The following is a 288,358-nucleotide window of genomic DNA, read 5'->3' on the forward strand; positions in this document are numbered from 1 at the left end:
CAGATTTTTCTGGCGATGCCCCCCGCCACGGTAACCCGGCGGGGGATGCTTACAGCATCACAAATTGCGGTAAAAACCCTGATTACAGGGTTTTTACTGCATTTTTAGCTTAGAGAATCTCCCCCACAGTGCTGTGGTAAGAAGCCCATAGGCTTCTGCAGGGGATCGCCAGCTTTTACTGGCGATTCCCTCCGCAGCATTGACACTGTGGAGGGGGGTTAGAGAATACAGAGATGCGGTAAAAACCCTGATAACGGGGTTTTTACCGTATTTCTGGTTTAGGGCATCTTTAAGTCCTTGGTGTAATATTTCTTACAGTTACAATTGAATTTTCCATTTGTGCTCTTGTACATAGAGAGATGTAGACAAACCAACGTGTTTCATCTCCAACGGACAGAAAAACCCCTGATGAAGTTTTGTCTGGCATGGTTGGTGCTGATCTATGGTCAGCGGGGATGACAGGACAAAAGGGGTGGCAGCACTGGGGGGGTAGTGAGGGTGGCAGTATCTAGGGTGTTGCAGCACTAGCAGAGCAGTAAGGGTGGCAGCACAGAGGGACAACATTTACTGGCAGGGTAGTGGGGGTGATAACACTGGCAGGGCAGTGCGGGTGGCTGCACAGAGGGGTGTCAGCACTGGCAGGGCAGTGGGAATGACAGGACAGAGGGGCTAGCAGCCCTGGCAGTGCAGTAGGGGTGGCAGCACTGGCAAGGTAGAGAGGGTGGCAGTACCGTAGGGGTGGTAGCACAGGGCAGTGGGAGTGGTAGCACCTGCAAGGAAGTAGGGGTGGCAGTGCAGAGGGCGTGACAGCATAATGAGAATAGCAGCAGGGCAGTGGGGGTGGCAGCACAGAGGGGATGGCAGCACTGGCAGGAGGTCAGTTTGGGTGGCGGCACAGAGGCGGTGGCAGCACTAGCAGCAGGGCAGTGGGGGTGGCAGCGCAGCAGGGATGGCAGCACTGGCAGGAGGTCAGTTTGGGTGGCGGCACAGAGGCAGTGGCAGCACATTGGGGATGGCAGCAGGGCAGTGGGGGTGGCAGCGCAGCAGGGATGGCAGCACTAGCAGCAGGGCAGTGGGGGTGGCAGCGCAGCAGGGATGGCAGCACTAGCAGCAGGGCAGTGGGGGTGGCAGCACAGAGGGGATGGCAGCACGGTATATCTTGTATATCTCAGTGACTGTCCTGTGAGATGGGAAGGAGGCCCGGAGATGGCTGAAGGGCACCTCTGCCACCTCTCCCCTCCCCGTCTCTCTCTGATGCACGCGGAGACCTCTATAGGGACCAGTTGTGTGAACTCTGGCTGCATCAGAGAGAGAACACCACTACATTATTCAGCAATAACAGAACCAGAGCCTGGCGGACAATGCAGATATGAATCCCTCGGCCACACAGCTTACACCTAACATCGTCCCCATACAGTATGTGCAGCATACGTTATCAGCAGATAGAGGTCATCCACTCAGCACGTCTGTCCTTTATTAATGAGGTGTGACATTTCCACAACTTTCCGCAGCCCCCCTCCCTCCAGGCTGCACCCAGGTGAGGTCCCCCCGTTCTGTGTGTACAGTGCCGGAGCTGCTCCCAGTGTTTGTGCCCTGGAATGTAACACACCTGTTTCCAGTAACAGAGGGGAGGTAAGGGGTGGATATCGTCCAATCAGGGAGTGACGCTTACTGTATGTCCCTGCTCAGGCACCAGCACCTGATACAGTCAGAGTAGGGATTGCCATCCCTACTGTCAGAGCCAGCTGCACCTACTGTATCTGTGAACTATAGCGGGTGGTTAACCTAGCGCTCAACCTCTTGAGTAAAAATAAAAATAATAATAAAATGCAATGAAAAGCAATATATAATGAGTCCGTCTGGCCAAATCAATGGATGATTTGGCCAGACGGACTCATTATATATTGCTTTTCATTGCATTTTATTATTATTTTTACTTATTTTTCATTTATTCTGATACTTAGTAATTTTGTACAGCACAATAAATCCCTTAAAAGAAAATTCAAGTGTCACTATCTCATTACACCCACCTTACACCAATGTGATACACAAGAGGTTGAGCGCTAGGTTAACCACCCGCTATAAAACTTACGTTTAGGAGCCTGGACCACTCCAGCCCAGCAGCCCCCTCGACACAAAAGGTATTCAGCGCGAGCACTCCCCCCCATCTCCACTGTATCTGTGAACTAAGCAGACTAGCTGAGACTGGAGGTGATAGTTTACAGGTACAGTAAAGTGAAGAGGAACCACAGGGGAACCCCCCAGGGGACACATTTGCATGTCAGGGGTTTGAGAAGGAAGTAGGCTTTTCTATTTTGTTAGTACTCACAATGTCTAATGGTTAGGTTTTACAGCAGGGTTGCCGACCCTCCCGGAATTACCGGGAGGATCCCGAAAATCGGGTCCTCCTCCCGGCCCCCCGGAAAGGTGGGCAACCCTCCCGGATTCCGGGGGGCCCCCACGCCACCCCCCGATTGCGGCGTCTTCCCCATACTTTTGGGTTGAAATCCGTCAATCCGCGGGTCTCAGAGGGGGCGGAGCTAAAATCGCGTCATTTTAGCCACGCCCCCTCCACGGAGATCCGTGAATTGGGGGGTTTACCATCCTGGGGGCGGGGCTTAATGATGTAAAGCTCAAGCCCCGCCCCCCGAACTGCAGCTGGAAATCTCCTCTCCGGGCTTCTCCCGGAGAGGAGACATAAAAAGTCGGCAACCCTGTTTTACAGTGTCTAGGTAACAGCAGCACAATGCTCAGTACACAATACAGCTGGGATGTAGGGAAGCAGAGGAGGTGTCTGTGTACTACCAGGGGCAGCGCTGTACATAGGGCACACATTAGTACAATACAGGGGACACATAACATTACAGCGACTGAGACACTACAACAGCACAGGTAACAGCAGCACAATGCTCAGTACACAATACAGCTGGGATGTAGGGAAGCAGAGGAGGTGTCCGTGTACTACCATCGGCAGCGCCGTACATAGGGCACACATTAGTACAATACAGGGGACACAGAACATTACAGCGACTGACACACTACAACAGCACAGGTAACAGCAGCACAATGCTCAGTACACAATACAGCTGGGATGTAGGGAAGCAGAGAAGGTGTCTGTGTACTACCAGGGGCAGCGCTGTACATAGGGCACACATTAGTACAATACAGGGGACACAGAATATTACAGTAACTGAGACACTACAACAGCACAGGTAACAGCAGCACAATGCTCAGTACACAATACAGCTGGGATGTAGGGCAGCAGAGGAGGTGTCTGTGTACTACCAGGGGCAGCACCGTACATAGGGCACACATTAGTACAATACAGGGGACACAGAACATTACAGTGACTGAGACACTACAACAGCACAGGTAACAGCAGCACAATGCTCAGTACACAATACAGCTGGGATGTAGGGAAGCAGAGGAAGTGTCCGTGTACTACCAGGGGCAGTGCCGTACATAGGGCACACATTCGTACAATGAAGGGCACACAGAACATTACAGTGACTGAGACACTACAACAGCACAGGTAACAGCAGCACAATGCTCAGTACACAATACAGCTGGGATGTAGGGAAGCAGAGGAGGTGTCCGTGTACTACCAGGGGAAGCGCCATACATAGGGCCCACATTAGTACAATACAGGGGACACAGAACATTACAGTGACTGAGACACTACAACAGCACAGGTAACAGCAGCACAATGCTCAGTACACAATACAGCTGGGATGTAGGGAAGCAGAGGAGGTGTCCGTGTACTACCAGGGGCAGCGCCGTACATAGGGTACACATTAGTACAATACAGGGGACACAGAACATTACAGTGACTGAGACACTACAACAGCACAGGTAACAGCAGCACAATGCTCAGTACACAATACAGCTGGGATGTAGGGAAGCAGAGGAGGTGTCCGTGTACTACCAGGTGCAGCGCTGTACATAGGGCACACATTAGTACAATACAGGGGACACAGAACATTACAGTGACTGAGACACTACAACAGCACAGGTAACAGCACACAATGCTCAGTACACAATACAACTGGGATGTAGGGAAGCAGAGGAGGTGTCTGTGTACTACCAGGTGCAGCGCTGTACATAGGGCACACATTAGTACAATACAGGGGACACAGAACATTACAGCGAATGAGACACTACAACAGCACAGGTAACAGCAGCACAATGCTCAGTACACAATACAGCTGGGATGTAGGGAAGCAGAGGAGGTGTCTGTGTACTACCAGGGGCAGCGCTGTACATAGGGCACACATTAGTACAATACAGGGGACACAGAACATTACAGTGACTAAGACACTACAACAGCACAGGTAACAGCAGCACAATGCTCAGTACACAATACAGCTGGGATGTAGGGAAGCAGAGGAGGTGTCCGTGTACTACCAGGGGCAGCGCTGTACATAGGGCACACAGTATAATACAGGGGACACAGAACATTACAGCGACTGAGACACTACAACAGCACAGGTAACAGCAGCACAATGCTCAGTACACAATACAGCTGGGATATAGGGAAGCAGAGGAGGTGTCTGTGTACTACCAGGGGCAGCGCTGTACATAGGGCACACATTAGTACAATACAGAGGACACGGAATATTACAGTGACTGAGACACTACAACAGCACAGGTAACAGCAGCACAATGCTCAGTACACAATACAGCTGGGATGTAGGGAAGCAGAGGAGGTGTCCGTGTACTACCAGGGGCAGCGCTGTACATAGGGCACACAGTACAATACAGGGGACACAGAACATTACAGTGACTGAGACACTACAACAGCACAGGTAACAGCACACAATGCTCAGTACACAATACACCTGGGATGTAGGGAAGCAGAGGAGGTGTCCGTGTACTACCAGGGGCAGCGCTGTACATAGGGCACACATTAGTACAATACAGGGGACACAGAACATTACAGTGACTGAGACACTACAACAGCACAGGTAACAACAGCACAATGCTCAGTACACAATACAGCTGGGATGTAGGGAAGCAGAGGAGGTGTCCGTGTACTACCAGGGGCAGCGCCGTACATAGGGCACACATTAGTACAATACAGAGGACACGGAATATTACAGTGACTAAGACACTACAACAGCACAGGTAACAGCAGCACAATGCTCAGTACACAATACAGCTGGGATGTAGAGAAGCAGAGGAGGTGTCCGTGTACTACCAGGGGCAGCGCTGTACATAGGACACATTAGTACAATACAGGGACACAGAACATTACAGTGACTGAGACACTACAACAGCACAGGTAACAGCAGCACAATGCTCAGTACACAATACAGCTGGGATGTAGGGAAGCAGAAAAGGTGTCCGTGTACTACCAGGGGCAGAGCCGTACATAGGGCACACATTAGTACAATACAGGGGACACCGAACATTACAGTGACTGAGACACTACAACAGCATTTGTAACAGCAGCACAATGCTCAGTACACAATACAGCTGGGATGTAGGGAAGCAGAGAAGGTGTCTGTGTACTACCAGGGGCAGCGCCATACATAGGCCACACATTAGTACAATACAGGGGACACAGAACATTACAGTGACTGAGACACTACAACAGCACAGGTAACAGCAGCACAGTGCTCAGTACACAATACAGCTGGGATGTAGGGAAGCAGAGGAGGTGTCCGTGTACTACCAGGGTCAGCGCCGTACATAGGGCACACATTAGTACAATACAGGGGACACAGAACATTACAGTGACTGAGACACTACAACAGCACAGATAACAGCAGCACAATGCTCAGTACACAATACAGCTGGGATGTAGGGAAGCAGAGGAGGTGTCCGTGTACTACCAGGGGCTGCGCCGTACATAGGGCACACATTAGTACAATACAGGGGACACAGAACATTACAGTGACTGAGACACTACAACAGCACAGGTAACAGCAGCACAATGCTCAGTACACAATACAGCTGGGATGTAGGGAAGCAGAGGAGGTGTCCGTGTACTACCAGGGGCAGCGCTGTACATAGGGCACACATTAGTACAATACAGGGGACACAGAACATTACAGTGACTGAGACACTACAACAGCACTGGTAACAGCAGCACAATGCTCAGTACACAATACAGCTGGGATGTAGGGAAGCAGAGAAGGTGTCCGTGTACTACCAGGGGCAGCGCCGTACATAGGGCACACATTAGTACAATACAGGGGACACCGAACATTACAGTGACTGAGACACTACAACAGCACTGATAACAGCAGCACAATGCTCAGTACACAATACAGCTGGGATGTAGGGAAGCAGAGAAGGTGTCTGTGTACTACCAGGGGCAGCGCCATACATAGGCCACACATTAGTACAATACAGGGGACACAGAACATTACAGTGACTGAGACACTACAACAGCACAGGTAACAGCAGCACAGTGCTCAGTACACAATACAGCTGGGATGTAGGGAAGCAGAGGAGGTGTCCGTGTACTACCAGGGTCAGCGCCGTACATAGGGCACACATTAGTACAATACAGGGGACACAGAACATTACAGTGACTGAGACACTACAACAGCACAGATAACAGCAGCACAATGCTCAGTACACAATACAGCTGGGATGTAGGGAAGCAGAGGAGGTGTCCGTGTACTACCAGGGGCTGCGCCGTACATAGGGCACACATTAGTACAATACAGGGGACACAGAACATTACAGTGACTGAGACACTACAACAGCACAGGTAACAGCAGCACAATGCTCAGTACACAATACAGCTGGGATGTAGGGAAGCAGAGGAGGTGTCCGTGTACTACCAGGGGCAGCGCTGTACATAGGGCACACATTAGTACAATACAGGGGACACAGAACATTACAGTGACTGAGACACTACAACAGCACTGGTAACAGCAGCACAATGCTCAGTACACAATACAGCTGGGATGTAGGGAAGCAGAGAAGGTGTCCGTGTACTACCAGGGGCAGCGCCGTACATAGGGCACACATTAGTACAATACAGGGGACACCGAACATTACAGTGACTGAGACACTACAACAGCACTGATAACAGCAGCACAATGCTCAGTACACAATACAGCTGGGATGTAGGGAAGCAGCGGAGGTGTCCGTGTACTACCAGGGGCAGCGCCGTACATAGGGCACACATTAGTACAATACAGGGGACACAGAACATTACAGTGACTGAGACACTACAACAGCACAGGTAACAGCAGCACAATGCTCAGTACACAATATAGCTGGGATGTAGGGAAGCAGAGGAGGTGCCCGTGTACTACCAGGGGCAGCGCTGTACATAGGGCACACATTAGTACAATACAGGGGACACAGAACATTACAGTGACTGAGACACTACAACAGCACAGGTAACAGCAGCACAATGCTCAGTACACAATACAGCTGGGATGTAGGGAAGCAGAGGAGGTGTCCGTGTACTACCAGGGGCAGCGCCGTACATAGGGCACACATTAGTACAATACAGGGGACACCGAACATTACAGTGACTGAGACACTACAACAGCACAGGTAACAACAGAACAATGCTCAGTACACAATACAGCTGGGATGTAGGGAAGCAGAGGCAGTGTCCGTGTACTACCAGGGGCAGCGCCGTACATAGGGCACACATTAGTACAATTCAGGGGACACAGAATATTACAGTGACTGGACACTACAACAGCACAGGTAACAGCAGCACAATGCTCAGTACACAATATAGCTGGGATGTAGGGAAGCAGAGGAGGTGCCCGTGTACTACCAGGGGCAGCACTGTACATAGGGCACACATTAGTACAATACAGGGGACACAGAACATTACAGTGACTGAGACACTACAACAGCACAGGTAACAGCAGCACAATGCTCAGTACACAATACAGCTGGGATGTAGGGAAGCAGAGGAGGTGTCCGTGTACTACCAGGGGCAGCGCCGTACATAGGGCACACATTAGTACAATACAGGGGACACCGAACATTACAGTGACTGAGACACTACAACAGCACAGGTAACAACAGAACAATGCTCAGTACACAATACAGCTGGGATGTAGGGAAGCAGAGGCAGTGTCCGTGTACTACCAGGGGCAGCGCCGTACATAGGGCACACATTAGTACAATACAGGGGACACAGAACATTACAGTGACTGAGATACTACAACAGCACAGGTAACAGCAGCACAATGCTCCGTATACAATACAGCTGGGATGTAGGGAAGCAGAGGAGGTGTCCGTGTACTAACAGGGGCAGCGCCGTACATTGGGCACACATTACTACAATACAGGGGACACAGAACATTACAGTGACTGAGACACTACAACAGCACAGGTAACAGCAGCACAATGCTCAATACACAATACAGCTGGGATGTAGGGAAGCAGAGGAGGTGTCCGTGTACTACCAGGGGCAGCGCCGTACATAGGGCACACATTAGTACAATACAGGGGACACCGAACATTACAGTGACTGAGACACTACAACAGCACAGGTAACAGCAGCACAATGCTCAGTACACAATACAGCTAGGATGTAGGGAAGCAGAGGCAGTGTCCGTGTACTACCAGGGGCAGCGCCGTACATAGGGCACACATTAGTACAATACAGGGGACACAGAACATTACAGTGACTGAGATACTACAACAGCACAGGTAACAGCAGCACAATGCTCCGTATACAATACAGCTGGGATGTAGGGAAGCAGAGGAGGTGTCCGTGTACTACCAGGGGCAGCGCTGTACATTGGGCACACATTACTACAATACAGGGGACACAGAACATTACAGTGACTGAGACACTACAACAGCACAGGTAACAGCAGCACAATGCTCAGTACACAATACAGCTGGGATGTAGGGAAACAGAGGAGGTGTCCGTGTACTACCAGGGGCAGCGCTGTACATAGGACACATATTAGTACAATACAGGGGACACAGAACATTACAGTGACTGAGACACTACAACAGCACAGGTAACAGCAGCACAATGCTCAGTACAGAATTCTGGTCTACATTGAGTGAGAACAGTCTCCGCAGCTATCCAGCTAAACCATCCAGGGCCATCTTACCAGCACTGTAAGCCCTTGGCAATGGCTGCAGATTGGGAGGCAGGTAGAGAATGCTGAACTCGGATTGGTGGATAGCTCCAGCTTGAAGATCCTGAGATTCGGGAGGAGGGGGGTGTTATGCCAGGAGACTGGGTGAAGGATGTTATGCTAGAGAACAAGGTGCTTGAGATCAGGCGTCAGCCCGTAGCCGGGACCGCTGGTTAGGATGGCCACTGTGAACCCTACTCTGACTCTGTTGAGTACCTCGGGCAGATGTTAAACCCCTGGAAGAGCTAGTGTTCACCTGTGGCCGCCGCGTTCGAAGGAGCGAGTAAGGCCCGCTCCAACCCTGATGCAGTCAGGACTTATGAGATGACAAAGAGCTTGCGATCATCAGAGGTATGCTCAAGAGGACACTCTAACTACAGGGCCTAAACTGAAAATAACCCCTATCTACCGGCACCTAGCCAAGGACGGGAGTGCGACCCAGTCGCAAGCACAAGTGGTAGAAAACGGGGAGTCTCCACTCAATAATAACAACAGGAGACACAATAGTGAATCCCCAAAACAAAACACAAACAGGATAGGGGATTTCCCTGCCTAACCAGGATACCTAAACGTGGAGCAAAATAACAGGGAGTAATGCACTGGTTAACCACCAGTTAGAGAGACGGGCCAGGCCCACTGCAGAGCTGAGACCAGAGCCACAAACTGAAGGAGCAGGCTGGGCAGCCAAATAAACGAAAGGAACAGGCGGGGAACAATAAGGAAATAACCTGGCTCCACCAGACCACTTACGTGACCCAAGGAAGGAGAATAACAATGGAAAAGGTCTGAGCACCAAGGAGCTGAACCAAAAAACTGTCTGGAGCGACTGACCAGGAGCAGGACCGAGGACCAGAAACAGCTGATCTGAAGCTACCTGCACAGGAAACAGGAACTGGACACTAGAAGCAGGAAGCTATCACTGGCAGAGTATTGCAGGAGAGCCTGCCCTATAAAGGGCTCAAGTGATTAATTATACCTGGTGGAGATTCAGGCAGCTCCCAGGCTTGTGCTTAACGAGCACATTACCTAGCCGACTTGTGAATAATTAGCTCCCAGAATATTGAGCTGATATGGCACAGACCTACCACTGGAGGCCACCAGTGAGTCAAATGCCAAACACAAACTGAACAGAAAACAAAACAGACTGAACCATTCATCCTGGTTCCTGACAGGGGGCTTGGGCTGCAGCCCATTGAGCCCATACGTTAAGATTGCCCTGAAACTAGCCATATTTCTCTTACGATATGATTGTCTTATTATCTACAGTATACACAATCTCTGGGTCTGAGAAGACACATCATTTATTAGGACAAAAATACAGTAAACTGTGTAGAGCGCTGGTCAGGGCTGTTTAACTCAATATGAGCAGTTGCACGAGGGATTAGTCCCTTAGAAAATGCAAAACAAGAGGGGGGTATGCAGCGCTCTTTTAATGATATAATCAATTGTCACGCTAGGGGTACCTTGTGATCTGTCTGAGACCTGGAGGTCAGGGGTTCACGGCTTGAAGGAGACTGGAGAACAGCAGGTTTAATATAACGCTTTATTGTAGTACCAACACTGGAAGGTAAGACCATTTAGGGAAACTGCAGGACAAAGAACCCAGTGGATACTTGGGCAACAAGGGAATGTCCACAATAACAAGGAATGTCCACAATAACAAGAGATGTCCAAGAGTCTCCGTCAGAGTCCGAGAGGGACACTGACGACTGACCGCGGATGCAGACGGCAGATAGCAGCGGTGGTTGAGTGTCGACGGACACCGATGACTGGCAGCGAGTGCAGATGGCCGACAGCTAGAGTGGAGAGGCGCCAGCAGGCACGGATGACTGGCTGCAAGTGCAGATGGTCGACAGCTGGAGTGGAGAGGCGTCAGCAGGCACGGATGACTGGCAGCAGGTGCAGCTGGTCGACAGCAGGAGTGGAGACGTGTCAACAGGCACGGAGGGCTGGCAGCAGTGGCGTAGCTACAGGGGTCGCAGCGGTCGCAGATGCGACCGGGCCCCTGAGCCAGGGGGGCCCAACCCCCGCCACTGTCCTGGAAGAGGACGCATCCCGTTCCCAGTGCTGCTTTGCAGCCCGCGTGCGTCGCGCTGACGTCACGCGGCAAGGGGTCCCCTTCCTATTGGCTGTCTGCGGCTGGGGACGGGACACGGTGGCCGTATCTGAGCTGTGATTGGCTGCAGCGGCTCCGCCGCTGCAGCCAATCACAGCTCAGATACGGCCACCGTGTCCCGTCCCCAGCCGCAGGCAGCCAATAGGAAGGGGACCCCTTGCCGCGTGACGTCAGCGCGACGCACGCAGGCTCCAACCTCCCCCTCCCTCTCCCACCGCTTCGGTGCCATCACACAGCACGTGTAGGCTGCCAGGACTCAGGAGCAGGACCGCCCGGCGCCCTGTATCGGACTACAGTGAGTCCTGTCACTCAGGCTTTTGAGATTATGTGAAAAATTGCTTAAACTGCTGGGATGTGTAGTTCCACTGTTACAGTGGAACTACACGTCCCAGCATGCCCTGTCACAGTTTTAGAAATCCATTATCTAAAATCTGTGGCAGGGCATGCTGGGACATGTAGTTCCACAACAGCACTGACTCCAGTCCTGTCAGGCTTTTGAGATTATGTGAAAAATTGCTAAAACTGCTGGGATGTGTAGTTCCACTGTTACAGTGGAACTACACGTCCCAGCATGCCCTGTCACAGTTTTAGAAATCCATTATCTAAAATCTGTGGCAGGGCATGCTGGGACGTGTAGTTCCACAACAGCACTGACTCCAGTCCTGTCAGGCTTGTCAGCTTTTATTTTCTTGGACCGAGACCGAGATTTTAATTTTGTTGTATGTAGGGGGGCCCCAAGCTGACCTTTCGCACCAGGGCCCATGAACCCTTAGCTATGCCCCTGGCTGGCAGCAGGTGCAGCTGGTCGACAGCAGGAGTGGAGAAGTGTCAACAGGCACAGAGGACTGGCAGCAGGTGCAGCTGGTCGACAGCAGGAGTGGAGAAGTGTCAACAGGCATGGAGGGCTGGCAGTAGGTGCAGCTGGTCGACAGCAGGAGTGGAGAAGTGTCAACAGGCATGGAGGACTGGCAGCAGGTGCAGCTGGTCAACAGCAGGAGTGGAGAAGTGTCAACAGGCACGGAGGACTGGCAGCAGGTGCAGCTGGTCAACAGCAGGAGTGGAGAAGTGTCAACAGGCACGGAGGGCTGGCAGCAGGTGCAGCTGGTCGACAGCAGGAGTGGAGAAGTGTCAACAGGCATGGAGGACTGGCAGCAGGTGCAGCTGGTCGACAGCAGGAGTGGAGAAGTGTCAACAGGCACGGAGGGCTGGCAGCAGGTGCAGCTGGTCGACAGCAGGAGTGGAGAAGTGTCAACAGGCACGGAGGACTGGCAGCAGGTGCAGCTGGTCGACAGCAGGAGTGGAGACGACTGGAGCAAACCTGAGAGAGCTGGAAGCAGGATGCAATTGCGATGTCCAGGAAACAGGTGTTGAACTGTAAGGACTGGAGGAAGAATGCAAATGCAGGGATCCAGGTAACATGTGCGGATTAGAAGATAATGAATACAGGATACAGGTGTGGACTGCAGACAGGGAACACTGGAATCAGGGATTTCACAGAGCAAGGGCAGGAGCTCAGGCTGAAGCTTCCTCCCAAGGGATTGACAACAAAGCACTGGCGATTGTATGCCCCAGAGGGCTCTGCTTTATCCCCCAGGGCAGATCTTGATTGGAGGAGCTGAACTGGGGATCCGGGCCATTGGTTGGCTACCACAAGATGGCGGCGCCCGGACTGAAGACAAACAACTTTGGCTGGTTCTCATACTGGATGTGCACGCTACAGGCCCCAAGAAGATGGTCGCGGCCGGGAGACCCAAACGCCCGGACGGTTGGCCCGCAGGCCCCGCCGCCGGAGATGAACAGGTGAGCGGCGCGTCTTAGCAGTGGCCGTGACATCAATATATTGTACAACACATATTTATTGATAATGAAATATATTAAAATATAATAAAAAGACACTGTGTGGCAAATTGATTTAAAAGAATAGTATAACGTGTGGACCTGCCAATGAGAATACAATATAACCTGCTCTGGTCACTCGGAGACCCAGCACCATTGGAGAAGGATGAAGTATGGAGTCCAATTTGTATAATCCCAGTTTGCTGCTGGAGGTGTCCCGGTCCGTGAGGACTTCAGCGGTGTGGGGATCCTCTCTGTTTGGTGGAAGTCTTGCTGGGTAGAAGTCTCCTTAAGGAAGCGTACTCGTATTTTCCTGCCCATTCATCTGGACTTGCACTTTGTTCCCATCAATTTGGGACAACTCTCATTCCAAGCACTAACGCACTTTAGAGAGTGAACCACTGACCCTCACGGACCGGGACACCTCCAGAGTACACTATAGGGATTGTGGATTGGAGTACCATTTCCTAACAAGCAGAGCCGCACTTTAGAGAGGATCCCCACAAGCTACAAAAATCCTCCAAAAAGGACCGGGACACCTCCAGCAGCAAACTGGGATTATACAAATTGGACTCCATACTTCATCCTTCTCCAATGGTGCTGGGACTCTGAGTGGGGTGTGGTATGGGACTCCGACAGTTGGGATCCCGACAGTCATTATCCCGACGTCGGGATCCCGACTGGCTAGCGTCAGACAGCATGGCGAGTGCAAAAAAGCCCCTTGCGGGCACGGTGGCTCGCTACGCGAGCCACCTATTCTATTCTCCCTCTATGGGGGTCGTGGACCCCCATGAGGGAAAATAGCGGGTGGCCGTCGGGCACCCAGCTGTCAGCGTTTTGACAGTCGGGATCCCGACGTCGGGTAAATGATTGTTGGGATCCTGACTGTCGGGAACCCGTCCGGCACCCCTCTGAGTGACCAGAGCAGGTTATATTGTATTCTCATTGGCAGGTCCACACGTTAAACTATTCTTTTAAATCAATTTGCCACACAGTGTCTTTTTATTATATATTAATATATTCCATTATCAATAAATATGTGTTGTACAATATATTGATTATATCATTAAAAGAGCGCTGCATACCCCCCTCTTGTTTTACATCATTTATTAGGCGCTGCTGCCCTCTTTCCTTTCCTCCTAGTCAGTTATTTAAGCGCAGGACAAACGTTCCCTCGGAGACAATATGATATATATTCAGAGGAGCGCAGCGGATCCCACATGCTGGTAGTCACAGATGTCTGCTGCAGTTTCCTGTGTGGGCGGATCTTGTACCTGATATTTATAAATCTGCCTGGTACATGTGCCAACTCCGCTCCCTCTTCCCGTCATTACGGACACCAGGCAGAGAAATAAACAGTTATTTTACCCGTTAGCTACCTATCGCCAACACATTGTGCGGGAGCAATAGTTCTGAGATGACAGCGATTAAGGGACTGATTCAGTGGTAGTTGCAGCAATGACGTCTCGCGTAATCGGCTAATGGCTGAAGTCTGCGCCGATCAGTTCTTGGAAACGCAGGTTGACTATGGAGAGAGATGGAAGGTTGGTGGGTGATTATGGGGGTAACAGGGTGTGGCCAGGCAGATGTGGGCATGTTTGTTCAATCTAAATGGTTGGAACGAAAACCTGGAATGTGTGGGGGCAAATGACTGTCACCCTAGTCAGGGGGGTAGTTTAGAAGAGGAGAGGCTCAGTGTGCAGGCTTAAGGAGGGCCATACTCTTTGGCTTTGTGTCAGAGTCTACTGCACATGTTAGGTCTCCAGGAACATGGCCGCCATGCTTCTCTACTGTGCATGCACAAATCACCGGGGAAATGGCTGCTGCACCATTTATCCTGAGATTTATGCTCCTCTCCATCATCAGGCCATGCAGACCTCTGGAGATGACAGTGAGGACAGTATAACTTAAGGTCAGGGGCTGGCTGGCAACTTTCAGCCTGGGGGGCAACACAAGCAAGTAGCCCATCGCCATCGTTTCACCACCCTATCCTCTCCCGTCTAGTATGCAGCAAAAATTAAACAATTCTTCCCCCCACACACACATACAACAGAAACCGGGAAGTTGCAAAAATTTACACTGCCCATTACACCTAAAGCCATCACTGTAATGCTAATTACACATAATGCCACACACCGTAATGCCCATTACACATAAAGCCATCACAGACGTAATGCCAATTAAACATAATGCCACACCGTAATGCCCATCAAACATAATGCCACACACCATAATGCCCATTACACATAATGCCCATTACACATAAAGCCATCACATAATGCTAATTACACATAATGCCAAAACCGTAATGCCACAAACCATAATGCCCATTACACATAATGCCATCACCGTAATGCCCATTACACATAAAACCATCACCGTAATGCCCATTACACATAAAACCATCACCGTAATGCCCACTGCACATAAAGTCATCACCGTAATGCTAATTAAACATAATGCCACACACCGTAATGCCCATCAAACATAATTCCACACCGGAATGCCCATTACACATGCCAACACCATAATGCCAATTACATATGCCACACACTGTAATGCCAATTACATATAATGCCACACACCGAAATGCCCATTATACATAATGCCAACACCGTAATGCCCATTACACATAATGCCACACCGTAATGCCAATTAAATATAATGCCACACACCGTAATGCCCATTACACATAATGCCATCACCATAATGCCCATTACACATAATACCAACACCATAATGCCCATTACACATAATACCAACAATGTAATGCCCATAAAACATAATGCCAAATGCCATAATGCCCATTAAGCATAATGCCAATACTGTAATGCCCATTAAATGAAATAATTATACCATATAAATGCTGCTTACCTATATTGCTTGTTGCCAGGGGTTACATGCTTCTTGCCAGGTGTTTCATTATTGCCATGGGGATTTTTTGCCAGGGGGGAGCAAGGGTACATGCTCGTTGCCAAGGGGTTCCATTTAAATAGCGCGCGAGCGCTACCCGAATCCACACTTCCGGGTAGCGCTGGCCGCGCTGTTCTCTTCTGACAGACACTAGAGGTATAGCAGTAACTCTAGTGTCTGTCTCCTATAAGGCGGCAGCCATTTTGGGAGAGGCCGTCACCTTACATTCGTGCGGCCAGGAAGCCGGCGGTGTACACACGGAGGTGGCCGGCGGCTGCAGCGGTGATGGCTGTGGCTGGGCTGCAGCAGCTGCAGCATGTGCAAGATGCACACAGCGGCCCAGCCAGCAGCTAGTCCTACCGGCCTGGGGGGCATGTGGCACTCTGCCCCCCGGCCCAGCCCGCCTCTGCTTAAGGTGCACCCATACCATGCAGCCATCATGGATTCACTATTGACCCTAGTGTATGTAAAGCAACCTTCCCCTATGGGTGCCTTCATAACCCCTAATTATCAATGTGGCCACGCCCATCACAGTTCAAAGCCACTTTTCATTGTATTGTACAGCAAGAGGGGAGCGGGGGGGGGGGGGGGGGACTGAGACACTACAACATAGGTGCATAGGTCTAGGGCAGGCATGTAAAACTCGCGGCCCGAGCCGCCTACTTTTGTGGCCCAGGCTGACAGTGGCTACCAGTGACAAAAAGCGATGACAAGAAGCAATGGCACCTGCGAAAATGCACTGCTGGGAACGGGCTTCAAGGGCTGCTGATGGGGCTTGAAGGTTCTTCTGAAGCCCGGTCCCAGCAGGGCCGGTGCAAGCCCTGTCATCGCCCCAGACGACCTGCCGCCCCTGCGCCCCCCCGCCTCACCCGCTCCGACCCGGTCCACAGGGAAGGCTCATGGGGGGAGGGGGGTTGCCAGCGGGCATCACCTGCGGATTACAGGGGGGGGTGGGTACGCGCCTCTCTGTGGCTGACTAGCAAAGGGGGGTGGGCAGCAGGGGGTGCAGCGGTGCTGATTGCCAACTAGCTCCAGGGGGGGGGGGGTGTGTGTGATACCACCTGACCTCACCGGGGGGGGGGGGGGGGGGCAGAGGGACAGCAACGGCAAAACGGGGGCTAAAATAACGTGATTTAAAGGCCACGCCCCCTCGCCACGAGGCTACACCCCCGAAATTTCGGGCGCACGGCTACACCCCACGCGAAGGTCCACCAATGAATGTTGTGAGATATGCCATACTTAAACTCAGCGACCATCCTCGTCCACATACTCATCTCCATCTATGGCCACCAGCCCCTAGCAGCACATTGATAACGTCCTCACTACTTACATCTAAGCTGTAATGTGTATTGTATTGTGGCGCTCTTTTACCTGTACTCTATTATTCTTATTAACTCACGGTAACGCTAAGTTTGTCTCCCTGTACTGTGCAAAACACTTGTGGCGCCTTATAAGTAAAATAATAATAATTGGTTAGCCAACACCGACACTGACCAATGCAATCTTCCGGTGTGTGCCCTTCATTTCCCAGTCTGGCACTGCCTCCAACATACTGTACCATCACTACATGCAGAAGCTGCCAATATTTACCCTGCACAGAAACAATATAACCCACCCAAACATAATGCTCTCTGCACGTTACATCTGCCCCACCTGCAGTGCAGTATGCTTTTGCTCCGCTGTGTGATTTTTAGCTTTGCCCAGTGTACGGCACAGGACGGCATGTAATAACAGGTACAGCGCAAGCTGCACTGATTCTATTACTGAGACGTGATGTTATAAAATGGGAATTTCATTGCACAAGAGACAGGAATTAATCAGGACTGTTCAGTCCATTATTTCGGTATGTGCATAAATCTAATCTGCATTTCCAATTTATTTCCCGCGGTCTGAGTCTGCAGATGGGCATTCCGGGACCCCTCCATGCCAGGGACTCCTCGTCTGCCCATTTTATGCCAGATGCCATCAGCAGCGAGGTTCCATCCCACCGTTTGTGTACGGACTGTAAACCGCAGGATAACACAAGATCAATGTACAGCTGCGTATAACACAACAAGAACTTTATAATGAGGCGGAAGGAGGGGGCATGAGGCTGGCCATCGGGGGGATTATGTATTCATTTACAATACACGGCTTGGGTTCCTTACAGGCTGTTAGATTATGGTGAGGCTTTAATGTATTCATGAGTGAGGTTCTGTAGACATCTTGGCATATGACATGATACCGTCCGCTGCTTGTATTCGCAGCAATGATAAAAGAGGCGCGGGGGGAGGGGTATACTGATATGCACAGCGCCGTACCGTTATACGTAACACTAACCATAATAGTAATGACATCGAAGGACGTGTTCTGAATTATGGTGCACAAAGGCTGACAATTATGAGGTCCCAGCACCGTTATTCCAGGAACTACTGTAACATTTTTCCTAGATTTCCCTCACCCCATTTACAGCCTGATCTACAGAATAGTCGCCAATGGCAACAAAATGAATGTTTTATATATACCAGGCATTATTCTGAATGGCGGGTGGTGCTGTTCCCAGAGTGAGGGTGGTATCTGGGCACTGTCCCTGGGAGTCCAGATTTGGCACAAGCAAAATCTAGGATCCGCAGATGCTCAGAAGAGGATGATAGAATGGCATCACTGTGCCCGTTCCCAAATATAGCTGTCCAACCATGGCCTTGTGTATTGTAGGCACAGGAATAGGATCGCTGCAATGGGTACTGTTCCTACCAGTGGTGGATTTTACCTATTGATGCTCGACTGCGGCCTTCTAAGATCCACCCCCACAGTGCGCCAGTTGTCAAAGGCAGTCCCTTTGGGAGGTGTTGTCTCCCTCCGGCACTGCTGGTATGTGCTGCGGGCAGCAGAGATAGTGATTCCTGTGGAAAACCATTCCCTGCCTCCAGGCAGCCATCAGCTGAGTAAGTGCCAGGCAGCCTCCACGTAAGTGCCAGGCAGCCTCCAGGTGAGTAAGGACCAGGCAGCCTCCAGGTGAGTAAGCACCAGGCAGCCTCCAGGTGAGTAAGGGCCAGGCAGCCTCCAGGTGAGTAAGCACCAGGCAGCCTCCAGGTGAGTAAGCACCAGGCAGCCTCCAGGTGAGTAAGCACCAGGCAGCCTCCAGGTGAGTAAGCACCAGGCAGCCTCCAGGTGAGTAAGCACTCAATTTAGAAGTATATAAATGTATATAATCTGAGTGCATTCTATGGAGGCAATGCTAGCAGTGGTGGACACTTAACAGAATTTCTTTTGGATTGACTGAATGTTATAACATCAGTAAATTAACCCTTTGAGTGCCCAACATCTCAGAGATGTTCAATATATCCACAAAAAATTCCAGCGTTGCTCACATTTGTTATATAAGTAAAAAAAAAGCTGTGTAAACGAATATTATATTTCCTATATAAGATAATCATTACAGATCATTATAATGAATAGAAATGTTTGCTGGCCAATTTTCACACCTATTTTCACAAATTCCCTAGGCACTCAAAGGGTTAAGAAGAGTCCTAACACCAGTTTTTCTATTGCTTTCAGAGAATGCATATTAATATCATCATTACAATGGAGCTGTCCATACATATAGGACTACAGGAAAATGGCCTCCACTATTTTCCTTAATACTTTCACCATACTAAGCTATATACTATTAGGTAGCAGAGCAATATGGAGACTACGGTACTTATGTATTATCTGGGCTGCCGATTTTTTGATTGTATGCCTTAACTTAAGGCATACAATCAGATGCGATGCGATATCGCATCGCATGCGACCATATCCCATGCGATGCGATGACCCAATTTTTCCATAGGATTCAATGTTAAAATGGACTGAGTCCATTTTAACATGGAATTCAATGGGAAAAAGGGGTCCTTTTCATACCCCTACTATCCAAGTGGGCATGGAGTTGGATATAAACCTGTGGCGAGCGTAGCGAGCCACCGAGCCCGAAGCGTGGCGAGCGGACGGCATTCTGTGTCCCCTCGCGGGGCTCGCTACGCTCTCCACGCTTCGGGCTCGGTGGCTCGCTACGCTCGCCACAGGTTTATATCCAACTCCATGCCGACTTGGATAGTAGGGGTATGAAAAGGACCCCTTTTCCCATTGAATTCCATGTTAAAATGGACTCAGTCCATTTTAACTTTGAATCCTATGGAAAAATCGGGTCCATCGCATCGCATCGCATGCGATATGGTCGGATGCCATGCGATGGACCCAAAATCGGCAGCCCAGTTTTTTTTTTTTTTTTTAAATCTGTTTATTGCAGTTTTACAAATACAAGTATAAGTCATAGGCAAGTAAGAAGATGAACGAGTGCAATGGTGATATACGATTAACATGAACAGATTCCATAAAGTGTATACCGTTTTCTTTCGGGCTTGTACAAATAAAGAAATAAAGGCAAAATGATATAAACACAAATAAGTTCACTGTGGGTGTATCTTTGAGTCCGCTTTGTCATAACTTTATCTCGAATCCTCTTATTTAGTGGCGATAATAGGTTTAATGGGAGTTACTCCAAAGAGGGTTTTACACTGGAAGGTTATCATATTCCTTTGCTGTCCCATGTTGTTACCAAATTGGACACTATTATCTGTTATCTTCTATCTTCTATAAGTCGTTCATTTATTCCTGTTGCCACTAAAATTCAACTAAATAACAATTACCAAGGGTAAGACACAAGAGGGTAGAGGGAGGGGGGAGGGGGATGCAAGATAAACTTTACTTCAATATCCGGAATATCTCTATCAAGCAACTTCTAGCGGAAAATGATAGTTTGTTTCAAGTAGCAGCCAGCCCATTAGAGTTACTTATTTGTCTTACCAAGACCCTTTCATCGTTTCCAAAAACAGAAAAGATTTTGCGTTGGGTCGTTTGATTTAACGTTCCTATGTAAGGGCCCCAAATTTTATAGAATTTATGTATACCAGTTTCTATGTTCGGGATCGTGGCCGACTTCCTATCAAAGTACAGTAGCTGCATCATTTTCCCATGTACTTCTTGAACAGTTGGGGAAGAGTGGGACACCCAATGTTTGAGAATGACCTTCCTGGCTACTGTAACGAATAGTGTGATCCATGGTATCAAATGTTGATGTTGGTGATCCAAGTGCCACCCTTCAAAATTTGCACACAGACATGCCAGAGGGTCAGGAGTGAGTCGTATCCCAAACATGGAGTGTAGATTTATTAAGAGCTTATTCCAAAACCGTTTAATTTTACGGCATTCCCATATGCAGTGGTAAAAAGAGGCCTTAGCTATGTGACACTTTAGACATTCTCCCGTGACTGACGGCACAAAGTGGGATAAACAAGCTGGAGAAACATATGCCCGTTGGATGGTTTTGATATGTACCTCTTGCAAGTATGATGAGCTCAGAATTTTAAGGGTGCTCTCATATCTGGTACTTAATTTGTCTGGGGATTGTAATGTTGGGATATCTCGAGCCCACTGATCTCGCAATTTGGACCAGCGAGATTCAGTAGTGGTTTGGAGTAGTAAGAGATAGTACGGTCTTATTTTGAAGGTGGTGATACTGCTCTGAATAAGCAGTTGTTGTAAGGTATCGGTCTGTCGTGGAGACGCATCTGTTCCAGCAGGAGCCCGCAAGGAGTTCAAGTAATGGCGGGTCTGGAGATACATAAAAAAGTGATTTTGTGGAAGTAAGTATTCCTCACGAAGCTCCGAGAACGACTTGAAAGTGCCCCCAGGATCAAAAATTTTTCATGAGTCAGTTAGTCCTACGTCTCAAGAATAAAGAAGGAGAAAAGAGTGTCCTATGTCGGTGCACCAATAAAGATTCTAAAACATAACTTTTATTGTATTTATTTTAAGAACTGCGAGATAAAAAATACATATAACAACAAGAAGACAAGGGTGGAGTGACACTTTAAAAACTAAGGTGGTGGGCAGATGCTTGCAAATGAATCTATGATGTGTGCTGATTCAACTTTGAGAACAGTGTACTAGTAAATAAAGGTTGTTGGACCAATTAGTCTGATAGGTATAAATCAGAGCGGGTATAGCCTCTATAGAGTAATTGTCCCATATGCCGCAACTACACTTATGGCAGTCAGAGAGTGAAATATCTAATAACTTAGTAAGAAAATCAGAATCTAGGGATTGGCATACACTTATAAGTATTCTCAGCGTATGGGTGAAAATCACTCTGTTTCCAACAGGAAAATCCCGTTCTGATTCACTAATATAGTTATTATGAGGAGGATGCAGTACCACTAAGTAAGAGAACTCTCATGGGCTGAATCGGTACGCCTTAAACAGGAGCCACGTGGTTATATAATGCTACCTCTGATTCACTGTGCTAGTCCAAAGGGGTCGCCCCCAAGTGGACCGTAGCTGGCTGCAGTGAATGTCCTGAAAAGGGCTGTAGCGGCAATACACAGCCATCTTGATAAAATCAAGAAACACACATCCCACAAATTGGGATCTTATAAATGTGGATCATGCAAAGCATGTGTGTTCATGGTCCAAAAACAAGAGTTTACTGACAAATACCATCAGACCTGGAAGATTAAAGATTACATTACCTGCGACACAGCCGGCATCATCTACAATTTAGAATGTCCCTGTGGAAAGACTTATATAGGGAAGACCATCAGGCCCCTCAAAAAGAGAGTACTAGAGCATATCTCCAGTATTAAGAACGCCGAAAGAGATAGACAGGCCATGAAAATGCTTACCCCTGTTGCACGCCACTTCTTGAAGTACCACCAGAGTAGAACAGCTGGGTTGAAAGTTTTTGGCATGCTTAACCCCTTCCTGACAGAGCCAGTTTTTGCGTTCCTGACAGAGCCCTTTTTTTCAAATCTGACATGTCTCACTTAAGTGGGGATAACTTTTTTTTGCTTTTACTTATCCCAGTGATTTTGAGATTGTTTTTTCGTGACACATTGTACTTCAAATTAGTGGTAAATTTGGGTCGATACAGTCTGTGTTTTTTTGTGAAAAATACCAAAATATCGTGAAAAAATGGAAAATTTAGCGATTTGCAAAATGTTAAATTTTCTGCTTGTGAGACAAATAATCTTACCACTCAAAATAGTGAATAACTAACATAGACCATATGTCTACTTTATGTTGACATCATTATTTCAACTTCCTTTTAATTTTTTGGGACACTAGGAGGCTTACAATATGAATAGCAAATTCTCAAATTTTCAAGAAAATTTCAAACACTGATTTTTTTAGGGACCAGTTCAGTTCTGATGTAACTTTGAGGGACTTGTATGTGAGACACCCCCATAAATGATGCCATTTCAAAAACTGCACCCCTCACAGTATTCAAAACAGCATTTTGGAAGTTTGTTAACCCTTTAGGTGTTTCACAGGAATTAAAACAAAGTGTAGGTGAAATTTCAAAATTTCTTTTTTTTTGCAGATTTGCAATTTTAATACATTTTTATAAGGAACACAGTACATTTTACTAGAGAAATGTGACTAAAAATTGATTCCCCCAATTCTTTTGTTTTCATAAATATCCTATATGTGGCCCTAGTGTGCACGGTGACCAAACCACAGGCTTCATAATAGAAGGAGCACCTACTTGATTTTGGAGCCTCCTTTTTATGAGATTATTTTTTAGGCACCATGTAGGTTTCAAGGCACCATAAGATGCTAAAAGTTAGGAACCCCCCCACAAGTGACCCCATTTTGCAAACTACACCCCTCAGGGAATTCATCTAGGGGTATAGTGTACATTTCAAACCCCCAGGGGTTTCACCAATTGTGGTACAACTGGGCAGTGAAAATGAAAAATTATTTTTTTTACACAAAAATGCAGTTCTGGCTCCAAATTTGTCATTTTCAGAAGGTATGAAGGAGACAAAGCACCCCAAAATCTGTGCCCCAATTTCTCCCGAGTACGGCAATGCCTCACATGTGACCAAAAAATACCAGTTGGGTGCATGGCAGGACTCAGAAGGGAAGGAGTGATTTTTGGATTTTGCAGCTCAGATTCTGGTGGAATTTTGGTGGGTGCTATGTCGCATTAGCAAGACCCCCCAAGCACCAATACAGTGGAACCCCCCCACAAGTCACCCCATTTTGCAAACTACACCCCTCAGGGAATTCATCTAGGGGTATAGTGTACATTTCAAACCCCCAGGGGTTTCACCAATTTTGATACAAGTGGGCAGTGAAAATGAAAAATTACATTTTTTTACACAAAAATGCAGTTCTGGCTCAAAATTTTTCATTTTCAGAAGGTATGAAGGAGAAAAAGCACCCCAAAATCTGTGCCCCAATTTCTCCCGAGTACGGCAATGCCTCACATGTGACCAAAAAATACCAGTTGGGCGCATGGCAGGACTCAGAAGGGAAGGAGTGATTTTTGGATTTTGCAGCACAGATTCTGGTGGAATGAATGGTGGGTGCTATGTTGCACCAATACAGTGGAACCCCCCCACAAGTCACCCCATTTTGCAAAGTACACCCCTCAGGGAATTCATCTAGGGGTATAGTGTACATTTCAAACCCCCAGGGGTTTCACCAATTTTGATACAAGTGGGCAGTGAAAATGAAAAATTACATTTTTTTACACAAAAATGCAGTTCTGGCTCAAAATTTTTCATTTTCAGAAGGTATGAAGGAGAAAAAGCACCCCAAAATATGTGCCCCAATTTCTCCCGAGTACGGAAATGCCTCACATGTGACCAAAAAATACCAGTTGGGTGCATGGCAGGACTCAGAACAGAAGGAGTGATTTTTGGATTTTGCGGCTCAGATTCTGGTGGAATTTTGGTGGGTGCTATGTCGCATTAGCAAGACCCCCCAAGCACCAATACAGTGGAACCCCCCCACAAGTCACCCCATTTTGAAAACTACACCCCTCAGGGAATTCATCTAGGGGTATAGTGTACATTTCAAACCCCCAGGGGTTTCACCAATTTTGATACAAGTGGGCAGTGAAATTGAAAAATTACATTTTTTACACAAAAATGCAGTTCTGGCTCGAAATTTTTCATTTTCAGAAGGTATGAAGGAGAAAAAGCACCCCAAAATCTGTGCCCCAATTTCTCCCGAGTACGGCAATGCCTCACATGTGACCAAAAAATACCAGTTGGGTGCATGGCAGGACTCAGAACGGAAGGAGTGATTTTTGGATTTTGCAGCTCAGATTCTGGTGGAATTTTGGTGGGTGCTATGTCGCATTAGCAAGACCCCCCAAGCACCAAGACAGTGGAACCCCCCCACAAGTCACCCCATTTTGAAAACTACACCCCTCAGGGAATTCATCTAGGGGTATAGTGTACATTTCAAACCCCCAGGGGTTTCACCAATTTTGATACAAGTGGGCAGTGAAAATGAAAAATTACATTTTTTTACACAAAAATGCAGTTCTGGCTCCAAATTTTTCATTTTCAGAAGGTATGAAGGAGACAAAGCACCCCAAAATATGTGCCCCAATTTCTCCCGAGTACGGCAATGCCTCACATGTGACCAAAAAATACCAGTTGGGTGCATGGCAGGACTCAGAAGGGAAGGAGTGATTTTTGGATTTTGCAGCTCAGATTCTGGTGGAATTTTGGTGGGTGCTATGTTGCATTAGCAAGACCCCCCAAGCACCAATACAGTGGAACCCCCCCACAAGTGACCCCATTTTGCAAACTACACCCCTCAGGGAATTCATCTAGGGGTATAGTGTACATTTCAAACCCCCAGGGGTTTCACCAATTTTGATACAAGTGGGCAGTGAACATGAAAAATTACATTTTTTACACAAAAATGCAGTTCTGGCTCAAAATTTTTCATTTTCAGAAGGTATGAAGGAGAAAAAGCACCCCAAAATCTGTGCCCCAATTTCTCCCGAGTACGGCAATGCCTCACATGTGACCAAAAAATACCAGTTGGGTGCATGGCAGGACTCAAAAGGGAAGGAGTGATTTTTGGATTTTGCAGCTCAGATTCTGGTGGAATTTTGGTGGGTGCTATGTCGCATTAGCAAGACCCCCCAAGCACCAATACAGTGGAACCCCCCCACAAGTGACCCCATTTTGCAAACTACACCCCTCAGGGAATTCATCTAGGGGTATAGTGTACATTTCAAACCCCCAGGGGTTTCACCAATTTTGATACAAGTGGGCAGTGAAAATGAAAAATTACATTTTTTACACAAAAATGCAGTTCTGGCTCAAAATTTTTCATTTTCAGAAGGTATGAAGGAGAAAAAGCACCCCAAAATCTGTGCCCCAATTTCTCCCGAGTACGGCAATGCCTCACATGTGACCAAAAAATACCAGTTGGGTGCATGGCAGGACTCAGAAGGGAAGGAGTGATTTTTGGATTTTGCAGCACAGATTCTGGTGGAATGAATGGTGGGTGCTATGTTGCACCAATACAGTGGAACCCCCCCACAAGTCACCCCATTTTGCAAACTACACCCCTCAGGGAATTCATCTAGGGGTATAGTGTACATTTAAAACCCCCAGGGGTTTCACCAATTTTGATACAAGTGGGCAGTGAAAATGAAAAATTACATTTTTTTACACAAAAATGCAGTTCTGGCTCAAAATTTTTCATTTTCAGAAGGAATGAAGGAGACAAAGCACCCCAAAATCTGTGCCCCAATTTCTCCCGAGTACGGCAATGCCTCATGTGTGACCAAAAAGTGGCAGGACTCAGAAGGGAAGGAGTGATATTTGGATTTTGCAGCACAAATTCTGGTGGAATGATGGTGGGTGCTATGTCGCATTAGCAAGACCCCCAAAGCACCAATACAGTGGAACCCCCCCACAAGTGACCCCATTTTGCAAACTACACCCCTCAGGGAATTCATCTAGGGGTATAGTGTACATTTCAAACCCCCAGGGGTTTCACCAATTTTGATACAAGTGGGCAGTGAACATGAAAAATTACATTTTTTGACACAAAAATGCAGTTCTGGCTCAAAATTTTTCATTTTCACAAGGAATGAAGGAGACAAAGCACCCCAAAATATGTGCCCCAATTTCTCCCGAGTACGGCAATGCCTCACATGTGACCAAAAAATACCAGTTGGGTGCATGGCAGGACTCAGAAGGGAAGGAGTGATTTTTGGATTTTGCGGCTCAGATTCTGGTGGAATGAATGGTGGGTGCTATGTGGCATTAGCAAGACCCCCGAAGCACGGTGAAATTATGAACCTAATATTCCATAGATGTGTGGTATATTTTAAAACACTCCTTTATACATAGGCCGGGTTTGTCGGGGCAAGTGTCACACTGGAAAATAGTTTGCTTTCTTATTCCCTTTTTATAGCAAACTTTGCACCTTTTTTGTGTCCTGCCCTTTTTTCCAGTGGAGGGGATTTCATCAGGAAAATGCTGCCCTGGTACAATACGGGGGCCAGTACTAGAAGTACTGGGGCCCTCTGCCTGCTGGTTCCCAAATATTAGGCCCTTTATGACTTCCTCTTGAAAGTGCATAAATGTCCCCCTCTGGCCGGTAGAACGGAATAGCACGTAGGCGTTATACAGTGCCATCTGGATGATATACACGGCCACCTTCTTGTACCAGATTTTTGTTTTCCGCAGGGCACTGTACGGCTTCAGTACCTGATCTGAAAGATCCACTCCGCCCATGTACCTATTGTAATCCAGGATACAATTAGGTTTTGAGGTGTGGGTACTGGTACCTCGTACAGGGACGGAGGTGGTACTGTCTCCGTGAATTGTTGTCAGTATAAGGACATCCCTCTTGTCCTTATATTTGACCAACAACATATTTTCGGTGCATATTCCCCTGCTTTCACCCCTTCTCATTACTTGGGCAATGTGCGTTTTTGGGAGGCCTCTTTGGTTCTTGCGCACAGTACCGCAAGCTGCTGTACCTCTTGAACCAAGGGCCTTAAACAGGGGGATGCTGGTGTAAAAGTTATCCACATAGAGGTGATAACCTTTATCCAGGAAGGGGTGCACTAAATCCCAGACAATTTTCCCACTAACACCTACGAGGGAGGGGGGGCATTCTGGCGGTTCAATTCTTGAATCCTTCCCTTCATAAACCCTAAACCTGTGGGTGTACCCTGAGGTGCTTTCACACAGTTTGTACATTTTTATGCCATACCTTGCCCTCTTACTGGGAAGGTACTGGCGGAATTTAACCCTTCCTTTAAAATGTATAAGGGACTCGTCGATACAAATAAATTTTTCAGGGATGTACACCTCTTCAAATTTGGCACTGAAATGATCAATGACCGGCCTGACTTTGAATAGCCGGTCAAAGGTGGGATCATCTCTGGGTGGGCACTGTGCATTATCGGTGTAATGTATAAATTTAAGAATTGTCTCAAATCGAGCCCGGGGCATGGCCATACGGTAAAATGGAGTACTGTACAGAACATCTGTACTCCAATATTGCCTAATTTCTGGCTTTTTTACTATGCCCATATGAAACACCAGACCCCAAAACGTCATCATCTCTACTGCATCTACAGGGGTCCACCTAGCAAATGATGACGTGGGGTTTTGAGCAATAAACTGCTGGGCATATAAATTAGTTTGGTCCACCATTAAATTTATAAAATCATCAGAGAAAAATAATTTGAAAAAGTCAATTTCTCTGAGACCTGTGGAATCAAATTGGATTCCTGGCATGGCCAAAAACTCAGGAACCTGGGGCTCAAAATTGTCTGGTGGTGGGGTCCATACGAGATCAATTATTGGGGGGGGGTCTCAGCTGCTCTACGGGGGCGTCTTTGAGGGGGTCCCTCATCACCAGAGGAGGAAGAGGAGCTTAAGGCGAATCCTTCAAATTCCCCGCTTGCATCACTGGCTGTGTCAGAGTCAGAAGCAAGCAGGGCATATGCCTCCTCCGCTGAATACATTCTCCTGGATGACTGGGAGGACATTTGGGAGGACATTTGGGAGGACATTTGGGATGCCATTTTTATTTTTGTGTTACTGGTAGTGAAATGTTTCAACACGTGTATAGTGTAGGGGGGGGGTACAAACTTTATTTCAATCCGGGGGGTATGTAGTGTGTAGTGTGTATGTGGTGCAGAAAAAAAAAAATACTTTATACCAATAAAAAAAAAAAAAAATGAAGGGGTTAAAAATAAAAAATTTAAGGGGTTAAAAAAAAAAAAAAGGTCCTGCGCCAAAAATTGAGCACAGATGTTGGTCAGTAACGTCTGTCACTGAACAGCGCTCAAAGGCAACAGGAATTTGATCAAAAAAAAAAAATATATAGATCAACCCTGTGCCGAAAAAGATGATCAGTGATGTACGTCACTGATCAGCGCACAGCGGCCACAGGACACCCACAAAATCACAGTGTGTGTAAAAAAAAAATTAAAAAAAGACCCCACAGCACACACACAAAAAAAAAAAGGTGATCAGTGATGCGACACTGATTACCAGTGAGGTGCAGCAGGTGCACAACCTTTGGTGCAACTGACAGGTATATATATAAAAAAAAAAAAACCTCTGTACCCCCAAAAAAGTTGCTGATCACCTCAGATATAGTGATCAGCACAAAAGGCGGGGGCAGCAGACAAAAAATTTAGCACTCTCTATCACTCTCTGTCACTATCTCTCTCTATCTCTCTATCTCTCACTATCTATCACTCTATGACACTGCAGCAGCAGCACTGACAGGTATATCTATATATAAAAAAAAAACTGCGCCCCCAAAAAGTTGCTGATCAGTTAATTTATACTGATCAGCACAAAAGGAGGGGGCAGCAGTCAGTTATATCAAAAATATATAGCACAATCTGTCACTATCTCTCTCTATCTCTCTCTCTCTATCTCTCTATAACTATAACACTGCAGCAGCACAAAATATAGCACTCTGTCACTAGGCCTCTCTATCTATCTCTCTCTCTCTATCTCTCTCTATCTATAACTATATCACACTGCAGCAGCACAAAATATAGCACTCTCTGACACTATCTCTCTCTCTATCTCTCTCTATCTCTCTATAACTATCACACTGCAGCAGCACAAAATATAGCACTCTGTCACTAGGCCTCTCTATCTATCTCTCTCTCTCTATCTCTCTCTCTCTATCTATAACTAGATCACACTGCAGCAGCACAAAATATAGCACTCTCTGACACTATCTCTCTCTCTATCTCTCTCTATCTCTCTCTATCTCTCTCTATCTCTCTCTATCTCTCTCTATCTCTCTATCTATCTCTCTCTATCTATCTCTCTCTATCTAGCTAGTACACTGCAGCAGCACAATTTCACAGGAAGGCACAAGTAGTAACAGGATCCAGGAAGCAGTGATGAAGCAGCGATCAGGTAAGTATGGAGCAAGCTATGGAGCAAGGTTCTGGTCAGTATGGCGGCAGGGAGGTACGGTGACCGCACTGCACGCTATTCCAGACCGGAATGGCGTCTGCAGTGCAGTCACCGTTAGTTTAAATCCCCCTCCTTGGCTGTGATTGGTCCGTCGGTCCGACGAACCAATCACGGCCTTTGGGGGCGGGCGGGGTGCGGTGGGGTGACACCAGTGTCACCCTTACACCCCGCGGTGATTGGTGCTGTACTTTACAGCACCAATCACCTCTGATCCCGTGTCACCGGCGAACGTTATTCGCCGGTGACACAGGAAAACGCTGTAATTGGCTGTTCACACTGAACAGCCAATCACAGCGATCGCCGACGGGGGGGCGGCATCGCAGCCCCCCCTGGGCATGCACGGACATGTCTGCTGTCAGGGACAGCAGACATGTTGAAACTGTCACCGCGTCTATAGACGCGGTGACAGTTAAATGCCATGACGTACATTTACGCCATGTGTCGGGAAGTACTTCCCGACCATGACGTAAATGTACGTCAAATGTCGGGAAGGGGTTAAAGTAAACATGGGAATAAGAAGAGGGGACTTGGACTCTGAATTATTGAGACAAGAGACCAGACTCATCTTTATGATGGGCACCATGTCACCTCGAGGCCTAAACGAAGAAAATAGTTACTCTGCATTTCTGTAAAATTTTCTTTCCACGAATATCATTCCTTGTTATGTATTCTTACTCATTACGGTCATTAATCTGTGCCAATTTGGGACAATTATATCTTCTTTTTGGTATGTGGCCCATACAACAATCCAACTGTACACCATTACCACATGTACTTATCATCTTCACCATCCTCCACTTTTTATGGAGTAGCCAACATTGAGGATCTGACATATCTAGTATGGTATGTCAAAATCCTTTGCAACATCACTCAATATCGACATGACTTACCCTACACAGTGTGTCAACTTTTTGGCAAACAATCTACTATGTGTACACTTTTGAATCATCTAACACGGATTTATTAGATAACCTCTTTCACATGTCTCAAGCTCATCTATATTATTATTTTATCAAGTGATGTTATTTCACATTTTGTCACTTTGTTTTATCATTTTTGTAGGTTGTCACCTTTATATTTTTTCTCACCATTATACTCTCTCCATCACTTGTTCCTGTCCCAATAGGGGACCACTCACTTTGGTGACACTTCTTCTCTATATTTCTCCACGACCATTAACTAATATATATTTTTGTTTATATATATATATATATATATTTTTTACATGCTTCATACCACCAATAATCACGGGAATTACCCCCTATTTGAGCCGATTTATTATTGTTCATTTATTTATTATTATATCTCTATATATCCGAGTCGACTCATTACTGTCCACTTATTCATTTGATGTTTTACATATTTGCGTAATTTTGTAGGCATTTCTGACCCAGATATATCAGATTGATGTCCTGCAATACGTACATGTATGCCAAGCCGCAGATTTTTCTTCCAAAACCGTCCGACACTCAATCTCATGAGTTTTACTATATACAAAGATAAGGGCATTCGATGTACAAAAGAATGTGACTTAGCCTTTTTTAACGACGGTGACAATCTCTGTATCAAAGATCTTTAATGATCACCATGACGACCTGACGCCCAGGAACCTAATATGATAGGACCATTATGGACACATGACGTATTTACGCTGGGCTACCAAGTAAACACCATCTGACGTCTCGACCAATGGATCGCACACTAACAGATAGGAGCACTAATGTGCTTTAGCTGCGCCAGCGCCAGTTTGTAAACTCACCAGGTAAACACGGCAATGACGCGAGACGCATCTCGCAGACAGAGGTACGCCACGAGCGCGCCTGTTCATACACGCTGTAAACGAGCGTTACCGTGACAACGCTAAACAACAGCCAGCACTCACAGGACACCGTACAGGGGCTTGGCGCACATCAAGCTCCCCATTGGGCATCACGTCTCCCGCCATGGGCAGTGGGGGCACGTCTCATTACTCGTGATACGATTGGATCATAACACAGTACTATAGGTATAAAAACCCTGCTTGCGCTCAGACAGGTTGGCCCTGAGGAAGCTAAAATCTGCGAAGCGCGTGCCGGCTAGCGGTGTGTGGGCAGATGTTTGTTATTTTTCTTACCAATGTACTATAGAATATTTTGAACAGTGTATTGCCGCTACAGCCCTTTTCAGGGCATTCACTGCAGCCAGCTACGGTCCACTTGGGGGCGACCCCTTTGGACTAGCACAGTGAATCAGAGGTAGCATTATATAACCACGTGGCTCCTGTTTAAGGCGTACCGATTCAGCCCATGAGAGTTCTCTTACTTAGTGGTACTGCATCCTCCTCATAATAACTATATTAGTGAATCAGAACTGGATTTTCCTGTTGGAAACAGAGTGATTTTCACCCATACGCTGAGAATACTTATAAGTGTATGCCAATCCCTAGATTCTGATTTTCTTACTAAGTTATTAGATATTTCACTCTCTGACTGCCATAAGTGTAGTTGCGGCATATGGGACAATTACTCTATAGAGGCTATACCCGCTCTGATTTATACCTATCAGACTAATTGGTCCAACAACCTTTATTTACTAGTACACTGTTCTCAAAGTTGAATCAGCACACATCATAGATTCATTTGCAAGCATCTGCCCACCACCTTAGTTTTTAAAGTGTCACTCCACCCTTGTCTTCTTGTTGTTATATGTATTTTTTATCTCGCAGTTCTTAAAATAAATACAATAAAAGTTATGTTTTAGAATCTTTATTGGTGCACCGACATAGGACACTCTTTTCTCCTTCTTTATTCTTGTAAAATTTTTGTGTCCGAGGTAGCACACCCCCCATTGGTATTACTGACTAATACAGTCCAAATTCTCAAATTTTGAGGGGTCCTCCAAATGTATTATTAAGTGTCTTGTGCGACCTACCCCAAACCATCCTGTAGTCCTACGTCTCTCCACAAGTAGTATGTCGCTGTGGTCAACGAGGGGGGAAAATTGGGGTTACCCCATAGGGGGATTTTGTGAGTGACTAGTGGGTTTCTTTTTAATTTTCGGTTCACATTTTGCCACGCAAAATAGATGTCATGAAATAATGGGTTAGATAATATATGTGGGGGTATGTCTGAGGCCTTAGAATGTAACAGGGCACTAGGAGAGTAAGGGCTCAATAGAGCAGCATCTAACTCACTATTAGTAAACACATTAGTGTTGTTGATCCAGTCCGAGGCGCATCGTAGGAGGGTGGCTGTGTTGTAAGAGGCGAAATCTGGAACGCATCTACATCTGAAATCTGGAACGCCTATTCCTCCACAGCTTTTTGGAGCAGAAATTTTAGAAAAAGCAATCCTGGGTCTCTTCCCACCCCACAGGAAAGTGGTTATCGTTTTCCTCAGTGTTTGCAAGTCCCGCTTGGTTAGTGAAAATGGTAACATCTGTAGCGGGTAGAATAGTTTCGGGAAGATTACACTTTGAAGAACTGCAATGCGTCCCAGGAGTGAGAGGGGGAGAAGGTTCCAACTTGCCAATTTAGATGTGATTTTCTGTATGAGAGGGGAATAATTGAGTGAGTACGCAGAAGGCAGGTGTTTGGGAGTCACAATTCCCAAATATTTGATATGAGATTGTGCTATGGTGAATGGGAAGGTATAGGGAGAGTCTGGGGGGGTTGGGACGGGTGAAGACAAATAAAGGAGTTCGGATTTGGCATAATTTACTTTGTATCCAGAATGGGTGCCAAAAGAGTCTATAATGCGTATGATGTCTGGGATGGAAATGTTTGGGTCTGAAATGAAAAGAAGCATATCATCCGCGAATAAAGAAAGTTTTTGTTCTAGGGGACCTATTGAAATACCTTTGTATATTTGGGAAGAGCGGAGAGCTATGGCAAGGGGCTCGAGTGCAATGGCGAATAGTAGGGGAGATAGGGGACATCCCTGTCTTGTGCCCTTTTGGATAATAAAGGGGTCGGAGAGGAGGCCGTTGCAAGAGATTTGGGTATGTGGGTTGTGATTGATAAGGCGGAGGATGGAGGAAAAGTTGTCTGGGAAGCCAAATTTTGAAAGGGTTATATACAAGTGGGGCCATTCGACTAAATCGAAGGCTTTCTCCGCGTCTAATGCTAATATCGCGTGCTCTGAAGCTGAGGATGAAGGGGGAGTGTTAGAAGAGGTGGAGATAATACTAAGGACCTTACGCATGTTAAGTTTTGAGTGGCGACCACTTATGAAGCCCGTCTGATCGGGATGTATGATGGTGGGGAGGATGGGTTTTAATCTTTCAGCTAGAATTTTAGTAAAAAGTTTATAGTCCAGATTAAGTAAAGAAATTGGACGATACGATCCGGGAAGTGCTAAATCTCTGCCTGGTTTGGGCAGTATTCTCAATATGGCAGAGTTATAATGTGGGGGAGGTGTATTAGAGGTCATTAAGCTATTGAAAAATTTTGTAAGAGTCGGGGTAATTCTTGACTGTAGTATTCTATAAAAGTTCCACTATAGCCATCTGGGCCCGGTGCTTTATCACATTTCAATTGTTTGATCACTTTTTCTACTTCTTCTGGCGTTATAGGGGTTGTTAGTGAATTGGCTTGGGTTGGGTTAATAGTGGGGGTTGGCAAGTTGGACCAAAAGTCAGATGGAAGTGGGGGTAGGGTAGAGGATGGGGAGTGGGAAGGGGGGGGACCCGAGTATAGTTCTGTGTAGAATGAGTGTAGAATTGCCGCAATGTCTGCATCTGCGGAGGCGAGGATTCCCTGGGTATTTCTTAGGGGATGGATTCGGGAGGGTGGGCGGGTGCCCTGCAGCAGTGTTGTAAGTAGCTTCCCTGATCTATTCCCCATCTTATGAAATTTGTAGTTGGTATTAAATAATTGTCTATCTCCAGCTATTTGTAGGTAATTTTCAAAGTTGGATTTAGCTACTATATAGGATTGCTTGTTATGTGAATCAGGATTTTGCTTAAACTGTTGGAATGTCTGTGTTAGTTCGTTTTGTAGGGCTAGGTATTTTTCTGTAAATTTCTTTTTAGTACTTGCTGTGTAGGATAATATCTCTCCTCGTATGACTGCTTTAGCGGACATCCAAAATAATTGTGGGTCGGATTCGGCATGTTCCTTATTGTCAGCTAAGAAGTTATCCCAGGCTATTTCAAGTCGTTTGTGAAATTTTAATGATTTAGCCAGATAGGCAGGGAATTTCCAAACCCCAGATTTATGTGTAGGCTGAAGCAGTTCCACAGTAATGGAGATGAGGGCGTGGTCTGATATGGTGATGGGGTTTATGTATGCATCACTAACCAGAGGAAATAGATTTTGCGAGACTAATATATAATCTATCCTAGATAGAGTGGAGTGCGCAGCGGATAAACAAGTGTAATCCTTCTCCGTGGGATGGAGAGCCCTCCATGCGTCAATTAAATGCAAGCTATTGGCAAAGGCCGGGATTCCTAATTTAGGCAGTGAAGGGGGGCGTGTACGGGTGAAGGAACGATCAAGTGTGTTTGATGAAATCAAATTGAAGTCACCACAGACTATAGATTGGGTGGGGCCTTTAGATATAATTAGTGCTGAGAGTTTTTGTAGGAATTCTTTTGAATATTTGTTTGGTGCATACACGTTGTATATTGTGCAAGGTTTAGAGTCTATCAATAGAGAGAGGGCTAGAAAGCGGCCTTCTGGGTCAATAGTCGTATCCAGAACCTTGTGAGGAACATTAGATTTAATAAGTGTAACCACCCCACGTGCTTTGGAATTGTAAGGGCTTGCACCCAGTACCTTCCAGCCTAGCATGTTGAGCTTTTGGACCTCCGCCTGTACCAGATGCGTCTCCTGCAGGCATGCCAGTTGGACACCTTGTTTGTTCAGACACAGGAGAATCTTGCGTCTTTTTGCCACTGAGTTAATGCCGGCCACGTTCCACGAACCGATTTTCAGGTTAGACATCTATAATCTGGGGTATAAGATAGAATATTAGTGCTTGTAGAGTTATTTATATATTGCATAGAGTCGGGAAGGGGGAAGGAAGGAGGGAGAGGGTAGGAGACAAACATAAGACAGGGGAAGACAAGCAAACTTATATACAAAGCATAGAAGTGAAGCCACAGGTTGCTCACATATAACAGTATTTGGTACATACATAATTGGTCAAATTGTAGTGGTTGTGAGCAGCCTACTTCCGGGAGAACTAAAGCGCACCACATTAATAATCTATGCATCCAGGATATCCATCCCGGATATCTTTTTAATACCAAAGGGATCATGGTACAGAGGTTAGCACGGCCAGTTCCGCCTCCGCACCAACCAACTTGTTGTGAAATTTAGGTATATAAAGATACCAATTACAATTATATAAACATTAGAATGTGAACATTAGAATGGTAGGGTCTACCTAATGAAAAAAGTAAAAGAATAAATTGAGATAAAGTAACTGTACGGGTTACTATATCTTCATATACTAAAGTATATATCTTTTGATACTTGAATGTGATTATTGTTGTTTTTTTTTTTTGTTTTTTTTTTATATATATATATTTTTTTTTTTTTATTTCTTTAGTATTATTTTTTTTTTTCAATTAACTTGTTGATGGATATATCTTAATTCCGAGAATCTTTGGCTAAGGTGACTAATAGGGACGTGGAGCCAGGGAAGGTGTAAGGGGGGGGGGGATGGCGTGGTGACGGGGTGAAGAGGAGTGGGGGGGGGGTATTAAGCGTGAACCCACATATGGGTTCGTGAACAGAAGGGAAAATAAAAAAAATAACCTGTCTTCCCTCTCCCCAACCCCACCGCCCATCTAGTGGAGCAGCGGCAGCCCAGAGTAGTTGTACCAGAGGGAAAAACGGGGGGGGGGGGTACCCCCTAGTCTTATAGGAAGAAAGAGGAGCGGAGTATTATTAAAATATTATTAAAGAGCAACCATAAAGGGTAAAGAGCAACTTAGTCCTGTTTTTCAAAGCAAACAGCAAAGTCATCAAATCAAGTCTGAAGGAGAACTGGAGCCAGAAAGTTTCAGGGTGTAATGCAGACATATATGTAGTAAATGTCCAATCTGGTGGGAGTTAGTTTTGATGAGGGTCGCAGAGACATCTGAGGGGGGAGACATCCATCATGAAGGGGAAAGTGACGGTCTGGTAGCGTGAGAGATCGGGTCACTAATATCTTGATCATCCTGTGTAGTGCGAGTGCGTTCTCTAAGGAAGGCCTCAGCGTCGGCTGGTGAGAGGAAATCCTTGTGGGAAGTGCCGTCGTATATGCGTAAACGTGCTGGATAAAGCAGGCCAAACTTGCGGTTCTCAGCAACTAGACGGGAGCAAATAGGGGAAAAAGCTTTGCGAGCCTTGGTCAACTCCACAGAATAGTCCTGAAAAATGTACAATCTATTCCCTTCCCACTGCAGTTCCTTTATGCGTCGTGAGGCGGTCCAGATGATTTGCTTGTGAAGATAATTTAAACATTTAAACAGGGTGACTCTCGGTCTTGGTTTATTAGGGGATGGTACGGGTCCCACCCTGTGGGCCCTTTCCACGACCATGTCTCTGCATTCCTGTTCTATTTGTAGAAGTCCCGGCAAGGTGTTGCGAATAAAATGGGCTAAGGCGGGTCCCTTGATGGATTCTGGGAGGCCCACCAGGCGTATATTATTACGTCGGGCCCTGTTTTCGATATCATCTAATTTATTCCAGATATGGTAGTTGTCTGTAGTCAGGGTTTTTACTGAGTGCTGCAAATCTTTTATGTCGTGGACTGCAGCTCCTATTTGATTCTCAGCGTGGGACACTCGCTGTGTGAGAGCTTGTATCTGGATGGTGATATCAGCCACCGCCTGCTGGAGGAGCGGGGTCATGGTGGACTTAATGGCCGCTACTACCTCTTGATATGACACCGGGGCATCGGGTGAGCGCGGTACCTGTATTGCTGAGGTATGTGTGTCAGCGGTGGCTTTCTTGGAGGCGGGCGCGGCTGGATGAGCTCCGGCGTCAGACGCCATATTGGCCTCCGCCCTCCGCTTCTCCTGCCTCGGTGCTGGCGTCGCTCCGGGGCTCGTGGCAGGCGCCGCTTTATCCATCCCTGCGTATGGGGGTTATCGGTGGTGTGCGGCAGACCTTTGGAGACTCCGGGGAGTCGAGAGAAAGGGTAAAGTTGGTGGTTCGGGACGGAGCTCCGGTGCGTGCCTCACTCCATCAACCCGGAACCGGAAGTTCAATCGGCAGCCCAGTTAGTACATAAGTACCGAGACTACTTCCCCACAGGCCCATATTGTAGCACAATGCAGCCATAAGTTAGACCTCTCCCCACCCCAGCACAGACCTGCAAACTGGCACCGGGGTGCGGCAGGTTGTAGCTGGCTTAAGGTGCACTACTGAAGAGTCAGGACCAACACCCAAGGGCATAACTACCATAGGTGCAAGGGGTGCAGCTGCTATGGGGCTCAGGGCTGAGGGGGGGGGGGCATCTTTACTGTCTAAGTAATATGTTTAACATACATTTATCACAATCAGTTGGTAAATGGGGGGCCCTTAGAAACTTTTGCTATGGGGCCTACTGGTATCTAGTTACGCCCCTGCCTACACCTCCCATCCAGACTTTACATTAGGCTTTCTGACCTGAGTGTGCCCTGTACTCCTGGGGGATGGGGTGCCACTCCGAGTAGTTTTTCAACTGTTTGCCCTCTTCACCAAGTACCAATCTTTTCTCCATTCTATCTCAAACATACATACAGCCCCGTGGGTCTACCAAACCTCCTCTGTCTTTTTAGTCTCCTGGTCCATGTCACTCCAGCCTCCGCCCCCTGTCTCTCCAGTCTCCTGCCCCCTGTCTCTCCAGCCTCCAGTTATTTCAGCCTCCTGACAGGTAGGTTTCTCAATTCTCCTGGAAGCAGTTCCATCCCAGTGCAATCTATTGTGCCAGTAGAGATGGGTCGTTCGCGAACGAACCGGATCTTTTGAACGGATCCCATTCAAGAGCGAGTAAGCTGCCGATCCCAAAAAGGTGATCCGTTTCAGTTTCGTTTTCCATTACAATGCATTTTCTTGTGGCAGCTGAGATGTACTACCACCTGTGACAGCTGAGATGTACTACCTCTGGAGACTGAGTACAGTGCTTTGACTACAAGTGATAGAAAGATTAGCTGCTGCTCCCAGGGATGGCCATCGGTGCAGACGCCATCGATGGTTGCCATCGATGGCGATTCTGCACCCAGCCATCGATCAGTGTTTTTACTCGGTCATGTATATTCCCCCCTTTTTTTTTAAAGCGAGCCGAGGATCCGTATAAAAGATCTGTTTCTTTTCACTGAGAGATCCGTTGGATCCCGGCTCAGGTTAATGATCCATTTTGCCCATCTCTATGTGCCAGTGCTGTGCCCCACCCAGGACCCAGCACCCCAGGCTGCAGCCTATTGGTTAATAAGGCCCTGCCTTTGAGCCAACCCTCTACTTGGCCCCATCCAATGTACCTTTTTCAACAGTAGCAGCCTGTAGCTCCTCCTTCTTTCTGTGGCCCAGTGTGGTGACATCACGACGTGTGCCGCACAGTGTGAATACTGGGGCATAGGTTAAAGTTATCCACGGACCAGCACACTGCAGCGCAGACCACAAGAAGTACAGCAGCAAGTGATTTATAGCCCATTCTGTAGTGTACGGGGGGATGGTGAATGTGGCTGTGCCTATGGGCCCTGCCAACAAGCCCCTTAAGCCACCCTTGACACCTCCGAAAACTAAAAAAAAAAATTGAAATCACTTGGCAGATAGGTTGGCCCACATTCCCAATGAGGTCTATGGCCAATGTTCCTCTTGATATGATTACAGAATTCAGAAAAGGTGAAGTCAGAAGTAATGCAACAGAGCATCACAACAGAGAGGCGAAGAGCAGTTTCAAAAAGACCAAACACCTAGCAATGAAAGCCAGGCTCCGCCTTTCTAGCAACAGAGGGGAGGAGCTATGAGTCAGAATTCCAGACACTGCGGAATGTGTTCACAGCCAGCGAACCAGGTCTATCTTCTCCTCTAGATGTGATTTCTGCCAACTCCCTTCACCCACATCACTGGGACAACCCGTTAGTACGTCCTTCGAGTTCTGAGCGGGTGAGCTGCCAGCTCTAACCATACCGTTTGGGAAAACCTGGCAAGTTCCAGACCAAACTCTGCAATTTACAGACCTTGGATGTATTCTGTCCATTTCCACAAAAAGGCCCTTATTCTGATTGATGCGGACTTTACCGCGTTCTTACGGATAGCGTCTTTACGGCGTCTGCGCATGCGTGGAGAACGCTACGCGCATGTGCCACGCCTTGACTCGGTACCAGTTCGGACAAAGCCCGTCCAAAACTGGTCCCCGCAATCAGTCGGGAAATAGGGGCGTATTATGGGCGTCATGCGGAATGACACATGGGCGTAGTTTCAAAGTGGGCAAAACGGGGCGGAAACATGGGCGGACACGGGGGAGTACACTTATGTTGGGGGGCGTACATTCGGAAACCACTCCGAATGCACGCGAGCAAAAAGGGCTGAAATGTGCGGTGTCCACAAGTGTACTATTGCTTTGCGGACACCACTCGTTCATGCGGTAGGCGAACGTACGCCTAATGACTACAACCATTAACACCTGAACCCAATACAATCTACTCCTTTACTCATTACTCACTAATAGGACGCTTGTCAGTGCTTTAATTGAAACCATTGCTGCTTCAAGGAAACCTTACTCATCAGCCACATATGCTGTACTTCTCAGACACTTAAAAACTGCTAACAATTGACATGACAGAATATTAATACTAGCAATACACATGTGTATTCGACATGTACTCATGAAACCACACATTTTGGGTAAAGTAAACACATTTATTTATATTCATGTCACAGTCAATGCCACTGTCATGCAATGACCATAAAATTAAACATCACAACTATAAACAACATGGCAGGAATGCAGCAAAATAAATAATAATAAAACAAAAATATAATAGCACACAGATGGACTCCAGCACCTCCTATGTGCCACTGCACATGTAGCCAGTGGGAAATGAGGAGGCTGCTGGCCCTTCGACAGCAGGGCAAGCTGCACCTGACCATTCGACAGCAGGGCACCCTACACCTGGCCCTTCTGCAGCAGGCCAACCTGCAGCTGGCTCATATGCACCATCAGCAGACTCATTTGGAACACAACCGGGGACTTCACCAGATAGTACCATGGCCATCACTTCAAGTACAGCTGACAGTAATGCCAGGCACAAGAGGGCAACAGGGGAACCACAAAGGACATATGAAGCAAGGGCTCATCTGGTTCCCCTCAGCACGTGATTGGACACAAGAAGCTGACACACACAGCACAATGGAAGATTTGGGAACACATAACGGTAGAGATTAATGCGGCCACAAGTTCATTTCCGACCACGTTTGGCCTTGGTAGGCTCCTTGGCCTGTGCAGCAGCTCTTCGGGGACGCCCAGATGCTGGGGCAGGTGGAGCAGATGATGTGGAGGGGTTGGCTGGTCTACCCCTCCTGCCAGCAGGGAGTGTTTCCGCTGGTAATGCACCAGAAACGGATGACATTAGGACCCTGTTGCTGGTAACCAGCTCCACCATAAGCTCATTATGGTGGAGGAGGAGATCATTTTGGCGGGTGGCTTGCTCGGCCAGCACCTGAGCACTTGCAGCCATGGCCTGATGTGACTCAGCCATGGCCTGCATGCTCCCAGCGATGGACTGCTGGGTGCTGACCAAGCTCGCCAGGATCTCCTCGGTCCTACGCATCCGTTCTGATGCAAAATCTCCCTGCTGGTTGATGTCCACAAGCACCTGGGCCAAGGCGGCCAAATCGGCTTGGCCCGATGCCTGCTGCTGCACAGGCCTACCTCTGGGGCCAGGTGGCACGGACTCCTCCACCTCCTGAGCAGAGTCCTCACCAAGCGGTGGGGTGTCTGTGGGAAAAGATAAACACAATTAGGAGACATTCTACGATAATTACTTGCACAAGTTTATGGCATGACCAATATTTACCTTCCAGAAAAGACGCAAACACTTCAGCTGGGGCCTCGCTATCCATCGTGCTCACCCCCCTGATCTCCTCAACTGAGATACAGCTCTCCGCCATCTCCTCCAGGGGGGTGAGCTCTAGCCCTGATGGCATGGGGCCGGCCCCAGATGTCTGGCTGTGGTCCCACCGCTTGGTCATCTTCCTCTTCAGGTTGGTTTTGAAGTCCTGCCACCTGCAATGTAAGTTGACATATTAATACATGTCACTCCCAATGTTAGCTGTTGCAGCCATTGCTATGTGCTACATCTTACAACATGTGATTAATGTCCCATATATAATATTACATGCAACTATGATATCAACCGTTACAATACACATTCACAATCACCCTACTCTGACTCTCAAGGAAATAACATGGCAATAATGTATGTGTATCGTAACAACCTCATGTGCCATTTGCAAAATGCATATAAGCATCCATTAAATCATTACTTGGCTATTACTGGGCACATGTATGACAAAACAACTTGCCTCTTCTTCACATGGTCCGTCTCACGAACTTGTGGCGCAACTGCATTAATCTCTGCCGTTATCTGTTCCCAAATCTTCCATCGGCGTGTGTGTGTCAGCTTCTCGGATGGGCACTCTATCCAATCACGTGCTCGGGGAACCAGGATGGCCAGCTCCTGTGCTTCATATGCCTTGTTTTTTTTTGGTGGTTCGGCTGTTGCACTGGCTCGCCCCTTGCTACGTCCCTGGCCACGCCCCCTGGCACCAGTCGCTGCACTTGAAGTGCTGGCCATGGTACTACCTTGTGAAGTCCCCTGTTGTGTTCCAAACAAATCTGCTGATGGTGCAGATGAGCCAGCTGCAGGTTGGGCTGCTGCAGAAGGGCCAGGTGTTGGTTGCTCTGCTGTCGAATGGTCATGTGCAGCTTGGCCTGCTGTAGAAGGGCCAGCAGCCTCCTCATTACCCACTGCCTGCATGTGCAGTGGCACATAGGTGGTGCTGGAGTCCAGCTGGGCAAAAAGTTGCTGGAGCTCTGGGTCTAACTCTGGTTGGGAGCCAGACATGTTAGCAACAACATTGTCACCCTGTAATACACCTTTTTATACTGTTTGAGTATCCTGTTTGGCGGACATCAGCGGCAGCTGCGTTCCGTGCGTGAGCGTACGTCGCTGTTCTTTCGCGCCGCATACGGTGGCGGAAATTCCATTGTGGAAAACCTGGCGAAAGTTCTAAATGAAATACTGGTCACCAATTATAACATTGCATAGAATCTTCGGATACACCTGGGACTATTGCACAATACACATGCTATTTGCTAGCATTACATGACATTTGATTCATGACTACTGGCGTATGATGGCGTTTGATTGCAAGCTAAAAGTAGCCCATTCCCTTAGAGAATCCACGCCACAAGTCAGCCAATACTCATCTCTACTGTTATAGACAACACATGTGAGAGCCCTATAAATAGTGAGTTGCTGGTAGAATCAGTTGTCTCCAGATCACGACTTGTCAGGGTCTAAGGTAAGCTCTTCCATGCTCCTTGTAGATATGATATCCATTCACTATGTAAGTGTATGAAGGTATGCACCATTGCCTCACTGCCTACAGATTGTTGGGCCAGCAAAGTGTGTGTATCATTATTGCAACATGTCACATGTTCAATATTTCACTCACAGGTCTTAAACCTGTGTGGGTTCATCTATTGCAGGACAACATGTCACAGCAATAGATGAAATGTCTCATAGTACATGAAGTTGGCAAAAAATGCTGACACCTTTATCTGTGTGTTTTGGACGGTGTGTATTGAGTTCATATTATTGTGTCATCATTAGAGAGTCAAATGGATCTGCGTGATTACACGGGGCGGCCATCAATTGTACGTATAGAAGGCTACAAATCAGTTTGTAGTGGGATATGGCCATTATGTGCATAGGTGCATCAGTATTTATGTTCATTTCTTTATAGGTTGCAGAAGCTATTCTGCGCTACATGGAGAGGAGGCTAAGGGCACTTGCGGCTCTCCCCACTCGTCGCCCAAGGAGGCCAGGACGTGCTAGAATCTATCGCACACGGGTGACTCTGTTTGCTATGCCCGATGATGAGGTACTTACTAGGTACCGGTTACCCCCAAATGTAATTCTGGATCTGCTCAACCTAATTCAGAGCGATTTGGAACCTCTACACGGGATCACGACAGCAATTCCGCCTCACACACAGCTGCTGGCGGTGTTGCATTTCTGCGCCTCAGGATCGTTCCAACAAGTAGTGGCAGTACTTGCTGGAATATCTCAGCCGGCCTTCTGCCGAATCCTGAGGCGTGTGACGTCGGCCATGTTCAGGCGCAAGGGGCACTTCATGGCCATGACATTTGCCCCCGAGACCCTGGGCAGAAGCCAGCACGCCTTCCAACAAATTGCTGGCTTCCCTAATGTGATAGGGGCTGTGGATGGCACCCATGTACCATTTGTGCCTCCATCTCGAAGTGAGAAGATATATAGGAACCGCAAATTGTTCCACTCACTGAACGTGATGGTGGTATGTGGCCCATCCATGGAAATTCTCGCCTTCAACTCGAAGTTTCCCGGAAGTGCCCATGACTCGCATGTCATCCGACAAACCGGGATATGGCAAAGACTACAAGAGCTGGAAGGCCGTGATGCGTGGGTTCTGGGTGACTCCGGTTACCCATGTACGCCCTGGCTACTTACGCCGTACAGCTACCCAGCACCGGGCCCACAGGAGGCATTCAATGTGGCGCATGTTGCCACCAGGCAAGTGGTGGAGCGCTCAATTGGCCTTTTAAAAGGTCGATTTAGAGTGCTCCACCGCACTGGTGGTGACTTGCAATATGCGCCTGAAATGGTGTCGAGGATCGTGGGCCTGTGTGTATTTTTGCATAACATTGCTGTGCGGCGTGAGATACCCTTTGAGGAGTGGGAGGTACCATCTGAGCCGCAAGATCCGCCCATGCGCCCATCCCGCGCCCCTGAATGCCGGAGGGGATACCAGCTGCGGGACTCTGTGGCGCAAAGATATTTCAGGTACATGTTATTGAGTTGACCTAACACACCCATTTTAGTCACAATCACCCCTTCAAATAAGTCCAGTGTGTTAGTTGTCAGTGTTACAAACCGACCATTAGCCAGCCTGCCCTCCTAATGCCAAAGAAATAGGAGATATTTAGCATATGTGTTTGGTTTTGGGGGAAGTTCAATATAGGTGGGAATTATTATACCTTGGACAAGGCATCTAATGTGTTTGTTATATCTTCATTATTGTAGTTGATACTATCCCTGATGACTGGTGAGTACATTGATTTATTCTATAATGTGTAGGGGATTATTTCCTGTGTTGATGTATGATTTGTTTGCATATATATATATATATATATATATATGATGTTGGAATTTATGCACATGTTTCAACATTTCAAGGAGCATGCAGCCAGGCAGCCAGGCAGGCAGGCAGGCAGGCAGGCAGGCAGGGCTGCTGTATAATGCTGGTTTCCGGATACCTGCAAGTGTGTGTATGTGTCTTTTACACATAAATGTACGCATACACATATATGCATAGAGTAAGTAATGCTAACTACAGCTATGCGTTGCTAAGCTATAGCACGCGTTGCTTGGCGGAGCGCGGGCTCATTGGATTTGCTAAGTGCATACACACTGTGTTTTATATATATCAGATTTGTTCATTCCCATACATCAACACTACGGTTTTGAAGGCATGCGAATTTGTCACCATTTGTGTTGGCGCAGAGACGCTGTTAATGTAAAAATGAACAATAAAGTTATTAACACAAATAACTGTGATCAACCAATGCCACCACCTGATTGGTTGATATATGCCATTGTCAACATGGCGGAGACACGGAGGGCAGAACCCTTCACGCATGAGGAGCTGCGAGTTCTTGTCTCCGTCATGGAGACAAGGCTGGGCCGTGCGGGGCCCTTCATAACCAACCGCCATAAGCGGAGGGCTTACGCTGCGGCAGGGCGCCGGATTTACGCCCGCACTCGGGTGCGTAGGTCCCTCGGGCAGCTGGAGAGGCGGTGGTCCGACCTCCGCAGGCGCCAGCCCCAGCTGCTGACACAACTAAGGGGCGAAATTGCGGAATGTGAGTATTTTAGCTATGAAATTTCGCACTTACAACATAGCATATATAAGCAATAAAATGTGTCTCATGATAAGTGGGTGTCCATGGGTTTAAAAGTCCATAGACTGTTATGTGTGCTTCTTCCTGGTTAACATGCAGTCATGAGGCTTTTATATGTAATGCCATAGCATTGAGGATTCTGATGCATACAATGTGCCCGATCTAATATGTGTTACACATTGATAAATGCCTGGGTTGTAATGTGGGAACAAATTACTAACCATCACATAATAATTTGAATGACACACTTTGGAGTCCATTAACAGTAAGGAGCTACTTTCCTGCATCGTTTGCCATCATTATCACCCTTCCATGTATGTCTTGTTTTGGATTAATAAATGTGCCACAATGAGCCAACATTGACCATGATGTTTTTTTCTACCACACAGCACGAGCCCGAGCCCGACAGGCCCGTGAACAGGCGGAGGCAGGCCTGGCCCAGGACGAGGGCCAACACCCCGAGGAGGAGGTGCCGGCAAGGGTGGAGGAGGAGGAAGTTGGCCAGGAGCAAATGGTGGAGGAGGAGGTGGAGGAGGAGTTTGTGGCGGAGGAGGAGGAGTTTGTGGCGGAGGAGGAGGTGTTGGTGGCGGAGGAGGAGGAGGAGGAGGAGGAGGTGGTGGTGGTGGTGGTGGAGGAGGAGTTGGAGGAGGAGGTGGAGGAGGAGGTGGAGGAGGAGGAGGTGGAGGAGGAGGAGGTGGAGGAGGTGGAGGAGGAGGTGGAGGAGGAGTTGCAGGAGGAGGATGTTGTGCCCGAGGAGATGGCAGAGGAGGGGGCTGAGGAGGCCACAGTTGCCCCGGACACCTCCAATTCAGAGGGGGAGGAGGCGTGCCAGGCACCGGAGTCGGCGCAGATCGGTATGTTGACATAATGCATAATTCATGAAGTAGTTGTACTGGTATTTGTTTTTTAGCACTGTTGATTACAAATTTTGGGCCCATACTAATCATATAGACCCCAAAGTGGGTAGCTACAGATACAGGTACGGGTTAGATGGGGTGTCCAAGGCATACCTTTCATCCAGGACACCTCTGAATTACACAGGTTTGTGGGATGGGTTGGAGGTCCATTTTGACTGCCACATAACCGTTGTAGTTAAACTGGATCCTGGAGTAAAGGGATGAGTGGATCATTTGTGGCTTAAATTCACCTGCTGCAAGCGTGGATTATGACCCATCAAATAGTGGAATCTATATTGTTGGTGAATGTTATTTATAAACTCTAGGATGTATGCTATAAATGGAGTATGGCCCGGCCTACCTTGGAATGGAGTCAGAAGTTGCCAGTGTCCCAGGAGCCTCCTCTACCTAAACACCCCCTGTACTTCAGTTTTTTTTTTGCCCGTCACAGAATTGTAGGTTGGTTTAGACAGAATTATGAATTTGAGGATGTGTACTGTGCATTCCTTACATTTGCATAACTCCCATGCCACGAACCATCACTGAACTTATAGACTGAGCAGATTGTGACAAGTTCTTATTGACGGAGCCCATGACCTGCTTGTCATTGGTTAGTCATGGGTGGGTTGTGACTGAGAAGAAACAATATGACTGTTATGTCTTCTGCAGAGTAAAGTGTATAGGCCACAAAATACAGTATGTAGTAAATAACTTAGCATGTATGTATATATGTGTCATATCTATTTATCTATGTGTGTCTCTATCTCTCTACATCATGGGTCCTCAAAGTGCGGCCCTCCAGATGTTGTGAAACTACAAATGCCGCCATGCCTTGCCACAGTTTTAACACTTCCTTATAGCAAAACTGTGGCAAGGCATGCTGGGATTTGTAGTTTCCCAACATCTGGAGGGCCGCAGTTTGAGGACCCATGCTCTACATAGATATATATATATATATATATATATATATACACACATGTCACCTAGCATTTGTGCAATTTATGTCGCAGGATGTGAAATGTATGCAAGAATAACATGACTAATTGTTGCCCCTTTGACATGCCCACAGATGACACCACACCGGCAGATGAGGGTGTGCATGGGGCCCTCCGGCGACTGGAGCACCAGCTGCAGCTGGCGCAAGCACACCTGCAGGACCTGAAGGACCTGCTTCTTTAATTTCTTATTTACTTTTTTTATATTTATGTTAATTGGGTCGTTAATAAAATTCTTTATGCAAGTTCACAGTTGTTGGTTTTATTTGCACTTTAAATAGTATATGTGTAGATTGTTTATAATCTTTTACACAGGGTGTAATACAAAGCATTGCACTTACATTGCTGTAAGGGTTAATGTGTGCAATGCATGTGTTAGGCATGCTTGTAAGGATATATTGGAATCTAATTGATTCCAATTCCAAATAAGCAGTTTTTTATGAGGATAGGTAATTGAATAAGTGGGTCATGTGATGTCTTGCAGAAGATACTTCATAGTGGGTTGTTTGGCGTAAATACTCCGCTTACGTGCGGTAGCACCGCTTGGCTCCCGGTCGGATGCGGTATTCCCGAGCATACTCTGTAATACTCTGTAATACCGTGCCGAATCGGAGTGTTTCTCCCGCACACGCATGGTTTGTATGTCGTCCGTAAACACGCCCTGTTCTTAAAGAGTGAGTCCGTCCGAATGCGGAGGACACGTGGGCGTTTCTACGGACGATGGCCGCATGCGGCAAAACACCGTGGCGTGCGGACCGCTCCGTAAGAATGCGGGAATTTCCGCACAGATCAGAATAAGGGCCAAAGTCTGGAAAATAAATATTGACTTTGCATATATTACACATACATTAATACTGGGGTACTCCCTGTGTCCTCATGTAAAGCAGTAGAGCAGTTTAGGGGTGTCTGTTTATGACAGTAAGGAGGTTTTACTATTTGACACCCCTAATTGGTGATTAGGTTAATGTACAGATACAGACTCCAGAACCATGGATTACATGAGAGGCAGAAGGAATGTTATGTATAGAGGGAGAATGAAGGAAATACTTCCGGACAGGGGAACGACATAGAACGGTTTGGGAAGGGAGCGAGATGAGGAGACGGGGGATTGCAGCTCCGGAGAGGAGAATGATATATCCCTAATTGGAAGCGATTATCTGTCATAATCTGAGCTGTTTTCCTCTGTGCCCCGGGAGATAAAGATAATTCTCTGTGTATATTCTGCGGAGTAATCACTGCGCTAACAAATTCTGTTCACAAATACTGGAGATCCCTGCAGAGTCCTTCAGGCCTAAGATAAACACAGGCACAATCTCACCCCAATATCGAGCCTGGCCCCAGATCTCCTCGCCGACATATTTATTCCCTAAGCAATGGGCTGTATGTTAGGATTTCATTAATCATCCGTCTGGTTTAAATAAACTAATTGTGTTCTACCCGATGCAGAGGAGCGGAGATGTACAGTATCAGCAAAGCTGCAACATAAACCAAACCCCCAATGAGCAGTTGTGTTATGGTTAGTACCAGTGGCGGATCCAGGGGTGGGGCTGCAGCACAGTTTAAAATTCAAATAGAGGAGCCCCACCCACTGCCAACAGGGGAGAGGGCTCAATGTAATGTGTGGCATATAATAGAGCAGAGGGCTCAGTGTACTGTGTGGAGTATCATAGGGCGGAGGGCTCAGTGGAATGTGGAGTATCATAGGGCAGAGGGCTCAGTGTATTGCACAGAGTATAACAGGGAGGAGGGCTCAGTGTAATGTGTGGCATATAATAGAGCAGAGGGCTCAGTGTAATGTGTGGCATATAATAGAGCAAAGTTCTCAGTGTACTGTGTGGGGTATCATAGGGCGGAGGGCTCAGTGTATTGCACAGAGTATAACAGGGAGGAGGGCTCAGTGTAATGTGTGGCATATAATAGAGCAGAGGGCTCAGTGTACTGTGTGGAGTATCATAGGGTGGAGGGCTCAGTGTACTGTGTGGGGTATCATAGGGCGGAGGGCACAGTGTATTGCACAGATTATAACAGGGAGGAGGGCTCAGTGTAATGTGTGGCATATAATAGAGCAGAGGGCTCCGTGTACTGTGTGGGGTATCATAGGGCGGAGGGCTCAGTGTATTGCACAGAGAATAACAGGGAGGAGGGCTCAGTGTAATGTGTGGCATATAATAGAGCAGAGGGCTCAGTGTACTGTGTGGAGTATCATAGGGTGGAGGGCTCAGTGTACTGTGTGGGGTATCATAGGGCGGAGGGCTCAGTGTATTGCACAGAGTATAACAGGGAGGAGGGCTCAGAGTAATGTATGGCGTATAATGGAGCAGAGGGCTCAGTGTAATGTGTGGCATATAATAGAGCAGAGGGCTCAGTGTAATGTGTGGCATATAATAGAGCAGAGGGCTCAGTGTACTGTGTGGTGTATAATAGAGCAGAGAGCTCAGTGTACTGTGTGGAGTATCATAGGGCGGAGGGCTCAGTGTATTGCACAGAGTATAACAGGGAGGAGGGCTCAGTGTAATGTATGGCGTATAATGGAGCAGAGGGCTCAGTGTAATGTGTGGCATATAATAGAGCAGAGGGCTCAGTGTACTGTGTGGTGTATAATAGAGCAGAGAGCTCAGTGTACTGTGTTGCAGAGGATGGACCCAATGCGGTGAGCAGTATAGTAACTGTAAGCACAGAACCGGCTCCCCCATTATACAGTACTCAGGGAAATGACTTGAACATTCTGTCAATTGATGTAAATGAGGGTGAGGCAGAAATACAACAGAGATTAGTTCAGACATGAAGACAGCTGGGAGACAATATGATTGATGTTAATGGAATTCTGTAATGTTACCTGTGTTCCCGAGCTGCTGAGAGCTCTGTGCAATGTGTTCTCTGTCTGTGATCTCTGCTGTGTACTGGAACATAGTACTGTAGGCACCCGTATAACAATGATTCACATCCTAATATTACCGCCATTGGTGGGTGCGTACATGTAGGGAATTGCGCCATCGTAATGGGGCTTATTTACACAAACCCAACAATGTCATTGAGACTTATATGTCCGAGTGAATGTTAAAGCTTCAATTCTGAACTGATCCTACTGTAAGTGAATTCTATCTTTGTTGTAGCGGGACCCGCTGCGCTGCTATGTGTGGCCCCAGCCTAAAGGTGTGAGTGTTGGTCTTTTAGTTGAACATATAAGTTGGAGGCAGAGGTGGATTTAGACCTCATGGGGCCCAAGGAAAGATCCTGGTTTGGGGCCCTCCTCCCTCAAACAATCCATAGCACTATATTATTGCTGCTGACTGTTGCGGCAGTGATAGAACACCTTGGTGCCTGCGCAGTCAGCTGTGTGACCACTGGCATTGCGTATAATCTGAATCAGGTTCTAGGTGCTACTACATCTGCCTTATGTACAGAGACTTACAGGGGACGAAACCATTTTGTGTATAAATACTTTTTATCCTATGAGAGTACATTAGAGGGACTAGGAGTGTGTGCAGGTGCATATGAAGTACCGCAAAGTCTTGGATGGCCAGAATATCTTTATGGGGCCCCTTGGGACCTGCTGGGCCCTAGGCAGGCACCTAGGTTGCCTTTTGGAAACTCAGCCTATGGTTGGAGGACAGTTGGGGCCTTATTTTGGTTCATTCTTTCTGACAAAATCCTTCTTAGATGGGCAAAACCATGTGCACTGCAGGTAGGACAGGTGTTACTTGTGCAGAGAGAATTAGATTTGGGTGGGGTTTTACTTCAAAGTGAGATCTATATTGCAGTGTAAAAATAAAGCAGTCAGTATTTTCCCTGCACAGAAACAAAATTACTCACCCAAATCTAATTCTCTCTGCACATGTTACATCTGCCCCCCCTGCAGTGCACATGGTTTTGTCCATCTAAGAAGGATTTTGTCAGAAAGAATGAACCAAAATAAGGCCCTTGGTCCGATGTACAGGATGGGCAGTATTAGGGTGAGCTGCACATTCACTGACACCTTGGTGCTGCTGTCCTTGGTGCTGAAACCATTGCTGCAGGACTGTGGTGCATGGACACAGAGAACTGTACAGTATGTCCCAGTATAAAGAGGACTTTATGTCCCAGTATAAAGAGGACTGTATGTCCCAGTATAAAGAGGACTGCATGTCCCAGTATAAAGAGGACTGCATGTCCCAGTAAAAAAAAGGACTGTATGTCCCAGTAAAAAAAAGAACTGTATGTCCCAGTATAAAGAGGACTGCATGTCCCAGTATAAAGAGGACTGCATGTCCCAGTATAAAGAGGACTGCATGTTCCAGTAGAAAGAGGACTGTAAGTCCCAGTATAAAGAGGGCTGTATGTCCCAGTATAAAGAGGACTGCATGTTCCAGTATAAAGAGGACTGCATGTTCCAGTATAAAGAGGACTGCATGTTCCAGTAGAAAGAGGACTGTAAGTCCCAGTAAAAAAAGGACTGTATGTCCCAGTATAAAGAGGACTGCATGTCCCAGTATAAAGAGGACTGCATGTCCCAGTATAAAGAGGACTGCATGTCCCAGTATAAAGAGGACTGCATGTCCCAGTAAAAAAAAGGACTGCATGTCCCAGTATAAAGAGGACTGCATGTCCCAGTATAAAGAGGACTGCATGTCCCAGTATAAAGAGGACTGCATGTCCCAGTATAAAGAGGACTGCATGTTCCAGTAGAAAGAGGACTGTAAGTCCCAGTATAAAGAGGGCTGTATGTCCCAATATAAAGAGGACTGTATGTCCCAGTATAAAGAGGACCGTAAGTCCCAGTATAAAGAGGAATGTATGTCCCAGTATAAAGAGGAATGTATGTCTCAGTATAAAAACTGTATGTCCCAGTATAAAGAGGACTGCATGTACTAGTATAAAGAGGACTGCATGTTCCAGTATAAAGAGGACAGTAAGTCCCAGTATAAAGAGGACCGTAAGTCCCAGTATAAAGAGTACTGCATGTCCCAGTATAAAGAGGACTGTAAGTCCCAGTATAAAGAGGACTGTATGTCCCACTATAAAGAGGACTGTAGGTCCCAGTATAAAGAGGCCTGTATTTCCCAATATAAAGAGGAATGTATGTCCCAGTATAAAGAGGAATGTATGTCCCATTATAAAGAGGACTGTATGTCTCTGTATAAAGAGGACTGTAAGTCCCAGTATAAAAAGGACTGTATGTCCCAGTATAAAGAGGACTGTATGTTCCAGTATAAAGAGGAATGCATGTCCCAGTATAAATACGACTGCATGTCCCAGTATAAAGAGGAATGTATGTCCCAGTATAAAGAGGAATGTATGTCCCAGTATAAAGAGGACTGTAAGTCCCAGTATAAAGAGGACTTTAAGTCCCAGTATAAAGAGGACTGTATGTCCAGGTATAAATAGGACTGCATGTCCCAGTATAAAGAGGACTGCATGTCCCAGTATAGAGAGGACTGCATGTCCCAGTGTGAAGAGGGCTTCATGTCCCAGTATAAAGGGGACTGCATGTTCCAGTATAAAGAGGAATGTATGTCCCAGTAAAAAAAGGACTGTATGTCCCAGTATAAAGAGGAATGTATGTCCCAGTATAAAGAGGACTGTAAGTCCCAGTATAAAGAGGACTGTATGTCCCAGTATAAAAAGGACTACATGTCCCAGTATAAAGAGGACTGTATGTTTCAATATAAAGAGGACTGTATGTCCCAGTATAAAGATGACTACATGTCCCAGTATAAAGAGGACTGTATGTCCCAATATAAAGAGGACTGTATGCCCGAATATAAAGAGGACGGTAAGTCCCAGTATAAAGAGGACGGTAAGTCCCAGTATAAAGAGGACTTCGTGTCCCAGTATAAAGAGGACTGTATGTCCTAGTTTAAAGAGGGCTGTATGTCCCAGTATAAAGAGAACTGTATGTCCCAGTATAAAGAGGACTGTATGTCCCAGTATAAAGAGGACTCTATGTCCCAATATAAAGAGTACTGTATCGGGGAAATTTACTAAAGGAAATTTGTAAAAAAATAGGTTTGTTTTTATCCAGAAATACACTTATTTTTGACATTTAGGGGGAAATTTACCAAAATGGATTCGTAAAAAATAGGTGTATTCGTAGGCAGAAATCCACCTATTTTTTACACATTTGTATTTTCGGGATTTACAATTTCTGAAAATACAACAATTCGTATTCCTAATGATGGGACATTCGTATTTGTATTTATAAATACGAATGTCTACACCATCGATAGGATACGACAGGAATCACCATTCAAAAGAATGGTGGTTCCTGATGTACTAAGCAGCCGTATTGATAATACGGCTGCTAATTGGTGTAAAACAGGCACGCAAATACGACAGGAAAATACACCTTGCTTTCCCTGTCGTATTTGCTTTAAGCCTGCACGGATTAGTCAGATCCGTGCAGGCTTTAGTTTAAAAAAATAGAAAAAATAAAAAAAACAGCGTGGGGTCCCCCCCACAGCTGTAACCAGCACCAGGCTGAAAGAGCCGGGGCCAGTAATTAAAAATCAGGGAACCACAAGTCCCAGCCTGCGGGGCATTAAAGGGCCCGCTGGGTCTTGTAGTTCCACAGTAAAAAAAAATAGTTAAATAAATACACACTGACACCTGAAAAATAAAAGTTTAATACATACATTACACACACACTGATACTTACCTATCTTGATCCCGTAGGTAGGTCCCAGAGTCTTGATCCGGTGCCTTGTCCTGGTTCCGGATCATGTCGTCTTTCTTCACCATGTCGATCTTCATGTCGGTGTCAGCTTCAGGTCCGGGTCCGAAGAAATCCATGGTGGACCTGTGGAAGGAAATCCAACTCACCCAGGTCCTCCATGGACTAGGTTTTTCATATTAGTAAATTTCCCCCATACTATCCCGAAAATACGGCAATTCGTATTCGTATTGATGTGCTATCAATATGAATACGAATTGCCATATTTTCGGGATAGTAAATGTAAAAAATAAGTGTATTTCTGGATACAAATACACCTATTTTTTACAAATTTCCTTTAGTAAATTTCCCCCTATGTCTTTAAAGTAGAGATGTGCGGGCTCGGATTTCAGAGATCCGAGCCCCCACGGACGTCATCATTCCGAGCCCGATTCCGAGCAGCACTCGGAGATTCCCGCCTGACTCGGGTCTGCCCGCGTGATTAGAACGTCATCTCCCGGCGTCGGATTTCGCGAGGCTTTATAAGCGGCTGCCGCGCCCGGCATCTTCACTCCAGTCAAGTAGTGGGTTGGGAGAGGGTGTGTTGGTGCTGCTGCTGGGGCTTAAACTTGAGATTGACCTTGAGCGCAATATTTTGCAATCGCTGGTGTTGTCTTTTAGTGCTGCTGTGTAGTCTAACTGTGTACTTGTAGTACTACTACTGTCTCCTCTGTGCGTTCTACCTCTGGTGTGCTGTGCTGTAATTAATTATTTTATTCGCTGGGGCTGTCTCCCTCAGTGCTGCTGTGTACTCTGTTCTCAGCTTAGGACAACAGTCTAACTGTGTACTTGTAGTACTACTACTGTCTCCTCTGTGCGTTCTACCTCTGGTGTGCTGTGCTGTAATTAATTATTTTATTCGCTGGGGCTGTCTCCCTCAGTGCTGCTGTGTACTCTGTTCTCAGCTTAGGACAACAGTCTAACTGTGTACTTGTAGTACTACTACTGTCTCCTCTGTGCGTTCTACCTCTGGTGTGCTGTGCTGTAATTAATTATTTTATTCGCTGGGGCTGTCTCCCTCAGTGCTGCTGTGTACTCTGTTCTCCTCTGCTTAGGAGAACAGTCTAACTGTGTACCTGTAGTACTACTGTCTCCTCTGTGCTGGGGCCTACCTCTGGTGCTGTGCAGGCTGTAATATTATATTATATATTAATAATTAATTATATTATATAGTCCACTGGTGCTGCCTGCACTGAATCTGCCAGTATTATTTAGTTACTCAGTCCACTGTTGCCACTGACAGTGCTACTGCCTACCTAGTGTACCTACCTAGTACATACTAGGCTGCTACAGGTATATCTAATTTAATTCAAAAATAATACTTGTGCTGTGTGGGACTGTAAAAAATAATGACATGCTGCTGGTGCACTGACGTGTGCCACTGCCAAGCAGTACCTAATAATTAATTATTATAAATTCTGCTGGTGCACAATAGTAGTATTGCTGACGTATCTATCTACCTGTCTTGTGCCTAGTAGTACTGTCTTATCTACCTGTCCAGTGCCTAGTACTGCCATATCTCCTGTCTGGTCTGGGGCTTACTGCCTAATACTGGCGTACCTGTGTGGTCTGGGGCTCACTGCCTAATAAATACTGCCGTATATCTACCTGTGTGGTCTGGGGCTCACTGTCTAATAAATATTGCCGTATATCTACCTTTGTGGTCTGGGGCTCTCTGCCTAATACTGCCGTACCTGTGTGGTCTGTGGCTCACTGCCTAATACTGCCGCATCTACCGTCTGGTCTGGGGCTCACTGCCTAATAAATAAAATACTGCCGTATATCTACCTGTGTGGTCTGGGGCTCACTGCCTAATACTGCTGGATCTACTGTCCTCTTCTCCTTCTACACCACCTCTCTGGGCAGCTCCTACGGTTTTCATTACCACCTTTATGCTGATGATACCCTGATCTATCTCTCCTCCCCCGACTTATCCCCATCACTCCTGTCCAAGGTCTCCGAATGCCTCACGGCCATCTCAGCCTGGATGACCCAACGCTTCCTGAAACTAAACATGGCTAAAACTGAACTTCTAATCTTCCATCCCCCGAACATCCCCTCTTCTCCCACTATCTCCATCAGCATTGGTGAAACCGAGATCACGTCCACCGACCAAACGCGCTGCCTCGGTGTCATCATTGACTCCTCCCTCTCTTTCACCCCCCACATTCGTGCTCTCTTACAGTCTTGCCGCTTTCAACTACGCAACATCTCACGCATCAGACCATTCCTCTCCACTGACGCAACCAAAATTCTCATTCACTCTCTTGTCATCTCCCGCCTTGACTACTGCAACATCCTTCACTCTGGGCTACCTCTGACCCGCCTCGCACCTCTCCAATCCATTCTTAACGCTGCTGCTAGGCTCATCTTCCTCTCCCGCCGCTCTACCTCCGCCTCCCCCCTCTGTTTATCTCTTCACTGGCTCCCCATTCCTTTCCGAGTTCTCTTTAAACTCCTCACCACCACCTACAAGGCTCTCTCCTCCTCCACAGCTCCCTACCTCTCTTCACTGATCTCTATCCACACTCCCTCCCGTCCTCTTCGCTCCATCGCTGACCGCCGACTGACCTCTCACCTAATCCCACTCCCGTGTCCAAGACTTCTCTCGCGCTGCCCCCCTGCACTGGAACAACCTCCCGCCACCCATCAGGCTATCTGATTCCCTTACCTCCTTCAAGCGCTCCCTCAAAACCCACTTTTTTCGACTAGCCTATCCCTCCTCCTAACCTCTTTTGATCCTCCTATCCTGCCTCCGTTCCCCTCCGTTCCTACTTATCCTATTGTATTTCGTTCGTCCACCCACCTATTTTTAGTATGTTAACTCTTATGAGCAGGGCCCTCCTTCCTCACGTACTCACCCTACCTCATTACCTCACCTGTGCTCCTGTCCTGTTCTTCCCTTCCTCTACTTCATCTTCAGTCTCCTTGACAATTTTGACACCTACTTCTGAACTGATGCTGATTTTAGTTCTACCAGCTATACCCCTATTTATACTGTATCTTTCAACACACCCTGTACGTTACCTTGTAATTTGTTTTTTTTTTTGTTTGCTTTGTACTGCGCTGCGGACACTTTGCGGCACCTTATAAATAAACGTACTACTACTACTACTGTCTGGTCTGGGGCTCACTGACTAATAAATACTGCCGTATATCTACCTTTGTGGTCTGGGGCTCACTGCCTAATACTGCCGTACCTGTGTGGTCTGGGGCTCACTGCCTAATAAATACTGCCGTATATCTACCTTTGTGGTCTGGGGCTCTCTGCCTAATAAAATACTGCCGTATATCTACCTTTGTGGTCTGGGGCTCTCTGCCTAATACTGCCGTACCTGTTTGGTCTGTGGCTCACTGCCTAATAAATAAAATACTGCCGTATATCTACCTGTGTGGTCTGGGGCTCACTGCCTAATAAATAAAATACTGCCGTATATCTACTTTTGTGGTCTGGGGCTCTCTGCCTAATACTGCCGTACCTGTGTGGTCTGTGGCTCACTGCCTAATACTGCCGTATCTACCGTCTGGTCTGGGGCTCACTGCCTAATAAATACTGCCGTATATCTACCTTTGTGGTCTGGGGCTCACTGCCTAATACTGCCGTATATCTACCTTTGTGGTCTGCGGCTCACTGCCTAATAAATAAAATACTACCGTATATCTACCCTTGTGGTCTGGGGCTCTCTGCCTAATACTGCCGTACCTGTGTGGTCTGTGGCTCACTGCCTAATACTGCCGTATCTACCGTCTGGTCTGGGGCTCACTGCCTAATACTGCAGTACCTGTGTGGTCTGGGGCTCACTGCCTAATACTGCCATATCTACCTGTCTGGTCTGGGGCTCACTGCCTAATACTGCCATATCTACCTGTCTGGTCTGGGGCCCAGTGCCTAATACTGCCATATCTACCTGTCTGGTCTGGGCCTCACTGCCTAATACTGCCGTATCTACCTGTCTGGTCTGGGGCCCACTGCCTAATACTGCCATATCTACCTGTCTGGTCTGGGGCTCACTGCCTAATACTGCCGTATCTACCTGTCTGGTGCTCACTGCCTAATACTGCCGTATCTACCGTCTGGTCTGGGGCTCACTGCCTAATACTGCCGTACCTGTGTGGTCTGTGGCTCACTGCCTAATACTGCCGTATCTACCGTCTGGTCTGGGGCTCACTGCCTAATACTGCCGTACCTGTGTGGTCTGGGGCTCACTGCCTAATACTGCCATATCTACCTGTCTGGTCTGGGGCTCACTGCCTAATACTGCCGTATCTACCTGTCTGGTCTGGGGCTCACTGCCTAATACTGCCATATCTACCTGTGTGGTCTGGGGCTCACTGCCTAATACTGCCGTATCTACCGTCTGATCTGGGGCTCACTGCCTAATACTGCCGTGTCTACCTGTCTGGTCTGTGGATCACAGCCTAATACTGCCGTATCTACCGTCTGGTCTGGGGCTCACTGCCCCTAATACTGCCGTATTTACCGTCTGGTCTGGGGCTCACTGCCTAATACTGCCGTATCTACCGTCTGGTCTGGGGCTCACTGCCTAATACTGCCGTATCTACCGTCTGGTCTGGGGCTCACTGCCTAATACTGCCGTATCTACCGTCTGGTCTGGGGCTCACTGCCTAATACTGCCATATCTACCTGTGTGGTCTGGGGCTCACTGCCTAATACTGCCTTATCTACCTGTGTGGTCTGGGGCTCACTGCCTTATACTCCCGTATCTACCTGTCTGGTCTGGGGCCCACTGCTTAATACTGTCATATCTACCCAGATAGGGGTCTTTTTGGGGCCTACTTTTTTAAACTGCCATCCTGTCTGCCGCTGCAGTGCTACTCTTACATGAGCCACGTGTTTGTGCCGCACACTTGTGTGGCTTAGCATAGTTATCCAGCTACCTCTGTGCAACCTTTTGCCCTAAAAACAATATTGTGAGGTGTTCAGAATAGACTGGAAATGAGTGGAAATGAATGTTATTGAGGTTATTATAGTGTAGGAGCAAAAACAAACCCAAAATTCTGCGATTTTAGCAGTTTTTATGCTTTTTTAACAAAAAAAAATCAGAACCCAAAAAATCCAAACACAAAACACTTAGGAGGTATTTTGCCAAAACCCATTAGAACCCAAAACCTCAAGGTAATCAGAACCCAAAACCCGAAAAGTGGCCAGTGCACATACCTAGTTTAAAGAGGCCTGTAAGAGGACTGTATGCCCCAGTATAAAGAAGACTGTATGTCCCAGTATAAAGAAGACTGTATGTCCCAGTATAAAGAGGCCTGTATGTCCCAGTATAAAGAGGCCTGTATGTCCCAGTATAAAGAGGCCTGTGTGTCCCAGTATAAAGAGGCCTGTAAGAGGACTGTATGCCCCAGTATAAAGAGGCCTGTATGTCCCAGTATAAAGAGGCCTGTATGTCCCAGTATAAAGAGGAATGTAGGTCCCGGTATATAAGACTGTATGGATTTAGGACACCTTCTTCTTTGTCATGATTATACAAAAAGGTCCTTATTTAATTGCAAAATTCATTGTAAAATGTAATACAATTGTAGTTAGCAATGTTTGAACAGTGCCCCCTGCCACCAATATGTATAAGTGCCCTTGCCACCATAATGTATAACAAGTGCCCCCTGTCACCATAATGTATAAGTGCCCCTTGCCACCATAATGTATAAGTGCCCCTTGCCACCATAATGTATAAGTGCCCCCTACCCTCATAATGTATAAGTGCCCCCTGCCACCATAATGTACAAGTGCCCCCTGCCACCATAATGTATAAGTGCTCCCTGCCACCATAATGTATAAGTGCTCCCTGCCACCATAATGTACAAGTGCCCCCTGCCACCATAATATACAAGTGCCCCCTGCCACCATAATGTACAAGTGCCCCCTGCCACCATAATATACAAGTGCCCCCTGCCACCATAATGTATAAGTGCTCCCTGCCACCATAATGTATAAGTGCTCCCTGCCACCATAATGTACAAGTGCCCCCTGCCACCATAATGTACAAGTGCCCCCTGCCACCATAATGTACAAGTGCCCCCTGCCACCATAATGTACAAGTGCCCATATGCCACCATAATACATAAGTGGCCCTGCCACCATAATGTATAAGTGCCCCTTGCCTCCATAATGTATAAGTCCTTGCCACCATAATGTATAACAAGTGCCCATATGCCACCATAATGCATACATGTCCCCTGTCACCATAATGTATAAGTGCCCGCTGCCACCATAATGTAGAACAAGTGCCCATATGCCACCATAATGCATACATGTCCCCTGTCCCCATAATATATAAGTGCCCCCTGCCACCATAATGTAGAACAAGTTCCCATATGCCACCATAATGTATAAGTGCTCCCTGCCACCATAATGTACAAGTGCCCCCTGCCACCATAATGTATAAGTGCCCCCTGCCACCATAATGTAGAACAAGTGCCCATATGCCACCATAATGTATAAGTGCCCCCTGCCACCATAATGTAGAACAAGTGCCCATATGCCACCATAATGTATAAGTGCCCCGGCCACCATAATGTATAAGTGTCCCCGGCCACCATAATGTAGAACAAGTGCCCATATGCCACCATAATGTATAAGTGCCCCGGCCACCATAATGTATAAGTGCCCCCTGCCACCATAATGTATAAGTGCCCCCTGCCACCATAATGTATAAGTGCCCCCTGCCACCATAATGCATACATGTCCCCTGTCACCATAATGTACAAGTGCCCATATGCCACCATAATACATAAGTGGCCCTGCCACCATAATGTATAAGTGCCCCAGCCTCCATAATGTATAAGTGCCCCGGCCACCATAATGTATAAGTGCCCCGGCCACCATAATGTATAAGTGCCCCCTGCCACCCCGGCCACCATAATGTATAAGTGCCCCCTGCCACCATAATGTATAAGTGCCCCCTGCCACCATAATGTATAAGTGCCCATATGCCACCATAATGTATAAGTGCCCACTGCCACCATAATGTATAAGTGCCCCCTGCCACCATAATGTATAAGTGCCCCCTGCCACCATAATGTATAAGTGCCCCCTGCCACCATAATGTATAAGTGCCCCCTGCCACCATAGTGTATAAGTGCCCATATGCCACCATAATGTATAAGTGCCCCCTGCCACCATAATGTATAAGTGCCCCCTGCCACCATAATGCATAAGTGCCCCAGCCACCATAATGTAGAACAAGTGCCAATATGCCACCATAATGTATAAGTGCCCCCTGCCACCATAATGTAGAACAAGTGCCCATATGCCACCATAATGTATAAGTGCCCCGGCCACCATAATGTATAAGTGTCCCCGGCCACCATAATGTAGAACAAGTGCCCATATGCCACCATAATGTATAAGTGCCCCGGCCACCATAATGTATAAGTGCCCCCTGCCACCATAATGTATAAGTGCCCCCTGCCACCATAATGTATAAGTGCCCCCTGCCACCATAATGCATACATGTCCCCTGTCACCATAATGTACAAGTGCCCATATGCCACCATAATACATAAGTGGCCCTGCCACCATAATGTATAAGTGCCCCAGCCTCCATAATGTATAAGTGCCCCGGCCACCATAATGTATAAGTGCCCCGGCCACCATAATGTATAAGTGCCCCGGCCACCATAATGTATAAGTGCCCCCTGCCACCATAATGTATAAGTGCCCCCTGCCACCATAATGTATAAGTGCCCATATGCCACCATAATGTATAAGTGCCCACTGCCACCATAATGTATAAGTGCCCCCTGCCACCATAATGTATAAGTGCCCCCTGCCACCATAATGTATAAGTGCCCCCTGCCACCATAATGTATAAGTGCCCCCTGCCACCATAGTGTATAAGTGCCCATATGCCACCATAATGTATAAGTGCCCCCTGCCACCATAATGTATAAGTGCCCCCTGCCACCATAATGCATAAGTGCCCCAGCCACCATAATGTAGAACAAGTGCCAATATGCCACCATAATGTATAAGTGCCCCGGCCACCATAATGTATAAGTGCCCCGGCCACCATAATGTATAAGTGCCCCCTGCCACCATAATGTACAAGTGCCCCCTGCCACCATAATGTACAAGTGCCCCCTGCCACCATAATGTACAAGTGCCCCCTGCCACCATAATGTACAAGTGCCCCCTGCCACCATAATGTACAAGTGCCCCCTGCCACCATAATGTACAAGTGCCCCCTGCCACCATAATGTACAAGTGCCCCCTGCCACCATAATGTACAAGTGCCCCCTGCCACCATAATGTACAAGTGCCCCCTGCCACCATAATGTACAAGTGCCCCCTGCCACCATAATGTACAAGTGCCCCCTGCCACCATAATGTACAAGTGCCCCCTGCCACCATAATGTACAAGTGCCCCCTGCCACCATAATGTACAAGTGCCCCCTGCCACCATAATGTACAAGTGCCCCCTGCCACCATAATGTATAAGTGCCCCTTGCACCCATTACGCCGGTCCTGAGATATATATGTCAGAAGGATGTTCTGAAGCTGGGAGAGAACATATCGCAGTTTGGATTAGGAGGATGGGTCTAGGGAAGGACCTATGGGGGGCAGGCAGGGACATTACCTCTAATAAGGACTCCAGTTGGATAGGTAACAGACTGAATGTAGATAATTATATTGTGATTAACAATTAACCTTTCCAAATGGGAGCAGCCTCTGTATGGGAGATAAGGCTGAGAGGAGATCAGGGGAGAGCAAGCAGAGAATTACATTGGGGGATGGGGGGGGGGGTGTAATGGGAGATACCCCAACCCTGCAAAGACAGGGGGCATAAGCAGAGCTGTAGAGGAGGGGATCCTCCTGCAGCCAGTAATTAGATTTATTTTGGTTCCTGCGGCTACAGTTAGAGGTGACCCCAATAACAGTCACCCCGGGGCATGCACATACTATAACCAAGCTGCTGTACCCCCATTGCATTCTGACACAAGCTGAGTATGTGGAGCCAATATCCCCCCCCCCCCCATACATACAGGGGGGCAGCAGCACCCGGCCCCCTCTCTGTGTAAGCCATGACCTGGTTAGCAGAGGAATGATGGAGCAGCAGCATCACACAGCTACAGTATGTGAGGGAGGCAGAGCAGAGGCAGGGGCTGGGGAGGATAGGAGGGGCCCTGGCACTGACTGGAAGAGGTGGGCTGAGACTGGGGGGATTGTATTGGTACCTTCCATCTAACGTCAGCCAGGTTTAACCCTTCCACATAAGGAGGGGGCTACTGTGTATTTGCTAAGTGCTCTGCAGCCCCCTGGGGCTGAGCTGGTTAAATGAGGAGAAGGGTTTGCAATGTATATGAGAAGCAGCAGTTGGTAGCAGCAGAGCGCCCACCAGCATCCTGCTGTCCCAGGGGGCAAATCACACACTTCCAGCAGCTATTGCCCTGATAACTGCCCAGACCCGGCACCTGGGGGCAGGAGGCAGCACTGCCAGGGGTACCAGGGAGGATGGAGTGAGGGCTGGGAGCACTGGGCTGCTATTGCTTGGAAGGACAAGCCCATGGCACTGAGGAAGACAAGCTGGATTAACTAGACACCGCTGGGTCCTTCTGCCAAGTCAACTCAAGAGGGTAAGTGTCCCCAATCCCTCTTACCTCCTACTGCACCCCTCCTCTTACTGCACCCCCTCCTCTTACTGCCACCTCACTACTGCACCCCACCTTACTGCACCCCTCCTCTTACTGCCACCTCACTACTGCACCCCACCTTACTGCACCCCCTCCTCTTACTGCAACCTCACTACTGCACCCACCTTACTGCACCCCCTCCTCTTACTGCAACCTCACTACTGCACCCACCTTACTGCACCCCCTCCTCTTACTGCCACCTCACGTCTGAACCCCCTTACTGCAACCCTCCCCTTACTTACCCCACCTTGCTGCACCCCTTCCCATACTGCAACCTTACTACTGAAACTCCTTACTGCACCCCTTACGGCAACCCCCCTACTGCACCCCTTCCCTGTCTGCACCCTCACTACTGAAACTCCTTACTGCAACTCCCCTACTTAACCCTATTACTGCACCCTCACTACTGCACCCCTCTCCTTTCTGCATCCTCTCTACTGAACCCCATTACTGCACCCTCACTACTGAACCCCATTACTGCACCCTCCCTACTGAACCCCATTACTGCACCCTCACTACTGAACCCCATTACTGCACCCTCACTACTGAACCCTATTACTGCACCCTCACTACTGAACCCCATTACTGCACCCTCCCTACTGAACCCCATCTACCCCCCAACCCTCTCATCCCCATCATGCCATCCCCTTCTTACTGCACCCTCCCTACCGAACCCCCTTCTGCACATTCCTCTGAAGTTTCCCCTCTGAGCACATGATCCCCTGCTACAAAGTGGTATATATGCTGTTATATGCTATAGGTTATATGTGTCTGTTCCCAGCCGACAGTACGTGTAACATTAGGCACTTCAGTAGTTATGGGACCACCCAGGTCCTTTATGTGCTGCATGTGGGTTAGATGTTATACAGGTACTGTCCTCTCTATGTCCTGGTGTCAGTGCTGCATGACCTGTCCTTCTATAGTACAGTATAGGAAAGCTGCTGGCAGCCGGTGTTGTACCCAGTACTGTGCAGGAGGAACCGGGGAGACTGGCTCTGGGATGTCATCATTCATTACAGGTGATGTGCAAGATCCGGGCTCCCATGTGCTGTTATGTCATATGCACTGTACTGCGATCCTGTATATGGTGGGTCCATAATACAGGGGCTCAGGATACGATAGGGGAAATCCCAGTTTGTGCCTTTCTTCATGATATTCACCATGTACGGTATATATATGTACACCATGTTCTGGAATAGCCTACACCTAGGGCAGCCGGTGCCAGTGCCAGGTGTATCAGGAATTGCTCTCCGTCTGTCTTCTATTGTAATCAGTATGTCTGCCCTACAGGGTGATCCTGGCTACCTGCACAATTGCCCTGCGTTATTATGGTACATATTGTGTTGTCATGTAACTGGAAGTGCAACGAAGCAGCTAAACCAAAGTGTAACCAGAGGAGCTTACAATCTATGACGTAGATGCAGTAGTTAGTCAGTGCACGGTGATTACAGTATCTGCCTGGATATATATATATATATATATATATATATATATATATAAGAAAACTTCATATCCAATGGACATATAGACAGCACTCCTCGTAGATGAAAACATGAAATAATTTATTTCATATGGCAGAAAGTCATAATGTAACTAAACTGGACTGGGATGCAACTGATGGCTTCTTTAGGGTATGGACACATCAAAAGTAATAGTCACCAAGAGCACAGCATGATCACACAGTCAGGCAACAGTCGACGGACCCGTTTCGGCTTTATCCAGCCTTCATCCTGGACTGACTCACAAAGAATGAGTGCCTCAGTTCAGTATATAAGGCCTCTACCAAATTGAATAAATGTGAGACACCTGTGCAATCAGAGGTACTAGACGTTCATAGGGCTGTAGTCACAGAGAGGAACACCCACCGGATCTCCATATAAGGTATATCCGGATCAGCTGCTGGAGGAGGTGTGTACACCAGTAGCAAAGCTCCTGCAATAGTGCTGGGAAAGAATACCGGCGTCTGACGTCACTGTATGGGCGTACGGCGGCCATGGTAACCAGGCAACAGGACGCCTCAGCGCTAGGCGCCTGAAATCATCTCGACGGCACCGCGTCACAGTGCGTGTATTGCGGCGTTGCTAAGCAGACGGACGCCACAACTTTAGAGGAATTCCTGCTAATGCGCACTTCATCATAGAGCGGACTTGTATTCAGAAGACCGCTAATACGTGCGGACAAACCACCACAACAGATACTGCTGCCGGTGATCGCTGATGACCCTGGTGACCCACTTAAGCTCAGGATGTAGCACACTCCTGCACTAGCATCCGAGCTGGGTTTCTTCAGGGCAGCTCACCTGGCCAGTCTGGATAGCGGGGTAGGTCTACAGCTCATGTAAACTGGAGTGCCCCGGTGACCTGCAACCACTGTCCAGATCCCCATTAGTGGAGCTGGCAGAGTCAGGTCTCGTCAGGGCATAAAACCAGTGCATGCCTTTAATCGAGATTGGTTGAAGGCCAGAGAGGATGGTTGGTAGGCAAGGAGGTATTAATAGGGCAGACCCTCGTTAGAACACAGCCCCCTGATCGCTAGACCTCTATAGTCATATGTGGACAAAAAACATCACCAATACAGTAGTGAATGACCTCCTATATAAATAGACACAGCAGGAATAGCATAAAGACTTCAAAAAATTTCAAAAAATTAGAAAAAGGAAATATCAGAAATACCAAAAATATCAAAAAAGTTCACAGGATGTGGACATAACCGACGTGGCTTATTAGATGTCCAGAGTGGCTAAAGGTAAGCAGATAGGGAGAATTCCTCATTGAGCCCAATGGGCGATAATGAGTTTAGTTTCCGTATCCACTGGCACTCTCTTTGTAGAAGCAGTTTATGCCGGTCCCCACCTCTCCTCAGTGGTGGTATATGATCTACCGGCATGAAGGTGAAGTCCCGTAATGAGTGCCCCACAGTAAAAAAATGACGAGCCACAGGGGGTGTGTTGGAGTCAACATTGGTGAGGGCTTTTTTAATTGAAGACCTGTGCATCGCAATTCGTTCTTTTACCATTCTTATGGTCTTCCCCACGTAAATCATGCCGCAGGGGCAAGAGATGGCATAAATTATGAACTTTGACTCACAATCAAGGCGATGAAAAATCTTGTGTTTCATTTTTGTGGTAGGGTGAATGAAGTAGGGTCCTGTAGCTAGAAACGGACAGTTGGCACAGCCCGTACATTTGTAGGCCCCAGGTGATCTCTTGAGCCAGGTGCGGTTGATATTACACGATGGACTGATGTCAGAGACAGTGATTCTTTGTTTGATGTTTGGACTGCGCCTGTAGCTAAACAGGGGTAATGAACGGCAGTCTGGCCCAATAACAGGGTCTGTACTGATGATGTGCCAATTTTTGGAGATGGCTTTCTTCATGATTCCTGATATCGTGGAGTATGTGGTCGGGAATACCACCCTTTCAGGTTCCTTATATATATAGATAGATAGATAGATAGATAGATAGATATACATATATATACATATATATACATAACACAACAGTGTAGGATCCGGCACTCCCTTCAATAATAATGAAATGCTGTGGTGCCCTCCAAAACCCTTTGTGGGGGTAGCATACCAGTGTGGTGGGCGGCACTCAATCAGACTCAGATTCCAGTATGAAGTTAAAACAGCCTTTATTCTCCAACGGCGTTTCGGGGTAACACACCCCCGTTTTCAAGGACAGACAATCAAAATACAAATGCACAGCATATTTATACATAAATTTCCCGCCACCAAACACCCAGAACTGGCGTGGACACGCCTTACTCACCTGTCCAGGCAATCACCGCCGGCGTCCGTCCATCGCATCACGTGACTGGAACCCCGGACGTGTGCGCCGTGCAGTGAGATACCCGGAACCATTATACAGCTCTTAGGTTCCGTGAGGAGACATTGCGGCGTTGCACCTCTGGATCGTGGTTGACAGCAGTGACGGACGCCGGCGGTGATTGCCTGGACAGGTGAGTTATGTATAAATATGCTGTGCATTTGTATTTTGATTGTTTGTCCTTGAAAACGGGGGTGTGTTACCACGAAACGCCGTTGGAAAATAAAGGCTGTTTTAACTTCATACTGGAATCCAAGTCTGATTGAGTGCCGCCCACCACACTGGTATATATATATATATATATATATATATATATATATATATATATATATATATATATATATATATATATCTTTTACTCATTTATTCCTATTGTAAATCTACTAAACGCTTCATTGTTTGGCTCTGAATCTCAGAATTGGTGCTGATTTGTGTGTGTGTGTGTATGTGACTGTGTGTGTGATTGTGTGTGTCCCAGTTTCCGCGAGCATATATTCCTCCTTGGCAATGAGCATGTAATCCTACATGGCAACGAGCTTTGAACCCTTGGCAATGAGCATGTAGGTAAGCAGCACTTATGTAGCATAATTTTTAATAGGCATTATTGGCATAATACGTAATGGATATCATGGTGTGTGGCTTAACATATAATGGGCATTACGGTGTAAATTTTTGACACGCACTAAAGGCCTATTGTCCCTATTTATTTGGCATATTGTGAAGTTTGGATTAATCTGTGTAGCATTATATGAATTTTGGCTCAATCCGTGTGGCATTATATGAATTTTGGCTCAATCCGTGTGGCATTATGTGAATTTTGGCTCAATCCGTGTGGTATTTATGTGAATTTTGGCTCAATCCGTGTGGCATTATATGAATTGTGGCTCAATCCGTGTGGCATTATGTGAATTTTGGCTCATTACGTGTGGCATTATGTGTAAGGGGCAAGTATAATGGGGTCTAGTATTTTGTTGCATAATGTGTAGAAGTTGTATACGGTGTGGTACACTACACTCAAGGACATGCCCCCTTTTGAGTGGCCACACCCCCTTTTCCAGAGCGCCCCTGGATCCGCCCCTGATTTCTTATGTGTGTTTTAAACTTTTCATGGGTTGACCTTTAGATTGTCGACTTTTGCTGTTGACCTAGACATTGTCTCTGAATACAGTGGGGAAATTTACTAAGATGGGACGTCTATTTCACATGAGATATCGCTATGGGCAACCAATCAGATCCTGCTGATTATCTTCTAGAAAGTGCTAAATAAATAAAAAGTAGATCTGATTGGTTGCCCATTGCATTGTGGGCTAAAAACTGTCACAGCTCAAAGTGAAAGTAAAAACTGTCACAGGTCGTAGTGAAAGTACATTGCAGAAGCTGTCAGGCGTGTAACTAGCGTGAGCTGATGTTTCTCATTAACACAGTGACCCGCTTAGGTGCCAACAAGGGCTGTGTACGCAACAGAGAGTTCCTGAGGCCTGAACACATCTGAGCGTTGCCCGGGACAACGCAGCCTAAGGCCGCGCTATTACTGGGGCGCTGCTTCTTGGAGAGTTGACGGCATTTGAAAAAATGTTCTCAGTCCCCAACATTGCTGCATCTACCGTGTGTATGCGGGAATTCCAGGAGATCACCCGGGCCGAGATGTAGGGTGGTACTAGTACAAGGCGGCACAGCCTGGCATGTAGGGGCACACTGCTGGCTCTCCATGCTGCCCCTCTCTAGACATCGTCTTATGTGCAAGGCTCGGATATTGGGGGTTATTCTGGTTGATTCGCAGCCTTGCGAGTCCACCAAACCCCGCCCGGCGAACGACCGCCCCCCCCCCGCCACCCCCTCAAATTGCGGCTTCGCCCGAACAGCTGCGAATGGATGTTTTGCATAACCATCCATTCGCATGGCTCGGGTAACCGCCCACATCTTTCGATGGTCACCGACCATCGATTGATGTTTAGGGTGCACGCATATATAAGTGACTTTTCAGTTGCGTATATATGCGAGCACGCTGGCGTGGATACGGCCGGGCAGCTGACATCCGGTGATGTCAGCTACCCGCCCCCCACACCCGCGTCACTGCCTCATTACCATGAGAACGCCCAGCGTTCTCATGGAAACGCCCATGGAATGCTGGGCGTTCCCGTATGGTAATGGGGCAGCCAAGCGCCCCCGCCCATCTCCCCCCCCCACGCCGCCATGGGTGCGTGCACCCGGCGAACCGTACACCTGCACATGCACAGATACCCGCCTGACGCGCAACATCGGTCCTGCGTGCGAATGAGATCTGAATGAGGCCCATAGTCCCTGGCTTATTATATTTGTGGCATTTGAAGACATAAATTGAGCGGAGGGCGGAATATTCTGTCATGTTTGACGGTTCGTTAGTGGGTTCCTGTTGATGAGGGAATAATTGGTAGTTTTGCAGACAGTTAATGGGAGTGAGATCCATAAGATGTTACATTAATGAGCTGAATAATAATTGTGGTTGGTTATAGAGTCGGCTCTGGCTGATTCTTTCAGGAAGTTGCTGAGCAGAAGGTGTCATCTTAGTAACTGTTCCATTACCATTATCGCCCCCCCCCCCCTCTATGGCATCAGTTCTGTAGTGAAGGAGATCATGTATAATGGTCTGGTGCTGGATCATGGCACCTCCATCCCCAGCAGCCTCGGGGTACAGATGTGATTAGCACTCTGAGAGATTGGCTCTTCTCCTGCGAGTGTTGTTCCAACACCTCCTGACACACAATGATGTGTATGTTTGTGTACAGTATGTGTGTGTGTGTGTTTCATTAACAAGAAGGCTGTAATGATGCCAAGCACCGAATTGCACAGGTGGTTAAATCTCTCACCACCGGGGCAGGGGACGGAGGGCAATCTAATTACAGGCCTGGGCCCTGCTTATGTACAGATATAAACAGCGTTCCCAGGCTGCCAACGAGAAAACATCACAGTGACCCAGCACTTGGATGTAAAAGTTTGACAGATTCATAGGTTAACATTCAAATGTTGACACAAAAAAGGTTGGAATGTGTTTTTTCATAATTTTGAGGGTTATTAAGGTTAGAGTGAGGAATAAGGTTAGTTACTTTAGGAGGGAAGGGAAGGGTTATGCTGTGGGAGGGGAGGGTTAGACTGTAGGAGGGGAGGGTTAGGCTGTGGGAGGGGAGGGATAGGCTGTGGGAGGGGAGGGTTATGCTGTGGGAGGGGAGGGTTAGGCTGTAGGAGGGGAGGGTTATGCTGTGGGAGGGGAGGGTTAGACTGTGGGAAGGGAGGGTTAGGCTGTGGGAGGGGAGGGTTAGGCTGTGGGAGGGGAGGGCTAGGCTGTGGGAGGGGAGGGTTAGGCTGTGGGAGGGGAGGGTTAGGCTGTGGGAGGGGAGGGTTAGACTGTAGGAGGGGAGGGTTATGCTGTGGGAGGGGAGGGTTAGACTGTGGGAAGGGAGGGTTAGGCTGTGGGAGGGGAGGGTTAGGCTGTGGGAGGGGAGGGCTAGGCTGTGGGAGGGGAGGGTTAGGCTGTGGGAGGGGAGGGTTAGGCTGTGGGAGGGGAGGCTTAGGCTGTGGGAGGAGAGGGAAAGGATAGGCTTTAGGAGGGTTAGGTTGTGGGAGGGGAGGGAAGGGTTAGGCTGTTGGAGGGGAGGGAAGGGTAAGGCTGTAGGAGGGAAGGGTTAGGCTGTAGGAGCGGAGGGAAGGGCTAGGCTGTGGGAGGGGAGGGATGGGTTAAGCTGGGAGGGAGGTGTTTTACCCTGACAGGGGTGCTGGTGTACGGGGAGGGAGGTGTATTACCCTGACAGGGGTGCTGGTGTACGGGGAGGGAGGTGTATTACCCTGACAGGGGTGCTGGTGTACGGGGAGGGAGGTGTTTTGCCCTGACAGGGGTGCTGGTGTACGGGGATGGAGGTGTTTTACCCTGACAGGGGTGCTGGTGTACGGAGAGGGAGGTGTTTTACCCTGACAGGGGTGCTGGTGTACGGGGAGGGAGGTGTATTACCCTGACAGGGGTGCTGGTGTACGGGGAGGGAGGTGTATTACCCTGACAGGGGAGCCGGTGTACGGGGAGGGAGGTGTTTTACCCTGACAGGGGTGCTGGTGTACGGGGAGGGAGGTGTATTACCCTGACAGGGGTGCTGGTGTACGGGGAGGGAGGTGCATTACCCTGACAGGGGTGCGGGTGTACGGGGAGGGAGGTGTATTACCCTGACAGGGGTGCCGGTGTACGGGGAGGGAGGTGTATTACCCTGACAGGGGTGCTGGTGTACGGGGAGGGAGGTGTATTACCCTGACAGGGGTGCTGGTGTACGGGGAGGGAGGTGCATTACCCTGACAGGGGTGCTGGTGTACGGGGAGGGAGGTGTATTACCCTGACAGGGGTGCTGGTGTACGGGCTGGTGTATGGGGAGGGAGGTGTATTACCCTGACAGGGGTGCTGGTGTACGGGGAGGGAGGTGCATTACCCTGACAGGGGTGCCGGTGTACGGGGAGGGAGGTGCATTACCCTGACAGGGGTGCTGGTGTACGGGGAGGGAGGTGCATTACCCTGACAGGGGTGCCGGTGTACGGGGAGGGAGGTGTATTACCCTGACAGGGGTGCCGGTGTACGGGGAGGGAGGTGTATTACCCTGACAGGGGTGCTGGTGTACGGGGAGGGAGGTGTATTACCCTGACAGGGGTGCTGGTGTACGGGGAGGGAGGTGCATTACCCTGACAGGGGTGCTGGTGTACGGGGAGGGAGGTGTATTACCCTGACACGGGTGCCGGTGTACGGGGAGGGAGGTGCATTACCCTGACACGGGTGCCGGTGTACGGGGAGGGAGGTGTATTACCCTGACAGGGGTGGTGGTGTACGGGGAGGGAGGTGTATTACCCTGACAGGGGTGCCGGTGTACGGGGAGGGAGGTGCATTACCCTGACAGTGGTGCTGGTGTACGGGGAGGGAGGTGCATTACCCTGACAGGGGTGCTGGTGTACGGGGAGGGAGGTGCATTACCCTGACAGGGGTGCTGGTGTACGGGGAGGGAGGTGCATTACCCTGACAGGGGTGCTGGTGTACGGGGAGGGAGGTGCATTACCCTGACAGGGGTGCGGGTGTACGGGGAGGGAGGTGTATTACCCTGACAGGGGTGCCGGTGTACGGGGAGGGAGGTGTATTACCCTGACAGGGGTGCTGGTGTACGGGGAGGGAGGTGTATTACCCTGACAGGGGTGCTGGTGTACGGGGAGGGAGGTGCATTACCCTGACAGGGGTGCTGGTGTACGGGGAGGGAGGTGTATTACCCTGACAGGGGTGCTGGTGTACGGGCTGGTGTATGGGGAGGGAGGTGTATTACCCTGACAGGGGTGCTGGTGTACGGGGAGGGAGGTGCATTACCCTGACAGGGGTGCTGGTGTGCGGGGAGGGAGGTGCATTACCCTGACAGGGGTGCTGGTGTACGGGGAAGGAGGTGCATTACCCTGACAGGGGTGCTGGTGTACGGGGAAGGAGGTGCATTACCCTGACAGGGGTGCTGGTTATGGGCGCCCAACTAACATATAAGTACCGAGAGGACCACTCTTACATTCAGCCTTCAGGAGGGGAACTCTTTTGGGCTGCGCTGCTTCCACATGTCCTCCCGGGAGCAGTGTTTTGTGTGTTCCCGTCGCGCTGCATCACCCTGTAGTGATTGTGATGCTCTGTCTTTGGCTCCGCCCCCAAACCCACCCAGGACCTACACAGTGTGTTCCTCCAGCGGCAGCCCTCCTCCGTGTGCTACCACTGACCATGCAGGCTCCGTAGTCTGCAGCAGTGGAGTCTGTGCTTTATGTCACACTGGACCCGGATGTGGAAACATGGCCCTGCCGTGCCGTCCATAATAGGTGCTGGCCCTAGGCCAGCGCCTCACGGGCCTAGTGAGAAATCCGGCCCTGGCTGTGAGAGGTGAGAGGTAGGTTGTGGGAGGGGAGGGTTAGGCACTAGAGGAAGATCTAGGGTTAGGCTGTGGGAGGGTTAGGGTTAAGCTGTGGGAGGGGAGGGGTAGATTGTGCTATGGGAGGGGAGGGTTAGTCACTAGAGGAAGATCTAGGGTTAGGCTGTGGGAGGGTTAGGGTTAAGCTGTGGGAAGGTTACGCTGTGGGAGGGGAGGGGTAGATTGTGCTATGGGAGGGGAGGGTTAGTCACTAGAGGAAGATCTAGGGTTAGGCTGTGGGAGAATAAAAGATAATGATCAAAAAAACAGTAAGCGCTGATGAGATAACTTCCCTGAAATATCAAGGGTGTCATTATTTTTAAATGGTTCCTCTTGATACTTTCCGAAGGTGGTTGAACATGTAAAACAAAGATAAACACAGAACAACCAATGTGGCAATAAATAAATGACTAAAGAAATCCCCAGTGATATGGTCCTTTTCCAGAGCGGATGTAGGGACGTGGACATATACAAGTACGTACTTCTTCATATAGCTATCTTGCGTACTCAGACTCACAGTGAAATGAAAAGGATTAATCACATCAGGGTTTCTTTAAACTGATGTGTACCCCACACTCACAATAGAGATAGCCTCCATTTGAATCCACATGTAAAGGTATCTTTGTGTCCAAGATCACTTAAACAGATGAACAATGGTGTTGGAATGCGTACCACTGCTTATGGTCTAGATCAGACATGCCCAATGTTGGCCCTCCAGATGTTTTGAAACTACACGTCCCAGCATGCTTTGCAATAGTTTTAGCATTCTCTAATAGCAAAACTGTGGCAAAGCATGCTGGGATGTGTAGTTTCACAACATCTGGAGGGTCAACTTTGGACATGCCTGGTCTATATGGTTAGATGAAAGTTATCATGGTATCTTCTCCTCATGAAATGATGTGAAGTTTTGTATGAAAAATCTTTTTAATCCAAATGGTAAAAATACATGTAACAATAATGTCAAAGACAATGATAAAAAAAAAAAAAAAAAAGATATATATATATATATATATATATATATATATATATATATATATATATATATATATATAGAAAGCACTTACCCCCTCGCAGAAAGGATTGGAGCAGGCACACGGTAGTAGGTGAAGAAAAAAAGGGTTTATTGCAATTACATCATTGCACAAAGAGACAGCTGCCGACCTGACAGCCGTTTCAACTGCATGTGAGCAGTTTTGCTCACATGCAGTTGAAACGGCTGTCAGGTCGGCAGCTGTCTCTTTGTGCAATGATGTAATTGCAATAAACCCTTTTTTTCTTCACCTACTACCGTGTGCCGGCTCCAATCCTTTCTGCGAGGGGGTAAGTGCTTTCTATTAACCACATTATGTGCCTGGCACCGGAACAGTTTTATCTTTAACCAGAGTGCCAACCTGAGAACCCAACTGTCTATATATATATATATATATATATATATTTTTTTTTTTTTTTTTTTTTGGAGGAAGCACCTTTGTGAGTCATTTTTGAACCACTGCTATTTACCACCTAAAGGACAGATTAAGGAGTTCCGGATCTCCTTGATCATGCCCTCCGCGTCCAGTCTCAGCCACCATTGTGCTTCCTCCAAAATATTCTTTCTGCTGTCCCTCCGGTGCGACCACAGGGTCCAAAGCACACGGGACCGTGCATTGGACCCGACGGCATGTCACATACAGCTGATTTCACGGCCAGATCCGTCGGATTCGGCCGAAATCTGCCTAGTAAAAAACACACACAATGGGGCGTGTTGCGCTGTTAGGTGTAGTTAAACTCCGAATAATTCTGTCTGTACATAAATGAAATCTGCCCAGTGTATGGGGCCTTTACAGTGTAGCAGTTTGCATTCTGGCTGGATTTGTGCATTTCTCCGGGATTCCTCAGTCACGCGGGTAACATATAACAATCATTAGAATCAAACAATCCGTAAAAAACAAAATGCATGCAACTAACAATTCCCGGTGTCTGCATTGCTGTGGCACGGTGGGTAACGGCTGAATGGCTTCTCCTGAGCCATAGAAATAAATGCGACTTCAGCAGAAACATTAAGCTGAATTCCCCCACAGTAATAAGCACAGAGCAGTAAGACGCTGAGACACATCAGTCACATCAGGTTCTGCGTACATAGGACATTGTAGACTTCACTCTGTGGTGCGTTCTATGGCATTATGGCCCTGATTCTGGTTCACTCGCAAAAGCAAATTCTCTCTTTAATGGACAAAACCATGTGCGCTGCAGGTGGGGCAGATGTAACATGTGCAGAGAGAGTTAGATTTGGGTGGGGGTTTGTACTTCAAACTGAGATCTAGATTGCAGTGTAAGAATAAAGCAGCCAGTATTTACCCTGCACAGAAACATAATAACATCTAAATCTAACTGTCTCTGCACCTGTTACATCTGCCCCACCTGCAGTGCGCAAGTTTCTGTCCCTCTGTATTCATACAGCCACTGGCCAGTTGTACAGCCGCTGTCCTCTGCACCCTACGGCACCCTGTACGGCTGCAGCCCATAGACATCATAGTATCTGAGCTATACATGAACTATTGGGCTTGCACACACTGAATAAGGGCCCTCTATACGGTCGCTAGCACAGTATGACTTAGATGTACTAAGTCTCCACAACAAACCCCACCGACAGTGCGCCCACCCCTGAATCTGGCACTGTACTGCAGATGCAGAGTACCAGTACAGTACTGCAGAGTACCAGGACCAGCTCTGATGAGCACATAACCCTGGAGACGTCCGGCACATGCAGTAATGTGCTGGGATCCACTTGCTCAGCTGCTGGTGCTCCCTGGAGCCATTAGGAAATGTTAACAACTAAGAATCTGACATGAACATTTTGGGTATTAAGGACCTTTTCTCTGTTCCCCTGATTTGTGTCTTGAATCCATCTTCCCAGGGCTCCAGATGGGATCACTAGACTACGATAAGAGCGTGTGTCTGCCTCTGACCCAGATCCTGGGGAGCTGACATTAACAGAGACCCCCCGGTATCAGCCTCCCCACTGGTTTCATGTAAAGGGTTGGTTATTAGTGCTCATTCCCTTCCCCCCTCCCATTGCCCAGCACAGGCATCTGAGCCCCAGGCGAGGGTCTCCCAGTCACAGCAGATGCTGCTGCTGCATCATTTGGTTCTGTAACGCTGGTACACAAACAGGTTCTCTATGGATGTGCTGAATATTATTGGGGAGATCCCTGTTTATCATTGATTACGTGCGATCTGGGCGTGATATTGGTGCAGGATGTATTACAGAGCACTCACAGGGGGAGGGGCTGTGAAAGGAACCCGCCCCCTGCGATGTGCATCTAGTCTCCATGTAGCAGTGCTGTTGCTAAACTACAAGACCCCCACTTTGAGGGGCTTTGAATGCGGCCAGCGATGAGGTTTGTACAGCGAGGAAGGATTTTCCCCACCATCACTCCCCATAGCGAGGTTCACTCGCCGTTTGCCTCCTTGCCTGTTCCCTGAGGCGAGGTGGAAACCGTGAGAGTGGCCATTAAAATGACTAGGCTCCCCACAAATGCGGCGGACGGGCTCCTTCCCGGCCTCTCACAGCGATGATTTTGCCCAAGCATTGAATACGGCGAGGGGATTTGATGGCGAGGATGGCTTATTTTCGGCGAGGGAACCCCCTGTACAAACCCCCTGTATTTTACTCTGGTTTGTTGAAGTTGACATGAAGGAACCCTACAATTCTATATTTGTGGAGAATTGCACAGTTGAGGTGAAAGATGAAATTGGGCCGATATAAGCCGGCTTCACATGGTTGGTTAAATCCTATGTGTATAATTCAGCCAACCAGCATGAACGACCACTTTCATTGGCTTTGACATGGAATTGAACCCTGGCGTGTAAGTGTGGACGGGGAACAGGAAGCGATGTGACTGAAATATTCCCTGTAAAGAGCTGTACAAAGTGCTGCTAATGAGTAAATAATAGGGAAGACATGGTGATGCCCAGGGAGTGATATCCATATTAGTCCTGCTGACTAGCATTTAACTCCTGCTGATTACCGTATTGGTCCTGCTGATTAACATATTGGTCCTGCTGATTAGCATATTGGTCCTGCTGATTAGCATATTGGTCCTGCTGATTAGCATATTACTCCTGCTGATTAGCATATTAGTCCTGCAGATTACCATATTGGTTCTGCTGATTAGCATATTAGTCCTCTGGATTAGCATATTAGTCCTGCTGACTAGCATTTAACTCCTGCTGATTACCGTATTAGTCCTGCTAATTAACATATTGATCCTGCTGATTAGCATATTAGTCCTGCTGATTAGCATATTAGTCCTGCTGATTAGCATTTAACTCGTGCTGATTAGCATTTAACTCCTGCTGGTTACCATATTAGTCCTGCGGATTTGCATATTAGTCCTGCAGATTACCATATTAGTCCTGCAGATTACCATATTAGTCCTGCAGATTACCATATTGGTTCTGCTGATTAGCATATTAGTCCTCTGGATTAGCATATTAGTCCTGCTGACTAGCATTTAACTCCTGCTGATTACCGTATTAGTCCTGCTGATTAACATATTGGTCCTGCTGATTAACAAAAATGGTCCTGCTGATTAACATATTGGTCCTGCTGATTAGCATATTAGTCCTGCTGATTAGCATATTAGTCCTGCTGATTAGCATATTAGTCCTGCGGATTAGCATTTAACTCGTGCTGATTAGCATTTAACTCCTGCTGATTAGCATATTAGTCCTGCTGATTAGCATATTAGTCCTGCTGATTAGCATATTAGTCCTGCGGATTACGATATTAGTCTCTCCACTGACTGCACCCTTTCCCTGGCAGAGGAGAATGATGTCCTGTAGGAAATCTAAGTAATGCTGACCCTTCCACTAAGCTACGACTGGGAAATTCCGACCGATGACGGCGCAGGCGCCACAGACCTTCTGCTAAAACGCCTGGGCGCGCCTGCTTCCTTCTGACACACCCAGAGGACGGGTTGCCACCCACAAATGCCGGCTTGCTGTCAGTCACCCTTGGACTGCTTTGCGTTTATGATCCATACACATTTTGTTTTGTTAATGGGCCTTGCGCATGAGCAGTCAATCTGGTAGTTGCTGGTAATTGCTGGTAGTGAATCACTAAAGAAAACTTCCAGGGTTCTGATGAGCTCAGAGGAAGCGGCTGATTGGTGGAGCACTGCTCAGGGACCTGTGCCGCATACAGACTGTGAAGTTGTCAGTGACACCCGATTGAGGTGACTTAGACTCCTCTACGGTAAAGAGTTCTGGGGGCCGCTATGTTTGCAATCAATGACAATATGTCAAGTGGCCATCGATGGATAGCCAACTATTGAATGGATGACCACCGATGGTTCCACCAACTGATGGTTATACGTGTTCTTCGACTGACTCGCTCATGAGCCAATCAGTACCTGGGGGCGGGACTTTGCAGGTGTCAGGGGGCTCCCAGTAAACTAGGACTTTGCTGGAGCATCCTATTTACAGTATATAGCAGCCGACCCTCCCGCAGGAAGCTGGAAATACATATTAAATCGCAGCCTAATGAAGGCTCAGTGTACACCTAATAGGCTGCTATGGATACAGTGTACTTAGGCACTTTACAACGTGCTATTAAATAAGCATTTTGTGCGATTTGTGGCAGTGTAGTGTTTGTGTACCAGCGTGCAGAACACTACAGAGCAGCGGGTGGCGTCACTCAGTCCTAATCACAGCGGAGAAGAATACAGGGACTGTCACATCTCCGTGAGCCCCAGATTGAAGGATTTATGGCAAGACGTCAGCAAGTGACACCAGGCCTGTAGCAATAGAACCGTATTGTTCTTGTCCTGTCTGTGCGTAACACGTTGCTGCCCGTGTGCTGCGCCACCTGACTCCGCTGCTGGTATCACTCACATTCAGGAGCCGTTATCAATGTCGCTGGAGGATGAAATCGAATAACAGAATGGCGCTGGGTAGTGCCCACACCTGTCGCCTCGCACACCTGTGCCTCGCGGGGAGCAGGATGTGTATGCTTACCAGCGATAGAGGATGGTTGTATAGCGCACACCTATTCTGCAGTGCTGTACAGAGATTATTTAATCATTCACATCGGGGCAGATGTATTAAGTCTGGGGATGTGATGAAGTGGAAAGTGATAATGCAGCAGCCAAGCAGCTCCCAACTGGCACTTTTTTCAAACCCAGTCTGTAACTTGACCGGTTATCCAATCCTTGGCAGACTTCTTGCTCAGTATTTCTTCTTCTGACCGTAGATCTGTGAAATGCCTGTGATGGTTCTTTGCTGGAGATGGGGCAGAAGTAATTAGGACCAAGTGGCGGTTCTGTCATTGCGGCCCTGGGAATAGCACATGATAATACGCAGTGTGAGTGCCTGGCTCTCGCCAATTAGGTGCAATCAGGCACATTTCCTGCAGCTGCGCCAATGTCACACTCTCTCCGCCATCAGGAATTGATGTTATCGCATGGCTATTGTGTTATATTCCCGTTCGATAATTACAATATTAGCCCCGGTTCTAAACTAACAGCTCATTATGCAAAGATCTGATCCGACCCAACTAACGGGGGCGCCGACTAGACTCCATCGCTGCGCAACTCTGTCACCTGCTCAGCGATGTCCCTTGTGGTTTATTCAGACCCGATCGCTGGCCTGCGATCTCATTATCATACAACTGCGCATGTGTATCATAGCGCACATCCGTGAGACAATTCTACGAAAAAAGATCCAGGGTGACACTTACTGAGATGCGAAAATGTGACTTTTGCAATATTTTTGCCAAAAAAAAGGCCGAAATCGCACGCTTTCCCGAATCTGCATATTTAATGAGATGCGAAAAACTGCAAAAAATGCGTTTTTTTTTGCCGCAAAATCGCACTTTCTGAAAGTGCGATTTTTATTCGCGCCGGAACTCGTATCCAGATGTTTTCCCATTGAAGAGTGTATACAATTCGCATATTTAATGAGGTGTGAATTCGGGAAAATGTGACTAAAAATCGCCAAAAAATCAGACCAGGTTCTGATATGCGAATTGGCCAGAAACCTGCACAGATCATTGAGATCTGTGCATGTCCTGTGTAAAAAAAGTGTAATTTTTTTTTTTTTTTACTAAAACGGCGTGGGGTCCCCCGCCTGAACATAACCAGCCCCGGGCTCATTTAGCCCGACCTAGTTTCAAAAAGCATAGGGGTCCCCCGTATTTCTGAAACCAGCCCCGGACTCTTGGAAAGGTCCTGGTTCCAAAAGCCCGCGGTGTCATGCCACAGCCGGGGGACACTTTTTATATAAGGTCCCCTGGCCGAAACATGAGCACCGTGGCTAATCAGCCTTGGACGGGGTACCTGGAGGAGTGGGGACCCCCCCAATAAAGGGGTCCCCCCCAGGCTTCACCCATCCAAGGCTGAAGCCCGGGGCTGTCACCGGCGTCCGTGGCCAGACGCCAGCCTGATAGGGTTAAATCTGTCAAACCTAACATTGCTTTATACAGGAGAACTACAAGTACCAGACGACCTCCCCTGCAGGCTGGGACTTGGAGAACCACTAGTCCCAGCATGCGGGGCATTAATGGACTCGCTGGGACTTGTAGTCCACCTGTAAAAAGAATGTTAAAAGAAAACACACACACACAGAGAAGTATAACTTTATTACACACACATACACACACACCTCACTTTTACACCCACGTACTCACCGATCCTGGATCCAGCGCTGGTCTCCCTCCTGCATAGCCGACTCAGCCCGCACTGACAGCGGGGTGACCCGGCCTTCTCCGCCGCAGCTAACAGCCTCTGTCGCGCTGTCCCTGCGCAACAGAGACTGAGAGCGTGATTGGCCGATGTGTCTCCATGGAGATGCATAGCTCAGCCCTGATTGGCTGAGCTATGCGTCTCCATGGAGACGCATGTGTTATATATACAGATCAGTACAGACGGTGTAATGGTTAGCATTACTGTCTCACAGCGCTGAGGTCATGGGTTCTATTCCCACCATGTGTTATATATACGGGGCAGTACGGACGGTGTAATGGTTACATAACTGCCTCACAGTGCTGAGGTCATGGGTTCTATTATCACCATGTGTTATATATACGGGGCAGCACGGACGGTGTAATGGTTAGCATTACTGCCTCACAGCGCTGAGGTCATGGGTTCTATTCCCACCATGTGTTATATATACGGGGCAGTACGGATGGTGTAATGGTTACATTACTGTCTCACAGCGCTGAGGTCATGGGTTCTATCCCCACCATGTGTTATATATACGGGGCAGCACGGACGGTGTAATGGTTAGCATTACTGCCTCACAGCGCTGAGGTCATGGGTTCTATTCCCACCATGTGTTATATATACGGGGCAGTACGGATGGTGTAATGGTTCTATTCCCACCATGTGTTATATATAAACCATGTGTTATATATACGGGGCTGCACGGACGGTGCAATGGTTAGCATTACTGCCCACAGCACTGAGGTCATGGGTTCTATTCCCACCATGTGTTATATATATGGGGCAGTACGGATGGTGTAATGGTTAGCATTACTGCCTCACAGCGCTGAGGTCATGGGTTCTATCCCCACCATGTGCTATATATACGGGGCAGTACGGATGGTGTAATGGTTACATTACTGCCTCACAGTGCTGAGGTCATGGGTTCTATCCCCACCATATGTTATATATACGGGGCAGTACGGATGGTGTAATGGTTAGCATTACTGCCTCCCAGCGCTGAGGTCATGGGTTCTATTCCCACCATGTGTTATATATATATGGGGCAGTACGGACGGTGTAATGGTTAGCATTACTGCCTCACAGCGCTAAGGTCATGGGTTCTATTCCTACCATGTGTTATATATACGGGGCAGTACGGATGCTGTAATGGTTAGCATTACTGCCTCACAGCGCTGAGGTCATGGGTTCTATCCCCACCATGTGTTATATATACACAGGGCAGTACGGATGGTGTAATGGTTACATTACTGCCTCACAGCACTGAGGTCATGGGTTCTATTCCCACCATGTGTTATATATACGGGGCAGTACGGATGGTGTAATGGTTACATTACTGCCTCACAGCACTGAGGTCATGGGTTCTATCCCCACCATGTGTTATATATATACGGGGCAGTACGGATGGTGTAATGGTGACATTACTGCCTCACAGCACTGAGGTCATGGGTTCTATCCCCACCATGTGTTATATATATAAGGGCAGTACGGACGGTGTAATGGTTACATTACTGCCTCACAGCGCTGAGGTCATGGGTTCTATCCCCACCATGTGTTATATATACGGGGCAGTACGGATGGTGTTATGGTTAATTAGCACATAGGACCAGTGGCGGATTCAGGGGGGGGGGGCACCCGGGCACGTGCCCCCCCTGTCATTTATTTTGTAGCTGAGGACCAGGGCTTTCCAACGAGCCCAGCCCCGTGTCTCTAGCCCCCCGGGAACCGGAGATATCGCCTGGCAAACCTGTAAAATTTTTTCCCCATAGGATAATATGGGACCCGTCAATTCCGACCCCTACCCAGTTCCGACGCCTGTCAGTTCCCTCCCTGGCATCACAGAAGCTTGTGGTTGATATCATTCAATTCCAAATCGCTGGGCCTTCAATATGATACCAGGCTGGTCCAAATCGGTCAATCGGTTCCAGAGATATTGCGTGTAAACCAATTTTTTTTTTAAATGTAATTTCATGGCTGTTCATGATTTTGAGGGCAGATTACTCTGGAACCAAACGTTCCAGTTTCACTGGACCAAAATCATTCAAAGCCCACTCAAAAGTTCTTCAATATAATACTTGTCTCATGTAAATGGGTCAGTTGGTTCCGAAGATATAGCCGGTTAAATGAGATAACTGGTTAAAGGGGGAGGGGTGGTTTTCTCTCCCCCTCACACCAGAAAATGCAGGGACTAGGCTGGTGTAAAAGGGGCCAACCTGGGAATGCATTTTCTGGTGTGAAAGGGGTATTATTTCAAATAGCCGGGACCTGCAGTGCTCTGAATACAGTCAGGCTCTGCCACTGTCAGTGGCTATCACTTCTGCCTGGCGGCGGCTGTCCCCCATTTACCACGAGCATGTATTCCCCCTTGGCAATGAGCATGTAATCCCACATGGCAACGAGCATGGAACCTCTGGCAATGAGCATGGAACCCTTGGCAATGAGCATGTAGAGAAGCAGCACTTATGTAGCATAATTTTTAATAGGCAGTATGGTGTTTGGCATAACACATAATGGACATAATGGCGTGTAACTTAACGTGTAATGGACATTATTGTGTAAATGTTTAATGCGCGCCTTTGGTGGACAATGTCCCTGTTTATGAAGTGTATTGTGAATTTTGGCTTAATCTGTGTGGCATTATCTGAATTTTGGCTCAATCCGTGTGGCATTATGTGAATTCTGGCTCAATCCATGTGGCATTATGTGAATTTTGTCTCAATCCGTGTGGCATTATGTGAATTTTGGCTCAATCCATGTGGCATTATGAGAATTTTGGCTCAATCCGTGTGGCATTATGTGAATTTTTTCCCAATCCGTGTAGCATTATGTAAATTTTGTCTCAATCCGTATGGCATTATGTGAATTTTGTCTCAATCCGTATGGCATTTTATGCATTTGGCTCAATCCGTCTGGCATTATGTGAATTTTGTCTCAATCCGTGTGGCATTATGAGAATTTTGGCTCAATCCGTGTGGCATTATGTGAATTTTTTCCCAATCCGTGTAGCATTATGTAAATTTTGTCTCAATCCGTATGGCATTATGTGAATTTTGGCTCAATCCGTATGGCATTTTATGCATTTGGCTCAATCCGTGTGGCATCATGTGAATTTTGACACAATCCATTTGGCATTATGTGAATTTTGGCTCAATCCGTGTGTGTTATTATGTAAATTTTGGCTCAATCCATGTGGCATTATGTGAATTTTGACACAATCCATGTGGCATTATTTGAATTTTGGCTCAATCCATGTGGAATTATGTCAATTTTGGCTCATTCCATTTGGCATCATGTGTAAGGGACAAGTATAATGGGGTCTAGTATTTTGTTGCATAACGTGTAGAAGTTGCATATGGTGTTGACACGCCCCCTGTTGAGTGGCCACACACCCTTTTCTGGAGCGCGCCTTTGGCGCGCGCAGAACTACATCCTTCACTTTTGTCGCCATGGTGAGCCTGCATACTTTAAATGCAAGGGCCTATTTTTAATTCCATTCCCACCCTCTCCTGCCGCTCTCTTAGCATGTACACTGGCACCACTAACATCGCCCCTTCCCCACCCAAACCCTTTTTTATCATGGTGCCCCCCCTGTCATTTTATCCTGGATCCGCCCCTGCATAGGACTGATGTGATGTGTGCGTGTACATCTGGTAGGGAATATAGATTGTAAGCTCCAGTGGGGCAGGGACTGATGTGAACGTTCAAATATTCTCTGTACAGCACTGAGGAATATGTGTGCGCTATATAATATAACTGGTAATAATATTCTCTGTGCAGCGCTGCGGAACATGTGTGCGCTATATGAGTAACTGGCATACTTGCCTACTTTTGAAAATGAGTTTCAGGAAGATAATAGTTGGTAGTAGAATTTTGCATTGCACCCCCATTGAGGGGACGTGTCATGCTCCAGCCAAAGGCGTGTCTAGTTCCATATATGGAGAGATTGTGAACGTGGCACCTAGAGGCGTGGGTGTGTACAGCTACATCTGAGAGGAATCTTTTAAAATGACATATCCAAATGTAGATGAGCCCAAAGCAGTTAGTAAGAGATACTATACTTAATAAAGTGCTGGGAAATGGTGCTGATGATTCAGTGTAAATGTATCTATCTCTCATTCCTTTTTTCCCCAAAAATGTAACAGGAAAATTGCTGCTATTTCAGGGAGTCTCCTGCAGAATGCAGGACGGGAGGTAACTATGATGTAACAGTGTAATGTGGGCTAGGTGACATGAGGGAGATTGCTAGACTAATGAGGGAGAGAAGGAGATTGCTGCTATGCCAGGGAGTTTTCTGCAGAATGCAGGAGGGGAGGTAACTATGATGTAATAGTGTAATGTGGGCTAGGTGACATGAGGGAGATTGCTAGACTAATGAGGGAGAGAGGGAGATTGCTGCTATGTCAGGGAGTCTCCTGCAGAATGCAGGGGGGAGGTAACTATGATGTAACAGTGTAATGTGGGCTAGGTGACATGAGGGAGATTGCTAGACTAATGAGGGAGAGAGGGAGATTGCTGCTATTTCAGGGAGTCTCCTGCAGAATGCAGGAGGGGAGATAACTATGATGTAACAGTATAATGTGGGCTAGGTGACATGAGGGAGATTGCTAGACTAATGAGGGAGAGGGAGATTGCTGCTATTTCAGTCTCCTGCAGAATGCAGGAGGGTAGGCAGCTATGGTAACTGGTAATAATAAATACATAAATAATATCATACAACAGTACCCTATGATAAACCAACCAACATCTTATAATAAGCGAGTTAAAGTCTCGTTAGACTCCCAGTAGACAGCGGTGTGTCCCCACTGGGTGTAATGGGATTTCTGTCTGATGTTTAATGAGCAGATTCCAGTTAATTGCTCTCTAGTAACTTTTGACCCCGTGAGGTAATCCCAAATTGGCCCCACGGGACAGCTGTCTGGCTTTGAAGCTCTTGATAATGATGTACTCGGTGTGGGATGTGGAGAAAAGTTGGGGAGTGGGGAAGGGATAATTCAGCTAATAATGACAATGGTTTGGCCAGGATGAGATATACTGTATGTCGCCCGTTGTTATGGCAACGTAATGGATCCATTAGACTGTACTCTGGGCTGTCATCAGATCTGTTGAGCCCTGGTACTAGTGTACTAGGACTTGGCAATATCAGGGCCCTCCCTTCTTGCCTCGCCACCCACTAAACGTGATGTGGTCCCGGTGTCTTGGGAGGAGGGGGGAGGGGGGCATGGTACCATTTAAACCTGCCCAAAGGCTGTAGCATTCTTTGAGGAGACAGTATAATTCCTTCCTCGTTCCCCTCTCCAGATAAAGGGCCCGATTCAGACTCGCTCTTTTGGGTCTGAATACGTCCCAAAAGTTCAGGGTTTGCTCATGCGCGATTATGCGTACGTGCAAATCTCAGGACCGAACAGGAAGGAAGGGCAGGGGGTCAGCAGCAGGGGAACGCCCATCATTTTATGGGCACCCCCGAATGTATGCGTGGCGATGCCTGCTCGGGGCGAACTGCTGACATCACATAACGTCCGCGCCCGTCCCAAATTTGGCAGATAGCGGCTTGAATAAAAGTCAGCATAGGTACATCTTCAGTCATATCCCTTATTGTCATACCGAGACTCAAACCAATCATCTTTCACATTGCAGTCAGATACCTTTCTCGTGGAGCTCTTGCACAGGAAGCAGGGGAATGTTAGCTATATGAAGCTAGTGATTACAGGGGCTGGCAGGGGTCTAGGACAGCGATTCGGATATTGTGCAATAGAAACCAGTATCTATAGTTACATAATGTGCGGTAAGCATTGAAAAACCTTTAATGACATCCTGGACGACAGCTCCAGGCTGAAGGCACTAGAAGTGCACTCGGTAATGGCTCTCGTTATCTGGTGCGTCTGTGCTGCCAGGAGATATACAGTTATATACTCTGCCTTCATCACTAACATATTACCAGCACGCAGCTGTCATCCAGCACCGCCGGCCCTGTGGGGGGTGGAAGCATCTGACTGCTGTGTGCATGGAAATCCCTGCAAAATGCTATTTATAGAGCTGGTGGAAGATGCGCACAGTTGTGGTACAGCGATGCTGTGATTCCGATGTTATACCTTACTCATCGTACTGGGGAGCATTGCGTCATATCAGGTCTCCCAGGATCAGCCTAGCACCGAGACGTGCACCATTGGGGTAACAAGCAAGGAGGATGAGGCACTATGTAGTTGCTGATGGAGGCTGAGGCACTAGCTGGTGGCTGATGGAGAGGATGATATAAGTTAGGAGGCTGAGGCACTATCTGGTGGCTGATGGAGGCTGAGGCACTAGCTGGTGGCTGATGGAGAGGATGATATAAGTTAGGAGGCTGAGGCACTATCTGGTGGCTGATGGAGGCTGAGGCACTATCTGGTGGCTGATGGAGGTGATGATATAAGTTAGGAGGCTGAGGCAATAGCTGGTGGCTGATGGAGGCTGAGGCACTATCTGGTGGCTGATGGAGGCTGAGGCACTAGCTGGTGGCTGATGGAGGTGATGATATAAGTTAGGAGGCTGAGGCAATAGCTGGTGGCTGATGGAGAGGATGATATAAGTTAGGAGGCTGAGGCACTATCTGGTGGCTGATGGAGGCTGAGGCACTAGCTGGTGGCTGATGGAGAGGATGATATAAGTTAGGAGGCTGAGGCACTATCTGGTGGCTGATGGAGGCTGAGGCACTATCTGGTGGCTGATGGAGGTGATGATATAAGTTAGGAGGCTGAGGCAATAGCTGGTGGCTGATGGAGGCTGAGGCACTATCTGGTGGCTGATGGAGGCTGAGGCACTAGCTGGTGGCTGATGGAGGTGATGATATAAGTTAGGAGGCTGAGGCACTATCTGGCGGCTGATGGAGAGGATGATGTAAGTTAGGAGGCTGAGGCACTATCTGGCGGCTGATGGAGAGGATGATATAAGTTAGGAGGCTGAGGCACTATCTGGTGGCTGATGGAGAGGATGATATAAGTTAGGAGGCTGAGGCACTATCTGGTGGCTGATGGAGGTGATGATATAAGTTAGGAGGCTGAGGCACTAGCTGGTGGCTGATGGAGGTGATGATAAGTTAGGAGGCTGAGGCACTATCTGGTGGCTGATGGAGGTGATGATATGTTAGGAGGCTGAGGCACTAGCTGGTGGCTGATGGAGAGGATGATATAAGTTAGGAGGCTGAGGCACTATCTGGTGGCTGATGGAGGTGATGATATAAGTTAGGAGGCTGAGGCACTATCTGGCGGCTGATGGAGGGGATGGTATAAGATAGGAGGATGAGGCACTATCTGGCGGCTGATAGAGGGGATGGTATAAGATAGGAGGATGAGGCACTATCTGGCGGCTGATAGAGGGGATGATATAAGTTAGGAGGCTGAGGCACTATCTGGCGGCTGATGGAGGGGATGGTATAAGATAGGAGGATGAGGCACTATCTGGTGACTGAGGGAGAGGATGATATAAGTTAGGAGGCTGAGGCACTATCTGGTGGCTGATGAAGGGAGGATGATATAAGTTAGGAGGCTGAGGCACTATCTGGCGGCTGATGAAGGGAGGATGATATAAGTTAGGAGGCTGAGGCACTATCTGGTGGCTGATGGAGGCTAAGCCACTATCTGGCGGTTGATGGAGGGGATGATATAAGTTAGGAGGCTGAGGCACTATCTGGCGGTTGATAGAGGGGATGATATAAGTTAGGAGGCTGAGGCACTATCTGGTGGCTGATGGAGGCTGAGGTGCTATCTGGGGGCTGATGGAGAAGGGATGATATAAGTTAGGAGGCTGAGGCACTATCTGGTGGCTGATGGAGGGAGGATGATATAAGTTTGGAGGCTGAGGCACTATCTGGTGGCTGATGGAGGGAGGATGATATAAGTTTGGAGGCTGAGGCTCTAGCTTGTGGCTGATGGAGAGGATGATATAAGTTAGGAGGCTGAGGCACTATCTGGCGGCTGATGGAGGCTGAGGCACTAGCTGGCGGCTGATGGAGGCTGAGGCACTAGCTGGCGGCTGATGGAGAGGATGATATAAGTTAGGAGGCTGAGGCACTATCTGGCGGCTGATGGAGGCTGAGGTACTATCTGGTGGCTGATGGAGGCTGAGGCACTAGCTGGCGGCTGATGGAAGGGATGATATAAGTTAGGAGGCTGAGGCACTATCTGGTGGCTGATGGAGGCTGAGGCACTAGCTGGCGGCTGATGGAAGGGATGATATAAGTTAGGAGGCTGAGGCACTATCTGGTGGCTGATGGAGGATGAGGCACTATCTGGCGGCTGATAGAGGGGATGATATAAGTTAGGAGGCTGAGGCACTATCTGGCGGCTGATGGAGGGGATGGTATAAGATAGGAGGATGAGGCACTATCTGGTGACTGAGGGAGAGGATGATATAAGTTAGGAGGCTGAGGCACTATCTGGCGGCTGATGAAGGGAGGATGATATAAGTTAGGAGGCTGAGGCACTATCTGGTGGCTGATGGAGGCTAAGCCACTATCTGGCGGTTGATGGAGGGGATGATATAAGTTAGGAGGCTGAGGCACTATCTGGCGGTTGATAGAGGGGATGATATAAGTTAGGAGGCTGAGGCACTATCTGGTGGATGATGGAGGTGATGATATAAGTTAGGAGGCTGAGGCACTATCTGGTGGCTGATGGAGGCTGAGGTGCTATCTGGGGGCTGATGGAGAAGGGATGATATAAGTTAGGAGGCTGAGGTACTATCTGGTGGCTGATGGAGGCTGAGGCACTAGCTGGCGGCTGATGGAAGGGATGATATAAGTTAGGAGGCTGAGGCACTGGCGGCTGATGGAGGGGATGATATAAGTTAGGAGGCTGAGGCACTATCTGGCGGTTGATAGAGGGGATGATATAAGTTAGGAGGCTGAGGCACTATCTGGTGGATGATGGAGGTGATGATATAAGTTAGGAGGCTGAGGCACTATCTGGTGGCTGATGGAGGCTGAGGTGCTATCTGGGGGCTGATGGAGAAGGGATGATATAAGTTAGGAGGCTGAGGTACTATCTGGTGGCTGATGGAGGCTGAGGCACTAGCTGGCGGCTGATGGAAGGGATGATATAAGTTAGGAGGCTGAGGCACTATCTGGTGGCTGATGGAGGCTGAGGCACTAGCTGGCGGCTGATGGAAGGGATGATATAAGTCAGGAGGCTGAGGCACTATCTGGTGGCTGATGAAGAGGGGATGATATAAGTTAGGAGGCTGAGGTACTATCTGGCGGCTGATGGAGGTGATGATATAAGTTAGGAGGCTGAGGCACTATCTGGTGGCTGATGGAGGCTGAGGCAATAGCTGGTGGCTGATGGAGAGGATGATATAAGTTAGGAGGCTGAGGCACTATCTGGTGGCTGATGGAAAGGATGGTATAAGTTAGGAGGCTGAGGCACTATCTGGCGGCTGATGGATGGGATGATATAAGTTAGGAGGCTGAGGCACTATCTGGCGGCTGATGGATGGGATGATATAAGTTAGGAGGCTGAGGCACTATCTGGCGGCTGATGGATGGGATGATATAAGTTAGGAGGCTGAGGCACTATCTGGCGGCTGATAGAGGGGATGATATAAGTTAGGAGGCTGAGGCACTATCTGGTGGATGATGGAGAGGATGATATAAGTTAGGAGGCTGAGGCACTATCTGGTGGCTGATGGAGGCTGAGGCACTATCTGGCGGCTGATGGAGGGAGGATGATATAAGTTTGGAGGCTGAGGCACTATCTGGTGGCTGATGGAGGGAGGATGATATAAGTTTGGAGGCTGAGGCTCTAGCTTGTGGCTGATGGAGAGGATGATATAAGTTAGGAGGCTGAGGCACTATCTGGCGGCTGATGGAGGCTGAGGCACTAGCTGGCGGCTGATGGAGGCTGAGGCACTAGCTGGCGGCTGATGGAGAGGATGATATAAGTTAGGAGGCTGAGGCACTATCTGGCGGCTGATGGAGGCTGAGGTACTATCTGGTGGCTGATGGAGGCTGAGGCACTAGCTGGCGGCTGATGGAAGGGATGATATAAGTTAGGAGGCTGAGGCACTATCTGGTGGCTGATGGAGGCTGAGGCACTAGCTGGCGGCTGATGGAAGGGATGATATAAGTTAGGAGGCTGAGGCACTATCTGGTGGCTGATGGAGGATGAGGCACTATCTGGCGGCTGATGGAGGGGATGGTATAAGATAGGAGGATGAGGCACTATCTGGTGACTGAGGGAGAGGATGATATAAGTTAGGAGGCTGAGGCACTATCTGGCGGCTGATGAAGGGAGGATGATATAAGTTAGGAGGCTGAGGCACTATCTGGTGGCTGATGGAGGCTAAGCCACTATCTGGCGGTTGATGGAGGGGATGATATAAGTTAGGAGGCTGAGGCACTATCTGGCGGTTGATAGAGGGGATGATATAAGTTAGGAGGCTGAGGCACTATCTGGTGGATGATGGAGGTGATGATATAAGTTAGGAGGCTGAGGCACTATCTGGTGGCTGATGGAGGCTGAGGTGCTATCTGGGGGCTGATGGAGAAGGGATGATATAAGTTAGGAGGCTGAGGTACTATCTGGTGGCTGATGGAGGCTGAGGCACTAGCTGGCGGCTGATGGAAGGGATGATATAAGTTAGGAGGCTGAGGCACTGGCGGCTGATGGAGGGGATGATATAAGTTAGGAGGCTGAGGCACTATCTGGCGGTTGATAGAGGGGATGATATAAGTTAGGAGGCTGAGGCACTATCTGGCGGCTGATGGATGGGATGATATAAGTTAGGAGGCTGAGGCACTATCTGGCGGCTGATGGATGGGATGATATAAGTTAGGAGGCTGAGGCACTATCTGGCGGCTGATAGAGGGGATGATATAAGTTAGGAGGCTGAGGCACTATCTGGTGGATGATGGAGAGGATGATATAAGTTAGGAGGCTGAGGCACTATCTGGTGGCTGATGGAGGGAGGATGATATAAGTTTGGAGGCTGAGGCTCTAGCTTGTGGCTGATGGAGAGGATGATATAAGTTAGGAGGCTGAGGCACTATCTGGCGGCTGATGGAGGCTGAGGCACTAGCTGGCGGCTGATGGAGGCTGAGGCACTAGCTGGCGGCTGATGGAGAGGATGATATAAGTTAGGAGGCTGAGGCACTATCTGGCGGCTGATGGAGGCTGAGGTACTATCTGGTGGCTGATGGAGGCTGAGGCACTAGCTGGCGGCTGATGGAAGGGATGATATAAGTTAGGAGGCTGAGGCACTATCTGGTGGCTGATGGAGGCTGAGGCACTAGCTGGCGGCTGATGGAAGGGATGATATAAGTTAGGAGGCTGAGGCACTATCTGGTGGCTGATGGAGGATGAGGCACTATCTGGCGGCTGATAGAGGGGATGATATAAGTTAGGAGGCTGAGGCACTATCTGGCGGCTGATGGAGGGGATGGTATAAGATAGGAGGATGAGGCACTATCTGGTGACTGAGGGAGAGGATGATATAAGTTAGGAGGCTGAGGCACTATCTGGCGGCTGATGAAGGGAGGATGATATAAGTTAGGAGGCTGAGGCACTATCTGGTGGCTGATGGAGGCTAAGCCACTATCTGGCGGTTGATGGAGGGGATGATATAAGTTAGGAGGCTGAGGCACTATCTGGCGGTTGATAGAGGGGATGATATAAGTTAGGAGGCTGAGGCACTATCTGGTGGATGATGGAGGTGATGATATAAGTTAGGAGGCTGAGGCACTATCTGGTGGCTGATGGAGGCTGAGGTGCTATCTGGGGGCTGATGGAGAAGGGATGATATAAGTTAGGAGGCTGAGGTACTATCTGGTGGCTGATGGAGGCTGAGGCACTAGCTGGCGGCTGATGGAAGGGATGATATAAGTTAGGAGGCTGAGGCACTGGCGGCTGATGGAGGGGATGATATAAGTTAGGAGGCTGAGGCACTATCTGGTGGCTGATGGATGGGATGATATAAGTTAGGAGGCTGAGGCACTATCTGGCGGTTGATAGAGGGGATGATATAAGTTAGGAGGCTGAGGCACTATCTGGTGGATGATGGAGGTGATGATATAAGTTAGGAGGCTGAGGCACTATCTGGTGGCTGATGGAGGCTGAGGTGCTATCTGGGGGCTGATGGAGAAGGGATGATATAAGTTAGGAGGCTGAGGTACTATCTGGTGGCTGATGGAGGCTGAGGCACTAGCTGGCGGCTGATGGAAGGGATGATATAAGTTAGGAGGCTGAGGCACTATCTGGTGGCTGATGGAGGCTGAGGCACTAGCTGGCGGCTGATGGAAGGGATGATATAAGTCAGGAGGCTGAGGCACTATCTGGTGGCTGATGAAGAGGGGATGATATAAGTTAGGAGGCTGAGGTACTATCTGGCGGCTGATGGAGGTGATGATATAAGTTAGGAGGCTGAGGCAATAGCTGGTGGCTGATGGAGAGGATGATATAAGTTAGGAGGCTGAGGCACTATCTGGCGGCTGATGGAGAGGATGATATAAGTTAGGAGGCTGAGGCACTATCTGGCGGCTGATGGATGGGATGATATAAGTTAGGAGGCTGAGGCACTATCTGGCGGCTGATGGATGGGATGATATAAGTTAGGAGGCTGAGGCACTATCTGGCGGCTGATGGATGGGATGATATAAGTTAGGAGGCTGAGGCACTATCTGGCGGCTGATAGAGGGGATGATATAAGTTAGGAGGCTGAGGCACTATCTGGTGGATGATGGAGAGGATGATATAAGTTAGGAGGCTGAGGCACTATCTGGTGGCTGATGGAGGCTGAGGCACTATCTGGCGGCTGATGGAGGGAGGATGATATAAGTTTGGAGGCTGAGGCACTATCTGGTGGCTGATGGAGGGAGGATGATATAAGTTTGGAGGCTGAGGCACTATCTGGCGGCTGATGGAGGCTGAGGCACTAGCTGGCGGCTGATGGAGGCTGAGGCACTAGCTGGCGGCTGATGGAGAGGATGATATAAGTTAGGAGGCTGAGGCACTATCTGGCGGCTGATGGAGGCTGAGGTACTATCTGGTGGCTGATGGAGGCTGAGGCACTAGCTGGCGGCTGATGGAAGGGATGATATAAGTTAGGAGGCTGAGGCACTATCTGGTGGCTGATGGAGGCTGAGGCACTAGCTGGCGGCTGATGGAAGGGATGATATAAGTTAGGAGGCTGAGGCACTATCTGGTGGCTGATGAAGAGGGGATGATATAAGTTAGGAGGCTGAGGCAATAGCTGGTGGCTGATGGAGAGGATGATATAAGTTAGGAGGCTGAGGCACTATCTGGTGGCTGATGGAAAGGATGGTATAAGATAGGAGGATGAGGCACTATCTGGCGGCTGATGGATGGGATGATATAAGTTAGGAGGCTGAGGCACTATCTGGCGGTTGATGGAGGGGATGATATAAGTTAGGAGGCTGAGGCACTATCTGGCGGCTGATGGATGGGATGATATAAGTTAGGAGGCTGAGGCACTATCTGGCGGCTGATAGAGGGGATGATATAAGTTAGGAGGCTGAGGCACTATCTGGTGGATGATGGATGGGATGATATAAGTTAGGAGGCTGAGGCACTATCTGGTGGCTGATGGAGGCTGAGGTGCTATCTGGGGGCTGATGGAAGGGATGATATAAGTTAGGAGGCTGAGGCGCTATCTGGTGGCTGATGAAGAGGGGATGATATAAGTTAGGAGGCTGAGGCACTATCTGGGGGCTGATGGAGGCTGAGGCACTAGCTGGCGGCTGATGGAAAGGATGATATAAGTTAGGAGGCTGAGGCACTATCTGATGGCTGATGGAGGCTGAGGCACTATCTGGTGGCTGATGGAGGCTGAGGCACTATCTGGTGGCTGATGGAGGCTGAGGCACTATCTGATGGCTGATGGAGGCTGAGGCACTATCTGGCGGCTGATGGAGGCTGAGGCACTATCTGGCGGCTGATGGAGGCTGAGGCACTATCTGGCGGCTGATGGAGGCTGAGGCACTATCTGGCGGCTGATGGAGGCTGAGGCATCACTGTAATAGTAACTATACACTAGTGGGATCACGGTTGGACTCAGATAATTGGGAGCATTATGTTGCGATGACAGAGATATGAGAGACGCTGGATTACTGGTCACACAAGGCCGGGAATATGTAAATCACATGTGCAGGTTACATGTTACACCAGGTAGAACAGAGTCGTGTAATATATCAGGGTTGCCGACCCTCCCGGAATTCCCGGGAGTCTCCCGAAAATCGGGTCCCCCTCCCGGCCCCCCGGAAGGGTGGGCAACCCTCCCGGAATCTGGTGGACCCCCGTGAACCCACCGAATTACGGCATGTAAATGCCGCAATCCGCGGGTCTCAGAGGAGGGGGCGGAGCTAAAATGACAATTGCGTCATTTTAGCCCCGCCCCCTCCATGGATATCAGTCATTTCTACTATTTCCCGTAGTGGGGGCGGGGCTTAATGACGTCACCGTCAAGCCCCCCCCCCCCCCGATCGGGTAAGGAAAGTTTCCTCTCCGGGCTTCTCCCGGAGAGGAGCATTAAAAAGTCGGCAACCCTGTAATATATATATTAGAGATGAGCGGGTCCGGATCACCGAGATCCGACAGATCCGAATATCGGGATCCGGGTCAGGATCCGAGGCGGCTCGGGAGTTCCCGCCTCAATTCCGGACCGAAAACAAGGCGAAACGTCATCATCGCGCTGTTGGATCTCGCGGGAGCGGGATCTTATAAAAGACGCACGCGCGCCCCGCCATCTTCACTCCAATCTTGGAGAGCGAAGAGGGTGGTTGGGAAGCTCCGTGTGCCCTGTGCTGTGCTCCGTGCCATGCTGTGCTGTGCTCCGTGACCTGCCCTGTGCCCTCACTGCCCTGTGCTCCGTGCACTGTGTTGTAGACTTGTATTGAGCATACCTCCCAACTGTCACGCTTACCGCGGGAACGTCCCGATATTCGGGGACGTTCCCGCGTCCCGCCCGGGGCCGCCATTGTCCCACGGTGGGGGGGACAGTTGGGAGCCCCCCCAGCTTGCCGAGAATAGACGCTGTGCGCATGCGCACAGCGTCTATTCAGCGCCGACGAGCGGAGAAAACGGGGGCGTGGGCGGAGTTCGAGTCACCCCCGTGAGGCCACGCCACCTTTTCTCGAGGCCGCGCCCCCTTTTCGTGAGCGCGCGCTGCTTCGCCGCGCGAAAGTCCCGACCTCCCAACTTCAAAAGTTGGGAGGTATGATTGAGTGAGAGTCAGTGACTGTTTATAGGCCTGAGCCCTGTAGTGTGATTTAACTAACTAGGTGCTACAGTGCTCACACGCAGGGGCTGCAGTGTCCACTGTCCAGGGGCTGTCCTGTGGCCCGTGCCCTGTTGTGATTTATTTAGCCCTGAGCCCCAGGGGCGGGCTGGGCTGGGGGTCAGGGTGCCATGTGGCCCCCGGGCCGCTGAATCGTTTTGCGTGCGGGCCGCCATTGTTCTGAGGCTGCTCCATACCTCCCGACTGTCACGCTTTCCGCGGGAACGTCCCGATATTCGGGGACGTTCCCGCGTCCCGCCCGGGGCCGCCATTGTCCCGCGGTGGGGGGGACAGTTGGGAGCCCCCCCAGCTTGCCGAGAATAGACGCTGTGCGCATGCGCACAGCGTCTATTCAGCGCCGACGAGCGGCGAAAACGGGGCGTGGCCGAAGTTCGCGTCACCCCGTGAGGCCACGCCTCCTTTTCGGGAGCGAGCGCGGCTTTGCCGCGCGAACGTCCCGACCTCCCAACTTCAAAAGTTGGGAGGTATGCTGCTGCTGCAGCCAGACTGACCAGTTTCCGAGTGGTCTCCATAAACATGGCCGCCGGCCTCCTGCACTGAGGACATGTCTAGTGCAGGAGGCCACTACAGAGACTCTGTATGTTCCACCTACTTCCTGCCTGTGCGTTACACTTTCTTCCCTATGCTGCAGCCTGCCTCTGCCTCACTGTCTGTCTGGCATCAAGGTAAGAGGGAGAGGGACTGTACAGGCGGAGCAGCCTGTAAGGTTCAGTTATTATACAGGGGGAGCAGCCTGTGGGGGTCCAGTTATTATTTTAAGGGGGAGCAGCATGTGGGGGTCCCATTATTAATATACAGGGGGAGCAGCCTGTGGGGGGTCCCATTATTATTATTATACAAGGGGAGCAGCCTGTGGGGGTCCTGTTATTATTATTAATAATATAATACAGGGGGAGCAGCCTGTGGGGTCATGTTATACAGGGGAGCAGCCTGTTGTGTCCTGTTATTATACAGGGGGAGCAGCCTGTGGGGGTCCTGTTATTATTACACAGGGGGAGCAGCCTGTGGGGGTCCCTTTATATACAGGGGGAGCAGCCTGTGGGGGTTCCGTTATTATTGTTGTTATTATTATTATTATTATTATTATAATAATAATAATAATAATAATAATAATACAGGGGGAGCAGCCTGTGGGGTCATGTTATACAGGGGGAGCAGCCTGTTGTGTCCTGTTATTATACAGGGGGAGCAGCCTGTGGGGGTCCCGTTATTATACAGGGGGAGCAGCCTGTGGGGGTCCCGTTATTATTATACAAGGGGAGCAGCCTGTGGGGTCCTGTTATTATACAAGGGGAGCAGCCTGTCGGGGTCCCACGTTATTATACAGGGGGAGCAGCCTGTGGGGTCCTGTTATTATACAGCGGGAGCAGCCTGTGGCGTCCTGTTATTATACAGGGGTAGAAGCCTGTGGGGTCCTGTTATGATTATAAGACAGGGGGAGCAGCCTGTTGTGTCCTATTATACAGGGGGAGCAGCCTGTTGTGTACTTTTATTATACAGGAGTAGCAACCTGTGGGGGTCCCATTATTATACAGGAGGAGCAGCCTGTGGGGGTACTATTATTATACTGTGTTGTCCTGTTATTATTATAAGACGGGGGGAGTAGCCTGTGGTGTCCTGATATTATACAGGGGGAGCAGCCTCTGTTGTCCTGTTATTATTATAAGACGGGGAGTAGCCTGTGGTGTCCTGATATTATACAGGGGAGCAGCCTGTGGTGTCCTATTATTGTTTTTTAATTTTTTTATTAATACATATTTTTAAACCGCAAAACCTAAATTTAACGATGCGCTGTTACTTATGGGCCAGTGCTCTGGACTGGCCCCCCAGGCTAAAAGTTGCCAGCCAGCCCCTGCTGAGCCCTGTGTTGTGTGATTTAACTAACTCAGTGCTGCAGTGCTCACACGCAGGGGCTGCAGTGCTGCTGAGTAGTACACTGTGTACAGGGGCTGCAGTAATACAAGGGGCTGTGTCCAGTGTGACGGCCTATATCCATTGTCCAGTGTCACGAGTCACGACTCACGACATATATCCTGTGTCCAGTGTGAGGACATATATCCTGTGTCCAGTGTGACGACATATATCCTATGTCCAGTGTGACGACATATATCCTGTGTCCAGTGTGACGACATATATCCTGTGTCCAGTGTGACGACATATATCCTGTGTCCAGTGTGACGACATATATCCTGTGTCCAGTGTGACGACATATATCCAGTGTCCAGTGTGACGACATATATCCAGTGTCCAGTGTGACATCTAACCATTGTGTGACGGCATATATACAGTGTCCAGCGTGACATATATCCATTGTCCAGTGTGACGACATATATCCTGTATCCAGCGTGACATATATCCATTGTCCAGTGTGACGACATATATCCAGTGTCCAGTGTGACGACATATATCCAGTGTCCAGTGTGACTGCATATATATCTAGTGTCCAGTGTGACGGACTATATCCAGTGTCCAGTGTGACGGCATATATCCAGTGTAACGGGCTGTGTCCAGGGGCAGTGTCCAGTGACCAGGGGCAGTGTCCAGTGTCACAGGCTGTGTCCAGTGTAAAAAATAAGAAAAATAAATAAAAGTATTAAAATAAAAACAAATTTTTGGAGGATGATGGAGGAGGAAATAGTGGGAGATCAGCAACCTGATAGAAGTACTGAAGCTGCTACCACCTGTCAGATTCATGATGGCAAGGCCGATGGTCAAAGGCCTAGAGGCCATGTAAAAGCAAAGCAGAAATCTCATTTTACAATGGTCCATAAAAAAAAAATTAAGTCGTGTGCGGAGAAAAATAAAATTGCCAATATGCCGTTCACCACACGCAGTGGGAAGGAAAGGCTACGGCCTTGGCCTTTGTTTCTGACTGATGGTACAGCGTCTCAGAAGAATGATGGTAGCCCTTCTGCTACTACAAAAAAAAGAATGAAAGTTTTTAAGACAAAGGCGAGTTCACAAATGTCACAAATCCCTGAGGAGAGTCTAAGTGTGTCCATGGATGCCATATGTGAGCCGGACCTTTCAAATACTGTTTGTGAAGAGGAGGTTCATTCCACCATTTGCATGCCCTCTGCAAGTGTGTGCAAGAGCATCCCCAGTCAAGAATTTGACCCGGTTATTGAGGATGCTTCTGAGGAATTGGATGAGGATGTGGATTCTGTTGGTGAAGCTGGCACACAGAGGGATGCGGATGATGACGATGTTGAGGATGATGTTGTTTGTTTTAAGGCACCGACGGAGACAGTTGTTGTCCGGTGTATGGAAAAGCCCATTGTCATGCCAGGGCAAAAGACCACAAAATCCACCTCGTATGTATGGAATTATTTCTACCCAAATCCGGACAACAACTGTCAAGCCGTGTGTAGCGTTTGCAAAGCTATTGTAAGTAGAGGTAAGGACGTGCAGCACCTTGGGACCTCCTCACTGTTACGGCATTTGCAGCGCATCCATCAGAAGTTTTTAACAAAAGAAACTGTGAACAATCATGTAGCAGCCCGCCCAGCGTCACCGTCCTGCTCCCCTTTCTCTGTTAAATCCAAGGTCCTGCAATCTCCTCAAACAACTGCATCATCCCCATCCTCAGAGATTATGGGATTGGGAAGTAGTCCTGCACCCAATGTCATGATCCTGACTGAATCCTCTCCTATCCTGGATTCCTCAGAAGCATCCTTAAGAGCTACACCTGTTGCTTCTGCTGCTGCTGGTGCTGCTGCTGCTGCTTCAAGGAAAGGGACCAGGAATGCTAGTCCTGATCACTTAGCCAAGCAACTGACTGTAAGTCAATCCTTTGCAAGGGGGATGAAGTATGCCAGCAGTCACCCCGTTGCACAGCGTATTACTGACGCCATAACAACTATGTTGGTAATAGACGTGCGTCCAGTATCCGCAATTAATTCTGTGGGTTTTACCCAGTTGCTAGAGATCCTGTGTCCCCGTTACCAAATTCCATCTAAGTTCCACTTCTCCAGGAAGGCAATACCCAGACTGTACACGGACGTTGTTACTGTCCTTAAAAATGCCTCTGTACCCACTGTCCACTTAGCCACGGATATGTGGACGAGCGGAACAGGGCAAACAAAAGACTACATGTCTGTGACTGGTCACTGGGTGGATGTATTGCCTTTAGCAGCAGCACCAACAGCAGCAGCAACAACATCATCTCCCATTACTATTCAGAGGCAAGCTACACTGTGTATCACCGGTTTCAGTAAAAGGCACAAAGCGGAAAACCTCCTAGAAAAACTACGGGAAGTCATTGCGCAATGGCTTACCCCACTTGGACTCTCCTCGGGATTTGTGGTATCCGACAATGCCACCAATATTGTGAGTGCATTACATGTGGGCAAATTCCAACATGTCCCATGTTTTGCTCACACAGTAAATTTGGTGGTGCACCATTTCTTGAAAAAGGACAGGGGTGTTCAAGAGATGTTGTCAGTTGTTCGGAAAATTTGTGGACATTTTCGCCACTCTGCACGCACGAGATTGCAAGACTTGCAAGAAAAGCTAAATTTGCCCTGCCATCAGCTGAAGCAAGAGGTAGTCACGATGTGGAATTCCACCCTCTATATGCTTCAGCGGATGGAGGAGCAGCAAAAGGCCATCCAAACCTACACCTCCACCTATGGCATAGGGAGAGGAACGGGAATGCACCTGAGATAAGCTCAGTGGAGAATAATTTCCGTGGTGTGCAAGATCCTGCAGCCCTTTGAGGCTGCTACACGCGAAGTTAGTTCTGACACTGCCAACTTGAGCCAGGTCATTCCCTTGATAGGCCTTTTGCAAAACCAGTTGGCGAAATTGAAGGAGGAGTTGAAGCACAGTGAATCTGCTAAATATGTAGGACTAGTGGATCACGCTATTAGTTCACTTAGCAAGGATCCAAGGGTCGTCGATCTCTTACAATTAGATCATTATATTTTGGCGACAATACTGGATCCTAGGTTTAAGTCTTACATTGTGTCTTTGTTACCAATGGGAACAAATCTGCAGAGGTGCAAAGACCTCTTGCTCCAAAATTTGTCAGCTGAAGCGGAAAGTGGCAGGCACACAACTTCTCCTTCAATTTCTACCACTGGGGTTGCGAGGAAAAAGCTAAATTTTCCTAGGAGACCCACTGCTATTCAGTCTGGAAATATATTTGACATCTGGTCCGGACTGAAGGAGCTTCCTAGCATAATGGACATGTCGACTGCTACTGACTATGATGCTATCACAATTGAAAGAATGGTGGATGACTACTTTGCCGATAGCATCGATATAGGTATGTCAGATTGTCTATTCCATTATTGGCAAGAAAAAAAGGCAATGTGGCGTCCTTTGCACAAACTGGCTTTGTTTTACTTAAGTTGTCCACCCTCCAGTGTCTATTCTGAGAGAGTCTTCAGCGCAGCTGGGAACCTTGTTAGCGATCGGCGTAGGAGGTTACTTCCACAAAACGTGGAGAAGATGATGTTCATAAAAATGAATTTCAAATTCCACGAACTGGACCTCCTTCACCAGCACTTACGTCCTCCTAATACACACAGTCCTCCTGTATTGGTTGATTCCAGCGACGACGAATTAATGGTGTGTGAAGAAGAGGATGAGGCTGAGGAATCTGATGCTGAGGATGACATCTTGTAAAGCCAGTTTGTGCAATGCCCATTGCCATTTATTTTTTGTGGGGGCCCAAACAAACCAATCATTTCAGCCACAGTTGACAGTCCCTGCCGCTGAAGTCCCTGTCGCTGAAATGATTGTTTTTTAAACTGTGCATGTCCTGTATACAACATAAGGGTGGGTGGGAGGGCCCAAGGACAATGTCATCTTGCACCTCTTTCTGCGTTGTTTTGTTGGCTGTTGTAGCGTCCTAATTTTTTTACCTCTTTGATGGATGAATGGTGGGGAGATGGGTGATTTCTCTCTCCACATCATCTATTATGGATGAAAATATGTCCTCATGGATATCCATGGTCTCATCCATTTCCTATCGTACTTCTTTTTTGGATAGGATGTCCCGGATGGATGGCTGGGTGGCAGGGCCCCAGCAATTCTTTTACTTGCACCTCTTTCTGCGTCATTTGTTGGCTCTTTGTAGCGTCCTAAATTTATAAATCTTTGATGGATGAATGGTGGGGAGATGGGTGATTTCTCTCTCCACATCATCCATTATGGATGAAAATATGTCCTTATGGACATCCATGGTCTCATCCATTCCTATTGTACTTCTTTTTTTGGATGGGATGTCCCGGATGGATGGCTGGGTGGGAGAGCCCCAGAAAATCTTTTTCTTGCTCTTTTTTCGTCTTTTTTTGGCTCTTTGGAGAAATAAATATTTTTTTGGGATATGATGGATGAATGGTGGGGAGAGGAAGTCCAAACAGCTGGGGATGGTCATCCAATTAGACCGAGTGTGCGGCTTCGGGAGGTCTCTGCACAGATTGGCGGCTGCGCAGGAAACTCATACAGGGAAAATTGGGCCAACTACAGTAAATTAAAACAATTTTGTGAGCTGTGAAGTGATCAAAATTTACAAGAAATGAGTGGAAACTAATGTTATTGAGCTTAATAACACTTTAGGGGCAAAAACAGGCCCAAATTCTGTTTTAATTTTAGCAATATTTAGCATTTTTCCAAAAAAATCCAGATCCCAAACCAAAACCCACAAGGGTGGTTTTGCCAAAACCAATCCAGATCCAAAACACGAAGAGAGATCCAGATCCAAAACCCGAAAAAGTGCCCGCCGCTCACCTCTAAATATATATATATATATATATATATATATATATATATATATATATATACACACACACACACACACACATACATACATACATACATACATACAGAGCAGGGAGACCGGCACTCAGGTCTGCAGGTGGAGCCCAGATGACTTGCTCAGGTGCCCTCTTTACAAGAGGGTGTGAATCCTCAAGGAATATAGCGTGGGGAATAAGCGGCACTCAGAGGCTGTGCAAACGGTGAAACCAAGTGGAATATTTATTCCATGTGCAGAGACCATACGTTTCGGAGCTCGCAGGCTCCGTCGTCACTCCACTGACAACGGAGCCTGCGAGCTCCGAAACGTATGGTCTCTGCACATGGAATAAATATTCCACTTGGTTTCACCGTTTGCACAGCCTCTGAGTGCCGCTTATTCCCCACGCTATATATATATATATATATATATATATATATATATATATATATATATATATATATATATATATATATATATATATATATATATATATATATTATGGGGGTGGGGTGTGTGTACGGCAGATATGGTGGTCTGGGGGGGGGTACAGGTGGCGTAGGCTATTTGGGGCATGACTTCTGCATGAATCCTGATTATGGGAATATACAGATACCCAGCTACATTGCTATATATATATATATATATATATATATATATATATATATATATATATATATATATATCTATCAAGTGGTATAACGGTGACCTGTAGAAATAGATTACAGACAAATGCTGCGCTTACTGCTGATTCCTCGCAGGGTAGACGACCTCGGACTCTATAATGCTTTCATCTGTTGGGATTTACAGCGCAGGAATGTGCGCTACACACTGCTCACACCTTTGTGTCATCTAACAAAGGAAGAACTGGCAGGGGAGAGCGTCACCTGGAGAGCAGCAATTCTTTTCAGTGCTGTGTTGTTTCAGTGCTGTGTTGTTTCAGTGTGTTGTATTGTTTCAGTGCTGTATTGTTTCAGTGTGTTGTATTGTTTCAGTGCTGTATTGTTTCAGTGTGTTGTATTGTTTAAGTGCTGTGTTTCAGTGTGTCGTATTGTTTCAGTGTGTCGTATTGTTTCAGTGTGTCGTATTGTTTCAGTGTGTCGTATTGTTTCAGTGCTGTATTGTTTCAGTGTTGTGTTGTTTCAGTGTTGTGTTGTTTCAGTGCTGTGTTGTTTCAGTGTGTTGTATTGTTTCAGTGTGTTGTATTGTTTCAGTGTGTTGTATTGTTTCAGTGTGTTGTATTGTTTCAGTGTGTTGTATTGTTTCAGTGTGTTGTATTGTTTCAGTGTTGTATTGTTTCAGTGCTGTGTTGTTTCAGTGCTGTGTTGTTTCAGTGCTGTATTGTTTCAGTGTTGTATTGTTTCAGTGCTGTATTGTTTCAGTGTGTCGTATTGTTTCAGTGTGTCGTATTGTTTCAGTGCTGTATTGTTTCAGTGCTGTATTGTTTCAGTGCTGTATTGTTTCAGTGTGTCGTATTGTTTCAGTGTGTCGTATTGTTTCAGTGTGTCGTATTGTTTCAGTGTGTCGTATTGTTTGTGTGCTGTATTGTTTCAGTGCTGTATTGTTTCAGTGCTGTATTGTTTCAGTGCTGTATTGTTTCAGTGCTGTATTGTTTCAGTGCTGTATTGTTTCAGTGTTGTGTTCCCCCCCCCCCCCAGTTTCTTCACTTGTTCACAATCATATTCTGCAATGTATCTATAGGATTGTGCGCAGTTGTTTACCATGGGATCCGTTTGTGTCTCACTTGTTCTATTTTTACAATTTAAAATTGACAATTAAAGTGACAACACCACAAAACCATTTAACATTTTTTTTTTTTTTCGCTGCCTTGCGACGCGTGCATGGGTTTAAGTGTGGGGGGGGGGACAGGATGGGGGGTAACGGAGTGTTAATGGTGAGATGGAACTAGTCAGCTCGGCCTTGGCTCTGGCACAGTAATTCTAGCAGAGCAGCGGTAGAGTTTGCATGGGGTACGGACATCCCTGTGTCACCTCATTCGCAGGTTAGCGACCATGAAATGATGGCGAAGGCACACGCATAAAACAGTGACTCCAAAGTCTCTTATATATGCGTGGATGCTCGTGAGGAAGTGGGCAGACAGCTGGCCCCCCGCACCCGCGTCATCACATCCGGTGATGTCAGCTGCCCTTCCCCCCCCGACACGTCATCACATCTAGTGCTCGTCCCCCGCACCCGCGTCACCGTGTTCTCATTGGAACGCCCATTAAACGCTGGTCTCTCCCATATGCAAATGACACAGCTTGCCACCCCACGCCCCTCACCACCCCCCACCTGCACACTTGGGTGTGTGCGCCCGGCAAACAACCTGTTCACCGTGGCCGCACCCAGCCTTTATATGCACAGTGTCTTATATAGCGCAGCAGATTCCGTTACAGCGTCTTATATAGCGCAGCAGATTCCGTTACAGTGTCTTATATAGCGCAGCAGATTCCGTTACAGCATCTTATATAGCGCAGCAGATTCCGTTACAGTGTCTTATATAGCGCAGCAGATTCCGTTACAGTGTCTTATATAGCGCAGCAGATTCCGTTACAGCATCTTATATAGCGCAGCAGATTCCGTTACAGTGTGTTATATAGCGCAGCAGATTCCGTTACAGTGTCTTATATAGCGCAGCAGATTCCGTTACAGTGTCTTATATAGCGCAGCAGATTCCGTTACAGCGTCTTATATAGCGCAGCAGATTCCGTTAGAGTGTCTTATATAGCGCAGCAGATATCGTTACAGCGTCTTATATAGTGCAGCAGATTCAGTTACAGTGTCTTATATAGCGCAGCAGATTCAGTTACAGTGTCTTATATAGCGCAGCAGATTCCGTTACAGCGTCTTATATAGCGCAGCAGATTCCGTTACAGCATCTTATATAGCGCAGCAGATTCCGTTAAGTGTGTTATATAGCGCAGCAGATTCCGTTACAGCATCTTATATAGCGCAGCAGATTCCGTTACAGTGTGTTATATAGCGCAGCAGATTCCGTTACAGTGTCTTATATAGCGCAGCAGATTCAGTTACAGTGTGTTATATAGCGCAGCAGATTCCGTTACAGTGTCTTATATAGCGCAGCAGATTCCGTTACAGCGTCTTATATAGCGCAGCAGATTCCGTTACAGTGTCTTATATAGCGCAGCAGATTCCGTTACAGTGTCTTATATAGCGCAGCAGATTCCGTTACAGCGTCTTATATAGCGCAGCAGATTCCGTTACAGTGTCTTATATAGCACAGCAGATTCCGTTACAGTGTCTTATATATCGCAGCAGGTTCCGTTACAGTGTCTTATATAGCGCAGCAGATTCCGTTACAGCGTCTTATATAGCGCAGCAGATTCCGTTACAGTGTCTTATATAGCGCAGCAGATTCCGTTACAGTGTCTAATATAGCGCAGCAGATTCCATTACAGCGTCTTATATAGCGCAGCTAAAACAAACTGGGTAACAGACAGACTTGGAGGTTGGAGCACCCTGCTGCAAGCTTACAATCTATAGGGACATAGGAGGGAAACACAAGGACAGGCACCAGTAATAGCATAGCAGTCCCACCAAGTGGCAGGTCCAGAGGGGAAGCGATGTAAGACAAAAGTGCCTCAGAGGGTTATGTGTGCGGTATATAAATATGATAGGCTTGCCTGGGCCCTTATTCTGGTTGGTGCGGCCAGAGCCGCACACGGGGCTCCGGCCGCACAAACCAATCCCCGCCCACCCTACGGATCGCCACGGCCGTCCGTACACGGACGGCTGGCGATCCGCATAAAAATGGTGGAGGCGTACGCCTCCACCATGGTGGGAGCTGCCCCCTGCATTCGATGGTCGTCGACCATCGAAGGCAGGTCCGCACGCCCCGGCAGCTCCCGCAAGCTGAGACCACACGGACAATCGTCCGTGTGGTAGCTTGTATGGGGGCTGAAAGCTGACATCCGGCGACGTCAGCTTTCCGCCCCCATGAGTTGCGTCATGCCCTCATTACCATGCGTACGCCCCGCGTTTGCATGGGAACGCCCATGAAACGCGGGGCGTATACATAGGGAAATGAGGGCATGAAGCCCCTCACTCCCCTATACGCCCCCTTTGCGGCGTAGTAACGTTATGTGCGGCGAATTCGCCTGCACATGCGCAGATTGACCTCTGCGCATGTGCAGACGGAAAACATCGGCGGTACGGCCGCACGCGGGCCGTACCGCTCGAAACAGAATAAGGGCCAGCCTGAAGAGGTGAGTTTTCAGGGAACGTTTGAGAGTTTGGAGACTAGTGGAGAGTCTTATTGTGCATGGAGGGCATTCCATAGGATGGGAGCAGCCCGATATAATAGTGAATGGGAGCTAGTGATCCGTGCAGAAGAGAGACGCAGATCTTGTGCAGAGCGGAGTGGTCGAGATGGGAGATATTTTGTGATAAGTGCAGAGATATATGCTGGTGCAGTATGGTTAATAGCTTTATATGCGATTAGAAGGGTTTTATGTTGAATAAGGTAAAACACAGGCAACCAATGGAATACCTCCCAACTTTTGATTCTCCCAAAGAGGGATAATGCGCGTGCCTTAGGCGCATGCTGAAAATTAGAGGGCGTGGCCTAGCAGGAAAGGGCGTGTACTCTCGATGCTGCCGCGAGGCCATGCCCAGTTTATACAGCTGTAGGGGCATACCCAGCAGCTCTGTCAGCTGCTTGCTGTGCCCCCAGCCTCTCTGGCTGCAGGAATGCTTGGAACACTGCCAGCCCTGGGAGGGACGTGGGAACGTCCCAATAAAATAGGACATTCTCGCGATTAGCGGGACATTTGGGAGGTATGCAATGGAGGGACTGGCAGAGCGGATCAGCAGACAATGAGCGTCTTGCTAGGAAGATCAGCCTCGCAGCAGCATTTAATATGGATTGCAGTGGCGAGAGTCTGTTCTTGGGAAGACCAGTTAGGAGACTATTACAATAATCAATGCGGGATATAATGAGCGCATGGATAAGAGATTTGGTAGTGTCTTGTGTGAGATACGGTCGTATTTTGGATATGCTTTTTAGATGCATGTAACATGATTTGGTGACAGATTAAATGTGGGGAACAAAGGACAGTTCAGAGTCGAGGATGACTCCTAGGCAACGAGCTTGTGGGGTAAGGAAGATTGTCGTGTTGCTGAGTTTCTTTGCCTGGTTATAGGCTCCTGTCAGGGTAATATCCATCTCTAGTCTAGGGGAAACATTGCCCAGACTGTCACTATATCATCTTGTAATACTGAAACTAATAGTTACCTGGATGTCACATTATCAATGGCTATACCACACACAGCCTGGCAGCCATTGGTGATGTACCACACACAGCCTGGCAGCCATTGGCGATGTACCACACACAGCCTGGCAGCTATTGGTGATGATTGTACCACACACAGCCTGGCAGCCATTGGTGATGATTGTACCACACAGAGCCTGGAAGCCATTGGTGATGTACCACACACAGCCTGGCAGCCATTGGTGATGATTGTACCACACAGAGCCTGGCAGCCATTGGTGATGATTGTACCACACACAGCCTGGCAGCCATTGGTGATGTACCAAACACAGACTGGCAGCCATTGGTGATGTACCACACACAGCCTGGCAGCCATTGGTGATGTACCACACACAGCCTGGCAGCCATTGGTGATGTACCACACACAGCCTGGCAGCCATTGGTGATGATTACCGTGTACTGTACGGCTGTACCACACACAGCCTGGCAACCATTGGTGAGGATTACCATGCACTGTACGGCTGTACCACACACAGCCTGGCAACCATTGGTGAGGATTACCATGTACTGTACGTCTGTACCACACACAGCCTGGCAGCCACTGGTGATGATTACCATGTACTGTATGTCTGTACCACACACAGCCTGGCAGCCATTGGTGATGATTACCATGTACTGTATGTCTGTACCACACACAGCCTGGCAGCCATTGGTGATGATTACCATGTACTGTATGGCTGTACCACACACAGCCTGGCAGCCATTGGTGATGATTACCATGTACTGTATGGCTGTACCACACACAGCCTGGCAGCCGCTGGTGATGATTACCATGTACTGTACGGCTGTACCACACACAGCCTGGCAGCCGTTGGTGAGGATTACCATGTACTGTATGTCTGTACCACACACAGCCTGGCAGCCGATGGTGATGATTACCATGTACTGTATGGCTGTACCCCACACAGCCTGGCAGCCGTTGGTGAGGATTTCCATGTACTGTATGTCTGTACCACACATAGCCTGGCAGCCGTTGGTGAGGATTACCATGTACTGTATGTCTGTACCACACATAGCCTGGCAGCCGTTGTTGAGGATTACCATGTACTGTATGTCTGTACCACACACAGCCTGGCAGCCGTTGGTGATGATTACCATGTACTGTACGTCTGTACCACACACAGCCTGGCAGCCGCTGGTGATGATTACCATGTACTGTACGTCTGTACCACACACAGCCTGGCAGCCACTGGTGATGATTACCATGTACTGTATGGCTGTACTCCACACAGCCAGGGCCGGCGCCACCACTAGGCAAACCTAGGCATTTGCTAGGGCACCGGCCACTGGAGGGCGGAAAATGCCGCCCGGGTACCTGTCCTACCGGCGCTGTCTATTTCAATCTGGCGGCGGAGGCAGCGGGGGTCCCTGCAGTCTATTAAAAATCACGAGCGCTATCCGCCGGGCTATGCGGAAGCGCTTCTAGTGTGAAAACTCTGGCAGCACGGCACACGCTGATCTCAGCCAATCAGCGTGCTGCCAGTGTTTTCACACTAGAAGCGCTTCCGCATAGCCCGGCGGATAGCGCTCGTGATTTTTAATAGACTGCAGGGACCCCCGCTGCCTCCGCCGCCAGATTGAAATAGACTGCGCCGAACGACAGGTACCACCCCACACACACACCCCCCCCCCCCCCCCCCCGGCACCGGGGCGCCCCCAGCCCGACTTGCCTGGGGCGCTCCGGTGCCTTGCACCGGCCCTGCACACAGCCTGGCAGCCGTTGGTGAGGATTACCATGTACTGTATGTCTGTACCACACATAGCCTGGCAGCCACTGGTGATGATTACCATGTACTGTACGACTGTACCACACACAACCTGGCAGCCATTGGTGATGATTACCATGTACCGTATGTCTGTACCACACACAGCCTGGCAGCCACTGGTGATGATTACCATGTACTGTATGTCTGTACCACACACAGCCTGGCAGCCATTGGTGAGGATTACCATGTACTGTATGTCTGTACCACACACAGCCTGGCAGCCGCTGGTGATGATTACCATGTACTGTATGTCTGTACCACACACAGCCTGGCAGCCATTGGTGATGTACCACACACAGCCATACATGCTAATTATCATCATCGGCTGCCAGGCTGTGTGTGGTACATCATTGGCTGCCAGGCTGTGTACCGTACTACCAGTATCATCAGTTTCTGGGGGTACAGTGTACTGTATATTACAACTATATGATTTCCTTCCATTCAAATCAAGGGGGTAACATCATTGTATCTAAATATATTTTGGGGTACAGTAAATGGCAAAAAAGTTTTCAGGTCTGAACCAGACAAAATGACCCTTTGTCTGCGCACCTGTCTGGTTGCCAGGAGACTGGAATCGCTGAAGCTAATCTTAGATAAAGCTTCTTCGGGATTCTAACAAGTTATTATTTATTTACCATATCTTATATAGCGAAGCAAATTCCTTCCTACAATTGGAATCAACAGTGATAAGATAAACTATGTCACAGACACAGAGGTAGGAGGGCCCTGCTCGCCAGCTTACAATCGGGAAATTGGAAGGATACACAAGGACAGGCAGGGTCGATACTAGCAGGGGTGGCCAACCTGTGGCTCATGAACCGCATGTGCCTCTTTTCTTAATGAGTTCTGGCTCCTGCACCCATGGCACTGCTTCATGTCTCCTCTGCGCTACTTCGCTGTGTGCTGCTTGTCATGACATCATGGGAAGAGCATGCTGTACCCAGGGTCACCGAGAGTTATACCGTGCCAATGGAACATTTGGGGCATGAGTAGGCCACGCCTCAATTTTTTTAAAGTGTAATTGCCACCCCCCCTCAGCAGCACACACCTACAGCATGTGCTGTGCTGATAGGTAGCATCTCAGCGGCCCTGGCTGTACCCAGGGTCAGGAAGTGGGAACAAGAACGTTGGGAGGCTGGGTGTGGCGGCTGGACAGCAGAGCAGGTGTGGTGGCTGGACATCAAAGCAGGTCTGCGGCTGGACAGCAGAGTGGGTGTGGGGGCTTTATACTTACCCTTGTGAATCATTTTTACAACACCGAAATAAGTGAAATCAACACATCTTCTTACAGACAGAGAGAATTACTGCAATCAGCTTTTCATACAAGCCAGATTAAAAAATACATATATATTGAAAACAAGGATTGCCAAAAGTCCCACTAATACCAAACATTACAGCAAAGTAAAAAGTAAAAGTTTTTTATATTGTTAAGATTAAGCAAATTGTGCATTTTCAATGTGCTTGTCTCACCCTTGCTCCTACAATTGTCATTCCAAAGACGTGAACACACAAATGGGGCATGGCCTTGTGCTAGCTAGGCCTCTGATTGGTTGGCCCACCAGATTACAAAGAACAGTCCTGATTGGATATAATTAAAATGAAACCTTTTGTAGTTTATGTGGGGTTTCTGGAATATGATATGCGAGTAGAAATATTTTATATTGAATATGGTAAAGTACAGGCAACCAATGGGGGGACTGGCAGAGCGGATCAGCAGACGATGAGCGTGAGCGTCTGTTGGGAAGACCAGTAATGAGACTATCAGTGTGGGATATAATGAGTGCATAGATCTGGATAGCACACTAGTGAGGGGTACTGTAGCCTTTTACATTACATTAATAAGAAGTATCAACAAAAATCTAAAAGTATTAAACAAGTAGGAATGGTTTGAAAGTGTTTGGCCCCTAAGGTTGGTGTGGCTAAACTGGTAACACTTGATGTAGCACTTTTATTTTACTAATGTAACACTTTGTTAACACCTTATTACAACTTCTGATATATGTAACACTTTTAGCACTTATTCATGTAACACTTTCAGCGCTTAGTTGTTACATTTTATTCACATAGCACTTTTAGCACTTAGTTGTTACTTCTTATTCATGTAACACTTTTAGCACTTAGTTGTTAGTTTTTTATTCATGTATCACTTTTAGCGCTTAGTTGGAACCTTTTCACACCTCCACTATCCACGTTGGCGAGGAGTTGATGTTATTAAGTGTCGCAAGGGGGCACGAATTACTTTACATGTATACACTTTATAAAATCAACTCAACGCCGACGTGGATAGTGGGGGGATGAAAAGGCCGGGAGGATGCGTTCCGCGTCCACTCGCCACGCTTCGGGGTGATGTGGATAGTGGGGGTGTGCTAAATCGCATTGCATGGCATCGACGTGGATAGTGGAGGTGTGCTACATCGCATCGCACGCGATAAAATCCCATGCGATGTGATTTAACAAGTACCATCGCATGCGATGCGATTTGTACACCGGCGTACATAGGCAAATTGGGCACCCTGATAATACGCAAATACCGTCGCAACAAACCAAACTATTACCTATGTATTGCGGATTGGTTTGCAACCTGTCCACCAGACTAAACCAATGTCTCTAGCAACTGCTGTGAGACACAAACAACAATATGCACAGGACTAGTAAGTATGGGATGAGGCCTGCCCTCTGGTAGCCTCACTAACACTGTCTCAGGACAAGACCCAGGGCCCCAGCAGGCGCTGTGAGAATACCAACAGCAGAGGGTAATGAAAGGTGAGACCTCCTCCACTATGTGTGGGGAGGCCGCTGGTACTCATAGACGCTGGACACAGACTGGAAGGAATGATTCTCTGATACAGGCAGGATATCAGGCACACGGCAGTATGCTTGCAGGACTACTCAGACACAGGCTGGAATAACCTGAACTCTGGAGTATACGCAGACAGTTGTTAGCTAGGAACCTGATAATGTCTAGAAACATGGAAATAACCAGGAACCAGCAGAATACAATAAGTATCACAGTAATACTAAGGACTTTAACAAGACTATAACCGGCAGGTTTTCAATGCTGGGAGCATATATAAATACCCAGTGGTTTAGGAGGCAGCCACACCCAAAGGCTGAGGTATGCATGAAATCCAGGCAAGGTGGATCAGCAAAACCCGGAGTGCTGATCCGGAGAGAACATATAACTTCAAACAGAACATGAATGACACATAACAGTTGTTTCTTCTAATTCCCATAACACTTTTAGCACTTAGTTGTTACATTTTATTCACATAACACTTTTAGCACTTACAGATGGTGCCCCTCTCATTCAATGCCGGCACTAGCACTGACGAGCGCTGGCTGAGAGGGACGCCATTAGACAGAGACGTGCGAGCGTCTAATGCGCGGGGACCGACGGGGAGCTCTGTCTGAACGGGCAACGCAAGCGTCTTGTGCGCACCCCCCCCCCCCTTACGACGGATGATGGGGCCTGGCGATCGCCAGTCCCCGCCAGCATGAGGCCGGCTCCATCTGTAGTTGTTATTTCTTATTCACTTGACACTTTAGCACTTAGTCCTGATTCAGCAAGGCTTGCTAAGCAGTGGTCGTCCCTTTATCTTAAGCCCAAAACTCTCCCGAGTGTGTAAGTCCCTGAAAGAACAAAGAGTTCTATAAGAAATGTACAACAGAATAACGAGAGAGGAGGGAGACAGAGACGCTCAGAGCCACAGCTCGTCTGATCGCTGTATCATCGTAGCTTATGATTGGAGGGAGCGACTCTAATTACTTATTCTCTAATTACCAAATTAAACACAAGAGTTCCTGTGTGCAGCAATGCAAAGAAAACATCCTTTATTTATTACACAGTCCTCGGACTACACAAGCGCTCGGCACAGCTGCTTCTGACAGGCCCGACCTCAGCCATTGCAGCTCGTCTAAGATGTAATTACAGCGTCCCCCCCCCCCCCCCCACACCTATCTCCTGTAGGGGACACAATCCCTGACAGCTCCAAGGAATGAAGACGCTGTCACTCCGCCACATTAATCGCCACTAATATCAGTGTATACAGAAATGACAGGGGACAATGAAAGCCTCTCAAGGAGTCCCAGAGAGAAAGCTTGTCTGCTAATATAGGGCTTCCATCTTGACAGAGCCCCCATCTGCCTGGCCATGTTGTGTGGGCGGACTCTGGCTGATGTTGTCGGGTTGCCAGCAGCAGAACCATCTGCTGATCTGACAGGATCTTGGCGCTGGGATTCTCGCTGTCTTCAGAAGTAAAACAACAAAACGCACATGAGCCCTTGTCAGCTACAGTATGTACACATGTTATTGTGCAAAGTGTCAGTATACAGCATCTGTCATCGTCATGCCCCACCCTGTCCACACAGTGTCAGTATACAGCATCTATCATCGTCGTGCCCCACCCTGTCCACACAGTGTCAGTATACCGGATCTGTCATCGTCGTGCCCCACCCTGTCCACACAGTGTCAGTATACAGGATCTGTCATCATCGTACCCCACCCTGTCCACAAAGTGTCAGTATACCGGATCTCTCATCATCGTACCCCACCGTGTCCACAAAGTGTCTGTATACCGGATCTGTCATCGTCGTGCCCCACCCTGTCCACACAGTGTCAGTATACAGCATCTGTCATCGTCGTGCCCCACCCTGTCCACAAAGTGTCTGTATACCAGATCTGTCATCATCGTACCCCACCCTGTCCGCAAAGTGTCAGTATACCGGATCTGTCATCATCGTACCCCACCCTGTCCACAAAGTGTCTGTATACCGGATATCTCATCGTCGTGCCCCGCCCTGTCCACAAAGTGTCAGTATACAGCATCTGTCATCGTCGTGCCCCACCCTGTCCACAAGTGTCAGTATACCGGATCTGTCATCATCGTACCCCACCCTGTCCACAAAGTGTCAGTATACCGGATCTGTCATCATCGTACCCCACCCTGTCCACAAAGTGTCTGTATACCGGATATCTCATCGTCGTGCCCCGCCCTGTCCACAAAGTGTCAGTATACAGCATCTGTCATCATCGTACCCCACCCTGTCCACAAAGTGTCAGTATACCGGATCTGTCATCATCGTACCCCACCCTGTCCACACAGTGTCAGTATACCGGATCTGTCATCATCGTGCCCCACCCTGTCCACAAAGTGTCAGTATACCGGATCTGTCATCATCGTACCCCACCCTGTCCACACAGTGTCAGTATACAGGATCTGTCATCGTCGTGCCCCACCCTGTCCACACAGTGTCAGTATACAGGATCTCTCATTGTCGTACCCCACCCTGTCCACACAGTGTCAGTATACAGGATCTGTCATCGTCGTGGTCCACACAGTGTCAGTATACAGGATCTCTCATTGTCGTACCCCACCCTGTCCACACAGTGTCAGTATACCGGATCTGTCATCATCGTACCCCACCCTGTCCACACAGTGTGAGTATACAGCATCTGTCATCATCGTACCCCACCCTGTCCACAAAGTGTCTGTATACCGGATCTGTCATCATCGTACCCCACCCTGTCCACAAAGTGTCTGTATACCGGATCTCTAATCAAAGTGGCAGTATACAGTGTCACGAACCTGACTTGGTTCACAGTGATTTCCTGAGGTTTCTATGCCTGTCTGTTTCCTAGCTGCTGCTGCTGTTGCAGCTGCTCTGCATTTTCAGTGATTAGAACTCCAGTGAAGCTCCCTGAGTTCAGCACCAGTCACATGATCCCAGGTAACTCAAGGCATACTTCCTGGTTCTGTCTGCTGCTGCAAGCTGCAGACAATCAAGCAATCACCTGGAGGAATATAAGCCAGTTTCCCAGAGTCCTCCTTGCCTTGAACAACTGTTTTACCTGTTCCAGAGTTCTCCTGTGTTCAGAGGAAGTTCCCAAGGTTTTAGGATATCCAGGTTTACCTGTGTCCTTGTCTCCAGCGTTTCTCCAGCTATTGTTATTGTTTTACCTGGTTCATTCCATCTCCAGAAGACTCCTGCGATACCATCCCTGCAGTCGAGTATCAGGTGTTTTGCCGAGCACCTCTCTGGCTCTTAAGCCAGCTATCACCATCAGAGACTTACACCATCTTGTCCTGATCTGTCGACAGATACTGTCTACATCACAGTCGACACTCAGCTTCTATCGTCCTCCATTGACTAACAACATCCGTGTCATCCCGGACATCCATCAGTTGCTGCTTCTAAGTATTGTCGCAGGATCATCTGTTGTCAACATCCCGTGTCAACTGTTTACCACAAGTGCCTTTAGAGACTTTGTTATTCTCTCCTGGTCATCGACATCGTATACCAACGACTCCCAGGTCGTCACCTCTGGCTTCCAGGCCATCCTGCAGCTCCCAGGCTGCCAACCGTCATCACCGGCTCTCAAGCCGTCTCAAAAGACATTCTCTCATACCTCCTGTGTCCTCACTCCCAGCCTGCGTCCAGAGGACCAGGGCAGGGGGCTGCGACCTGCCTGTCAGACGCAGCTAAGCCCAAAGTTCCTTGCGGGACTCCCTGGTGAACACCGCTGGCAGGTTAGACTCCGCGCCCCTGTTCCTGGTCTCCGCTAACACTCTGGTTCGCTGTGCTCCTGTCCCTTGGTGCATGTCAATCGTCAAACCCCCTGTATTCCGCTACACAGCGCCCTCCACTGGTCCACCACGGTCACAGCCGGGAACACAACAAACCCCCGAGTTGCTGACATACAGCATCTGTCATCGTCGTGCCCCACCCTGTCCACAAAGTGTCTGTATACCGGATCTGTCATCGTCGTGCCCCACCCTGTCCACAAAGTGTCTGTATACCGGATCTGTCATCATCGTACCCCACCCTGTCCACAAAGTGTCTGTATACCGGATCTCTCATCAAAGTGGCAGTATACAGCATCTGTCATCGTCGTGCCCCACCATGTCCACAAAGTGTGAGTATACCGGATCTGTCATCGTCGTACCCCACCCTGTCCACACAGTGTGAGTATACAGCATCTGTCATCGTCGTGCCCCACCCTGTCCACTAAGTGTCTTTATACCGGATCTGTCATCATCGTACCCCACCCTGTCCACAAAGTGTCTGTATACCGGATCTCTCATCATCGTACCCCACCCTGTCCACAAAGTGTCTGTATACCGGATCTCTCATCAAAGTGGCAGTATACAGCATCTGTCATTGTCGTGCCCCACCCTGTCCACACAGTGTGAGTATACAGCATCTGTCATCATCGTACCCCACCCTGTCCACAAAGTGTCTGTATACCGGATCTGTCATCATCGTACCCCACCCTGTCCACAAAGTGTCTGTATACCGGATCTCTCATCAAAGTGGCAGTATACAGCATCTGTCATCGTCGTGCCCCACCCTGTCCACAAAGTGTCTGTATACCGGATCTGTCATCATCGTACCCCACCCTGTCCACAAAGTGTCTGTATACCGGATCTCTCATCAAAGTGGCAGTATACAGCATCTGTCATCGTCGTGCCCCACCCTGTCCACAAAGTGTGAGTATACCGGATCTGTCATCGTCGTACCCCACCCTGTCCACACAGTGTGAGTATACAGCATCTGTCATCGTCGTGCCCCACCCTGTCCACTAAGTGTCTTTATACCGGATCTGTCATCATCGTACCCCACCCTGTCCACAAAGTGTCTGTATACCGGATCTCTCATCATCGTACCCCACCCTGTCCACACAGTGTCAGTATACCTGATCTGTCATCATCGTGCCCCACCCTGTCCACAAAGTGTCAGTATACCGGATCTGTCATCATCGTACCCCACCCTGTCCACAAAGTGTCTGTATACCGGATCTCTCACCAAAGTGGCAGTATACAGCATCTGTCATCGTCGTGCCCCACCCTGTCCACAAAGTGTGAGTATACCGGATCTGTCATCGTCGTGCCCCACCCTGTCCACACAGTGTCAGTATACCGGATCTGTCATCACCGTACCCCACCCTGTCCACAAAGTGTCAGTATACCGGATCTGTCATCGTTGTACCCCACCCTGTCTACAAAGTGTCATTATACCGGATCTGTCATCATCGCACCCCACCCTGTCCACAAAGTGTCAGTATATCTGATCTGCGGGCATTCAGCAGGGGGAGCAGACCTATCCGCTAATATACACCGCCTAGCAAACAGATACGAATCAGCCCCTTAATTACTGCGGAAATCCTCAGAACATTCCTGTTTTATAAATACGGTAACAATAAAAGTATGCGAGGTTGGATGCTGATGTGATGCGTACGCTGTAGACCGCTCATCTCTTCCTCTCTGCATGCCCTGCTGCACTCTCAGTGTATGGCCGGGTCTCCGTAGGGCAGCAAGTGCACTGGTCCGGCCCGGTGCCTGGGTGGGGAGCCAGGGGGCTGTGCACTGTGTAACCCAGACAAACCCAGTGTATGTGATCTGAGTCATCCAGAGCCTGGGGTGACAACACAACATATGCTGCATCCCAGTGACTGGACGCCTCCACTGACTGCTCTCTGTGTGCCCAGTGATTCTGCTGCCTGCGGGTACAGCGCGGTGCGCAGGGACTAATGCTGCTACCATGCTCTGCAGTCACATGATTTTCACCTGAAGAAGCCCTATGGGTCAGTTCCAGGCTGGCACCAGATCCCGCGATGTGAGATAATGCCGCTGCGAAGGTGTATGCAACAGCTGTGCGACAACATGCAAATGTTGCCACCTTCTGTAATTGCATTGCCCACCGATACTGCGTACACGGATGCAGTCGACTATTGAACCCCTGAGTAGATCTACGGTCGTGCAGATAGGACGCAGGAAGTAAGATGGTCGGAGACATCGCGGCTGCGTACATAGGCTGAAAATGGTCACAACACAACTTTGTGTTTTCTGCCATTTTCTGCAAAACGCTGTGACTGGTCTGAATGAGACCTAAACCTGAACCAGACATTTATCTCTCTTTATCACCCTCGCATTTATCTCTTGTTAAGGCTTTTAATGCACCTGCCCCATTATCTGAAGTTCAGACGGGAGACCTTTGCGTGGGGGCATGGCCTATTCTTGCAATGCTGCAGCTGGGACCCTGTAGACGCTGTGCGGGATGCGGGACTGTCCCCAAAAATAGCGATGGTCCTGCGAAAATCGGGACAGTTGGGAAGTATGCATATGTCACCTGTCCGCAGGTGACCCCGCTCCGGGGTGGGCCGCCCGCCTTTGTGCCATGCGGCAGATTCCTCTTGTTGCGCTCCAAACATAAGTGAAAATGTAATTATGGAGACTGCCCAAGGCAATCATCTCGTCGTCCTGGATAAATGTATTCTCATGTTTAATTAAATTAATTTGGTTTAAGATGAACGTAGCTGACTGTCCTTGTAGGAGAAACTGCGCTGCTGTGATACCGAGAAGTCCGTTCATATATGTCCTCAGTCACACAAGCTCGGTGTAACCCTCTGACTACCAGCGTTGCTGTGATACCGAGAAGTCCGTTCATATACAGTATGTCCTCAGTCACACAAGCTCGGTGTAACCCTCTGAATGCCAGCACTGCTGTGATACAGAGAAGTCCATTCATATATGTCCTCAGTCACACAAGCTCGGTGTAACCCTCTGACTACCAGCGTTGCTGTGATACCGAGAAGTCCGTTCATATACAGTATGTCCTCAGTCACACAAGCTCGGTGTAACCCTCTGAATGCCAGCACTGCTGTGATACAGAGAAGTCCGTTCATATATGTCCTCAGTCACACAAGCTCGGTGTAACCCTCTGACTGCCAGCGTTGCTGTGATACCGAGAAGTCCGTTCATATATGTCCTCAGTCACACAAGCTCGGTGTAACCCTCTGAGTGCCAGCGCTGCTGTGATACCGAGAAGTCCGTTCATATATGTCCTCAGTCACACAAGCTCGGTGTAACCCTCTGAGTGCCAGCGCTGCTGTGATACCGAGAATACCGTTCATATATGTCCTCAGTCACACAAGCTCGGTGTAACCCTCTGACTGCCAGCGTTGCTGTGATACAGAGAAGTCCGTTCATATACAGTATGTCCTCAGTCACACAAGCTCGGTGTAACCCTCTGACTGCCAGCGCTGCTGTGATACCGAGAAGTCCGTTCATATATGTCCTCAGTCACACAAGCTCGGTGTAACCCTCTGACTGCCAGCGTTGCTGTGATACCGAGAAGTCCGTTCATATACAGTATGTCCTCAGTCACACAAGCTCGGTGTAACCCTCTGACTGCCAGCGCTGCTGTGATACCGAGAAGTCCGTTCATATACAGTATGTCCTCAGTCACACATACTCGGTGTAACCCTCTGACTGCCAGTGCTGCTGTGATACCGAGAAGTCCGTTCATATATGTCCTCAGTCACACAAGCTTGGTGTAACCCTCTGACTGCCAGCGCTGCTGTGATACCGAGAGGTCCGTTCATATACAGTATGTCCTCAGTCACACAAGCTCGGTGTAACCCTCTGACTGCCAGCGCTGCTGTGATACCGAGAAGTCCGTTCATATACAGTATGTCCTCAGAGTCACACAAGCTCGGGTTTAACCCTCTGAGTGCCAGCGTTGCTGTGATACCGAGAAGTCCATTCATATACAGTATGTCCTCAGTCAAACAAGCTCGGTGTAACCCTCTGACTGCCAGTGCTGCTGTGATACCGAGAAGTCCGTTCATATACAGTATGTCCTCAGTCACACAAGCTCGGTGTAACCCTCTGACTGCCAGCGCTGCTGTGATACCGAGAAGTCCGTTCATATACAGTATGTCCTCAGTCACACAAGCTCGGTGTAACCCTGTGAGTGCCAGCGCTGCTGTGATACCGAGAAGTCCGTTCATATACAGTATGTCCTCAGAGTCACACAAGCTCGGTGTAACCCTCTGAGTGCCAGCGCTGCTGTGATACCGAGAAGTCCGTTCATATACAGTATGTCCTCAGTCACACAAGCTCGGTGTAACCCTCTGACTGCCAGCGCTGCTGTGATACCGAGAAGTCCGTTCATATACAGTATGTCCTCAGTCACACAAGCTCGGTGTAACCCTCTGAGTGACAGCATTGCTGTGATACCGAGAAGTCCGTTCATATATGTCCTCAGTCACACAAGCTCGGTGTAACCCTGTGACTGCCAGCATTGCTGTGATACCGAGAAGTCCGTTCATATACAGTATGTCCTCAGTCACACAAGCTCGGTGTAACCCTGTGACTGCCAGCACTGCTGTGATACCGAGAAGTCCGTTCATATATGTCCTCAGTCACACAAGCTCCGTGTAACCCTCTGACTGCCAGCGTTGCTGTGATACCGAGAAGTCCGTTCATATACAGTATGTCCTCAGTCACACAAGCTCGGTGTAACCCTCTGACTGCCAGCACTGCTGTGATACCGAGAAGTCCGTTCATATACAGTATGTCCCCAGAGTCACACAAGCTCGGTGTAACTCTGTGACTGCCAGCACTGCTGTGATACCGAGAAGTCCGTTCATATATGTCCTCAGTCACACAAGCTCGGTGTAACCCTGTGACTGCCAGCATTGCTGTGATACCGAGAAGTCCGTTCATATACACTATGTCCTCAGTCACACAAGCTCGGTGTAACCCTCTGACTGCCAGCACTGCTGTGATACCGAGAAGTCCGTTCATATACAGTATGTCCTCAGAGTCACACAAGCTCGGTGTAACCCTCTGACTGCCAGCGCTGCTGTGATACCGAGAAGTCCGTTCATATTCAGTTTGTCCTCAGTCACACAAGCTCGGTGCAACCCTCTGACTGCCAGCGCTGCTGTGATACCGAGAAGTCCGTTCATATACAGTATGTCCTCAGTCACACAAGCTCGGTGTAACCCTCTGACTGCCAGCACTGCTGTGATACCGAGAAGTCCGTTCATATATGTCCTCAGTCACACAAGCTCGGTGTAACCCTCTGAGTGCCAGCGTTGCTGTGATACCGAGAAGTCCGTTCATATATGTCCTCAGTCACACAAGCTCGGTGTAACCCTCTGACTGCCAGCGTTGCTGTGATACCGAGAAGTCCGTTCATATATGTCCTCAGAGTCACACAAGCTCAGTGTAACCCTCTGACTGCCAGCGCTGCTGTGATACCGAGAAGTCCGTTCATATACAGTATGTCCTCAGTCACACAAGCTCGGTGTAACCGTCTGACTGCCAGCGCTGCTGTGATACCGAGAAGTCCGTTCATATACAGTATGTCCTCAGTCACACAAGCTCGGTGTAACCCTCTGACTGCCAGCGCTGCTGTGATACCGAGAAGTCCGTTCATATACAGTATGTCCTCAGAGTCACACAAGCTCGGTGTAACCCTCTGACTGCCAGCGTTGCTGTGATACCGAGAAGTCCGTTCATATACAGTATGTCCTCAGTCACACAAGCTCGGTGTAACCGTCTGACTGCCAGCGCTGCTCAGGGTTGCCGACCCTCCCGGAATTTCCGGGAGTCTCCCGAAAATCGGGTACCCCCTCCCGGCCCCCCGGAAGGGTGGGCAACCCTCCCGGATTCAGGGGGGACCCCCGCTGACCCCCGGATCGCGGCATTAAAATGCCGCAATCCTCGGGTCTCAGAGGAGGGGGCGGGGCTAAAACGGCACAATCGCGTCATTTTAGCCCCGCCCCCTCCACAGAGATACGTGAAATTGATGCTTTAACAGCATGGGGCGGGGCTTAGTGATGTCACTCGTAAGCCCCGCCCCCTGAGCGGCTGCTGAAACTCTCCTCTCCGAGCTTCTCCCGAAGAGGAGAATCTTAAAGTCGGCAACCCTGGCGCTGCTGTGATACCGAGAAGTCCGTACATATACAGTATGTCCTCAGTCACACAAGCTCGGTGTAACCCTCTGACTGCCAGCGCTGCTGTGATACCGAGACGTCCGTTCATATATGTCCTCAGTCACACAAGCTCGGTGTAACCCTCTGACTGCCAGCGCTGCTTTGATACCGAGAAGTCCGTTCATATACAGTATGTCCTCAGTCACACAAGCTCGGTGTAACCCTCTGACTGCCAGCGCTGCTGTGATACCGAGAAGTCCGTTCATATAGAGTATGTCCTCAGTCACACAAGCTCGGTGTAACCCTCTGACTGCCAGCGTTGCTGTGATACCGAGAAGTCCGTTCATATATGTCCTCAGAGTCACACAAGCTCAGTGTAACCCTCTGACTGCCAGCGCTGCTGTGATACCGAGAAGTCCGTTCATATACAGTATGTCCTCAGTCACACAAGCTCGGTGTAACTGTCTGACTGCCAGCGCTGCTGTGATACCGAGAAGTCTGTTCATATACAGTATGTCCTCAGAGTCACACAAGCTCGGTGTAACCCTCTGACTGCCAGCGCTGCTGTGATACCGAAAAGTCCGTTCATATACAGTATGTCCTCAGTCACACAAGCTCGGTGTAACCCTCTGACTGCCAGCGCTGCTTTGATACCGAGAAGTCCGTTCATATACAGTATGTCCTCAGTCACACAAGCTCGGTGTAACCCTCTGACTGCCAGCGCTGCTGTGATACCGAGAAGTCCGTTCATATAGAGTATGTCCTCAGTCACACAAGCTCGGTGTAACCCTCTGACTGCCAGCGTTGCTGTGATACCGAGAAGTCCGTTCATATATGTCCTCAGAGTCACACAAGCTCAGTGTAACCCTCTGACTGCCAGCGCTGCTGTGATACCGAGAAGTCCGTTCATATACAGTATGTCCTCAGTCACACAAGCTCGGTGTAACTGTCTGACTGCCAGCGCTGCTGTGATACCGAGAAGTCTGTTCATATACAGTATGTCCTCAGAGTCACACAAGCTCGGTGTAACCCTCTGACTGCCAGCGTTGCTGTGATACCGAGAAGTCCGTTCATATACAGTATGTCCTCAGTCACACAAGCTCGGTGTAACCCTCTGAGTGCCAGCGCTGCTCAGGGTTGCCGACCCTCCCGGAATTTCCGGGAGTCTCCCGAAAATCGGGTACCCCCTCCCGGCCCCCCGGAAGGGTGGGCAACCCTCCCGGATTCAGGGGGGACCCCCGCTGACCCCCGGATCGCGGCATTAAAATGCCGCAATCCTCGGGTCTCAGAGGAGGGGGCGGGGCTAAAACGGCACAATCGCGTCATTTTAGCCCCGCCCCCTCCACAGAGATACGTGAAATTGATGCTTTAACAGCATGGGGCGGGGCTTAGTGATGTCACTCGTAAGCCCCGCGCCCTGAGCGGCTGCTGAAACTCTCCTCTCCAAGCTTCTCCCGAAGAGGAGAATCTTAAAGTCGGCAACCCTGGCGCTGCTGTGATACCGAGAAGTCCGTACATATACAGTATGTCCTCAGTCACACAAGCTCGGTGTAACCCTCTGACTGCCAGCGCTGCTGTGATACCGAGACGTCCGTTCATATATGTCCTCAGTCACACAAGCTCGGTGTAACCCTCTGACTGCCAGCGCTGCTTTGATACCGAGAAGTCCGTTCATATACAGTATGTCCTCAGTCACACAAGCTCGGTGTAACCCTCTGACTGCCAGCGCTGCTGTGATACCGAGAAGTCCGTTCATATAGAGTATGTCCTCAGTCACACAAGCTCGGTGTAACCCTCTGACTGCCAGCGTTGCTGTGATACTAAGAAGTCCGTTCATATACAGTATGTCCTCAGAGTCACACAAGCTCGGTGTAACCCTCTGAGTGCCAGCGCTGCTGTGATACCGAGAAGTCCGTTCATATATGTCCTCAGTCACACAAGCTCTGTGTAACCCTCTGACTGCCAGCGCTGCTGTGATACGAGAAGTCCGTTCATATATGTCCTCAGTCACACAAGCTCGGTGTAACCCTCTGACTGCCAGCGCTGCTGTGATACCGAGAAGTCCGTTCATATACAGTATGTCCTCAGTCACACAAGCTCGGTGTAACCCTCTGAGTGCCAGCGTTGCTGTCATACCGAGAAGTCCGTTCATATACAGTATTGTCCTCAGTCACACAAGCTCGGTGTAACCCTCTGACTGCCAGCGCTGCTGTGATACCGAGAAGTCCGTTCATATATGTCCTCAGAGTCACACAAGCTCGGTGTAACCCTCTGACTGCCAGCGTTGCTGTGATACCGAGAAGTCCGTTCATATGCAGTATGTCCTCAGTCACACAAGCTCGGTGTAACCCTCTGACTGCCAGCGCTGCTGTGATACCGAGAAGTCCGTTCATATACAGTATGTCCTCAGTCACACAAGCTCGGTGTAACCCTCTGACTGCCAGCGCTGCTGTGATACCGAGAAGTCCGTTCATATACAGTATGTCCTCAGTCACACAAGCTCGGTGTAACCCTCTGACTGCCAGCGCTGCTGTGATACCGATAAGTCCATTCATATACAGTATGTCCTCAGTCACACAAGCTCGGTGTAACCCTCTGACTGCCAGCGCTGCTGTGATACCGAGAAGTCCGTTCATATACAGTATGTCCTCAGTCACACAAGCTCGGTGTAACCCTCTGAGTGCCAGTGTTGCTGTGATACCGAGAAGTCCGTTCATATACAGTATGTCCTCAGTCACACAAGCTCGGTGTAACCCTCTGAGTGCCAGCGTTGCTGTGATACCGAGAAGTCCGTTCATATATGTCCTCAGTCACACAAGCTCGGTGTAACCCTCTGAGTGCCAGCGCTGCTGTGATACCGAGAAGTCCGTTCATATATGTCCTCAGTCACACAAGCTCGGTGTAACCCTCTGACTGCCAGCGCTGCTGTGATACCGATAAGTCCATTCATATACAGTATGTCCTCAGTCACACAAGCTCGGTGTAACCCTCTGACTGCCAGCGCTGCTGTGATACCGAGAAGTCCGTTCATATACAGTATGTCCTCAGTCACACAAGCTCGGTGTAACCCTGTGAGTGCCAGCGCTGCTGTGATACCGAGAAGTCCGTTCATATACAGTATGTCCTCAGTCACACAAGCTCGGTGTAACCCTCTGAGTGCCAGCGCTGCTGTGATACCGAGAAGTCCGTTCATATACAGTATGTCCTCAGTCACACAAGCTCGGTGTAACCCTCTGAGTGCCAGCGTTGCTGTGATACCGAGAAGTCCGTTCATATACAGTATGTCCTCAGTCACACAAGCTCGGTGTAACCCTCTGACTGCCAGCGCTGCTGTGATACCGAGAAGTCCGTTCATATATGTCCTCAGTCACACAAGCTCGGTGTAACCCTCTGACTGCCAGCGCTGCTTTGATACCGAGAAGTCCGTTCATATACAGTATGTCCTCAGTCACACAAGCTCGGTGTAACCCTCTGACTGCCAGCGCTGCTGTGATACCGAGAAGTCCGTTCATATAGAGTATGTCCTCAGTCACACAAGCTCGGTGTAACCCTCTGACTGCCAGCGTTGCTGTGATACTGAGAAGTCCGTTCATATACAGTATGTCCTCAGAGTCACACAAGCTCGGTGTAACCCTCTGAGTGCCAGCGCTGCTGTGATACCGAGAAGTCCGTTCATATATGTCCTCAGTCACACAAGCTCTGTGTAACCCTCTGACTGCCAGCGCTGCTGTGATACGAGAAGTTCGTTCATATATGTCCTCAGTCACACAAGCTCGGTGTAACCCTCTGACTGCCAGCGCTGCTGTGATACCGAGAAGTCCGTTCATATACAGTATGTCCTCAGTCACACAAGCTCGGTGTAACCCTCTGAGTGCCAGCGTTGCTGTCATACTGAGAAGTCCGTTCATATACAGTATTGTCCTCAGTCACACAAGCTCGGTGTAACCCTCTGACTGCCAGCGCTGCTGTGATACCGAGAAGTCCGTTCATATATGTCCTCAGAGTCACACAAGCTCGGTGTAACCCTCTGACTGCCAGCGTTGCTGTGATACCGAGAAGTCCGTTCATATGCAGTATGTCCTCAGTCACACAAGCTCGGTGTAACCCTCTGACTGCCAGCGCTGCTGTGATACCGAGAAGTCCGTTCATATACAGTATGTCCTCAGTCACACAAGCTCGGTGTAACCCTCTGACTGCCAGCGCTGCTGTGATACCGAGAAGTCCGTTCATATACAGTATGTCCTCAGTCACACAAGCTCGGTGTAACCCTCTGACTGCCAGCGCTGCTGTGATACCGATAAGTCCATTCATATACAGTATGTCCTCAGTCACACAAGCTCGGTGTAACCCTCTGACTGCCAGCGCTGCTGTGATACCGAGAAGTCCGTTCATATACAGTATGTCCTCAGTCACACAAGCTCGGTGTAACCCTCTGAGTGCCAGTGTTGCTGTGATACCGAGAAGTCCGTTCATATACAGTATGTCCTCAGTCACACAAGCTCGGTGTAACCCTCTGAGTGCCAGCGTTGCTGTGATACCGAGAAGTCCGTTCATATATGTCCTCAGTCACACAAGCTCGGTGTAACCCTCTGAGTGCCAGCGCTGCTGTGATACCGAGAAGTCCGTTCATATATGTCCTCAGTCACACAAGCTCGGTGTAACCCTCTGACTGCCAGCGCTGCTGTGATACCGATAAGTCCATTCATATACAGTATGTCCTCAGTCACACAAGCTCGGTGTAACCCTCTGACTGCCAGCGCTGCTGTGATACCGAGAAGTCCGTTCATATACAGTATGTCCTCAGTCACACAAGCTCGGTGTAACCCTGTGAGTGCCAGCGCTGCTGTGATACCGAGAAGTCCGTTCATATACAGTATGTCCTCAGTCACACAAGCTCGGTGTAACCCTCTGAGTGCCAGCGCTGCTGTGATACCGAGAAGTCCGTTCATATACAGTATGTCCTCAGTCACACAAGCTCGGTGTAACCCTCTGAGTGCCAGCGTTGCTGTGATACCGAGAAGTCCGTTCATATACAGTATGTCCTCAGTCACACAAGCTCGGTGTAACCCTCTGACTGCCAGCGCTGCTGTGATACCGAGAAGTCCGTTCATATACAGTATGTCCTCAGTCACACAAGCTCGGTGTTACCCTCTGACTGCCAGCGTTGCTGTGATACCGAAAAGTCCGTTCATATACAGTATGTCCTCAGTCACACAAGCTCGGTGTAACCCTCTGACTGCCAGCGCTGCTGTGATACCGAGAAGTCCGTTCATATATGTCCTCAGTCACACAAGCTCGGTGTAACCCTCTGACTGCCAGCGCTGCTGTGATACCGAGAAGTCCGTTCATATACAGTATGTCCTCAGTCACACAAGCTCGGTGTAACCCTGTGAGTGCCATCGTTGCTGTGAGCGATCCTCAAAATATCCGATAAAAATGCCAGCGCCGCTCACAGCGATTGGCTTTATTTTGGGGTGCAATATCGAACTGAACTTATCTGTAATTGTATTTATTTATACGAAATGAACAGTCGCTGTGAGCGGCGCTGGCATTTTTAGCGGATATTTTGAGGATCGCTCACAGCAGAGCTGGCAATCAGATGGTTAAAACTCTTACAGAGCAGCTGATAGTAATTAGGGTCCTGTCAGTGAATGGCCTCAGCTGTACCAGGGCATGGAAGTGTCTCCTCCTATAGCAGTAATCCCGGCAGAGTGAGGCGCTGCAATCACCACTGCCCACACTGCGGACCGTGCGCATGCGTGTTCATTGGGTAATAGCTTGCGCATGCCAATCCGCAGCCGTGCAGGTTTGAATCGATCACCTGTATGTGTATGTGTCACAGCACATGCCAAGGTGCCACAGTACGTCACAGCTGTGGGAGACCTGTAACTGATAGGTGATCACTGTGTGTGCCGCTATTACCGTTGTTACCAATAAACCTGCAAGCCTGGTTCATCGCCCAGTAAGGATTAATCTGCTTTTCACATTCCTCTGAACACCCTACTGAAACTGCAGAGCAATGAGGAGACGATGCTCTACCGCAGAGCAATGAGGAGACGATGCTGTACTGCAGAGCAATGAGGAGACGATGCTGTACCGCAGAGCAATGAGGAGACGATGCTGTACTGCAGAGCAATGAGGAGACGATGCTGTACCGCAGAGCAATGAGGAAACGATGCTGTACCGCAGAGCAATGAGGAGACGATGCTGTACTGCAGAGCAATGAGGAGACAATGCGGTACTGCACAGCAATGAGGAGAGGATGCTGTACTGCACAGCAATGAGGAGACAATGCTGTACTGCACAGCAATGAGGAGACGATTCTGTACCGCAGAGCAATGAGGAGACGATGCAGTACCGCAGAGCAATGAGGAGACGATGCAGTACCGCAGAGCAATAAGGAGACAATGCTATACTGCAGAGCAATGCGGAGAAGACGCAGTACCGCAGAGCAATGAGGAGACGATGCGGTACTGCAGAGCAATGAGGAGAGGATGCTGTACTGCACAGCAATGAGGAGACAATGCTGTACTGCACAGCAATGAGGAGACGATTCTGTACCGCAGAGCAATGAGGAGATGATGCAGTACCACAGAGCAATGAGGAGACGATGCAGTACCGCAGAGCAATAAGGAGACAATGCTATACTGCAGAGCAATGAGGAGACGATGCAGTACCGCAGAGCAATGAAGAGACGGTGCTGTACTGCAGAGCAATGAGGAGAGGATGCAGCACCGCAGAGCAATGAGGAGACGAGGGCTCTTATCTCTGTGCTATACATAATCTCCTCACAGATTTCCCATTATGACTATTACGGTAACCACCTCCGTGTCCTGTATTGAATTGCTGATGTGGACAGTTCACGCAGCATGGCATAGACAGTAACAGCACCCAGGACTTTTAGCTCCCGGGTCCTCTGATGGCAGACGGATTATTAAGGATAAAAAAGCAAGGAGTGTCAGCGCTGGCTATACCAATAAATGGATCAGACGGTTCTCAAAAATATAACACATTTATTAATACAGTATAATATACAATAATATAAATGAAAATAAAAATGAGATTAAAAAGGTGTGAATGAATAGACTAAATGTCCAATAATTTCTTTAAAAAAGAATATCACCGGGATATTTGGATAAAATGGCACTTATTAACTGACATGAATGTTACCATCCTGGGTGGTCTGGTTGGTAGATGGATCCAGACTGGAGATTAATTGTGTCCTTAGGTGTCCTATAATTTCAAGGACTCACGGTTCCCACTTGTACAGATTGCCTCTTGTTTTGCTGGAGAAATTAGGGATCGTGCTGTTATCCCAATACAATAGGTCCAGTATTGATTGAGGAGCATCCGTGGGTGGATCGGACAGGTCACCAATTAGTCTGAGATGGAGTCAGTCAGCCAGGTATTATGCAGCTCAACGCGTATCCCCGGAAGATTTGTGCATCCGGCTTCTTCAGGATGTCCTGCTCCTTACGGAGCCATGTCTGCCTATGGCTTTGGCCTATATCCATTTCCAGTCTTCTGGGCACAGGGATCACACCTTAATGACGTTAATATGTTAAAGACGTTTAACGGTCTCACTGACAGTTGTCCCGAAAAGCAAATGGGACGTTTTTGCACAAATAGATGGATGCAGCGTTCTTATATAAGCGTAGGTGAAATTCTCCGCCAGCTGCAGAGTCAGGCTGTGGATGTCTCCCGCTGTGAAGATTAGCCCCAGGCTTGTATCGTCTCTCTGTGGTACAACAGCAGTCGTGGGTCACGGCACAGAACCCTTGAGCCCAGATCTCTCCAGTGGAACAAATATTTCTCAAAAGAGTTTGTAAAAATATTCTGATCTGTATCTGTAGCCAGGGGTGTAGCGAAAGCGGTTCCGTTTGTGCTCCAGGCCCCAAAAACCTCAGAGGGTGCAATGCAGACCGCTGCCAGGATCCTTACACATGACACATTTCACTTGTAGCGCTGGGCTCTTCCCATACTGAGGCTGAGTGCGCACCTACAGTTGGTGGCACAGCAGAGTGACATCACAGGTCATGTCATACATTGTCTCATCTGGTCTGTGACTGAGGAAGATGAGGGTGATGATAGGGTTTCAGCTGATGGGGCTGTGGCTAAGGAAGATGTAGGGGGTTGTGGGAGCCAATTCATGTGTTTTCCCCACCCTGTGGGTGACAGTTTTCTTTCCTGTTGGGACAATGTGTCTGTGTTTGTATGTACATAATATTGGGGGGGGGGGGGGGGGTGCGCTGTGACTTGAACTTGCTTGGGGGCCATGGTGCTGCGCTCCTGCCTTCACGTTGGTATTCTTGGACCTATGCCTCATAGTTGCTCAGAATGATCCAGTCCACATTACCTCTTCGTAACGCTGTATATATGGGGTTATTGAGTACAGTACTGTATGCCTGGGGAGGATTTTGTGCTTCTCGTCATCTTGCTGAGGTCAGTATTTGCCAGTATAATGATACTTGGCCTGGTGTAAGCTCATGGACCAGCTGAAACGGCTACACGGCTTCCGGCCATGTAAATGCTGCCTTGTTATTACTTGGAGAATAAGCATTTATGGAAGGATATTAGGCAGTAAATGTCAGCAGGATGAAGGGGAACAATCAGTGTGACTGACAGGAACGGAGATGAGATCTCATCTGCATGAGACGAGGAAATATCACCGCCAATCTCACTTCCAGCATTTATATTAACGGCATTTAAATTCATCTCCCTTTAAATATCATGTTCCCCGTCTCACCCTGTAGATCTTCCCTCCCCGCTCCCTGCGCGGCGCACACACGCACGCCCAAGTATTATACTAGTTGGTAAAGTTCAGATGTATTATATTAATCCACGTATAGGGACTTATGTAATTACCTGTAAATATCATCCTGGACGCAGTGATCAAACCCAACAAAATCACCTGCGCAGCGCTTAATTCTTGGCGCGTGTGTGGTTTGCGGCCTTGTTGCTAGCGGTGTATATCTATAATGGATGCAGTGTGAGTGGTGCACATGGGCCCCTAAATCCCAGGGGGCCAACACCGCGCACACTGCACCCATGTTTCCAATACTTACCCTACAGAGTCCAGATGGCATGGCGGGCATTTTTATGGAGATTTGTGCTGCACACGGACCTTATCTTCTCTAAAGATGCCCTTGCATGTTGCCAAGCAGCCTCTCTGCCCAGTGCTGTGTGCTGAGCTGGGGAGAGAGGACAGGATGCCGCTGCAGCACAGCCTCTCTGCGCAGGACACGCTGCTTAGTGCTGTGTGCTGAGCTGGGGAGAGAGGACAGGATGCCTCTGCAGCACAGCCTCTCTCCCCAGGACACGCTGCTTAGTGCTGTGTGCTGAGCTGGGGAGAGAGGACAGGATACCGCTGCAGCACAGCCTCTCTGCGCAGGACACACTGCTTAGTGCTGTGTGCTGAGCTGGGGAGAGAGGACAGGATGCTGCTGCAGCTCAGCCCCTCTCCCCAGGACACGCTGTTTAGTGCTGTGTGCTGAACTTGGGAGAGAGGACAGGAAGCCGCTGCAGCGCAGCCTGTCTGCCCAGGACACGCTGCTTAGTGCTGTGTGCTGAGCTGGGGAGAGAGGACAGGGTGCCGCTGCAGCACAGCCTCTCTCCCCAGGACACACTGCTTGGTGCTGTGTGCTGAGCTGGGGAGAGAGGACAGGGTGCCGCTGCAGCACAGCCTCTCTCCCCAGGACACACTGCTTGGTGCTGTGTGCTGAGCTGGGGAGAGAGGACAGGAAGCCGCTGCAGCACAGCCTCTCTGCCCAGGATACGCTGCTTAGTGCTGTGTGCTGAACTGGGGAGAGAGAGGCAGCTGCAGCGGCATCCTGTCCTCTCTCTCTCCCTGAGCAGGTGTGCAAAGTTTTATTTTTCCTTACAGGGGTGTAGCCCAGGCCCCTCCTTTTTGCCATGCCCCCTCAATTTACCAGGGCTCAGCAGAGCTGTTGGCGCCCCTGTGCAATAATCCTCTTTCCTAACTTATACTAATTGCACTGCCGCTGTAAATGCTGGTGGGTCCCAGAGATAGGGTAACCCTCTTGGAGCTGCCCCTAACAGCACTGTAGGCCGCGGACAAGGCAATGCACTGGGCCGTTACACACCCTCGGGAATAGAAATGTAAACAGTGCGTAAGGAAGGACAATACGCCGAATTGCAGCCTGGGACCCCACAATCGCTGCCAGACCTCTTAGTTAATGTCCCCTGTAGAGGTTTCCCATTGTGAGGGCTTAGCGTATTTCTCTTATTCTCATCATCATGTAATTGCTGTAGCAGAGGATTGGACAGAGGGAATACGCTGTATATTATGGTGTTACAGTATCTCAGAGTCCTCTATATTTGTGCTGCTATTGCTTTATACAGAGAGGATGAGGCGGCAGGGGGGTTCCACCATGCACCAGGGCGCAGGCGCTGTCTTCCTCCGGAGAGATGAGATCGCTTCAACTCAGCAGAAAAAAGTATAAGAAATGAGCGAGAGATTGGGGGAGATGAGAGGGTTTGTATTTAGCTGAAGGCGATGAGATGTTTATACAGAACCAGTGACTGTTCTCAGTGGCATGGAGCGCAGTGCTCCCGACGATGCCAGTTATAAGCACACAGCATACAGAGAAGGGGATACGTCAAACAAGAAAATGAAAGCCGCCAAGGTTGCCCTAGGTATAGATAAATACAGGATATTAATGAGAAATACATAGGTAGTAAACCGACATTGATTACGAATGGGTCTATCTATTCCTAGTGGATTTTTCGTAAATATATTTAAGTCTCTGGTAGGGAAGCCCCTATTTATATGGATCTGTGATGTTTATCCTCTACGGAGTCACCCTTCATACACTTATGCAGAGATGGAAGCTTACATGAAGCTTACTTTTAGTTGGTGTTGGAAAAGCCCATAAATGTATCTTTACACTACTCACCATGTGTTCAATGAGCAGCAGAGATGATCACATGAATGCTTATGTGCGTACGTTGTTCGTCCTCATATAAAGGTATCTTTAAGCTTGTCGCCACGTGTTCAATGAGCAGCAGAGATGCTCACATAAATGCTTATGTGGGTACGCTGTTCATCCTCATATAAAGGTATCTTTACGCTTCTCGACACGTGTTCAATGAGTAGCAGAGATAATCACATGAATGCTTATGTGCGTACGTTGATCGTCCTCATATAAAGGTATCTTTACGCTTCTCGCCACGTGTTCAATGAGTAGCAGAGATAATCACATGAATGCTTATGTGTGTACGTTGTTCGTCCTCATATAAAGGTATCTTTTAGCTTGTCGCCACATGTTCAATGAGCAGCAGAGATGCTCACATGAATGCTTATGTGCGTACGTTGTTCGTCCTCATATAAAGGTATCTTTTAGCTTGTCGCCACGTGTTCAATGAGCAGCAGAGATGCTCACATGAATGCTTATGTGCGTACGTTGTTTGTCCTCATATGAATATATCTTTAAGCTTGTCGCCACGTGTTCAATGAGCAGCAGAGATGCACACATACATGCTTATGTGTGTACGTTGTTCGTCCTCATATAAAGGTATCTTTACGCTTCTCGCCAAGTGTTCAATGAGTAGCAGAGATGCTAACATGAATGTTTATGTGTGTACATTGTTTGTCCTCATATAAAGGTATCTTTACGCTTCTCGGCACATGTTCAATGAGTAGCAGAGATGCTCACATGAATACTTATGTGTGCACATTGTTCGTCCTCATATAAAGGTATGTTTAATCCTTCCGAGACGTTACCCTCGTGAATTATGGGGACTTGACACGTGTACATATGAAATAAAGTATTTATTTCATATTCTTATAAAATTACACAACTAAGGGGGTGATTCAGGTTCACTAGCAAAGCACATTTGGTTTGCTAATGCTGCACTGCAGGGGGGCAGATGTAACATGTGCAGAGAGTTAGATTTGGATGAGTTATTTTGTTTCTGTGCAGGGTAAATACTGACTGCTTTATTTTTACACTGCAGTATAGACATCAGTTTGAAGTAAAACCCCACCCAAATCTAAGTGCAGTGCAGCATTAGTAGGATTTGTAGGATGTATGAGAATCTAATGCTCCTGTGCGTCCATTGCCGCGAATGGGACGCGCCTCATTCACGTCGTGGTGCCCCCGGAGTAGCACAAATGTGCGTGGCACCAGCTGTATATAAGTTTGTGGAATAGCGTCAGTTATTGTCATTGGCTGAATTATACATTGATCTCACACATGTCATCCAGCTGCAGCTGTGACTCCTCATTGCGCCCTAGGTGCTCTTGCCGGTGGATGAAGTGGTGCAGTTTTTCGGTGACATTCCCCTCGCTGCTCTTTAACGCCCCTGTGAAACCTTATAAAAGTGTTTTACTGCATCAATTTCCTGAGGTTCGTTCTGTGATCATTCTCAGCAACTGCAGCGCATTGTAAACAAGCTGCAGAGCGCAGGAAAGCAGCCTGTATTATGTATAAGCTGGGGCTAGCAATCTGTATACGTCTGTAAGGAATGCAGCTGCTGCTGCTGTAGGTCTGTAAATCAGGTGATTACAATACGCTTTGTATACGTTAGCAGTTATTGCACATTGTCTTCATGAGTCTCAGCTGCAGAGCAAATGTCGCCAATTATACTAACACCGAATACAGAAACCTTCAGCTGCATCCACCATTCCGTGCGCCTATCCTCTGTGGCAGGATTGGTGCCACTACCGAGCTGCAATTCTAAACCTCGAGGAATGGATTGGGCGAAAGATGCAATGGCCTGTGCCACTGAGGAGCTCTCTGTTCCCGTGGGGGAGATGTACAGCCCTCTCCTGACCCGCAGTCGCTGCACGGTGGCAGAGACAATGGGAGCAGCAGCGCCGGCATGGTCTGGACTCCGGAACAACGGACCAGACAGGCTCCCTGTAGCGACCTGTGCTGCTGTGCAATACTGTAGTGTACACGTACAATTATAATGCAGAAGGAGGCACCAACATCTGCCATCCACATGCTGACCAAGCATCCGGTTACCCCCGCGGTCGGTCACCATGGTCACAGCCCTCACCAGCATCCGGTTACCACCGCGGTCGATCATATGGTCACAGCCCTCACCAGCATCCGGTTTCCCCCGCAGTCGGTCACCATGGTCACAGCCCTCACCAGCATCCGGTTACCCCCGCAGTCGGTCACCATGGTCGCAGCCCTCACCAGCATCCAGTTACCCCTGCGGTCGGTCACTATGGTAACAGCCCTCACCAGCATCCGGTTACCCCTGCCGTCGTTCACCATGGTCGCAGCCCTCACCAGCATCCGGTTACCGCTGCGGTCGGTCACCATGGTCGCAGCCCTCACCAGCATCCAGTTAGCCCTGCGGTCGGTCACTATGGTCACAGCCCTCACCAGCATCCGGTTACCCCTGCGGTCGGTCACCATGGTCGCAGCCCTCACCAGCATCCGGTTACCGCTGCGATCGGTCACCATGGTCACAGCCCTCACCTGCATCCAGTTACCGCTGCGGTCGGTCACCATGGTCACAGCCCTCACCAGCATCTGGTTACCCCTGCGGTTGGTCACTATGGTCACAGCCCTCACCAGCATCTGGTTACCCCTGCGGTCGGTCACCATGGTCACAGCCCTCACCAGCATCTGGTTACCCCTGCGGTCGGTCACCATGGTCACACAGCCCTCACCAGCATCTGGTTACCCCTGCGGTCGGTCACCATGGTCACAGCCCTCACCAGCATCCGGTTGCCCCTGCGGTCGGTCACTATGGTAACAGCCCTCACCAGCATCCGGTTACCTCTGCGGTCGGTCACCATGGTCGCAGCCCTCACCAGCATCCGGTTACCCCTGCGGTCGGTCACCATGGTCACAGCATTTACCTGCATCCAGTTACCGCTGCGGTCGGTCACCATGGTCACAGCCCTCACCAGCATCTGGTTACCCCTGCGGTCGGTCACTATGGTCACAGCCCTCACCAGCATCCGGTTACCCCTGCGGTCGGTCACCATGGTCACAGCCCTCACCAGCATCTGGTTACCCCTGTGGTCGGTCACCATGGTCACAGCCCTCACCAGCATCTGGTTACCCCTGTGGTCAGTCACCATGGTCACAGCCCTCACCAGCATCTGGTTACCCCTGTGGTCCGTCACCATGGTCACAGCCCTCACCAGCATCCGGTTACCCCCCCGTGGTTGGTCACCATGGTCACAGTCCTGCATCGTTTCCAAACCATGCATCATAGCACATACAGACCGGCAGCGTTCTCAAACTGCAGCTTAGTAGATCTCCTCCTACATGTTACCAGGAGAATCCCAGCTGCCGGTTCTAGTAGCCCCGATGGCAAACAGCCGATTATCACGTGACGCACAAGCCATGCTATACACACACACACAACATCGGCATGGTTCGGAGCATTCCCCTCCCCCACACCAAACATATGATGATAAGGTGATTACATACAATTATTATATGCCAGCGTGTGACGTAAGAGCCTGTAAGGGAGACTGAAGCACAGTATAATGAGCCTTCGCAGGGTTCCCGTATAATGTGCGATTCTCATGAATAATGCACAGGAGAATCCTGCTGCCGGATGAGGCCTCATTACTGACAAATCACGGAGCCTCTCATCAAAACAAGGCCCCAAATTACAAGTATATCCTTCCATTTACATGCAATATTTAGAAATGCAAATGAAATGCTGACGTGTCAGGGAAGGCAAGCAAGCGATGCCGTAAGCGCGACTCGCGGCCAATAATGCGAAATCGATTAATGAGCTGTTTATATGATAATCCACTGTTATATTCCCGCAGAACACTCCGCGTCCCGACCTCTGCAGATAATCTGTTTGGTTTGATGCAAATCTTTGTCACACCTTTCAGGTGACAAATGTGTTAATTAGCCGGCCGCAGCGTGGGGTGACGTCTGTCTGGTGACCCTGATCCTGCGGGGGTGGTGTGGTTGTTCTGTGCAGCAATCAGGCGCTAATTGATTAGATGTGTTGACTGATCTCATTTCTCTAAGAAAGAATTCTCCGGAAGGCCCAGAGAACGGGATACTGCAGCCGGCCTCGTCTGAAACAATGGCCGGCTCGCTGTGTGCCTCCTACGTGCCCAGCGCCCGCTCTTATCATATTAGCAGGGACAAATTGGTCCCCCTATGGGATCATGGATGTTGGAATTCATCGTGTTATGCTGCGTTCTCATTGCCGCCCCTGCAAAATCCTGTGTTTTTGTTCCCGTGTTTTTGGCGGGGCACAAAAACATCTCAGCTCTACAGACCCCATTCATACTGCATCTTAGACCCGGGAAATTCCTGTGTCTGCCCCGTTCACACTGCTTCCCCTGGTCTGCCTGCCAACAAGTGTGTGGAATCTGAGAGCAGCTTTGATTGGATGTTTAAAAAGTATCTTTGATTGGCTGTTTAAAAAGCGGCTTTGAGCAATGCAATGAACTTGCTTTTTTGTATTTTATGAGAAAAACCCTGTTCACACTGCCATACATCCGTGTATTACCCAGGAAAAACCCTGCAAAAAACCCGTGTGTAATTCCTGGGGCATATCACCCGGGAATTTCACAAAGACACTTTGACACAGAGACGCGTCATGGGAAATTACTGCTCGCCCTGGCAAATACCAGGGTTTTTGTGGCAGTGAGAACGGGGTATTAGTCGGGTGACAGAAAGCGCTGGGACAGGGATCATTATTTATGTGTGCTACACAACCAAGCAGGGGTAAAGGACTGTCGTGCAGATTTATCAACAAGATTTATCAACAAGGGATATTCTTGTAATCACTTTTTTCTAATCTTAAATGGTGCTCCAGTTAATCAGCCCCCAACTGTCAGTTTTCAAATGCAGTAATGCTTGATAACAACAATATCAGTGGATGTTAAATTTGCCCCTCTATCTACAGACCTGCAAGGCGGTCCGTGATGTGGACAATCCTCTCATGGCCACTGTGCGGCATTACGTCCCTTCAGGCCCTATAGCCGTGTACCGGCCACAGCAGACGTTCCCCGACTATACACAATATTAATGTTCCCGGGAATCGCTGCGCAGAAGGAAGACATGCTCACAGAATCCTTACCTGCTAAACAGCTTCTCGCTGCGGTCAGCGTAATTCTTAGAGATCCTCATTTGTACACAACAGGACACTTCTTCACGATTTCCCTATTTAAGAACAGGTGGAAAGGAATACTGGCCCTGATTAGTTCACAATGATTAATCAATCCTTTTTAAAGATGCCCTTTTGGAGTACTTGAGTTATCCCTGTATTATAAGGCGCCTAATGAATTATGCTGTTTGGCTCATACCTTTACTTAACTCTTATGCCTAGAAATAAATGGTAGCGTCCGAAGCGCCCCAATCTGACAACACCCCTTCTTGTGGGGTACAGCCCACGCTGTGATGGACATACCACCCCTTCTATGGCCTGGCGAGGACACTTCCGTGAAGTGTCCAATGTCCCGCAGCTTGAGCCGGGACTCGCCCGCCGTCCTGGCAAAGGGGGGCAATACTGCACAGAGACCACCTGACTGCTGGTCGAGCGCGCCTTCTCGCCGATATATAATTGAAGCTATAGAAACCAATTTGGTGAATGGCCCGGAGGCCAGGTAGCATAGATGGAAAGGGATAGGGAGGGTGGGGATCCAGACTCAAAGAGGAAGTCCTTCCTGCCAGCATCACCTAATACACCCCTCTCTAAGCTGACGCCCCTATGCTACCTGATTGGCAGATCTAACTGCCAATCAACCTCCTATTTCCCCTGGGCACTTTGCAATCACTTCTATATTTACAACCATCAAATTCACGGCTCTTATATTCACTCGAGCCTATGCAGCGCTCGTTCTATCTAATGCTGTACTACTTCCCAGTGGGGATGGCAAGATTAAAATGTGCATGAGCTTTGCAGATAATAAGATGGGAAATGTGGGGAAAATAAAATGGTCCGGTCTGTATGTGGAGTCCACCAGTAATTACCTCTATGTGGCTCTATGGAGCTTACACTCCAAGCAATTCAGACCTCCTCGTTAGAATGCGTATATTCATAGACTAACGACTAATGAGCTGGGTAACGCCCCCCCCCCCCCCCCCAAAAAAAATGAAGAAATACCCACCCCCTGCCCGCACCCTATCCTTCACTCGTGCCTCTGCAGCGCTCCAGTACTTTAGAAACGCTCTCTGCGCCCCCACATGCACCCTAGCCCTCACTTGTGCCTCTGCGGCGCTCCAGTACTTTAGAAACGCTCTCTGTGCCCCCACATGCACCCTAGCCCTCACTTATGCCTCTGCGGCGCTCCAGTACTTTAGAAACGCTCTCTGTGCCCCACATGCACCCTAGCCCTCACTTGTGCCTCTGCGGCGCTCCAGTACTTTTGAAACACTCTCTGCGCCCCACATGCACCCTAGCCCTCACTTGTGCCTCTGCGGCGCTCCAGTACTTTTGAAACACTCTCTGCGCCCCACATGCACCCTAGCCCTCACTCGTACCTCTGCGGCGCTCCAGTACTTGAGAAACGCTCTCTGTGCCCCCACATGCACCCTAGCCCTCACTCATGCCTCTGCGGCGCTCCAGTACTTTAGAAACGCTCTCTGTGCCCCAACATGCACCCTAGCCCTCACTCATGCCTCTGCGGCGCTCCAGTACTTTAGAAACGCTCTCTGCACCCCACATGCACCCTAGCCCTCACTCGTACCTCTGCGGCGCTCCAGTACTTGAGAAACGCTCTCTGTGCCCCCACATGCACCCTAGCCCTCACTCATGCCTCTGCGGCGCTCCAGTACTTTAGAAACGCTCTCTGTGCCCCCACATGCACCCTAGCCCTCACTCATGCCTCTGCGGCGCTCCAGTACTTTAGAAACGCTCTCTGCACCCCACATGCACCCTAGCCCTCACTCGTACCTCTGCGGCGCTCCAGTACTTTAGAAACGCTCTCTGTGCCCCCACATGCACCCTAGCCCTCACTCATGCCTCTGCGGCGCTCCAGTACTTTAGAAACGCTCTCTGCACCCCACATGCACCCTAGCCCTCACTTGTGCCTCTGCAGCGCTCCAGTACTTTTGAAACGCACTTTGCGCCCCACATGCACCCTAGCCCTCACTTGTGCCTCTGTGGCGCTCCAGTACTTTAGAAACGCTCTCTGCGCCCCCACATGCACCCTAGCCCTCACTTGTGTCTCTGCGGCGCTCCAGTACTTTTGAAACACTCTCTGCGCCCCCACATCCACCCTAGCCCTCACTCGTACCTCTGCGGCGCCCCAGTACTTTTGAAACGCTCTCTGCGCCCCCACATCCACCCTAGCCCTCACTCGTGCCTCTGCGGCGCTCCAGTACTTGAGAAACGCTCTCTGCACCCCACATGCACCCTAGCCCTCACTTGTGCCTCTGCGGCGCTCCAGTACTTTAGAAACGCTCTCTGCGCCCCCACATGCACCCTAGCCCTCACTTGTGCCTCTGCGGCGCTCCAGTACTTGAGAAAAAGCTCTCTGCGCCCCACATGCACCCTAGCCCTCACTTGTGCCTCTTCGGCGCTCCAGTACTTGAGAAATGCTCTCTGCGCCCCACATGCACCCTAGCCCTCACTTGTGCCTCTGCGGCGCTCCAGTACTTGAGCAATGCTCTCTGCGCCCCACATGCACCCTAGCCCTCACTTGTGCCTCTGCGGCGCTCCAGTACTTTAGAAACGCTCTCTGCGCCCCCACATGCACCCTAGCCCTCACTCATGCCTCTGCGGCGCTCCAGTACTTGAGAAACGTTCTCTGCACCCCACATGCACCCTAGCCCTCACTTGTGCCTCTGCGGCGCTCCAGTACTTGAGAAAAAGCTCTCTGCGTCCCACATGAACCCTAGCCCTCACTTGTGTCTCTGCGGCGCTCCAGTACTTTTGAAACACTCTCTGCGCCCCCACATCCACCCTAGCCCTCACTCGTGCCTCTGCGGCACTCCAGTACTTTTGAAACGCTCTCTGCGCCCCCACATCCACCCTAGCCCTCACTCGTGCCTCTGCGGCGCTCCAGTACTTGAGAAACGCTCTCTGCACCCCACATGCACCCTAGCCCTCACTTGTGCCTCTGCGGCGCTCCAGTACTTTATAAACGCTCTCTGCGCCCCCACATGCACCCTAGCCCTCACTTGTGCCTCTGCGGCGCTCCAGTACTTTAGAAACGCTCTCTGCACCCCCACATGCACCCTAGTCCTCACTTGTGCCTCTGCGGCGCTCCAGTACTTGAGAAATGCTCTCTGCGCCCCACATTCACCCTAGCCCTCACTTGTGCCTCTGCGGCGCTCCAGTACTTTAGAAACGCTCTCTGCGCCCCCACATGCACCCTAGCCCTCACTTGTGCCTCTGCGGCGCTCCAGTACTTGAGAAACACTGTCTGCGCCCCCACATGCACCCTAGCCCTCACTTGTGCCTCTGCGGTGCTCCAGTACTTGAGAAATGCTCTCTGCGCCCCACATGCACCCTAGCCCTCACTTGTGCCTCTGCGGCGCTCCAGTACTTGGGAAACGCTCTCTGCGCCCCACATGCACCCTGGCCCTCACTTGTGCCTCTGCGGCGCTCCAGTACTTGAGAAATGCTCTCTGCACCCCCGCCTGTCAGCCCTGCTCACTGCTCTTCCGTAACGCCATGTTTTCCACGCTGACAGACGCTGCGCGACACACACACACTGGAGTTGACTCCAGCACACGGCTACAAGATTCATTCCATCTCTGTGCATCAGCTGTGGCACGCCGGCTGCGAATCCGCCTCTGAGCAGTCATTACTCTTCAAAGTGTGGTGTCACAGTCTGTCAAGCCGCACATTACCCAGACCCCCCCCAACCCGCTATTCACACGGATCAAACTGGTGCATTATGCCTCCGCTTCTCATTGCAGCAAAGGTCCTTGTCCCTCAGCTGTCTGCTCCCCTTGTGATGTGTTGTGATGAGGAACAAACATCAGAGCAGCACAGCGGCTTTTGTCTGTTCTCTATAAATAGCAGCTAGGCCCAGGTTCCCGTTATCTGTGCGAGGAGCTGTCAGCGGCTCGGCACAAATGGCTGATACATATTCTATGCCGTGTGGGCTATTGTATTATGCAAGTGTTGGGAACAATATAATATTCAGGGCAATAGAGACGCGGCGCTGGTCCACGAGAGTGGGGGGAACAGGCCCAATGCCGGAATCCAAAATGCAACTGTCTCAGGCCTCTGACCCACGGCGCTGACAATTATTATTATTATTATAATTTTATTTATAAGGCGCCACAAGTGTTTCGCAGCACCGTACAAAGGAACAATACAGGGAGACAAAACTTGGCATAACATTAAATAAATAACAAAAATACAAATAAGGAGCACCACAGTTCAATACACATTACAGCTTAAATGTAAGTAGTGAGGACGAAATCAACATACAGCTAGAGGCTTGAGGCCAATGATGGAGATGAGTATGCGGACGAAGATGGTTACTGAGTGTTGGAGTATAGGAGAGCTGTGAGTGACATGTGAAGAGAAGAGGGCTTTGACAACAGGAGGGAAGAGGGCCCTACTCGGAGGAGCTTACAATCTAGTAGGAAGGGGAGACAGACAGATTACAAGAGGTGCAAGCCAGGGGGTGGTGGTTAGATAGCAGGATGTAAACAGGCAAGGGGTCGGAGAACCAGCTGGTTTATGCAGTGGAAGGGTACGCTTTGATGAATAGGTGAGTTTTCAGTGCCCGTTTGAAGCTTTGCAAGGTCGGGGAGAGTCTAATGGAGCGAGGGAGTGCGTTCCACTGAAGGGGTGCAGCACGGGCAAAGTCCTGTACTCTAGCATGGGAAGCAGTGATCAGGGTGGAGGAGAGACGACAGTCGTCAGCTGACCGTAGAGGGCGGGAGGGTGTATGAATGGAGATGAGGTTAGAGATATATGGAACAATGGAATTAGAGATGGCCCTGTATGTGAGTGTGAGGTGTTTGAAGAGGATTCTGTAGGGGAATGGAAGCCAGTGCAGATTATGTTGAATGGGAGTGGCAGAAGTAGAGCGGCGGGAGAGGAAGATAAGCCTGGCTGCAGCATTGAGGACAGATTGGAGAGGAGCTAGTTGGGATTGAGCGAGGCCAGTGAGAAGAGCATTACAGTAGTCAAGCCGTGAAATGACTAATGAGTGGATGATCAGCTTAGTTGCACTCTGTGAGAGAAAGGGCCTGATGCGAGCAATGGGACAATGGGACCTGTAGATCCGGTGGTGGAACTAGAAATGTTGCGTCCTGCCAGAAACAATCCTGTTTACATTTATTATCATTTTTTACCTAAATGTTTGCTGCCTGGAGTTACATGTTCATTGCTAGGGGTTACATGCTCATTGCCAGGGGATACATGCTTGTTGCCAGCGGTTACATGCTCATAGCCAGGAGTTACATGCTTGTTGCCATGGGTTTCATGTTAGTTGCAGAAGTTTTATGTTAGTTGCCAGGGGTTACATACTCATTGCCAGGGGCTTCTTACTCATTGTCAGCAGTTTCATGCTCATTGCCAGGGGTTACATGCTCTTTGCCAGGGGTGTGATGCTCATTGCCAGGGGTTACATGCTCATTGCCAGGGGCTTCTTACTCATTGCCAGCAGTTTCATGCTCATTGCCAGGGGTTATATGCTCTTTGCCAGGGGTGTAATGCTCCTTGCCAGTGGTTAAATGTTCATTGGCAGGGTTTGCTGCTCATTTCCAGGGGTTTCTTATTTATTGCCAGTGGGTTTTATGCTCGTTGACCAGGAAGTTACATGCCCATTGCCAAGGGGTTACATGCTCATTGCCAGGGGAAATATATAATGCTACCCGGAATCTGTAACTTCCGGATAGCGTTATACGCTACTCAGTGGGACCTCTAGCATCTGTCTCCTCCAAGGCACCAACGCAGGTTCCATACATACAGCCTGACCCGTTGGAATTTGCATAGTCCATGCGCTCCTACAACGCCGGCTCCCACTAGCCACCGTTCGGGCTGCAGCGACATTGTTACACTGTGTAGATCACCAAATGACCTAAGTTTGGGTGCAGATGGTAATGTTTACAATGTGTGGGTCAACAGTCAAGAAAAAAAGATTGACACGTAAAAGGTTGACACATGAAAAAGATGACGAGATTTTTAAGTTTTTCGTGTCAATGTCGACAGCGTTCAACATGGTCCCCAATTAGTCTAGCATGCACCCTTGGATGGCTTTCTTCGCTCCCCATACTTTGGGCTAGGATCTTTAACGTTCCCAATCAGAGTCATGTGGATGTTACAATATAAAAAAAGTCCCAAAAATGTAAAGAAATGTGAAAAAACTCATGTCGACTTTTTCAAGTGTCAACCTTTTTCACGTCGACTGTTTGCTTATGTGAATGTTTTGTCATTGTCAACCTGTTGAATGCCATCATTTTATCTAGGTCGTCCTTTTGGTGTTGGCCTAGACACTGTAGACCAGGCATGTCCAAACTTTGTCCCTCCTGCTGTTGTGAAACTACACCTCCCAGCATGCCTTGCCACAGCTTTAGCATTCCCTAATAGCGAAACTGTGGCAAGGCATGATGGGACTTCACAACAGCTGGAAGGCCATAGTTTGGACATGTCTGCTGTAGACCTATGAACCGAATCTTCTCGGCTACAGTGTCCTCTACTTGCCCTGATGAGCCTTAATTATAGCCTGCAGGTGAGATAATGTTTTACACCGGCCTGAGTTACGCTCAGCATACACAATAGGTAAGACATTGGCCGCCGTACAAGTGGCATAACATGCTCCAGAAAGGGCGTGGCTTATTTGCATACATGTCGTTATGTAATGACCTAGGCAAGTAGAGGATCATTTACTTTTAGACTGTGAGTATGAATGATGGGTCTGAACCTTTGGGATCAAAGCAAAAAAAAAAAAAGCAAGGGGCGTGTCCAAATTCATATGTACAGTGTATTGCAGTGTTGGCAGAAAGCTGACCAGTATTTGAGGGCTACATGCAAAAGCAGCCAGTATTTACCCTTCATGCACACACAATAAATGCATTTGCCCATACTCGCCTACCCTCCCGTAATGACCATGAGTTTTGCAAAAACTGGGTGGTGCTCCCAGCCCTTTTGGAAAGGTGGGCAAATATTTTGATTTCTATGCCCCCTTGACTGCCACAAAAGATTATATGTGGGGTGTCAATGGGGGACCCGATGACCCTATACAGTGCCTGCTTTTTGGGGACTAAATGTCAGATTCCCATTTCAGCCTAACCTTGTCTCTCTCCCCAGGAGGATGGGTGTTCTGATGTCCAAGCGGCAGACTGTGGAGCAGGTGCAGAAGGTCAGCATTGCAGTTTCCGCGTTTAAGGATGGGGTGAAGGACAAGCCGCCCGCCAAGAGAAAATCCGAGGGCTGCATCAGGAAGAGCAGCAAAGCGGACATTCTGGATCAGGTGCTGGAGGAGGAGAAAGATGAGAGTGGTTCCCCTTGTCAGACTCGACAGGAGAACCCCATAAACCGGGCAGCCTGGGAAAGGCTACGCGATGGGAGAGGGGTAGAACCTGATGAATTTGAGAAAACAACACGTTTTACCCCACCGGCCTTCATCAGACCTACACGGGCGCTGAATGATGATGACTCCCCTGAGATCAGCCTGGACCAACGAGAAGAGGTGAGAGAGTATAGATGAGCATTAGGACATCATCTAATGGGTGGGAAGGAGGAGTGAGGGCCAAGTATCTATAATGTGGTTACATCCAGGTACTGTACATCCAATGGCCTCCAGAACTGAGATTGGTGTTTTTGGCACCCATATTAATTGAGCTCAATGTTGGGTATTATAATTCCACTTTTAACTAATTATACATTTGGTTCATACTAGTGAATTCTATTTTATCTTTTTTCTTCTTCGGCTCTTCTTTCTTTGTCTTTTCTTATGCACTTCTTTCTTCGTCTTTTCTTCTGCTCTTCTTTCTTCGTCTTTTCTTCTGCTCTTCTTTCTTCGTCTTTTCTTCTGCTCTTCTATCTTCGTCTTTTCTTCTGCTCTTCTATCTTCATCTTTTCTTCTGCTCTTCTTTCTTCATCTTTTCTTCTGCTCTTCTTTCTTCGTCTTTTCGTCTGCTCTTTCTTCTTCTGCTCTTCTTTCTTCGTCTTTTCTTCTGCGCTTCTTTCTTCATCTTTTCTTCTGCGCTTCTTTCTTCGTCTTTTCTTCTGCTCTTCTTTCTTCGTCTTTTCTTCTGCTCTTCTTTCTTCGTCTTTTCTTCTACTCTTCTTTCTTCATCTTTTCTTCTGCTCTTCTTTCTTCATCTTTTCTTCTGCGCCTTTCTTCATCTTTTCTTCTGCGCTTCTTTCTTCATCTTTTCTTCTGCTCTGTCTTCGTCTTTTCTTCTGCTCTTCTTTCTTCATCTTTTCTTCTGCTCTTCTTTCTTCATCTTTTCTTCTGCTCTTCTTTCTACGTCTTTTCTTCTGCTCTTTCTTCTTCTGCCCTTCTTTCTTCGTCTTTTCTTCTGCTCTTCTTTCTTCGTATTTTCTTCTGCTCTTCCTTCTTCTTTTCTTCTGTTTTTATTCTTCTGCTCTTCTTTCTTCTTCTTTTCTTCTGCTCTTCCTTCTTCTTTTCTTCTGTTTTTATTCTTCTGCTCTTCTTTCTTCTTCTTTTATTTTGCTCTTTCTTCTTCTGCTCTTTTTTCTTTTTCTTTTCTTCTGTTCTTTCTTCTTTTCTTTAGTTTTGTTCTGCTCTTTCTTCTTCTTTTCTTATTTCTTCTTCATTTCTTCTGCTCTATCATCTACTGCTCTTCTTCCTTCTTCTTCTTTTCTTCTTCTGCCCTTCTTCCTGATTTTCTTCGTCTGCTCTTCTTCTGCTCTTCTTCTGCTCTTTTGTCTTCTGCTCTTCTTTCTTATTATTTTCTTTTTTTTGCGCTTCTTCTTGCTCTTTCTTCTGCTCTTCTTTCTTCTTTTATTCTGCTCCTTCTTCTGTTCTTCTTTCTTCTTCTCCTCTTTCTTTTTCTGGAAAAAATACAGCACCCCCTAGGGGGAGATGGTGGCGCTATGACAGGAGCAGCCTCCCTAGCAGATGCTGGGGAAGGGACAGTCAATCCCAGGAACTTTAAGAAAAGAAAAAAAATGGATAGCAGAGCTTATACCGCAATGTAGAAGGATAACTATCCTATAAAAGCAATTGGACTTATTTTACATATAGTTTTTTAATGAGCATTTAATATGTTAACCCACTGATTCTAAAACAGTGGGTCCTGACCCCAAAGTGGGTCCCTACATTCTCACTATGGGGTCACGACTCCATGTTGCTGACCATCAGGCTGCTAACTTTTCTAATCAAGTCAGATGTCAGCACCAACCCGGATATGCCTGTATTAGGGGCGGGTGTGTGAAGTCAAAACCAGGCCGGATATACCTGTAGTAGGGGAGGGTGTGTGACGTCAGTACCAGGCCGGATACGCCTGTATTAGGGGAGGGTGTGTGACGTCAGCACCAGGCCGGATATACCTGTATTAGGGGCGGATGTGTGACGTCAGCACCAGGCCGGATATGCCTGTATTAGGGGCGGGTGTGTGACGTCAGCACCAGGCCGGATAGACCTGTATTAGGGGGAAGGTGTGTGACATCAGCACCAGGCCGGGTATACCTGTATTAGGGGCGGGTGTGTGACGTCAGCACCAGGCCGGATATACCTGTATTAGGGTAGGGTGTGTGACGTCAGCACCAGGCCGGGTATACCTGTATTAGGGGAGGGTGTGTGACATCTGCACCAGGCCGGGTATACCTGTATTAGGGGAGGGTGTGTGATGTCAGCACCAGGCCGGATATACCTGTATTAGGGGAGGGTGTGTGATGTCAGCACCAGTCCATACCTGTGTTAGGGGAGGGTCGGTTATGTCAGAACCAGGCCATACCTGATATACCTGTCTCTGGCTACTGTGATCCTACGATGACTTGTGCCCAGTGTAAAAGTATTTCGATGCTGAGCCTGTAACACTGGGTTTTGGACATTTTTGTATAGCGGCACACATCCATACACACATCCATACGCACATATCATATGCACACATCCATACGCACACATCCATACGCACATATCATACGCACACATCCATACATCCATATACGCACACATCCATACGCACACATCCATACGCACACATCCATACATCCATATACGCACACATCCATACGCACACATCCATACGCACATATCATACGCACACATCCATACGCACACATCCATACATCCATACGCACACATCCATATACGCACACCTCCGTACGCACACCTCCGTACGCACACCTCCGTACGCACACCTCCATACGCACACATCCGTACGCACACCTCCGTACGCACACCTCCGTACGCACACCTCCGTACGCACACCTCCGTACGCACACCTCCGTACGCACACCTTCGTACGCACACCTCCGTACGCACACCTCCGTACTCACACCTCCGTACGCACACCTCCGTACTCACACCTCCGTACTCACACCTCCGTACGCACACCTCCGTACGCACACCTCCGTACGCACACCTCCGTACTCACACCTCCGTACGCACACCTCCGTACGCACACCTCCGTACGCACACCTCCGTACGCACACCTCCGTACGCACACATCCGTACGCACACATCCGTACGCACACATCCGTACGCACACCTCCGTATGCACACCTCCGTACGCACACCTTCATACGCACACCTCCGTACGCACACCTCCGTACTCACACCTCCGTACGCACACATCCGTACACACACCTCCGTACGCACACCTCCGTACGCACACCTCCATACGCACAGCGAGCACATTTATTGTCAAGTCGGTATTTCACTGTCGTGGGCAGGCGGCTTAACTGAACACTGAATTTGCAGCTGTGCGTTCAGGCCCCTTATCTCTCTCCACTTTATCACTAAATAGACAGTATTGTACCAGCTTTGTGGGCACAGACCGTGGCAGAAAATGGCATCTCTCTACCATCTGTCTGTGACTGAGCCTAGCAGCCTGCACGGACTCTGCCATCGCTCCAGTCCTGGAAGGAGATAGCTAACACGTGCAGAGAAGGTAACGCCGTATGACGTGGTGCAGGCGGCACAGAATCTCCGCAGGGCGCCAAACGGCCCTTTATCTTCTAAGCTAAGGCTCAGATGTATAATGTTGTAATTGGGTCTCATGAATTTAGTGCAAGCCATTAGTTCGGAAGAGGATGTGTCCTTTAATTAGTGGAAGGTTATTAATGCTGCTGATTAGAAGAGAACAGGACGCAGGACTCGTTGGCAGCACATTCATTCTTATAATGGAACAGTTTTCATTTACACAAAGACAATAAATATGCAAAGAATTAATAGATTCAATGAGGCTGACTATCGCTATTCATACTTCTACGTTCAGGTCTGAATTCGCTCCCCTGTCCCATGGTGGGGGTCACAAAAATTGTGGGCATGTGTAAGAGTACACAACTGCTCGCAGCGTAGGGAGGAGTTTCGGGCGGCAGGGGGCGTGTCTTCAGAAGAGCAGCGTTCACCTGCTCGCTAAGGTCTGATTAAATGCAGCTTAGCAAGCAGGTCTGAATTGTGCCCACTTGTGTGTGTGTATATATATATATATATATATATACACTAGGTGATTCATCACGCCCTCCGGGCGCTCTTCACACCGTTGTGAGGGGCTACGCCCCATTAGAAGTAGAAATATATGTGAGTGTGAGATCTAGTGTAATTGAGATAGAGATTGCAGAGAGAGATAGAAAGGGATCGCAGAGAGAGAGAGGGATCGCAGAGAGAGATAGAGAGAGATCGCAGAGAGAGATAGAGAGGGATCGCAGAGAGAGAGAGGGGTCGCAGAGAGAGATAGAGGGGTCGCAGAGAGAGACAGAGAGAGATCGCAGAGAGAGATAGAGAGAGAGGGATCGCAGAGAGAGAAAGAGGGATCACAGAGAGAGAGAGAGAATCCCTTTCGTGGGCACCCCTCCCCCCACCCGAGACCCCCCTCCCGAAATTCGCGGGCACCCCTCCCCCCACCAGCGACACACACACCCCAATTCACGGGGCACCCCTCCCGCGACACACACACACCCCCCCAATTTGCGGGCACCCCTCCCCCCAGCCGTGACCCCCCCTCCCGAAATTTGCGGGCACCCCTCCCCCCACCCGTGACACACACCCCCCAATTCGCGGGCACCCTTCCCGAAATTTGCGGGCACCCCTCCCCCCACCCGTGACACACACCCCCCCCTAATTCGTGGGCACCCCTCCCCCCACCTGCAACCCCCCTCCCAAAATTGGCGACCCCCCCTCCCTAAAATCGCGGCACACCTCCCCCCACCCACGACCCCCCCCTCCCGAAATTCGCGGGCACCCCTCCCCCCACCCGTGACCCCCCCTCACGAAAGTCGCGGGCACCCCTCCCGAAAATCACGGGCACTCCACCCACGACCCCCCCTCCCGAAATTCGCGGGCACCCCTCCCCCCACCCGCGACCCCCCCTCCCGAAAATCGCGGGCACCCCTCCCCCCACCCACGACCCCCCCTCCCGAAATTCGCGACCCCCCCTCCAGAAAATCGCGAGCACCCCTCCCCCACCCGCGACCCCCCCCTCCCGAAAATCGCGGGCACCCCTCCCCCCACCCGTGACCCCCCCTCCTGAAAATCGTGGGCACCCCCCCCCCCATGTGGGGGGTGCCATGCCACCTTCAGCAGGGGCTGTACGCTGAGTACAGAAGTACTCACTGTGGATGTCTGGCCAGGGAGGAAGGAGCTGGCAGGAGGAGAGAGTACACATGAGCCACTGCAGCAAAGGCATCCTGGGTCACAGTCAGTGTGCTCGGGTGGAGGGGTGGTGTTCAGCCGTGGGGCGGGGTTTGGGTGGTACTTGGCCAGACATGGGGAGTGGTGGGAGAGTAGGGGCAGGAGCTTTGTGTAGGACATAGGATGTGTAGAACTTGTAATGCAGGTTCTGCAGTGTGGATAACGGTGGATGGGCCTGTCAATCACCCGTGGAACCCCGCCCACCATTACCTACACTGCTTTTGAGTGACGGATCTGGCTAAATATATAAGAGATATATATATATACTGCAGACTTGCCTACCCTCCCGCATTCAGCGGGAGGCTCCCGGTTTTTGCAGGAGCCTCCCGCTGCCCCGCAAACCTGCCCCCACCTTCCGGTTTTTGTGGGGCCTTCAGTTCATTCCGGACTGCGCATGTGCTCGCACCACTTCCGAGGGACCTGCAATCCAGTACATGACAGCCGGCACCGCAGGGTTGAGGGAAGCCGATGCTGTGTATATTGGGCGGAAGTCCGTACAGCAGAAGGAACAGGAGAGTCCGTCAGTCAGGGCTTCCTTCAGATGCTGGCTCCGCCCACCCACTCACACAGAGTGAGCTCCGTGCAACGCTCTTCCTGGCCTGCTCCTGTCACCGGCTGCCATGTGCTGCATCCACCACACTGCCAGCTCCCTGCACCTCCCAGGAAGGGACAACACAGCCAGGCAAGTGCTGTGTACTGGGGGAGTGATGGGCTGTGTGTAATCTGGCACTTGTAGGATTTACTGTGGGGCTATGTGTACTAGTCTGGGGGAGAGGGGGCTGTCATATGCCTGTGGGTACTCTGTGTAATGTGTGTGTGGGGGGCTGTGTATAATGTCATATGGGGGGACTGTGTATAATGTCATATGGGGGGACTGTGTATAATGTCATATGGGGGGGGGGGGGCTGTGTATAATGTCATATAGGGGGACTGTGTATAATGTCATATGGGGGTCTGTGTATAATGTCATATGGGGGGCTGTGTATAATGTCATATGGGGGGACTGTGTATAATGTCATATGGGGGTCTGTGTATAATGTCATATGGGGGGCTGTGTATAATGTCATATGGGGGGACTGTGTATAATGTCATAAGGGGGACTGTGTATAATGTCATATGGGGGCTGTGTATAATGTAATATGGGTGGGCTGTGTATAATGTAATATGGGTGGGCTGTGTATAATGTAATATGGTGCTGTGTGTTATATATGGGGGGCTGTGTATAATGTAATATGGGTGGGCTGTGTATAATGTAATATGGTGCTGTGTGTTTATATATGGGGGCTGTGTATAATGTAATATGGGTGGGCTGTGTATAATGTAATATGGTGCTGTGTGTTATATATGGGGGGCTGTGTATAATGTAATATGGTGCTTTGTGTACATAATATGGGGTGGGTGGGTGTAATGTAGCTTGGTGCTGGGTGTACTGGGTGTAGTACTTGGAAGGGGTATGCTGTGTTACCCATACAGACTTGACAATTTGCTTCATGAGCAATATTGTTAAGTTCACTATCAGTAGCGCTTGTCGTTCGTTGTGTACAGACAGGGCAATATTATGATACCGTTCATTATATTACCATGTGTGTGCTCACCATAAAATGTAATGCACCAGGTGCTGTGTGTGGATGAGGTACAATACTTCTATTCTTTTTTTTTTCTTTATTTGCTGCTTTTAGTACTATAGCATACCTCACAATTGTCCTAATTACAGCAGGACAGTCCCGCTATTTGGAGACTGACCCGCTGTCCTTTCCACGTGGGTAATTGGGGGGAGCCGAAGTTCACCGCTGCTTTGCTCTGCATAGCAGCTGGTGATCGCTGAAGTGATGCCGTAAGCCTGCACATGGCATCTCTTCAGCGCAGGGACGGAGGGAGGGCAGGCAGGGAGCTACCCAGCTGCTAGGAATGATTAAAATGGGGGTCACACCCACCTGGTGTGTAGCTCCGCCCATTATTGGGCCGGCCACGCCTTCGGCGCGACAGGTCGCAGTTTGAAGCGGCACAGCGCATTTTACTAGCACCTGGAATCTCCCTGAAACTAGTTTTCAAAAGTAGGCAAGTATGATATACTGGAAAAAATATGAGGAACATGTTTGTGGTACGTAAACATCCTAACAATCTTCATAACCCAATATTATAGCAAATGTAGTTAATTGGTAATATTGTATCATTAAAACAAATGTTGCTAATTGCAAGCTGCCATATTTCTGTGACAGTCTGTCCCCGTTTAATAACCTCCTGATAAATAATGACATAGCGATAGCTTATAGTGCAGCCTGTTACTATTATTCTGGGGCATGATAGAGATTCTCTGATTGGCTACTTGCATGTCTGCCCTATGACGGGTATCAGTGCTTGGGATTTAGTTGCACTCTCTCTAACTGATACCTTTGCTCCTATTGGTTAGCGTTTGTTATCTGGTTTCCGGTATCAGGGTGCCGGGATGATGCTGGGAGAGCATAAGCATGTGGCTAACTGTGTGGAGTTTGTATATTCTCTCTGTGCTTGCTTGGGTTTCCTCTGGGTACTCCGTTATCTGTACAACGCTGCGGAATATGTGTGCGCTATATAAGAAGTTTGAATAAATAAATAATAAATAAATGGTTGGTTTGTCTGAGTAGAGGACGTCAATATTATCTGTGGGCCCAATCATTCTGGGTGGGCAGCTGACCCCTATAACAGGGGAACCTGGAGTCGCAACCACATACTAAGATGGTCAGGACCCTCAGTATGAGAACCTTTGCCATAGAACATTCTAGTTATCTGTATGTAATACAAAGAACATCCCAGAGCAGCATTATAGGTAAGAGAGCATTATACAACAGAGAACACTCTAATGGCCAATACGCAATACAGACAGCATCCCAGTGGAATAATGTACTACAGAGAACACTCTAATGGCCAATACGCAATACAGACAGCATCCCAGTGGAATAATATACTACAGAGAACACTCTCATGGCCAATACGCAATACAGACAGCATCCCAGTGGAATAATGTACTACAGAGAACACTCTAATGGCCAATACGCAATACAGACAGCATCCCAGTGGAATAATATACTACAGAGAACACTCTCATGGCCAATACGCAATACAGACAGCATCCCAGTGGAATAATGTACTACAGAGAACCCTCTCATGGCCAATACGCAATACAGACAGCATACCAGTGGAATAATATACTACAGAGAACACTCTCATGGCCAATACACAATACAAACAGCATCCCAGTGGAATACAGAGAACACAAACTATATAAATAGTATACTGTACAAAAATAAACAATTTACTTATTAAAATCTTAATTAATCTGTTGCCGTATTCCAATAATCTGGGATTTGCCGCACATCCAATCTGTTTATAAAAATAACCCAATGTCCAGTGAAACAGAGTATGTGAGAGATCCATATTATGCTGATAAATGGGAAGAAGCCCCTTACATGGACCCCATAGCTCTGTAGAAGCAGAATGAGCGTAAACACTACAAGTCCCATCCTGCCGCACCGGTGCCCTTGGTGTACCCTCCCCCGGGGGCATAACCCTGCGCGCCTCTGCTTGTATTGTCCTGTGTGATCTGGCAGAGAACACAATCCATAGTTACAATGTCGCCATCTCGCTCTTTGTTTGCGATTCCCGGCTTAGGTGAGAACTCGGAGCCGGAGCCGAGGAGGCAGCACTTGAGTTTCCGCCCCCCGCTGTCTTTGCGAATACATACTGTAACCCTTAGGCTGGTTTCACACACTCCGGCTCCTGCCGGACGGTGAAATCCCGCACGGCCACGGAGCCGTGCCGCACACATTAGTTGTTAATGGACACTATTGTGTCCATTCACACGGGACGGCCACGGCCCGGCCTCACGGCTGCAGCCGGATCCCACCACTGGAAGGGACGGCTGCCGGGCTGTGGCCATCCCCACCATTGTAATCTGCTGAGTGCGGCACGGCTCCCTGGCCGTGCGGGATTTCACCGTCCGGCAGGAGCCGGAGTGTGTGAAACCAGCCTAACACTGGTATTTAGCAGCCAGAGACTGCTGGGATCAATACCTCAGCAATTTGTATCAGTGTTCCTGCACTCAATATTCCATCGCAGCCTCCTGGTGCACTCAGCAAAAGGAAGAACATTTCATTATTTAAGAGTCCCAGGTAGCGAGTCATTAACCCCCTCGCTGCAAGACCGCGGCTATGCCTCGTAGGAGTTACGCAGTGTACTATGTGTGTGTACAGTCATTATGTTGTGTTGTTTTCTCCCCGCAGGTCACCGATGATGAGATGTGTGAGATTTGTGAGGTGTGGACGGCCGAGAGCCTCTATCCATGTCGGATCTGCTCCCGCGTGTTCCACGATGGCTGCCTGCATCGCATGGGCTACCTGCGCAATGACAACGCCCTGGAGGTGACAGAGATGGCGCACACAGAGACAGGGTGGAGCTGCTATTACTGTGTAAGTATAGCGCAATGTCTCTTCCGTTCTGTGTGGAGCTGGTGACAGCGGTGACCATGTTATATGCATCGCGCTGATATGTCCTGGCACCTGCAGAATGGGGGCAGCAGGAGGCCACAGACTGAGTTATATAGTGGGAGGAGCAGGGTCCCCATCAGCACAGAGTATATCAGGAGATGTGTGATGTGTCAGTGAGGACAGGGCTGCATGTGACAATGGCAGTGACATGATGTGGGGAGGGAAATGGGGGCAGCAGGAAGCCACAGACTGAGAGTTATATAGTGGGAGGAGCCGGTCCCCAGCAGCACAGAGTATATAAGGAGATGAGTGATGTGAGGACAGTGCTGCATGTGACAGGGGCAGTGACATGATGTGAGGGGAATGGAGGCAGCAGGAAGCCACAGACTGAGAGTTATATAGTGGGAGGAGCAGGGTCCCCAGCAGCACAGAGTATATCAGGAGATGAGTGACGTGTCAGTGAGGACAGGGCTGCATGTGACAGGTGCAGTGACATGATGTGAGGAGGGGAATGGGGCAGCAGGAAGCCACAGACTGAGAGATATATAGTGGGAGGAGCAGGGTCCCCAGCAGCACAGAGTATATCAGGAGATGAGTGATGTGTCAGTGAGTACAGGGCTACATGTGACAGGGGCAGTGACATGATGTGAGGGGAATGGAGGCAGCAGGAAGCCACAGACTGAGAGTTATATAGTGGGAGGAGCAGGGTCCCCAGCAGCACAGAGTATATCAGGAGATGAGGGATGTGTCAGTGAGGACAGGGCTGCATGTGACAGGGGCAGTGGCATGATTACTATCTCCGGACGAGCCCCCCTATATGTCTAGGCTTGGGAATGGGGTCCCTACTGTCCTACCTGATGGCGGCACTGGATGTGCATACATGTGTATAGAGGACTTTATTCTGGTCTTTTCGCACTGGCCCCTTTGTTCGCATTGGGGCCGATGTTTTGCGCCTGCGCATGCAGACCTTAGATATGCGCGTGACTTCCACATTATTTGATGGTCAGCGACCAGCGAATGATGTGGTTGTTCCCCCGCGGCCTGTTTATGTTAAACATCCATTGCAGCCAATGCGTGCAAACAAATGCTTCGAATGGGTGGCGTCGCAAGGTTGAGTTTGGTGGACTCGCAAGGCTAGAATAATCCCCATTGTCCAGGCCACGATTCACATGGTGGGGTTTGGTGGACTCACAAGGCTAGAATAACCCCCATTGGCCAGGCCACGATTCGCATGGCGGGGTTTGGTGGACTCGCAAAGCTAGAATAACCCCCATTGTCCAGGCCACGATTCGCCGGGTGGGTTTGGTGGACTTGCAAGGCTAGAATAACCCCCATTGGCCAGGCCACGATTCGCATGGCGGGGTTTGGTGGACTCGCAAAGCTAGAATAACCCCCATTGGCCAGGCCACGATTCGCATGGCGGGGTTTGGTGGACTGGCAAAGCTAGAATAACCCCCATTGGCCAGGCCACGATTCGCATGGCGGGGTTTGGTGGACTCGCAAAGCTAGAATAACCCCCATTGTCCAGGCATGGAATCTGTTATGCTGAAGGAACACGAGTGCGCCAAGCAGAGCGCAGCAGACTGCCGAGCCGCTTCCATGTGTCAGAGTACATTCCTCCATACCTCAGTAGCCTGACGAGCCGCCCGGAACACGTTCTATGAAAGCCGCTGTATTGCGAGGGGAGAGCTGGTTTATTTATGGCGGTGCTCAGGGTCTGCAGTAGATTTACATCTGGAAGAGGATTATTTATATATCATACAATAGTTTCTGATTCTATTCCCCAATCCTCCCTCTAACACCTGCGGGGTTCCTGGCACTGCAAACTGTCACCGATCACTGCATGTGTAGGCGGCGGCCATGCAGTGTTCTATTTATAATAGGTGCAGTGTGCGCGGTACACGTGGGCCCCAGGGCCCACACTGCACACGCTGCATCATTTATTAACACTTACCCCTCCATAGTACTGTGAGTCTGTGGGCCTGATTCAGCATCAGCTTCAGTGTTGTGAACTGCGCGCCAGGTCCCTCCCCGTGATGCTAATGTATAATGTAGCATCCGCCGTGCACCCCCAAACACACCTGCAGCAGAATGAGGCTCGAGGGCTGGTCTGCAGAATTCACAATTAGACACATCTGGGGAAAATTACGAAGGTGGGATGTTGCTATGGGCAACAAACAGATTCTATATATTATCTAAATAGAATCTGATTGGTTGCTATGGCAACATCCCATCTTCAGTAGAGCTCACGTCTCAGTAAATATACCCATCTACTCATTCAGCCGGGAAATACTAATAATAGATAGGATCTGATTGGTTGCCCGTAGCAACATCCCATGTGACAGAGGACTGCCATCTTAGTAAAGTTCTCCAGCGCCTCTCACACAGTACAGCACTATGGGGCGATTCAGACCTGCTTGATGAGCAGTGAATTTGGTCCTGTCTCTGGAGGTAGGGACGTCGTAAGCGCATAGTCGCTCCTGCACCTGCACAGACCGCCGGGGCATTCGCCAAATGAGTGACAGGCAGGAGGCGGTCTCTTGGGTCCACCCAGCATTTCATGGGCGTGACCACAAAAACCAGTGGAGGACGCGCCCATAGACATGCTGGGCGGACCTCCGCCTGCTGCCTGCTTGGGACGGGCCCATAGACATGCTGGGCGGATCTCCGCCTGCTGCCTGCTTGGGACGGGCCCATAGACATGCTGGGCGGACCTCAGCCTGCTGCCTGCTTGGGACGGACCCATAGACATGCTGGGCGGACCTCAGCCTGCTGCCTGCTTGGGACGGGCCCATAGACATGCTGGGCGGACCTCAGCCTGCTGCCTGCTTGGGACGGACCCATAGACATGCTGGGCGGACCTCAGCCTGCTGCCTGCTTGGGACGGGCCCATAGACATGCTGGGCGGACCTCAGCCTGCTGCCTGCTTGGGACGGGCCCATAGACATGCTGGGCGGACCTCAGCCTGCTGCCTGCTTGGGACGGGCCCATAGACATGCTGGGCGGACCTCAGCCTGCCGCCTGCTTGGGACGGGCCCATAGACATGCTGGGCGGACCTCAGCCTGCCGCCTGCTTGGGACGGACCCATAGACATGCTGGGCGGACCTCAGCCTGCTGCCTGCTTGGGACGGGCCCATAGACATGCTGGGCGGACCTCAGCCTGCTGCCTGCTTGGGACGGACCCATAGACATGCTGGGCGGACCTCCGCCTGCTGCCTGCTTGGGACGGGCCCATAGACATGCTGGGCGGACCTCGGCCTGCTGCCTGCTTGGGACGGGCCCATAGACATGCTGGGCGGACCTCCGCCTGCTGCCTGCTTGGGACGGGCCCATGGACATGCTGGGCGGACCTCCGCCTGCTGCCTGCTTGGGACGGGCCCATAGACATGCTGGGCGGACCTCGGCCTGCTGCCTGCTTGGGACGGGCCCATAGACATGCTGGGCGGACCTCCGCCTGCTGCCTGCTTGGGACGGGCCCATAGACATGCTGGGCGGACCTCCGCCTGCTGCCTGCTTGGGACGGGCCCATAGACATGCTGGGCGGACCTCCGCCTGCTGCCTGCTTGGTACGGGCCCATAGACATGCTGGGCGGACCTCCGCCTGCTGCCTGCTTGGTACGGGCCCATAGACATGCTGGGCGGACCTCAGCCTGCTACCTGCTTGGGACGGGCCCATAGACATGCTGGGCGGACCTCAGCCTGCTGCCTGCTTGGGACGGGCCCATAGACATGCTGGGCGGACCTCAGCCTGCTACCTGCTTGGGACGGGCCCATAGACATGCTGGGCGGACCTCAGCCTGCTGCCTGCTTGGGACGGGCCCATAGACATGCTGGGCAGACCTCAGCCTGCTGCCTGCTTGGTACGGGCCCATAGACATGCTGGGCGGACCTCCGCCTGCTGCCTGCTTGGGACGGGCCCATAGACATGCTGGGCGGACCTCAGCCTGCTGCCTGCTTGGGACGGGCCCATAGACATGCTGGGCAGACCTCAGCCTGCTGCCTGCTTGGTACGGGCCCATAGACATGCTGGGCGGACCTCAGCCTGCTGCCTGCTTGGGACGGGCCCATAGACATGCTGGGCGGACCTCCGCCTGCTGCCTGCTTGGGACGGGCCCATAGACATGCTGGGCGGACCTCAGCCTGCTGCCTGCTTGGGACGGGCCCATAGACATGCTGGGCGGACCTCAGCCTGCTGCCTGCTTGGGACGGACCCATAGACATGCTGGGCGGACCTCCGCCTGCTGCCTGCTTGGGACGGGCCCATAGACATGCTGGGCGGACCTCGGCCTGCTGCCTGCTTGGGACGGGCCCATAGACATGCTGGGCGGACCTCCGCCTGCTGCCTGCTTGGGACGGGCCCATGGACATGCTGGGCGGACCTCCGCCTGCTGCCTGCTTGGGACGGGCCCATAGACATGCTGGGCGGACCTCGGCCTGCTGCCTGCTTGGGACGGGCCCATAGACATGCTGGGCGGACCTCCGCCTGCTGCCTGCTTGGGACGGGCCCATAGACATGCTGGGCGGACCTCCGCCTGCTGCCTGCTTGGGACGGGCCCATAGACATGCTGGGCGGACCTCCGCCTGCTGCCTGCTTGGTACGGGCCCATAGACATGCTGGGCGGACCTCCGCCTGCTGCCTGCTTGGTACGGGCCCATAGACATGCTGGGCGGACCTCAGCCTGCTACCTGCTTGGGACGGGCCCATAGACATGCTGGGCGGACCTCAGCCTGCTGCCTGCTTGGGACGGGCCCATAGACATGCTGGGCGGACCTCAGCCTGCTACCTGCTTGGGACGGGCCCATAGACATGCTGGGCGGACCTCAGCCTGCTGCCTGCTTGGGACGGGCCCATAGACATGCTGGGCAGACCTCAGCCTGCTGCCTGCTTGGTACGGGCCCATAGACATGCTGGGCGGACCTCCGCCTGCTGCCTGCTTGGGACGGGCCCATAGACATGCTGGGCGGACCTCAGCCTGCTGCCTGCTTGGGACGGGCCCATAGACATGCTGGGCAGACCTCAGCCTGCTGCCTGCTTGGTACGGGCCCATAGACATGCTGGGCGGACCTCAGCCTGCTGCCTGCTTGGGACGGGCCCATAGACATGCTGGGCGGACCTCCACCTGCTGCCTGCTTGGGACGGGCCCATAGACATGCTGGGCGGACCTCCGCCTGCTGCCTGCTTGGGACGGGCCCATAGACATGCTGGGCGGACCTCGGCCTGCTGCCTGCTTGGGACGGGCCCATAGACATGCTGGGCGGACCTCAGCCTGCTGCCTGCTTGGGACGCACATACAGAGCGCAGATACACAGAGCGCAGATGGAGGGAGTGCACATATAGAGGGAGCACAAATACAGAGCGCAGTTACAGAGCAAGTGGAGATACAGAGCGCACATACAGAGGGAGCGCACATACAGAGGGAGCGCACATACAGATCGCACATACAGAGGGAGCGCACATACAGAGGGAGCGCACATACAGATCGCACATACAGAGGGAGCGCACATACAGAGGGAGCGCACATACAGAGGGAGCGCACATACAGATCGCACATACAGAGGGAGCGCACATACAGATCGCACATACAGAGGGAGCGCACATACAGAGGGAGCGCACATACAGATCGCACATACAGAGGGAGCGCACATACAGATCGCACATACAGAGGGAGCGCACATACAGAGGGAGCGCACATACAGATCGCACATACAGAGGGAGCGCACATACAGATCGCACATACAGAGGGAGCGCACATACAGATCGCACATACAGAGGGAGCGCACATACAGAGGGAGCGCACATACAGATCGCACATACAGAGGGAGCGCACATACAGATCGCACATACAGAGCGCAGTTACAGAGCGCAGTTACAGAGCGCACATACAGAGCGCAGATACACAGAGCGCAGATACAGATCGCACATACAGAGGAAGCGCACATACAGAGCGCAGTTACAGAGCGCACATACAGAGCGCAGTTACAGAGCACACATACAGAGCGCACATACAGAGCGCAGATACACAGAGCGCAGATACAGAGTGCAGATACACAGAGTGCAGATGGAGGGAGTGCACATATAGAGGGAGCACAAATACAGAGCGCAGTTACAGAGCAAGTGGAGATACAGAGCGCACATACAGAGCGCACATACAGAGCGCAGATATACAGAGTGCAGATACACAGAGCGCAGATACACAGAGCGCAGATGGAGGGAGTGCACATATAGAGGGAGCACAAATACAGAGCGCAGTTACAGAGCAAGTGGAGATACAGAGCGCACATACAGAGGGAGCGCACATACAGAGGGAGCGCACATACAGATCGCACATACAGATTGAGCGCACATAAAGATGGAGCGCACATACAGATCGCACATACAGAGGGAGCGCACATACAGAGGGAGCGCACATACAGAGGGAGCGCACATACAGATCGCACATACAGAGGGAGCGCACATACAGAGGGAGCGCACATACAGATCGCACATACAGAGGGAGTGCACATACAGAGGGAGCGAACATACAGATCGCACATACAGAGGGAGCGCACATACAGAGGGAGCGCACATACAGAGGGAGCGCACATACAGAGGGAGCGCACATACAGATCGCACATACAGAGGGAGTGCACATACAGAGGGAGCGCACATACAGAGGGAGCGCAGTTACAGAGTGCACATACAGAGCGCAGATAGACAGAGCGTAGATACACAGAGCGCAGATAAAGACCGCAGATACACAGAGTGCAGATACACAGAGCGCAGATACAGGGCGCAGATACAGAGCGCAGATACACAGAGCACAGATACAGAGCGCAGATACACAGAGCGCACATACACAGAGCGCACATACACAGATCACAGAGCGCAGATACAGAGTGCAAATACAGAGAGAGCGCACATACAGAGCGCACATACAGAGCGCAGATACAGAGCGCAGATACATAGCGCAGATACACAGAGCGCAGATACACAGAGCGCAGATGGAGGGAGTGCACATATAGAGGGAGCACAAATACAGAGCGCAGTTACAGAGCAAGTGGAGATACAGAGCGCACATACAGAGGGAGCGCACATACAGAGGGAGCGCACATACAGATCGCACATACAGAGGGAGCGCACATACAGAGGGAGCGCACATACAGATCGCACATACAGAGGGAGCGCACATACAGATCGCACATACAGAGGGAGCGCACATACAGAGGGAGCGCACATACAGATCGCACATACAGAGGGAGCGCACATACAGATCGCACATACAGAGGGAGCGCACATACAGAGGGAGCGCACATACAGATCGCACATACAGAGGGAGCGCACATACAGATCGCACATACAGAGGGAGCGCACATACAGATCGCACATACAGAGGGAGCGCACATACAGAGGGAGCGCACATACAGATCGCACATACAGAGGGAGCGCACATACAGATCGCACATACAGAGCGCAGTTACAGAGCGCAGTTACAGAGCGCACATACAGAGCGCAGATACACAGAGCGCAGATACAGATCGCACATACAGAGGAAGCGCACATACAGAGCGCAGTTACAGAGCGCACATACAGAGCGCAGTTACAGAGCACACATACAGAGCGCACATACAGAGCGCAGATACACAGAGCGCAGATACAGAGTGCAGATACACAGAGTGCAGATGGAGGGAGTGCACATATAGAGGGAGCACAAATACAGAGCGCAGTTACAGAGCAAGTGGAGATACAGAGCGCACATACAGAGGGAGCGCACATACAGAGGGAGCGCACATACAGATCGCACATACAGATTGAGCGCACATAAAGAGGGAGCGCACATACAGATCGCACATACAGAGGGAGCGCAAATACAGAGGGAGCGCACATACAGATCGCACATACAGAGGGAGCGCACATACAGAGGGAGCGCACATACAGATCGCACATACAGAGGGAGTGCACATACAGAGGGAGCGAACATACAGATCGCACATACAGAGGGAGCGCACATACAGAGGGAGCGCACATACAGAGGGAGCGCACATACAGAGGGAGCGCACATACAGATCGCACATACAGAGGGAGTGCACATACAGAGGGAGCGCACATACAGAGGGAGCGCAGTTACAGAGTGCACATACAGAGCGCAGATAGACAGAGCGTAGATACACAGAGCGCAGATAAAGACCGCAGATACACAGAGTGCAGATACACAGAGCGCAGATAAAAAGCGCAGATACAGGGCGCAGATACAGAGCGCAGATACACAGAGCACAGATACAGAGCGCAGATACACAGAGCGCAGATACACAGAGCGCACATACACAGAGCGCACATACACAGAGCGCAGATACAGAGCGCAGATACACAGATCACAGAGCGCAGATACAGAGTGCAAATACAGAGAGAGCGCACATACAGAGCGCAGATACAGAGCGCAGATACACAGAGCGCAGATACACAGAGCGCAGATACACAGAGCGCAGATACACAGAGCGCAGATGGAGGGAGTGCACATATAGAGGGAGCACAAATACAGAGCGCAGTTACAGAGCAAGTGGAAATACAGAGCGCACATACAGAGGGAGCGCACATACAGAGGGAGCGCACATACAGATCGCACATACAGAGGGAGCGCACATACAGAGGGAGCGCACATACAGAGCGCAGTTACAGAGCGCATATACAGAGCGCAGATACACAGAGCGCAGATACATAGCGCACATACAGATTGCACATACAGAGGGAGCGCACATACAGAGCGCAGTTACAGAGCGCACATATAGAGCGCATATACACAGAGCGCAGATACACAGAGCACAGATACAGAGCGCAGATACAGAGTGCAGATACACAGAGCGCAGATACAGAGCGCAGATGCACAGATACAGAGCGCACATACACAGAGCGCACATACACAGAGTGCACATACAGAGCGCACATACAGAGCGCAGATACACAGAGCGCAGATACAGAGCGCAGATACACAGAGCACAGATACAGAGCACAGATACACAGAACGCACATACAGAGCGCACATACAGAGCGCAGATACACAGAGCGCACATACAGAGTGCAGATACACAGAGCACAGATACAGAGCGCAGATACACAGAGCGCAGACACAGAGCGCAAATACACAGAGCGCAGATACAGAGCGCAGATACACAGAGCACAGATACAGAGCGCAGATACACAGAGCGCAGATACACAGAGCGCAGATACAGAGCGCAGATACACAGAGCACAGATACAAAGTGCAGATACACAGAGCGCAGATGGAGGGAGTGCACATATAGAGGGAGCACAAATACAGAGCGCAGTTACAGAGCAAGTGGAGATACAGAGCGCACATACAGAGGTAGCGCACATACAGATCGCACATACAGAGGGAGCGCACATACAGAGGGAGCGCACATACAGATCGCACATACAGAGGGAGCGCACATACAGAGGGAGCGCACATACAGATCGCACATACAGAGGGAGCGCACATACAGATCGCACATACAGAGGGAGCGCACATACAGAGGGAGCGCACATACAGATCGCACATACAGAGGGAGCGCACATACAGAGCGCAGTTACAGAGGGAGCGCACATACAGAGGGAGCGCACATACAGATCGCACATACAGAGGGAGCGCACATACAGAGGGAGCGCACATACAGATCGCACATACAGAGGGAGCGCACATACAGAGGGAGCGCACATACAGATCGCACATACAGAGGGAGCGCAAATACAGAGGGAGCGCACATACAGATCGCACATACAGAGGGAGCGCACATACAGAGGGAGTGCACATACAGATCGCACATACAGAGGGAGCGCACATACAGAGGGAGCGCACATACAGAGGGAGCGCACATACAGATCGCACATACAGAGGGAGCGCACATACAGAGGGAGCGCACATACAGATCGCACATACAGAGGGAGCGCACATACAGAGGGAGCGCACATACAGAGCGCAGTTACAGAGCGCACATACAAAGCGCAGATACAGAGACATCTGCAGCAGCGGCTTTAACTGTCCCCATATACTCCCAACAACACAGTATCGCCAGTATACAGACACTGATCTACGCACTGCCCTCTAAGCCCTGTAACAGAGATACGCTCTCTGTCTATTAATATATCGCTCCCCCAAGCATCCGACAAGATGAAAGAGAATAATCTGGAGTGAGAGGCAGCTGGGATTCCTCCCGGGGAAGATCGGTTCAGCTCGGGCTGCGCAGGGGGATGCGCCAGAGACACAGACAGAACTTTACTGTGGTACCAGCAGAGAGAGACACGGAGTGTGATCGCAGCTCCCCAGCCAGGGACCGTGCTACGTATCTGGTGACAGTGCGCAAGGATCTGCCAGAAATCGGTTCATGCACATGCGCCACATCGCGTGGTGTCCCAATGCAGCTGGGGATCGCCGCTCTGTCTGTCGCTGGGCCACTTACTATATAAAGGCGGATACTCACATTACCATAAGCCAGTAAAGGTGGCCATACATCAGAAAGACCGGTCTTACAATCACGATTGTGTCCAACTTTCCCTTCAACTCCCCGGCAGTCTTTGGTGGTTTTTGGACATACAATGTACTCACAATGTCATACAATCCGTCATACAACCAGTTGAGATTGTATGATTGAGTACAATATCTTTCTGATGTATGGGGGCCTTAAGCTGTTGGCTGTGGCCGCGCAGGGAGTGGGGCCTAGCAGAGTCTCAGGATTGCTGCCATGTGCTGTTCCCGCTGACGCAGGACAGCTGTCACTCAGGCGATGTACTGTACATCTGACGCTTGGCCAAGGGGTTAACTGTAAAGGACAAAATTCATGAAACAGAAGGAACAGCGAGAGCCCCCCCACAGGAACAGAAGTAGAGGCGTCAGTCCGTGCATTGTCTGGCGGAGGAATTGCGCAGGAGCCCTCTGTATAACGAGGCAGGGTTAGATCCTCTCTGCAGGTGGCCCCGTGCGCAGATCAGACAGGCGGCAGATATCGATTGTCACACGCTGAGCCCTGAGCCTGGAGGCGGTGAGAGCAGCGAGGCCTTCGGCAGCTTCTGCGCCTGACCCTCCTCCGCCGCCTCGCGATTCCCCCCAGGCAGCGAGGAGACGAGAAAGCAAATCTGCATTTTCCAGATTGACTTTATTAGACATTCCATCCGGGGGAGTTCTGCCGAACGCCAATGTTTCCACATCACATCTATTAGTCGCTATTTGTCAGGAGCTTGTTTTGTCCACAAAATCAATTATACGAACAAAACATTGAGACGGGGAACGCGGCCTGAGCCGCACACTCAGAACTCGCTTCATTGAGCAAACTAAATTGAACAAGGGCTGCAGACACACACGCATATATATATATATATTATATATAGCTATATACAGCAGCTATATACATGGACCCGGCAATCCTAATGTGGCCACCGGGCTGGCGGAGGGGGACCTGAGAACTTGCACAATATCACAATATAGTATCCCCCATAGAGAGCCCCAAAACAGCTGTACTCTCAATTTCCTGAACAATCCTTTTGGTAAATATGCCCCTACCTGTATCTCTTATATATTTGGCTACATCTGTCACTCAAAGTATGTCTGGAGCTCTAACGCTGGGTGGAGCCTCTGACTCACATGAGTTTGAAAAAACTCAGGAGCCCGAGGTGTGCTCCCTACCACCAGTGCTGTGCCTAAACACGTGCAAAGGGGGCCGTGCGTTCGAAGTGGGCTTATCTCCCGAAGGAGACGGGCCCCGTTTTTCCCCTAACCCCTCTCAACCATAAGGCCGAAGAGGGGAAAATAGGGAACGGTGGGTCCTCTTCGCCGAAGCTTAGAGAGACCCTCATTCCTCAACCCCCGGAAGGGTTAGGACGGTGGGTCCTCCGCACCCGAAGGTTTGGTGAGACCCTCAGTGGACTTCCCTCCGCCTTGCGGCTCGGGGTCGTCCTCGGCGGGACCGCAGCTCTCCCCAAAAGGCGAGAGCTTTGGCACGTTGGGGAAATGGAAGGCCCGTAAGGGTGGACCACACAACCCAAAAAAAACGTGACACACTACAGAAAACGTGAAAAGTGCACGAACGTGAAGAAGAAGAGAAATAAATAATAAAGAGGACCCCAGCCAGAAGGCTGGGGTGGGGGTGTGAAAAATTGTCCTACCCCATCCAAAAGGACGAGGTAAGGACGTGCAGCGCTAACCTAGAGGGAAGTGCGCAGTGCTAGTGCTTACTAGTGCATGGTGATTTTGGGATCACCCGTGCATGTTCGGAACCCCCGAGTTTCCCCGGGGGCACAGTGCAGCCTCGGACTCCAAGCAGCCAGCCAGTCAGCGTCCGACCAAGTGTTTCTCCGCTCAACCAGTGGGCCCTTTCCGACCCCCGGCATGGGAATGGATACTCCACCGGGCTTTTTCGGTGAGTCTCCCCCGCAGAGGCCCAAATAGACCAACTGAGGAAGAAGAAACCACCTACTCAGTCCCGACGTTTCACCTCTCCCAGGGATTGAGTACTGGGCTGACTCACATGACAGAGAACCAGCCCAGTGAGCCCACAGTGCCAGACACCCTCTGCCTCTCCATGTTACACAGCAAAGACACAACTACTCACCAGACACACCAGGTGAGCGCCCTACACCGCCATACCTCCCAACATGACCCTCTCCAGGAGGGACAGAATGCTCTGTTTCTGGACTTCCATCTTAATTTATGATTGTCATCACCTGTTTTAAACAGGGTAATTGATAAGAAAGGTGTTTAAGCACAGGTGATGGTAAACCATAAATTAAGAAGAAAGTCCAGAAACAGAGCAATGTGTCCCTCCTGGAGAGGGTCATGTTAGGAGGTATGCACCTCCCTCCCTCCTCCCCCCCTCCCCCCATTCACGAAAAACCCCACGATTAAATGGCACATGCAAAACACTGACATGGCTATGGTCGACAATGAAAAAGGTTGACAAGATTTATTTTTCACTTTTTCAATGTTTTCATAATCATTCTCATGTGTCGACATGGACACCAATGAAGTGCCACACTTATGTCAACATTTACATGTGTTGACCTTTCTGTGTTGATTTTTTCTTGTGGCGATTCGCGGCACCCCCCGCGACCCCCCTCCCGCGATTTGCAGCACACCCCCCGCAATTCGCGGCACCCCCGGTGACTCTCGCGATTCGCGGCCCCACCCCGTGACACCCCCCTCCTCCTGCGATTCGCGGCACCCCGCGACCCCCCCTCCCACGATTCGCGCCAACCCCCCGGGCCCCCCCTCCCGCGGTTCACGGTGCCCCCCACGACTCCCCCTACTGCGATTCCCCACCCCTGACCCCTCCTTCTGTCATTGCGACAACCCCCCGCCCCCGCGACCCACCCTCCCACGATTCACTGCAACCCCCGCACCCCCCTCCCACGATTCGCGCCACCCACACCCCCCCCCTGCGACCCCCCTCCCGAAATTCACGGCATCCACCCACGACCCCTCCTCCCGTGATTCGCGGACATCCCTCACCTCCTCCCTCCCCCCCACCCCCGCACGCGATTCATGGCAACCCCAGGATTAAATGGCACATGCAAAACACTGGCACGGCTATGGTCGACAATGAAAAAGGTTGACATGAGTTTTTGAAGATTTATTTTTCTTTTTTTGAATGTTTTCATATTCATTCTCATGTGTCGACATGGACACAGATAAAGTGCCACACTTATGTCAACATTTACATGTGTTGAACTTTCTGTGTTGATTTTTTCTTGTAGCAATTTTTTTCCAGTGACAACTATGAACTATGTGCACGTCAACCTACACATCATCAACCAATTCTTTTTATAATATATAACACCTGTTCTGTTTTACTGTAGGTGTTTTAAGTCAGATCTTTTACTGCTACTATTACTGTTTATGTAAATGCATTTTGAATGACAGCAACATCCTACCATCCTTCTACAAGAATATATAACCAACTAGGTGATTCATCGCGCCCCGTGCCCCCCCCTCCCGCAATTCACGGACCCCCCGCGCACCCCCCCTCCCGCGATTCACAACACCCCCTTGCGCAATTCACGCCCCCTCCCACGCTTTGCGGACCCCCGCCCTCTCCCGCGATTTGCCGACACCTGCGCCCCCTCCCTCCCTTGATTCACTGCACCCCCCGCGCCCCTCCCGCAATTCACGGCACCCCTAAGCCCCTCTTTAGTCCCCCGTATACTCACACACCCCTATCACTACCCAGCTTCCTGCTCTCCTGAACCGTAACTTCCACCACTGGGGAGTCGCTGACGCTGTTTTGCCCACATGCCCCTATCATGCCTCATAGCCCAGCCTCCTGCTCTCATGCACCCGAACTCCCACCCAGTAGGAGGAGACACTGACTAAGGCCCACCATCCTGTACTCCTGTACTGCCACGCTGGACCCTCACCCACTGGCAGAAGCTGCACAGTATCTCCCACCCTCCTCTTTAGTCCCCCTTATGCCCACACACCCCTATCACTACCCAGCCTCCTGTTTTCCTGTGTCGTGACCTCCGCCAGTGGGGAGCCGCTGACTCAGAAACACCCTACTATACTATTGCACACACACCTAAACAACATGCACACACAGCCCCCCCCCCACACCCACAAATGTCACTGTACCATCCACACTATCAATGTACATCTTACTCTGTAACCGCTTTTTAATTAAACAAAACAATACACCCCCCCTTCCAAATCATATGCTCTCTATTTAACACATTTCACCTATAACTCAAGTTGCAATACAGGCCATCTTTCATACAATTCTAACCATCTTTCTCATATACAAATGTTCACAAATTAAGGGGGCGCAGCCCCTAACGACGGTGTGAAGAGCGCCCGTAGGGCACGATGAATCACCTAGTATATAATATCATCCCCCCATTATTCCTCTTTTGCCTGGCCTTACAATGGTCAATGTACTTGGAGCAGCCACCAAATCTCCAGCTTTATATGCAAGTCAGATAGCCCATGAAGAGAGTGTCTGACTGCAGTGCCATAGGGCATGGGTTTGAATCCTGGGTATGCTCATATAAGTTTATTAATGTTATATACTGTAGGTATTAGCAATGGCAGGGGTTAAGGGAAAGAGACAGGGGCAGTAAGGAGATTCCGGGCTTATAACGATTACACTGGGGTTTCTTATAATGTACAGAGGGCAAAATAATGTCAGTGTAATCTTTAACCTAGCTCAAAGTAAATACAAGAGAAAAAAAAAATCCTTTTTGGGGGATACCACATAAAGACCAAACCATAAAGGTGTGTACACACGCTTCAATTTGCTTTAAATTCGATGTCCGATTCAATTTTCCATTAGATTTGGCATTGGATCTGTACTTTTGCATCAGATATTGATTTCGATATCGAATTCAATTTACATTCAAGGTACATTGTACACATTCAATTTACTGGATCTAATTCGATATTTCCTTGCCTGCACAGTCTATTTTTCTTTTCGTTATAAACGGCTGCGTGCATTGAATCAAATGCAGATCGAAAGCATCTTAAAAACCATTTGATTTTAATTCGATTTTGCTTCTATAACCAAAATCCAATCGAAAACCTGTCGTGTACTCCCCTTAATGCATACCTCCCAACATGACCCTCTCCTTGAGAGAGAACATGCTCTGTTCCTGGACTTCCCTGGTAATGTAGGATTGCCAGCACCTGTGGTGACACCTTTCTTATCAGTTACCTAGCTCCCCACAGGTGCTGGCAATCCTACATTATCAATACCTCCCAGCATGCCCCTCTCCAGGAGGACACATTGCTCTGTTCCTGGGCTTCCCTGGTAATGTAGAATTACCAGCCCCTGTGGTGACACCTTTCTTATCAGTTACCTAGCTCCCCACAGGTGCTGCCAATCATACATTACCCATACTTCCCAGCATGCCCCTCTCCAGGAGGACACAATGCTCTGTTCCTGGGCTTCCCTGGTAATGTATGATTGCCAGCACCTGTGGTGACACCTTTCTTATCAGTTACCTAGCTCCCCACAGGTGCTGGCAATCATACATTATCCACACCTCCCAGCATGCCCCTCTCCAGGAGGACACAATGCTCTGTTCCTGGACTTCCCTGGTAATGTAGGATTGCCATCACCTGTGGTGACACCTTTCTTATCAGTTACCTAGCTCCCCACAGGTGCTGGCAATCCTACAGTATCCATACCTCCCAGCATGCCCCTCTCCAGGAGGACACAATGCTCTGTTCCTGGGCTTCCCTGGTAATGTATGATTGCCAGCACCTGTGGTGACACCTTTCTTATCAGTTACCTAGCTCCCCACAGGTGCTGGCAATCATACATTATCCACACCTCCCAGCATGCCCCTCTCCAGGAGGACACAATGCTCTGTTCCTGGACTTCCCTGGTAATGTAGGATTGCCATCACCTGTGGTGACACCTTTCTTATCAGTTACCTAGCTCCCCACAGGTGCTGGCAATCCTACATTATCCATACCTCCCAGCATGCCCCTCTCCAGGAGGACACAATGCTCTGCTCCTGGGCTTCCCTGGTAATGTATGATTGCCATCACCTGTGGTGACACCTTTCTCATCAGTTACCTAGCTTCCCACAGGTGCTGGCAATTATACATTATCCATACCTCCCAGCATGCCCCTCTCCAGGAGGACACAATGCCCTGTTTCTGGACTTCCCTGGTAATGTATGATTGATAAGAAAGGTGTCACCACAGGTGCTGGCAATCCTACATTACCAGGGAAGCCCAGGAACAGAGCACTGTGTCCTCCTGGAGAGGGGCATGCTGGGAGGTATGGATAATGTAGGATTGCCAGCATCTGTGGGGAGCTAGGTAACTGATAAGAAAGGTGTCACCACAGGTGCTGGCAATCCTACATTACCAGGGAAGCCCAGGAACAGAGCACTGTGTCCTCCTGGAGAGGGGCATGCTGGGAGGTATGTATAATGTATGATTGCCAGCACCTGTGGGGAGCTAGGTAACTGATAAGAATGGTGTCACCACAGGTGCTGGCAATCATACATTACCAGGGAAGCCCAGGAACAGAGCATTGTGTCCTCCTGGAGAGGGGCATGCTGGGGGGTATGGATAATGTATGATTGCCAGCACCTGTGGGGAGCTAGGTAACTGATAAGAAAGGTGTCACCACAGGTGCTGGCAATCATACATTACCAGGGAAGCCCAGGAGCAGAGCATTGTGTCCTCCTGGAGAGGGGCATGCTGGGAGGTATGGATACTGTAGGATTGCAAGCACCTGTGGGGAGCCAGGTAACTGATAAGAAAGGTGTCACCACAGGTGCTGGCAATCATACATTACCAGGGAAGCCCAGGAGCAGAGCATTGTGTCCTCCTGGAGAGGGGCATGCTGGGAGGTATGGATAATGTATGATTGCCAGCACCTGTGGGGAGCTAGGTAACTGATAAGAAAGGTGTCACCACAGGTGCTGGCAATCATACATTACCAGGGAAGCCCAGGAACAGAGCATTGTGTCCTCCTGGAGAGGGGCATGCTGGGAGGTATGGATAATGTATGATTGCCAGCACCTGTGGGGAGCTAGGTAACTGATAAGAAAGGTGTCACCACAGGTGCTGGCAATCCTACATTACCAGGGAAGCCCAGGAACAGAGCATTGTGTCTTCCTGGAGAGGGGCATGCTGGGAGGTATGGATAATATAGGATTGCCAGCACCTGTGGGGAGCTAGGTAACTGATAAGAAAGGTGTCACCACAGGTGCTGGCAATCATACATTACCAGGGAAGCCCAGGAGCAGAGCATTGTGTCCTCCTGGAGAGGGGCATGCTGGGAGGTATGGATAATGTATGAGTGCCAGCACCTGTGGGGAGCTAGGTAACTGATAAGAAAGGTGTCACCACAGGTGCCGGCAATCCTACATTACCAGGGAAGCCCAGGAACAGAGCATTGTGTCCTCCTGGAGAGGGGCATGCTGGGAGGTATGGATAATGTATGATTGCCAGCACCTGTGGGGAGCTAGGTAACTGATAAGAAAGGTGTCACCACAGGTGCTGGCAATCATACATTACCAGGGAAGTCGGGACAGAGCATTGTGTCCTCCTGGAGAGGGGCATGTTGGGACCTATGGAATTTGTAAATTAAAAAACAAAAAGCGGGTTGGACTTGATGGATGTATGTCTTTATTTGACCTTACTTACTATGTGGCCCATTCAGACTCTCAGATAGCGGACTGACTTTTATTACTGAAGGGGAGAATAATTATTCGATGATCGGTGACTTCTCTTCTCTCCTGTTCGGCCAATTGCGGGTGGAAGCGTTGGTGGGTGGGTTTGGATTTTTAATAACCGACCTGTGTTCAGTCTGCCACACAATTCCCCAATATGAACATACTCACCCCTGATGTACATGGCGCTGAATTACCTGGAATCAGACATTACTACGCACCTGAGAACACAGCGGTAACATAGCCGGTGCCCCCATTGTTCAATGTCCGCCCCACAGAGCGCGATAATGTAAGGAAGGGGAAATCTCCTGTTAATGCTCATCCTGGCGTTCTCTGACTTGGAATCGTGCTGGGCGCCGTTCTCCTGTTCCGCGGATTCATTATTAATGGTCCATTATCAGGGCGATATCGAAGCCTCTCCACTAGAAGGGCTGCAGCTGACAGGCAGCGGAATTACTAATGCAGGCAGACAGGCGATGGTCCAAACCTCATTCCTGCATCCCACGCTCAGTCAGACGCTGGGCAGGAACTGGGGGTGGGTGCTGCTGGTACTCCGGGGGAATGAGCAGCCCCTGTCCCCTGACACGTCAGTGCCCGCTCAGGGGCTGCAGCCTATACAGTATGTTACATGGGGCCGGTACAGTAGGGACATAATATCGACTAAGAGGTCTATGTACTAAGCCGTGGAGAGTAATAACGTAGAAAGAGATAAAGGGCCTTATTCTAGTTCACTCTTTCTGACAAAATCCTTCTTAGATGGACAAAACCATGTGCACTGCAGGTGGGGCAGATGTTACTTGTCCAGAGAGAATTAGATTGGGTGGGATTTTACTTCAAAGTGAGATCTATATTGCATTGTAAAAATAATGCAGCCAGTATTTACTCCGCACAGAAACAAAATAACTCACCCAAATCTAATTCTCTTTGCACATGTTACATCTGCCCCCCTGCAGTGCACATGGTTTTGTCCATCTAAGAAGTATTTTGTCAGAAAGAGTGAACTAGAATAAGGCCCAAAGAACCAGCCCAAGCGGACCCCAACTGTTATTTTTCAAACACAACATGTAACATGGCAGCTAGTGAGCTGCTTGAATTCTACATTTTTCTCTCCCTACATTATCACTCTCTATCGCTATACCGTTTATCACTTTTAAAGGTATAGAAGCAGATTTATTAAGCTTGGAGAAGAGATAAACTGGAGATAAAGCGGAGAAAAGGTAAAAGGAGATAAAGCACCAGCCAATCAGCTCCCAACTGTCTTTTTTCAAACACAGCTGATTGGCTGGTGCTTTATCTCCTTTTACCTTTTCTCTGCTTTATCTCCAGTTTATCTCTTCTCCAAGCTTAATAAATCTGCCCCTTAGTACATCTGCCTCCATTTGTGACTACAGAGCCGCGTTGCAGCTCTATAGGGGAGGGAAGATGTCTGGACCGCCGTCATTGGATGGAGATTTCTTGGGCCCTTACAAGGATCTGCGACGAGTGGTTTGCACACTCCTGTGGGTGCCTCAAGTCGCCCGATGGTGTCGCAGTGTTCTGATGATGCTGCGTCCAGGGCGCAATAATAATCGCCTAGCAGCCTATCTGTAATAGCAGCCTCCTGCGCCATTGACACACACAGCGCACGGATAGCAGCAGTCACAGCACCTGCAGAGATTCTGATGTAACGTTATAAGCTGTATGATCACCAGCAGACACACGTGGCTGATGGGACTGGAGATAACGCTGCCCGCAGCAGCTCCAGGATCTATTCCATTCATTTATATGCGGCCTCCTCGCTGAGCTGGATGTTCTCTCTGAAGTTACCCTGCGGTTGCTCCGGTCGCAGTTCCCATCTGCCCGCTCCCTGTGTAATCACTGCTGTGCTGCGCCTGTACCACTGTCCCCTGGTGATCAGGCCTAGGGGATGGAGGAGAATCCCTATAACAAGTACTCTGCGCTGCGCAGCCAGGGCACGGCGGAGGTAACACCTGGTCCTGTTGCGGCAGTGGCTTCCAGGGCTGGCTTTGACAAATGACAGTTGGGGGCTGATTGGCTGGTACTTTATCACTTTTCAAAGCATAGTGCTTCTGACCTTGGGACTGGCATGGTTTGTCTAGATGAAAATGCCACATGTCGGCACTGATGAAATGTCAACATGCTCAGACTGTATGACTCTATTCACAGGAGACAGAGGGACAGGGGGCATTGCCATGCATTTCTAAACTATGCTAAATGATATCCAGAAGCTGGTTGCTATGGGCAACTTCTACACTGTTGAAGGTTTAATACAATAGATCTCCCTTGGCTTTAGTGATGACAGTTAGGAGCTGGTTGGTTTGTAGGTTATCTCTCTCCAGGTGCCTCATGTACGAAAGCGCATTGTCCAATGAAAACACAGGAGAACGCTCTTTTCCCAGCTTAATAAATGACCCCATCAGAAAGGAACGAATCAGCCCCTTGCATACCTCCCAACTGTCCGGTTTACCGCGGGAACATCCCAGATTTTGGGGCCGTTCCCGCGGCCTGCCCAGAGCCGGCAGTGGGGAGTCCCCACAGTCGCCATGAATAGACGCTGTGTGCACAGTGTATATTCATGCCCCACAGTACCGAAAATGGGGGCGTGGCCACACGGGAGAGCTGCAAGTATAGGCCACACCCCCAACATGTGCCTGTCCCTCTACCCGCTTATTTGGGTTTGGTGAATGAAGGCTAATGTCCCATTATCATTGGCTACTTGGTTACTACACACTCAGGGGTAGATGTATGACGCAGTGATAAGGGAGGAGAAGTGATACAGTGCCTGGTACTAAGTTACAGGCTGGTTTAAAAAGGGACAGTTAGGAGCTGATGGCCGGTGATAAAGTACCAGGCACTTTATCACTTCTCCTCCCTTATTAATTATAGTGGCACCCAGAACAATTGAATCACCCCTCAAGTGTCCTCTGTTGGCCCCCTATGCACAGGACATTTTTAATGCCTTACAAATAAAATAAATATAATACACAAAATCCATTGCTGCAAATATGGCATCGCCGGCAGCCGGGTAGCCCGGTGAAGGAGGGGGCCGGCAGAGAACAATGGCTCACGGCACACCTTATGTGTTAAACCGCCTGAGATGGCGAGAATTGCGACTTAATTATGTCTAGTGGGGAAAACAAAGGAAGTGTCTTAAATCCGGACGCTGTGCTCGGTAAGAGGCTCTCGGCCAGCCCTCAGCGCAGCCTCATTGATGGGAGCTGAGAGGTGTCTGGAGCAGGTTGTGTGATCACATTGTGTAATTACTGGTCTCCTCTTTCATGTCATGTTCCGCTGAATTATTCATTTCTACAGAGATCTTCCTCCCAGTGTTCCTGTAGGAAGCGGTGGGTGCTGCGCCAGCGCGGTCACAGCACAGATCCGCTGGCACCACGCAGCTAAGGCCTGCCATACAGTAATGTCATTATACTGGGCAACACTCCTGTACATTATACTGGGCGCGCTCCTGTACATTATACTGGGAGACGCCCCTATATATTATACTGGGCGACGCTCCTGTACATTATACTGGGAGACGCTCTTGTACATTATACTGGGAGACGCCCCTGTACATTATACTGGGCGACGCTCCTGTACATTATACTGGGAGACGCTCCTGTACATTATACTGGGCGACACTCCTGTACATTATACTGGGAGATGCTCCTGTACATTATAGCGGGAGACCCTCCTGTACATTACACTGGACGATGCTCCTGTACATTATAGCGGGAGACCCTCCTGTATATTATACTGGGAGATGCTCCTGTACATTATACTGGGAGACGCTCCTGTACATTATACTGGGCGACGATCCTGTACGTTATACCGGGAGACGCTCCTGTACGTTATACCGGGAGACGCTCCTGTACATTATACCGGGAGATGCTCTGTACATTATACTGGGAGACGGTCCTGTACATTATACTGAGAGACGCTCCTATACGTTATACTGGGAGACGCTCCTGTACGTTATACTGGGAGACGCTCCTGTACATTATACTGGGCGACACTCCTGTACATTATACCGGGTGGCGCTCCTGTACATTATACCCGGAGACGCTCCTGTACATTATACTGGGAGACGCTCCTGTATATTATACTGGGAGACGCTCATGTACATTATGAGACGCTCCTGTACATTATACTGGGAGACGCTCCTGTACATTATACTGGGCGACGATCCTGTACATTATACTGGGAGACGCTCCTGTATAATATACTGGGAGACGCTCCTGTACGTTATACTGGGAGGCGCTCCTGTACATTATACTGGGAGACGCTCCTGTACATTATACTGGGCGACGATCCTGTACATTATACTGGGAGATGTTCCTGTATATTATACTGGGAGACGCTCCTGTACGTTATACTAGGAGACACTCCTGTACATTATACTGGGAGACGCTCCTGTACATTATACCGGCAGACGCTCCTGTACATTATACTGGGAGATGCTCCTGTACATTATACTGGGAGACGCTCCTGTACATTATACTGGGAGACGCTCCTGTACGTTATACTGGGAGACGCTCCTGTACGTTATACTGGGAGACGCTCCTGTACATTATACCGGGCGACGCTCCTGTATGTTATACTGGGAGACGCTCATGTACATTATACTGGGAGACGCTCCTGTACATTATACTGGGAGACGCTCATGTACATTATACCGGGAGACGCTCCTGTACATTACACTGGGCGATGCTCCTGTACATTACACTGGACGATGCTCCTGTACATTATAGCGGGAGACGCTCCTGTACATTATACTGGGAGACGCTCCTGTACATTATACTGGGAGAGGCTCCTGTACATTATATTGGGAGATGCTCCTGTATATTATACTGGGAGACGCTCCTGTACGTTATACCGGGCGACGCTCCTGTATGTTATACTGGGTGACACTCCTGTATGTTATACTGGGAGAAGCTCCTGTACATTATACTGGGCGACGCTCCTGTACATTATACTGGGCGACGCTCCTGTACGTTATACTGGGAGAAGCTCCTGTACGTTATACTGGGCGACGCTCCTGTACGTTATACTGGGAGACGCTCCTGTACGTTATACCGGGTGACGCTCCTGTACATTATACCCGGAGACGGTCCTGTACATTATACCTGGAGACGCTCCTGTACATTATACCGGGAGATGCTCCTGTACGTTATACTGGGAGACGCTCCTGTACGTTATACTGGGAGACGCACCTGTACATTATACTGGGAGATGCTCCTGTACATTATACTGGGAGATGCTCCTGTACATTATACTGGGAGACGCTCCTGTACATTATACTGGGAGATGCTCCAGTACATTATACTGGGAGACGCTCCTGTACATTATACTGGGAGATGCTCCTGTACATTATACCGGGCAACGCTCCTGTACGTTATACTGGGTGACGCTCCTGTACATTATACTGGGTAACGCTCCTGTACATTATACTGGGAGACACTCCTGTATATTATACTGGGAGATGCTCCTGTACATTATACTGGGAGACGCTCCTGTACATTATACTGGGAGATGCTTCTGTACATTATACTGGGAGATGCTTCTGTACATTATACTGGGAGACGCTCCTGTACATTATACTGGGCGACGCTCCTGTACATTATACTGGGAGATGCTCCTGTACATTATACTGGGAGACGCTCCTGTACGTTATACTGGGAGACGCTCCTGTACGTTATACTGGGAGACGCTCCTGTACATTTTACTTGGCGACGATCCTGTATGTTATACTGGGAGACGCTCCTGTACGTTATACCGGGCGACGCTCCTGTACATTATACTGGGAGACGCTCCAGTACATTATACCGGGCGACGCTCCTGTACATTATACTGGGAGACGCTCCTGTACATTATATTGGGAGACGCTCCTGTACATTATACAGGGCGACGCTCCTGTATATCTGTATATTATACTGGGAGACGCTCATGTACATTATACTGTGAGACGCTCCTGTACATTATACTGGGAGACGCTCCTGTACATTATACTGGGCGACGATCCTGTACATTATACTGGGAGACGCTCCTGTATAATATACTGGGAGACGCTCCTGTACGTTATACTGGGAGGCGCTCCTGTACATTATACTGGGAGACGCTCCTGTACATTATACCGGCAGACGCTCCTGTACATTATACTGGGAGATGCTCCTGTACATTATACTGGGAGACGCTCCTGTACGTTATACTGGGAGACGCTCCTGTACATTATACTGGGAGACGCTCCTGTACATTATACCGGGCGACGCTCCTGTATGTTATACTGGGAGACGCTCATGTACATTATACTGGGAGACGCTCCTGTACATTATACTGGGAGACGCTCATGTACATTATACCGGGAGACGCTCCTGTACATTACGCTGGGCGATGCTCCTGTACATTACACTGGACGATGCTCCTGTACATTATAGCGGGAGATGCTCCTGTACATTATACTGGGAGACGCTCCTGTACATTATACTGGGAGAGGCTCCTGTACATTATATTGGGAGATGCTCCTGTATATTATACTGGGAGACGCTCCTGTACGTTATACCGGGCGACGCTCCTGTATGTTATACTGGGTGACACTCCTGTATGTTATACTGGGAGAAGCTCCTGTACATTATACTGGGCGACGCTCCTGTACGTTATACTGGGAGACGCTCCTGTACATTATACCGGGGACGCTCCTGTACATTATACTGGGCGACGCTCCTGTACGTTATACTGGGAGAAGCTCCTGTACGTTATACTGGGTGACGCTCCTGTACATTATACTGGGAGACGCTCCTGTACATTATACCGGGTGACGCTCCTGTACATTATACCCGGAGACGGTCCTGTACATTATACCTGGAGACGCTCCTGTACATTATACTGGGAGATGCTCCTGTACGTTATACTGGGAGACGCTCCTGTACGTTATACTGGGAGACGCTCCTGTACATTATACTGGGAGATGCTCCTGTACATTATACTGGGAGATGCTCCTGTACATTATACTGGGAGATGCTCCTGTACATTATACTGGGAGACGCTCCTGTACATTATACTCGGAGACGCTCCTGTACATTATACTGGGAGATGCTCCTGTACATTATACCGGGTGACGCTCCTGTACGTTATACTGGGTGACGCTCCTGTACATTATACTGGGTAACGCTCCTGTACATTATACTGGGAGACGCTCCTGTATATTATACTGGGAGATGCTCCTGTACGTTATACCGGGCGACGCTCCTGTATGTTATACTGGGTGACACTCCTGTATGTTATACTGGGAGAAGCTCCTGTACATTATACTGGGCGACGCTCCTGTACGTTATACTGGGAGACGCTCCTGTACATTATACCGGGGACGCTCCTGTACATTATACTGGGCGACGCTCCTGTACGTTATACTGGGAGAAGCTCCTGTACGTTATACTGGGCGACGCTCCTGTACATTATACTGGGAGACGCTCCTGTACATTATACCGGGTGACGCTCCTGTACATTATACCCGGAGACGGTCCTGTACATTATACCTGGAGACGCTCCTGTACATTATACTGGGAGATGCTCCTGTACGTTATACTGGGAGACGCTCCTGTACGTTATACTGGGAGACGCTCCTGTACATTATACTGGGAGATGCTCCTGTACATTATACTGGGAGATGCTCCTGTACATTATACTGGGAGATGCTCCTGTACATTATACTGGGAGACGCTCCTGTACATTATACTCGGAGACGCTCCTGTACATTATACTGGGAGATGCTCCTGTACATTATACCGGGTGACGCTCCTGTACGTTATACTGGGTGACGCTCCTGTACATTATACTGGGTAACGCTCCTGTACATTATACTGGGAGACGCTCCTGTATATTATACTGGGAGATGCTCCTGTACATTATACCGGGAGACGCTCCTGTACATTATACCGGGCGACGCTCCTGTACATTATACTGGGAGATGCTCCTGTACATTATACTGGGAGACGCTCCTGTACATTATACTGGGCGACGCTCCTGTACATTATACTGGGAGATGCTCCTGTACATTATACTGGGAGACGCTCCTGTACGTTATACTGGGAGACGCTCCTGTACGTTATACTGGGAGACGCTCCTGTACGTTATACCGGGCGACGATCCTGTACGTTATACTGGGAGACGCTCCTGTACGTTATACCGGGCGACGCTCCTGTACATTATACTGGGAGACGCTCCTGTACATTATACCGGGCGACGCTCCTGTACATTATACTGGGAGACGCTCCTGTACATTATACTGGGAGACGCTCCTGTACATTATACAGGGCGACGCTCCTGTACATTATACTGGGAGACTCTCCTGTACATTATACTGGGAGACGCTCCTGTACATTATACTGGGAGACGCTCCTGTACATTATACTGGGAGACGCTCCTGTATATTATACTGGGAGATGCTCCTGTACATTATACCGGGAGACGCTCCTGTACATTATACCGGGAGACGCTCCTGTACATTATACTGGGAGACGCTCCTGTACATTATACTGGGAGACGCTCCTGTACATTATACTGGGAGACGCTCCTGTACATTATACTGGGAGACGCTCCTGTACATTATACCGGGCGACGCTCCTGTATGTTATACTTGGTGACGCCATTTTGCGTGCACACCCGACAGGAACAGGGCGGGCTGCTGCCATCCGGTGATGGCAGCTGCCCACCCTCCGCACCCTCGTCACTGGGCGTTCCCATGGGCGAATCCCAAGGCCCATCCCCCACCAACAGTCTTGGGTGTATGCGCCCAGCGAACACTCTGTTCTGTTCTACTTACAACAATAATAATATTAATAAGAGGTTATTGATGAGGAGGAGACGCTGCGAGAGGTTATGTTATTGCTTTGTAGTTAGGGAGAGTTATGGCCTTAATACAAAGGTACATTATCTGCCTTTCTGTGCCGGCTTCTGCCCCCACAATCCTGCGCTCTCCCCAATTGGGCATAGCCTAGACCAGTGTCAGGGAATTTGTGCCCTACCTCCCATGTAGTGCCCTTGATTCATATTAAATCACACAGTAGTGCCCCTTATACACTAAGGCCTTTATTCAGATCTGATCACAGTACAAATTTGGGTACTTATGTAATATCAGGGCTCCCGTTTTTCTTATGAGACCGCGTCCCCTTGCGGGGCTCGCTGCGCTCGACAGGCTTTGGGCACGGTGGCTCGCTGCGCTCGCCACACTATATAAAATCAACTCCATGCGTAGTTGGATAGTAGGGGTATGAAAAAATGGGGTGCATTTAACATGGGAGCCCAGATAATACATAAGTACCCAAATTTGTTTGGAAAATGGGCAAAACCATGTGCACTGCAGGTGAGGCAGATGTAACATGTGCAGAGAGAGTTAAATTTGGGTGGGGTGTGTTGAAACTGAAATCTAAATTGCAGTTTAAATATAATGCAGCCAGTATTTACCCTGCACAGAAACAAAATAACTCACACAAATCTAACTCTCTCTGCACATGTTACATCTGCCCCACCTGCAGTGCACATGGATTTGCCCATTTTTCAAACAAATTTGTACTGCGATCAGATCTGAATAAACCCCATAATGTCCACAGTAGTGCTGTTTATACACATCTGTCACTCACTGTCCATGTCCCTCAGCAGCTTCCCCACCTCTGAGTCCCTCCAGCAGCTTCCCTACCTCTGAGTCCCTCCAGCAGCTTCCCCACCTCTGAGTCCCTCCAGCAGCCTCCCCTCCTCTGTGTCCCTCCAGCAGCTTCCCCACCTCTGAGTCCCTCCAGCAGCTACCCCACCTCTGAGTCCCTCCAGCAGCTTCCCTACCTCTGAGTCCCTCCAGCAGCTTCCCTACCTCTGAGTCCCTCCAGCAGCTTCCCCACCTCTGAGTCCCTCCAGCAGCTTCCCCACCTCTGAGTCCCTCCAGCAGCTTCCCTACCTCTGAGTCCCTCCAGCAGCTTTCCCACTTCTGAGTCCCTCCAGCAGCTTCCCCGCCTCTGAGTCCCTCCAGCAGCTTCCCCGCCTCTGAGTCCCTCCAGCAGCTTCCCCGCCTCTGAGTCCCTCCAGCAGCTTCCCCACCTCTGAGTCCCTCCAGCAGCTTCCCCACCTCTGAGTCCCTCCAGCAGCTTCCCCACCTCTGAGTCCCTCCAGCAGCTTCCCCACCTCTGAGTCCCTCCAGCAGCTTCCCCACCTCTGAGTCCCTCCAGCAGCTTCCCCACCTCTGAGTCCCTCCAGCAGCTTCCCCACTTCTGAGTCCCTCCAGCAGCTTCCCCGCCTCTGAGTCCCTCCAGCAGCTTCCCCACCTCTGAGTCCCTCCAGCAGCTTCCCCACCTCTGAGTCCCTCCAGCAGCTTCCCCACCTCTGAGTCCCTCCTGCAGCTTTACCACCTCTGAGTCCCTCCAGCAGCTTCCCTACCTCTGAGTCCCTCCAGCAGCTTCCCCACCTCTGAGTCCCTCCAGCAGCTTACCCACCTCTGAGTCCCTCCAGCAGCCTCCCCTCCTCTGTGTCCCTCCAGCCCCCTCTCACCCCGTCTTCAGCATGCACAGAGCCTGCTCCTCTTCACTCTAGCAGCGGTGAAGACATCACATACGCCGTGCCAGAAGATAATGCTGGAACCGGCTTTTCTGTTGGAATTACTGTTCAGGGCTGTGATACAGGTAGAACTCAGTTCCCCCTACCATTAGAGGTGCTGGAACTCCGTTCCACCCAGTTCCCCCTCACTTTAACCCCTGCTCCCGGTGCAAAAATGGGAGGGGGTACCCCGCATGCCGGGTCCTTCCCCGCTATGTGATTGCAAAGACTTCTAATTGCAGCGCTATTTTCAGAGTACTTCACTATATAGCAAAGCACTTGCAAATTAAGGATAGCCCCCTGGCTGCGCAGCCTAGCTGCAATGCTAGTCACCAGGCCGCCAGCTGTCCACCGTCAGCCCTTGGACTCACAATGCGACATCAGTTTCAGGCACATGCGCTGATTGCTATAAATCACCAAATGGATTTTCGCTTATTGGCCTGGATTACTGAATTAGACATATTCAGCTTGATTTGTAATCATTGGCCCAGTGTTAGTCGCAAAATAAAATAATTGATGCATTTTGATGTGGAAATACATACTGTACATCAGATGAAGTTGATTATCCTGCGATGAAACGAGTCATATAAACTACTTTGGCTTTTGGACCAGTCTTTACAACACCCTCATCATGGCATTCAAACTAAACGACAGACATCTTGTAATACTTTATAATCACTCTCCAGATTTGATGAACTGATCTAAGAAAAAATGAGGCGCTGACAATGTGACACCAGCCTAAGTGCCGGCAGGGAATTGGGATGCAGTGCTTAAAGTGGTCTATTTCCTCTGACTCCAACCTCCCCCTCCCCCCATTATGTGAAGCACGGCCAGTGCCATGGATTTCAGCACCCTTTCAAACTATAAGTTTGTGCCTTACCTCCCATACATTATAAAGGGACAATGGTCTCACAAGGAAGGGTTGGGGTCACTCAATAGCACCCTTAATTCAAATGATGCCACACAGTAGCATAATCCTATTTGCACTGCATCACATGTAGTGCCCCTGATTCAGATTACATCACATTGTAGTGCCCCATATTCACATTATGACATACAGTAGTGACCATTATTCTTGTTATGCTACATAGTAGTACTCTTTATACATGTATGCCACACAGTAGTGCGCCTTACAATTAATGGCAACAGTAGTGTTACTAAGTGCTTATACACATTATACCCACAGTAGTAGTACCCCTTACACAAAATGTCCACAGGAAGTGCCCCTTACACATAATGCCCACAGTAGTGCCTCATACACATAATGGCCACAGTGGTGCCCCTTATACACATAATGCCCACAGTGGTGCCCCTTATACACATAATACCCAAAGTATTGGGTAAATGTAAAATTCAGATCTCCTGCTGGACCACTAGCCAATAGGTCCTCGCGGTCCAGCAGCCACCAGTTGATTGGCTGCTGGACCGCAAGTGCCTATTGGCTAGTGGTCCAGCGGGAGATGTGAATTTTAAATAGCAGCAAGTCTCCCGGACACAGCGGGGAGCGGGCGAGCTGGCGGTGCCAGCACGGCTCCGGCACCCTGCTATCTTCCGGCGCCCGGAGCTTGTGCTCCGCCAGCTCCGCCCTCGCTACGCCCCTTGTGGGGCCCCAGAACTGGGACGCAGTGCAATAGCGTAATACTACTTAGGCTCTTACTGGAACCTGTGTCCCGGCAAGAGACAAATGGTAAATGTGCATCAAAATGTATTTCCACAAGAATATATTTATCACATTCGTATTAACAATGCGGATTATGAATACTATGCCCCCAGTGTATACGTTCTGCAGAATGCCAAGTAACAAGCCCAGTGCCCGCTGCGCTTTACCGAAATCTTGGAGCAAAGTCAGTCCCCTCAGTCAGGTCCATGTCAGCAGTTGGGTTTCTTCCCAGAAAGCATTGCAGCTGGCCCTGGAATGGCCCCGGAGGACAAGCAGCGTGGAACGTGGGATTGTTGCATTGCCATAGAGAGCAGCAGCAGCGTGACTCCTACTTTAAGGACAAGATTGATAACATCCGAGATGAAATGGTATGCTCTTCTACTACCTCTAACCTGCTCTCTTCCCTACCTGAACCCTCTGGCACTTTCTCTTCATTTGAGCCCACAAATGAAAAGGAAGTCCCTGCACTCTTCTTATCCTCCTACTCTACTACCTCTCCTCTTGATCCTATACCTGCACAAGTTATAAAAAATCTATCTCCTGTGCTTATTCCAACCTTAACTAACATCTGCAATCTCTCTCTTGCTACTGGTACTTTTCCATCTCTGCTCAAACATGCAGTGATTACTCCTATTCTAAAAAAACAGAATTCTGACCCTAACTCTCTCTCTAACTATCGTCCTATCTCTCAGCTCCCATGCCTCTCTAAGCTACTGGAGAGACTTGTCTACTCTCGCATCACAAACTTTCTTAACTCTCACACCCTATTAGACCCGCTTCAGTCAGGCTTCCGCTCTCAACACTCCACTGAGACAGCACTGACTAAAGTGGTGAATGATCTGGTAACTGCTAAGGCTAAAGGCCATTACTCACTACTTATTCTTCTAGATCTATCTGCTGCATTTGACACTGTGGATCACACTCTTCTTGTAGAAACACTACACTCCCTAGGTCTCAATGATACAGCCCTTTCCTGGTTCACATCTTACCTATCTGATCGCTCTTTCAGCGTTCGCTTCTCTGACACTACCTACTCCTCCCTACCTCTGTCAGTTGGAGTTCCGCAAGGCTCAGTCTTAGGTCCTCTGCTTTTCTCAATCTATACTTCCTCTCTTGGCAAACTAATAAGCTCTTTCGGATTTCAGTATCACTTATATGCGGATGATACTCAAATCTATCTATCAACCCCAGACTTGTCACCAGTGGTTTTGGGCCGAGTTTCAGAATGTCTCTCTGCCATCTCATCTTGGATGTCTTCCCGCCAACTCAAACTCAATATTTCAAAAACAGAATTACTTATATTCTCGCCAACTAAGAACAGTTACCATCCTGATATCTCCATCACTGTTGACAACTCGACCATCTACCCTACCCCACAAGCTCGTTGCTTAGGGGTCATCCTCGACTCTGACCTGTCCTTTCTTCCCCACATTCAATCTGTCTCCAAATCATGTTACATGCATCTAAAGAACATATCCAAAATACGACCGTATCTCACACAAGAAACTACTAAATCTCTTATACATGCACTCATTATATCCCGCATTGATTATTGCAATAGTCTCCTGACTGGTCTTCCCAAGAACAGACTCTCACCACTACAATCCATTTTAAATGCTGCTGCTAGGCTGATCTTCCTTGCAAGACGCTCATCATCTGCTGATTCGCTCTGCCAGTCCCTCCATTGGTTGCCTGTATCTTATCGTATTCAATACAAAACACTTCTACTAACTTATAAAGCTATTAACCATACTGCACCAGCATATATCTCTCTACTTATCACAAAATATCTCCCATCTCGACCACTCCGCTCTGCACAAGATCTGCGTCTCTCTTCTGCACGGATCACCAGCTCCCATTCACTATTACAGGACTTTCATCGGGCTGCTCCCATCCTATGGAATGCCCTTCCACGCACAATTAGACTCTCCACTAGCCTCCAAACATTCAAGCGTTCCCTGAAAACTCACCTCTTCAGGCAAGCCTATAATGTTTAAGTTCTACATGCATAACCCTCTGAGGCACTTATGTATTATATAGCTACCCTTCTGGACTTGTAACTTGGTGGGACTGCTATGGTATTACTGGTGCCTGTCCTTGTGTTTCCCCCTATATCCCTATAGATTGTAAGCTTGCAGCAGGGCCCTCCTACCTCCAAGTCTGTCTGTTGTTACCCAGTTTGTTTTATCACTGTCTACTATTGTAAAGCGCAACGGAATCTGCTGCGCTATATAAGAACCTGTAAATAAATAAATAAATAAATAACACAGACGTAGTACTACAGGTGTTACTAATAAGGGGCGAACGCTCTCCAAATGTCATACAGAGAAATAATAAGAATAAGTCACAAATCCGTTCCTGAAATACAGATGTTGGGGCTCATTCAGACCAGCTCCTAGAGCAGCGAGTTCAGCCCTTCTGTCGATGGTGGGGGACTGCCCATGTAAACCCCCCCCAGCCGCAGCACTCGCTGCATGACGGACAGGCAGGGTGCATTCTGGGTTGGACATTCTGCGTTTCATGGGCGCGACCACAAAAATGGTGGGTGCGCCCATCGAAATGCTGGGCGGGCCCCAGAGAACGCAGGTGTGTCCCTGCCTGCTGGGGGCGGGTGGATGATGTCACATGATGTCAGTGCCCGCCCCCAATTCGGAGAACAAAGTGCAGCTGAATCGTAAGTCCTGGGCCACCCATTGGCTGCGAGCAGAGGAAAAGTCATTCGATGGTCAGTAACTATGGAGTGATTTCTCCTCTGCGCAGGGCCTTACGGGCGGAGTGTACACCCCCTCGCAGTGTCGCTGGGGGATTCGGCTGGGGAGGGCTCTGAATACAGGCAGCCTAGAGAGCAGGTCCCAATGTAAAAAGCCCCCAAAACCCCAATTTTAATTGCATACCCCCCCATGGGTTAAATGGCCCCCCATTGTTAACGCCACCCCACGATGAACACGAGCGGCAGCGGTACGCGTCCTCCGACCTTTTCATACCCCCACTATCCACGTCGGCGTGGAGTTGATTTTATAAAATGTGGCGAGCCACCGAGCCCGAAGCGTGGCGAGAACAGCGAGCCCCGCGAGGGGACACGCATAACTTCACAGGTATACGCGTCCCCTCGCGGGGTTCACTGCGCTCGCCACTCTTCGGGCTCACTATATAACATTAACTCCACGCCGATGTGGATAGTGGGGGTATGAAAAGGTCGGAGGACACGTACCGCGGCCCCTCGCGGGCTCGCTGCGCTCGCCACGCTTTGGGTTGGCGTCAATAGTGGGGTGGCGTTAACAATGAGGGAACACTTAAAACCCATGACCGTGCCTATACAATCAACAATTGGGCCAATGTTACCTATGTAAAATCGCGTCGATCGCATCGCATGCCATTATAATGTAATGCGATGGACGCGATCAACGCGATTTTCTCCTTGCCGGCAATTAAAACACTTAATTTACAGAAAATTGCATCCATCGCGTCCATCGCATACCTTAAGTTAGATTAACTTAAGGTGTGCGATCTACCACGACGGGCGCCGTGCTAGGAAACAAGTAACAACACTTGAATTCCCCCCTTAGAGGTGAGGAGTAGCAGTTACGTTTTATTATATATGATTTATAATTGTATGATCTGTGTGCGGTCTGCGCTGCGATGACGAGGATGATCCTATGCGCTTAGTGCCAGTAAGGTGTCACACACAGAGTCTGCATGTAATGAGGACCCTCAGCAATGAGTTATTACACCTCCGGAGATCTATCCGACTCTCCACACATGGGGCCACCCCCGGGGGCCCGGAGCTTGATGAATTCGGTGAATCTTCCATGCGCAGCGGGCTTGATATATAACACAGCGCATGGAGTGTTATTAGAGATGACCCCATGCTGAGTCCCCCCACCCTTGTCACTGCTGGAGATTACAGGAGCCGGGTGATTGGGTGGATATATGGGAAGTGTATATATAGAGCCTCATCTGTCAGGTGATTGGGTGGATATATGGGCAGTGTGTGTGTATATATATATATATATATATATATATATAGCCTCATCTGTCAGGTGATTGAGTGGATATATGGGCAGTGTGTGTGTATATATATATATATATATATATATATAGCCTCATCTGTCAGGTGATTGGGTGGATATATGGGCAGTGTGTGTGTATATATATATATATATATATATATATATATATATATATAGCCTCATCTGTCAGGTGATTGAGTGGATATATGGGCAGTGTGTGTGTATATATATATATATATATATATAGCCTCATCTGTCGGGGACCTGCCGTGCGCTGTGCTGGATATATGGGCAGTGTGTGTATATGTGTATATATATATAGCCTCATCTGTCTGGGGCCGCCGTGCGCTGTGCTGGATATAGACGTTAGAGGGTTAGCGCTGATTAATAGCTGTAATTACTCCTAGCTATATTGCTGCACGGTGTTATTGGGAAGCTCAGCGCATTGATTTACCATCGCCTTACATACGTGCCCCTGGCGGAACGCCACGGTGATTATATCAGTGTAAGTAAGTGAGGATCACGGTATAGTACATCTCTAATGAGGTCGCTGACCTAGTAATGCCATGATTCTGTTCTGTAATACATCTCTACGCCCCATAACCTTGTGTGACTCACACAACGACCTGTCCCAGCATGCCTTTCACTGCCAGTCCAGGGGGAGATGTCTCAAAGCTTGGAAAGAGATAAAGTACTAACCAATCAGCTGCAGTAGGTGGGATGTGTCAAATGGTATATTGTGGTTAAAAGGTTCAAATTCCATTCTCTTATTTCCGGGCAGTGAATGACTGTCAGCGTGCTGATTGGTGTGGCCTGGGGCTATCCACCTATCAGAATGCAACATATCCACCTGCGTCCCAGCCTGCAGCCAGACAGTGAAGGGCTGTCAGCGTGCTGATTGGTAGATGATCTGGTGCTATCCACCAATCAGAATGGAACATTATCCACCTGCGTCCCAGCCTGCAACCAGGCAGTGAATGGCTCTCAGCATGCTGATTGGTAGATGATCTGGTGCTATCCACCTATCAGAATGGAGCATTATCCACTAGGCCTCACAGTGACATGACCAATACGCATGTTACAGCAGGAGTGTTTGATTGCTAAGCAGACCGACAGTTAAGCTGAATGCTCTGCACCTAGACATGGGTTAATGCTCTGCATGTGCTGCGTGTTGCGTGACGCTCCTGCGTGTGTATTGTTCTGTCTTTGCTTTGCACTAGTGGGAAGATGTAAGCGTTTGTATAATTCACATTTAATTAGATTATGCCACAGACACATTGAATTCTCCATAATAGGACAAAGCGATGTTGCTGTAAGTAGCAGGGAATGAATGTGACCCGTACAGAGTCTGATGTGTGATATCTGCAGAACGTCTACAAGTGTCTCTGTGTTCCCTGCAGGATAACCTGAACCTGCTTCTGACGGAGGAGGAAATGTACAGCCTTATGGAGACGTTCAGCCAGTGTAAAGTCATCCCAGGTGAGCTTACGTCTCAGCGTCAGCTATGATCATTATGGGAAAACGCGGCTGCGAGAATCCGGGGAGACGATGGAGGGTTAGCGGGTGACGCCATCTCTGTGTTTGCGCTGCGCAGGTGACGCCATCTCCTGTCTGTCTGTAGCTTATGCAGGATATAGTCTAGATTCTGTCATGCAGTTGGCTGGAGTACAGTCTAAAGCAGTGATTCCAAAAATGAGTCCTCAAGCACCCCTAACAGGTCATGTTTTCCAGGTCACCCAGCAGGCTCGCTGTGTATCACCAAGTATCGCATTTAAAAAATCCACATTGGAAAATGTGACATGTGTGTGTGTGTGTGTGGGGGGTGTGGGTGTACGTTGCACAGGAATTAGTCCTGTGCAAAGCTGCAGGTGACACACAATGAAACTTAATCTTTAAACACAGATAGAGACTCTGATAGAGACTCTGCCACACACAGAGACTCCATTGCTCACAGATAGTACACAGACTCTGTTGTACATAAATAGAGACTCTGTGGCACACAGATAGAGACTCTCACACACATAGAGGGAGACTCTGATGCGCACAAAAAGACTCAGCTGCACACAGAGACTCTGCAACACACACATTGAGAATCTGTGGGACACACAGATAGAAACTCTGTAGCACACATAGAGACTACGGCACCGACAGATTGAGACATTGGACCACACATATTGAAACGCTGGCACACAGAGATAGAGACTCTGTCACACACAGAGACTCTGGCACACTCAGATAGAGACTTTCTCGCACACAGAGACTCCCGCACACACAGATAGAGACATTGGAACACACGGATAGAGACTCTGGCACACTCACATATAGACCCCATTGCACGCGCACAGAGACTGGCACACAAAGAGAGACATTGGAACACACATATTGAGACTCTGGGACACTCACATAGAGGCTTCATCACATGTGCACAGAGACTGGCACACACAGATAGAGACTCTGGCACACACAGATAGAGACTCTGGCACACACAGAAAAAGACTCTCGCACACTCACATATAGACCGCATCGCACACAGATAGAGACTGGTACACACAGATAGAGGCTTCTTCACTCACAAATAGAGACTTTGTCGCACACTGATAGACACAGTTATACACTTGTGGCACTGTATGCGGATATAAGAGATTGACCTGAGGTATGTAAATAACAAGAAATCACAGAACCTGTGCACACATCCCAGTTTCAGCAGAGTCCTTGGAATACAATTGCAATGCTTAGTAGTTACTCTCCCGTGTGCTCTTACTCACTGCACCATGTCACAAGTGCTCTCAGCAATAATCATGTTTCTTGCTTTGTTTATTGCTATACATATAATTTTTCAGTTTGTAATTGCCTAATTATAGCTGGTGCTGCATGTTTTAGCCGAGTCTTCTGCAAGGAGCAATCATTTCATTAGCAATCAATAGTATGTAACATCTGCTGCTCCGTGCGCAGAGATAAACAGGGAACACAGAACAGGGGGGTATACAGCCCTGGCTGGTGAGGAGCGGGCTAGCAGCCAGCTCAGAGATAAACAGGGAACACAGAACAGGGGGGTATACAGCCCTGGCTGGTGAGGAGGGGGCTGGCAGCCAGCACAGAGATAAACAGGGAACACAGAACAGGGGGGTATACAGCCCTGGCTGGTGAGGAGGGGACTGGCAGCCAGCGCAGAGATAAACAGGGAACACAGAACAGGGGGGTATACAGCCCTGGCTGGTGAGGAGGGGGCTGGCAGCCAGCACAGAGATAAACAGGGAACACAGAACAGGGGGTATACAGCCCTGGCTGGTGAGGAGGGGGCTAGCAGCCAGCACAGAGATAAACAGGGAACACAGAACAGGGGGGTATACAGCCCTGGCTGGTGAGGAGGGGGCTAGCAGCCAGCACAGAGATAAACAGGGAACACAGAACAGGGGGGTATACAGCCCTGGCTGGTGAGAAGGGGGCTGGCAGCCAGCACAGAGATAAACAGGGAACACAGAACAGGGGGGTATACAGCCCTGGCTGGTGAGGAGGGGGCTGGCAGCCAGCACAGAGATAAACAGGGAACACAGAACAGGGGGGTATACAGCCCTGGCTGGTGAGGAGGGGGCTGGCAGCCAGCACAGAGATAAACAGGGAACACAGAACAGGGGGGTATACAGCCCTGGCTGGTGAGGAGGGGGCTGGCAGCCAGCACAGAGATAAACAGGGAACACAGAACAGGGGGTATACAGCCCTGGCTGGTGAGAAGGGGGCTGGCAGCCAGCACAGAGATAATGGGAAGTTCTGCACTCTGTAGCAAGGAGTGATGGGCGACAGGCGGCTCTGGGTGGCCCTGAAGTGGGTGTCTCACTGACATCAAGGATAATGTGTGGCCCCATGGAAGGCTGGAGGGTTGATTATGTGGCCCATGAAATGTACCAGTCTGATAAGTAACGCACAGAGCGATAGTAATCTGTCTGCAGAAAGAGGTTATTGTTGGAGCCACAAGGGATCCGCAGTGCCCAGTTACAGAGTATATAACCTAGGAGACAGTGACTTACAGCTGAATACAATAGAGGACAAGTACAGGGCACATAACCATAGCTACATCAGCAGGCGGCACTGACATAAGTATCAGGGGGCAGAGAACAAGGATCCGCAGCACCCTATTACAGAGTATGTAACCCAGGAGACAGTGACTTACAGCTGTATACAATAGAGTTCAAGGACAGCGCACATAACCATAGCTGCATCAGCAGGGGACACTGACATAAGTATCAGGGGACAGAGAACAAGGGATCCGCAGCACCCTATTACAGAGTATATAACCCAGGAGACAGTGACTGACAGCTAGATACAATAGAGGACAAGTACAGGGCACATAACCATAGCTGCATCAGCAGGCTGCACTGACATAAGTATCAGGGGGCAGAGAACAAGGGATCCGCAGCACTCTATTACAGAGTATATAACCCAGGAGACAGTGACTTACAGCTGAATACAATAGAGGACAAGTACAGGGCACATAACCATAGCTGCATCAGAAGAGGACACGGACATAAGTATCAGTGGGCAGAGAACAAGGGATCCGCAGCGCCCTATTACAGAGTATATAACCCAGGAGACAGTGACTTACAGCTGAATACAATAGAGGACAAGTACAGGGCACATAACCATAGCTGCATCAGCAGAGGACACTGACATAAGTATCAGGGGGCAGAGAACAAGGGATACGCAGCACCCTATTACAGAGTATATAACCCAGGAGACAGTGACTGACAGCTGTATACAATAGAGGACAAGTACAGGGCACATAACCATAGCTGCACCAGCAGGCGGTACTGACATAAGTATCAGGGGGAAGAGAACAAGGGATCCGCAGCGCCCTATTACATAGTATATAACCCAGGAGACAGTGACTGACCGCTAAATACAATACAGGACAAGTACAGGGCACATAACCACAGCTGCATCCGCAGGGGACACTGACATAAGTATCAGGGGGCAGAGAACAAGGCATCTGCAGCGCCCTATTACAGAGTATATAACCCAGGAGACAGTGACTTACAGCTGAATACAATAGAGGACAAGTACAGGGCACATAACCATAGCTGCATCAGCAGGCGGCACTGACATAAGTATCAGAGGGCAGAGAACAAGGATCCGCAGCATCCTATTACAGAGTATATAACCCAGGAGACAGGGACTTACAGCTGAATACAATAGAGGACAGGTACAGGGCACATAACCATAGCTGCATCAGCAAAGGACACTGACATAAGTATCAGGGGGCAGAGAACAAGGGATCTGCAGTGCCCTAATACATAGTATATAACCCAGGAGACAGTGACTTACAGCTGAATACAATAGAGGACAAGTACAGGGCACATAACCATAGCTGCAACAGCAGAGGACACAGACATAAGTATCAGGGGGCAGAGAACAAGGGATCCGCAGCACCCTATTACAGAGTATATAACCCAGGAGACAGGGACTTACAGCTGAATACAATAGAGGACAGGTACAGGGCACATAACCATAGCTGCATCAGCAAAGGACACTGACATAAGTATCAGGGGGCAGAGAAGTAGCAATTTGGTGCCATTGCGCGTGGTTTAAGTACCCTGCACATGCTCGGTCGTCCAATAATCAAAGCGTGCAGGTATGAATTGGGCCCATAATGAAAGCTAGATGGATCATTGTATGCAGCCCACTCACTGCTGCCCCCTGCTGTCCTGCTTCTCTCACTACACAGAGTGCCCACTCACACTGGACGACTTCCTCCATTACAAGCACCTGGTGAACCGCAGAATGCAGGAGAAGCAGCTGAGCGATGACCTGGAGGAACAGGCCACCCTGCAGTTCTCCTCTATGGACCCGGAGAAGAAGGGCCAGGTGGAATGGGCGGATTTCCTCTCGCATGAGTCCATCTGCCTGCTGCAGAAGCTGCGCTCACCGGTGAGTTCTCCGACCTCAGTGCCGATGTGACCAGGTACAGATATGTACGCCACGCAGTGCCACGATGCCTGACGCAAGTGAGCGGCCAGGTCCTGCGTACCTCTGCTAGCGGTGGGGGTCTTTTTACCGAGTGCGTCCAAGTCGCAATGAACTGCATCTAGGACGCACCAGGAGACTCAGGGCTGTCATCAGATATTGTGGTGCTCGGGACTGATCGGCTACAACTGACTTACGGCTGAGTGTTACCGGCACTGTCTGTCCATAGCTGTTCTATTTGTGTGCGACTGAGTCGGTATACAGAGCACTTTGTATGTACATTATTAATCAGCGCAGTCATAGCCACAACTCATTCTCCGCCAGCAGTGTCACATAGAATATACAGTAGGGAACCAGGGTTGGGAACTTCATACAGTGACTGTACTGTCTCTTACTGAGTGTGAGCTGCCATGTCATTACCTAGTATTCCGGCATATACACAATTCCAGGCCATAGGCTAACATACAGTCCTGCCTGGTACCGAATTCCATGCCTTACACAGGAGTCTATGGGGTACATTTACTAAGATGGGCGTTCTATTGAAGATGGGATTTTGCCCATAGCAACCAACCCAATTCGATTTATTATCTAGAAGGTGCTAAACAAGAAGTAGATTCTGATTGGTTGCCTATAGCAACATTCTATCCTCAATACAACTCCATCTTAGTAACTAAACCCTTATGTACTGAGACTTGGAGAGTGGAGAGAGATAAAGCATCAACCAACCAGCTCCTGACATTGTTCACGTGGGCAGATGTACTAAGCCTGGGAGAGTGATAAAGTAAAGGGCGGGATGTTGTAACATCCGCGCCCATTATCGCCGGCTACCGCATTATTAGTAACGGCATATGCTATAACATATGCCGTTATTCATGCAAGGGACAGCTCTTGCGGTAAGAGCTGTCCCTTGCGATGCGGTGCCGGCGCTGGACTTCCGGGTCTGTGACCCGGGAGTCCATCTGCGCATGCGCAGACCCCGGCGCCGGCCGCAGGGCACGCTGGGAGGGATCTGTGACGGATCCCTCAAACAGCGCTGCGGTAAGAAGCCCATAGGCTTCTGCAGGGATTCGCCAGCTTTAGCTGGCGATTCCCTCCGCAGCGCTGACACTGCGGAGGCGCCATATAGCATATAGAGATGCGGTAGAAACCCCGAAAACGGGGTTTTTACCGCATTTCTGCTATATAGCATCCCGCCCAAAGAGAGATAAACTACCAGCCATGCAGCTCCTAACTGCCATTTTAATAGATAGCTTATTTGCTGGTACTTTATCTCCATTTACTTTATCTCTCTCCAAGGCTTTGTACATACACTATAGCCCTGATACATATGTATGTATGTATAAGTCAGGGTTGCCTACCCTCCCGGGAGGATCCCGAAAATCGGGTCCTTTTCCCGGCCCCTCCCAGATTCTGGGGGACCCCTACGCCACACCCTGATTGCGGTGTCTTCCCCCTGACCTCTGCATTTAAATGCCGCAATCCGCGGGTCTCAGAGGAGGGGACGGAGCTAAAATGTCCACAATTGCGTCATTTTAGCCCCGCCCCCTCCACGGAGATCCGTGAATTGGGGTATTTAGCATCATGGGGGCGGGGCTTAATGCCGTCACGCTAAAGTCCCCCTAGTAACTCTGCCGTACGTCCTTCTGGCTGCAGGGGGAGGAGGAGGCGCCGGGGACAGCCTGCTTAGCTGAGGGGAGAGGCAGGCGGCAGGGAGATGACGGAGATCCCCCGCACACCACAGTCCAGGTATCGCGGGGGGGCTCCGTCACCACACCGCCGCATATGTTATATATTATTGTACATATGCGCTGGCATCGCGGCGGGCAGGCGGCGATGTATTTTAATACATCCCGCCCTTTATCACTTCTCCTCCTTATCACTGCTTCATACATCTGCCCCTGAGTACACACCTAACTGATATCAGCACATACTCTATGACAAATTGTGCGTATTGGGTAGTGTGAATGCACAATGATCACATGCGAGACCGTGCTGCATGGACAAACCACTGCATCAGGTTATTGCAGGATGGAACAAGATATTGGGTACTTATGTATTATCTGGGCTCCCATGTTAAATGCACCCCATTTTTTCATACCCCTACTATCCAACTACGCATGGAGTTGATTTTATATAGTGTGGCGAGCGCAGCGAGCCACCGTGCCCGAAGCGTGGCGAGGGGACGCGGTCTCATAAGAGAAATGCCCAGATATTACATAAGTACCAGATATTGTTCTATCGCTCATTAACTTGAATAATGTGTACCGGTAATCTCGCATGGTCCGAGATTAAGCGAATGTGTCCCAACCATCAGCAAGATTGCCGGTCGTCTAGATGCGTACTTGGCCTAAGACTTACAAATTGCTGGCCATGCACTACTGCGATGTATCACAGTGGTATATGGCCATCTGATCCCCCGCGAGGCGTCCGGGCGGCAGGATCGCTACGTCTGTATACGGTGCTGCGTATTGGGTAACCTTAGTATACGATGGCAGCCTCTCTTGTCTCCCTCATACAGAATTCTCTGCTGAGACAGATGTCTGCCAAGGAGCGGGAGCGGGCACGTGCCACATTCCTGTCCCTGGACCAGGACAATGACAGGCTGATTGGCAGCAGCGAGTGCAAGAGAGCGCAGCATGGCTGGTTCCGCAAACAGTCTAAAGAAGCAGTCTCGTGTAACGTCAGGTGAGAGACCGCAGCCGTGGCGTGTCAAATGCGCAATCGCAAACCGCACCCATCGGGCTGGGGCCGAATTTGCGATCCTGATTTGGCCCCTGTATGTGTTAGGTGGCCGTCTGGTCACATCCACGGTTACCGGTCCGTTATTACCATGATGGTGACCCGCTGGTGACATCCATGGTTACAGGCCCGTTATTACCATGATGGTGACCTGCTGGTGCACATCCATGGTTACCGGCCTGTTATTGCCATGACGGTGACCTGCGGGTGACATCCATGGTTACCGGCCCGTTATTGCCATGACGGTGACCCGCTGGTGACATCCATGGTTACTGGCCCGTTACTGCCATGACTGTGACCTGCTGGTGACATCCATGGTTACAGGCCCGTTACTGCCATGACGGTGACCTGCTGGTGCACATCCATGGTTACTGGCCCGTTACTGCCATGACGGTGACCTGCTGGTGACATCCATGGTTACTGGCCTGTTACTGCCATGACGGTGACCTGCGGGTGACATCCATGGTTACCAGCCCGTTATTGCCATGACGGTGACCTGCTGGTGACATCCATGGTTGCTGGCCCGTCACTGCCATGACGGTGACCCGCTGGTGACATCCATGGTTACAGGCCCGTTATTGCCATGACGGTGACCCGCTGGTGACATCCATGGTTACAGGCCCGTTATTGCCATGACGGTGACCCGCTGGTGACATCCATGGTTACCAGCCCGTTATTGCCATGACGGTGACCTGCTGGTGACATCCATGGTTGCTGGCCCGTCACTGCCATGACGGTGACCCGCTGGTGCACATCCATGGTTACAGGCCTGTTATTGCCATGACGGTGACCTGCTGGTGACATCCATGGTTACAGGCCCGTTACTGCCATGACGGTGACCTGCTGGTGCACATCCATGGTTACTGGCCCGTTACTGCCATGACGGTGACCTGCTGGTGACATCCATGGTCACTGGCCTGTTACTGCCATGACGGTGAACTGCGGGTGACATCCATGGTTACCGGCCCGTTATTGCCATGACGGTGACCTGCTGGTGACATCCATGGTTACAGGCCTGTTATTGCCATGACGGTGACCTGCTGGTGCATATCCATGGTTACAGGCCCGTTACTGCCATGACGGTGACCTGCTGGTGACATCCATGGTTACCGACCCGTTACTGCCATGACGGTGACCCGCTGGTGACATCCATGGTTACAGGCCCGTTACTGCCATGACGGTGACCTGCGGGTGACATCCATGGTTACTGGCCCGTCACTGCCATGACGGTGACCCGCTGGTGACATCCATGGTTACAGGCCCGTTATTGCCATGACGGTGACCTGCTGGTGACATCCATGGTTACCTGCACGTTACTGCCATGACGGTGACCCGCTGGTGACATCCATGGTTACAGGCCCGTTATTGCCATGACGGTGACCTGCTGGTGCACATCCATGGTTACAGGCCTGTTATTGCCATGACGGTGACCTGCTGGTGACATCCATGGTTACAGGCCCGTTATTGCCATGACGGTGACCCGCTGGTGACATCCATGGTTACTGGCCCGTTACTGCCATGATGGTGACCTGCTGGTGACATCCATGGTTACAGGCCAGTTACTGCCATGACGGTGACCCGCTGGTGACATCCATGGTTATCGGCCCGTCACTGCCATGGCAGTGACCTTCTGGTGACATCCATGGTTACAGGCCGGTTACTGCCATGACGGTGACCTGATGGTGACATCCATGGTTACCGGCCCGTTATTGCCATGATGGTGACCTGCTGGTGACATTCATGGTTACCATCCCGTGACTGCCATGGCGATGACCTGCTGGTGACATTCATGGTTATCGGCCCGTCACTGCCATGGCGGTGACCTGCTGGTGACATCCATGGTTATTGGCCCGTCACTGCCATGGCGGTGACCTGCTGGTGACATCCATGGTTACCGGCACGTTACTGCCATAGTGGTGACCCGCTGGTGACATCCATGGTTACCGGCACGTTACTGCCATGACGGTGACCTGCTGGTGCACATCCATGGTTACAGGCCTGTTATTGCCATGACGGTGACCCGCTGGTGACATCCATGGTTATCGGCCCGTTACTGCCAGGACGGTGACCTGCTGGTGACATCCATGGTTACAGGCTCGTTACTGCCATGACGGTGACCCGCTGGTGACATCCATGGTTACAGGCCCGTTACTGCCATGGCCGTGACCTGCTGGTGACATCCATGGTTATCGGCCCGTCACTGCCATGACGGTGACCTGCTGGTGACATCCATGGTTATTGGCCCGTCACTGCCATGGCGGTGACCTGCTGGTGACATCCATGGTTACCGGCACGTTACTGCCATAGTGGTGACCCGCTGGTGACATCCATGGTTACCGGCACGTTACTGCCATGACGGTGACCTGCTGGTGCACATCCATGGTTACAGGCCTGTTATTGCCATGACGGTGACCCGCTGGTGACATCCATGGTTATCGGCCCGTTACTGCCAGGACGGTGACCTGCTGGTGACATCCATGGTTACAGGCTCGTTACTGCCATGACGGTGACCCGCTGGTGACATCCATGGTTACCGGCCCGTTACTGCCATGATGGTGACCTGCTGGTAACATCCATGGTTATCGGCCCGTCACTGCCATGACGGTGACCCGCTGGTGACATCCATGTTTACTGGCCCGTTACTGCCATGACGGTGACCCGCTGGTGACATCCATGGTTACTGGCCCGTTACTGCCATGACGGTGACCTGCTGGTGACATCCATGGTTACAGGCCCGTTACTGCCATGGCGGTGACCCGCTGGTGACATCCATGGTTACTGGCCCGTTACTGCCATGACGGTGACCTGCTGGTGCACATCCATGGTTACCGGCCCGTTACTGCCATGACGGTGACCTGCTGGTGACATCTATGGTTACTGGCCCGTTACTGCCATGACGGTGACCCGCTGGTGACATCCATGGTTACAGGCCCGTTACTGCCATGACGGTGACCCTCTGGTGACATCCATGGTTACTGGCCCGTTACTGCCATGGCGGTGACCCGCTGGTGACATCCATGGTTACAGGCCCGTTACTGCCATGGCGGTGACCCGCTGGTGACATCCATGGTTACAGGCCCGTTACTGCCATGACGGTGACCCGCTGGTGACATCCATGGTTACTGGCCTGTTACTGCCATGACGGTGACCCGCTGGTGACATCCATGGTTACAGGCCCGTTACTGCCATGACGGTGACCCGCTGGTGACATCCATGGTTACTGGCCCGTTACTGCCATGGCGGTGACCCGCTGGTGACATCCATGGTTACTGGCCCGTTACTGCCATGGCGGTGACCCGCTGGTGACATCCATGGTTACAGGCCCATTACTGCCATGGCGGTGACCCGCTGGTGACATCCATGGTTACAGGCCCGTTACTGCCATGACGGTGACCCGCTGGTGACATCCATGGTTACTGGCCCGTTACTGCCATGGCGGTGACCCGCTGGTGACATCCATGCGGTGACGTGAGTAGCGATCATGGGTTCCTTATGATTTGGGTGTTATTATGGAGCAGCTGTGTGTCCCCGCCCATTGCTGCTCATGTTATATAGTCCCGGGGGAATGTGATTACGTCTCTCTGTTATACTTTCTGTTCATGTGTTTTTATTGCAGTATTTATACAGTTCTAGTTCTCATTGTCTCTGCTTTATACAGTGCAGGGTGTTCGGAATTGTACCCCCAGAGGGGGAGGCAGTTGTGAGCGTAGCTGCGGGTATGGGCAGTCGGCCAGCTGGTCGCCCTTCCCTAGTGTACAAGCGCGCCTATTTATGTGCGAGGACTGAGATGCCCGCTTTCACCGCCCGCAGACGCCACTATTGGTCGCACCATCTAAATTTGCACTAGCTTTGAACGTCTCTATACGCAGGAATATCAGCGACACCCCCGCGGTACTCCTGTAACACACCCATGAGGCGGGCCATTTCTGTGCGCCCGCCAGGAACACCCACTTTCCCCAGCGCCTCTGTGCGGACCATCTGTGTAACACCTCAGCCTCAACAAATGTAAGCGCCTTGAGTCCTATTGGAGAGAGAGCGCTATATAAATAAATTATTATTATCATTATGTGACTCATTAGAAATACATATTATACATTTCCATTTATTGCATTACATTTCCTAGTGATTGTGTCTCCTTCATATAAAAAGTAAAAAAACACACCAAAGGGAAAGTCCCTGAGACCCACCATACAACAAGCACGGACTATAATAAACAGAAATATCCTATATGTTATATTCTGTTGTCCATTGACCATCTCTGGAGGACAGTGTACAACACTCCTCCCTGACCTCATAGCCTCCACCCATGATCAGCGCTGTGGAGAGCGATGATAGGCCTAGGTGAATGGGGAGGTGTGGCTTAATTATGGAGGCGGCTATGATGCCCACCCCCGAGGAGGTGGGCACTCCTCCACCAGCACTGTTCCTGATGTCCCTTACTGAATCCAAAGCCCAGGTAACTAATACTTGGTGCCCATAGCCATGATGTCCTCGCCATCTACCAAGCACCGCCATTTGCTTGTTTCTTAGTGGGGAGTTGGGGTAGTGTCTCCCTCCCCCTTCCTACCCATCCTGGTCATAGAAGATGGTCTCCATACATAGTGACACCTGAGCCTCGGGCGAGTGACCCGCATAGTCCTGCTTACAGATGACACCATAAAGGACATATGGCGTCACCTCTAGACCACTATGGATAACGTGCACAGCGCAGGTCTGTAGAAGGTGGAGGAGAACGTTGGCACATTCTGACCGCGGAGCTAAACTTGGTATCTCTCTCTCTCCCATCATCCCAGTATTAGCCATGTTGGTCCGATGTCGGAGAGCAGCCCAGCCAGCAGCACCAGTGGGAAAAGCCAAGAGAAGGTACCGCTAAGCACAGAGCCAGATGAGCGCAGGTGAGTGTGCTTGGCGCTGCTGAAATGCCATGTGCAGATGAAGCAGGCTTTATTTCACAGACTGTATTGTACTTCTTTATTAGCTTACAATGCCAGAATGTTGCAGCAGACTGCAGACATTGGGCCTGAATCAGGTTTGTTAGCACAGCAAAAAGCACATTACTGGGCAAAACCATGTGGGGCAGATGTAACCAGGTGGGGCAGATGTAACATGTGCAGAGAGTCCTAGATTTAGGTGAGGGTTGTTCAAACTGCAATCTAAATTGCAGTGTCAAAATCAAGCTGACATCTGTGGGGTCTGAGTGAGTGGTGCTCTATCAAATTAGTAATGCCCCTCAGGTGCTGTAAGGGTACGGGTGTTCCCCCCCCCCCCCCCCCCCCCCAGCACACCAAAGGGCAGCAGTAATAAGATTTGAAAAATCAATATAATAGAAGGTAATTCAGAGATCTTCATTACATACAGTATATTGTGCAAACCTCCAGGCCTTGGCGAGGGGTCTCTGATATCGGAAGACCCTAAACTGCATGATAACAGCACCCATTCTAGGCCACTGAGACAACAGAGGGGCCAGCGTGTGAGAAAACTGGGGGGTGGGCTGGTGAGACAACAGGGGGCCGGTTGGAAAGACAACAGGGGGGGCTGGTGAGACAACAGGGGGGCCGGAGGGTGAGACAACAGGGGGGGCAGATAGTGAGAAAACAGAGGGGGCCGACTGGTGAGACAAAAGGGGGTGGGTGGGCTGGTGAGACAACAGGGGGTGGGTGGGCTGGTGAGACAACAGGGGGCCAGCGGGTGAGACAACAAGGGGGCCGGCTGGTGAAACAACAGGGGGGCTGGCTGGTGAGACAACAGGGGACATGGGGGGGGGGGGGGGCAGTTGGTGAGACAAGAGGGGGACCAGTGGGTGAGACAACAAGGGGGCCGGCTGGTGAAACAACAGGGGGGCTGGCTGGTGAGACAACAGGGGGGAGGGGGCAGTTGGTGAGACAAGAGGGGGGCCAGTGGGTGAGACAACAAGGGGGCCGGCTGGTGAAACAACAGGGGGCTGGCTGGCGAGACAACAGGGGGGGGGGGGGGCAGTTGGTGAGACAAGAGGGGGGCCAGCGGGTGAGACAACAAGGGGGCCGGCTGGTCAAACAACAGGGGGTGGGTGGGCCGGTGAGACAAGGGGGGCCGGCTATTGAGACGACAGGGGGGCCGGCTGGTGAGACAACAGGGGGGCCGGCTAATGAGACAACAGGGGGGCCGGCTAATGAGACAACGGGGGGGGGGGGGGGGGGCGTTTGGTGAGACAAAAGGGGGGCCGGCTGGTGAGACAACAGGGGGTCCGGCTGGTGAGACAACAGTGGGGGCGGATAGTGAGACAATGGGTGGCCGGCTGGTGAGACAACAGTGGGGGTGGATAGTGAGACAATGGGGGGCCGGCTGGTGAGACAACAGTGGGGGCGGATAGTGAGACAACAGTGCGATGGATAAGGAGACAGAAGGGGACGGCCGACGGGGGCACTACCATCCATTTCCACCCGTCCCACCTGCTGTGAGGATTCCCCTGCAGTCCCATCATGCAATGCGCAGGTAGAGGAGAGAACGTCACAGAAGAATCACTCGCTCTGTGATCTGTTTCATATTATGTGACATTAAGAAGCGTTTAGCATGTGATTGCGATCAGTTTCTCTCCGCGGTGACGGTAATTACAGTGTGTGACTGAGCCCTCATTTATGACTCCTAAACTCTGCCGCTAACATGACAGAGATTTGAGCGGGGAACGCTGGCAGCCTCACTCACAGCGAGGGAACCCAGAAACCGGCGAGGGGGCATGCTGGGTCTTTGCATGGCAAGTGTGTGAGTGCTTTCCTATACACATCACTGCAGCCCCCAGGTGCAGGACCACCATCTATTGGGTTGCAGAGGCTGCGTGTGACGTCATACACCCACTACAGAACAGACCAGACACCCCTCCGGACCATGTCCCAAAAATACACGGTTGCCGCCCCATTGCGCCCATCGCGTGCGAGCATGACCACATCTGCTGATCTAGTGGGGCTAGCTGAAGCAGCCCTATTGTTACTTATGGGCATAACTCTGCTGCACTGCAGGTGGGGCAGATGTAACATGTGCAGAGAGACCTGTGTAACACCGTGCTGCACTGCAGGTGAGGCAGATGTAACATGTGCAGAGAGACCTGAGCTACACCATGCTGCACTGCAGGGGGGCAGATGTAACATGTGCAGAGAGACCTGGGTAACACCATGCTGCACTGCAGGTGGGGCAGATGTAACATGTGCAGAGAGACCTGTGTAACACCATGCTGCACTGCAGGTGAGGCAGATGTAACATGTGCAGAGAGACCTGCGTAACACCATGCTGCACTGCAGGTTTGGCAGATGTAACATGTGCAGAGAGACCTGTGTAACACCATGCTGCACTGCAGGTGGGGCAGATGTAACATGTGCAGAGAGACCTGGGTAACACCATGCTGCACTGCAGGTGGGGCAGATGTAACATTTCTCAGAGAGAGTTAGATTTTCAAACTGAAATCTAAATTTCAATGTCAAAATAAAGGAGGCCGTATTTACCCTGCACAGAAACAATATACCCCACCTAAATCTGAATATTTTTTCCTTTGCTAACAAAGCTGCATCATCGCCTATAGCATTACTCTTATTGTACGGTATTCCACTACACACTGGCCACGTAACACTCTATGTGTATGATAAACTAGGTGATTCATCGCACCCTACGGGCGCTCTTCACACCGGCGTAAAGGGCTGCGCCCCCTTAATTTGTGAACATTTGTATATGAGAAAGATGGTTAGAATTGTATGGAAGATGGCCTGTATTGCAACTTGAGTTATAGGTGAAATGTGTTAAATAGAGAGCATATGATGTGGAAGGGGGTGTGTATTGTTTTGTTTAATTAAAAAGCGGTTACAGAGTAAGATGTACATTGATAGTGTGGAGGGTACAGTGACGTGTGTGTGTGTGTGGGGGGGGGGGGCTGTGTGTGCGTGTTGTTTAGGTGTGTGTGTGCAATAGTATAGTCGGGGGTTTTTGAGTCAGCGGCTCCCCACTGGCGGAGGTCACGACACAGGAAAACAGGAGGCTGGGTAGTGATAGGGGTGTGTGGGCATAAGGGGGACTAAAGAGGAGGGTGGGAGATACTGTGCAGCTTCTGCCAGTGGGTGAGGGTCCAGCGTGGCAATACAGGATGGTGGCCCTGAGTCAGTGTCTCCTCCTACTGGGTGGGAGTTCGGGTGCATGAGAGCAGGAGGCTGGGCTATGAGGCATGATAGGGGCATGTGGGCAATACAGCGTCAGCGACTCCCCAGTGGTGGAAGTTACGGTTCAGGAGAGCAGGAAGCTGGGTAGTGATAGGGGTGTGTGAGTATATGGGGGACTAAAGAGGGGCTTAGGGGTGCCGTGAATTGCGGGAGGGGTGCGGGGGGTGCTGTGAATCAAGGAAGGGAGGGGGCGCAGGTGTCGCGGGAGAGGGCTGGGGTCCGCAAAGCGTGGGAGGGGGCGTGAATTGCGCGAGGGGGGTTGCGAATCGCGGGAGGGGGTGGTGCGCGGGGGGTCCGTGAATTGCGGGGGGGGCACGGGGCGCGATGAATCACCTAGTTGGTTATATATTCTTGTAGAAGGATGGTAGGATGTTGCTGTCATTCAGAATGCATTTACATAAACAGTAATAGTAGCAGTTAAAGGTCTGACTTAAAACACCTACAGTAAAACAGAACAGGCGTTATATATTATACAAAGAATTGGTTGATGATGTGTAGGTTGACGTGCACATAGTTCATAGTTGTCACTGGAAAAAAATTGCTACAAGAAAAAATCAACACAGAAAGTTCAACACATGTAAATGTTGACATAAGTGTGGCACTTCATCGGTGTCCATGTCGACACATGAGAATGAATATGAAAACATTCAAAAAAAAGAAAAATAAATCTTCAAAAACTTATGTCAACCTTTTTCATTGTCGACCATAGCCGTGCCAGTGTTTTGCATGTGCCATTTAATCCTGGGGTTGCCGTGAATCGCGCGCGGGGTAGGGGGGGGGAGGAGGTGAGGAATGTCCGCCAATCACGGTAGGAGGGGTCGTGGATAGATGCCGTGAATTGCGGGAGGGGGGGTCGCGGGGGGGGGGTGGGTGCCACGAATCGTGGGATGGGGGGGCGAGGGGGGTTGCAGTGAATCGCGGGAGGGTGGGTCGTGGGGGTGGGGGGTTGCCGCAATGACAGGAGGGGGGGTCAGGGGTGGGGAATCGCGGTAGGGGGGGTCATGGGGGGCACCGTGAACCGCGGGAGGGGGGCCCGGGGGGTTGGCGCTAATCGTGGGAGGGGGGGGGTCGTGGGGTGCCGCGAATCGCAGGAGGGGGGGGGGTGTCACAGGGTGGGGCCGCGAATTGCGGGAGTCACCGGGGGTGCCGCGAATTGCGGGGGGTGTGCTGCAAATCGCGGGGGGTGTGCTGCAAATCGCCACAAGAAAAAATCAACACAGAAAGGTCAACACATGTAAATGTTGACATAAGTGTGGCACTTCATTGGTGTCCATGTCGACACATGAGAATGAATATGAAAACATTGAAAAAGTGAAAAATAAATCTTGTCAACCTTTTTCATTGTCAACCATAGCCATGTCAGTGTTTTGCATGTGCCATTTAATCGTGGGGATGCCGTGAATGGGGGGGGGGGGGGGAGGTGCAACATGACCCTCTCCAGGAGGGACACATTGCTCTGTTTCTGGACTTTCTTCTTAATTTATGGATTACCATCACCTGTGCTTAAACACCTTTCTTATCAATTACCCTGTTTAAAATGACAGGTGATGACAATCATAAATTAAGATGGAAGTCCACAAACAGAGCATTCTGTCCCTCCTGGAGAGGGTCATGTTGGGAGGTATGGAGGTGGGGGGCGCTCACCTGGTGTGTCTGGTGAGTAGCTGTGTCTTTGCTGTGTAACATGGAGAGGCAGAGGGTGTCTGGCACTGTCTGTGGGCTCACTGGGCTGGTTCTCTGTCATTGGAGTCAGAGGCTCCACCCAGCGTTATAGCTCCAGACACACTTTGAGTGACAGATGTAGCCAAATATATGAGATGCTGCTCCAACCTATTGGCTCCTAACTGTCAGATTTCAAACACGAGTTAGGGGCATTTATCATATACACGGAGTGTTCTAACTCTGAATGAGTTTCATCACTGGTTGATAAATAAGCCCCTATGTATCTATCATACAGAACCTTCACCTTGTTCCTCTCTTACAGGACCGTGAATTGGGAAACCTTCCTGAAGGAGAACGTTGTGTATATCCTCGCCGCTCGGCCAAACAGCTCCGCCATCCACTTCAAGCCATCTATCTAAGCAGCCAGAGGGAAGGTCGGGTTCACCAAAAACCGCCAACAACACGACCACTGACGGCTGCATGATGTACGGAGGGGAGAGAGGGACTTTCGGTCTCATTCTAGACCAGGATAAGACAGAACAGAGACTTGCCCAGAATGGCTATGTCTTCCCCGATGAGCCCCCTGAGGAATGACCTATTGTACCCAGCTCACCACCGCCTTGCTCGGAATAATACTAGTAGGATTGGGATTCCGGCCCGGAGACTCTCATGCCGCAATGACACCATTAGACTTGGCCTCCATGAGAAGCACATCTCAGTAGCTATTTATTTGGGGAAGGACACAACACGCTGCGGTTCTCATCTGTGGAGGGGTCCAACGCAGAGACTGGACCAATCCGGGCCTGGGGGTCTGATTTCTTCTCTTGTGAACTTCCTTTGTTCCCGAATTGCTAATGTTTTGGGTAATGTTAAACAAAACACGTTTAATGCTGCGTCCATAGTCGTTTGATTTGCAATTTTTATTTTCCAGATATACAGTATGAGAGATTTCATTAAAAGGTTGTACAAATACATCCGGAGCTGAGAGCGGATTTATCAGTCACTGGCAGGTTGGCGTAGTGGTCAGCATTACTGCCTGACAGCACTTAGCTCATTAGTTCAATACCTGAGGAAATCTGTATGGGTGTGGAGTTTTTATGTTCTCGTGGGCCTGCAGTTGGGTTTCTCACTTTAGAAAACATATTGGCTGGTGACAAAAACAATTGGGGTCTGAGGAGTTCTGGGCATACAGATGTAGCAATGTTCATCTACTGTATCCTTCCTATGGCACAAAGATCTATACACTAGGCACCCTGGGCCTGGTCGCAGGATGGCACTTTATGTCATATCATTAAGCATTTTGGTTCAATGTGGCGTATAGAGTTGCCAGTGAGTGTAATACTTATGTTATAGTGCAAGAATTAGTTTAAAGTATGTTAAATGCTGTCTTAGTAGGTTTGTCGATGGTTACATTACCATGCCCTTTCTTTGTCGTCGATGGTTACATTACCATGCCCTTTCTTTGTCGTCAATAGTTACAGTACCATGCCCTTTCTTTGTCGTCGATGGTTACATTACCATGCCCTTTCTTTGTCGTCAATAGTTACAGTACCATGCCCTTTCTTTGTCGTCAATAGTTACAGTACCATGCCCTTTCTTTGTCGTCAATGGTTACAGTACCATGCCCTTTCTTTGTCGTCGATGGTTACATTACCATGCCCTTTCTTTGGGGTTCAGTTCATGCAAAAGGACACATGGTGTACACTTTTGACAAATACTGTAATGTAGACATCTGCTCTGTTACATGCAGGATATGTTTTACATTTTAAGGCTCATTTCAATACACACTGCACATGAACCTTTTTTTTTGTGTAAGAGATGCTCGCAAGGCATAATCTGCTACCTTGCTGCTTTTGTGACACTCCCAGAAAACGGACAGTTACCACCCCAAATGCTGGCTTCCTGTAAGTCAAATTGCAAAGAGAATTGCGTTTACAGTAAGATCCATGCACATTTTCTTATTTCCTTCGCGCATGTGCAATGCATACGGTACGGATCCACAGTCATTTAATAATCGCTCAATTTGCACATTCGCTGATTAGCGATTCATACTGAATTATGCCGTATGTACTAAGACCTGAAGAGAAAAAAGTGCCCATAGACCAGCCAATCAGCACCGATTGTAACTGCCATGCTACAGACTGCAATTAAAAAATGACAGCTAGGAACTGATTGACTGGCCGTTTATCTCTCTCCACTTTATCTCTCTCCAATAAGAGGCTGTTAAATGGTTTGGGGGCATTCATTTTACGTATAAATTGGCCGATTACGGAGCCTCTCCTTAATCTTACATATAAACTGGCCAATTAGCGGAGTACACATTGCATTGGCGCACCGGAGAAAAAACTCAGTTCCCCTGGCTTTTTCAGCAGTACAGTAGTAGCACTCCCCCCCCCCCCCCCGCGCGAGTCAGTTACCTTTCTAACAATCCCCGTCTTGCTCTGCGACATCATTTGTGTCAGTCATTGTAAAATTGTTGTTATTCTTACAAAGTCCAGAATGGATGAAAACAAAATACTATACACTGTACATAAAGGAAACCCCCCCCCCCCCCTTGCAATATTCTAGTACCCCACCATTCCATGCATAGATGCCAAAGGTTATTGTATACTGGTCCTATGATGGAAATTAATGAGTTCTGCCCATTTGTCCAGGCCATGCAGCGGGTCAGCCGTTCCTGTGTGCACCACGATAATTAGCCTGAAGGAGAGAAGACGGCGGAACGCGCTTCTCACTGTGATGTCATCGCAAACTCCTCTCCTGAACAAGTGCATTGATCTTCAAATGTCAAATCCATTTAAGTTTTAATTGTTGCTCCATACAACTGCTCTGCACAATAATTAGAACATCTCGTTAGCAGCTTGAGCGGGAATGTGCGGAGACAGAAGGGACTGACAGGGAACCATAGGGGATGCAGACGATCCTGGCTTCCGATCAATAAGCGCACAATACACACAGATGCAGCGGGGAGCGGCGTTCATGTGCCAGCGTTTCCTCCGGGTCTCTGACATATCAGAAGAGAATACATTTATATATAACAATGAGAGTACAAGGGTGCACACAGCGAGTGGGTGGGGCGGGATCATAGAAACCATTGGAAGGCCAATATAAAGCAGTAACATGGGGGGGGGAGGGGCCCATTTATCATTTAATGCATTTATGGCAGTCCACATAGAATCTACTGAAAATAACTCACCAAAAATGGTCGCCGCCTTGGAGGAGACAGAGACTAGAGATGCTACCTGGAAGGGCCGGATTCCAGGAACATTGGCGCACCTGCAAGCATGTAACCCCTGGCAACAAGCATTTAAAAACTGGCAATGAGAATGAAACCCCTGGCAAAGACAGTGGTGTAGCTACAATTTGGGCGCCCCCCTGCCACTAAAATATGTACGCCCCCCCCTACTGCTGCATCTGCCGCCTGATCCTCAGACTGTTATCATACCTCCCAACTTTTGCAATTGAAGAATAGGGACGCAGCGTGAGCGGCTGTTTAAGGGGGAGTGGTGTATGCAAATGAGGGTGCTGTTTATGCAAATTAGGCTACGCCCCTGTTTTCGGCCACTGTGCCACTGAATAGACTGAATAGTCTTTTCTGTCAGATTGGGGGGGGGGACTCCCAACTGCCCCCCCCCCCCCGCAGCGGGACACTGCCGGCCGCGGGAGGGACGCGGGAATGTCCCCAATAACCGGGACGTTCCCATGTTTAGCGGGACAATTGGGAGGTATGCTTTATTCAGGATGAAAGAGGAGGTCGCCGCCTCCTCTAGCATCCTTAATAACCATCTGCTGTGAGGGGGGCGGCCATTTTGCAAGTGACATTCTAACAGACGCCGGAGGAGCGCCGGGACTGCAGACAGCAGGAAGCTCTGCTGGTGCCGGTGGCCGGCAGCAACACAGGTTATCGGCGGTGGCGGCCCCATTAACAATAGCTTCCGCAGACCCCCCGGCCCCCAAACTTACCTAGCGCCTCCAAGCCACCGCGGGATCTGCAGAGCTATTGTCATGCCTCTGGGCAAAGAGCATGTAGGTAAAACAATGAGAATGAATGTGTGTAAGCGGCTGGCCGTGCCCCCAGCCCCTCGGCTACACTGAATACATGCTGGCCACAGAACCCTTGGGATTAGTAATAACTTCTTATCTATAAAATGCCCCACAGACGGCCTCGCTCATGTGAGCTTACAATCTACAGCAGAGGAGCGGACTGACGGGAAAAGCACAAAACAGTCGAGCATTATTATTTTATAATATTATGCAAAAGCCACCAACTACCCCGGTCATCAGATGGTACAGCGCTTATAATAACTTAGTAGTTGTCATGGTAACCATATTGTGGGGGCCAGACATCAATCATTCAGAGAGGCAGAGGCACCATCATAACATGTGGCAGTGTGACATCATCATATACAATAACAGTAACATATATTATACACATATTTACATGTCAATGGTCATATAGCAATTCAGTATGGGTATGGATAATTAGGTCACCAGCATTATGGTCGACATGAGTTAAGGTCAACATGCAGGAAGGTCGATTGGGTCAACATGGGTAAGGTCGATTTTTTTTTCCCGGAATGTCAACACAGTCAACATAAACACTAAATTGTGGCACCGCACCACATTTTGGCTCAAAAAACAGTAAAAAAAAAACCATGTGGACCTAGTGACCCATGTCAACCTTAAGTCAAGTCGACCTTCCTGCATGTTGACCTTATGGCATGTCGACCTAAATGCATTTCGACCTAATGGTGTGGACCTAATGCTTGTGGACCATCATGCTGGTGAGCCAATGACCGTCTCCCGTCAGTATATATGACCACACTTATATCATCGGACAGCACTCAGGACTGACGGAAACAATTCAACGGATTATTTTCATTTAGTCCACGCGGAACTATGGCATTCATTTTAGATGGAAGGTGCCGGAGCATCCAAGTTCTGTCGCCACCTCTTATTGGATTGGGTACATGATCTACCACAATGCATCTTACAGTACCTGATGATTCTTGGTCAAACAATGCTTAGCCAAAGGTTTATCCGTGGTCCAGCCCAGGGGCGGATTGGGTTAGAAAGCCACACTGGACATTTCTGGAAGCAGCAGTAATGGGCGTGTCCATGTGTCACTAGGGGGAGGGGTCACATGCAACTAGGGGAGTGGCCACATGACAATAGAGGGGTGGCCACATTATACCACACCCCGTAATGCCCCTTACACATTATGCCACACACACCATAATGCTCATTATACATTATTGCATACACAGTAATGCCCATTACACATTATGCCACACAACATAATGCCCATTACATATTATGCCACACACCATAATGCCCATTACATATTATGCCACACACCATAATGCCCATTACATATTATGCCACACACCATAATGCCCATTACATATTATGCCACACACCATAATGCCCATTACATATTATGCCACACACCATAGCGCTCATTACATAATATGCTACACAACATAATGCCCTTTATACATAATGCCCCCACCAGTGCCCCTTATGCAAAATGCCCTCACTAGTACCCCTTAAACATAATGCAAGGGGCCTCACTGATCCGTGCAGTGTTCCTCCATGTCCTGTTCCGCCCCCCAGCACCGTCCCTCCATGTCCTGTTCCGCCACCCAGCACCATCCCTCCATGTCCTGTTCTGCCCCCCCCAGCACTGTCCCTCCTTGTCCTGTTCCACCCCCCAGCACCGTCCCTCTATGTCCTGTTCTGACCCCATTACGTCCCTCCATGTCCTGTTCCGCCCCCCAGCACCGTCCCTCCATGTCCTGTTCCGCCCCCCCCAGCACCGTTCCTCCATGTCCTGTTCCGCCCTCCAACACCGTTCCTCCATGTCCTGTTCCGCCCCCCAGCACCGTTCCTCCATGTCCTGTTCCGCCCCCCAGCACCGTTCCTCCATGTCCTGTTCCGCCCTCCAACACCGTACCTCCATGTCCTGTTGCGCCCCCCAGCACTGTTCCTCCATGTCCTGTTCCGCCCCCCAGCACTGTTCCTCCATGTCCTGTTCACCCCCCAGCACTGTTCGTCTGTGTCCTATTCCGCCCCCCAGCACCGTCCCTCCATGTCCTGTTCAGCCCCCAGCACTGTTCCTCCATGTCCTGTTCCGCCCCCCAGCACTGTTCCTCCATGTCCTGTTCACCCCCCAGCACTGTTCGTCTGTGTCCTGTTCCGCCCCCCAGCACCGTCCCTCCATGTCCTGTTCAGCCCCCAGCACTGTTCCTCCATGTCCTGTTCCGCCCCCCAGCACTGTTCCTCCATGTCCTGTTCACCCCCCAGCACTGTTCGTCTGTGTCCTGTTCCACCCCCCAGCATCGTCCCTCCATGTCCTGTTCCGCCTCCCAGCACTGATTCCTCCATGTCCTGTTCTGCCCTCCCAGCACCGTCCCTCCATGTCCTGTTCCGCCCCCCAGCACCGTCCCTCCATGTCCTGTTCCGCCTCCCAGCACTGATTCCTCCATGTACTGTTCTGCCCTCCCAGCACTGTTCGTCTGTGTCCTGTTCCGCCCCCCAGCACTCTTCCTCCATGTCCTGTTCCGCCCCCCAGCACCGTCCCTCCATGTCCTGTTCCGCCTCCCAGCACTGATTCCTCCATGTCCTGTTCTGCCCTCCCAGCACCGCCCCTCCATGTCCTGTTCTGCCCCCCAGCACTGTCCTTCCATGTCCTGTTCCGCCCCCCAGCACTGATTCCTCCATGTCCTGTTCTGCACCCCAGCACCATCCCTCCATGTCCTGTTCTGCACCCCAGCACCGTCTCTCCATGTCCTGTTCCGCCTCCCAGCACTGATTCCTCCATGTGCTTGTTTCTCGAACGCTGTGCATGCTGATCTCTCAGTGCTGGATCCCTGCACATCCCGCCAGTGCTAACACACCACAGCGTCACTGCTTGCAGCTTCCTCTCCGCTCCTCTGCTGCTCCTCGGCACCAGGAAGAGGTGGGAACATAAGAAGTATGGGCAGGCGCAGCGTAATGACATTGTAACGCGGTCACGGCATTAATTAGGATTAACTAAAAAACTAAATGACAGTGGGCCAGAGGGCGGAACAGGACTGACGAGCACACACACACCAAAAACATTGTGGGATGAACTGCGTATAGCCGCGCATCCGCAGCAGCCCTCCCGCAGGCATTTGGACTACTGTCAAAACTGCCTGGCCGCATAGGGGGCCATATTTCTTTTTTTGGGGGAGGGGGGGGGAGTGCTGTGGCCGCTAAACGCTGAGATGGCAGGGTCCGCTGCCCAGTCATGGGGGAGCGGCTGGCCCGGTTCTGCGTCTTAGTGGCCAATCCGCCCCTGCCCCAGCCTGTAATGCAGCTCTAATAGAGTAGCGGCGATTCTCCATTCTATCGCGGACCGGTCTTGTTGTCTTCCCAACATAATACAACGCGTATATTTTAAATGGTGATGTATCTTCATTTTCTTGCCGCTATGAGGATGATTGATGGTTTTGCTATTAATCATGGAATTACAAGTTATGCATGTTGTTTGTCTAATGTTTTTGTATATGATCAGGGCCGGCACCACCACTAGACAGCTGTAGGCATTTGCCTAGGGCGCCGGCCACTGGAGGGCGCCAGTTTACAGCAGGAGGTGCCTGTGGAGGTACCCCATCCCTACCCCTGGTATTACTTAGCGGTGGTCGCTGCATCATCTGACACCCGCCCCCTGGGAAATGCCGCGGCGGCCAGCAGCTAGTATGTATTGGTTGCCAGGGCTAGCTAGTGCGTATCGTGGCTGAATGTTTAACAGTGGCTACATTGCAGCCGCTTGGAACGCATAGCCGCGTCACTTCCGTCACTACAGCCTGTAGGATTGTGCTCTGAGGAAGCTTAGCTTTAATAGACGCAATCTTGTCTTAAACTGCTGTTACTGCCTCCGGAGTGCCATCATTTTTGGGAGTTGAAGTATTGTTTACTTTTTGGGCACCGGGGCCCATTGTATTACACCGGGGCCCGTGGCATAATATGAACTGGGGGCATTGTGTGGCATAATGTGATCTGAGAGCACTGTGTGGCACAATATGAACTGGGGGGGGAGTGTTTGACATAATGTGATCTGAGGGCACTGTGTGGCATAATGAGACCTGAGGGCAGTGTGTGGCACAAAATGAACTGGGGGCAGTGGGGCAGATGTATTAAGCCTGGAGAAGAGATAAACTGGAGATAAAGTGGAGATAACTTGGAAGAGTTAACGCACCAGCCAATCAGCTGTGTTTGAAATATGACAGTTGGGATCTGATTGGCTGGTGCGTTATCTCCTTCCACTTTATCTCCAGTTTATCTCTTCACCAGGCTTAATACATCTGCCCCAGTGTGTGCTATAATGTGAAGTTGGGGCACAGATAACTGCCAAGAACCGCCAGCTGCGCCGCCTACCCTGCAGTGTTTTGTGCAGTGGCACCGTCCGAGTATAACAATGGCACTTGGTGATGATGATAGAGAGAGATAACTGTAAGGGAGAAGGTCGCTGAGATTACTGAGGACAGTAATCACCTCCCAGAACACATATAAAGAGAACGTGTCACCCTTCAGCCCCTCCTGACTTATTATGGCAGCCAGATTAACGTTTGGCTCCAGAGACTGTCTTACATATTAGTGGTGCGATTATTTATAAGTGCCCCCCCCACCCCCTATAATGTAGGTGCAGAGACCTTTTATGCATTGCTCATGTGATAATAAAGGAACAGGAGGCATCTTCCTCCTCCTCCTCCTCCCGCGTACTATCTGGGAGACACCTGGGATTCCAGCAACTTATTCCTCCTCTTCTCTCATTAATTGAACAGCCTTCAATGTGCATGAAGTGTATGAGATAATTATCGTCATATCCAATGACAGTAATTGACCAGTAATTGCAGCTCCTTTTGCTTGTAGAATGAACGTCTTGCTGAACGCTGGAAGAATAACTCGCTGCTCAGCATCTTCCCGACACGTTCAGGAGTCACTGCAATGAGCGCACGGAGTTGGTGACAGACGTAGGGGTGCACTGAAAGATAATCTTACTTGCCAAATATTGGGGTGTATAGAGAGCAATGGGGCAATGGGGAGCATGTATTAAGCCTGGAGAAGAGATAACATGGAAGGAGATAACACACCTGCCAATAAACTCCCAACTGTCATTTTTCAAACACAGTTGATTGGCTGGTGCGTTATCTCCTTCCACTTTAACTCTTCACCAGGCTTAATACATCTGCCCCAGAGGGCTTTTAAAAGAGATACACGTGAGGGTGATAAAGAGTGATAAACGTCCAGCCAATCAGCTCACATCTATCATTTTTCAAACACAGTAGGTGACATGACAGTTGGGAGCTGATTGGCTGGCCATTTATCACTCTATCACTCTATCACCCTTGTGATTATCTCTTTTATAGGCTTAATACAGGGTTAATACATCTGCCCCAATGTTTGGTAAGTATACTGGTATAGGGGGCCTGATTCTGGTTCACTCGCAAAAGCAAATTCTCTCTCTAATGGACAAAACCATGTGCACTGCAGGTGGGGCAGATGTATCGGGGGAAATTTACTAAGAATACGAACACAAAAAATCGTATTCGTATTCTTAATACGAATCTATACGACTGCATACGGCTGTTTCAAAGTCGTGTTCCGGAGGGGAATTTACAAAGCAGTCAGATACGAATGATTCGTATTAGTGGCCGTATATATGGCCGATTTTTACATCAAATGTGAATAGGGCCCCTGGGACCCTATTTTACATTGGATTCAATGTAAAGTAGTCCCCAGACCCCCAATTTTACCCCCTCAACGGTACCCCACGATTGACGCCAACCCGAAGCGTGGCGAGCGCAGCGAGCAGACGAGGGGCGGCGGTACGCGTCCTCCGACCTTTTCATACCCCCACTATCCACGTCGGCGTGGAGTTGAGAATATAAAGTGTGGCGAGCGCAGCGAGCCACCGAGCCCAAAGCGTGGCGAGCGCAGCGAGCCCCGCGAGGGGACGCGTATAACTTCACAGGTATGCGCGTCCCCTCTTGGGGCTCGCTGCGCTCGCCACGCTTCGGGCTCGCTGCGCTCGCCACACTTTATATTCTCAACTCCACGCGTGGATAGTAGGGGTATGAAAAGGTCGGAGGACACGCACCGCCGCCCCTCGCAGGCTCGCTGCGCTCGCCACGCTTCGGGTTGGCGTCAATCGTGGGGTGACGCTCTAAATGGGGTTGCGTAACTTTTTAACCATGACGGGCCCATATACAATGTTAAATGGGTCATATTGGCCCATTTCACATTGTTTGCTATGTAAAATGGACTTAATCAAGTCCATCTCATCTTGTGCCATTATAATAGCACAAGACCGACGCGATGCTCCCGATTTCAATGTTAAAAATATTTTAACATTGAAGCCTATGGCAAAATCGCGTCCATCGCGTCGGTCGCGTCGCGGGCCATGTTAATGCACGTGACCGACGCAATGCTCCCGATTTTGCCTTTGCCGGCAAAATGGACCTGATTTCAAAGGAAATCGGGTCCATTGCATCCATCGTGTACCTTAACTTTAAGGTACACGATGGACAAGATTGTGGCCGTTCTAGGAAACAAGTACCGCCAGGGGTCCTGGGGGAGTGGGGACCCCCCCAATAAAGGGGTCCCCCCCCTCCAGGACTTACCTGACCAGGCTGAAGCTGCTAGACCCCCTGACACCTGGTGGCCTAAACCATATGTTAGAGCTTAATGCCTTCCAATAATTATGATCATCTACCCTTCTCTACTTTGCCTGCCCCCTATAACTAAATGGTGATTATCATTATATAACCACTGATATATAAATCTGTTTTATAGAGATCCCTCTCCACCTATACAATTATATAAATATATCGGACATGGGAACATCGTTTAGGTTCCTCTATTGAGATTTATTTGACTGCCGATACTGGTGGGAACAATGCGGGAACAGAGGTCCATCTGGACCGCAAATAAACCCACTTGGTCCTCAGTCTTAGTACTATGCACTATTATCAAACAAATGCCGAAAGAACCACAAGTCCCAGCATGCGGGGCATTAAAGGGCCCGCTGGAACTTGTAGTTCCACAGTATGAAAAATAGTCAAATAAACACACACTGACACAAGAAAAATAAAACTTTAATATATCCAAAGCCCACACATACTGATACTTACCTATCTTGAGCCCGTCGATAGGTCCCTGGGTCCGGTGCTCCTGGGTCCGGAGGTCCCTGGGCCCGGGGTCCGGTGCCTTGGTTCCTGGGTCCGGGGCTGCAGAGTCCGGGGTCCGGGGCCTTGGTTCTGGGGCTGGTCTGGGGTCTGGGACTCCAGGGCTGAAGAGTCCAGGGTCCTGGATCCGAAGAAATCCAGAGGGGTACCTGTGGAAGGAAATCCAACTTACCAAGGTCCTCCGGCGAGGATCTGGTCCTCTTCTATCCTGAAGTAGTCCAGCCCTTCAGAAAACAAAAAAGCGCAAGTGTCCCAGCGGTCCCCTGTTAAGAACTGATAGGAGAGACGCAGAGATGTTTCATCTTCTGCCCCTCTCCTCCAAATGATTCTATTGGCTGCCTAGCGGCCAATCAGGAGCCGCGAAATTCGGCTATGAAAATACAATTTTTTTTCACAAATTTTTCTTAGTAAATTTCCCCCATCATGTGCAAAGAGAGTTAGATTTGGGTGGGGTTTATACTTCAAACTGATATCTATATTGCAGTGTAAGAATAAAGCAGCCAGTATTTACCCTGCACAGAAACAAAATAACTAAAATCTAACTCTCTCTGCACATGTTACATCTGCCCCACCTGCAGTGCAGCATGGTTTTGTCCATTACAATGAGAATTTGCTTTTGCGAGTGAACCAGAACCAGGAATTTCTTCCCAAATCTCTCACTGTCTGAAACTCTCATCCTATTAAATCTCACCCATATTGTAGACTACTATGGAGAACTATCATAGGATCGATGCCACAGTTGACCCCGTCCGGCACCCTTCTGGATCCTGCAGAAAAATGTGAAGTTCTTATCTCCTGCTGCCCTGCATGATGCACCATAATTCAAATCTCCTGTATTAAAGAATTTGCATGTACAGTGATTTGCTGCAGTCACTATGATGCTATCTGAGCACAGCAGTCCATAATGTCACCTCAGTCCCCCTGCAGCAGAAAACACAGCCTGTGTAACAGCAGTCTTCTTCTCTCAGTGTCGCCTCTTTGGTGTGATCTGAGGGTGAGAATGTTTTTTTTAGTAATAGAAACATAGAATTTGATGGCAGATAAGAACCACTTGTTCCCATCTATACTGGACTTTAATATAGATAGATAGATACATATAGAAGATATACCGCACTCAGGGTTACCACTCCCAGAAAATACAAATAGAATCACATTGTAGTGGACACAGGTGCGCTGTCTCTTTCTATTGTTAAATTGCATTTGGAATTTATTGCACAGGCGTCACATTTATTATCATGTATATGACCATTTGCACCCTGGGAGCATCAGGCATCTTGAAAATATGTAAAAATATAATATACATAATTATAAAAAAATATACTGTATATAAACAAATGTCATTTTGGCGGCACTCCCAGGTCTTGTACTCACATGTAGAATCAGGTGCTGGAATTCCTGCAACGATATATAAAAAAACACTGTCAATTATACACACACACACACATACACCAGGGTTGCCGACTTTCAAAAAATCCTCTCCGGGAGAAGCCCGGAGAGGAATCTTGCATTACGTGTTTGGGGGCGGGGCTTAACAGTGCCGTCATTAAGCCCCGCCCCCATTACGGCAAATAGCCAAAATAACTGATATCCATGGAGGGGGCGGGGCTAAAATGACACGATTGTGCCGTTTTAGCTCCGCCCCCTCCCCTGAGACCCGCGGATTGCGGCATATAAATGCTGCGATCGGGGGGGCTCAGTGGGGGTCCCCCTGATTCCGGGAGGGTTGCCCACCCTTCCGGGGGCCGGGAGGAAGGACCCGATTTTCGGGAGATTCCCGCAAATTCCGGGAGGGTCGGCAACCCTGCCATACACACACATACACGCACACATGTTTAAGACAGCCTTACTTTGGGTTCCACGTAGCGCTCCCACACGCCACGACCCAGGCGGGCCCTGACCCGCAGGGACCCTGCATGCCCGGCCAGACACGGAGCCACAGGCTGCAGCTTCAGTGCAGCCCAGCCAGCAAAGCTCTTCAGCGCCGGCGGCTGTTACAACTCTGCGATGGTTCGGCAACTGTGATCCAGTGTGTAGCAACTGGCAGGGGGCCCTTTCAGAGAGGAGGATCCCAGGGGTACTGACCCCCAGAAGCCCCCCTTAAGCCGGCTGTGATGACACACCCCTACAATGCTGCGCCATGCAATATTCTGCTACCAACTATGATCTCCTTGAGGCGTTGGCGAGAGTGAGGTGTTGTATCAATATCATATCACTGGTTGGGTATATATATCAAAATCTAGACACATCGAAACAAAGGGCCTGATTCAACCCTGATCGCTCAGCTGCAAATTCGCAGGCTGGCCAATAATCAATAGACTCCACGTACGGCATACGGCCTGTAGTACACATACATGAGACCATTATGCAATAGAATCCTGCTACTTTTTTTATAAATGGCCTTTCACAAGTTGATTGACAGGAAGCCATTTTCTGGGAGTGTCATGGAAAGTGCAGGCGTGGCCAGGTGTGTGAGGGGAAGTCATGTGACTTCAGCTCCGCCCCCGATCGGCCTGTTTTTATCGCAGCTGCCGAGTAACTCCTGCACACATTAGGACATCCTTCCATGGTGTGCAGCTTGCGGGTGGCTTTGTAGGAGAATCCTTGCATGGGGCGGAATTTCGCTGTGGTCGGGCGGCGTACACCTGATTGCTGGGCTCTGAAAAGTAGCAGCTGCGCTATCAAATCTGAATCAGGCCCACGGACACTATAAAGTTGATAGGTACTATCATAGGCGAATCTAGAATTATGGTAATGGGTGGTCCTAGATCTAGACATAATAGCAGGGGGACCTTTGCGCGGCGTAGCCGCGCGGCAAAAGGGGGCGTGGCCTCGTGGGAAGGAGGCGTGGCATCACAAAAAGGGGTGTGGTATTACACTTTAGACCATACACAGTAATGCCCATTACACATTTTAGCAAACTCCGTAATACCCATTACACATAAAGACACACGCCGTAATGCCAATTACACATAAGGCCACACACCATAATGCCCATTACACATTGTGCCACATATCATGATGCCCATTACATCCTATATAACAAACCGTAATGCCCATTACATATTTGCCACATAAGTGCTGCTTACCTACGTGCTCATTGCTAGGGGGTTCTTGCTTGATGGCACCATAGTACCCATTACACATGATTCCGCACACCATAGTACCCATTACACATGATGCTGCACACCATAGTACCCATTACACATGATGCCGCACACCATAGTACCCATTACACATGATGCCGCACACCATAGTACCCATTACACATGATGCTGCACACCATAGTACCCATTACACATGATGCCGCACACCATAGTACCCATTACACATGATGCCGTGCACCATAGTACCCATTACACATGATGCTGCACACATAATGTCCCTTACACATGATGCTGCACACATAATGTCCCTTACACATGATGCTGCACACATAATGCCCCTTACACATGATGCTGCACACATAATGCCGCTTACACATGATGCTGCACACCGTAATGCCCCTTTGAAATAATACCCCTTTCACAACAGAAAATGTAGGGATTTACCCGGGAATATGGTCCCAGGATGCATTTTCTGGTGTGAGGGGGAGAGACAACCACTCTCCTCTCCCTACCCCCCTTTAACAAACCAGCTATATCTTTGGAACCAACTGACCCATTTACATGAGACCAGTATCATATTGAAGAACTTTTGAGTTGGCTTCGAATGATTTTGGTCCCGTTAAACTGGGCTGTTTGGTTCCAGAGAAATCTGCCCTCAAAGAACATAAACAGTCATGAAATTACATTTAAGAAATGAAAAAAAAAACGGTTTAACCTCAATATCCCTGGAGCCAATTAATCCATATAGATCCAGCCTGGTATCAGATTGAAGGCCCAGCGATTTGGGTTAGACTGAGATCAACCTTGAGCTTCAGTGATGCCGAAGGGGGAACTGGCAGCCGTTGAACTGGGTGGGGGTCCCATGTTATCCTATAGGGAAAATGTTCCAGATTTGCCTGGCCGTATCTCCGGTTCCCAGAGGGCTAGAGACACGGGGCTGGGCTCGTTGGAAAGCCCCATCCCTCAGCTACAAAATGGGCTAATGGGTGGTCCTGTGCACCCCCGGACCACCCCCTAGATTCGCCTATGGGTACTATACCTAAACAACCAAATTTTCTACATGGACAATATATCGACAATCAATATGTAGACAGTGAAAATGTTGACAGCTACTCCATTTAGACAGGGACGTACTTTAGACATCCAATATGTAGACAGTTTGAAATGTCGTTACGGTCAAAATAAGAAAATAATGCCACCACTGCTAAAGTCGGCAGTTCTGATTTTATCTACATCTCCAGAGGGGTCCTATGCTCTGGTCTTGAACCTTATGGATGTTAGGGACCCAGCTGATCAGGTCACCTGGCCGTGGTAGATGGCCCCATATTTTTGGGCTTACAATGATGCTAAGATCCTCAGTCTCACTCCGTGATAAATGTCAGGTTATTATTATCCTTGTTCTGATATTCAGTGTTTGGCGTGTGTCCATGTCTGTATATGGAGCTGTCCACTCTGCCGGTACTGAGAAATCTCTCACAGCCAGGAGTGGAGGTATCTCGTCAGACGTCTATACGGTAACTTGTGTGGCAGCGTCAGTATAGCCCAAGTCCACAGCGCCCACATTGCGTCAGGTTGGCGTATCTGCGAGTGCAGGCTGGGGTGCAGATTGTGGTGGTGGTAGGGGGGGGGGGGGTGTTACACAGGGCGTGTGGATTTTAGTGGGTATACCTGGGAGATAGCAGGGAGTCGCAGATGAAGACCCGGGAGTGATGCTGATATTGGCTGCATCAAAAGATGCCCAAAGGCTCAATCGGGATGGTCAGACGTAGAGAACACACCTGTCATATGGGCAAACAAGAGCCATGTGGCCAGTGGGGTAACCAGAAATGTTGTGCCCCCCAAGTTAAAATGTCCCCCCCCCCCTCTTATTATAATTAGCATTTTTTTCCCTACATGCTTGTTGCCATGGGTTATGTGCTTGTTGCCAGGGGTTTCTTGCTGATTAGCAAGGGTTACGTGCTTATTGCCAGAGGTAACGTGTTTGTTGCCATGGGTTTCCTGCTCACTGCCATGGGTTTCCTGCTCACTGCCATGGGTTACTTGCTCGTTGCCAGGGGTTACAAATGCACACGTGAGACTGCGCTGTGATAAAGTCCTGCTACCTTTTCTATCTGCACACCACTCGCTAGGTGATTGACAGGAAGTGGGCATCTGCAGGTGGAATTCGCCCGTTAAGCTTCACACAATACAGGCGTGTCTAGGAACTTGCTGGGAGTGTCTGGGATAACGCTAGGGGGGCCTGAGTGGTTCAGGGGAAGGTGTGTGACGTCAGCTCCAGACCGGATATGTCATTATCCATCGCACCCCGATGGATTCTCCCAGCCTACTCCACTAGCAGAGCCCCATATCGCCCCCTGCAGAACGTCCCTCACACTACAAGGACAAGCCCCAGTGGAATGTATAACTCTACTTGTCAGTTAATAATCCTGTTAATGTGGATAATTCTGCCCCGGCTGCTCTGTACGCACTGACTTTCATCAATATTAATTAAGAGGAATAATAATGAAATATTTTCTCCCGTTTTGTCACATTTCAGACATACCCGCCCCTGGGCGCTCTGGCATTTAAGGATTCATTTAGCACACAGTTCTGGAGGAGGCCGTTTTCATTTCCGCTGCAAGGGCTTATTAGCAATTATTTTGGGCTGTCTAGCTAGAATTAGGTAACATCTGAAGCCTAATTAGCTGCTGGTTGAAGCGGCTGTCAGCGCCCACAAGCTGCTCGTCCGGACTCTTAACCATCTCGTGGCTGGAAGCGTGGAACCAAAGCTTCGTTTACTGCACACATATGATATAATGCAGCTGAGATACATGATGTGTGCATGTGCGGGGACGCGTACACAACATGCACTGATGTCCCCTACATCACTGGCCCTTACATGTAGGCGTCTGCAGCTCCTCAATATGGGGCTTAATAAACAAATATTGGGGCAGAGTCATTTTGGGCCTTATTCTAGTTTCTAGTTCACTCTTTCTGACAAATTCCTTCTTAGATGGACAAAACCATGTGCACTGCAGGTGGGGCAGATGTTACTTGTGCAGAGAGAATTAGATTTGGGTGGGGTTTTACTTCAAAGTGAGATCTATATTGCAGTGTAAAAATAAAGCAGCCACTATTTTCCCTGCACAGAAACAAAATAACTCACCCAAATCTAATTCTCTCTGCACCTGTTACATCTGCCCCCCTGCAGTGCACATGGTTTTGTCCATCTAAGAAGGAATTTGTCAGAAAGAGTGAACCAGAATAACCCCTTTTGTGTCTGGAACAAACCATGTTCATACAAGGGGAGCAAATGCAGTTATATTGTTTCTGCGCAGGGTAAATACTGGCTGCTTTATTCTTACACTGCAATTTAGATTTCAGCTTGAACAAACCTCACCGAATCAAACTCTCTCTACACGTGTTACATCTGCCCCATCTGCAGTGCAGCATGGTTTAGCCCATTTGCATGCTTTTTTGCTTTGCTAACAAAGCTGAATACGGCACATTGGGGGTGATTCTTGTTGATTCGCATTATAGCAAGTTCAGCCCATCCCGATGTTTTGGGGACCGCGCACACTCTTTTATGTGCGTGTGCAGCCCCCGTTTCGAATGGCATCGGCGAATTGAATAGTTGCCGAGCTATGACGGACGGGCGGCATCTCAGGCATTCGGTGAGCTGCGATGTTTGCAACTTGCTGAGCAAACCTGAATAGGGCCCATTGTTGGCCGGCACTGAGAAGTAACATTTGCCATCGCCGCACATTCGCAATTTGGCGAATACATTCAGGGTGACGTAGCGCAACAGATGTACGCAATCACTTTACTCCTGGGCAGTGCAGGACGGGGGCATGTCGGGGGGCCCACGCTGCCAGCAATGCCAGGAACCCCACACTTAGCAGTCCTCACATATCCCCCACGTCCTCCCCGGCCTGTGGGAACCCATCGCGCTCCTTCCCAATAATCCCGAGACAAAGCGTTTCTATGGCGCTCGGCGTTCCTTTGTTCCATTGACAGTCCTCCATTATTGTACAGACAATTCTGTAATCCTTCGTGACACCCATGTCAATACTTTCCATCCAGCGTCCGGGCCGCCTGCTGTGGTAATGTCACCGTCGCACGTACTTCCAGTCATCCACAGTAAATAACTTTATTATTCTAAATGACCCAAATAAATTGCTGCAATAGTGACATTGAATTGTCAGCATGGTTTATTATACTCCCAGCAGCAGAAGATGGCGCAGGAGGTTACCTGCCCTCATATCTCTGTGTGATAAATGATACTGTCATATTATGTGTCTGAAATGTGACTCTGAAGGTGAGAATCAGATTGGGGAACGCTCAGGAGAAGTCGGGGATAGAGGGTCGGATCCCAGGGAGCGGGGATGACAGGACTCAGCTGTAACATACAGGGCAGAGGAGGCTCATCTGTCTGTCGTTACATTACAGCTGTGACATTATTCATAACGGAAATCTGCAGGTACAGACAGTATCCCGGGCATACCTCCCAACTGTCACGATTCCGTCGGGACAGTCCCGATTTTCGGGTCCTGTCCCGACGTCCCACCCGCGGCAGGCATTGTCCCGCTGCGGGGGGTGGCAGTTGGGAGACCCCCCAATCGAGTAGAATAGACGCTGTGCGCATGCGCACAGCGTCTATTCTCGTATGAAAATGAGGTCGCGGCTAATTAGCATAAGCCGCGCCCTCATTTGCATACGCCCCGCCCCCTTTTGGGCGCTCGCGCGGCAAAGCCGCGCGAGTGTCCCTATTTCCTCCGGACGAAAGTTGGGAGGTATGTCCCGGGGCTGGGGATGCCGGCAGTCAAAAGACCCTAACCCTCCCTGCTTGCACTGTAACCTCCTTCCCCCCGCAGCCTAAAGGGCCCCATACATCAGCAATTAATTGTGACAATTTTCAGATATGGAGATGATTGCCACAATTAATTTTAGATGTGTGGGCTCCCCCTTTTGGCAATCCCAATCAAAATCGCCAATCGATTGCTTAATAAGGTTTTTAAACATGTTTAATAATCTGGTATTATCTGCAGATCTTTTTTATATGTGTGGGCATTCCCAATTTGTCTTCTTCATCTATTTACATTATGAACAGCTGAAATGACAATCGATTGGGCAATTTCCAGATATGAAGATGCAATCTTTAGATGGAAAAATCTGCCGATCACTGAAATAAATCTGTAATGTGTGGGCAAAGTCAGATAGATTGTAAATTCCATTTATCTGGCCAAAAAATCCCTGGATCTGGAAATCCATAAATTGTGATTGCTGATGTATGGGGCCTATAACCCTAACCATCCCCACTAGCAGTGGCGTGCGGTGGGGTGAGGCACGCCACTGCTAATGTATATGCCAGAGAAAAAGGAGGGAGACAGTAGCACTAATGACAATTTATCATTTGATTACTAGCAGATCACTCAGATCCAGCTGCTGACTTATTTAGGATAACCAATCCTAACAGAAACAACCAAGAAGCAAAAGTATAAGGGAGTGCTTGGATTTGAGGGATATAATTGGGACCAGTCTATGTTATAAAATATAGATACAGACAATGAAAGTTCAATATTAAAAAGAATTTAATAACTAATCATAAAGGTACCGGCCGATACCGAACAATTAACAATGCAATTAAGATAAATCACAATAAAAAAATTCAGGATTGCCCTGAGAAAAATGAAAAAATAATAAAAATACCAATATACATGTAATAATCCACTTAAAACAGCCTCATGTTAGTGGAGGATTAAAACAGTCCAAGTGTTTGTCAGTGGTTAGATATTAGCAGTCCAGTGTTAGTGGTTGTAGCTTAGCAGATATTGGTATAGTTACCACATCCCTGTTTGCATAGGCTGAAGGGCATCAGGGAGATAGAATTGGCACAGATCCACAGACAAGCATTTAAATATGTGAAGTGGAGATGCAGCGCAATTGCGGTAAAGCGTTTCCAATAGAATAGAATCCCTTTATTCGTCTCACAATGGAGAAATTTCAGTGTTACAGCAAGGTTCAAGTATGGATAAGAGTAGTAGCATAATAATAAGAACACACATAATAAGATAAGATCCAAACAATATAACTCAAGAATCTAGGAACATGCAGGTCTTCTTCAGACCATGACAGTTGTACATTCTAATTGCAGCCGGAAGGAACGATCTGCGATATCTCTCCGTTGAGCATCGAGGGTGAAGCAACCTATCACTGAAAGTGCTACACAGATCTGTCAAAACGTTTTTGAGCGGGTGTGAAGCATTATCCAATAATGATGTCATCTTGTTGATCATTCTCCTCTCACCCACAACCTCTACAGAATCCAAAGGCATTCCTAGGACAGAACTGGCCTTCCTTACCAGTCTGTTTAGTCTCTTACTGTCGGCTGTTGAAACACTGCTACCCCAGCAGACCACTCCATAGAATATGGCCGATGCCACTACACAGTTGAAGAAGGTCTTCAGGAGCGCTCTCTGCACTCCAAAGGATCTCAGTCTCCTCAGCAGATAAAGTCTACTCTGCCCCTTCCTATACAGAGCAGCAGAATTATCAGACCAGTCCAGTTTATTGTTAAGGTGAAAACCCAGATACTTGTAAGTTCTTACGATCTCAATATCCATTCCCTGAATGCTCACAGGAGTTGGGGGGGTATGCTGACGTTTCCTGAAATCAACTACCAGCTCCCTAGTTTTCCTCGTATTAAGTTGAAGATGGTTCCCCACACACCAGGTAGCAAAGTTCTGCACAAGTTCTCTGTACTCCCTATCGTCCCCATCCACGATAAGGCCCACAATAGCAGAGTCATCAGAGAACTTCTGTAGATGACAGGTTGATGAATTGTATGTGAAATCTGCAGTATAGAGAGTAAAGAGAAATGGTGCCAAAACTGTTCCCTGGTGCCAAAACTGTTCAATGGGCCGGCCGGCAGTACCTTTCAATTAAGCAAAACAGATTACGAACTGATGCGTTTCCCCGCTTCCTTGTATAGGCGGCTTTCTCAAAGTTCAGGTATAGCCGTCTGTATCTACCATCTGGTTTAAATAGGGCACACTTCCTCCCATTCAGTAGATGTTCCCGGCCATGTGACCGGAGGATCATTTCCTGGCGTGTCCCTTTTTCAATAGCGGTTCCTATTGGTGATATACACACCACGTGGTTAGCTCAGTCCAAGTCTACTACCGCTTTTCAGGACTCGTTATCAGTCGCGGATTTCATTGGTTCTCCCGCATCTGTAATTATACAAGTCCGAATTTTGCAAATGCCTATTAAGGCTCATTTTCGTTAATATTGTATGAATAAGGCTTATACTAGTGTTATTATGGGGGAAATTTACCAATATGAAAAACCTAGTTTTTCGTATTGGTATTTCCCCTACGGCTGCATACGACTGTTTGAGTCGTATGCAAAGTCGTGTTCCGGAGAGGAAATTACAAAGCAGTCAGATACGACTGCTTTGTAACCCTCCGATGGTGTAATGATTCGTATTAGCTGGCCATATATACGGCCGCTAATACAAATTTTTCTAGCAGTCTGCACGGATCAGTCAGATCCGTGCAGGCTGCAATGTGTAAAAAAAAATAGAAAAATAAATAAATCGGCGTGGGGTCCCCCCCACAGCCATAACCAGCACCAGGCTGAAGGAGCCGGGGCCGGTAATTAAAAATCAGGGAACCCGACAAATAGGGGTTCCCCGACTTTTAACAACCAGCCCCAGGCTCCAGGTCCGGGGCTGGTTCCCAAAATACGGGGGACAAAATGACTAGGGGTCCCCCGTATTTCAAGAACCAGCCCCAGGCACAACCAGCCAGCAGGGTAATGTCACAGCTGGGGGGCACTTATGATATAAGGTCCCGCGGCCAAAACATTAACCCCCTGACCGGTCAGCCTGGCCAGGGGCCCTGGGGGAGTGGGGACCCCCCCAATGAAGGGGTCCCCCCCCTCCAGGACTTACCTGACCAGACTGAAGCCTGGTACTGTCCCCGATGCCCCTGGGCGGTGGGCATCGGGCTGATTATGGTATAAAAAAAAAGATGAAACTATTGTTTTTTACAGTGGCACTACAAGTGCCAGCAAGCTGGGACTTGGAGAACCACAAGTCCCAGCCTGCTGGACATTAAAGGGCCCGCTGGCACTTGTAGTTCCACAGTTAAAAAAATAGTACACAAAACACACTGACACACTTTTTAAATAAAACTTTAATACATACAAAGCCCACACATACTAATACTTACCTATCTTCTTTCCGTAGGTAGCCCTGGTCCTGATGTCCGGTCTGTGTCGGCGTTCTTCTTCATGTCGACGTCCTTCTTCATGTCGACGTCGCTGTCGGTGATGGCGTCCGGTGTCCGGGTCCGACGAAATCCATGTGGAAGCTGTGGAAGGAAACCATACTCACCTGTCCCAGCGCGACGTAGTCCAGGTAAGTGTCTTGGCAAAAAAACAAACTGACACGCGAAACCAGCCCGGACAGCAGGAGCCGCACGGTGTTTGTGTACATCGTGCGGCTCCGCCTCCCGAATGCCGCTATTGGCCGCCTTGCGGCCTAGCAGCCAATCAGGAGCCACTAGGCCGCAAGGCGGGCAATAGCGGCATTCGGGAGGCGGAGCCGCACGATGTACACAGAGTACCGTGCGGCTCTCTGTCCGGCTGGTTTCGGGGTGTCGGTTTGTTTTTTTGCCAAGACACTTACCTGGACTACGTCGCGCTGGGATAGGTGAGTATGGTTTCCTTCCACAGCTTCCTCCATGGATTTCGTCGGATCCGGATGGGGACGCCATCGCCGACAGCGACGTCGACATGAAGAAGGACGTCGATATGGATCCCGAAGATGACACAGGACATCAGGACCAGGGCTACCTACGGGAAGAAGATAGGTAAGTATTAGTATGTGTGGGCTTTGTATGTATTAAAGTTTTATTTTAAATGTGTGTCAGTGTGTTTTGTGTACTATTTTTTTAACTGTGGAACTACAAGTGCCAGCGGGCCCTTTAATGCCCAGCAGGCTGGGACTTGTGGTTCTCCAAGTCCCAGCTTGCTGGGGAGGCTTGCTGGCACTTGTAGTGCCACAGTAAAAAACAATAGTTTAATATATTTTTTTACACCATAATCAGCCCGATGCCCACCGCCCAGGGGCATCGGGGACAGTACCAGGCTTCAGCCTGGTCAGGTAAGTCCTGGAGGGGGGGGACCCCTTCATTGGGGGGGTCCCCACTCCCCCAGGGCCCCTGGCCAGGCTTACCGGTCAGGGGGTTAATGTTTTGGCCGCGGGACCTTATATCATAAGTGTCCCCCGGCTGTGACATTACCCTGCTGGCTGGTTGTGCCTGGGGCTGGTTCTTGAAATACGGGGGACCCCTAGTCATTTTGTCCCCCGTATTTTGGGAACCAGCCCCGGACCTAGAGCCTGGGGCTGGTTGTTAAAAATCGGGGAACCCCTATTTGTCGGGTTCCCTGATTTTTAATTACCGGCCCCGGCTCCTTCAGCCTGGTGCTGGTTACAGCTGTGGGGGGGGACCCCACGCCGATTTTTTTATTTATTTATTTCATTTTTCTATTTTTTTACACTGAAGCCTGCACGGATCTGACTGATCCGTGCAGGCTTAAAGCAAATACGACAGGGAAAGCAAGGTGTATTTTCCTGTCGTATTTGCGTGGGTGTTTCACACCACTTAGCAGCCGTATTATCAGTACGGCTGCTTAGTACATCAGGAACCACTATTCTTTTGAATGGTGATTTCTGTCGTATCCTATCGATGGTGTAGGACATTCGTATTTGTAAATATAAATACGAATGTTCCATCTTTAGGAATACGAATTGTTGTATTTTTGGGATTGTAAATCCCGAAAATACAAATTCGTAAAAAAAAGGTGTATTTCTGCCTACGAATACACCTTTTTTCTACAAATCCATTTTGGTAAATGTCCCCCTATACGTCAGACTCCCTTCTTTTAATAATATCTCTGAATGCTGACCTTTTACCGAATATATCCCATCCGGATAATTAAACAAAGAGGTTTGTGATATTTCGTCAGCCTGACAGTATATAAATGCTGCATATAGACATATATCTGTCTGGCTGTTTAGTGTCATTCCATTTATATTATATACAAAAAAATGCTCATAATTAAAAGATATATTAAGGAATATATTAAGGAAAATTTCCATATACATAGAACTGGTAGAAAAGTAGATTAAATATACAGAGGTATCTTGTCATAGTAGATTGCTATATTAATTAGTAGGTAAATTAACTGGCCATGAGTCACAGAGTTTTTAGATAAAAGAAACTAAGAAGAATTACAGTTCTTTTTCTTAATTTGATTCACACATGGAGAGTAATACTAAGTTACGAAAAAATCAAGGTTTTAATGCACATTGACATTGACATATACATATAAAGACGTTACAGGACCACATACAGGTGGATAGGAGAGAGATAGAGAGAGAGATATATATTGTATGTGGAAAAGGTAAACTTAAGAATATTATTTTAATAGTAATACACAGTCGATCCTATTGATTGGGACTGGTCTTTTTACTTTTTAGGCAGATTTTCAAAAAAATCGACTAAATATCGAGGCCATCATTTTTTAGAACCGACCAATAGTTTTCATAAATTTCATGTAGGCAGTCAATAATTTTAACGTATTATTATAATGAACAATAGAACTTTGCTAATTAGCGTTATGTTCAGATTAAACACTATTGTCTGACTATTTGGTGGGTATTAACGTGGTCCAGATGGACCTCTGATCCCACGCAGTACCCACCGATGTTATACAGACATATGTGTTTTCTGATGACTAATTGTTTTAATACTGGTGCAGAGTAGTAGGCATCACATCCTTTGTAACACATAATAGTATTTCGGCATTTGTTTGATAATAGTGCATAGTACTAAGACTGAGGACCAAGTGGGTTCATTTGCGGTCCAGATGGACCTCTGTTCCCGCATTGTTCCCACCAGTATCGGCAGTCAAATAAATCTCAATAGAGGAACCTAAACGATGTTCCCATGTCCGATATATTTATATAATTGTATAGGTGGAGAGGGATCTCTATAAAACAGATTTATATATCAGTGGTTATATAATGATAATCACCATTTAGTTATAGGGGGCAGGCAAAGTAGAGAAGGGTAGATGATCATAATTATTGGAAGGCATTAAGCTCTAACATATGGTTTAGGCCACCAGGTGTCAGGGTGTCTAGCCTAAAAATCCAATAAGATTCATGACTACACAGACGGTTAAACCGGTCACCACCTCTCACTGTATGATGGATGGATTCAATTGACCTAATGGTCAGATTTTCTATATTGCCAATCCTGCAGCTCGAGACGTGTTTGGACAGTGGGTGTGTTTTGACATTTTTGATTATGTTTCGCTTTGTGTTCCAAGAAGCGAATATTTAGTTTGCGTGTGGTGCGGCCGATATACTGCTTTCCGCATCCACAGCTGAGAAGGTAAATGACAAAAGTCGAGGAACAGTTCATAAAAGTGGTGATCATGAATTTTTCCTGTGTCACAAACGAAACAAAATCTATAGTTTTCCTAGGTATATGGGTACAGGTGATGCAGTTATTTCTCCCACATCTGTGGAACCCCAATGGTTTGTCTGGAAGCCAAGTAAGTGCTTGTGTTTTCTTCTTATTATCTTCAAAGTGGCTATGTACTAATTTTGTTTTAAGGTTTTCAGCTTTTCAAAATATTACCCTACCTCCTTTGTCAATTTCACCTTTTATCAATTCGTCCAGCAACAGTAAAGGTGTGTTTTTCTTGTTGTACTATTATTATACTTTGTTATGAATCCAACTCCCTTATTTGTTTCAGTTTTTTGTGATTTTTTGTTGTTTTGTAATAGAGATTGAACTGGCTCTTTGGTATATTTCTTTTCCAGTTCAGATTATGTGCACTATCATAACTCAGATATCTACAGTATTAGTGTCTACATCTTTTGTATAGGTTTCAGTGGCTATAGTGTTATCTTTAATAGTAATTCGTATATCCAAAAAATTTAAAGTGCTCGTGCTGTGAACCGAAAGTGAATTTTAAACCAAAGGAATTGGTGTTCAAACTAGTGGTGAATTCAGTGAGAGAATTAGTGTCCCCTTCCCAAACAAAAAAGAGATTGTCTATATATCTGCCATAAAGGACCAGGCCCGCCCCCAGTCCAACGCCCCACACATGTTCCTCTTCAAAGAGGCCCATGTAGAGGTTCGCAAAACTAGGGGAGAACCTGGTCCCCATGGCAGTGCCCAACACCTGTAAGTAAAAATTACAATCGAATAGAAAATAATTATGAGTGAGGATAAAGTGGATAGACCTTAAGATGAAGGACCTCAAACCATCAGACACTTCATTATCTTTTAATAGATACGTTTCGATTGCTTTTACTCCTAATTCGTGTGGGATGTTTGAGTAAAGAGATTCGACATCGCAAGATACTAGATGGTAGTTTTCATGCCAAGTACATTAATTTAGCAGATTTAAGAAATGTTTGGTGTCCTTCAGGTATGATCTTAATGTGACAACATATTTCTGTAAATAATGATCAACAAAAAAAGATAAATCATTAGTGAGTGACCCTACACCAGAAATTATAGGTCGACCTGGGGGCGTGTCAAGTGTCTTGTGGATTTTGGGCAAATAATAAAAAGTAGGTGTGACAGGGTGTGAACAGGATAGAAAATTGAACGTATCTTTAGTAATTGCTCCACTATGGAAACCATCATCAAGCAAATCTTTATATTCTCCCAGGAATTCCCAGTTCTTTGTATATGGAAATTTTCCTTAATATATTCCTTAATATATCTTTTAATTATGAGCATTTTTTTGTATATAATATAAATGGAATGACACTAAACAGCCCATTCAATATATGTCTATATGCATTTATATTCTGTCAGGCTGACGAAATATCACAAACCTCTTTGTTTAATTATCCAGATGGGATATATTCGGTAAAAGGTTGGCATTCAGAGACATTATTAAAAGAAGGCAGTCTGACGTATAATAACACTAGTGTAAGCCTTATTCATACAATATTAACGAAAATTAGCCTTAATAGGCATTTGCAAAATTCGGACTTGTATAATTACAGACACGGGAGAACCAATGAAAACCGCGACTGATAACGAGTCCTGACAAGCTTTAGTAGACTTGGACTTAGCTAACCACGTGGTGTGTATATCACCAATATACTGAAAAAGGGGCTTGACACGCCAGGAAATGATCCTCCGGTCACATGGCCGGGAACATCTACTGAATGGGAGGAAGTGTGCCCTATTTAAACCAGATGATAGATACAGTCGGCTATACCTGATCTTTGAGAAAGCCGCCTATACAAGGAAGCGGGGAAACACGTTAGTCGTAATCTGTTTTGCCTAATTGAAAGGTACTGCCGGCCGGCCCATTGGAAACGCTTTCCCGCAATTGCGCTGCATCTCCACTTCACATATTTGAATGCTTTATGATTAGTTATTAAATTATTTTTAATATTGAACTTTTATTGTCTGTATCTATATGTTATAACATAGACTGGTCCCAATATATCCCTCAAATCCAAGCACTCCCTTATACTTTTGCTTCTTGGTTGTATATGCCAGAGATTTTAATTTTTAAAATATGTCAAAAATATAAAAAAAATATTTAAAAAAATCTTATTTTTATTATCCTAATAATTTTTATAGTCAAAACTCTGGAGTAAAAAGTATATGGCAGGTGAGGCAGTGCCTCACCTACAGTAGTAGATAAGGCACACTTTTTCTTCAAACTAATTGGTTTTGACAGGTCCACGCCCCTTTTATACAGTTTGTCCACGCCCCATTTATACAATTTGATATCAAACGTGATAGCGTGTGATAGCTCGTATCACGTTTGATATCAAAGTGGTATAAATAATATTAACCCCCGTATTAAAATATAATTGGTTTGATACTGTAACTTCATACACTGATATTGGTTATGTGAAATAACACATATATAAAGTACGCGATATCTTAATCAGCTGGTAGAATTTCTAAACATAATGCTAAAAAAGTTGTTAGAAAAATATGGTATACAACAGATATATAATTCGTAGAACTGTAGATCTTGTTTTATATCAAATTTGATTTGTGTAGGATGTCGCGCAACGCCGATCATCAAAACAGCCGTCTGAAAGCCAGTTATTATAACGTATTAAAGCCGGGGAGTTTTTGCGGCTTTGATAAATATTATAAAGCTTTGAAAAATAAATTTAAAAGATCCGATGTGAGAAAATGGTTACAAGAGCAAGACGCGTACACATTGCACAAACCGGCTAGAAAAAACTATAAAAGGAATATGATATGCGTATCGGATATAAATCAACAGTGGCAATGTGATTTGGTATAGCTCATAGATCTTTCACAGTGAATAATACAGGCAGATCATTACCAACTATAATAACACTTACCTTAGAACGAGCCAAAAGCGCTACAACGATGTGTCTGACCAATCGTGTATCAAAAATAAATAAAATAAAAATAAAAAGTTATATTCCACACGATAACTTCCACAGCATCTAAGGACCTTCTTGCTTTTAAAATAAATGAAATATCCGCGTACATAACAAAGAGGTCTGGGTATACATATGTTATGTATTTAAAGATACAGGAGCTAAAAAGTTATATTCCACACGATAACTTCCACAGCATCTAAGGACCTTCTTGCTTTTAAAATAAATGAAATATCCGCGTACATAACAAAGAGGTCTGGGTATACATATGTTATGCATTTAAAGATACAGAGCCATTCAGTCTGGGCCTGACATGTTGTAGGCATTTAAATTTAAAGACACACAGCGTGAGAAGTATAGTGTTACTTTTAGAAAGACATCAGATATGACGGATGATTGTAATTTTCAAAAGTAATTTTAAACACCGGATTCCATAGTCTTTGAAGACGTTGACATTTACGTATGACGCAATTAGCGTAGACAGCACAGCTGGGCTGGTAACAATTATATTCATTAGAAAGCACATACCTCTGAAAAAAAACATTTTCACACGGCTAACCGTTTAATTAGTTTAGACAGAACAAAGAAAGGCCATGAAATCTTTGCAACAGAGCATGAGTGGCATCTAGTGGCCATGTATTGCAGTTGCAAGCAAGTTCCAGACGGAGCTAGAGACTACAGAATTAACTTATATATTATATTTAACTGAACATTAACCCTGAACATTATCAATGCTGATAAATAAAGGATCTATATAAAGTATATATATATATATATATATATATATATATATATATAGCTATATACAGTATATATATATATATATATATATATACAGTATATATATATATATATATATGTGTGTAATGTGATGGTAGCATTATATTATGTGATGAATAAAATATGGATAATATGTTATATTATTTAAATCATATATATATATATATATATATATATATATATCTCAATCAAATTACACAGGTGTAGTGGATAAGGTATATATTTTAAATTAAAAAGCATACACATACATATACAACAAATCTGTTGATCAATCATATAGAAGTCCAGATGGTATTTGTAAAAAGATTTATTCGGGAATCTTCCAAAATGATGACAAAGGCCCATATATATATAGGGCTTATGTATGCTGTTGTTGATGGTGTGCCATATCTGACATTTATTTAATAAGAATAAGGGTTTTTATTCAGGGGGGGGGGGCAATTTAGTGGCATTTTATCGAGCTAAATATTCTGAACACAGCTGTGTTTTGCACAATATGCTATATATTTGTTATGCCAGTCTTTAACTTTGGAACACAACTCATGAATATTCAAATGAGACAAATGCAACACAGATGTGTTAACTGACTGAAACGTATAAATATGTTCTCCATGGGACCAGACAACTACCAGGCATCTGCCACACATTGAGGTTGAAGGTCTTCACACACACACACTATTCAAGACAGAGAACTTGAAGTTTTGACTTGAAGTTTTGTTCCAGAACAGAGGGTAAGTCTAATTTAATTTTCTAAATAAATATATATATATATATATAGTTTGCGGCTGTATGCATTGTATTGTAATGTATTAGGAGTACATGCTGGCATACTGGATGCTTGTGGTTAATCATTTATTTAGGAAGTGGTTAGTGTATTGTGGTCTGTACATTATACATATTGCTTTTAAAAATACTTTAAACAATCTTAAAATATAGTTTGCTGCTGCATGCATTGTATTGTAATGTATTAGGAGTACATGCTGGCATACTGGATGCTTGTGGTTAATCATTTATTTAGGAAGTGGTTAGTGTATTGTGGTCTGTACATTATACATATTGCTTTTAAAAATACTTTAAACAATCTTAAAATATAGTTTGCTGCGGCATGCATTGTATTGTAATGTATCGGGAGTACATGCTGGCATACTGGATGCTTGTGGTTAATCATTTATTTAGGAAGTGGTTAGTGTATTGTGGTCTGTACATTATACATATTGCTTTTAAAAATACTTTAAACAATCTTAAAATATAGTTTGCTGCTGCATGCATTGTATTGTAATGTATCGGGAGTACATGCTGGCATACTGGATGCTTGTGGTTAATCATTTATTTAGGAAGTGGTTAGTGTATTGTGGTCTGTACATTATACATATTGCTTTTAAAAATACTTTAAACAATCTTAAAATATAGTTTGCTGCGGCATGCATTGTATTGTAATGTATCGGGAGAACATGCTGGCATACTGGCTGCTTGTAGTTAAACATTTATTTAGGAAAGAAAAATATTGAGCTTATGGTACTTTAACTGTCCATTTGCATGTGCAGTGATTAGTGTATCGTGGTCTGTACATTATACATATTGCTTTTAAAAATACAGTATATTGTGTTATTACAATTTACAGGTCGTTAATGTTAGTCATCGCAGATTACGGTATTACGGCTTTGATATTTATAAATAGCTTCATTTTAATATTGTATCATTGTATTATACATAATGATTTTAAATTTTATGCGATTTTGTGCACGCAAATTCTTTTATGATTGCTGAATGATGTATGTTGTTATCAACAGTGACATCTAGTGGTTGTTGCAGAAATTGACTTTGAACTTAAGCTATCAACAAAACACCAACATGCAGGTGTGTATATGATATTTACAATAGTTTAACAATATCTTATTGTATTGTTATTTCAACTTATTATTATTTATTACAGAGAAAGGAATACAAAACCATTAATGCAAATAAAATAAGTCTCAGAGATTTTCAAGATTTACCCAGCTTCCAACAGCAGTCAAATGAGCAGACAAATACATGTAAGTTTACAGACCAAAGACACATTGTTGTTGCTAGGGGCATGATTTGTTAAGGCACAGGGGCTATTGACAGGTTTTATAAATGTTACGTTGTTGGTGTTAATTATTATTACAAGGCTCAGTTGTGTTAGTCACAGGATCTGTTAAGACAAGCGCCCTATTGGTATAAATGTTACACGTGTTGATTGTATTTTTCGTTCTACAAAATTGTTGTGTTAATTTTTATTTTATTTTTTATGTATATATTATTTTTTATTAAATTGTTAATCCCATAAATCAGTTTCAGATGTCACAAATGACGCATCTGAAGTTGGATCATATGGTTCGGATTTCACAGTTGGTCCGGATCTGACGACATTCGAAAACCCATACGCAGCATACTCTGATTTGTCCGAATCGCAAAAATGTAGGTGATCATAAGCCGTCAAAAAAAATGTGATGTATGTTAAAAAAAAATGTGATATATTATTATTTCCAAAAATATGTCTCTCTCTCTCTCTCTCTCTCTCTCTCTCACGCTATCTCGCGCGAACTCTCACGTTCTCACTCATATATATATATATATATATATATATATATATATATATATATCCTGTTATATTCATTTTTATACTGCCTGTGATATTAATGTGTTTTTTGTTCTCTGTTAGTATCGCCGATTATGTCGAAATCTGATGCAGAACACATAATGGATGATCTCTGGAATTTACCATCGGCAAAACACTATAAACAGCTATACCAGACCCCGGCTATACAAGGTGAATTTTGACGATTGGCTAGCGGTGTTTTTATAATGTGTTTTTGTGTTAAATGTTGCATATCGTCGCAAAATCATGAATAGTGTCCACAGGAGTTGTTGTTATCATGACTTAAATGACGTTTTTTTTTTTTTTTTTTTTCTCAAGTCGGCGAATGTGTCGTTAATTGATAATATATGTATTACAGATGACATAGCTAGCCGGTATGAACCTACGGTACCTAGGGCCGATACGTGTGAAGCGGGACCATCCGGATACAGAGAACCGACATCGGATGTTGGATCAAACGCCAAACAACCCAACAGCGCATTGGCTAAAGGAGCAAAAAGAGCCCAGATCAGCGATCAAGCTTTCTGGTCATTGTTTAAAGGAACCATGCCGGCGCAAACCTTTGACAAATACCCGTGTATGTTTATTTATTTGGTTTCTTATATAGCACAACATTTACCACTGTTCTTTACAAATGGAAACCACAGGTATTAAACAGACTGTGTAGATGAAAACCGACATGGATGGGTTGGGTGTTTTGGGAGGCGGGTCTGAAGGTGTTATAAAGCGGTTGTCTTAGTGTCCGCGAATGTGTAACTAAAACGTTGTTATTTTTTATTTACAGCGGATCCGCGACGATTCGCAAAAATGATAGCCGCGGCCGGGGTTGCTCAACCACTCAATGCTGAAATGGATGGGGGTGAATCAGCTAAAACGGTGATCGACCCACAACTTCAAGAAGATGTATCAAGGGCCGAGATCATGGCCACCGAGCGCGACGATTTCAAGCCAAGCAAGCGGAGAATTACAAAAAGTCGAGCCGGTCAAGAAAACAAGGCCGATTTATCAGATCTTAAAAGAAGATTGAAATATTCGGAAGGTAGGCCCGTGAGAAAAAGAATTGCATTACAAACCGTGCCAACCGTGAGTAATGTGGATTACCCGCACGCATTTACAACACCTGCAACACCTACTGAATCCGACATTGACATTGCCGGTAATACAAAGACTGTGAAGACTCGTAAAACTTTACGACTGTCAAGAGAGAGATACACGCCGCTGACGGATGATGATGTCATCGTAATTTCAGACACGCAGGAACATCATACTGCAGAAACGCAAAGCGTGGTCAGTAACACGCCTGCAGCTACATTATCCGCTAATGATGAGGACTTAAATGGGCAAACATTTTTTATCACCCCTAGTGAAGAGTCAGTCTCAGATACACCACAGAATGATGATGAGGCTGTAACATCTGTAGCCGGAATCCCTGATAAAGTAATGGGTGATGATTACACAAAACTACCCAGTGTTTTTACCACGGTCGGCGAGGCAACCGCATCGGGCGGTGCGGATGCCCCGCCGACCGTGGTATCGACAGACATAGTTGATGGGGTTCAGAATGTGGAACAATTAGGACAAGATGCGGAAATACAATACTACGCGGTCATGGGGAGGATGCGTGAGCATATAGGGTACATGCGTAGAAATGTCAATACCATGTTGAACCGTATAAAAGATGAGCTTTATGGTTCAAAAAAGAAGCCAGAGATCATTAAAGAACTTGTAGAAATGTACATGAATGTAACATCAAATCATATATCAGAGACCGTGAGGACTAGGGATTTTATTAAAGCGAACATGTATCATTTTGCCGAGATAATTGAAACGGATCCGTGACTAGGCATGGTGGGTTATGGGTTGAAACGTAATTTACATGTGTGTAAAAAAGCCCCAAGAATTAAAGCAAATGTACCGTGCAAAATCTCACACTTATTTCGCCGTTCGAAAATAAAACAGGCTTTAAAATGCATATACAGGCTGAGAAAGCGTAAACAACACAGGGGGCGATGCACAACCCCAACCCCAGGTGCACAGGCTGACAAATCACCGGACCAACCATTACCGGGTGACGCTGCGTCACCTGACAATGTTGAACACCCCGCAACGCCCATGCATAATGACATAGATGGGGGTGCGCCACCCGGGAATGGTGAAGGTCGGCGAGATGTGTACTTAGAAGCTGTTAACAGGTATGAGCGACACCATCCTAATTTCAGAGCTATTGAGTATCATAATCATTTTCAATTTGTTAATTTGGAAAGAGTTACATCATTTGCAGAGGGTGTTGAAGCCGTACACAACGCTATACAGGTTATGATTGATGAATTCATGGTTGGTGTTGACCCTAATGATCGTGTACAGTTAAGATTGGAGGGGGGTGGTTTACACAACGCCATCTACTCACACCGAAAGCCGCAAGAATCATTAGACGCTGTCAGTTTCTTGAATCAAATTACAAACACTCTTCAAAGTAACGCTGAATTCTTATTAGGCACGGGTTTAAGGTTTGTGATCACTGTTTTTAGAAATAGAGCGGGTGGGGCCCTAACTGGTCGCGGCCTTAGACGCATTCCATACAGCTTAATTATAGAAAGGCGCAGAAGACACCTGTATGATTTCAACAATACGCACAATTATTTGTGCTTTGCGGCATCGATCTGCAAACTTCTGGATAAAGGTAATGCCACAGACGCTGAAATACACGATCGGGCGCTTCAAATTCATAAGGATTTGAACCTACCGATCGATAAAGCAGTCAGCTTTAGCGACGTTGTTGTTTTTGAAAAACACTTAAAAACAAAAATTACAATATTATATCATAATAATCGTTCTTGGCATTACTATTCTTCAGATTCGCGCTACGGTGATACCCTGTATGTATTATATCACGATTCACACTATTATGGCCTGATTAATATCTGCGCATTTCTCGGATCGAGATTTTTCTGTTCCTTATGTAATCGAACTTATGAGCGCAAAAATAGCCACGATTGTCTTTTCTTTTGTAAGGCTTGTCACAGACAAGCGTGCGCTGATGATGGGGCTTCCGCATTAAGATGTTCGGTTTGTAGGGTGTTTTGCAGATCGCGTGAATGTTTAGAGGAGCACAAATCCTTAGCTTTAGATCGCAAAATATCCTGTCTTGAACATGTTTATTGCGACAGGTGTTGTCTCTACCGTCGCAGGTCTCATGAGTGTCAGGGGCTAAAGTGTTCTACTTGCAAGGCATATGTTGATGGGTTTGCGGATCATTTGTGTTACATACAGCCCATCAAAGCGGAAGAACCCACCACCAAATACATCTTTTTTGATTTCGAATGCATGCAGGAGACAGGTATACATATACCAAACTACTGTTACGCTCTCACATTAATGGGTGAGAAATCCTGGGAGTTTAAGGGCAAAGCTTGTATCGATGATTTTGTAAAGACGTTCATGAAACCAAAATTTGCGCATTACACATTCATAGCCCATAACGCTGGGCGGTATGATTCGTATTTTGTATTGAACAAGATCATCAAAGAACGGTATACAGTATCCCTCATCTCTAATGGCGGAAACATAATGTGTATCACAATAAAAGATCTGAAGATTAGGTTTATAGACTCTCTCAATTTTCTCCCCATGAAATTGAGCAGATTTCCAAAGGCCATGGGATTTGATGGCGTTAAAGGTCATTTCCCGCATTTTTTTAACACAGCCGATAACCAAAATTACATAGGGGTCATGCCCTCAATAGAATATTTTGGCCTACAACACATGATGCCTGAGGAGGCCGCTGATGTTACAGAGTGGTACGAAAAAAACAAACACAAGGCGTTTAATTTTCAAAAAGAATTAATACGATATTGTAAAGAGGATGTCAGAATATTGCAAAAAGGGTGCGCAGCTTTCAGATCAGCCGTTATAGCCATGACAGAACAGGAGTTTGTAATAGCGGCAGAGAAAAAAGATGTAGCCGTTAAACGTCACGTTGATCCATTCCAACTGACGACTTTAGCGTCGGTTTGTATGGCTATGTATCGTTGTAAATATTTACAGGCAAACACATTGGCTCTTGTACCGGGTGATAACTATCACAAGACCCAGAAGCGTTACTCAACACCAGCCATACAGTGGTTAATGTACATAGAACACAAAGAAGGTGTGAGTATAAGACACGCTTTACAAGGTGGTGAGAAGAAAGTCGGTAGATACAGTCTGGATGGTTACGCCGTGATTAACGGCGTGCCAACAGCTTTTGAATTCCAGGGGTGTTTTTATCACGGTTGTGACAACTGTTACAAAACCGATGATGAAAACAATCTGACTAAAACAACCTACGGTCAACTGCGGCACAAGACACAGTTAAGGATACAATACCTTAAACGGTGTGGATTTCAGATAAGGGAGATGTGGGGGTGTGAGTGGAAGAAAATGAGGGAGACTGATGAGGAGCTTCAGGTTTTTCTGAAAGGTTTGGAAATCCCTGACCCCTTGGATCCTCGTGATGGTCTTTATGGCGGCCGCACTAACGCCATAAAACTTTATCACAAGACAGAGTGCGATGAAAAAATACACTATTTTGACTTTACTAGCCTATACCCATTTGTCAACAAGACCAAAACATATCCTATACGTCACCCACGCATCATTTATAAGGACTTTGATGATGTCACAAAGTATTTCGGTTTTGTTAAATTAAAAATTAATCCTCCGCGAGGCCTTTTCTTTCCAGTTTTACCGGTTAAAATGAATGGTAAGTTAATGTTTCCGCTGTGCCGCACATGCGCCGAATCTGGACAGTGTGAGCCGTGTGTTCATGACTCAGAAAACCGCGCCCTAACCGGTACATGGTGCACAGTGGAGATAAATCTTGCTATAGAAAAGGGGTACAAAGTGTGTAAAATCTATGAGGTGTGGCATTTTGATGAGAGATCTGATGATCTGTTTTCAGGTTACATTAAAACACACCTCAGAGATAAACAGGAGGCTTCTGGTTACCCCGATTGGTGTACAGACTCTGTGAAACAACAAGAGTACATAGACGCGTATCAAAAAAATGAGGGCATAGCTTTAAGACACGAACACATAAATGTCAACCCCGCCAAAAGACAAATTTCTAAATTGTTTTTAAACTCATTATGGGGTAAATTTGGTCAACGTAGCAACATGCCCAATACTTGTCTAGTGACAGATCCTGATAAGCTTTTTGAATATGCCTTTCAACCACACTATGAGGTGTCTGCTTTAGACTTCATAGACTCAGAAACTGTTATGGTCAACTGGAAATACGCCAAAGACCATTATACCAGGTCTTCAACAACAAATATATTTATAGCAGCATTTACCACAGCGCACGCCCGCGTCGAGTTGTACAACCTATTGGATAGATTACAAGATAGATGTCTGTATCACGATACAGATTCTGTAATTTTTGTCAGCAGGCCCGGTGACTGGAATCCGCCATTAGGCGATTATCTAGGGGAGTTGACCAGCGAACTACCATCTGGTACGCATATAACAGAGTTTGTTTCAGCCGGCCCCAAGTCATACGGCTATAGACTAAGCAACGGCAAGACGAGCCTCAAGGTCAAAGGTATAACGTTGAATGTTTGTAATGAGCAGCACGTTAACTTTGACAGTCTGAAAGAACTGGTCTTAGATTATCCTTTAAACCCCAAAGGCGAGGATCAGAAAAAAATTGTGACCAGGCAGCCCGGTATAGTACGTGTGAAAAAGTACTGGCAGATTGAAACCCGTATGCTGCAGAAAACGCAAAAGTGCGTTTACACTAAACGTAACCTCACGGATAATTTTACAACCCTACCATTTGGTTATTAAGATGGATATCCGTTTTCAACACCCCTTCTCCTGTATTTTAGCCGGACCCTCCAATTCGGGGAAAAGTTATTTTGTGAAAACGCTAATACAACACGCATCCACACATATGACGCATGTACCTGATAATATTGTTTGGTTTTACACCTGTTGGCAACCGATATATGACCAACTTCTGAGTGCTCACCCTGGTATGCGTTTTATAGAGGGGTTGCCCGAGTCATTTAGCGACGACCAGCTTTTTCCCCCTGATAAGATTAATTTAACGGTGATAGATGACTTGATGGATGCAGCGAGTAATAATTCTGAGGTTGAGAAAGCGTTCACAAAGTATGTGCACCATCGTAATCTCAGTGTCATGTACCTTGTGCAAAACATATTTTGTCAAGGTAGAAAGAGCAGGACTATACATTTAAACACAAAATATATGGTCCTGTTTAAAAACCCCAGGGATAAAATGCAGGTTAGCATTCTGGCTAGACAAATGTACCCATCAAAATATCGTTTTTTTCTTGAAGCCTATGAGTCCGCTACGGAGCCACCATACGGTTATTTACTGGTTGATTTAAGAAACAATGCCCTTGATGATTATCGTTTACGAAGCGGTTTATTTCCCCCCGACACACCAGTAGCTTATGTTGTTAAGAAGCGGGGTTCTAAATAGCTATAACCGCGCATCCTATAGTCATTCATTACCACTTCTAACCGCTGTGAACATGTCGACCAGGATAAGGCGTAATTGGGCCCTTTTAAAAACCCTCATTAAAGCCAAACCGGCCCAAAGAAACGCTATATTATCCAACGCTTCAAACGATTTGGTGACAGCCATATGTGAGATTGCTCTCAACACGCTTAAAGGTAAAATACCCCTGTCACAGCGCCAGTTGAACTACCTTAAAAAGAAGAGGAACCTTATAAAATCGCTTTGTAATAAAAAATGCGCCATTGGGAAAAAGAAGAGGTTGGTGAAACAGTCGGGTGGGTTTATCGGATCGTTGCTAGGATTTGCCATTCCATTAATTACCGGACTACTGTCTAATCGTTGATGGAATACGCTGAGAAAATGTATCTGGTCCCCCAGCAACAGATAGACCGTTTAAACAACAAACCAACCGGCGATGATATACGCAAAACAGCCACGCAAAGCCTAGATGCTGAGATCATAAGTATACTACATAATAATGCTTTATCAGAGTATGAAAAGGCAAAACGCTACACAGCTGTGTTACAGAGATACCTGGTGTTGAGTAAACAAACTGATAGAGAAATGTCAACTTTAACGCTTTTATCACCCGGTGCAAATGCTGTTGAGGATACCGCTAACCCTACACAAGATGATGCTACCGACGCTGTTTACCACGATGTCTTGAACAGTGTTAATGCGCGGTATAAAAAGAACTGTGAAATACTAATGAGTAAAATGGTTCGCTCTAAAGACGTTGCGAATTGGGACCGCAAGGGTGTGTTTATGTATAAAGGCGTCACAGTGCCAGGATCCAATGTGTTAGACTTGATAAGGGGTATCACGCAAAATCACAGCGTGACGAGTCATAAAATGCCTAACGGTTGGATTGAATTTATGCGCGCTATGGCTGAGTTGAATATCCCGTCCACTGTAGTTGGTAATGCATCAAACAGATTACAGTTAGATCGCTTAAAAGCTGAAATCTACGATGATGAAATTGGCAATGTAAATATATCCTCCCCAATACACAACATTAAAAAAAGTCGTATAAATGTTTTAAATTCCCCCGGGGTAACAACGCCACACGGCTACTTACTACCGAGGAAAAGATCCGTAAATCTGTTTCAGGATTCGCAGTGGTTGAACCTTTAACATATAACTAATTTATAATGTTTTTATACAATGTATTTTTGTGCGTTTAATTTGTACGATGACGTTTAATTTGTATTGTATCATGTATTTAGTGTATTGTTTTAACTGTAAAGTTTATCGTGTTATTCGTGATTAACTTGCTGTAAATACATTTTGTCTGTACCAATAAAATATGGTTATGATTTATAAAATGCTGTTTTGTTCTTTGATTCTAACCAGTTTGTCTGCAAAAATATGCAATCACACGATATAAAGTTCAATAAGCAAGATTTTTTAATAGAAAGTAACCATAAGCAATGTACATACAGCATTTCAATCACAACATTAGTTACAAGTTACACAAACAATTTTGTATTACACATTATTTTTATCAAACACATGTTGGTTACTGGTGACACAGGACTGTATACAGTTACCCGTATATCGACTCAAACAATGACTTCTAGGGAGACGTCTTACAAAGTTTGATACATAGCGATCATTACGTTTTGTATCAAAACTAAAACGGACCAACACATCTGTATATTTGTAATTTTTACACATGAAAAATATAAAGTATATACAATATTGCCCACAAACGGTACTGTTAAAACCTTGCAACTGCTTATTTTGGTGGTAAATTCTTTTTGAATTTGAGTTTAAAAAATTTATTATGGCCTTTGGGAATAGGGGATTGTCAGGTTCTAAACCGTAAGAGTCCAAAAAGTAACACTCGCGCTGGTTGTTAAAATAAACGGCCAACCAATGCTCCCCCGGTTGGGCGCTGGTGTGTGTGTTGATTACAAACGTGCAGGGGTATTGCGATAGTTTACCGCTCGGAAGCATATCACACGGGTAGGTCCCTTTAAAAAACAGGCGCGTCACCGGATTAGCGTACAGTATACAATTTATCTGTAATGTGTTCATATCGCTGATGGGGTGATGAATATTGGTAAATATACGATAAATATAAAAATTATTTATTTCATTTATAGATAATCATACAGCACATCGCGCCGCTGGTTGATCTCGATGATATTATCAAATAATGCGTATATTATTATGTTGACTGTCCGGTCTAGTGCTCCTGCAAACCGGAATTCAGCTCGTAGATTTCCGGTTCTGATTAGAGACAGATGCTCCGCGCATTCCTGTTCAGGCGACAGATCAAAAGCAAATAGTGTGTAGCCGTTGAGGTACTCTTCACGATCAATTAGTATACCCGAATCTGATTTCTGTTTATTTGTGATCTGAATGAGCGACATATACTCGCGAACCGCATTACCGTGTTCAAAGTCTGGTTGAAATGGTTTGGCCGGATGCGGTGTTCCATCCAGGTATAGGGATGCGAAGTTTACATTTTTATGTTCAAACCGTAGAGGGTTTTTGTCATAGGCTCCTGAAAACGCTTCATTATCTACAAAAGCGGCTATAACGGTTTTTGGCACCTGTCCTAAAAACAGATTTTCTAAATTAAATACGCGACTCCCCGTCGGTATGCTATAGATCTTCATGCCCACTCTATCGATCGCATATTTGGCGTTGGTGGTCAGTAAGGCCTGGGCGTGTCCAATCCGGACGGCGGGTGAGACCTGAACCCTTTTCACAAACAGGGACGCTGCAACAATCTGAATTTTAAAGGCCTCCGCTTCAGCAGACATTAAGCAGAAAGCATCTTTGTTTCTGATGAGTTTTATCTTCAAGTCCACGGCGTTCAATATTAGTTTATGTTGATGAAAAAGGTCACAGTGTAGCGGCCCCAATAATTCAACCGTTCGACTTTGTGCCGTTGTTCTTGCCCTTTTTATAAACCCTGTGTTTACACCATCCAGGGTTCTTGTGTTGTGTTCTCCAGCCACATCTTTGTAGAATAATCCAGTTGTGTGTTTTGTGGATAGCGCATCTGAGCTATAATTCAGTATGGTCTCTATGTAGGCCCTATAAGCGTAAAGATTATTGGACTGCGATATTAGCCTATCGCCCAAAGTGACATCAACCTGACTAAATAAAGTTGCTATGGGGTAATTAATAAGAGCGACCTTGGCGTCTTGAGGTATAGCCGTGTTATCAGGCCGTACGATCTTGCAGGTCACGTACAGCAACGTGTTGTTCAGATCGTAGTAGTGTTCACCGCTGGCCGCTATGTAGAATTCAAGCGGCGCGGTCTCGGATAATGCCGCCAAAGGTTGAACTTCGACGTAGAGGCTTTTCTCTACGCTGGTCTGCGTCGGTGGTACGTCAAAAAGGTCAAGTTCAGATTTTGCGCATTCCATGGATTCATTGTGTATGAAAGACATGCTTAAAAAATATCACCGACCCTTCGCTTCGGTTTCCTTTTTTTAATTAAGCCGCGTCTGCTCCGTTTTTTGTTTAAAAGGGGTCTGCACCATGTCGGAAGTCGTATTGCCCGCTTCCGTTTATTTTTAGCCGCCCCTTTCCTGGCATAGATTAAACCTGATCCATCTTGCTTCGCTTGATTTGCGTCGTGTATTTTGCTCACAACAGCCGCTGTGGCTTGTCCGATGACGTCTTTCGCGATGTTGCGTGCTGCATTCTTCACGTGGGGCTTTGCTATCGCCAGCCCTCTTCGGAAAAGCGGTACCGCTTTTCTGAACAGGCTTCGAAAAATTCCACCTAAACCGCACCCGTACATATACGCGCTGCCGTGAAAACCGGGTAATCCATTACCGGCCTGTGTTTTATAATATTGCGCGTAGAGCCCCGGGTCGCCATAATTTTTAACGGCAACCATTGTCTTTAATAAAATTCGGATTTGCGGCGTCTGAAATGTAGTTTCACGTTCGCTTTCCCAAACTTGAATGACATGTTTTCGTTCTGATCATTCTTTATCTCTATGGCTATAGTGTCAAAATGCGTCTTGCACAACGGAACATAATCGGGCTTCTCATACCGTATAGTGACCATCTCGTTGTTACGGCCCTTTATTTCAACGGTACGCAACAACGGAACATAACTATCACCGACCCTCTGATGTTCGATAATATCTGTGTACACGAAGAGCGTATATTGCCCGCCGCTGATGTCGGCGCACGGTTTTAAAAACTTAGTTTTCGGGTATAACCCCAGTATTCTCGACAATTTAGGACCGGCTGTGATGTTGTACATCGCCTTGTTGTCGATGATTATCTCTCGTTCAAGCGGATCGTACAATAGTTTTAAACCATCCAGTTTATGTCGGTCAATTTTAGCGTTGAAAGAAAACAGTAACGCCCCGATGGTTTCATAAAACCCCGGTTTAACGCAAACCCTCGTTGCTGTACCGCTCGTCCCATCCCACTTTGTTATTTTCAACACACAATCACGCACATCGATTGTATTCCAGGTGTGTGGGTATTGTATTTCTGTTATGTAGAATGGTTTGTCATCCATCTTCCTCTTTGTTTATATATCTTTTATCTCCGATGCAGCGACCCAACTGTTAAATTTTGTGGGGTATCCACTGTGACGACCCCAGGCTCATAATGTGCATTACTTTTGCCTCATGTATTTTCCGCCTTGAGAAAGGCAGCGTTTAGAGCTTTGCACGGGTCCTGGGGCCACACACGATTCTGCGATCACACAGAAAGCACGCAATAGCAAGGTCCAACGGAACCTTTATTACATAGAGACTAAATAAACATGTAAACCGTAACCACACTATGTACATATATATACAGGTAGCATTACATTAAACACAGTTATGAATAGACCAATATGACTAGAACCACACAAAGCAAGAACCCCTCCCCCAATACCAGGAATATCCACCTCAGGGAATACTTGCGTCTGCTGGATGTTGGTTGCTGGGAGGGCGATGATGGTGTCCTGCTGATCTTGGCCTGCGCCAATCACTACTCCTGGGAGTAGGGCACCCTGGAAAAGTCACCCAGCTCCTGCTGGCACACTTAAGCCAGGCACCTGTGATGCTCTGGTGGGGGCAGTATGCTTGGCTGTGTCCCCATCTACCAGCACCAGGCGGACAGGCTTGGTTCCTGGCAGCCGCCTCTCTCTGCAGTCTCTCAAACTCCACAACAACCCCCACCCCTGGTGCGTGCCCTCTTCAAAACTTCCATCCTCCCAGAATGCTCCGCTCCCCTGGTGACCTCACGGAGTGTCCTGATTGGAGGGATTTCAATCCTGCTCTTTAGAAGGTGTCTCAGAGCTATGTGGAGACCCCCTGTGGTTTTGGAGACATGTAGTCTGCAATGACTGCCCTTAGAACAAAGGCCAGGTAATTATGCTGATAAGGAAAATGTCCACTTTGGGATTGTATAATGAGCCATGTTAACCCCTTGTAGTCATTTGTGATGTCACAGCCCCCTCAGCTGATTGCTGCTTCCTGTGCAGGGGGGTTGTGAGCGCAGGGGGAGAGGGGGGGTCAGTCCTGGCTTTCCCATGTATCACTCACACACTGGATGGCAGGAAATTGCACACATGCAATAAACAGTACATTACGGAGACAGACATCTATCAGGCTCAGGGGTATATGCCCTGATAGGCACAACACTTATAAGAACAAGGGACTACTTCCGAAACAACTGGTATCTAATAAAGTCACATTTTATTACTATAGAACACACAGTCCTGTGGATAGCTCCATTAGTGTGAGAGGCACGGCTCCCAGGAGGTTGCAGTCTATGAATTCAGCTAAGAGGGTGTCTGTGTCTCTGGGCTGTATTTAGGAATTTTGGGGTGTCTACCCCCTCATGATCCAGGTGCGGGGGTGCCCAAATGATGGTTCATGACACACCTCCCCCTTCCTAAATCCGGTCAGAGGGGCTAGCTCCGTGATCGGAGCCAGTCAGGATGACCGGGCCCAGAGATCGCATGCGGGCATGATCCCGCTCATCCTGTCGGGACAACCCACAACCCTTTGGGCGTTCCTTCTTCCTCTTGGGTTTGGCGAATCGTCCCAGGGGCTGCGGGTCAGGTATAACCACTACCCCTGTGGCCTGGGCCGACATCACCCCTTTCCCGCCTGGGTCACCCCAAGGTGTGCATATGTTACCCTTGGGGAGGACCGGCTCCTGGTCCGGGTGAGTGGGGTCTGAGGTCAGCAGTTTACCATTTGTAACACACCTTCCCGCATCCCCGTGACCGGGTTTTCCCCTGTCATGTGGAAAGCTTTCCTCCTCGCCTTCCCTTTTGGTTGTTCCTCCTCCCTCCGCCTCTGGCGCAACTGGGAGGGGCTTGATCTGCACACTCAGACCAGCATCATGGAACCTGGCCGCTCTCAACAACAGTGCTGATGTTGGCTGTAGAGGAGTGGTAGGTACCGACAATGTTCCTCCCTCCAACGCCTTCACATCCACCCCACTTGGGTCGGAAACCTCCCCCAGCCCCGGAAACTGTTGGGCCTCCACTGGGCAACCTTCCATCCCTGTCTGTTCATCCACCTCGCAGGGCTTCCGCACACTCTGCCCCCACCTGCCCCTAGCAATAGGCAGTGGCCCAGGGAATTCTCCTCCACCCCATGGCTGCAGAAGAGCAGGGGGTATCCGCAATCCTTCTCCTGCTCTTCCCTCAAAAGCTTCCCCCTTTGGGTCGAACACCTCCCCCAGCCCTTGGAACAACAACTGCTGGGCCTCCCCTGGGCAAACTTCCATCTTCCCCAGGGTGCACTGCTTCCCCAGCCTGGCTATGAGAGGGACTGGTGGGGTGGCATTGTACGGCAGCACTGCTGGCATCTCCCTTACAGCCCCAGGTGCAAACTCACATTCTCTTGCTCGTGCCATGCTGGGTAGTGAGGTGTCTTCCTCTGAGGCGCAGGGGGGTGATGAGCTATGCCTCTGACCATCCCCTCCATGTTTGCTTGCTTGGCTGCCTGTTTGCTGCAGTGGCTCCCCGGGCACATAATTACAGTTAGTCACTCTTGCAGGGGACTCACAGTAGCGCTGCACCCCAGCCTCTACTCCCTGCTCTGGCACCCCGGTCACGTACCTGCCTTTTAACTTCAGATCCTCCTGGCTCTGATGGCTAAGTGGGAACAGTCCTGGATAATCCTCCTGGGGGGGTGGAGCGGCGGAGCACACACCAGACACATTTTCTTCCATCTCCCCCTGCTGAATATGCTGGGGATCCTGTGGCAAGATGCCCTCATTCGCTGGGCCGCTGGTGGTCCTGTAAGGGAGAATTACTGCCCCCTCGGCTGGGGCACAATCATTGCAGACCCCCTGGCCGCTAGTTTCAAAGTCTCCATCTCCCACATCTGCAAAAGGGAAGATGTACTGCCATTCTTCCTGGGGTGCCATTTTTGGGTGCACCCCCATCCTTTGGCTAGCTGCTTGGAGCAGTGGCTGACCACTGCTTTGTACCTCCTGTGGCGAGGACTCAGCAATCACAGCCCCAGCCTCCGAGGTCTGCTCTGCTCTGGGGCTATTCTCTGGGGCAGCCCCTGCACTGTATACTGGCACTGCTCCATCTATCACGGGCTCCGTGTGCACCAGTCCATCATCACCATGTGGGGCCACAGTGCCCAGCTCTGCCACACTACTTGGCACAATGCAGGGGGAATAAATATCCTCTTCCCGATATCCATCTGCCACAATCACCGTCCATGATGATAGGGCTCCTTTAGAGTCCCAGGTCCCTGGTGCGATATCGCAGGGACACTCCACAGCTCGTTCCTCATTTCCCAACTCGCTGAATGGGAACAGTTCTGTGATTTCTCCCGGTGTCAGAGGGGAATTTAGTTCAGTGTCTCTGTGCGGATGCACAAGCTGCAGCAGCCGACGTTCCTCTGCCTCTACCCTCTGACACTGGTCCAGCCACTCTGGAGAATTCAGCTGCCCCTGTGCTAGGGCGACTCTCTCTGCATTCTCATAGCAATGCAGGAGACACTGCAACTGCTCCTGGACACTTCTCAGTTCCCCTGGACACAGGACCCAGTTTCTATACGCGCTGAACGCATGTAGCGGGTCCTCTTGCTGCTCGTACACCCATCGAATAAGAGTGCAGTGTGAGCGGCCTTCAGGGGGTGTGCTGCATCGTAGCCTCCATTCCGCAATTAGGTCCTCCAGACTCATTCTTGCTAATGGAGCTCCAGATTCTGCAGGCCACAGATCCTCCGCCTCCCCCCCTGGGATCTCGGTAGTGGACCCCTCGGTCATCCACCCCGGTGGCACCATCAACTCCTCCTCCCTTTGAGTTCTCTTCGCGGGCTCCTTCCCAGGACCCACTTTACCCGGTGCTGGCACGCTGGCCTCAGCGACCCGGCTTCTGTGCATTAGCTGATGCGTGGCGTTACTTACTTCTGTGACAAAAGCCTTCCACGCCACCGTATGCAGCAGGTTCCCTGCAGCAGCCTCAAATACATACTGCTCAAATTCATCGGTCAGGTAAGCTGCTTTCTCCTCTGTAGTAGCTCCTGTCCATACATTAATCCACCGATATGCTGCTTCCCAATCCTCCCAGAGGGGCTGCATCAGCGTGGATGGACTGCTCAGGTCCCATTCCTCAGCCAGACGACTCCATGACGATTCCTCATCTATGAGCCTCACTGCTCTGGGCAACTGTGGGCACCTCTTGCCTCTCTTTAGACGTTTCTGTCCTTTTCCTGGCCCCATTCTCCAAACGTGCTGCACTAGTAGGGCTTGGCCAGCGTCACTTGCTGAACCCCCTCACTTCAGCTTCCGTTTCTGGGCCACGGCACACTCCACCGTTCTCACGCTTGCAGGGAAAGTCCCCTGGACAAGCAGGCACTTAAGCGGAATTCTTCCCTCGCGTAATGCCCTCGCACAGGAACCTTTTTCTTCCTCCCCGGTGTTCCAGCTAGGTTTATAAGAGCTCTGCTCTGTGTGGTTCTATACTACTGGGTTACGGACTATTGCGCCTTTAGAGCTTGGCCGCATACCGATACGGACCCCTGGCTCTGCCCGGACGTCGGGCCTGTGTGATCCCCACTGCTTGCCACCAATTGCGACGACCCCAGGCTCATAATGTGCATTACTTTTGCCTCATGTATTTTCCGCCTTGAGAAAGGCAGCGTTTAGAGCTTTGCACGGGTCCTGGGGCCACACACGATTCTGCGATCACACAGAAAGCACGCAATAGCAAGGTCCAACGGAACCTTTATTACATAGAGACTAAATAAACATGTAAACCGTAACCACACTATGTACATATATATACAGGTAGCATTACATTAAACACAGTTATGAATAGACCAATATGACTAGAACCACACAAAGCAAGAACCCCTCCCCCAATACCAGGAATATCCACCTCAGGGAATACTTGCGTCTGCTGGATGTTGGTTGCTGGGAGGGCGATGATGGTGTCCTGCTGATCTTGGCCTGCGCCAATCACTACTCCTGGGAGTAGGGCACCCTGGAAAAGTCACCCAGCTCCTGCTGGCACACTTAAGCCAGGCACCTGTGATGCTCTGGTGGGGGCAGTATGCTTGGCTGTGTCCCCATCTACCAGCACCAGGCGGACAGGCTTGGTTCCTGGCAGCCGCCTCTCTCTGCAGTCTCTCAAACTCCACAACAACCCCCACCCCTGGTGCGTGCCCTCTTCAAAACTTCCATCCTCCCAGAATGCTCCGCTCCCCTGGTGACCTCACGGAGTGTCCTGATTGGAGGGATTTCAATCCTGCTCTTTAGAAGGTGTCTCAGAGCTATGTGGAGACCCCCTGTGGTTTTGGAGACATGTAGTCTGCAATGACTGCCCTTAGAACAAAGGCCAGGTAATTATGCTGATAAGGAAAATGTCCACTTTGGGATTGTATAATGAGCCATGTTAACCCCTTGTAGTCATTTGTGATGTCACAGCCCCCTCAGCTGATTGCTGCTTCCTGTGCAGGGGGGTTGTGAGCGCAGGGGGAGAGGGGGGGTCAGTCCTGGCTTTCCCATGTATCACTCACACACTGGATGGCAGGAAATTGCACACATGCAATAAACAGTACATTACGGAGACAGACATCTATCAGGCTCAGGGGTATATGCCCTGATAGGCACAACACTTATAAGAACAAGGGACTACTTCCCGAAACAACTGGTATCTAATAAAGTCACATTTTATTACTATAGAACACACAGTCCTGTGGATAGCTCCATTAGTGTGAGAGGCACGGCTCCCAGGAGGTTGCAGTCTATGAATTCAGCTAAGAGGGTGTCTGTGTCTCTGGGCTGTATTTAGGAATTTTGGGGTGTCTACCCCCTCATGATCCAGGTGCGGGGGTGCCCAAATGATGGTTCATGACATCCACGCCACTTGACTAATACGTGTTTCCTCCCTCTAACCGTCTTATTTTTTAAAATCTTCTCCACTTTGTAAATCCTATTATAGTTTTTCGGTATACTTTGAAGTTCTTCGGGGTAAAAACTACCCGTTATAGCCTCCCCGTAGAGATCCTCCAACGTGTAAAGCGGCTTAAGTCCTTTAGTGTTCACTCCGCGTATTACAAATATTTCCTCAGAAAAACTCTGTTCGTAACCTTTCTGAAATATATCCTTATATTTTGAGATACGAACGTGGTCCCCGACCGCTAAACAAGCCTTTGTTTTCTTACTTCTAAAGTAATCGCCATATATCGTCTTGAAGACATCCAGCGCATTAGAGCCATCCACCTCATTCGGCGCCCGCTTAATCGTTCTATGGTATGTGTTATTATAACTGGTAATGAACGCTTGTAAAACGTCTATATATCGGTATGTATTATTCGCCGTGAAATATCGCCACATTCGTGTTTTTAAAGTCCTATTGAAGCGTTCTATAACGGCTGCTTTCACATCATTATTGGTTGTGAAATGTTGTATACCGTATTTTTCTAACAACTTTTTTAGGACTTTGTTTAGAAACTCTTTACCATTATCGGTTTGTAGTTTCCGCGGTACGTCCCCCTGTTGGAATAATTTTTCAAAAGCCTTAGCGACAGTCGTCGCGCTCTTAGCAGTCAGACTTTCAGCCCAGGCCCTCTTACTGAATATATCGATGACGGTTAGTATATATTTTACGCCGTCGTTGTGCTTTGCCAGATCTATGAGCGATACCAAATCACATTGCCACTGTTGATTTATATCCGATACGCATATCATATTCCTTTTATAGTTTTTTCTAGCCGGTTTGTGCAATGTGTACGCGTCTTGCTCTTGTAACCATTTTCTCACATCGGATCTTTTAAATTTATTTTTCAAAGCTTTATAATATTTATCAAAGCCGCAAAAACTCCCCGGCTTTAATACGTTATAATAACTGGCTTTCAGCCGGCTGTTTTGATGATCGGCGTTGCGAGACATCCTACACAAATCAAATTTGATATAAAACAAGATCTACATTTCTACGAATTATATATCTGTTGTATACCATATTTTTCTAACAACTTTTTTAGCATTATGTTTAGAAATTCTTCCAGCTGATTAAGATATCGCGTACTTTATATATGTGTTATTTCACATAACCAATATCAGTGTATGAAGTTACAGTATCAAACCAATTATATTTTAATACGGGGGTTAATATTATTTATACTACTTTTGATATCAAACGTGATACGAGCTATCACACGCTATCACGTTTGATATCAAACTGTATAAATGGGGCGTGGACAAACTGTATAAAAGGGGCGTGGACCTGTCAAAACCAATTAGTTTGAAGAAAAAGTGTGCCTTATCTACTTACAGTGCCTCACCTGCAGTGCCTCACCTGGCTATCTTTTCGGCACATCTCTTATCAAAACTCAGCGAATCTCCAGCAGTATATACTGCTGCCCATGTGTATATTGCTGGCATGTACCCCATGGCTCATATATTGTGTGCAAATCTGGCTCTGGTACTTGCCAGGGACTCCTCAGCCAATTACTTCACCGCACGTCCCTGCCCACTAGTGTCTAACCCCCTCCCCCCATAGCCTAACCCTAACCCCCTCCTCCCATAGCCTAACCCTAACCCCCTCCCCCCATTGCCTAACCCTAACCCCATCCCCCTGCAGCCTAACCCTAACCTCCCCTCCCGCAGTCTAACGCTATCCTCCCGCAACCTAACCCTAACCTCCCCTCCTACAGCCTAACCCTAACCTCCCCTCCTGCAGCCTAACCCAAACCTCCCCTCCTGCAGCCTAACTCTGACCTCCCCTCCTGCAGCCTAACTCTGACCTCCCCTCCCGCAACCTAACCCTAACCTCCCCTCCTGTAGCCTAACCCTAACCTCCCATCCTGCAGCCTAACTCTGACCCCCCCTCCTGCAGCCTAACTCTGACCTCCCTTCACGCAGCCTAACCCTAACTCCACCCTCCCGTGGCCTAACCCTAACCTCTCCTCCTGCAGCCTAACCCTTCCTGCTTGCACTCTAACCCTAAATCTCCTTCCCCCCACAGCCTGACCCTAACCATCCCCACTAGTGTCTAACCCCCTCCCCCCATAGCCTAACCCTAACCCCATCCCCCTGCAGCCTGACCCTAACCTTCCCCACTAGTGTTTAACCCCCCCCGCAGCCCGATCCTACCCCCCTCCCGCAAGCTGACCCTAAACTCCCCTCCTGCAGCCTAACCCTAACCTCCCCTCACACAGCCTAACTCTAACCTCCCCTCTTGCAGCCTAACACTAACCTCCCCTCCTGCGGCCTATCCCTAACTTTCCCCTCCCGCAGCATAACCCTAACCTCCCCTCCCACAGCCTAACCCTAACCTCCCATCCTGCAGCCTGACCCTAACCTCCCCTCCTGCAGCCTGACCCTAACCTCTCCTCCTGCAGCCTAACCCTAACCTCCCCTCCTGCAGCCTAACCCTAACCTCCCCTCCTGCAGCCTAACCCTAACCTCCCCTCCCGCAGCCTAACCCTAACCTCCCCTCACACAGCCTAACCCTAACTTCCCCTCTTGCAGCCTAACACTAACCTCCCCTCCCGCGGCCTATCCCTAACTTTCCCCTCCCGTAGCATAACCCTAACCTCCCCTCCCACAGCCAAACCCTAACTTTCCCCTCCCGCAGCCTAACCCTAACCTCCCCTCCCCGCAGCCTAACCCTCCCCTCCCTGCAGCCTAACCCTAACCTCCACTCCCACAGCCTAACCCTAACCTCCCCTCCTGCAGCCTAACCCTAAACTCCCCTCACACAGCCTAACCCTAACCTCGCCTCCTGCAGCCTGACCCTAACCTCCCCTCCCTGCAGCCTAACCCTCCCCTCCCTGCAGCCTAACCCTAACTTCCCCTCCTGCAGCCTAACCCTAACCTCCCATCCTGCAGCCTGACCCTAACCTCCCCTCCTGCAGCCTGACCCTAACCTCCCCTCCTGCAGCCTAACCCTAACCTCCCCTCCTGCAGCCTAACCCTAACCTCCCCTCCCGCAGCCTAACCTCCCCTCCTGCAGCCTGACCCTAACCTCCGCTCCCGCAGCCTAACCCTAACCTCCCCTCACGCAGCCTAACCCTAACCTCCCCTCCTGCAGCCTAACCCTAACCTCCCCTCCTGCAGCCTAACCCTAACCTCCCCTCCTGCAGCCTGACCCTAACCTCCCCTCCTGCAGCCTAACCCTAACCTCCCCTCCTGCAGCCGAACCCTAGCCTCCCCCCTCTCCGCAGCCTAATCCTAACCCCACCCTCCTGCAGCCTAACCCTAACCTCCCCCCCTCTCCGCAGCCTAAACCTAACCTCCCCCTCTCCACAGCCTAAACCTAACCTCCCCCCCTCTCCGCAGCCTAACCCTAAGTTCTCACCTAGTGCCTAAACCTAACCCACCGACCCTAGCCTGACATACTTGCGTTCAGGATGCTGACAGTCTTCATTTCGGCATCGGCATCCTCCATCCATGTCATAGCATCCCGACCACCAGTAACATAACCGCATCTCCTCCCCTACACAAGGCTAACACAGAGCGGCCGGCATAGACCATGCAGTGCCCAGTGCAGGGATCACAGAGGTCTGCCAACCCCTAGGTCCCAGGCCTCATATCAGTAGTAATGCCCACCTACCTGCCCATCACTATGGAAGCTCATCAGTGATAATAACAATCAATATTCCCATCAATAATAATCTTCTCCCAGCTAGCGCACGGCTACAGGCCGGCAGCGGAGGCAGACACCCGGCATCACAATACAACAAGCAGATATCTCAGTTACAAACATCGGGAAAGTGACATCACACATAGAGGACCAAACAATGTCCAAGTGGGGACCAAATATTAGTGGCAAGGCCAAAACAATACACAACACTAGTCACAGCAACAGCAGGAACTGATTTACAATACAGAGGACATTCCAGAGGCCACCATACAATACAATACACATTACATCCTGGTAAACACTTTTAGAAAAAAAAGCAAGTATAATAGTTGCTGCTACTGTATATAAAAGGGAAGCGGTCATCTATTAGAATGAACTTAGGTCTACAGTCATTAGGTCGACCCCACTAGGTCGACTGGCAGGAAGGTCGACCTGACTTAAGGTCGACATGGGCCAAGGTCGACATGACTTAAGGTCGAATTTGCATAAAGGTCGACGTGAGGAAGGCCGACTGGTCATAAGGTCGACATGGGTTTTTCACTGTTTTTTGAGCCGACATGTGCCGACAGGCGGTATTTCATGCCCTACCATCCACTAGGGCGTGGTGGGAGAATAAAATAGTGTGCCGAGCGCAGCGAGGCACCGTGCCCGAAGCATTGCGAGCGATGCGAGGGTCCGATTCTCATTGCCAACTGTGTCCATGTCGACTGTGTCGACATTCGGGATAAAAAAAAACAGTGAAAAACCCATGTCGACCTTATGACCAGTCGACCTTCCTCATGTCGACCTTTATGCAAATTCGACCTTAAGTCATGTCGACCTTAAGTCAGGTCGACCTTCCTGCCAGTCGACCTAGTGGGGTCGACCTAATGACTGTAGACCTAAGTTCATTCTGACAGATGTACCGATTCCATATAAAACAGGGCATACTAGTGACTGCCATACAATATAGAGAGCTTCCTAGTGTACACCATACAATTCAAACAGCATCATAATGACAGCAATGAAATACAGAGACCGTTTCAATACAGAGACCCTCCATATAACAAATATACAATACACAGAGCATCCTTATGTCTGTCATACAATACAGAGACCCTCCATATAACAAATATACAGCATCCTTATGTCTGTCATACAATACAGAGACCCTCCATATAACAAATATACAGCATCCTTATGTCTGTCATACAATACAGAGACCCTCCATATAACAAATATACAATACACAGAGCATCCTTATGTCTGTCATACAATACAGAGACCCTCCATATAACAAATATACAGCATCCTTATGTCTGTCATACAATACAGAGACCCTCCATATAACAAATATACAGCATCCTTATGTCTGTCATACAATACAGAGACCCTCCATATAACAAATATACAATACACAGAGCATCCTTATGTCTGTCATACAATACAGAGACCCTCCATATAACAAATATACAGCATCCTTATGTCTGTTATACAATACAGAGACCCTCCATATAACAAATATACAGCATCCTTATGTCTGTCATACAATACAGAGACCCTCCATATAACAAATATACAATACACAGAGCATCCTTATGTCTGTCATACAATACAGAGACCTTCTTAATAACAAATATACAATGCACAGGTCTATGGCTGCAGACTGACAGTCTATTGACCTGTTCTGATCCTGACACCCCCCCCCCCCCCATTACCTGTACCCCTTACTAGCATGATGCAGTGTAAGGGGCATTACAATGTGGTGTGGTGCAGAATAATTAAACATTATGACACATTAACCATTCCTTCTCGCCCATGTGGTGCCGCTGGACAGTAAGTGGCCAGGCTGTGTAAGGAACAAACAGGCAAATCCTTGTGACAGGGCTGGGTGACCTGAGGAGAGGGCTGGAACATGCCAGGTTTGCAGCACTGTCGGACTGTGCTGTGATAATAAGCGGACAGTCCTGCTGCCTCCTGTCATCCTGGAAATTGTCTGACAGGAAAGTGAGGATCCTCTAAGCCAATTACTGGATAAACACAGAGGAAATGAAATCTCCGTTGTTGTCAGTAACGAGGACTCGGAGAGGAATCATCAGGGGGAACTGGCCAAAGGTTTATCAGGTCACAATAATTAGGAGTGTTCTGAATCCAAACTATGGAGTTGAGCTACTATCAGACATATATATTACAGTGCCCGCTATCTACGTTCCTCTATATTACATATACAGGGAAATAACGCAGAGAGAGAAACTATGGAGCTGAGCAGCTCCCAAATGTCCTGTCACAGGCTGTGTTTGAAAAAATGACAGTTAGGGGTTGACTGGTTATTACATTATTTCTCTCTACGGTTATCATTTATTCGTATACAGTATACAGTATAGTCGTATCATTACAGCAGTGTAGACTTAGGGCGCCATGTACAGATGGAGCGCCTCTCAGCTAGCGCCGGGGCTCGCCAGATTGCCCCCCTGGTGAGATGGCGCTCCATCGGACTGGGACGTGCAAGCGACCCACACGCACATGCGTCTGAGTTACTTGCGGAGGGGGACTAAAGGATACGGGCAGGGTTAGTGGGGGAGCAGGGAGGTGGGGGACCGCGGCGGGGACCGGCGGTGGGGACCCAGGGGGAGCTCCGTTGGGCTGGCAGTTGGCGATCCAACTGACAGACCCTAGCAGAATGAAGCACGCTCCATCTGTGAATAAGTTTTTGTTGTTGTTGTCGTTGTTGTTGTTGTTATTATTATGATGTAATCTGCATTAATCATTATAAGGTAATGTTCAGCATTTTGTTGATTTTTACTTAAAATTCCCTCTGCACCTTATATCCATGTTACATCTGCCCTCATGCAGTGCAGCATAATGTCACCTACAGATGGAGTCGGGCTCATCCTTGGCCGGCGCTCGCCAGATCCCTTTCACTGGCGAGTGGCGGCGATAGAGACTGGGACGCGCGTGCATCTCACGTGCACACGCGTCCCCATATCACGGCAGCTGGGCAGCATCTCCCTGCCTGTCTCCTCTTCAGGGAGACGCTGCCCAGTTCGGGGGGGGGGGGGGTTTGGGGCGGCGAGGGGGACCGTGGCGACTGCGGGGGAAGCAGCAGCCACGTGTTGACCATTTGCTTGGAAATGCTGGAAAACTGAAAAACTGTCACTCATCCCTAACCATGTTTTTGTTCCAACCAGCCAGATCTGAGGATAAATCTTACTAGTGTATGGGCACGAGTTAGGCACTGGGGAGGGTTAGGCACTGGGGAGGGTTAGGGTTAGGCACTAGGGGGAGGGTTATGACTGGGGAGAGGGGTTAAGGTTAGGCACTGGGGGAGGCTAGAGTTGGGGGAGGCAGAGCCAGATTAAGGTCTAAATGGGCCTGGAGCTGAAAATTATCAAGGACCTGTTATGCGCAATAAAAGGGGTTGTGGCCAGCACCTAATAAGGGATGCAGTCAAAATCCCGAATGGGTGATAAAAAGTTTGACCTTGGTCAAAGGTCAGATTTTCACCCTGTCGGGATTTTGTCCTTGTCGGTATTATGATCCATTCGGGATTTTGACCGTCGGGATTTCATACCGAATCCCCTAATAATGTGGGTGGCGTGACCAGTGTTCTGTATGGGTAGTCTGCTCATGTGTGTGTCTCTATTTGTCTAAATACTTTCAACTAATTATATATGCCTGGAAAAGGCAGGGGGCTGGCATAGGACAAATGCAGGGGTGCACTCCAAAGGTGCACCCGCAGGATGCCTATTTCCTAAGATACTTGTGGGGTGAGGCGGCACTCCAGTCATAAAAAAATACTGAAAGCCGAAACTTGTTAGACAACATTTCAGCACGGTTTTATGTGGTCACCTAAGTTTACCACACCATATACCCCTTATACAAATCATGCAACACAATAGTAACCCCCTTATACTGTACTTGCCCAGTGCCGGTGTAAGGCACCGGAGCGCGACCGGGCGGGTGCCGGTGATTGTGGCAGCGTTCTGGGGGCAAGTGGACGAGGTTGGTTTTGGCAGGGGGTGTCGGGTGATGCGGCGGGGCAGGCCACATCATCAGTTGCGGTGCCACTCACCGCCGGTGCCACACACCTCCACGGGCACCTCCTGCTGCAAAATGGTGCCATCCAGTGGCCGGCGCCCTAGACAAATGCCTAGAGCTGCCTAGTGGTGGCGCCGGCCCTGTACTTGCCTCTTACACATTATGCCACATGGAATGAGCCAAAATTCACACGATTTAGCCAAAATTCACATTATGGCACATGGATTGAGTCAAAATTCATGTTATGCCACATGGATTGAGCCAAAATACACACTATAGCAGGCATGTCCACACATGCATGTCCACACATAACATTTCGATTAGGAACCAACGCAAGCGTTTCGCTGACTTAATCAGCTTTATCAAGGCCTTGATAAAGCTAATTAAGTCAGCGAAACGCTTGCGTTGGTTCCTAATCAAAATGTTATGTTTGTTAATTGAAATGTACTAGAAATAATGTGATTCTAGTGTAACAGTGCGCAATCCAGATCTCCCAGGTGGTAGAATATCACACCTAGGCTGAGACAGGTAGTGATCCTTATTGGACACCAATATACCTGAGGGCAGTAAGAGATAATCAAAAGTCTGCCACCAAATATATAGGACACATCTACCTGAGCGCACAGGTACACCTGAGCAATATATCTGCTTAAGTGTACCAAGATACCACTGATTTTGTGTGCAATTGATTATTCTGCTTCTCAAACATATCTGAGAATTATCTCCTTCTCTGATTAATCTTCTGTTTGTCAAAATAAAATTCTACTGTGTAAAACACACTCAAAACCAGTGCATTACCATCAACCACCAGTAGGTGGCACCAAAGGATCATCTATAAATAAATGGTAAAAAATAAAGGGCCTTATTTTAGTTCACTCTTTCTGACAAAATCCTTCTTAGATGGGCAAAACCATGTGCACTGCAGGTGGGGCAGATGTAACTTGTGCAGATATAATTAGATTTGGGTGGGGTTTTACTTCAAAGTGAGATCTATATTGCAGTGTAAAAATAAAGCAGCCAGTATTTTCCCTTCACAGAAACAAAATAACTCACCCAAATCTAATTCTCTCTGCACATTTTACATCTGCCCCCCTGCAGTGCACATGGTTTTGTCCATCTAAGAAGGATTTTGTCAGAAAGAGTGAACCAAAATAAGGCCCTAAGATATGTCCAACAAGGGGTGACATTTATTAGAGATCGCTGTTGGGTTTTTGGCGATTTTTATCGAAAAAACGGCCGTTTTTTCATTCTTTTCCCAAATCGACTACTTAATGGATGGTGATTTGCGGCATAAATCGCACTTTTTGCCGCTAATTCGCCCTTTCTGAAGTGGCGATTTACAACATCGGATCCAGATGTTTTCCCATTGAAAAAGATACAAATCGCTAATTTAATGTCTGCCGCATTTGGAAATCGGCAGCAAAATGCGATTTTTGCCCCCCCAAAAAATAGACCAAGTACAGGGTGGCGATTTGCTTAAAATCGCCAGCGTTTGAGCGTAGAAACGGTTAAATATCTCACAGGTGACCCACATAGCACTTACTAACTCCCCTACATATACTCCCACATGATTATGGACACCTGTGAGGCTGTTTGAGATGGACATTTTGCAGAGTGGACTGGAGGTGCTAGTGTGTGAGCTGGGGCGTTTGGAGGAGCTACGCATGAGCTGCCCACCAGATCCAGGTACCCCGACCACTCCGTGCTTCTCGTCTGTACCGTGCTAGGGTGTACCTGGACTCCCTCTCTGATCAACAGGTGGTGGACATGTTTAGGTTGAACCGACAGAACCTGTTGAACTTATATGAGCAGGTGAGAGATGATTTGGACCCTTGTGGGGGGGCCAACTATGCAGTGTCTGGGCTGCAGAAATTTATGTGCGCCCTCCACTTGTTTGCCACAGGCTCCACTCAGTCTGTGAGCTCATGGGCCTTAGGGGTGTCACAAGCCACTTTCTCTAAACATTTTTCTCAAGTGTTAAAGAAGCTGTGATGCACATATATCACATTCCCACGTTGTGAGTCCGAGTGGCAGGACCTGAAGGTGGCATTCTATCGGCTCTCAGCATTTCCAAATGTGCTGGGAGCCAAAGACTGCACCCACATTGGGATTCGGGCCCCGCACGTGAGGGAGCATGTCTGTGTTAATCGCAGGGGCAGACATTCCCTCAATGTGCAGGTGGTCTGCGATGCCAACCTCAGAATTCTCAGTGTGGTTGCAGGCTATCCCGGGAACTGCCATGATGCCTATATCCTGCGGCACTCAGCTCTCTGGGACCGTTTCCACAACAACACCATGCCAGAGGGCTGGCTACTTGGTAAGTCACTTACCACTGTTTACATGCTGTTTGCTTACCTATGTCTTTACCTTTAACATCCATGTGTGTAACCTTCTCATCAAGAGTCATTTCTGTTGTAATTCTTTAGACCAGCCCAAACAATATAGTATAGGCTGCTACTATTATGTACCAATTACCCACATGATATGTGACCACACAAATCCCTTTACACGTTAGGTGACTCAGGATATGGGTGTCATTCGTGGCTCATAACACCTCTGCGGAACCCACAAAGCCCTGCACAGCACCGCTACAATGCTGCACATATTGCTACCCGCAATGTAGTGGAACGCACCTTTGGGGTGCTGAAAAGCCGATTTCGGTGTTTGGACAGGTCAGCAGGTACACTGCTATACCACCCTGCCAAAGTGGTTTTGGTTGTCCAGGCTTGCTGCATGCTGCATAACATAGCTTTGGGTCAACCAAATTATGTAGATGTGGCCCCTGCAGCAGTCGTGCAGGAAGCTCAAACTACTGATGTTGTAGTGCGAAGTACACAGAGGGGGGATGTGGTTCGTACACGGATGATCCTGCAGCATTTCACAGGTAATTTGTGTGTGTACAATGAATAGTAATGGGGAACCTGTAACACACATACATTGGTAACATTACATTTTTCCCTGTCCATGTTAATTGCCCAGAAGCAGACCAACAATAATGGGCAACACCTGCAAGCTACCCCACCACAGCATACTTTATGCCTGCCAACATGATAACACCTATAACAATGTCAAGTAAGTACTGTAGTTTTCTGTGTGTACAAATGTTGGCAAATACAAATTAACATAGGCTTAATGGATGGAGGTGACATGGATCAGTGATCTCAGGTAGTTGAAATGTAGCAAAACAAGTGGCGCCTACATACAGTATGCAATTCCCAATGCTTATCCCCTTCAAATGTGACTATTTCCTTAAAATTCCATGACAAATAAGCACACACAACCCAAAGTCCCGTGGCTGCTAAAATGTCACTAGTTGACAATACATAATAGAACAGTGTGGGTAATCATTTGTAAATAATGACAACAAGTTTGCTGGATGCAAATAATTTTTACTTGCTGAAAAATTTAGCCATAGGCCATAGCATATAAAAAATTTCCAGGAACAATCACTGCATGAGTGAAGGAAAAAAAGAAAGAACATGATACACATGTAAATGCAAAGAACATTATTCATGTTTGAATACAGCCCGGGTATTAGCACCCTTACCACTAGTGGCACCACCACCCCTAGTACGGACACTACGCCGTGGGGGAGAAGTGGTGGACCCACTCATGGGTGTGGAGGACACACTACTGCTTTTGGTAGATGTGGTTTGGTGCTGACCTAACAAACTAGTTGCACTGAGGCTGAGTTGCGTTTGTAGGGACATCAACGCAGTTGTTTGGCCATTAATAGCTTGGGTCTGTTCAACCATATTGGCATTTAGTGCTCTAAAATTACTAGTTTGGCCCTGAATGGCTTGGCCAATTTCTGCTAAGCGTGTGTCTAATGTGGAGACAAGACGAATTTGTGTCCCTACATTAGCCCGCACACTTTGAGAAATTTGTCTCATTTGCAGAGCTATGTTCCGCACATACCCCTTCACCGTTTCTAGTTGGGTGGTCTGCACCTCCATAAAAGCGAGTTGTTTCCCCTTGAAAAGATGGATGGATTGCGCCAACTCCTCCGCACTAGTGTGGGTGTTGGTGGCTGCAATGATTGGGGGCTGCTGCCTATGTGACTGCGTATAGGGGGCCTCATTAACTGGGTGTGCTTGGTTTTGTGCAGGTTCCAACGATGGCACCGTCTCAAGGATGATTTCACTCATGTCGTCCATATTTTGCATGGGATCCATAGGTTCAGGCATCGGTTGTGAAGGACCTACAGATGAGAAAAGAGTGGTAAGTATGCTATGCAGATTGGTGTATGGTGGGTCATGTTACCTTAGTTGGAATGGTTAGGTGTTGCTCATGCATTATGCATTGGCACAGGCTACTGCGGTGGGGACAGCCATGTGTGAAATGTGCAATGTGTGTGTGTAACACTATGATATCTCACCTGCAGACTGGACAGTGTGAACAATCGGATGTGGCTGATGTTGCTCAACAGCAGGCTGAGACTCCAGAGATGGAGCTGTTTGAAAGAAGAAGACATTTTCCATAATGAACATTTGCACCTAACTGTCACTTTTTCAAATATGCAGATAAAAACTTTACCAAATTCAAACTTTTTTACTCTGATATGATTACATAAGGAATGTGAAGACTTTGAACTGAAGTGGTTATTTCAGTATTATGACTGTGAACGATATTTTGAATCCACTTGCAAATAACAGGAAAGACCAGCAGATTAGACATGTAAAAGTGACTGTAAAGTGCATTTCCAACTACCCAGAGGATTGATATGGATTAACAATCAAATACACTGCAGCCATACAGTGATTAGGACAGCACACATTAATTGGATCTGTGGAACTACATTACCCAGCAAAATGCACAGTCCATTATTTAGCAATGCAAGATAGCAAAATGTGATTTTGCTGTTATATGTAGTTCCACACACAGCAATCTTTTGAACACATAAAGCATACCACCATAATAGCATGCGCACATGACATAGCAAAATTTGTAGTTGACATGTGTGGACACTTACCAGTTGGCGGTGGAGTGGGGGGCCTGTCTGTGTCGGCAATGTGGATGCCGGGAAGCACCTCCGGTGGGATGATTCGGCGTAGCAGCCTCTCATAGGCCTTAAAGCGGACCTCCTGCCTAGGGCCACCTCCTGTGCGACAGGCCTCTTTCTTCTCCAGGGCAAGCTTGGCTTTGAGGAGGCGCTTGATGTCATTGTATCGCTTTTTGACGTTGCGCACACTCCTCTTGTGTGTGCTAACTGCATTTACCGCGGAGGTGATACTGTCCCACATCCCCTTCTTCCTTGCCACACTTGTGCGGTGATGGTGAGGACCAAGTAGGCGGTCATACAGGGGCAGGAGTGCACGCACCAGGGCCATATTCTCCTCATAAGAGAACCTGACTTTCCTCCCACTAGCTGTACGAGCTGCATCATCCTCCTCCACATTTCCAGCCTCACCCTCCTCCTCCTCCTCCTCCTGTCCTGGTTCTTCCCCCAGCACCTCCAAGTCAGCTTCCTCTGCCTCCTGCACAGGCCAGTCCACCTCAGAGAAATCCCCCTCTTGCAGCTCCTCCTCTGTTTGCCTGGCACTCTGTTCCTCCTGTGAGGACACCTGGCTTGTGCCTGCTTCCTCCTCATCCTCCATAGCCACCTGCTCAGCTTCCACCATGTGGCCTCTCCCTGGTGCAGCTCTTGCTGGGAGCATGCTGGCTCTCCCTGTCCTGCCTCTGGCAGTGCTGCCTCTCACTCCCCTGCCTCTCCCAGTGGTTGGGGTATTTGGGCCCAAGCTGGCTGTCCCTCTGCCTCCTCTGCACCTAACCAATCCTCCTCTCCTCTCCATCTCAAACGCCTTACTCCCTTTCAAAGGGTAAAATGGCGTCTGCGCCCCTTTATATAGGGGGTGTGATGTGTATTGCAAGGGACTAAGGTGGGCCAATAGGTTAGCATGTTGTATGGGCTGTTCAGGTGTATTGGTGTAAATCGCACTCCGGTTGGCCGCAAATACGCACATGACCTAACCCGGAAATCGCACTTTTATGGCGTATTACATCGACTCAATTCGCACCTTATCGCCGTCTATCGCCATCTATCGCACTTTTCTGGCGGCTTTGCTGTATGTAAAAGATGCTGTATGTAAAAGATTTTTAACCCCTATTTTTCACTGCAAACCCCATTCCCGTATAGTAAATTCTGGGAATATTAATGATTAAATGAATAAAAGTTATATTTTATGATTCCTTGTTTTCTTAGTGCGTTCCCAACATAGCAGTCTCTTTTTTCTCTTGTCCTAAAAAATATCTTCAGAGCCAACTGACCCATTTACATCTAGGCTTCAAATGATTTTGGTCACGTGAAACTGGGACGTTTGGTTCCAGAGAAATCTGTCCTCAAACAACATGAACAGCCATGAAATTACATTTCAGAAATAAAAAAAAATTGATTTACCTGCAATATCTCTAGAACCAATGAACCCATATGGACCATGTATCAGGGCTGGGCTCGTTGGAAAGCCCTGGCCCTCAGCTACAAAATGGGCATATTTGGAAAGAGGGCCTGGAGCTGTAGCTCCATCAGGCCCATTGTTAATCCGGCCCTGGGGGGAGGGTTGGGCAATTGGGGGAGGGTTAGGCACTGGGGGGGAGGGTTAGGTTTAGGCAAAAGGGGGAGAGTTAGGTTTGGGCACTTGGAGGAAGGTTAGGTACTCGGGGGAGGGTTAGGGTTAGGCATTAGGGGGAGGGTTAGGGTAAGGCACTAGGGGGAGGGTTAGGGTTAGGCACTGGGGGGAGGGTTAGGGTTAGGCACTGGGGGAGGGTTAGGGTTAAATACTAGGGGAAGGGTCATGCACTAGGGGGAGGGTTAGGCACTGGGGGGTTAGGCACTATGTGGAGGGTTAGGGTTAGGCACTGGTGGGGAGGGTTAGGCACTGGGGGGAGGGTTAGGCACTAGGTGGAGGGTTAGGCACTAGGTGGAGGGTTAGGGTTAGGCACTGGGGGGAGGGTTAGGTACTGGGGGGAGGCTTAAGCACTAGGGGGAGGGTTAGGGTTAGGCACTAGGGGGAGTTATCACGTTTAGGTTTCGCCATTGGATTTCCATCTGTCTATAAAGCTTCATCGTGTCGGCTGCCTGAGTAGATGCCGCCAGGGGAAGAGCGTAAATCCCGGGGCACGGGCGCAGCTATTTATAATAAAATCCTGGTTCTGGCTACTCAGAAACCCCCTATGTATGCTATAGGTGCCACAAATAGGGCACTCAGTGCTGGAGGTGCCACCGTCTCTTGGGGCCACAGTGTGTTTTCTACAGGGCATTGTATCATACACTGGTGGGTCCCTCGTGTACCAGTACGTCACTGGATGGCCATCGGTAGGTCAACCATCGATTGTCACCATCGATAGTACCATTGGTGGTTAACCTCAATGGTTTTGCATAGTGAAGGGATGACTGTTTCTGATGGATCTTTTGCCCATGTGATGGACTGAGGGTAAGTGCAGAAACTAATAAGACATGTGCGTCTGTGGACCGAATAACATACATACTAATAAAGCCGGATACTAACCTGAGCATATTGTTACAATGTTACATTTTCCACCTCCATCGATGATCTATCTTGTCCCACAAAACCACGGGCTTCCCCAAACACCTGCAGCGCATGCAGACACTTACTGTATTAATAGTTACTTATATAGTATAGCGCCCGCATGCTCCATGGCGATTTACAATTTGGAACTGCGCTGCACTACCTTTACCTACAGGCTTATGAAGTTTTTCCCATGTCCTTCAGGTGCATTGTGGGAAATGTTTCCATTTCTCTCATTGTTACCATCGGACAGAAGAAAACTGATGACCTTTTAGTATATCAATAAAACAAACAGCAAACGATTTGTAAAATAAAGTCCTTATTGCTGTTACTAAATTATCCAGATTGGGGTCTGGACGAAGTGGGGGAAACATTTACTTTCCAACCCAAAACCACATTTGCTTCTTTTAAACACTAGAATTAAAACTAACCAGAGTAAGAGATGGGGATGTTCTATTACACATAAACCACAAGATGGCAGTATTGTGCACAGAGAAACCTATGGCTGATTTTGACCACAGAAGAGGCAGGTAGTACAGTGTAGTAGAGATATGCGCTGGATATACTACAGTGTAGTAGAGATATGCGCTGGATCATTTTTTGCTAGATTTCGATTTGGCTCTGATTCGTTTTGGACATGGATTTTCCAAACCTCTTATTCGCATTTTTCCCAAATATTAACAAAGAAAAGTCACATAATTTGGGCCTAGAGTATTAATAACTTTAATAACATTCCTTTTCAGTCAATTTTGAATACCTCACAGCTCACAATGTTGTTCACAAACATAGACCAAAGGCTGGTTACTAAGCAACAGAGCAGTGGCACAAATACATGGCAGCTAATTTTGTTTCACAATGTTTCACAAATTATTAATGTGTTAGCAATAACCGATTAGACCAACTCATAAGTACTTTCAATAGAAAACAATAGAACATAAAAATGTAGGTTCATTCATTCAAATGTAGTCCTTCATTCCTCACATTCAATCTGTCTCTAAATCATGTCACATGCATCTATAAAACATATCCAAAATTCATCCATACCTTACACAAGACACTGCAAAAACTCTAACCCATGCACTCATTACATCACGCATTGATTATTGCAATTACCCGGAGTAAACCCACGCAAACATGGGGAGAATATACAAACTCCGCACAGTTAGGGCTATGGTGGGTATTGAACCCATGACCTCAGTGCTGTGATCCATGGCGATTTACAATTTGGAACTTAGCTGCACTACCTTTACCTGCAGGCCCGAATAATACCAGCAGGTGAGAGGCTTTGAGGATCGATTTGCATAGCACTGCGCTACACAAAGCAAGCCGCCCCCCCCCTCCCCCTGCTGACAGCTCAGTGTGTATGCAGTGAGCGCCAGCCGCCTATTACTTCCTGTCCTGTAACTATACATATTATATACAGAACAGCACATTGCAATCTCTCTAAAGATCCTGTGAGTCGTCAGATCCCGTTTGCATTATGAGCGGCTAAGATGCACCTGCACCCTGTTACATTGGTCCAGTACCGGGAAAAAAAACTATTTTAAACTGTCCAACTTTGACTTTCTCCAACCTGATCTAATCAGTTCCATTACCATAATCTACAACCAAAGTTTATTCATTTTAAATAAATATTACCAGTTGTCAATAATTATGTGATAAATATATATATATAAAACTAGGTGATTCATCGCGCCCTACGGGCGCTCTTCACACCGTCGTAAGGGGCTGCGCCCCCTTAATTTGTGAACGTTTGTATTGTGAGAAAGATGGTTAGAATTGTATGACAGATGCCTGTATTGCAACTTGAGTTATAGGTGAAATGTGTTAAATAGAGAGCATATGATGTGGAAGGGGGTGTGTATTGTTTTGTTTAATTAAAAAGCGGTTACAAAGAAATATGTACATTGATAGTGTGGATGGTACAGTGACATTTGTGGGTGTGTGGGGGGGGGGGGCTGTGTGTGCATGTTGTTTAGGTGTGTGTGTGGAATAGTATAGTAGGGTGTTTTTGAGTCAGCGGCTCCCCACTGGCGGAGGTCACAACACAGGAAAACAGGAGGCTGGCTAGTGATAGGGGTGTGTGGACATAAGGGGGACTAAAGAGGAGGGTGGGAGATACTGTGCAGCTTCTGCCAGTGGGTGAGGGTCCAGTGTGGCAGTACAGGAGTACAGGATGGTGGCCCTGAGTCAGTGTCTCGAGTTAGTGTCCATGAGAGCAGGAGGCTGGGCTATGAGGCATGATAGGGGCATGTGGGCAAAACAGCGTCAGCGACTCCCCAGTGATGGAAGTTATGGTTCAGGAGAGCAGGAAGCTGGGTAGTGATAGGGGTGTGTGAGTATACGGGGGACTAAAGAGGGGCTTAGGGGTGCCGTGAATTGTGGGAGGGGCGCGGGGGGTGCCGTGAATCAAGGGAGGGAGGGGGCGCAGGTGTCCGCGAATCGCGGGAGAGGGCGGGGGTCTGCAAAGCGTGGGAGGGGGCGTGAATTGCGGGAGGGGGGTTGCAAATTGCGGGAGGGGGGGTGTGCGGGGGGTGACGTAAATCGTGGGAGGGGGCGTGAATCGTGGGAGGGGGGTGCGCGGGGGGTCCGTGAATTGCGGGAGAGGGGGGCACGGGGCGCGATGAATCACCTAGTTGGTTATATATTCTTGTAGAAGGATGGTAGGATGTTGCTGTCATTCAGAATGCATTTACATAAACAGTAATAGTAGCAGTAAAAGATCTGACTTAAAACACCTACAGTAAAACAGAACAGGTGTTATATATTATACAAATAATTGGTTGATGATGTGTAGGTTGACGTGCACATAGTTGTCACCGGAAAAAAATAGCTACAAGAAAAAATCAACACAGAAAGGTCAACACATGTAAATGTTGACATAAGTGTGGCACTTCATTGGTGTCCATGTCAACACATGAGAATGAATATGAAAACATTCAAAAAAGAAAAATAAATCTTCAAAAACTCATGTCAACCTTTTTCATTGTCGACCATAGCCGTGTCAGTGTTTTGCATGTGCCATTTAATCCTGGGGTTGCCGTGAATCGCGAGCGGGGGTGGGGGGGAGGGAGGAGGTGAGGGGTGTCCGCGAATCACGGGAGGAGGGGTCGTGGGTGGATCCTGTGAATTGCGGGAGGGGGGGTCGCGGGGGGGTGTGGGTGCCGCGAATCGTGGGAGGGGGGGGACGCGGGGGGTTGCAGTGAATCGTGGGAGGGTGAGTCGCGGAGGGTTTGCCGCAATGACAGGAGAGGGGGTCAAGGGGGGGAATCGCGGTAGGGGGGTCGCAGGGTGTGGGGGGTACCGCGAACCGCGGGAGGGGGGGCCCGGGGGGTTGGCGCAAATCGTGGGAGGGGGGGGGGTCACGTGGTGTCACCGGGTGGGGCCGCAAATCACGGGAGTCGCCGCAAATTGCGGGGGGTGTGCTGCGAATCGCGGGAGGGGGGTCGCCGGGGGGTGCCGCGAATCGCCACAAGAAAAAATCAACATAGAAAGGTCAACACATGTAAATGTTGACATAAGTGTGGCACTTCATTGGTGTCCATGTCGACACATGAGAATGAATATGAAAACATTGAAAAAGTGAAAAATAAATCTTCAAAAACTCATGTCAACCTTTTTCATTGTCGACCATAGCCATGTCAGTGTTTTACATGTGCCATTTAATCGTGGGGTTGCCGTGAATGGGGGGGGGGGGGGGGGGGAGGTGCATACCTCCCAACATGACCCTCTCCAGGAGGGATACATTGCTCTGTTACTGGACTTTCTTCTTAATTTATGGATTACCATCACCTGTGCTTAAACACCTTTCTTATCAATTACCCTGTTTAAAACAGGTGATGACAATCATATATTAAGATGGAAGTCCACAAACAGAGCATTCTGTCCCTCCTGGAGAGGGTCATGTTGGGAGGTATGGAGGTGTGGGGCGCTCACCTGGTGTGTCTGGTGAGTAGCTGTGTAACATGGAGAGGCAGAGGGTGTCTGGCACTGTCTGTGGGCTCACTGGGCTGGTTCTCTGTCATGTGAGTCAGTCATGTGAGTCAGAGGCTCCACCCAGCGTTACAGCTCCAGACACACTTTGAGTGACAGATGTAGCCAAATATATAAGAGATGTAATGTGATAACGTAACAATAATTAATGCGCTTGTTCACCGGGCATAAACCGTTTCGTATGTAATCTGCAAAACTACAATACATGAATATCCAAATACCGCATGCTTTCTGCATGAATGGACCCACACACAGAGCAATCTAGGGACATATTCTAAGATTAAGCGAGGGCTGCATAGGAATGAGTGCATTTAAGCAAAGATACTGTAAATCATGAGAGTGGACGGCCAGCTGCTGGCAGTACGGATAGTGTAATTCCTGCCTCACAGCACTGAGGTCATGGGTTCAATCCCCACCATGGCTCTAACTGTGCGGATTTTGTATATTCTCCCCGTGCCTGCGTGGGTTTCCTCCGGGTACTCCGGTTTCCTCCCACAATCCAAAAATATACAGGTAGGCTAATTGGCTCCTAACAAAATTGACCCTAGAATGTCTGTGTGCATGTACATGTGGTAGGGAATATAGATTCTAAGCTCCACTGGGGCAGGGACTGATGTGACTGTTCAAATATTCTCTGTACAGCACTGCGGAATATGTGTGCGCTATATAATAACTGGTAATACTATTCTCTGTACAGCGCTGCGGAATATGTGTGCGCTATATAATAACTGGTAATAATAGTCTCTGTACAGCGCTGCGGAATATGTGTGCGCTATATAATAACTGGTAATAATATTCTCTGTACAGCGCTGCGGAATATGTGTGCACTATATAATAACTGGTAATAATATCCTATGTACAGTGCTGCGGAATATGTGTGTGCTATATAATAACTGGTAATAATATTCTCTGTACAGCGCTGCGGAATATGTGTGCGCTATATAATAACTGGTAATAATATTCTCTGTACAGCGCTGCGGAATATGTGTGCGCTATATAATAACTGGTAATAATATTCTCTGTACAGCGCTGCAGTATATGTGTGCGCTATATATATAACTGGTAATAATAGTCTGTACAGCGCTGCGGAATATGTGTGCGCTATATAATAACTGGTAATAATATTCTCTGTACAGCGCTGCGGAATATGTGTGCGCTATATAATAACTGGTAATAATATTCTCTGTACAGCGCTGCGGAATATGTGTGTGCTATATAATAACTGGTAATAATATTCTCTGTACAGCGCTGTGGAATATGTGTGCGCTATATAATAACTGGTAATAATAGTTTCTGAACAGCGCTGCGGAATATGTGTGCGCTATATAATGGTAATAATAGTCTCTGTACAGCGCTGCAGAATATGTGTGCGTTATATAATAACTGGTAATAATATTCTCTGTACAGGGCTGCGGAATATGTGTGCGCTATATAATAACTGGTAATAATAGTCTCTGTACAGTGCTGCGGAATATGTGTGCGCTATATAATAACTGGTAATAATATTCTCTGTACAGCGCTGCGGAATATGTGTGCACTATATAATAACTGGTAATAATATCCTATGTACAGTGCTGCGGAATATGTGTGCGCTATATAATAACTGGTAATAATAGTCTCTGTACAGTGCTGCGGAATATGTGTGCTGTATATAATAACTGGTAATAATAGTCTTTGTACAGCGCTGTGGAATATGTGTGCGCTATATAATAACTGGTAATAATAGTCCCTGTACAGCGCTGTGGTATATGTGTGCGCTATATATATAACTGGTAATAATAGTCTGTACAGCGCTGCGGAATATGTGTGCGCTATATAATAACTGGTAATAATATTCTCTGTACAGCGCTGCGGAATATGTGTGCGCTATATAATAACTGGTAATAATAGTCTCTGTACAGTGCTGCGGAATATGTGTGCGGTATATAATAACTGGTAATAATAGTCTTTGTACAGCGCTGTGGAATATGTGTGCGCTATATAATAACTGGTAATAATAGTCCCTGTACAGCGCTGTGGAATATGTGTGCGCTATATAATAACTGGTAATAATAGTCTCTGTACAGCGCTGCGGAATATGTGTGCGCTATATAATAACTGGTAATAATATTCTCTGTACAGCGCTGCGGAATATGTGTGCGCTATATAATAACTGGTAATAATATTCTCTGTACAGCGCTGCGGAATATGTGTGTGCTATATAATAACTGGTAATAATATTCTCTGTACAGCGCTGTGGAATATGTGTGCGCTATATAATAACTGGTAATAATAGTTTCTGAACAGCGCTGCGGAATATGTGTGCGCTATATAATGGTAATAATAGTCTCTGTACAGCGCTGCAGAATATGTGTGCGTTATATAATAACTGGTAATAATATTCTCTGTACAGGGCTGCGGAATATGTGTGCGCTATATAATAACTGGTAATAATAGTCTCTGTACAGTGCTGCGGAATATGTGTGCGCTATATAATAACTGGTAATAATAGTCTCTGTACAGTGCTGCGGAATATGTGTGCGCTATATAATAACTGGTAATAATAGTGTCTGTACATCGCTGCGGAATATGTGTGCGCTATATAATAACTGGTAATAATAGTCTCTGTACAGTGCTGCGGAATATGTGTGCGGTATATAATAACTGGTAATAATAGTCTTTGTACAGCGCTGTGGAATATGTGTGCGCTATATAATAACTGGTAATAATAGTCCCTGTACAGCGCTGTGGAATATGTGTGCGCTATATAATAACTGGTAATAATAGTCTCTGTACAGCGCTGCGGAATATGTGTGCGCTATATAATAACTGGTAATAATATTCTCTGTACAGCGCTGTTTAATATGTGTGCGCTATATAATAACTGGTAATAATAGTCTCTGTACAGCGCTGCGGAATATGTGTGCGCTATATAATAACTGGTAATAATATTCTCTGTACAGCGCTGTGGAATATGTGTGTGCTATATAATAACTGGTAATAATAGTCTCTGTACAGTGCTGCGGAATATGTGCGCGCTATATAATAACTGGTAATAATATTATCTGTACAGCACTGTGTAATATGTGCGCGCTATATAAGTAACTGGTAATAATATTCTCTGTACAGCGCTGCGGAATATGTGTGCGCTATATAAATAACTGGTAATAATATTCTCTGTACAGCGCTGTGGAATATGTGTGCGCTATATAATAACTGGTAATAATATTCTCAGTACAGCGCTGCGGAATATGTGTGCGCTATATAATAACTGGTAATAATAGTCTCTGTACAGCGCTGCGGAATATGTGTGCTATATAATAACTGGTAATAATAGTCTCTGTACAGCGCTGCGGAATATGTGTGCGCTATATAATAACTGGTAATAATATTATCTGTACAGCGCTGTGTAATATGTGCGCGCTATATAAGTAACTGGTAATAATATTCTCTGTACAGCGCTGCGGAATATGTGTGTGCTATATAATAACTGGTAATAATATTCTCTGTACAGCGGTTGCAGAATATGTGTGCGCTATATAATAACTGGTAATAATATTCTCTGTACAGTGCTGTGGAATATGTGTGCGCTATATAATAACTGGTAATAATAGTCTCTGTACAGCGCTGCGGAATATGTGCGCGCTATATAATAACTGGTAATAATAGCCTCTGTGCAGCGCTGTGGAATATGTGTGCGCTATATAATAACTGGTAATAATATTCTCTGTACAGCGCTGCGGAATATGTGAGCGCTATATAATAACTGGTAATAATATTCTCTGTACAGCGCTGCAGGATATGTGTGCGCTATATAATAACTGGTAATAATAGTCTCTGTACAGCGCTGCGGAATATGTGTGCGCTATATAATAACTGGTAATAATATTCTCTGTACAGCGCTGCGGAATATGTGTGCGCTATATAAATCACTGGTAATAATATTCTCTGTACAGTGCTGTGGAATATGTGTGCGCTATATAATAACTGGTAATAATAGTCTCTGTACAGCGCTGCGGAATATGTGCGCGCTATATAATAACTGGTAATAATAGTCTCTGTACAACGTTGCGGAATATGTGTGCGCTATATAATAACTGGTAATAATATTCTCTGTACAGTGCTGTGGAATATGTGTGCGCTATATAATAACTGGTAATAATAGTCTCTGTACAGCGCTGCGGAATATGTGTGCGCTATATAATAACTGGTAATAATAGTCTCTGTACAGCGCTGCGGAATATGTGTGCGCTATATAATAACTGGTAATAATATTCTCTGTACAGTGCTGTGGAATATGTGTGCGCTATATAATAACTGGTAATAATAGTCTCTGTACAGTGCTGTGGAATATGTGTGCGCTATATAATAACTGGTAATAATAGTCTCTGTACAGCGCTGCGGAATATGTGTGCGCTATATAAATAACTGGTAATAATAGTCTCTGTACAGCGCTGCAGAATATGTGTGCGCTATATAAATAACTGGTAATAATATTCTCTGTACAGCGCTGCGGAATATGTGTGCGCTATATAATAACTGGTAATAATATTCTCTGTACAGCGCTGCGGAATATGTGTGCGCTATATAATGGTAATTATAGTCTCTGTACAGCGCTGCGGAATATGTGTGCTATATAATAACTGGTAATAATAGTCTCTGTACAGCGCTGTGGAATATGTGTGCGCTATATAAATAACTGGTAATAATATTCTCTGTACAGCGCTGCGGAATATGTGTGCGCTATATAATAACTGGTAATAATATTCTCTGTACAGTGCTACGGAATATGTGTGCGCTATATAATAACTGGTAATAATATTCTCTGTACAGTGCTGCGGAATATGTGTGCGCTATATAATAACTGGTAATAATGGTCTCTGTACAGCGCTGCGGAATATGTGTGCGCTATATAATAACTGGTAATAATAGTCTCTGTACAGCGCTGTGGAATATGTGTGCGCTATATAATAACTGGTAATAATAGTCTCTGTACAGTGCTGTGGAATATGTGTGCGCTATATAATAACTGGTAATAATAGTCTCTGTACAGTGCTGTGGAATATGTGTGCGCTATATAATAACTGGTAATAATAGTCTCTGTACAGCGCTGCGGAATATGTGTGCGCTATATAAATAACTGGTAATAATAGTCTCTGTACAGCGCTGCAGAATATGTGTGCGCTATATAAATAACTGGTAATAATATTCTCTGTACAGCGCTGCGGAATATGTGTGCGCCATATAATAACTGGTAATAATATTCTCTGTACAGCGCTGCGGAATATGTGTGCGCTATATAATGGTAATTATAGTCTCTGTACAGCGCTGCGGAATATGTGTGCTATATAATAACTGGTAATAATAGTCTCTGTACAGCGCTGTGGAATATGTGTGCGCTATATAATAACTGGTAATAATATTCTCTGTACAGAACTGTGGAATATGTGTGCGCTATATAATAACTGATAACAATATTCTCTGTACAGCGCTGCGGAATATGTGTGCGCTATATAATAACTGGTAATAATATTCTCTGTACAGTGCTGCGGAATATGTGTGCGCTATATAAATAACTGGTAATAATATTCTCTGTACAGCGCTGCGGAATATGTGTGCGCTATATAATAAACTGGTAATAATATTCTCTGTACAGTGCTGCGGTATATGTGTGCGCTATATAAATAACTGGTAATAATATTCTCTGTACAGCGCTGCGGAATATGTGTGCGCTATATAATAACTGGTAATAATATTCTCTGTACAGTGCTGCGGAATATGTGTGCGCTATATAATAACTGGTAATAATATTCTCTGTACAGTGCTGCGGAATATGTGTGCGCTATATAATAACTGGTAATAATGGTCTCTGTACAGCGCTGCGGAATATGTGTGCGCTATATAATAACTGGTAATAATAGTCTCTGTACAGCGCTGTGGAATATGTGTGCGCTATATAATAACTGGTAATAATATTCTCTGTATAGCTCTGTGGAATATGTGTGCGCTATATAATAACTGGTAATAATACTCTCTGTACAGCGCTGCGGAATATGTGTGCGCTATATAATAACTGGTAATAATATTCTCTGTACAGCACTGCGGAATATGTGTGCGCTATATAATAACTGGTAAAATAATCTCTGTACAGCGCTGTGGAATATGTGTGCGCTATATAATAACTGGTAATAATAGTCTCTGTACAGCGCTGCGGAATATGTGTGCGCTATATAATAACTGGTAATAATATTCTCTGTAAAGTGCTGCGGTATATGTATGTGCTATATAATAACTGGTAATAATAATTATAATAATAATAATAATAATAATACAGTGTTCAGTCAGCAGAGGGCAGCAGCTGATCACTGATCATATACTGTCCAGCAATGTGTAGTGCTCACCACCAGGGGGTGCACCATCCTGTAAACCAACATGTGTTCTTCTTACATATTTACACAATCATTTATAACACTGAAAGCCGCTCAGTCTGAGTTACTGTATATCCGGCCAGGATGGTTATGTGGGGACTTATCTATCTTCTATCTGAGCAGGGCCGTTTCTAGAGGCGGACAAGCCGTGCAGCCGCCCGGGGCGCCGCACGGCTTGTCCGCCTCTGTTTAGCTGCCAGGGCGCCCGCCAGCTTCCCCAACGCTGCTGTCCCCCCCGCACGCCCCGTCCGCCGCCCCAAAAAGATGCTCGACTTGGAGGGGAGAGGAGCGCATAAGTCTCTCCTTCCCCTCGCTGTGTCACTGGGCTGTAAGCCAATCAGCTCGCGGGCCGGCAGCCAATAAGGAGCCAGCCCGCGAGATATGATTGTCTGACAGCCGTCATAGTGAAGGGGAAGGAGAGATGCGCTATGCGCTCCCCTCTCCTCCCCTGGAAACAGAAGCAGCGGCGGCGGCGGCAATGGGACGACGGAGACCCGGACTCTGCTCTCCCCAGCAGCAGCAACGGTGAGTTGTGCTGCTGCTGGGATATTTATCCTCTGGCACTGTGGGGGCATATAGGTCTGGCACTGAGGGGGGCAGATGTGTGGCACTGTGGGGGCATATTTGCCACTGTGGGGGCATATATGTGGCACTGTGGGGGCATATATGTGGCACTGTGGGGGCATATATGTGGCACTGTGGGGGCATATATGTGGCACTGTGGGGGCATATGTGTGGCACTGTGGGCGCATATGTGTGGCACTGTGGAGCATATTTGGCACTGTGGGGGCATATGTGTGGCACTATGGGGGCATATATGTGGCACCGTGGGGGCATATTTGGCACTGTAGGGGCATATGTGTGGCACTGTAGGGGCATATGTGTGGCACTCTGGGGGCATATCTGGCACTGTGGGGGCAAAGCTGTCACTGTGGGGCATATATAGGTGGCACTGTGGGGGCATAGCTCTCACTGTGGGGGCATATATGTGTGGCACTGTGGGGGCATAGCTGTCACTGTGGGGGCATATATGTGTGGCACTGTGGGGGCATAGCTGTCACTGTGGGGCATATATGTGTGGCACTGTGGGGACATATGTGTGGCACTGTGGGGGCATATCTGCCACTGTGGGGGCATATATGTATGGCACTATATGTATGGCACTGTGGGGGCATATTAGTAAATGGCATCAGTTGTGCGGCAGCGGAGCGTTGGGCATAATGTGTAATAGGCATTACGTTGTGGGGAGTATTGTGTACTTGCCATCATGGGTGTGCGGCGTAATATGTAATGTGTAATTGGCATCACAGATAAAAAAGTGTATAATGATTTAAGTAGCCTGTCATTGTTTGGCCTTGATCTGTGAGGCATACTAGGTAACTGTGTGGGGCTTTATATTTTTATGTCACCGTGTGGTCTTCAGCCCGCCAACTTGTGCGGGAGGACAATGACAATTCCTGCGGTAACCAATGTCTGGACATGCAGGTTGCAAAATTGAGATGTAAGGTAATTGTTTTGCTGCTAGACCACGCCCTTATTTAAGCCACACCCCCTTTTAAAATAAGCCACGCCCCCTATTTCGCCGCGCGCGCAATTTCTTGTATTTCATGTTATGTATTTGGGGGGGGGGGGGGGGGGGGCGCATTTTTATTCTTTTGCCCTGGGAGCTAAATTGTCTAGAAACGGCCCTGTATCTGAGAATATTACAAGGACATTCTAGGGCCCCTCAGGGGCCACATTCATTCCCCTCCTTCTGCTCCATACTACAGTTCCTATGTCATGTACGTTATCTATATTCTTCCTTATTACTGAGCCCAACTTCTTAGGGTGCGCACACGCTGGCCGATATATCTGACATTCAATTGATATATCGATGCACCATTGGGAAGTGTGTACGAGCGATATATCTGTGAACTGCGCCGTCACAGATATATCACGTCGGCTGTGTCTCCACAGTCCATGCCGGATATATCTAAAGATACATCGGTGCAACCTGCTGTGTGTATGGGAGATCTGCTGACAGCCCGTACAGCCGCGCCGGGAGCCGCCGGTGATTTACAGCCGCATGCGCCAGCCCAATTGTATGAATGTCAACATACCCCAGAGAGGAGAACCCCGGAGCATGGACTGTCAGCAGCATTCTGATGTAGACATCCACAAAGCCCCGCCCCAGTACTTTAAATCACGAAATTTGTGGGTCTTCGAGGAGTAAAATAATGCGATTTGCATATTTAGCCCCACCCCTCCCCGAAAAGCATAGAATCACAGGAAATTAACACTGCCGTGGGGGAGATGCGAGGGGGGGGGGCTTCGGTATTTGGGAGGGTTGCCCACCTTTCCGGGGGACCGGGAGGAGAACCTGATTTTCGGGAGCCTCCTGGCCATTCCTGGAGGGTAGACAACCCTGGTAGATGATTGCTGGGAACTGTATTATTCTAAATTTTATACATTTGTACCATCAGCCTGGTGCTCACCACCCAACAGCAACGGGAACAGGCCGTGGGGTGCGCTGGAGGGGGAGTACCCCTTTATTGGGGGGAGACCCCCACTCCCCCAGGGTCCCAGCCGGGGCTGACCAGCCACAGGCTAATGCTTTGGTCGGAGATAAACTTTTTTTGTATAAAAAGTTTCCCACGACCAGGGGTGCCGATTTGTGTTTTTGCTGGAGGGTGCTCAGGTAAGTATGGCCTCGTGAGGGGGGTGTGTCATTTGGGGAGGGGATGTGGCCCTGCAGTGTTTAATACTGTGGAACTATGAGTCCCAGCAAGCCTCCCCCGCAAGCTGGGACCTGGAGAACCACAAGTCCCAGCATGCGGGACATTAAAGGGCCCGCTGGCACTTGTAGTTACACAGTATGAAAAATAGTCAAATAAACACACACTGACACATGAAAAATAAAACTTTAATACATCGAAAGCCCACACATACTGATACTTACCTATCTTGATCCCGTCGGTAGGTCCCTGGGTCCGGGGTTCCATGGTCCAGGGTCCGGTGCCTTGGTTCCTGGGTCCGGAGCTGCAGAGTCTGGGGTCCGGGGGCTGGTCCGGGGCTCCAGGGCTGAAGAGTCCGGGGTCCAGGATCCGAAGAAATCCAAAGGGGTACCTGTGGAAGGAAATCCTACTCACCAAGTCCTCTGGCGAAGATCCCGTCTTCTTCTCTCTGCCGTAGTCCAAGTTGCGCATCACCCGGCGGTCACCTGTCACGGACTGAGGAGATACGCTGATGTTTCATGTTCAGCGCCTCTCCTCCGAATGATTCTATTGGCCGCCTAGCAGCCAATCAGGAGCTGGCTTTCTCGGCTCTGCAGCCCCGGACCCAGGAACCAAGGCACCGGACCCAGGAACCAAGGCACCGGACCCTGCCTGCTACAGATGTGGCTGGGAACGCAGCCGCTTGCACTGTCACGCCCATAACACGCCTACTGCGCAGTGCTCAACCTTCACACCTCTTCTCCCAAATCAGCTAAGAAGACCCCTTGGGGGCCTGGTGACAGTGTGTTCTCACAACACAGAGGATTTGATGCAATGTATCAGCTTCTCCATCTGGAAGACGTCAGTCCGTCGGCGCAGTAAACATTGGGATTTGCGATCTTACTCCTGGGACAGAATTAATAACACAAATCTATTTTCTTTGCATTGTTGTGAAACTGTCTGGTGGTAGCAGATTTGTCTCCATCGGTTACTGGCG

At 48.5% G+C, this 288,358-nt stretch overlaps 2 protein-coding genes across 4 annotated transcripts; both read left to right on the top strand.

The window, feature by feature from the left end:
- Positions 1 to 64,130: 64,130 nt before the first annotated feature.
- PHF24 (PHD finger protein 24) lies at positions 64,131 to 210,947 on the top strand. Of its 3 annotated transcripts, none has more exons than XM_083155428.1 (8): positions 64,131 to 64,557; positions 147,072 to 147,453; positions 156,849 to 157,034; positions 192,840 to 192,918; positions 197,159 to 197,361; positions 199,916 to 200,082; positions 204,930 to 205,031; positions 210,298 to 210,947. In XM_083155428.1, the coding sequence occupies exons 2-8, from the start codon at positions 147,076 to 147,078 to the stop codon at positions 210,392 to 210,394; spliced, it is 1,212 nt and encodes a 403-aa protein (XP_083011554.1). In that variant the 5' UTR covers positions 64,131 to 64,557; positions 147,072 to 147,075; the 3' UTR covers positions 210,395 to 210,947. The 3 variants fall into 3 exon arrangements, with proteins under 3 accessions (XP_083011554.1, XP_083011555.1, XP_083011553.1); XM_083155427.1 differs by lacking the exon at positions 64,131 to 64,557 and adding an exon at positions 98,008 to 98,026; XM_083155429.1 differs by lacking the exons at positions 64,131 to 64,557; positions 156,849 to 157,034 and adding an exon at positions 98,007 to 98,026.
- A 30,243-nt stretch (positions 210,948 to 241,190) lies between these two features.
- LOC146032514 (uncharacterized) lies at positions 241,191 to 244,293 on the top strand. The gene is made up of 6 exons (XM_083158496.1): positions 241,191 to 241,390; positions 241,467 to 241,566; positions 241,847 to 241,972; positions 242,217 to 242,324; positions 242,512 to 242,730; positions 242,938 to 244,293. The coding sequence occupies exons 1-6, from the start codon at positions 241,385 to 241,387 to the stop codon at positions 243,990 to 243,992; spliced, it is 1,614 nt and encodes a 537-aa protein (XP_083014622.1). The 5' UTR covers positions 241,191 to 241,384; the 3' UTR covers positions 243,993 to 244,293.
- The last annotated feature ends 44,065 nt before the right edge of the window (positions 244,294 to 288,358 follow it).

The sequence above is a fragment of the Crinia signifera genome, chromosome 1 (genome assembly GCF_055691185.1).
Source record: "Crinia signifera chromosome 1, ASM5569118v1, whole genome shotgun sequence".
Lineage (NCBI taxonomy): Eukaryota > Metazoa > Chordata > Amphibia > Anura > Myobatrachidae > Crinia > Crinia signifera.

Bases quoted from the DNA above. Each gene is read 5' to 3' on its own strand.
- PHF24 (XM_083155428.1), top strand. From the start codon at position 147,076: ATGGGTGTTCTGATGTCCAAGCGGCAGACTGTGGAGCAGGTGCAGAAG. The intron at 147,454-156,848 runs GTGAGAGAGTAT...TTCTCCCCGCAG, and splicing joins GCCTGGACCAACGAGAAGAG to GTCACCGATGATGAGATGTG. The intron at 197,362-199,915 runs GTGAGTTCTCCG...TCCCTCATACAG, and splicing joins TGCAGAAGCTGCGCTCACCG to AATTCTCTGCTGAGACAGAT.
- LOC146032514 (XM_083158496.1), top strand. The intron at 242,325-242,511 runs GTGAATTTTGAC...TATGTATTACAG, and splicing joins CCAGACCCCGGCTATACAAG to ATGACATAGCTAGCCGGTAT. The intron at 242,731-242,937 runs GTATGTTTATTT...TTTTATTTACAG, and splicing joins AACCTTTGACAAATACCCGT to CGGATCCGCGACGATTCGCA.